This window comes from Oncorhynchus keta, chromosome 28 (assembly GCF_023373465.1).
Source record: "Oncorhynchus keta strain PuntledgeMale-10-30-2019 chromosome 28, Oket_V2, whole genome shotgun sequence".
Taxonomy (NCBI): Eukaryota; Metazoa; Chordata; class Actinopteri; order Salmoniformes; family Salmonidae; genus Oncorhynchus; species Oncorhynchus keta.
The window spans coordinates 29,826,591-30,114,948 of NC_068448.1; the positions used below are offsets into that span (position 1 = coordinate 29,826,591).

Below are 288,358 nucleotides of genomic sequence, written 5' to 3' on the forward strand. Positions count from 1 at the left end.
CTGCTTTGACCGAGATTATAAGGGCCACATGGCTGTAATCCTGAAAAATTCTTATTGTAGTAACATTATGCTTGTGTCCAGTACTATCATTTTCTTGTGATTGCAGTTACGCAATGTCTATGTGCATATGTCAAAAATCTAGTTTATCTTTTAAAAATAGGAAGACACAGAACAAAGTCTTTAATGGTACACTCATGTGTACTTTATGGAAGGATCCTTTAGTCAACTGTTTAATGTCAGCAGACCAATATCAGTAGTTGGACAAATCAGAAGAAAAATATGAATGAAATAAATAGACTAATTCTACTTTCTTGGTCAAAGTAGACTGCTATTATACAGTATAATTCACACAACTCAACAACAACACTGAAGAGAAAATCCTCTGTAAATCGTTTTCCTTTAATTTTTTGTTTTAGAAAACATAAATGCACCAAACAATATTGTACATGCACAGATTCAGTATACAAGATCAGCCAATTACTTTTCATCGTGAAAACATTCTTGATACAATCTCATGGAGATCACTTAACATTGTTTTAATACTGCAGTGTGAAACATAAAGACCAAGTGTTGCTAACCAATTAACTATACAGTAATGTTTGATGTTAGTCTTTCCTTTTAATAATGCATTAGTCAAGCTCAATAAGTTGCAATCATGTTGTACAAATATAGTGCTATAAAAAACAGATGATCGGTTTTCCTAGTACCATTCATAAGGGAAAACTTTGCTGCCCGTTGACCAAATTGTCACAATATCACTCTGGTATAGTTAAGAATTGTTGAATTTAATGGGGATTGCATTCAAAATTAATATTGCATTTTGGAGACAAATCAAATGAAAGTTTCCTTCACGGTTTAAACCCCTTTGAGGGCATTGGTCCATATCATACATAGTACATGGGAGCGAGCGACAGAGCAATCTAAATGTATTTCTTAACAAGTTAGAGCTTATATGTTTATCTCTTTAAAGCAACACTTGACCTTTGTGTAGAATTGTCAAAACTAAAAAAGCATATAATCAAACATAAAAAAACAAGATCTCCACAGTACTTACTGTATACATTACAAAACCAAGATGGAGGTGACCTTTCTGCATCAAGGACACAAAGTTCATAGACTGTATATTGTGAGTTTCTAATCAGTTAAACATTGAAATCAGTCATAAAGATACAGTTTTTTTGTAAACACTGGTTGGTTTGTAATGAAATAAAACTGAGAGTGTACAGATGAGCCACGAGAAAGCCACGAAAACAAGCATATCAACAAAAACACATTACTCAAAGACAGCTCTCTTTAAGTTGCCAGCAGTGGTAATGAGATCTGATCTTATCATCCAACAAAGCCCTTTACAACTGTTGCCTTTTTTAAACATATCGGTTGAACTTGGATCGTGCTCATTAGGGCACGCAATGGAAAACATTTTGCAATGGGAAGTGAAAAGAAGCCTTTCGTAGTCCAGGTAGTCCCTCCATGTTTGAGTTAGTTTTCTTCCATTTAGTGCTTAATAAACCCAACTCAGTTTACACCATTGCATGGTGTTGTTATTCTATTTGAAAGTGGGCACAAACATTTCCCAAATCTTTGATTGCCAGTACAATAAATGATTTGGGGCTTTATAGAAATGACTCACTAGCCTTCCAAAAGACACAGTCATCTTAAAAAAAAAAAGTATTACATTTTTTACTTCAGTTAATTTGGTAAATATTTTCTTAACTCTTCTTGAACTGCACTGTTGGTTAAGGGCTTGTAAGTAAGCATTTCACGGTAAGGTCTAAACTTGTTTTATTCTGCATTATGTGACAAATAAAGTTTGATTTGATCTGCGACACACAGAGAAGCACGGTAATATGCATCTATTAACACACACACACACACACACACATTTCCATCCTGATGGAATCGTTCTGATTTAGCTCCTCTCACTGAATCCTGATACATTAATCTTCTGTGATGTCATAGAACCATTAGTCCTATGCCCTTTCCCATAAAGGCCCCTAGGCTCACTCTAATTTATTAATATGTTTTAATTGCTGCTAAATCATGGCAGATATCAGACTTTTCATTTGTCAAGTCAGAGCATTAAATAGACCACTGTATCATGTGCTGTCAGCCGTTAGATATAGCTGCTCTCTGCTTTATGACCAGTGAAGTTGGTGTGTAAAAGACCCAACACCTGAGCAGTTGAGGCTACACTGAAAAATATGTAGGGCCTATAATACAATACATACGTTTCAAGAAAAGGCTAATTGAACCTTGAACAAATGATAGGCAAGTCTAGTACATATTTAACACAGCTGACTATAAGTCAATGTCATGCATGAGTTCCATATACAGTAAGGCTCCATGGATTTTCTTGGGGGTGAATGACTGTCTGCTTGGGTCTCAGCTAGTGGCTCAATTTCAATGTCAGACTGGCACATTTGGCACCATTTTCACCACGCAACGGGCGAGCACTCTGGCACAAAATGGCTGCCGTGCATCACCCAGGTGGGTGTCATATTGGTAGTGGGTGAGGTGTGGTAAAGACAGTCCTCTTATTAAATGCAATCTATCCATCCACTGTAAGGTCAGTTTTTAGATTTTGGCTCATTAGTTGTAAGGAGCCCTCGTGATACAATCAAGTCTCTACCACAATGACAAAATGAAAACATTGAGAAAATGGCTTGCACTCTCTCAAGCCGCTCTCGTCTTATGGGTTTCATGTAGCACATAATTATACGATAATGATCACTTAAAGAGCTCTGAAATGCTGCACAACACTGACTATAAGTCAAGTGAAGCGATTTTCTTTGTCACACTCTTACACAGATCTTCAAAGGCACAGGCACAGGCAAATGGTTGTGTCTACTCAATGAGTAAGCAAGAGAACTTAACTTGGCTCAGCCAAACACCAGTAAAAGTTTTTGCTTCGATGACCACCTCAGAGTACGTCAAAATTACAAAAGTCAACTTCATATCGCAACCTTGAAAGTTTAAATGACAAGTATTATTACCATAGGTAATAACTTTCATAACTAGCTTTGAGTGTGACATGGTTTAATTACAAATGAAAATATGAAGGGGAAAAAAGCATGGCATTGCTAGCTTAACATTTAGCCTACAACTAAACGATTCAAACTACTTTGGCACATGAATGGAAGTAAGGCATTTGTATCATTCAGGGCTCCAAAAAGTCAGAATAGCGCATTCATCTGAACATCCACCTAAAATGTACAATCCAAATAGATACCTTCAGAAGTTGACAGCACTTGAACAAACGCAATGTTCATCAAAACATGTGCCCAAACAACAACAAAAATGTCTTCCCAAATTCCCAAATGAATGCGCTTATTGTCTTGCCTCCAAAATGGATGGTCTCTACCATTACTTTCACACAGTTAGAAAAATGATAATTGTAGATGGGTCATTTGGAATGGAGCAGAGACAGCTTATTTGATCTGTAAACCAGATAGTAGCCTGACATTCTGTCACGATGTAGACCTGAATGTTGAAAATGCGATGCTGAGGAGCAGAGAGACAGGGGATGTGTTCAGACTCCAGGCCTTCGAGCCTCGAGCACTCATACCTAGAACAAAGCACAACACCAACATTAAGGATTTACGAAACAGAGAGAGATGATACCTCAACATAGTTATTTGCCCCATGTAATGTTATTTTTGTGTTTTTGTCCCTTCAATTTTTGTTCTTTTTAAAAATGATATATAATGGAGTGATAGATACCAGTTATGACATGCAGACAAATTGAAAGGTGAAGGGGTGGGACTAGGGAATCGAACCCTGGTCTCCAGGGGCGATATATGTAGTCCAGAGTTGGCAGCACTACCTCTAAACCAACTTGCACCACCCATGTAATTTTCACATGAATAATAATGCATTCCTATTAATATACATCCCTAGCTAATTGACACATGCCTTCAACACAGTATGTTACATAATCAAATATAACAATTAAGACCAAATGAAAGCTGACTCAAGAGAAAAAATAGGGCCAATTTGAAGCAAATTTGCTTCGTCCTTAATACGGTTTGTGCTTCCACACAAAATAGGTGTTAAAGGAAAACAAAAAGTACAAATACAGGCTCTTTATTTCTTTATTTTCAGACAAAACAAATATAAAAAAGTAGAGGGGGACACACACTTCGTATCTGAATATGAATGTAATAAATAAGGCCAGTTTAGAATGCAATCCTCTCCATCCTTTTCAGTGGCTCAACACAGAATATCAATATGACAAAATATAGCTGCAAGCAACCATATCGAAATTCATGGCACCACAGCACCATTATCCGGACAAAATGGGATTCTCGATGAGCTACTTCTGTACTCCTTAAAGCTAGAAGCCTTAGTTGAAACAATAACAGAGCGGTCACCCCACCTCTGTTTTGGTAAAAAGCTGAGGGATTGGCCTGGAGAAATGTAACCACTCTCAAATTCATAGACAGAGCTATGTAGACAATGACTGACCATCCACAATGTAACAATTATATACTGAAAAAAATATAAATGCAGCAGGTAAAGTGTTGGTTTCATGAGCTGAAATAAAAGATCCCAGAAATGTTCTATTCGCACAAAAAGCTTATTTCGCTCAAATTTTGTGCACAAATTTGTTTACATCCCTGTTAGTGAGCATTTCTCCTTTGCCAAGATAATCAATCCACCTAACCGGTGTGGCATATCAAGAAGCTTATTAAACAGCATGATAATTACACATGTGCACCTTGTACTGGGGACAATAAAAGGCCACTCTAAAATGTGCAGTTTGTTACACAACACAATACAACAGATTACTCAAGTTTTGAGGGAGCGTGCAATTGGCCTGCTGACTGCAGGAATGTCCACCAGAGCTGTTGCCAGAGAATTCAATGTTAATACAATAAGCCGCCTCCACCGGTTGTTTTTGAGAAATTGGCAGTACGTCCAACTGGCCTCACAATCGCAGAGCACGTGTTACCACTTCATTCCAGGAACTCCACATCTGGCTTCTTCCCCTACGGTATCATCTGAGACCAGAAACCTGGACAGCTGATGAAACTGTGGGTTTGCACAACCAAAGAATTTCTCCACAAACTGTCAGAAACTATCGGATAATTCCCGGTTTGAAATGTACCGGGCACATGGAAAACAGTGCGTATGGCGTCGTGTGGGCGAGCGGTTTGCTGATGTCAGCATTGTGAACACAGTTCCACATGGTGGCGGTGGGGTTATGGTATGGGCAAGCATAAGCTACGGACAAAGAACACAATTGCATTTTATCAATGGCAATTTGAATGCACAGAGATACCGTGACAAGATCCTGAGGCCAATTGTCGTGCCATTCATCCGCCACCACCACCTCATGTTTCAGCATGATAATGCACAGACCCATGTCGCAAGGATCTGTTCATAATTCCTGGAAGCTGAACATTTCCCAGTTCTTCCATTGCCTGCATACTCACCAGACATGTTACCCATTGAGCATGTTTTGGATGCTCTGGATCGACGTGTATGACAGCGTGTTCCAGTTCCAACCAATATCAAGCAACTTCACACATCCATTGCAGTGGAGTGAGACAACATTACACAAGTCACAATCAACAGTTTGGTCAAATCTATGAGAAGGAGATGTGTCGCGCTGCATGAGGCAAACAGATGCATATCTGTATTCCCAGTCATGTGAAATACATAGATTAGGGACTAATGAATTCATTTCAATTGACTGATTTACTTATATGAACTGTAACTCAGTAAAATCTTTGAAATTGTTGCATGATGAGTTTATATTTTTGTTCAGTGTACTTTTAACCATGTTTTGAGGATATACCGTGTTGGTTTACATTTACATTGTTTACAAACATTGGAGTTAAACAAGCTTATATCTTGGGTTCTGATGGGGTATTACAGTTAAACTAAGATCATGGAGGAATATATAAGTTATATTCTTCAAGAATCAGTGGGTATACACAGTGTACAAAACATTGGGAACACCTTCCTAATATTGAGTTTGCCGCCTTTTGCCATCAGAACAGCCTCCATTCCCCGGGGCATGGACTACAAGGTATCGAAATCATTCCACAGGGATAATAGCCCATGTTGACTCCAATGCTTCCCACAGTTTGTGTCAAGTTGGTTGGATGTCCTTTGGGTGATGGACCATTCTTGATACACACAGGAAATTGTTGAGTGTGGAAAAACCCAGCAGCGTTGCAGTTCTTGACATACTCAAACCTGTGCGCCTGGCACCTACTACCATACCGTGTTCAAAGGACCTTAAATTGCATCTGAATGGCACACACACACAATCCATGTCTCATTTGTCTCAAGGCTTAAAAATACTTCTTTAGCCTCCTCCCCTTCATCTAAACTGATTGAATTGGTTTTACAGGTGACATCAATAAGGGATCATAGCTTTCACCTGGATTCAACTTGTCAGTCTATGTTCCTAATGTTTTGTACACTTAGTGAATATCATTAATTTATGTCTAAAAATCGATGTTGCAACTAGGGATTCTAACTTTAACACACCTGCCAAATATCATAACTCCATATCAAATAGATCATGCAATATGCTTTCAATGAATTTAAAAAATGTTTAATGATGTTGACAACTGAACATATTTTTGCCAGAACCACTGGGCTGACCGACACCAAATTTGGTAAATAGCTTCTATGGACCCACGTCTTAAAACCCACTTCTTTATTTTCTAAGACTCTAGTTTAAACAACATGGCCATTATAAGCCAATAATCTTGCGTTCGTGTTTTTTCCTGTCCAACAGCGCCACCTTGGGTCAAACTGAACCATACTCTACAGGTTAGCTAGACTCACATCGCTGATCATGTGTGCCAAAGTCAAACAGATCAATAGATATAAATATGTGCCTGTCGTAGAGCTACAGTGTGGTTAATCTGCATGTGCTTTCATATGTTGAGTCTTGACAGTGTTTGTCACAATGTATCAATATAAATATCCATGTCAGATTCATATGCATTTATGTGTCAGGTCACGCTCACTTCAATGTTTATTTGTCCATAGCTGCCATGTTGTTTGCGATAATAGCCGGAAATATATTGTTTTCGGAGACCTTGGTCCATAGATGCTATATATCAAGTTTCATCCAGGTCTGCCCAGTCCTTCCGGTCTGCCCAGTATTTTCCACACAATTCTGAATGGCGGAATATCCCTCATGGCGGACCTATGTACCTATATACTTTGCGACTCTAGGTCAAACGGGGTGAGGGGCATTTTCAATTGTGTGTTATAGCGCCACCATCTGGCTAACTGGCATAGCATTGCATGAGAAGGTGTGGACTATAAGCCTTTACCATCATGCCAAGATGCACCCTCCTAGGCCTTACCATCTCACAGACATTTGCATGTTAATTTTCTGTGATGGAAGAACCGGTTTAAAAATAATGACAATAGGATTTCTCAAACCTAATAATGAACTTCAACAAAAACAATAAACAGTGCCTGCTCTAGCCTTTTGTGGGCCCCAAGCGAACTTCGCTGCTTGAACCTCTAATTAGCATTTAAAGGAAAGGAAGAGGTCTCCTCCTGAAGTCTCCCAGGAAGGTAATATAGTATCCAGTGAGAAGGGAAGTGAAACTTAGTGACATAGATAGATTGTGCTGCATATTTCAGCAAAATATGAGACTTCGGAGCCCAAAAGAGGGCAGTCACAGGAGGACAAACTGTCTTGGCTTGGTTATCAAGTTCGTAAATGACTTTCTGTTGAGAAACTGTTTTCATCTTGATGGAAATAATGTTTCCAGGGCCATCTCAGCTGTAACTACCCGATGGTAATAGAATGGCAATATGCACTCACATAATATAGATGTAACTCGTTTTGGATATAAGCTGAGACAAGACTCTTGGTCCCTCTGAACTTGCTTCTCCTTTGTGAGCAGAACGTATTAAATCTACGAAAGACTCCGGTCAATCTCTTCTTTGAATCACCACACACGGTCTACACATATTTCCAAGGTCCATCCATTTCTAATAACCCGCCCCTGTCCCGATGGGGATTGAAACATCACATTATGTCACGTTAAGTTTGTCCAAGGGCCTATCGTATTTTGTTAATATCTTCATTAACAAATACAGTACCAGTCAGAAGTTTGGATACACCTACTCATTCAAGGGTTTTTCTTTATTTTTACTATTTTTTTATATTGTAGAATAATAGTGAAGACATCAAAACTATGGAATAACACATGGAATCGTGTAGTAACCAAAAAAGTGTTAAACAAATCAAAATTCTTGCCTTGATGACAGTTTTGCATACTCTCAACCAGCTTCATGAGGAAGTCACCTGGAATGCATGTGCCTTGTTAAAAGTTACTTAATGCGTTTGAGCCAATCAGTTGTGCTGTGACCAGGTAGGGTTGTTACACAGAAGATATCCCTATTTGGTAAACGTCCAAGTCCATATTATGGCAAGAACAGCTAAAATAAGCAAAGAGAAACTACAGTCCATCATAACATTAAGCCATAAAGGTCAATCTGGAAAATTTCAAGAACTTTAAAAGCTTCTTCAAGTGCTGTCGCAAAAACCATCAAGTGCTATGATGAAACTGGCTCTCATGAGGACTGCCACAGGAAAGGAATACCCAGAGAGTTACCTCTGCTGCAGAGGATAAGTTCATTAGAGTTTCCAGCCTCAGAAATTGCAGCCCAAATAAATGCTTCACAGAGTTCAAGTAACAGACACATCTCAACATCAACTGTTCAGAGGAGATTGCGTGAATCAGGCCTTCATAGTCGAATTGTTGCAAAGAAACCACTACTAAAGGATACCAATAAGAAGAAGGGACTTGCTTGGGCCAAGAAACATGTGCAATGGACATTAGACCAGTGGAAATCTGGCTTTTGGTCTGATGATTCCAAATCTTAGATTTTTGATTCCAACCGCCCTGTCTTTGTGAGACGCAGAGTAGGTGAACGGATGATCTCCGCATGTGTGGTTCCCACCGTGAAGCATGGAGGAGGAGATGTGATGGTGTGGGGTGCTTTGCTGGTGACACTCTCAGTGATTTATTATGAATTCAAGGCACACTTAACCAGCATGGCTACCACAGCATTCTGCAGCGATACACCATCCCATCTGGTTTGGGCTTAGTGGGACTATCATTTGTTTTTCAACAGGACAATGACCCAACACACCTCCAGGCTGTGTAAGGGCTATTTGACCAAGAAGGAGAATGATGGAGGGCTACATCAGATGACCTGGCCTCCACAATCACCCGACTTCAACCCATTTGAGATGGCTTGGGATGAGTCGGACCGCAGAGGAAGGAAAAGCAGCCAACATGTGCTCAGCGTATGTGGGAACTCCTTCAAGGCTTTTAGAAAAGCATTCCAGTTGAAGCTGGTTGAAAGAATGCCAAGAGTGTGCAAAGCTGTCATCAAGGCAAAGGGTGGCTACTTTGAAGAATCTAAAATGTAAAGTATATTTTGTTTGGTTTAACACTTCTTTGGTTACTACATGATTCCATATCTGTTATTTCAGATTTGATGTCTTCACTATTATTCTACAATGGAGAAAATAGTTCAAATAAAGAAAAACCCTTGAATGAGTAGGTGTTTCCAAACTTTTGACTGGTACTGTATATTTTCGCTGAACCCAGATCAGTTAATGCTTTACATTATGAGCAGCTTACTTAGTTTGTGGATGCGGATGGGATCTGTGGCTGGGCCAAGCCCTCCCTCGCTCAGCGACCTTATGTGGATGACATAGTCTTCATTGTCAACGAGGGTCAGCTCGGCTGTGGAATTGTTTGTCAAGAGCATGTTCGCTTCCTTATGTTTCAGACTCCTGTAAGACAGCTGATGGGGGGGAAAATAGAAAACATGGGAGTAGCATTCTTCATAATCAGCAAGTTAATTGGTGAAAAATTAGGATGGGATTTATCATTAGAAACTATACTGGGTGATGGACCAGACGACCACATAAGCTATGTGATTCTTCCTGGACATGTATCAGAAATAACTCAAAGATGTAGGTACAGCAGAAATATGTAGTACAGCAGATATTGATAAATATGTACCTGGACTAATTTGCCATTACTAGTTTGGAAATAAGTGGGAAGTTTGAGGATAATATGAACTCACTTGGTAACCGGTGACCTCTGACTCTGTTTCCATGGCTACCACCGGCTCCCAGTATATAGTGATCTGGGAGCCAATCAAGGTCCACTCAACATTTAGAGGAGGTTGTCCGGGTGCTGTTGGACACAAGCAGCATTCTGTCGTTAAGTTTCTTTGTATGTTACCATAACCAGTCATGACCTCACCCAGTCATCTTCACCAGTCATAGTGTCTCTATGGCTTGGCTCATTCTACTCTACACACTTTTCTCCTGACAGCTACCCACCATGCAGTTAAAATGTACCCTTTAAATAAGAGCTATTTCCCAACCACTGCCATAACACCCTCCTCTGTCCTCCCCACTTGGCATTCATTAAAAAGAATAGTGAACACTAATCCTCTGTCCACAACACATGTGTCCAGTTTATTAATACATTTTCCCTTTTGCTGAGCAATTGATGGAATTCCCTCCATTGACCGTCTAGGCCAGTATTGTAGTGTGTTCAAGACACCTACGTGATTTCTTGGTGGTGGCGTTGATGGCGGGGAGGAAAGGGCCAGTACCAGCTGTGTTGAAAGCGCTGACTGTGAGAAAATACTGAGTGTTTCGCCCTAAGCCACTAACAGTGACCGATGTTTGACTCCCAGGTACCCTCACTTTCCCCATCGTCTCTGGCTTGGTGTCATCCTCCCAGTACACCACCTGTTGAAATTGGAGGAAATGGGAGTTTATCTTTTCATGTATTACTTGAATAGGGACAGAAGCAAACACATTGACGCACTGAATAAACAACCATCCGATGCTACAGACTTGTGGACATATGGAGACATCTCAAACTGGCGATTTGGTTTATGCTAATATCTGAGCTCTGGTTGGCTATATGCCTTTTACTCCCGCCTCGCTTAAGGTAATTATTTTCATGAATCCCGAAGGGTGATACTTTAAGCAAGAACTTGGTAAAGGTTAGGTTTAAGGTTAAGTTTAGGACAGTGCTGCCAACTCTCAGGCATTCTGGAGTGAGACACACACATTTGATCCTCTTCACACGCCACACCTCTTATTTCTCACGCATTGAAAAAAGTACTGCTTTTATTTTCTATTTAATCCAGTGTATATTCAGTGTATTCACATCTCAACCGCGGCATCTCAACCTGGGAGATACTTCAGCTTCCTGCCATCGCACTGTGAACCGCGTCACATTGAGGCTTGTGATTGGTTTAGTAAGGGTCAGGTACAAAGGGTGATTGGATACGTGTTTGTAAAAAAACACCTCCCACGATTGTGGAAGGCAGCCACGACAGACTGGACAGGCACCTTCGTTCTACGCTGAACAAAGTTTATGAACTCAATTCTCAAAGAGCAGCACAACAACTTGTAGCACTGTTTTGTACACATAATTATAAACAAATGAATTTGCTGTCACAACCTGCCCCTGTCGCAAAATGCTTCCCTTTGACAGCATGCAATAATATAGCCTACCATAGTGATTTAATTCACCACTTGCATTAGCCCAGATCCATGGTGTCTTTCACAATAACGTATTTGGTCTAAGTCATCCCCTACAATGGGCTAAATATGTGAGCCGCTTCAGGAAACTAGGCGTATGTCGCAGGTCACTACTTCACAGGAGAGCCATTTGAACATAAACTTTTTTTTGTTGGCAGAAATGCCTTCTGAACATGTGAACTTTCATGTGCCTTAATAACAAACTTGTATGCCATCTTTAATTACGAATAAAATTGTTCAATTACGGGCCTAGTTGGTTTAGCCACATAAAAAGACACCAACCTTCCCGCTAGCCGTGATTGGCTAAGATAATGAGTGGGCTGAAAATGCTGAGAGATGAGTTTGGATTGGTCTGCCATATAGCACGCTTCTGTCTTTTTGAAGGGCTCTCCAGTATTAGTACCAAAAGATTCAAAGGCCATTTCCTCAAAAGTGAGTTTAAATGTTTATCAACTTTCAAAGCAAAATTAATTTCCCATTGTTCCTCAACTGTAGTGTATGATACACCATTGTATGATAGTCTAATTTTAACCAATGTATAAAAAAAACATCTCATATAGACTAATTGGTGTGCCTATCTTAGCAAGAACACTACTGTTATACGCCATAGTTTTACTATTTCACTTCTTACCAATTTTGCTGGTGTAATTAAATGTGAAATCTGATATGCCAACTTCTCTTTGAATGGATCTTTTGGGGGTTTTTAACAATTCAATGAGGGCTATTCAATGAGGGCTATTCATTTTTGTACTCATTTATGGGCAGTGCTGAATATAGGTTACGTCATAAAATGAGAATAGGTTATATTGAAATGGCCCTTGTCCCAAATATCCTGTTTTGTCATTTTAGTATTGTGCACAAGCTGCTAGACAGATGTGGTAGGTATGAATGCAAAACATGTTGCCTATGTACAGAAAGATGATAGAGAGGTTTTGAAAATCAGCCTCAACCACCTGAAGATTGATATTCATTAGATCTTTTTGAATGTGGGGTAATTTGTAGAAATCAAATGTCACATGTTCAAATCCCCAGTATTTGGAAGACATAGATCAGGGGTGGCCAACCTTCTTGGGGAGCTTCCTCTATGCAGGAATTTCTCCCTATTTTAAAGGAATAGTTCACCAATTTAATTACATTTGAACTTGTTTATTTCTTATGAACAAGGGGAAACTGCAATCCATCCTATGGTTAGCCACGACCACCAACCGTTAATGTTAGCATTTTCCACCAGTTGGCAGTCTCCAAATTTCATGTCCAAATAATCTTAAAAGTAACTTAAAACCAAGTCGTTGAGATTTGAGTGTGTATTCAATTTGAAATGAATCCTGAAAAATGTATTCCACTCTGGTCATGACCAAAGCTGTGTGAAAATATACAGAATTGGCGAAAATTTGCTTTTGGGTGGATTTATGATAGCTTGGAGTTAGATTTCCTATCTTCAAAAGTTGGCAGCCCTGGTTTGGTGTTTCTGGCCCAAAAACACAGCCTGTATTATGTGTTTGTGGTGTTGAGTACAGGTGACAGGAAGTAAAAAAAGCAGGCAGATCAGCATTTTGCTTTGTATTCTTTAAAAGGGCCAAAGTGCTCTCGGGATGCTGCTGTGAAGGCCTGTATAATTTACCACACAAGTCATCCAATTAAATCAGCCGTTACCATGGAAACATGAAGTTTTGAAGTTGAGGCTTTGAGGTACACTGTGGGTGACGACAGGCATTGTAATTGTGTTGCACAAACTCGCTGTTTCATTTACATTTAAAATAGGAAATATACCTCGTAGCCGAGAACTCTTTCAGGAGTAAAGGATAGAGCCTGCCAATTCACATCAATTTCTGAGGCGGAAACACTTCTGGCCCAAACTCCCCCTGGCATACCACTCGGCTCTGAAAAGACACAACCGAGGAGAGTTTCACCCATTATTGAGAAACAACCAAGGCAAACGACTCTACAGACAAATACAACCCATTTCAAACAAACATTTATGATCCTTCAGTTTATTGCAGTGGTCACCAACCTTTTCTGAGTCAAGATCACATTCTGAGTGAAAATGCATGCCGAGATCTACCGCTTTTTATTAACATGACTTAAAAAATGTAAGCCTATGCAACAATAACCAATTAAAAACAGTACTGTTGCAATGAGGTTTGTGCAGTAAGCTATAGGCTCAATACATTAAAACAGCATACTGGCTTTGCATGAATTTACCTGCCAATGCATTGTTGTTCGGGACATTCTTTTACAATTCTATTTCAAAATTTGAGGTAGGCTATATGATCACACCGGTAATATATCCATTGTTGTATTACTTGTGAGGCACAGTTGAGTGAGCACACATTTCAATAATTAGCTTTTTATTTTACTGGGCTGATGGTGCCTGCATCTGATGGTCAGTCTCAGCAGAGGGAAAGAGCAGCAGAGTGAGCGACATCTCTCAACATCCCTCCGCTCTCCCTTTCCTCCACTGACACTGACCAAAAAGGGACACCGTCTTCCAGCTGATGGTGAAACTCGGGTCGCACCGCACAAATCCATGTTGTTACTCGTATGAACAGAGAAAGTCAAAAATTCCTTGATATTACCATAGACCCAAGCCGCTAATAATAACAACAACGCAAGCCTATATACACTTTCCTATTCATTCATTACTGCTGCACTGCTTGTTGTAGCGCTGAGTGGAAATAGGAAGAACGTGCATTTTATGGGTTATAAAAGTGTTAAATACAAAGTGTTGACAGTGCTGAGTAAGATCTTAAACATTAACTCACTCAAAAACAGCAGCTCTTTGCTGTATTCATTGACAGTCCCTCTCATGGTTTTAAACATTAGGAATCTCACAGTATCAATTTTATCATAGTTTTCTTTTATGCCTGCTAGGTTACTGCAGACTCGGTCACCTGAGCAATCTGATTGACCAGCGGTGGCATAATGCACTTGATTTCCTCTCCAGGCCTACCTTCAGACACATTAAATGGCAAGTTTACCTACCCGGCGCGCAGGGCAGCTGAATTGGATACACCTACCACCAACAGCCCGTCATGCTGGAGTGTCATGTTAGGATGAGCCTGCAGGAAGGATACCACATAAGGGAGGAGGATGTCTTCCCTGTAACGCACAGCATTGAGATTGCCTACAATGACAACAGGCTCAGTCTGATGATGCTGTGACACCGCCCCAGACCATGACGGACCCTCCACCTCCAAATTGATCCCGCTCCAGAGTACAGGCCTCAGTGTAACGCTCATTCCTTCGACGATAAACACGATTCCGACCATCACCCCTGGTGAGACAAAACCGTGACTCGTCAGTGAAGAGCACTTTTTGCCAATCCTGTCTGGTCCAGCGATGGTGGGTATGTGCCTATAGGCGACGTTGTTGCCGGTGACGTCTGGTGAGGACCTGCCTTACAACCGGCCTACAAGCCCTCAGTCCAGCCTCTCTCAGCCTATTGCAGACAGTCTGAGCACTGATGGAGCGATTGTGCATTCCTGGTGTAACCCGGGCAGTTGTTGTTGCCGCCATCCTGTACCGGATGTACCGATCCTGTGCACGTGTTATTACACGTGGTCTGCCACTGCGAGGACGATCAGCTGTCCGTCCTATCTCCCAGTAGCGCTGTCTTAGGTGTCTCACAGTACGGACATTGCAATTTATTGTCCTGGCCACATCTGCAGTCCTCACACCTCCTTGCAGCATGCCTAAGGCACATTCATGCAGATGAGCAGGGACCCTGGGCATCTTTCTTTTGATGTTTTTCAGAGTCAGTAGAAAGGTCTCTTTAGTGTTCTAAGTTTTCATAACTGTGACCTTAATTGCCTACCGTCTGTAAGCTGAAGGTGTCTTAACGACCGTTCCACAGGTGCATGTTCATTACTTGTTTATGGTTCATTGAACAAGCATGGGAAACAGTGTTTAAACCCTTTACAATGAAGATCTTTGAAAGACAGGGTCCTGAAAAAGGGACGTTTCTTTTTTTGCTGAGTATATTAACTTTGGTACTTTATTTAAAGTAACTGTCCAGTGGAAATCTCATTTTTAAAAGTTAATATTATGTTAATTCATAGCCAAATAATGTTGTTGATTCATCCTATACTTGTATTTGTGGCCAAAGCATAAATTGGATTAAAAAAAACACTTCACAAATCCCACTTCAAACTCGTATCTCAAACAGACATTTAAAAACAATGTTTGCCATTTCCTCGTAAATGATGATGTCATCTTCCTGAAGAGGATGAGCTGGCCAATCAGCTGTCTACTCAAATTCATATTTTTTATGACTGGTATATGCCCACACCCTTCCAACACAGAAAAGTTGCTTTTTAACCTACTTAATTCCCATTTTGTTGGATGGAAAACTATTTCACTCATATTTAAAATAATTATATAATTATATATAAATATATTTCATAGAAATGTGGAAACAATGGACAGTTACTTTAAGATAGTCCCCTATAGATGGTTTATTCAACAAACTAAACTAGCTATCCACTAACCCTAACTCTAGCTCTAATTCTTGCATGTTGTTGTATTTCAAATGAACAGAGTTGCAGTTGATAGTTTGTTGATATTTTGAGCATTTGTAGACCATGTTTAGGGGGCTATCCAAATAAAGTGGGGTACCCTTTGTTTTGATTGATTTATCGTTACATTTGAGTATATTATCATAATGTGCACCTCCCTAACACAACAATGCATTCTTTCAATATGTGAACTGGGGTTGTGTCTGAAATAGCACCCTATGGCTCAGGTCAAAAGTAGTGCACTATATAGGGAATAGAGTGCCATTTTGGACACACTGTTCAACAGTCTGTCACACCCTGGTCAGTTTCACCTGTCCTCGTTATTGTCTCCATCCCCTCCAGGCGTCGCTTCTTTCCCACAATGTATTTATCTCTGTGTTTCCTGTCTCTCTGTGCCAGTTCGTCTTGTACGTTTCCAAGTCAACCAGTGTTTCTCCCATTCTCCTGCTTTTTGCATTCTCATTTTTCTCATCCTCCCGGTTTTGACCCTTGCCTGTTTCTGGACTTTGTACCCGCCTGCCTGACCATTCTGCCTGCCTTGACCACGAGCCTGTCTGCCACTCTGTACCTCCTGTACTCTGATCTGGTTTTGACCTTTTGCCTGTCCACGACCATTCTCATTGCTACCCCTTTGGATTAATAATCATTGTAAGACTCCGACCATCTGCCTCCTGTGTCTGCATTTGGGTCTCGCCTTGTGTCATGATAGTACGAACTGGCCATGACAGACCCAGCAGACTTGGACCAGCTCCACCACACTGTCTCCCTACAGGGAGCCACCATTGGGAAACATCAGGAGTTGCTACAGGGCCTTTTGGAAGGGCTCAGTTCCTTGACGGAATGCCACGACCATGGGTTTAAAGCTATTATGGAGCAAATCAGGGCCTTAGCTCAGACTGTCTGCCACCTCTGAAAAACCCCAACCACCCAGTATTTTTTCCCCCCCATCTGTGGTGAGTTGGAATAGCCTATCCCGACTCCCCGTGAACCCTGTTTACCTAGTCCAGAGCGATATTCGGGGAATCCTGGTGCCTGCCGGGGTTTTCATTCTCAGTGGTCGCTTATTTTTGAGCTATAGCCATCTTCGTTTTCTTCAGACCGATCAGAGATAGCGTATATAATTACACTAATGTCAGGAAGGGCACTCTCCTGGGCTTCGGCAGTTTGGGAACAACAATCTGCCATTTGCGGGTATTTGGAGGAATTTATTGCAGAGGTGAGAAGTTTGAGTCTCCGGTATCTGGGAGAAAGGCAGCCAGCAAATTGCTTGACTTGGGTCAAAACTCCCGTAGTGTGGCAGACTACATGGTGGATTTTCGTGCGTTGGACGCCGAGAGTGCCTGGAATCCGGAGTCTCTTTTTGATACTTTTCTGCACGGATTATCTGAGGAGGTTAAGGATGAGCTAGCTGCTTGGGAACTGCTGTTGGATCTTGACTCCCTTATCGCCTTAACCATTAAAATTGATGGACGCCTAAGGGAACACAAGAGTGAGAGGAGGTCTGGTCTCGGGCACACTCGTGCACCTGACATGGCGTGTTCACCTCCTATGGAATCCGGAAGTTTCTGAAGGCAGCTCTTCCGAGAGGAATCGAAGCCACCCGAGCTCTCACGTGAATCTACGACGGGTGAGTTGGATACTCCTGAGCCTATGCAGTTGGGAAGAACTAGGCTATCAGTTTGGGAGCGCTCACAGAGGATGAATAATAACCGTTGTCTGTACTGTGGATGGGCAGGACATTTTATAGCTACCTGTCCTATTAGGAAACCCTTGTCTCTAGTGGGTACCAGTACTATGGGGAGTCAGACTGGGAGTTCCCTAATTCCTATCACCCGCACACCCCTTTTTGCTCTTGTGCTGTTGGGAGACCAATCTAAGTCTCTCCGAGTGCTCATTGACTCTGGGGCTGATGAATGTCTTATAGATGCCACGATAGCTTCGTAGCTTGGTATTCCCACTCAGCCTCTCTCTGTGCCCATGGATGCTAGGGCACTGGACGGCCGCTCTATAGGGGAAGTCACCCATAGTACTGTGCCCGTTCAATTACTAGTTTCTGGTAACCACGGTGAGACAATTCAGTTCCTCCTCATTACCTCTCCCCATGTTCCGGTGGTTTTGGGATTTTCCTGGCTTCAAAAGCCCAATCCGATGATTGATTGGACCACAAGCTCCATCCTGGTTTGGAGCCCATTTTGCCATTCCCACTGCCTTCAAGCAACACAGCCTTCCTCAAGTCATCTTCCTCAGGATGTTAGCAAGACTGTGGATGTCTGCTATCCCCACAGAATACCATGACCTCCTGGAAGTGTTCAGTAAGGCACGTGCTACTTCCCTTCCCCCGCACCCTCCTTATGATTGTGCCATTGATCTTCTCCCAGGCACTACACCACCTTGGGTTTGATTTTGTATTCTCTGTCTGGACCAGAGACCAAAGCTATGGAGGAGTACATAGAGGAGTCTCTGTCCACTGGGGCCATCCGTCTGTCTGCATCTCCTGCCGGCGCAGGGTTTTTCTTTGTGGAGAAGAAGGACAAGACCCTGCGTCTGTGCATTGACTACCGGGGACTTAATGACATTACTGTCAAGAATCTTTACCCCTTACCTCTCCTTGGCATTTGAACCTCTCCAGGGGGCCATCATATTTACTAAGTTGGACCTTTGAAATGCCTACCACTTGGTTCGGATATGCGAGGGGGATGAGTGGACATCAACACAGCCAGTGGACATTATGAGCACCAAGTCATGCCATTTGGACTCACCAATGCCCCCGCTGTCTTACAGGCTTTGGTCAATGATGTGCTTCGGGACATGCTAAACCGTTTTGTGTGCGTGTACCTTGACGACATCCTGGTTTTTCCCGATCTACACAAGAACATCTTCTTCATGTCAGACGGGTCCTTCAGCGCCTCCTGGAGAACCAACTGTTCGTGAAAGCTGAGAATTGTTCCACCACTCTACTATCACCTTTCTGGGATGTCATTGCTGAGGGCGATGTTCAGATGGATCTTGGGGTGGAACCTGGTCTGCAAGGCACAACGCTCCTAGCCTGGACCTGAAGGGGTCCCGGCTAAGCGGCTGTTTGTCCCTAGTCCAGTCCGGTCCCGGGTCCTGGAATGGGCTCATTCCTCCAGGCTGACATGTAATCCAGGGTCCCGTCGTACACTAGCCTTCATTCAACAATGTTTCTGGTGGCCCACAATGGTCCCTGATGTCTCTGCCTTCACCACCGCATGCACTGTGTGTGATCAAAACAAGACTCCAACGCAAGCTCCTTCTGGCCTCCTGCAGCCACTACCGGTTCCTCATCGTCCCTGGCCTCATATATCTCTGGACTTTGTCACTGGGCTCCCGCCGTCTGATGGAAACACTGTCATTCTGACGGTAGTCAACCGGTTCTCCAAGGCAGCCCATTTCCTCCCTCTCGCCAAACTACCTTCTGCCAAGGAGACGGGCCAGCTTATGGTGCAGCATGTCTTCTGGATCCATGGACTCCCAATAGACATGGTCTCCGATCGGGGTCCTCAGTTCTCGTCTCAGTTCTGGAAGGCATTCTGAACCCTTATTGGGTCGTTGGCCAGCCTGTCATCCAGATTCCATCCCCAAATTAACGGTCAGTCGGAGCGAGCCTATCAAGACCTGGAGACCACCTTAAGGTGCCTGGTCTCAACCAACCCCACTACCTGGAGCCGTCAACTTGTCTGGGTGGTGTATGCCCGGAACACTCTTCCCAGTTCTGTCACAGGACTCACCCCATGGAGCACTCAAAAGGGGAATCAGCCTCCACTCTTCCCTGAACAAGAGCAGGAGGTCAGCGTACCCTCGGCCCAGATGTTTGTCCACCGCTGTCAATGTACCTGGAGAAGAGCCATGGCGGCTATTCTCAAGACCAACTCCAGGTATCGTCGACAAGCAGATCATCGCCAGACCCCAGCTCCCCGCTACCGCATTGGGCAGAGGGTATGGCTGTCCACACGGGACCTGCCCCTTCGGGTAGAGTCCCACAAACAGTCCCCTTGTTTCATTGGTCCTTTTCCCATCTCCAGAGTCCTGAGTTCCACTGCTGTCCATCTTGTGTTACCCCGTACCCTCTGTATTCACCCTACCTTCCATATGTCTAAGATTAAGCCTGTGTCTCACTGTTCTTTGTCTTCTGTCCCTAGGCCCACCCCCCCCTCCCTGTGTCATTGATGGCCATCCGGCCTACACGGTAAAACATCTCCTGGGTGTTCGACCATGGGGCAGGGGTTTCCAGTACCTGGTTAACTGTGAGGGTTAGGGCCCGGAGGAGAGGTGCTGGGTTCCCGCTAGAGACATCCTGGATCCAGCCCTCATCACCGACTTCTACCGCCGACACCCCAGTCAACCAGGTATGAGCCCAGGTAGGACACCAGGTGGCGTCCCTAGAGGGGGAGGGGGATACTGTCACACCCTGATCAGTTTCACCTGTCCTCGTTATTGTCTCCACCCCCTCCAGGTGTCACTTGTTTTCCCCAGTGTATTTATCCCTGTTTTTCCCGTTCTCCTGCTTTTTGCATTCTCCTTTTTCTCGTCCTCCCAGTTTTGATCCTTGCCCGTTTCTGGACTTTGTACCCGCCTGCCTGACCATTCTGCCTGCCTTGAAAACAAGCCTGTCTGCCACTCTGTACCTCCTGTACTCTGATCTGGTTTTGACAGTTTTGCCTGTCCACGACCATTCTCTTGCCTACCCTTTTGGATTAATAATCATTGTAAGACTCCAACCATCTGGCCTCCAATGTGTGCATTTGGGTCTCGCCTTGTGCTTTAAAACAGTCAAACAGTCAGGATACATAAAATAAATCCTATCATACCCTTTCAAATAAGTGGTTGTGGAAACCAATGAAGCTGGGAAAGGACATTTTTTTGGAACTGTTGGAGTATACATGGTTTATCTCTCACCTTCCTCTGCAGAGTAGATGGTGACCACGGGACTGAACGGGCCCTGCCCTTTGCTGTTATAGGCTCCCACCTTCACGTGGAAGGGTGAGAAGGGAGCGATGCTGTCGTTCCGGTACACATAGCGGGATGCCCCTGGAGCAGAGGTGGCGACGTGGGTCCAGGTCATCTCACCGAGGCCACGGAACGCGATAATGTAACCGAAGCTCTCACCGTTCTGCAGTTCCTCGGGAACAGGCTGGGAGTGAAACACAACTATAGTGATATTAAAACACATACAAAACACACATTCAGCGAGTCATCACGCCAGACACCATCACATCCAATCTCACAACCATGACCTTCAAATTTGTTTTCTTTGCTACCTGACTATAATTGAAATGAGCAAGAAAAGCAGATATTAAAACTATTGGGCACATTATATATTTCCCTGCAGCCTTTTTAATGGAACATTATTCCCACAGTTCTTGAAATTAAATATTTTCAATAATAGGTGAAGAGTAGAACTCTTAATGTATTTAGCTTATATCATCATTACATTATTTGTTTGGCACTTATGATGCCTAAACATTTTATCTGATGTAACTTTGCAGTACTGCAGTTTTGCAACAGTGTGGGATTTCCAAGGTTCTGATTTGATTGAATTGTACCCTTTTAATCATTCAAAGTATCATGAATTGAAAACAATTCATCTGTCAGGTGGCATGTTCTGCATTTGTTTGCCAAGGGCTTATACGGGCGCCTCAACTAAGGAATTACAACCGCTGCTCCGGAGCCACATTTCAACAGCTCTGGATTTACAACACCCACAAGCCAACTAACTGATTTAATGTAAAATAATAAGCACCTTATTAAATGATATACAAGTAAGGACAACAGTTTCCTTTTAGCAGGGCGGCAGGTAGCCTAGTGGTTAGAGCGTTTGACTTGTAACCAAAAGGTTGCAAGATCAAATCCCTGAGCTGACAAGGTAAAAATCTGCCATTCTGCCACAGTTAACCCACTGTTCCTAAGCCATCATTGAAAATAAGAATTTGTTCTTAACTGACTTGCCTTATTAAATTAAGATAAATAAATTACAGGAGACTGGAACAAACGATGACTTACCTCCCATGTAACAACCAACTCTGATCTGCTGCCGCCCCCTCCTCCAACATCAGTGGGTGCAGCATCAGGAACTACACAACAGAGGCTATGTTTATGATAACACTAGTCTGGTACATACATGTCTTTTGTTTCAGATAGCTTGAGACATTTGTATTGACAAAGCTATTTGAAGCAGATCTGGGTTCAAATAATATTTGTTTTGCTTTATACTTTGAACATTTGATTGAGCCTGTCTGGTTTTTTGGGACTTCCAATTCCATTGGCTCCACTGCGCCAGACAAGCTTGTTTAACCACGGCTTAATAAGAATCTTTTATATAAACAAATACTTTTTGAGCCTGGGCCCGATTGGAGGAGGGAGGTATCCAACAGCTAGGTCATTCCAACAGTTGACTGCCTTTTGGGTAGTGTAATTTGCAAATACAAAACTTTCACCTATGACATTCTGTTATAGAACATTTTATAAAGTAATAAAGAAAAATGTATAAAGTAAGTGCCAATTAACAGGGTTGACGTAACAGGGTTTAAGTTCATCTTAAATTAGCCATAACTCTTGTGACATGGAGAATGGAAGCTTGCTGTGTGCAACAAGGAGGGGCAATTGAATGCAAGTTTCACAAAAAATGTAATTGCTAAAACATTTCTAGCCTATCTACGTTTCTATAGGAAACAGGGTTGATGTGTTATTGTCATCCGTCTCAGTTTTCCACCACAAAACACCAGAAGATCCAACTCACCTGCTTTTACACTATGATTTGACTACTAGATGTTCAATGTTTTTATTTTTATTTTTTTTAAATTTTGGGAATAGTATCACCATATTAAAACGAGAGTTCAGTTCACTTAACAGCGTTGGCCTTAAAATGAGGGACAAAGCAAAATTAATCACGTGAAATAAATAATCATCTTCAGAAATTAGGTTGAAACTCTTCTAGAAGTCAGAAAAACATGAGGGACATGTCAAAATGCAGATTTTTGGCACTTTAACAAGTCTTTATCATATTGAAAATCTGATTTATTAATTATTTTCCATGTGGTCTATATTAAAGTAAGCTATTTCAGAAGCTAGTAGATTCATGACTTACAAACAGCTGCAAATCCCAATAAAACTACACCACGTTTTGAAGTTCACTTGCTTTGTATAATAACACTATCATGACTCTAGAAAAGATGTTTAGTGGGTCAGAGTTCAGAATTTTTTTAGTCTCATTGCACAAACCTTTGCTAGCAAATTTCTCACGCTGGCTATAGCCGGGTGAGGGGCAGGCGTGTCCGGGCAAGTCCAGGAGGGTTGCCGAGCAACCTGCGCCTCGGAAAAGATCAACATCTGCATGGTTTCCACGAGTTACCACAACCACAAAGTCAAAATGTAATAATTTAATGTTAGGGTTAGGCAAATGTTAGCAGTGTGGTTAAGGTTAGCACTAAGGTTAGGGCTAGATTTAAGAAAATAAATTGTAGAAATAGGGGGGGTTCATGACTTGTGGCAACTAGTGGCGACCCATCTGCATCATCCATGCTATCCGGAATCCTTGGGACGTCTCTGCATAGCGCGGCAAATTGCCTTGATTCAATGCTAGGTTCGGACAAAGAGTGTAAAGAGAAGCAACTGTCATATCAGTGCTTGACTTGGGATGAGAGGTGCAGGAGCAGTGGCGACCCGTCATTCAGGACAGGGGCAGAGCCCCACCTATTTTGAGCCCCACCTGTTTTGCTAAAACAAAAAAATATATATACAGCACCAGTCAAAAGTTATATATATATATATATACAGATGCTCAGCACGTGTTGGCTGCTTTTCCTTCCTCTGCGGACCAACTCATCCCAAACCATCTCAATTGCGTTGAAGTCGGGTGATTGTGAAGGCCAGGTCATCTGATGCAGCCCTCCACCATTCTCCTTCTTGGTCAAATAGCTCTTACACAGCCTGGAGGTTTGCTGGGTCATTGTACTGTTGAAAACCAGATGGGATGGCTTATCGACGCAGAATGCTGTGGTAGCCATGCTGGTTAAGGGTGCCTTGTATTTAAAAAAAATCACTGACAGTGTCACCAGCAAAGCACCCCCACACCATCACACATCCTCCTCCATGCTTCACGGTGGGAATCACACATGAAGAGATCATCCGTTCACCTACTCTGCTTCTCACAAAGACACGGCGGTTGGAACCAAAAATCTCCATTTGGAATCATCCGACCAAAGGACAGATTTCCACCAGTCTAATGTCCATTAATTGTGTTTCTTGGCCCAAGCAAGTCTCTTCTTCTTATTGGTGACCTTTAGTAGTGGTTCCTTGCAGCAATTCAACCATGAACGCCTGATTCACGCAGTCTCCTCTGAACAGTTGATGTTGAGATGTGTCTGTTACTTGAACTCTGTGAAGCATTTATTTGGGCTACAGTTTTTGAGGCTGGTAACTCTAATGAACTTATCCTCTGCAGCAGAGGTAACTCTCTGGGTCTTCCTTTCCTGTGGCGGTCCTCATAAGAGCAATTTTCATCATAGGCACACCTTCCAGGTGAAGTTGTTTAAGAGAATGCCAAGAGTGTGTAAACCTGTCATCAAGGCAAAGGGTGGCTACTTTGGCTATCCGAAAATGTTAATTACTTGCTTAATATAAGGAATTTGAAATGATGTATACGTTTACTTTTGATACTTAATGTATATTAACATTACATTTACTTTTGATACTTAAGTATATTTAAAACCAAATACTTTTAGACTTTTACTCAAGTAGTATTTTAATGGGGGACTTTTACTTTTACTTTCACTTTTACTTGAGTCATTTTCTATTAAGATATCTTAACTTTTACTCAAGTATGACAATTGGGTACTTCTTCCGCCACTGGGAATTAGTAGGTGTGTCCAACTTTTGAATCGTACAGTATTTCGCAACACTGCCGGTGAAAAGACGACAACGAGTCTACAACGTTAATGCTTATAGCTAAAAAGTTAACAAGCGAGATCTTGTAGTACGGCTAGTTATGTTTTGAATTGGCTATATAGTTAATGAAATTATTTTCTAGGCTACCTGCTGCTGAAATGTCTCTCTCTCCTCGAGCAACAGCCCATTCGCACTGGCACACACGCAGATGAAGCACAGCACACACAGAGAGACGCACTGAAGGGTAGGCCTAATTCTGATCATGGCTGATATGTACATTTTTAAGTGATTGAGCATATATTTTAAAAAGGAAAACGTTAAAATTCCATGACTTTTCCAGGATTTTCATGACAGTAAGAACCCTCATTTGGCAATTTGGAACAGCACATCCTGTACATTCAGTCTGGCGCATTCTCAATCTGCAAATTCTCAAACTCGAACAGACTACTGACACGTATACACCGGATTTACAGACTAGCGGCAAATAAACCTGAACAGTGGAATCAGGATATGAATGCCCACTCTCCATTGTTATTCAATGCAGATCTCGCCTTAATTCCGCTTTGATCAACCTTTTTTTTTACACTGTGTGTGTGTGAATCCAGGCTGGTGATAAGCCACTTTGTTTTAAAGAGGAGCCCGTACGCCGTTCCCCCAAAATTGGAGGTGGGATGACGGCACTCCGGACAGTTCCGGCCTAAGTCAAGCACTGAGTCAGATGCATCATAATACCCTGGAAGTAGAGCCACACTGGGAGCCAGATTTAAAACGGAATTACATTGAAAACAATGGAGCAGGGTCGAGCATATTAAAACTCAATTCAATGTATTTTTGGGAAGGTCTGTGATCACAATTCTAGTAATAAATTACATTTAAACATCAGATGGTTTTGGGGAGCTATTTCATAGTTTTATCACGGTTCCATTATTTTCCTATTTTCGTCTTATAGCAACCCTATACTTGTCATGACTGTATACATCCCTTTTGTGAATATGCCCTGAAATATTTTTGTGCAACCTGGAATTACAATTTAAGAGGACCAGTGCTTCTATAGTGAAACAAATCTCACACCTGTGCCGTTTGCGAGCAATTGTTGTTACATTGTACAGTATATTGTTTCTTCAGCATACCGCACTAGCGAGCAACAGCATAACGTCACTTCACAGAGAGAACCACAGAGAACCATGAGTTCTTCAAGTTTAGCTGTATCCACACATTTTTGAATGATCTGAATGATGATGAAGATCGTGAAGGGCGTGATTGAATTTACGATATGCAACAGGGATTGGCAACTAGGTTTGGCCTCCAGTGAATTTCTTCCTGAGCTTGTAGCTAGTCAGCGGGCCAGAACAGCAAAGGCTAGCAAAGACTCGCAGCCCAATTCATAGGCCTACACTACACATTGAACACATCTGGTTAGTGGGCTAATTAATTAAATGACGATAACATAAAAATGTCAATGTCTCTATTAATACCCTATTTAGTGATATTCATCTTACCATACTTCTCAGATGCCAAACCAGTGTCTTGTTTGCAACAAAACTGTCGCTGTAAGGAAATAATTAAATATGAGACGTCATCATGAATCCACCCCAGACATGAGACCTGAGTCCGATGAAGAATTTGAAGCTGGCTACTCGTCCGTGGCTTAACCCAAAAGCAAAAGATACAAGTGCGTCCCTAAAAGCTGCCTGGGCTTAAAAACATATTCTCTTTTACATAACTTGAATATCTCAATTGATAGCAACAGTCACATTGTGATTGTATTAGATTACTAAATACTTCCCAAACAAAGTCAATATTGTTGGTGTCCTCAACCTGCAGAAGGCCGTAGCTCAACCTCTGAATGTCATAGACTAACCAAATATACTTTATCTCCATGTGCATCAGAGCCGTGTCTTTCTTGTGTATTTTACAGCTCGTTTTTAGCAAAAAAAGCATTGTGTTAATCATCGAGTTTATCATCATTATTGATTGCTTTATGTAATCTGGATCCATTTTATTTCCTCCCTCAAGCTAACAAGGGGTATGCTTTTTGCCAATTACCCCCTCAATTCGAGCCCCTTTTTTCAGCCATACACCAAGCCTTCCACAGACATAGAGGCAGGCCTGGTGACAGTATTTGAGGAAATAGCTAGGCCTACCAACAAATACATGAATAACATTACTGCATCTATCAAACAGGTAAGCCTCTCTCTTATTTCTTAAATAGGGCTCCAACAAAGTGCTCTTGTTATTAAATTAGCCTACTCAGCTTTCAGTGCCAGGTGATGTCCATATTGATTTTAGGAATAGCAATCCACACAAGAGTGTTGGCTGCATCTCAACTAATCTTTTTTCTAATTTATCCAATTATATTCCATTATCTTGTTTTTATCATGGGCATATTCCATCCTTTATGTAATTAAGCTTTCACATGTGTGTTTCAGTTTTTATCAAGTGTGTTGGTGCTTGCTTCTAAATATGGCAAAAACAATTGACTGCTGTAGGTTGAGGTTCTTGTTTCCTATTCCCTGACAAAAATATGTTGTTATTATTATTATTTATTACGATATCTCTGTGATATTTTAGTTACATTGAATTTTACAAATAAAAGTGATTAAATTGCTCTGCCCAAATCATCTTATAAAATTAAAATGGGATAATAATGGACTCATAAAAAAAACAATCAAATAGCTTGCCAATAGCATCCGCTGCAAATACAGTGCATTCGTAAAGTATTCAGACCCCTTGACTTTTCCACATTTTGTTACGTTACAGCCTTATTCGAAAATGTATTAAATACATGTTTTCCCTCATCAGTCTACACACAATACCCCATAATGACAAAGTACTCAGACACTTTGCTATGAGACTTGAAATTGAGCTCAGGTAAATCCTTTTTCCATTGATCATCCTTGAGATGTTTCTACAACTTCAATGGAGTCCACCTGTGGTAAATTAAATTGATTGGGCATTATTTGGAAAGGCACACACCTGTCTATATAAGATTCCACAGTTGATAGTGCTTGTCAGAGCAAAAAAACATCCCATGAGGCCGAAGGAATTGTCCGTAGAGCTCTGAGACAGGATTGTGTCGTGGCACAGATCTGGGGAAGGGTACCAAAAAATGTCTGCGTCATTGAAGGTCCCCAAGAACACAGTGGCCTCCATCATTCTTAAATGGAAGACGTTTGGAACCACCAAGACTCTTGATAGAGCTGGCCGCCCGGCCAAACTGAGCAATCGGGGGAGAAGGGCCTTGGTCTGGGAGGTGGTCACTATGAAAGATGGGAGAATTTTCCAGAAGGACAAGCATCTCTGCAGCACTCCACCAATCAGGCTTTTATGGTAGAGTGGCCAGACGGAAGCCACTCCTCAGTAAAAGGCAAATGACAGCCCACTTGGAGTTTGCCCAAAGGCACCTAAAGGACTCTCAGACCATGAAAAACAAGATTCTCTGGTCTGATGAAACCAAGAAACCAAGAAATCTGTGGTCTGAATGCCAAGCGTCATGTCTGGAGGAAACCTGGCACCATCTCTATGGTGAAGCATCATGCTATGGGGATGTTTTTCAGAGGCTGGAACTGGGAGACTAGTCAGGATCGAGGGAAAGATGAACGGAGCAAAGTACGAAGAGATCCTTGATGAAAACCTGCTCCAGATTGCTCAGGCTGGGGAGGTTCACCTTCCAACAGGACAACGAACCTAAGCACACAGCCAAGACAATGCAGGAGTGGCTTCGGGACAAGTCTCTCAATGTCCTTGAGTGGCCCTGGACTTGAACCTGATCGAACATCTCTGGAGAGACTTTAAAATAGCTGTACAGCAATGCTCCCCCTTCCAACTTGACCAAGCTTGAGAAGATCTGCAGAGAAGAATGGGAGAAACTCTCCAAATACAAGTGTGCCAAGAAGACTCAAGGCTGTAATTGAGTAAAGGGACTGAATACGTATGTAAATGTGATAGTTCCGTTTTTTTCTTTGTCATTATGGCGTATTGTGTGTGTAGATTGATGAGGAATTTTTTTTTGAAAAAGTCAAGGAGTCTGAATACTTTCAGAATGCACTGTATTTAATTTCTTAGTGGAATTGTGACCACAGACCTTCCAAAAATACTTAATGGGATTTTTTCCCACCCTGCTCCATTGTTTTCAATGTAATTCCATTTCAAATCTGTCTTCTAGTGCGGCTTTACTTCCGGGATATTATGACGCATCTGACAGTTCCCTCTCTTTACATTACTTGGTACCAAGGCCCCAGGGTTCCGGTCTAGAAGCACGCTTTTCACTGTACCCAGAGGACACTTTTGGTATTGCAGTTTTTCTGAAGTCAAGCCCAAAATGAACGTTTTCATAGATGGGGGAAAGGGCAGTACCTAGTCAGTTGTCCAACTGAATGTATTCAACTGAAATGTGTCTACCGCATTTAACCCAACTCCTCTGAATCAGTGGGGTGCGGGGGGGTCTGGCCTTAATCGACATCCACTGTGCCCAGCTCCCATCGAGAAGTCAAATGAGAAAATTGCAAATAATACACTTTACAAAAACATTCTTTAAATTATTAAAGTAAATTGTCAGATTTTTTTCCATCACTCACAGCCGAAGATTTGATTTGAATTCACTTTGTCAAATTTCTAGATGACCTGATGATGTTGTCACTTCTCGCGCTGCTCCAGTGCGCACTAAGTGCTCATGCGCAGGCGTAATCAGCTCTCTAAAACCGGATCTGGACAACCACGAAACAGTGCATGCAAACATGAGTAGATTACATTGAAAACAATGGTTGTCCATCTTGAACGCGGCCTCTAGTTCATATATAGCTCAGTGTTTTGGACCGAATAGCTAGCTTGACAGCTAAAATGAAAAAAAAAAATAGGGAGCAGTATCTAACAAAATATCTACATTATGGCATTTACTTATCATAACAGAACTTAATCAACCTTTTAAAGGGCACTTCCATTCAATATAACAGGATCTAAAAATTCAATATGGTGCACAATTTCTACTTAAAATCAGAAGGGATGCAAAAGGCACTCTATTCGTGGAATGACCCAACTACTTCTCATGAAAAGTTTATGAAGCGTTTTATGAATCATTTTATGAAGCGTTTTATGGAGTGGAATTTGCGTGAACAACTCACCTGCATCCTCTGTCCGTGTCTGGAGGGAGGTGGGACTGGGCTCGCCCACTCCCACACTGTTCTTTGCCACAACTCGAAACTCGTACTCCACCCAGGCATTGAGATCCACCACCGTGGCTGTCAGTGTGTTGCCATCAATTACCTCAGGAACTAGGGACAGAGGGAAATAAGGCTAAGATCAGGCATCCCATCAACGTAGATAAACCATCATTTCAATCAAATAGTCCCTTATGGTAAAAAAATTATACACGGTTCACTTTAATCCAAGGATAGGGCATCTGTTGTTGTGGGTCAACATTAAATATTCTTTTACATGTTCATGATCACATTTTTTACGAAGCTGGGACAATTGTGCTCCGCCCTATGGGACTCCCAATCATGGCTGGTTGAGATACAGCCTGGAATCTACCAGGGTCTGTAGTGACGCTCCTAGCACTGAGATACAGTGCCTTAGACCGCTGCACCCCTCGGGAGCCCAAACGCAGGGATGGAACGTATGGATATTGGGCACTGGCACACCGGCCAAGAAGACTGCAATTTTTACTAGCCCGGATCCAAAATCTGTGCCAAGACATATTTGAAAAGACAGAATTTCACTAGCCGTTAGGTTAGTTGGGCACATTTTCTGCTATCCCAGTCTGAAAAGAACTAGCCACGGGCTAGCGGGCTAGCTTAATTTCCATCCCTAATGAAATGTATGACCTATCAATTAAATCTTCACAGATAAACAAAGAGGCTAGATCAATGTGCAGGCCTACCTGTGTCCACCCTCTGCCAGCCCACAGTGAAGGGGGTCCTGGTCTGGATGAGGTAGCTGGTGATGGGGCTGCTGTTATCCCTGCCGCGGCTCCATGAGAGCTGTGCTGTGCTGTCCGTCACCTCCTCTACTGCCACTGTGTCTGGAGGGCCAGGGGGGCCTGACTCGATCGCAAATTAAGCAGAGTTAGAGTCCCCCCTACTGTACACGCACATGCAGGCACGCACACACATACACACCTCTTTATTATCTGCTGCTGCAACAGCTCCTTAATTCAGCTGCCATCCACACTGAGCCAATCTCAAATGACTCCCTATTCCCTATACAGTGCTACTATATGCGCGCAAGACTGTCGGTCACTTTGGATAAAACTGTCTGCTAAATTACATATAGTGCCTTCTGAAAGTATTCATACCCCTTGACTTATTCCATTAATTATTATCCTGAAAAACTCCCCAGTTCTTAACGAGTACAAGCATACCCATAACATTCAGCCCCCACTATGGTTGAAAATATGGAGAGTAATGTGTTGTATTGGATTTGCCCCAAACATAACACTTTGTATTCAGAAAGAAAGTGAATTGCTTTGCCAATTTATTTTTTGCAGTATTGCTTTAGTGCCTTGTTGCAAACAGGATGCATGTTTGGGAATATTTTTATTCTGTACAGGCTTCCTTCTTTTCACTATGTCAATTAGGTTAGTATGTGGAGTAACTACAATGTTGTTGATCCATCCTTAATTTCCTCCTATCACAGCCATTAAACTCTGTAACTGTTTTAAAGTCACTATGGTGAAATCCCTGAGTGGTTTCCTTCCTCTCCGGCAACTGAGTTAGGAAAGACGCCCGTATCTTTGTAGTGACTGGGTGTATTGACACACCATCCAAAGTGTAATTAATAACTTCATCATGCTCAAACATATATAGATTTTTACCCATCTACCAATCGGTGCACTTCATTGCGAGGCATTGGACGACCTCCTTGGTCTTTGTAGTTGAATCTGTCACGACGTGGCCCTTTTTGGGTGTAGATAGTGGCTCCCCCTCTCTCATTTTCTCTCCCACATCAGGTTTTACAACGGTCATAAATACCTGGTAGAAACTGCCATGTAGTACTGAGGGAGAGAGTCTATGGAGAACAGAGATTCTCTTGTCGAAACTAATAATCTCCAAAATGGGAGAAGTACAGGAAACACACATAACTGTATCTCTTAAAGTGGACATTTCCCAACTGTCAGGTTTACTTCTGAATGTTGCATAAGATGAATGAATAATAGGGGTGAAACGGTACGTGTATTCGTATTGAACCGTTCGGTACAGGGTCCAGGGTGCATGGTTCGGTATGTACTGCGAACCTTCATATATTCCAGCTAGGAAGATATATATATATATATATATATATATTTAATTGTACCAAAAAATATTATGGCATATAAATTAATGTGGGAAAAATATCTATATAAACCCAGCAAAAACAGAAATGTCCTCTCACTGTCAACTACGTTTATTTTCAGCAAACTTCAAATGTGTAAATATTTGCATGAGCATAACAAGATTCAACAACTGAGACAAACTGAACAGACATGTGACTAATGGAAATTGAATAATGTGTCCTTGAACAAAGGGGGCGGGGTAACAGTCAGTATCTGGTGTGGCCATCAGCTGCATTAAGTAATGCAGTGCATCTCCTCCTCAGGGAATGCACCAGATTTGCCAGTTCTTGCTGTGAGATGGTACTCCACTCTTCCACCAAGACACCTGCAAGTTCCCAGACATTTCTGGAGGGAATGGCCCTAGCCTCACCATCCGATCCAACAGGTCCCAGACGTGCTCAATGGGAATGAGATCCGGGCTCTTCGCTGGCCATGGCAGAACACTGACATTCCTGTCTTGCAGGAAATCACGCACAGAACGAGCAGTATGGCTGGTGACATTGTCATGCTGGAGGGTCATGTTAGGATGAGCCTGCAGGAAGGGTACCACATGAGGGAGGAGGATATCTTCCCTGTAACACACAGCGTTGAGATTGGCTGCAATGACAACAAGCTCAGTCCGATGATGCTGTAACACACCGCCCCAGACCATGACGGACCCTCCATCTCCAAATCAATCCCGCTCCAGAGTACAGGCCTCGGTGTAACGCTCATTCCTTTGACGATAAATGTGAATCCGACTATCACCCCTGATGAGACAAAACCATGACTCGTCGGTGAAGAACAGTTTTTGCCAGTCCTGTCTGGTCCAGCGACGGTGGGTATGTGCCCATAGGCGACTTTGCTGCCGGTTATGTCTGGTGAGGACCTGCCTTTACAACCGGCCTACAAGCCCTCAATCCAGCCTCTCTCAGCCTATTGCGAACAGTCTGAGCACCGATGGAGGGATTGTGCATTCCTGGTGTAACTCGGGCAGTTGTGGTTGCCATCCTGTACCTGTCCCGCAGGTGTCATGTTCGGATGTACTGATCCTGTACAGGTGTTGTTACACATGGACTGCCACTGCGAGGACGATCAGCTGCCCGTCCTGTCTCATTGTAGCTCTGTCTTAGGCGTCTCACAGTACGGACATGGCAATTTATTGCAATTTATTGCTGTGGCCACATCTTCAGTTATCACGCCTCCTTGCAGCATGCCTAAGGCACGCTCACGCAGATGAGCAGGGACCTTGGGCATCTTTCTTTGGGTGTTTTTCAGAGTCAGTAGAAAGGCCTCTTAAGTTTTCATAACTGTGACCTTAATTGCCTACCGTCTGTAAGCTGCTAGTGTTATTTGGATTTTTACAAAAAAAAGAAACATCCCTTTTTCAGGACCCTGAGTTTTGTAATAAAGTTGTCTTAAAAAAAGAAAGGTATTTTGTCTCGTAGCTGTATGCAGCTCCGCTCATTAGTTATTTCACTCCAGCGAGAACAGAGCTAAGAGACCGTCGTAGCAGCAATTAGCTGATGAAGGAATTAGCAGTTAACTAAATGCAAAGGAGCAGAACTAGAAGAGATCATTGAGGTCTGCCACCTGGGAACAACCTGGGAACATTTCGGTTTCCCTGTAAACTATAACGGGGATTGCCAACGAGTGGTGGATAAAACTTCTACAACGTGTAGGCTCTGTTCATTGCCGATAGACTATTCGAGTGGCAATACGAGTAACATGACAACTCATTTGCCACAGAACAACAGCAAAGGCCCTTGTGAAGATGCTGGAGGAAACAGGTACAAAAGTATCTATATCCACAGTAAAACGAGTCCTATATTGACATAACCTGAAAGGCCGCTCAACAAGGAAGAAGCCACTCCTCCAAAACCGCCATAAAAAAGTCAGACTACGGTTTGCAACTGCATATGGGAACAAAGATCATACTTTTCAGGGAGAAATGTCCTCTGGTCTGATGAAACAAAAATATAACTGTTTGGCCATAATGACTATTGCGATGTTTGGAGGAGGCTTGCAAAAAATAATGTGGTGATCCTAACTGACCTAAAACAGGGATTTTTTTACCAGGATTAAATGTCAGGAATTGTGAAGACCTGAGTTTAAATGTATTCGGCTAAGGTGTATGTAAACTTCCAACTTCAACTGTACATGGTGGAAGACCAAAGAGTTAATATACCCTCATGTTGCCATGTTAGCAAGGCGCTACCTGGCTGTGCCTGGTACCTCTGTCCCTAGCGAGAGGGTATTCTCCACAGCGGCTGACATTGTCACAGCAAGCCGATCTGTGCTCACTGCAGATAATTTGGAGAGACTAATCTTCTTAATTGGACTATGCACTCTTGTTGAAGTTCTGTTTTAAATGGCTAGGCACTGTTGTTGATGTTCTGTTTTAAATGGCTAGGCACTGTTGTTTTTTGTTGTCCCTTTGTTTTCATATGCTCCTGGGAATTAAAGCTACCCATGTTTACTATTATAATAAATGGAAAATCTAAATACAAATTACATATTTCTCAGGCATTTATTTTGTCCATGTATCGAAACCGTACCAAACCGTGACGCCACTGTACCGTATCATACCCAACAGTGAGTTTTGTGAACTGTTTCACCCCTAATGAATAAGAATACTTTTGAAAAGATAACAACAGGCCCAGGAGACCAGACAGAGTGTAGTGTTGGCTACATGGCTGGAAATGGTTCAACTCTGAGACTATCGATCACTACAGAATAAGAGCAAATCCTAGACGTAGAATTACTAGTCTGCAGCTGGAAATTATGTAAATCTAGCGCGAGAAAACCAACAACCGCGGAAGCATCTATTCCATGCAACGACCATCTGTATGCCTGACGTATCCATTACAACAGACACTATCCAGAGCCGCTGAGAAAGCGACAACTATGAAAGACATTATGACTTCTGGGGAAGTTAACCAGAGACTCTCTGATGAACTGACTCTCCAGCATGAAGGGTCGGCGATTCCAACAGAGAAGACAACAACGGCATACAGGCGTAAATACATACATTTCAATTAATATAATTATCAACTGTGTGTAGTGGATCCATTTAGTCTTTCCCACTTTTTATCTGTCCCCACTCCTTTCCATTGTCTACCAAGCCGTCATACTGGTTTAGCCCACTAGGGACTTATCAATGCACTGTGTTAGTAACCAATAACCATATTGTTTGTTTATGTAATTCTGTTACTTGATTAGTTAGTTAGTAAATAAACAATTAATCCAATTTGTATATCACTGATTCATTATGGAGGCTGGTGAGGTAATAATAATACACAAATACAAGACTGTACTCGATAAGATATGAAAATATCTGAAGAGTCGATTCGGAAATAGAGACTGTATGTATGGGGTACAGAGATGAGATGTGATAAAAAAAAAACACTATTATTGCACACAGAGTGAGTCGATGCAACTTACAGATGGATGAAAATGTATAGAATGGTTACCTGAAAGAAAATGGGGGAGGGTCATGCTTTTTAAATTTCAGTGAAGGGGAGGGTTTAGTATTTTTTTTATATCTAGTCAAGGGGAGTGTTATGTAATTTGTAATTTATGAAATTTAAATATTTCTCAGGGTTTTAGAATTAGTTGCTTATTAGGCTATACTGTATATCGATGTGTGCCCTCATCTCTGATTCTCAGCTGGGCGCGCAATATCACACACACAGATGACACCATTCTGTATACTTCTGGCACTTCTTTGCACACTGTGTTAACTAACCTCCAGACGAGCTTCAATGCCATACAACACTCCTTCCGTGGCCTCCAACTGCTCTTAAATGCAAGTAAACCCAAATAACTGCTCTTCAACCGATCGCTGCCCACACCTGCCCGCCCGCCCAGCATCACTACTCTGGATGGTTCTGACTTAGAATATGTGGACAACTACAAATACATAGGTGTCTGGTTAGACTGTAAACTCTCCTTCCAGACTCACATTAAGCATCTCCAATCCAAAATGAAATCTAGAATCGGCTTCCTGTTTCGCAAAAAAGCATCCTGCATTCATGCTGCCAAACATTCCCTCGTAAAACTGACCATCCTACCGATCCTCGACTTCGGCAATGTAATTTACAAAACAGCCCCCAACACTCTACTCAACAAATTGGATGCAGTCTATCACAGTGCCATCCGTTTTGTCACGAAAGCCCCATATACCACCCACCACTGTGACCTGTACGCTCTCGTTGGCTGGCCCTTGCATCATACTCGTCGCTAAACACACTAGCTTCAGGTCATCTACAAGGCTCTGATAGGTAAGGCCCCACCTTATCTCAGCTCACTGGTCACCATAGCAGCACCCACCCGTAGCACACGCTCCAGCAGGTATATCTCTCTAGTCACCCCCAAAGCCAATTCCTCCTTTGGCAGCCTGTCCTTCCAGTTCTCTGCTGCCAATGACTGGAATGAATTGCAAAAATCACTGAAGCTGGAGACTCTTACCTCCCTCACTAGCTTTAAGCACCAGCTGTCTGAGCAGCTCACAGATCACTGCACCTGTACATAGCCCATCTGTAAATAGCCCATCCAACTCCCTCATCCCCATACTGTATTTAATTATTTATCTTGCTCCTTTGCACCCCTGCATTTCTACTTGCACATTCATCTTCTGCACGTCAATCACTCTAGTGTCTAATTGGTATATTGTAATTAATTCGCCACCATGGCGTATTTATTGCCTTACCTCCCTTTTCTTACCTCTTTTACACACACTGTATATAGATGTTCTTCAACTGTATTGACTGTATGTTTTGTTTATTCTATGTGTAACTCTGTGTTGTTTGTGACAAACCGCGTTGCTTTATTCTTGGCCAGATCGCAGTTATAAATGAGAACTTGTTCTCAACTTGCCTACCTGGCTAAATAAAGGTGAAAAAAATAAAATACAAATACATCAATTGCGTCTATAGGCTATTTAGTGTGGTCTCAATCAAATTATCAACAGCGTATAGGTTTCGATGTGCATGATGGGAGAAGCACAGAGCAAAGTTATACAGTATTTCTAAGATAGCTGCTGGGATGGTGTAAATAGGTAGAATGGCGCCGGAGGGGATGGCTGCCATCTTACGGGCTCCTAACCAACTGTGCTATTTTGCTAGTTTTTTTTCGCGTTTTTTCTAACTTAAAATTATTATTATTTTTGTACATAATGTTGCTGCAACCGTCTCTTATGACCGAAAATAACTTCTGAACATCAGAACAGCAATAACACACCTCGAACTGGAAAGATGTTTTTTTTTAAACAAATCTGATGCAAAGGATATACTGCTTTCTAGGGAACAGGCCCAAATCCCCGTCAATTGCGTGAAGAGAATTCGTGGGAGAGTGAGTAAAACTCCACTATGATCCATTATATGGGGCGGCAGGGTAGCCTAGTGGTTAGAGCGTTGGACTACTAACCGGAAGGTTGCAAGTTCAAACCCCCGAGCTGACAAGGTACAAATCTGTCGTTCTGCCCCTGAACAGGCAGTTAACCCACTGTTCCTAGGCTGTTCTTAACTGACTTCCCTGGTTAAATAATGGTAAAAAAATATATATAAATATTGGCCAACGTGCAATCATTCGAAAACAAAATGGATGATTATATACGATCAAGACTATCCTACCATGGGGACATTAAAAATTCTGCCAGCTCAATATTATCTGTGTCGTCATTCAGCCACGACTCGGTGTTATGTTTCAATCTTATGTTTCACCGAGTCGTGGCTGAATGACGACACAGATAATATTGAGCTGGCAGAATTTCCATGCATCGGCAGGACAGAGACGAGGGTGGGGGTATGTGTCTATTTGTCAATAACAGCTGGTGCTTGATGTCTAATATTAAAGAAGACTCAAGGTATTGCTCGCCTGAGGAAGAGTACCTTATGATAAGCTGTAGACCACACTATCTACCAAGAGGGTACTCATCTATATTATTCATAGCCGTCTGTTTACAACCACAAACCGATGCTGGCACTAAGACGGCACTCAACCAGCTGTTTAAGGCCAAAAGCAAACAAGAAAATGGTCATCCAGAAGCGGCGCTCCTAGTACCAGCACATCACTATTGAACACCTTTACTCCACACACAGAGATGCATACAAAGCTCCCCCCCGCACTCCATTTGGCAAATCTGAACATAATTCTATCCTCCTGATTCCTGCTTACAAGCAAAAACTAAAGAAGGAAGTACCAGTGACTCGTTCAATAAATGGTCAGATGATCTGGATGCTACGCTATAGGACTGTTTTGCTAGCACAGACTGGAATATGTTCCGGAATTCATCTAATGGCATTGAGGAGTATACCACCTCAGTCATCGGCTTCATCAATAACTGCATCAACGACGTCGTCCCTACAGTGACCGTACGTACATATCAAAACCCGAAGCCATGGATTACAGGCAACATCCGCATCGTGCTGAAGGTTAGATCTGCCACTTTCAAGGAGCGGGACACTAATCCGGACACTTGTAAGAAATCCTGCTATACCCTCTGACGAACCATCAAACAGGCAAAGAGTCAATACAGGATTAAGATTGAATCCTACTACAACGGCTCTGATGCTCTTCGGATGTGGCAGGGCTTGAAAACTATTATGGACTACAAAGGGAAACACAGCCGTGAGCTGCCCAGTCACGTGAGCCTACCAGATGAGCTCATTCACAAAGCCGCGGGCCAGACGGATTACCAGGAAGTGTACTCAAAGCATGCACCGACCAACTGGCAAGAGTCTTACCTGACATTTTCAACCTCTCCCTGACCCAGTCTGTAATACCTACATGTTTCAAGCAGACCACCATAGTCCCTGTGCCTAAGGAAGCGAAGGTAACCTGCCTAAATGACTACCATGAAGTGAGTTGAAAGGCCGCTCATGGCTCACATCAACAGCATCATCCCGGATACCCTAGACCCACTCCAATTCGCATACCGAGCTGATCGTGGACTACAGAAAAAGGCGGGCCGAACAGGCCCCCATTAACATCGACTGGGCTGCAGTGGAGCGAGTCGAGAGTTTCTCCAGGACTATTTACACTGCTGCTACTTGCTGTTTATTATCTACTTTACCCGGTAAGGTTGTAAGGTTCACGGTACCTGTTGTATTCGGCGCATGTGACAAATAAAGTTTGATTTAGTTTGATAAAACAAGGCTGCATTACACAGCGCAATGGATATTCCAACCCTTAGCCCCGGCCTGCTCTGCTCTTTCTGATCAAATACTTTTGTGTGTGCTGCTTAACCAATACCTGTGCTGTGTAGGGCTCTGGTGACAGTTTAGGAGGAGTGCCAAAGGTTTCTTTTGATTTTTTTGTTGTTGATTAGGCCTAGTCCCAAAAATGCATGGACGAGCCTATAGCCTATGTTCTAGAGGCTGGCTTTGCTTTGGAAGTAATCTAATTCGGTCACTATCAATTGATTAAGCTATTCCCTTTCTGTAAAATAGATGTTTAAACCCAGCATTTTTTTAGGGAAACACTTCTGATCATCTCTCGTTGGGTTAAGCCACTGAAGAAGTAGCCAGAAGATAAAGCTTACATTTTTCTCTGTCGGTTGGCCTACTCTGTCTGTGGTGGAAAGGTAGGCATAACTTTTGAAAATACCATGCTCAGATTCCTAACGACATCTCAGATTCAATTATTTGTAAACTTGGACAGTTTCTTTACATACAAGACACACTGATTTGGCATTGGAGAAATATGATAAGATGAACACACTGATGAAGATGAACACACTGTCAATTCTTAGCCTGTAATTTTGGTCATTTGTGTGGTATTAAAAAACGACTCCGCTAATATGTGAAATGATGTTGAATTGCATGAAATGTTTATAAAAGGCCGACCTGCAAATACAATGCAATGTTTTTGCTATAAAAGAGATCTTACACCCCATGTTGTCTGCGAACCCACAACCTTCTGGCCCTGGCCCTGGCTCTGGCTCTGTGCCCTAAATTCACGCATTGCTATGTAATGCTTAAAAGATGAAGAACAGTTTCTAAAACTGCACATCTTAGGCTCTGGCCTGTCCAAGAAGTGGGGGTAGATGGTAGACACATTTTCTTTGTTTTATTTATTATTTTGGGTATAGGGTAGGGTTACTTGTTGTTGTTTTTTTCAACCATTTCGGGATGGTTAAGGTAAAATATATTTTGCTGAAAGGAGGGCCATCCATTTTCATTTCAGAGAGGTCCGATTTTCTCCATGTAACCCTTGTTGTAAATAACGTTCATTCCAATATGATGTGATTGTTAAGCAACATTAACTCCTGAACTTATTTAGGCTGACCATAACAAAGGGGTGGAATACTTGACTCAAGACATTTCAGCTTTTCATTGTTCATTAATTTGTAAACATTTTGAAAAACATAATTCCACTTTGACATTATGGGTTATTGTGTGTTCAGGCTGTAACACAACAAAATGTGAGAAAAAGGGGTGTGACTTCTGCCTGAAGGCACTGTATATTATTGTATATTATCTTGTATTGGCCAGAGCCAAAATACAGAGAAAGATATGTCTCTTGCCCAAAGCTCACTATGTGCTGTAATGGAAAAAACACTATTAATAAGGAATAGGAAGCCACTTCAGGCATATACATTTTTTCCCTCTAATTATCCTCTTCTCACTCATCAACAGTACTGTAGTAGTCATTCAAAGGTGAAAATGAAAACCATCTCTGTAGCCTTCGAGAACCCCCGTTTTAATGATTTAGTTTTATTACTCAACCAATTGGAGGGGCTGATGTTTAAAGCTCATCTGCTGTTTCCTGTTGTAATGAAGGTGTCAGTTCGCCAAAACTAATACATAGACCACCAGCAAACAATGAGAGTAAGAACCACAGAATTAAATAGATATTTCATAATATCTATGCTAGGACCACTGACACTCCTCATTTGCTGGAATTTGAACAGAATTCCAAACAACATTTCAATTATTAGAGCATTTTGACAGTGCAACACTTCATAAACATGATAAAGAACTGCAAACGTGACTTGATATTTAATCAAATAATGTATAATAGCTGTCAAAAGTTGTTGTGATTCGCTCGTTAACAATTTGAGTCGTGTCGTATTGTGCAGTAATTGTATTAATGTTGTTTAACAACACCCACCTTTGTTCTTCAAAGCCTAAACACTGTACTGTAAATCTATGTTCTATAATAAAGACATGCTAAATATATTATATTTAGAATGTCAACATCAGCTTAATTTGTACGATATCGATCTATGTAAAACTCATTAGCTCTTTCCAATAAGAAGCTTTGATGTGTCGCCCTCATTAAAACCTACAATCAAGGATCAATTCTTTATCTCGTTAATTATATATTCTTGGCAGGGCCGAGAGAATACTGTCAGAATCTCAGGGGCGTTAAAATAGTCGGAGATTAAAATGAACATACTACATTTGCTTTGTTTAAGGCATCACTACAATGGGAATTAAAAAATGTCCCCTTTTTAATACAGTACACTGTATGGACATATTTAGGTATTTTACATTCACATCACATTTATGAAACACATTTATGAGTATTGTAGTATGATTCATACCAACCTTCATAAAAATGTTTTTCAATATCATTAGTAAGGAGTTTTCTAAATAAAAGTCCCTTTTCATTTCAGAACTAAAAGGTATCAGTAACACTGAAATGGATCTTTATTTATCTATTGTACAACATACATTTGTACCTACATTTGTGTGTTACCCTAAGAATACATTTTTGTCAAAGAGCATTTTGTAAGCCCAAAATGACATTGACGATTGATGCTCCAGGACAAAACTCATTTTAGGCCCGGTAGGCCTACTCTATTTCCTTCAGATCTGCCAACTACTGGATATTGTGACAGAAAAGTGATGTAATTCAGTAAGATAATATTGATGACGACTCAATGTACAACCTAAGCTGACATTGGCAAAATGCTTGTCATTCATTTAATATAAATGTGTCATGTAGTCCTTAAAGGGCCTCTCTCTCAATAGTTAAGAATGCCTCCTGTGTGTCAGTTGTACGTTTCCCCCTAGCAACAACAGCTCAATTATATAATGCTATTCTATGTCTGTAATTAAGCCAACTACTATATTCCCCTGTAAACGGTGCTACTAAATGGGCCTTCAAACATACTCCCTCTGTGTTTACAGGAACTGACTCCAGTTATAATTAGTGAGTGGTAATTCTGCGAAAAGGAGGGTTTCTTACCTTTTACAATCAATATGGCCACTGCTGACAGGCTCTCCACGTCTGTGTCCACCACGCAAATGTACTTCCCGGCATGTTTCAACTGGATGTTTCTGATCATCAGATCCCCAGCTGTTCTCTACAAAGGCAATCATAAGAAATCCCAAACAACCTGGGTAAGTAAAGGGCATTTGTAATGTAACCCCCTCCTACGTCTATGGGTCTTCGGGCAGTTTTCTCCACTGTAATTTAAAAGAAAATAGGGCCCTGTAGATTTTCATTTCTGAAGACGACTGCCAGCAGCGAATGCTAAATTAAAGGTGGAATCCCTTCCTTTGGCTGTGGCGGAGGGATAGTGGCGAGGCTGATCTGGTTTAATTATGGAAATTAATTCCTTGAAGCGGGCAAGTTAGTTGATAATCTCTTTGGACTTGGGGACATTATAGACATTTTTGAGGAGTGAATCTCATTAGTGATAAGAAAATTGTCAGTCACACACACATATGCCGGATGTATAATCTCTCAGAATGTGTGGGTGTTCCATTTCATCCAGTAGTTTTTGTTGTTGTAGTCCAGGCACTGCATGACGCCTTTTTACCCCACTGATATCCAATACAGTTGAAGATCTGTTACAAGACCTTGATCAGTGATCATTTTGCAGCTGAACATCAAAATATAAAACCTCAGAGGATACAACAGAGGCAAAAGATTCATGTTAAGTTGAAAAACTCTGACACTGTAAAATGTACTTGAAACCAAAGATGCAGTAGAAAGTTTAATATGTTTTGATCAGGATAACTTAATAAATCATGTTGAGCTACTATTGACAAAATACAATTGGAACAATTGATTGAAGACTTATCAAAGACTGCTATTGAGTTTTTCAAATTAATGAAACAGACAGACAATGTCTAGTTTGATATTTGATAGGCTACAGGGAAGACAGTCAGTAGTTCACACACCAACTAGGCTACAGGGAAGACTGTCAGCAAGTTCACACACCAACTAGGCTACAGGGAAGAAAGTCAGTAGTTCACACACCAACTAGGCTACAGGGAAGACAGTCAGTAGTTCACACACCAACTAGGCTACAGGGAAGACAGTCAGCAGTTCACACACCAACTAGGCTACAGGGAAGACAGTCAGCAGTTCACACACCAACTAGGCTACAGGGAAGACAGTCAGTAGTTCACACACCAACTAGGATACAATGAAGACTGTCAGCAGTTCACACACCAACTAGGCTACAGGGAAGACAGTCAGCAAGTTCACACACCAACTAGGCTACAGGAAGACAGTCAGTAGTTCACACACCAACTAGGCTACAGGGAAGACAGTCAGCAGTTCACACACCAACTAGGCTACAGGGAAGACAGTCAGCAGTTCACACACCAACTAGGCTACAGGGAAGACAGTCAGCAAGTTCACACACCAACTAGGCTACAGGGAAGACTGTCAGCAGTTCACACACCAACTAGGCTACAGGGAAGACAGTCAGCAGTTCACACACCAACTAGGCTACAGGGAAGGCAGTCAGTAGTTCACACACCAACTAGGCTACAGGGAAGACAGTCAGCAGTTCACACACCAACTAGGCTACAGGGAAGACAGTCAGCAAGTTCACACACCAACTAGGCTACAGGGAAGACAGTCAGCAGTTCACACACCAACTAGGCTACAGGGAAGACAGTCAGCAGTTCACACACCAACTAGGCTACAGGAAGACTGTCAGCAGTTCACACACCAACGAGGCTACAGGGAAGACAGTCAGTAGTTCACACACCAACTAGGCTACAGGGAAGGCAGTCAGTAGTTCACACACCAACTAGGCTACAGGGAAGACAGTCAGCAGTTCACACACCAACTAGGCTACAGGGAAGACTGTCATCAAGTTCACACACCAACTAGGCTACAGGGAAGACAGTCAGTAGTTCACACACCAACTAGGCTACAGGGAAGACAGTCAGCAGTTCACACACCAACTAGGCTACAGGGAAGACAGTCAGCAAGTTCACACACCAACTAGGCTACAGGGAAGACTGTCAGCAGTTCACACACCAACTAGGCTACAGGGAAGACAGTTAGCAAGTTCACACACCAACTAGGCTACAGGGAAGACTGTCAGCAGTTCACACACCAACTAGGCTACAGGGAAGACAGTCAGCAGTTCACACACCAACTAGGCTACAGGGAAGGCAGTCAGTAGTTCACACACCAACTAGGCTACAGGGAAGACAGTCAGCAGTTCACACACCAACTAGGCTACAGGGAAGACAGTTAGCAGTTCACACACCAACTAGGCTACAGGGAAGACAGTCAGCAGTTCACACACCAACTAGGCTACAGGGAAGACAGTCAGCAAGTTCACACACCAACTAGGCTACAGGGAAGACAGTCAGCAAGTTCACACACCAACTAGGCTAAGGGAAGACAGTCAGTAGTTCACACACCAACTAGGCTACAGGGAAGACAGTCAGTAGTTCACACACCAACTAGGCTACAGGGAAGACTGTCAGCAGTTCACACACCAACTAGGCTACAGGGAAGACAGTCAGTAGTTCACACACCAACTAGGCTACAGGGAAGACAGTCAGCAGTTCACACACCAACTAGGCTACAGGGAAGACAGTCAGCAGTTCACACACCAACTAGGCTACAGGGAAGACAGTCAGTAGTTCACACACCAACTAGGATACAGGGAAGACTGTCAGCAGTTCACACACCAACTAGGCTACAGGGAAGACAGTCAGCAAGTTCACACACCAACTAGGCTACAGGGAAGACAGTCAGTAGTTCACACACCAACTAGGCTACAGGGAAGACAGTCAGCAGTTCACACACCAACTAGGCTACAGGGAAGACAGTCAGCAGTTCACACACCAACTAGGCTACAGGGAAGACAGTCAGCAAGTTCACACACCAACTAGGCTACAGGGAAGACTGTCAGCAGTTCACACACCAACTAGGCTACAGGGAAGACAGTCAGCAGTTCACACACCAACTAGGCTACAGGAAGGCAGTCAGTAGTTCACACACCAACTAGGCTACAGGGAAGACAGTCAGCAGTTCACACACCAACTAGGCTACAGGGAAGACAGTCAGCAAGTTCACACACCAACTAGGCTACAGGGAAGACAGTCAGCAGTTCACACACCAACTAGGCTACAGGGAAGACAGTCAGCAGTTCACACACCAACTAGGCTACAGGGAAGACTGTCAGCAGTTCACACACCAACGAGGCTACAGGGAAGACAGTCAGTAGTTCACACACCAACTAGGCTACAGGGAAGGCAGTCAGTAGTTCACACACCAACTAGGCTACAGGGAAGACAGTCAGCAGTTCACACACCAACTAGGCTACAGGGAAGACTGTCATCAAGTTCACACACCAACTAGGCTACAGGGAAGACAGTCAGTAGTTCACACACCAACTAGGCTACAGGGAAGACTGTCAGCAGTTCACACACCAACTAGGCTACAGGGAAGACAGTTAGCAAGTTCACACACCAACTAGGCTAAGGGAAGACAGTCAGTAGTTCACACACCAACTAGGCTACAGGGAAGACAGTCAGTAGTTCACACACCAACTAGGCTACAGGGAAGACTGTCAGCAGTTCACACACCAACTAGGCTACAGGAAGACAGTCAGTAGTTCACACACCAACTAGGCTACAGGAAGACTGTCAGCAGTTCACACACCAACTAGGCTACAGGGAAGACAGTCAGCAGTTCACACACCAACTAGGCTACAGGGAAGACAGTCAGCAAGTTCACACACCAACTAGGCTACAGGGAAGACAGTCAGCAGTTCACACACCAACTAGGCTACAGGGAAGACAGTCAGCAAGTTCACACACCAACTAGGCTACAGGGAAGACAGTCAGTAGTTCACACACCAACTAGGCTACAGGGAAGACAGTCAGTAGTTCACACACCAACTAGGCTACAGGAAGACAGTTAGTAGTTCACACACCAACTAGGCTACAGGGAAGACTGTCAGCAGTTCACACACCAACTAGGCTACAGGGAAGACAGTCAGCAGTTCACACACCAACTAGGCTACAGGGAAGACAGTCAGCAAGTTCACACACCAACTAGGCTACAGGGAAGACAGTCAGCAAGTTCACACACCAACTAGGCTACAGGGAAGACTGTCAGCAGTTCACACACCAACTAGGCTACAGGGAAGACAGTCAGCAGTTCACACACCAACTAGGCGACAGGGAAGGCAGTCAGTAGTTCACACACCAACTAGGTTACAGGGAAGACAGTCAGCAGTTCACACACCAACTAGGCTACAGGGAAGACAGTCAGCAAGTTCACACACCAACTAGGCTACAGGGAAGACAGTCAGCAGTTCACACACCAACTAGGCTACAGGGAAGACAGTCAGCAGTTCACACACCAACTAGGCTACAGGAAGACTGTCAGCAGTTCACACACCAACGAGTCTACAGGAAGACAGTCAGTAGTTCACACACCAACTAGGCTACAGGGAAGGCAGTCAGTAGTTCACACACCAACTAGGCTACAGGGAAGACAGTCAGCAGTTCACACACCAACTAGGCTACAGGGAAGACTGTCATCAAGTTCACACACCAACTAGGCTACAGGGAAGACAGTCAGTAGTTCACACACCAACTAGGCTACAGGGAAGACAGTCAGCAAGTTCACACACCAACTAGGCTACAGGAAGACAGTCAGCAAGTTCACACACCAACTAGGCTACAGGGAAGACTGTCAGCAGTTCACACACCAACTAGGCTACAGGGAAGACAGTTAGCAAGTTCACACACCAACTAGGCTACAGGGAAGACAGTCAGCAGTTCACACACCAACTAGGCTACAGGGAAGGCAGTCAGTAGTTCACACACCAACTAGGCTACAGGGAAGACAGTCAGCAGTTCACACACCAACTAGGCTACAGGGAAGACAGTTAGCAGTTCACACACCAACTAGGCTACAGGGAAGACAGTCAGCAGTTCACACACCAACTAGGCTACAGGGAAGACAGTCAGCAAGTTCACACACCAACTAGGCTACAGGGAAGACTGTCAGCAGTTCACACACCAACTAGGCTACAGGGAAGACAGTCAGCAGTTCACACACCAACTAGGCTACAGGGAAGGCAGTCAGTAGTTCACACACCAACTAGGCTACAGGGAAGACAGTCAGCAGTTCACACACCAACTAGGCTACAGGGAAGACAGTCAGCAAGTTCACACACCAACTAGGCTACAGGAAGACAGTCAGCAGTTCACACACCAACTAGGCTACAGGGAAGACTGTCAGCAGTTCACACACCAACTGGGCTACAGGGAAGACTGTCAGCAGTTCACACACCAACTAGGCTACAGGGAAGACTGTCAGCAGTTCACACACCAACTAGGCTACAGGGAAGACAGTCAGTAGTTCACACACCAACTAGGCTACAGGGAAGACTGTCAGCAGTTCACACACCAACTGGGCTACAGGGAAGACAGTCAGCAAGTTCACACACCAACTAGGCTACAGGGAAGACAGTCAGCAAGTTCACACACCAACTGGGCTACAGGGAAGACAGTCAGCAGTTCACACACCAACTAGGCTACAGGGAAGACAGTCAGCAAGTTCACACACCAACTGGGCTACAGGGAAGACAGTCAGTAGTTCACACACCAACTGGGCTACAGGGAAGACAGTCAGCAGTTCACACACCAACTAGGCTACAGGGAAGACAGTCAGTAGTTCACACACCAACTAGGCTACAGGGAAGACAGTTAGTAGTTCACACACCAACTAGGCTACAGGGAAGACTGTCAGCAGTTCACACACCAACTAGGCTACAGGGAAGACAGTCAGCAGTTCACACACCAACTAGGCTACAGGGAAGACAGTCAGCAAGTTCACACACCAACTAGGCTACAGGGAAGACAGTCAGCAAGTTCACACCAACTAGGCTACAGGGAAGACTGTCAGCAGTTCACACACCAACTAGGCTACAGGGAAGACAGTCAGCAGTTCACACACCAACTAGGCGACAGGGAAGGCAGTCAGTAGTTCACACACCAACTAGGCTACAGGGAAGACAGTCAGCAGTTCACACACCAACTAGGCTACAGGGAAGACAGTCAGCAAGTTCACACACCAACTAGGCTACAGGAAGACAGTCAGCAGTTCACACACCAACTAGGCTACAGGGAAGACAGTCAGCAGTTCACACACCAACTAGGCTACAGGGAAGACTGTCAGCAGTTCACACACCAACGAGGCTACAGGGAAGACAGTCAGTAGTTCACACACCAACTAGGCTACAGGGAAGGCAGTCAGTAGTTCACACACCAACTAGGCTACAGGGAAGACAGTCAGCAGTTCACACACCAACTAGGCTACAGGGAAGACTGTCATCAAGTTCACACACCAACTAGGCTACAGGGAAGACAGTCAGTAGTTCACACACCAACTAGGCTACAGGGAAGACAGTCAGCAAGTTCACACACCAACTAGGCTACAGGGAAGACAGTCAGCAAGTTCACACACCAACTAGGCTACAGGGAAGACTGTCAGCAGTTCACACACCAACTAGGCTACAGGGAAGACAGTTAGCAAGTTCACACACCAACTAGGCTACAGGGAAGACTGTCAGCAGTTCACACACCAACTAGGCTACAGGGAAGACAGTCAGCAGTTCACACACCAACTAGGCTACAGGGAAGGCAGTCAGTAGTTCACACACCAACTAGGCTACAGGGAAGACTGTCAGTAGTTCACATACCAACTAGGCTACAGGGAAGACAGTTAGCAGTTCACACACCAACTAGGCTACAGGGAAGACTGTCAGCAGTTCACACACCAACTAGGCTACAGGGAAGACAGTCAGCAAGTTCACACACCAACTAGGCTACAGGGAAGACAGTCAGCAAGTTCACACACCAACTAGGCTACAGGGAAGACAGTCAGCAAGTTCACATACCAACTAGGCTACAGGGAAGACAGTCAGTAGTTCACACACCAACTAGGCTACAGGGAAGACTGTCAGCAGTTCACACACCAACTAGGCTACAGGGAAGACAGTCAGCAAGTTCACACACCAACTAGGCTACAGGGAAGACAGTCAGCAAGTTCACATACCAACTAGGCTACAGGGAAGACTGTCAGTAGTTCACACACCAACTAGGCTACAGTGAAGACTGTCAGCAAGTTCACACACCAACTAGGCTACAGGGAAGACTGTCAGCAGTTCACACACCAACTAGGCTACAGGGAAGACAGTCAGCAGTTCACACACCAACTAGGCTACAGGGAAGGCAGTCAGTAGTTCACACACCAACTAGGCTACAGGGAAGACAGTCAGCAGTTCACACACCAACTAGGCTACAGGGAAGACAGTTAGCAGTTCACACACCAACTAGGCTACAGGGAAGACAGTCAGCAGTTCACACACCAACTAGGCTACAGGGAAGACAGTCAGCAAGTTCACACACCAACTAGGCTACAGGGAAGACTGTCAGCAGTTCACACACCAACTAGGCTACAGGGAAGACAGTCAGCAGTTCACACACCAACTAGGCTACAGGGAAGGCAGTCAGTAGTTCACACACCAACTAGGCTACAGGGAAGACAGTCAGCAGTTCACACACCAACTAGGCTACAGGGAAGACAGTCAGCAAGTTCACACACCAACTAGGCTACAGGGAAGACAGTCAGCAGTTCACACACCAACTAGGCTACAGGGAAGACAGTCAGCAGTTCACACACCAACTAGGCTACAGGGAAGACTGTCAGCAGTTCACACACCAACGAGGCTACAGGGAAGACAGTCAGTAGTTCACACACCAACTAGGCTACAGGGAAGGCAGTCAGTAGTTCACACACCAACTAGGCTACAGGGAAGACAGTCAGCAGTTCACACACCAACAGGCTACAGGGAAGACAGTCATCAAGTTCAGTTCACACACCAACTAGGCTACAGGGAAGACAGTCAGTAGTTCACACACCAACTAGGCTACAGGGAAGACAGTCAGCAAGTTCACACACCAACTAGGCTACAGGGAAGACAGTCAGCAGTTCACACACCAACTAGGCTACAGGGAAGACAGTCAGCAAGTTCACACACCAACTAGGCTACAGGGAAGACAGTCAGCAAGTTCACACACCAACTAGGCTACAGGGAAGACAGTCAGTAGTTCACACACCAACTAGGCTACAGGAAGACAGTCAGCAGTTCACACACCAACTAGGCTACAGGGAGAGACAGTTCACCAACTAGGCTACAGGGGAAGTTCAGTTCACACACCAACTAGGCTACAGGGAAGACTGTCAGCAGTTCACACACCAACTAGGCTACAGGAAGACAGTCAGCAGTTCACACACCAACTAGGCTACAGGGAAGACAGTCAGCAAGTTCACACCAACTAGGCTACAGGGAAGACAGTCAGCAGTTCACACACCAACTAGGCTACAGGGAAGACAGTCAGCAAGTTCACACACCAACTAGGCTACAGGGAAGACAGTCAGTAGTTCACACACCAACTAGGCTACAGGGAAGACAGTCAGTAGTTCACACACCAACTAGGCTACAGGGAAGACAGTCAGTAGTTCACACACCAACTAGGCTACAGGGAAGACAGTTAGTAGTTCACACACCAACTAGGCTACAGGGAAGACTGTCAGCAGTTCACACACCAACTAGGCTACAGGGAAGACAGTCAGCAGTTCACACACCAACTAGGCTACAGGGAAGACAGTCAGCAAGTTCACACACCAACTAGGCTACAGGGAAGACAGTCAGCAAGTTCACACACCAACTAGGCTACAGGGAAGACTGTCAGCAGTTCACACACCAACTAGGCTACAGGGAAGACAGTCAGCAGTTCACACACCAACTAGGCGACAGGAAGGCAGTCAGTAGTTCACACACCAACTAGGCTACAGGGAAGACAGTCAGCAGTTCACACACCAACTAGGCTACAGGGAAGACAGTCAGCAAGTTCACACACCAACTAGGCTACAGGGAAGACAGTCAGCAGTTCACACACCAACTAGGCTACAGGAAGACAGTCAGCAGTTCACACACCAACTAGGCTACAGGGAAGACTGTCAGCAGTTCACACACCAACGAGGCTACAGGGAAGACAGTCAGTAGTTCACACACCAACTAGGCTACAGGAAGGCAGTCAGTAGTTCACACACCAACTAGGCTACAGGGAAGACAGTCAGCAGTTCACACACCAACTAGGCTACAGGGAAGACTGTCATCAAGTTCACACACCAACTAGGCTACAGGGAAGACAGTCAGTAGTTCACACACCAACTAGGCTACAGGGAAGACAGTCAGCAAGTTCACACACCAACTAGGCTACAGGGAAGACAGTCAGCAAGTTCACACACCAACTAGGCTACAGGGAAGACTGTCAGCAGTTCACACACCAACTAGGCTACAGGGAAGACAGTTAGCAAGTTCACACACCAACTAGGCTACAGGGAAGACTGTCAGCAGTTCACACACCAACTAGGCTACAGGGAAGACAGTCAGCAGTTCACACACCAACTAGGCTACAGGGAAGGCAGTCAGTAGTTCACACACCAACTAGGCTACAGGGAAGACAGTCAGCAGTTCACACACCAACTAGGCTACAGGGAAGACAGTTAGCAGTTCACACACCAACTAGGCTACAGGGAAGACAGTCAGCAGTTCACACACCAACTAGGCTACAGGGAAGACAGTCAGCAAGTTCACACACCAACTAGGCTACAGGGAAGACTGTCAGCAGTTCACACACCAACTAGGCTACAGGGAAGACAGTCAGCAGTTCACACACCAACTAGGCTACAGGGAAGGCAGTCAGTAGTTCACACACCAACTAGGCTACAGGGAAGACAGTCAGCAGTTCACACACCAACTAGGCTACAGGGAAGACAGTCAGCAAGTTCACACACCAACTAGGCTACAGGGAAGACAGTCAGCAGTTCACACACCAACTAGGCTACAGGGAAGACAGTCAGCAGTTCACACACCAACTAGGCTACAGGGAAGACTGTCAGCAGTTCACACACCAACGAGGCTACAGGGAAGACAGTCAGTAGTTCACACACCAACTAGGCTACAGGGAAGGCAGTCAGTAGTTCACACACCAACTAGGCTACAGGGAAGACAGTCAGCAGTTCACACACCAACTAGGCTACAGGGAAGACTGTCATCAAGTTCACACACCAACTAGGCTACAGGGAAGACAGTCAGTAGTTCACACACCAACTAGGCTACAGGGAAGACAGTCAGCAAGTTCACACACCAACTAGGCTACAGGGAAGACAGTCAGCAAGTTCACACACCAACTAGGCTACAGGGAAGACTGTCAGCAGTTCACACACCAACTAGGCTACAGGGAAGACAGTTAGCAAGTTCACACACCAACTAGGCTACAGGGAAGACTGTCAGCAGTTCACACACCAACTAGGCTACAGGGAAGACAGTCAGCAGTTCACACACCAACTAGGCTACAGGGAAGGCAGTCAGTAGTTCACACACCAACTAGGCTACAGGGAAGACAGTCAGCAGTTCACACACCAACTAGGCTACAGGGAAGACAGTTAGCAGTTCACACACCAACTAGGCTACAGGGAAGACAGTCAGCAGTTCACACACCAACTAGGCTACAGGGAAGACAGTCAGCAAGTTCACACACCAACTAGGCTACAGGGAAGACAGTCAGCAAGTTCACACACCAACTAGGCTAAGGGAAGACAGTCAGTAGTTCACACACCAACTAGGCTACAGGGAAGACAGTCAGTAGTTCACACACCAACTAGGCTACAGGGAAGACTGTCAGCAGTTCACACACCAACTAGGCTACAGGGAAGACAGTCAGTAGTTCACACACCAACTAGGCTACAGGGAAGACTGTCAGCAGTTCACACACCAACTAGGCTACAGGGAAGACAGTCAGCAGTTCACACACCAACTAGGCTACAGGGAAGACAGTCAGCAAGTTCACACACCAACTAGGCTACAGGAAGACAGTCAGCAGTTCACACACCAACTAGGCTACAGGGAAGACAGTCAGCAAGTTCACACACCAACTAGGCTACAGGGAAGACAGTCAGTAGTTCACACACCAACTAGGCTACAGGGAAGACAGTCAGTAGTTCACACACCAACTAGGCTACAGGGAAGACAGTCAGTAGTTCACACACCAACTAGGCTACAGGGAAGACTGTCAGCAGTTCACACACCAACTAGGCTACAGGGAAGACAGTCAGCAGTTCACACACCAACTAGGCTACAGGGAAGACAGTCAGCAAGTTCACACACCAACTAGGCTACAGGGAAGACAGTCAGCAAGTTCACACACCAACTAGGCTACAGGGAAGACAGTCAGTAGTTCACACACCAACTAGGCTACAGGAAGACAGTCAGTAGTTCACACACCAACTAGGCTACAGGGAAGACTGTCAGCAGTTCACACACCAACTAGGCTACAGGGAAGACAGTCAGTAGTTCACACACCAACTAGGCTACAGGGAAGACAGTCAGTAGTTCACACACCAACTAGGCTACAGGGAAGACAGTCAGTAGTTCACACACCAACTAGGCTACAGGGAAGACAGTCAGTAGTTCACACACCAACTAGGCTACAGGGAAGACAGTCAGTAGTTCACACACCAACTAGGCTACAGGGAAGACAGTCAGTAGTTCACACACCAACTAGGCTACAGGGAAGACTGTCAGCAGTTCACACACCAACTAGGCTACAGGGAAGACAGTCAGTAGTTCACACACCAACTAGGCTACAGGGAAGACTGTCAGCAGTTCACATACCAACTAGGCTACATATTACTATACTGAACAAGAATATAAACGCAACAATTTCAAAGATTCTATTGAGTTACTGGGTTGAAATAAATTAATTAGACCCTAATCTATGGATTTCACATGACTGGGAATACAGATATGCATCTGTTGATCACAGATGCCTTAAAAATAATGGGCCTTTGTGCATTCAAATCGCCGTCAATAGAATGCAATTGTATTCATGGTCTGTAGCTTATTCCTGCCCATGAATCCCATGAAAGTGGATGGAGGACAAAAAGTAGAAAATATATCCATAACCCCACTGCCACCATGGGGCACTCTGTTCACAACGTTGACATCAGCAAACCGCTCGCCCATACGACGCCATACACGTGTTCTGAGGCTGTGAGGCCGGTTGGATGTACTGCTACATCCTCTGAAACAACGTAGAGAAATGAACATGGATTTTCTCTGGCAGCAGCTCTGGTGGACTTACTGCAGTCAGCATGCCAATTGCACGTTCCCTCAAAACTTGAGACATCTGTGGCATGGTGTTGTGTGACAAAACTGCAGATTTAGAGTGGCCTTTTTTAATGTCCCCAGCACAAGGTGCACCTGTGTAATGATCATGCTGTTTAATCAGCTTCTTGATATGCCACACCTGTCAGGTGGATGGATTATCTTGGCAAAGGAGAAATGCTCACTAACAGGGATGTAAACTAATGTGTACGCAACATTTTAGAGAAATGTATTTTTTGTGCGTTTGTAACATTTCTGCTCATAAAACTTGGGACCAACACTTTACATGTTGTGTTTATATTTTTTGTTCAGTGTAAAATAACGTATAATAATCGGCACCAGATAATTCTGTTCTGATTACAGATTTGAATAGCAGAGAAGGACAGGAAGATGTCCTAACCTCTACCCTTTCCTCTTAGTTGTTGGGAAAGTGGTCAAAGTAGCTGATTTGTTTCTAAAGTGACTTTGTTTACAGTGAATAGAATGTTGGGAGAGATGATGTCACTCTGGAACCTTTTAGAATGCAGAGGAAATCTCATAAAAGTGGATGGAGGACAAAAAGTAGAAAATATATCCAAAAGTTGTAATTGACACACTTTCAAAGTTCGAAGGGTATTTTTATCTTAAATGGTGTAAGAGGAGTAACGTTGTAAAGAACAATAATAACAACTATAAATCAAAATTTATTCATACATTATCTCCAGTGTGGCTTGTCGCAAGCCCCACTACTAAGTGCTGTAGCTTTCGCACATTAACAGCGCAGTCCCCTGAACAAGTGTAGGTGGTTACATTTCAAATCAAATCTTAATTTTTGCGAACTGTTTGTCCCTCAAACTCAAATCTGGACCTCAAAGCCAGTGGACACAATGAATTATCAGGTAGAAGAGAGAAGTAGCAGGGTCTGGCCCTGGTAGGATAAAGTAATCCTTCTCACCCCCTTAAAAGATTTAGATGCACTACTGTAAAGTGGCTGTTCCACTGGATGTCATAAGGTGAATGCACCAATTTGTAAGTCGCTCTGGATAAGAGCGTCTGCTAAATGACTTAAATGTAAATGTAAATGTAAATATTTGCGTGTGAGCCAGTGCGTGCAAGTGCTTGAGAAGCTTGAAAATCGAGACTCAACAAGTGTTTTAATTACTTCCTGTAACTCCCGCGAGCATGCGGAAGATTCGGACAGAAGCCAATGGGAACGTGCCGCTTTCTTATTTACATGAAAGTATAGCTCTCAATTTTCAAGCTTCAGTGTACCTAGCACAAATTGGCTTGCACGGATATTGTGCAATAATGGGTATGTGCTATTGACCACAGTAACCAATCCAGAGCTACAACTAGCCAAAGGCCCTGCTCAAAAAATACTTTAAAGAATGCCTGCTTCCTTCCTTGAAGGATCTGATTGGATCACTCATCTGACATGGCTGGATTTTTATTTAAATATTAACCAGACAATTGAGAACTAATTCTTATTTACAATGACAGCATGGCTGGATTGGTTAAGTTAAAGGTATGTGATAGAGCCATTGCTTACAGCAATCAATGTGTTAGGAAGAGTCTGCGTTTAAAAGTATTTGAACAGGGCCAAAGTCTCCCCTAAAAACAAATTGGGGAAATCAGGGGACACCACACCCTGGAGTTGAACAAATGTGACCGAATTGAGAAAGATATGCCAGATGTCCAAATGTTCAAAGAAATAGTGTAGAAGAAAGTGTGTCGGTCACTCACCCCTCCCACTAGCTCAAAATGCCTGTCTGTCTTGGTGATGAGCTGTCCGTTGAAAGCCCAGGTGAAGAAGACATCAAGGACAGGGTCACAGGCGATCTGGCAGGGCAGCACGATGCTCTCACCCACTATGATCTCCATGTCCACTGGCCCCTGAGTAATTCTTGTTGGATCTGTCCAAAATGTAAAAACAATCCCACGCACTTAGCACCAGGGATGGGGTCAATTACATTTCGGTCAATTCAGGAAGTAAACTGAAAATTCCAATGTATGATCAAATGCTATTCGGTCAAGCTATTCTGTTTGTCTATATCTTGTTCAATAACAAGCAGGGTTGGAGAGTAACAGATTACATGTCATCCATTACATGTATGGGATTTTTTTTTAAACGGTAACTGTAATCCGTTACGTTAACAGCAAAAATATTGTAATCAGATTACAAATACGTTTGGAAAACTAAATAATTACTTCAAGGATTACTTTTAAATTCAGAAAGGATGTTTGCGAAAAATAAATCATTGACACTTCTGTTTTCTCAATGACATTCAAATCAGCATTGAAAAAAAGTTTAAGTTAGTTACACCTGTGCGAGTCTGATCACAAGTCAGAGACCACTATGTGTTTGATGGATCGCGGGAAAAGAGCAGGAATAGTATTTTGTAGGCTACAGTCCAAGCTTAGACTTCCAATGGTGCGACTACTGTCGGCATCCAAAGAATATCCAACTTGAATAAACGCTTGGGTGTAAGGATGACAGCAGTGGTTTAGTCTACAGCGATACAGATATCACTTATTATTGGTATCTAAGTAGCTCATTGATGTGAATCACAATGCTGCTCTCTTATTTAGCTATTTGCGTCTTACGGATTGTGGGTGTTGTGGATGGCTGTTAACAAATCTAAATGTGTATTTGAACCCAATAATAGTTGAATTCAAGAAGTATAAACTGCTTATCAATCATTGTTTTTGAAACCAGTGGACAGCCAGTGAAAAATGCGCTCTTGCAACAGCTACATAGTGCAGATCCCAGCCTACATTAAAAACAGTTTTTTTTGTAAAGATATAATTTCATTGTATTATTATTATGTAGTAGTAGAAAGCGATGGGTTAGCGATGGGTAACATAACCAACCCAATAAAGTAAAATGTAACATCCATATATGGCCAGTGTCACACCCTGACCTTAGTGTTCTTTGTTTTCCTTGTTATTTTGGTTAGGTCAGGGTGTGACATGGGTGATGTATGAGTTTGTCTTGTCTACGGGTTTTATATGTTTATGGGGCTGTTTCCTTTCTAGGTGTTTATGTAAGTCTATGGTTGCCTAGATTGGTTCTCAATTAGAGGCAGGTGCTTATCGTTGTCTCTGATTGGGAACCATATTTAGGCAGCCATGTTCTTTGGGTATTTTGTGGGTGTTTGTCTTCTGTCTATGCACCAGATAGGACTGTTGTGGTATTTTGTAGTGTTCACGGTTATGGTCTTTATTACACATGTTGAACTCTAACCAAGCTGCTCTTTGGTCCGATCCTTCGTACACAGAAGACAACCATTACAGCCAGCTACATTGGTTTATCCTGCAATAATTAAATTGGTAACATAAAATGTTGTCTTCTTCTAATGCCTCCTATGGGGAAAGTAATCTAAAAGTAACTGAATGTATTCATATGTTACTGAGTTTTGGTAATCCAAAAGTTACATTACTGATTCCAATTTGACAGGTAACTAGTAACTAATGGATTACATTTAGAAAGTAACCTACTCAACCCTGAAACAAGGTAATTATGGATAGTGGAAATGTTACACTTGCTGTCATAAACAGACGGGCTATGTAAAGCAATAAGTCTTACAGTATTCAGGCAGAATTATGGAAGTATTACAACAGATTAGCCAAGTAAAGGGTTATTAAACAGGCTTGTTACTAATAAGAGCTGATACTGTTTGCTGACATGACTGGAATAATCTTTGGTAATCCTGAAAGCAATTACAATACCCAGATAAATCCGATAAAAAAGCAGAGGTGATTTATACTTCGAGGTGGTGGGACTGTTATCCACGAGATGAGTTAACCCACAGACACATGCTTACACACACAGAGCACCTGCTGACCACACAATAAGGGCACACTGAGTTGCAACCACTACAGCCATTGTTTGTCGGAGGCCACTGCGCTTCAAAAGTCAGGGCAATTAATTACAACCTTGCTCTATCTTGCTAAATAAAATCAATAAATCATAAAAGAAAGAATGAAGGGATAAGAAATGTATCACTATTGAAGGGATTGTATTTGGAGCCTCAGCATGAACAATATGTAAAAGATGTCTCATGATTCTCTATACGTATATCTCTTCTCTGAATAAATCCTCGGAAAACGCAAATACCATAGTATGGTTTAAAAATAAATGCAGTGTTTGGCAGCCAAATTATTCGACAGTTACCATTCGGCTCACCTGTTAACTCTGAGGGGTTGTTCTTTTGGCCCTGTACAGGGCCCGGCGAGTGGGGGGGGGGGGTACCCCCCCTCTTATTTTTGTTTGAAAATTGACATATCATTTGAATGCTACAGCCCTTGTCTTTTTGGATATTTTACTCAAATCGTACTGCTGGAAATGTCATTACCTCCACCCCCCACCACACCTCACACAAAGGCCATAAATCATGAGCTATAGTCATATTCATAGAGTATGCTATGCAGATCAAGTCACCAAAAGTGAAAACATTTAGTATGCATGGAAAGGGTACACCCTGATGGTCAATATAAAGCAATGCATTTCTTTATCTAGCCACATTTCCTTTGTATGCATCCTCCACATGCACCGTTGATCTATCTCACTAATATACAATAGGAAAAGTGAATGGGAAAATAGTTTGATGTTTTCTCACCTGTCTGTGTTTTATTTTAAAACACTGACCCAATAACTTGAAATGCCTGATTCCTATGGTCATGCTTGAAAATCTGTTCAGCCATTTTGGAACAGTGACTCACTACCCAAACCAGACACAACTGGTTTCAAGTGGCCAAGAGATGTCATATGATCTCCTATTGCGCTCTCGTGGAGGAACTGGGCATCAGACAGGGGATATATTTGCATCAATGGATAGATAGAAACTAAAACTTTCTCCTCATTTATGTATATCATTCTTGTAAGACAAAAGATTCCTATGAGACAAAAATGTATGTTGCACAAGCCCTGCACTTTCAAAATAGCTGTGTGCATGCTTAGAGTGCCATCATTTTATTTTACTAATCCTTTTGTAACATTAATTGGTGACATATTTGATTTAAAACCTAAAAAAGTAGTCAGTTACCTTTCTAACAGTACTAAGCATGTGCTTGTAGGACTTATAGCTTTGAATCCGAAATGTACTTTGAGGATAGTATATAATATTATGCATCGTTTAGAAAATGCCACCAGAGAGCGTCAGAATTGAAGAGGTTAATAGTTGCATGAGCAACCAACAACCCCTCCTCTAGAAATACACTTCAAAATCGGCAATAAAAGCATACTTTTACAACTTTATTTCGGCTCAGGGTCATTTCATTTGTTTGAGTCAATTGGTTGGCTGCATCCAAGTATACAAAGATAAAGTAGTTTCACGAACACCTTTCCAATGTATTATTATACCTACTGCAAAATGTACAGTAGGGAAACTGTGGGATGGAAACCATGAATCTGGTAATGTTTTCTGCCCTCAAGTCTGAGCTCAGTATCAGAGAAGAGCTAGCTTAGCTCTTACCTTTGGTAACCCTTAGTTAGACAGAGTGTAGGTTTGGTTAGGGCTAAACTACTGTGTAATGCAACACCTTACCTGTGATGAGGAGTCTTCCAGTGGTGCTGGAGGTCCCAAATCGGTTTCTGGCAAAGCAGGTGTAGCTGCCTGCATCATACTTGGTCACATTAGTGATTCTCAAAGTTCCACCTGGAGAGAGAGTGATTCTGTGGGGGTAGATGGAGAAACTGGTGACACGGGTAGAATCTGAACCCCAGTCTCCCACGGGAGAAACAGTCTTAACTGTTAGTCGAATAGGAAATTCCACCAGGGGCCGAGGCTGGCACTAGTATTAGTAGTGTTTATTAGGATCCCCAATTAGCTGCTGCCGGGGCAACGGCTACTCTTATGGGGGTCCAAACAGAAATCAAAACACAAATAAAATACATAATATACAAAACACTACATGTACATCACAATTTAGTAACTTAGCAGATGCTCCCATCCAGAGCGACCCACATTCATCTCAAGATAGCCAGGCGAGACAACCTCGCATCACATAATCACACAATACATAATACAATGCAAAATACAGTACAAAATACATAATGTCTGTGTGTCTATTCAAAGTCCCCATCGTGCCATATGGTGTTCTTTTATCTGTTTTTTTAAAATCTTATTTTATTGCTAGCTTGAGTTATCTGGGGTGGCAGAGAGTTACATGTTGTTATGGCTCTATTTAATACTGTGTGTTTCCAAGCTTCTATGCTAGACCTGAAGACTGTGAAAAGGCCTCTGGTTCCATATCTTGTGTGGTACAGATGAATGTCCAATCTGTTTAAGCAGACAGTTCGCGACCTTCAACACATCAACATCTCGCACAACGACCAATAGTGATGCAGTCACTCTCTACCCAACTTTGAGCCAGAAGAGATAGACATGTATGTTTCAGCCAATCATCCGTCATTTGTGTCAGTGCCGAGCATGTTGAGTGCCCTTTCAAATAAGCATGCTGAAAGTCTGTTGTTAATTTGTTTTCTGCAAAATAACATTGTATTTGGTAGAAAAGTTTGCTAAGCGCTGGTAACAGACTGATTGGTCGGCTGTTTGAACCATTAAAGGGTGCTTTGCTTTTCTCCCAGGCAGGGCTACCTCATTGGGATACCATAAGCCCGACTCATGTCCTCTACACTGGGTCATTTTCATTAAGGCATTGGACAGAAAACTTTTAAAAATGTTCTGTAATGGAAAATGAAAACGAAAATAAACATGACCCTGTTTACATTCAACTTGTCATGTGTTTAACCCTATCAACACCAGTGGGCACCAGTGGGCAATTAATCCTTTGAAATAAATCTACACACTGGTTAAACACTGGTTGAATCAATTTTGTTTCCACGTCATTTCAATTAAATTACATTGAACCAACGTGGAATAGACAATGAATTGATGTCTGTGCCCAGTGGGTAAATTCTAACCCATTGACCTTGAATTGTGTCTGTTATTGTGAACATTCTATTTAAACATTTTTAGTGTACACAATCAGTTATGAAACTAATAGCAAGTCATTGACATTTAGATATTTTCTTGATATGATTTCAAATGATTTTTAAATTTTATTTTATTTCACCTTTATTTAACCAGGTAGGCTAGTTGAGAACAAGTTCTCATTTGCAACTGCGACCTGGCCAAGATAAAGCATAGCAGTGTGACCAGACAACACAGAGTTACACATGGAGTAAACAATTAACAAGTCAATAACACAATAGGAAGAAAAAAAAGGGGAGTCTATATACATTGTGTGCAAAACGCATGAGGTAGGCGAATAATTACAATTTTGCAGATTAACACTGGAGTGATAAATGATCAGATGGTCATGTACAGGTATAGATATTGGTGTGCAAAAGAGCAGAAAAGTAAACAAATAAAAACAGTATGGGGATGAGGTAGGTAAAAATGGGTGGGCTATTTGCCGATAGACTATGTACAGCTGCAGCGATCGGTTAGCTGCTCAGATAGCAGATGTTTGAAGTTGGTGAGGGAGATAAAAGTCTCCAACTTCAGCGATTTTTGCAATTCGTTCCAGTCACAGGCAGCAGAGAACTGGAACGAAAGGCGGCCAAATGAGGTGTTGGCTTTAGGGATGATCAGTGAGATACACCTGCTGGAGCGCGTGCTACGGATGGGTGTTGCCATCGTGACCAGTGAACTGATATAAGTAGAGATTATTTTTATGTAAGCTCTTCCTTCTTGAAAAAAAATCTACAAGGTCTCTATCTTTTCAGAGGTTGTATGTACTACCAAAGAAAAATTACCAATTGAGAAATACACCCTATCTTGCAGAAATCAGTATCTTCTTGTACCTGTCTAAATAAGGCTAAAAAAAATTAGGAACAGATCATCGTCTGATCAATGTAATATGAAGCACTAATATGGGTGTAGAAGAAAGGGGGAATCGAACCATATATAGAATGTACTGTAAGACGTTACCTGTCATTGGTGTGGATGGGTTGGTTGCCTTTCTTCCACAGGATGCTAGCGGTGGGGTAGGCTTGGGGCTTACACTCTAGAGTCACTATGGTGCCGGCCTTGGCTTTAAGCAGGGCTCTGAGCAGGTTACCAGTGAAGTCTGGAGAAGAGGCTGAAGGATACAGGAAACGTAAAAAACATTATTATTGACCCCATTATTATCGAATCCTTCTAACCTTTCAAAGAACAGTAATATGACCTTTTGGATTTGTTAGACAGTCACACAATGTTTAAGAAATGGATAAAAGCCACCATACCTAAGACCATGAGCTCAGTGCTGAAATAGATGACACCATATTTATTCTCAGCCACACACTGGTACATCCCGGCATCAGACAGGTTCAAAGATGAGATCAACAGGACCCCATTGTCAACGTAGACCCTCTCCTGACAAGGCACAGACACAAGTAGCATGTGGAGTACAAGTAAATGTTAAGGTCATATGAACATAATATAATAAAACACACTTATCACAGTAAAAATAACCATTAGGAGGAATTTGGTAAGGAGTCAAATTAAACAAAATATCCAGCTAATGTAAACAATAACAAAGTGGTAGAAAAGTGCATGTGCTAGAAACATCTAGATGCACTTCTCTGGGTGCTTAAGTTTGGTTTGCTGTCGTGTACTTTTCACAGTAGATTAACTCAATCCGCAGAAGCCTGAACATGGGCTATGAATAATGGAGAGTGTTTGCCTGTTCTCTTGAAATGGAGCAGCTTGTCGAGAGTCTGATACGCTATCTTTCTCTCACACACACGCAATATCTCTCTCCATGCACACCCATGTCACAGGTGCAAAAGCAATGTTTCAATGTAAGGAAGGTGCCTGGATATTGCTTATACTCCTAAAAGTTGGATTCGATTGTGAAATGTTCAGTGTGCTAGTGCCTTCCTTTCTGTAAGACTCATGAGAGATGGATGGGAAGGTGGAGTTTACCTCAGTGATCAGCACTTGACCATTTTTCAGCCAGTTGTAGGAGGGTTTGGGCTTCCCGTTGGCCCTGCACTCCCAGTGAAGCCTCTCCTCTATGGCCAGGGCTGTGTCTCTCATGGTCTGAATCCACTGAGGTTTGGCTAAGAAAGATCCAAAATACTCCATGTCAATGACTGACTGCATATTAGTAGAGGGTTTTAAAGGGGAAGCCCTCTTACAGTTTTTCTCGACTGCTTGAACACTGTTAGGGAAACTGGGATCTACGTGAGCAAAACTGGGATCCACATGGCCAAAACAATAACCTTTTCTTACAGTTAGTAATTTCTCATTGTTTATACACTAAATGCAAATTCTCAACACTTTTTTTTTTGCAAAACAGTAGACAAAACTCTACTGTATTTTTTATTTATTAAATTGATTTAACCCATATTTTACTAAGTAGGTTGACTGAGAACACATTCTCTTTTACAGCAATGACGTGGTGAAGAATTGCAAGGGAGAGGGGAGGGGATGAACGAGTCAACGGAAAGCTGTTGGTGATTAGCTGGCCATGATGGTATGAGGGCCAGATTGTAAATTTTAGCCAGGACACCGGGGTTAACACCCCTACTCATACGATAAGTGCCACGGGATCTTTTGTGATCACAGAGAGTCAGGACTTCCGTTTAACGTCCCATCCGAAAGCTGCACCCTACACAGGACAATGTCCCTTTCACTGCAAAGGGGCAGTATCTACTGTATCTGCTATCTTTAGTAACACAAACATGCACTTGGCTTCACAGTGAGGAACAATGTGCAATTCTCTGTTCAAACTGTGTCACCCTCTGTAAGCAGCGCTATCATGTACTTGGATGCACTAGAGATTAGGGAATTCTTACAGAGATGACACAAAGCTCTTCACCTGCAACGCTCCCAGACTGTAGAGATCATAATTCAAATCGGTTTCACAGCCAAACTCACCTCTGACCTATTCCCAGCACCAAACTGGGTTTCAAGGAGCTTTTGCAGAAAGTCTTTTAACACCATTGTCACTTGTTAACATTCTGTCAACTCCAATTAGGAAAGTGTTATTTTGCCTCAGCCACGAGACCATGGGAAAGAGAAGGAGAGGAAGCAGAAGCAATCCAGGCATAAAAAAAATGAAATAATTGAAGTAAAAGTATTGCCAAATATACTTCCAATGTGAGACTGTCTGTCCCAACTGGAAATGTTTTCTACCAGAATGATAACTGAAAATCAAAAACAGAGTTGCTTGCAATGCTTACAGATAACAACAATGCACATTAAACAAAAATATAAATACAACAAGTGTTTGTCCCATGTTTCATGAGCTGAAATAAAATATCCCCGGAATGTTCCATACATCCCTGTTAGTGAGCATTTCTCCTTTGCCAAGATAATCCATTCACCTGACAGGTGTGGCATATCAAGAATCTGATTAACCAGCATGATCATTACACAGGTGCAGCTTGTGCTGGGGATAATAAAAGGCCACTCTAAAATGTGCAGTTTTGTCACACAACACAATGCCACAGACTGCATGAATGTCCACCAGAGCTCTTGCCAGATAATGTAATGTTCATTTATCTACCATAAGCTGCCTCCAATGTAGTTTTTGAGAATTTGGCAGTTATTCGAACCGGTCTCACAACCGCAGACCACGTGTCACCACCCTAGCACAGGACCTCCACTTCCGGCTTCTTCACCTGCGGGATTATCTGCGACCAGCCACCCGGATGCTGATGAAACTGTGGGTTTGTACAACCGAAGAATTTCTGCACAAACTGTCAGAAACCGTCTCAGGAACCTCATCTGTTTGCTCATCGTCCTCACCATGGTCTTGACCTGACTGCAGTTCGGCGTCGTAACCAACTTCAGTGGGAAAATGTTAATCTTCGATGGCCACTGGCACGTTGGAGAAGTGTGCTCTTCACGGATGAATCCCGGTTTCAATTGTACAAGGCAGATTGCAGACAGTCTATGGAGTTGTGTGGGCGAGCGGTTTACTGATGTCAACATTGTGAAAAAAGTGCCCCATGGTGACGGAGGGGGGTTATGGTATCGGCAGGCATAAGCTACAGACAAAGAACACAACTGCATTTTATCGATGGCAATTTGAATGCAAAGAGATATCGTGACGAGATCCTGATGCCTATTGTCGTGCCATTCATCTGCCGCCATCACCCATGTCGCAAGGATCTGTACACAATTCATGGAAGCTGAAAATGTCCCAGTTCTTCCATGGCCTGCATACTCATCAGACATATCACCCATTGAGCATGTTTGGGATGCTCTGGATTGAAATGTACAACAGCGTGTTCCAGTTCCCGCCAATATCCAGCAACTTCGCACAGCCATTGAAGAGGAGTGGGACAACATTCCATAGGCCACAATCAAATCAAATCAAATTTTATTGGTCACATACACATGGTTAGCAGTTGTTAATGCAAGTGTAGCGAAATGCTTGTGCTTCTAGTTCCGACCGTCCAACTTGCATCACTACACTGGACGGTTCTGACCTAGGTGTCTGCCGAGACTGTAAACTCTCCTTCACATTAAACATCTCCAATCCAAAATTAAATATAGAATCGGTTTGCTATCCTGCACCAAAGCGTCCTTCACTCACGCCGCCAAACATACCCTAGTGAAATTGACTATCCAACCGATCCTCGACTTCGGTGATGTAATTTACAAAATAGCAAACTGGATGCAGTATATCACAGTGCCATCCGTTTTGTCACCAAAGCCCCATATACCACCCACCACTGCGACCTGTATGCTCTAATTGGCTGGCCCTTGCTACATATTCGTCGCCAGACGCACTGGCTCCAGGTCATCTATAAGTCTTTGGTAGGCAAAGCTCCGCCTTATCTCAGCTCACTGGTCACGATAACAACACCCACCCGTAGCATGCGCTCCAGCAGGTATATCTCACTGGTCATCCCCAAAGCCAACAGGGGTATTGGCCGCCTTTCCTTCCAGTTCTCTGCTGCCAGTGACTGGAAAGAATTGCAAAGATCGCTGAAGACATCAGCTAAAATAGCTAAATGATCACTGCAGCTGTACATAGCCCATCTGTAAATAGCCCATCCAATCTACCTACCTCATCCCCATATTGTTTTTATGAACTTTTTTGCTCTTTTGCACACCAGTATTTCTACTTGCACATCATCATCTGCACATCTATCACTCCAGTGTTCATTTGCTAAATTGTAATTACTTGCTACTATGGCCTATTTATTGCCTTACCTCCTCACGCCATTTGCACACACTGTATATAGACTTTCTTTTTTCCCCTATTGCGTTTTTGACTGTACGCTTGTGTAACAGTATAAATTGTCCGTCCCCTCACCCATACCCAGGCTCGAACAAGGGACCCTCTGCACACATCAACAACTGACACCCACGAAGCATCGTTACCCATCGCTCCACAAAAGCCCCGGCCCTTGCAGAGCTAGGGGAACCACTACTTCAAGGTCTCAGAGCAAGTGACGTCACTGATTGAAATGCTATTAGCGCGCACCACTGCTAACTAGCTGGCCATTTCACATCGGTTACACTTGTTTATTCCATGTGTAACTCTGTGTTGTTGTTTGTGTCGCACTGCTTTGCTTTATCTTGGCTAGGTTGCAGTTGTAAATTAGAACTTGTTCTCAACTAGCCTACCTGGTTAAATAAAGGTTAAATAAAATGTATATATATGTATATATATATATTCTTGTTTTGTAACTTTATTGTACATATCATTTTCATTATCTATTGCTGCACTTGCCTCTAGCCACTTATCAGGCTGTCATTGTAAAAAGGAGTGTTTTTAACTGACTCGCCTGATGGTTAAAATTATATTTGCGATCCCACAGGGTGACAGTACCATGGAAGGCCAACCGGCCTGTAGCGATGTTCTTCCCCATCTTGTTTTCGGCCACACACTCATAGCCCCCCGTGTCGTCTTGTTGGAAGCTGGGGATCTCCAAGACGGCATTGGAGTACTTCATCTTCACTTTGCTGGGGAACGGGACTCCGTTAGCCCTCTTCCAAGTAATCTCAGGGACAGGGCTAGGAAAGACAGAAAGCAAAACATGTTAGAGATCTAGAGTGTCGACTCCACATCTTCTCTGTTAGACCATATCTAACGAGATTTTATGCAACTAATTTTCGTATTCTATCGATTAAATAAAGAAAGTCATTTGAAGAAAGTATGCTTGTGGCCCTTCACAAACTGACGTTGACAATCATTGCATTCAAAGGCTGTTCTGACGAATAATAGAGCGATGCCACAGTCGAACAAACATAATTGCCCTAGTGACACTTCTCTATAAAAGTCCCAAAATGCTTTAAGTGAGTGAAAGAAGAGGGAAGATTGAAAACATGCTCCAAGAAATACAGCTTACTTCCCAAGAGCAAAACACTCCAGCGTAACCACTGATCCTTTTGCTGCTGGTACGGTGTCGGGGAAATGAACTTCTATTTTCGGCTCGTATTCTCCCATTACTCCTATGACGTACAAGTACAAGTAGTTGTTGTTCATGCTTCCATTATTCATGACATACAAGCTACGCTACCTTGCATTGTGAGGCCCAGCAAAAGCATTTTAAAACTAACAGAAAAAAATACATGCATAAACACTATTTCTTAGGTGAACTAAACTACTACTCCACTTAAAGGTACACTATGCAGAAATCGCTCCATCATTTCCTGGTTGCAGAAATTCTAATAGTTCACCTAATTTCAGTTTATGTGACAAATCAAGCAAGTATAGCGTAGATAATCATTGTACCATCTAAACTGCTGTGAAACATATTTTCCATAAGCAAAAATATTGTATTTTCTGCTGTTTGAAACTGGTGTGCAAAAACGAAAGTAAAAGAGGCAAAAATGACACTTAAGAACAGGAAGCATAGAAATAGCGCACATAGGACGGCAGATCTACAAATTCTTACACTTGTTTTTAATGAATTTGTCAGGGTCGCCCTAAAAAGTTACATATTGCAGCTTTAAGCATGCATTAGAGGGAGAGTAGCGAAATAACAGCATCAAATAATTTAAAAGCCTCCGTTCCTGGGTGGAATACACTAAGGTTATCTCTTGAGGGTCTGGCTGATTTTGAATGTATGGTTAATATTTAAATGTTTAATTTAACCCAAAGGCAGTGTTTACTTTCTGCAAAAGCGTGAAGTGCTGCAGAGATACTGTAGCTATAAGGAACAGTTCATTGGATTCCTCCAAGTACAGGCAGTTGTTTAAAAAGCAGAGTAAGAAAATAAGGCACCTGGATCATCGGTGATAAAGCCTACATAGTGTTATAATGAACATGGCCTGGCAACTAAACAATGCATATACTGTATACTGTATACTGTACATAACGCCTTTATGAAACCAGCCATGACATCTTCATGAATGTCGCCGTATCATTCAACCCACATTCATAACACATTTATTCAACATCATGTTTAAGGTGTCTTCAAAATAAAAGTCAATTTTTATTATACTACAAAATGTTATCTGGCTCAATGAATGCCTACCTACAATGCCTGCTATCTGTATGTTATGAATCATTATGCAAGGTCTTCTGATTAATAAGCTTACCATCTTTCCTCAGGACCAGAGATGTGGGTGAGCTATGAACTTTGCCCTTTGTGATGCTGTTCATCACCACACAGGTATAGTTGCCCACATCTGAGGGCTCCACTTTGGCGATGTACAGGTTGCCAGTCTCCTGAGATACGAAGCGCCTGTTGTCTTGCTGGACGAAGTATGGGTATTCATTGAAGACCCATGAATAACTAAGGTCTAGAAAGGGAAATGAGGGGGAGATTTAGCCAACTACTGATATGACGTTACATTCAAAACTTGAAACCAAGAACACAAATGCTGCATTTATAAAACACCAATACTCTATGAAAGTGACGCTACTTCTGGGATCCTCGTTTTGTAGGCTAAGAATGGGCTTCAAAAATGCATCCTCAAATCCATGAAAACGTGCTAATTTAAGATATATATTAAAATGTATATGTGTTTAGAAAAAAAAATCTACAAATTTGACGCCCAAGAAAAAGCACGAAGCCAAAAAGTTACAACTCTTTAATTTGAACTACAGACATAAATAACAACTGCTTAAAGGTGTTTCGACAGCTTGCCAGTCTTCAGAAACAAATATTTTTTTTACATTTTCAAAAAGTACTGGGTGGCAACATTCACAAAAAAAGCATCCTCTATTATGAAACACATCAAATTGCCTGTAGCTAACGGGTTCTTACCATCCTGTAGGTCCTCAGCTTGAGCAGGCGCGCTCCAGCATGCTAACAACGCTGCAACACTTTTCTAACTTTCAACGATGTGTCTTACTTCTTGAGATTCAAATATTTTGATGAAAGGCATTGGGTGTGAGTAAATCAGTAAACAAATACGATTATAATTATATATACAGTGCCATGCGAAAGTATTCGGCCCCCTTGAACTTTGCGACCTTTTGCCACATTTCAGGCTTCAAACATAAAGATATAAAACTGTATTTTTTTGTGAAGAATCAACAACAAGTGGGACACAATCATGAAGTGGAACGACATTTATTGGATATTTCAAACTTTTTTAACAAATCAAAAACTGAAAAATTGGGCGTGCAAAATTATTCAGCCCCCTTAAGTTAATACTTTGTAGCGCCACCTTTTGCTGCGATTACAGCTGTAAGTCGCTTGGGGTATGTCTCTATCAGTTTTGCACATCGAGAGACTGACATTTTTTCCCATTCCTCCTTGCAAAACAGCTCGAGCTCAGTGAGGTTGGATGGAGAGCATTTGTGAACAGCAGTTTTCGGTTCTTTCCACAGATTCTCGATTGGATTCAGGTCTGGACTTTGACTTGGCCATTCCAACACCTGGATATGTTTATTTTTGAACCATGCCATTGTAGATTTTGCTTTATGTTTTGGATCATTGTCTTTTTGGAAGACAAATCTCCGTCCCAGTCTCAGGTCTTTTGCAGACTCCATCAGGTTTTCTTCCAGAATGGTCCTGTATTTGGCTCCATCCATCTTCCCATCAATTTTAACCATCTTCCCTGTCCCTGCTGAAGAAAAGCAGACCCAAACCATGATGCTGCCACCACCACGTTTGACAGTGGGGATGGTGTGTTCAGGGTGATGAGCTGTGTTGCTTTTACGCCAAACATAACATTTTGCATTGTTGCCAAAAAGTTCAATTTTGGTTTCATCTGACCAGAGCACCTTCTTCCACATGTTTGGTGTGTCTCCCAGGTGGCTTGTGGCAAACTTTAAACGACACTTTTTATGGATATCTTTAAGAAATGGCTTTCTTCTTGCCACTCTTCCATAAAGGCCAGATTTGTGCAATATACGACTGATTGTTGTCCTATGGACAGAGTCTCCCACCTCAGCTGTAGATCTCTGCAGTTCATCCAGAGTGATCATGGGCCTCTTGGCTGCATCTCTGATCAGTCTTCTCCTTGTATGAGCTGAAATTTTAGAGGGACGGCCAGGTCTTGGTAGATTTGCAGTGGTCTGATACTCCTTCCATTTCAATATTATCGCTTGCACAGTGCTCCTTGGGATGTTTAAAGCTTGGGAAATCTTTTTGTATCCAAATCCGGCTTTAAACTTCTTCACAACAGTATCTCGGACCTGCCTGGTGTGTTCCTTGTTCTTCATGATGCTCTCTGCGCTTTTAACGGACCTCTGAGACTATCACAGTGCAGGTGCATTTATACAGAGACTTGATTCCACACAGGTGTATTGTATTTATCATCATTAGTCCCTTAGGTCAACATTGGATCATTCAGAGATCCTCACTGAACTTCTGGAGAGAGTTTGCTGCACTGAAAGTAAAGGGGCTGAATAATTTTGCACGCCCAATTTTTCAGTTTTTGATTGGTTAAAAAAGTTTGAAGTATCCAATAAATGTCATTCCACTTCATGATTGTGTCCCACTTGTTGTTGATTCTTCACAAAAAAATACAGTTTTATATCATTATGTTTGAAGCCTGAAATGTGGCAAAAGGTCGCAAAGTTCAAGGGGGCCGAATACTTTCGCAAGGCACTGTATGTTAAATATGTTATATTTATGTTATCTATATATTAAAGTAAATAAATTGCATTCTTAATGTAAACACTACTCATATTTCAGAGCGCACGGTAAGTTTTGAAAAGACACCAAGACTTACTTTGTAGCATCTACAGACTAATCGTTGTAATGGAGACCTGGGTAACAACAAAATCTCACAGATGTTCCAACTTTATTTAAATATTTCTTATTTCCCCCAAACAACCTTTGTATGGATTTTATTAGAGGAAGATCGAAAACATCATGACTATCTTTAGGCCAAACTGGTGTGGAATTGACCTATATGTAACGAGTTGGACATTAAGCATTTCTGACTATTTGAGTTTTGTGCTATCAGTTGAAATAATTGCACCAAAAGCACTGATTAAATTGTGATATGACTGCAAAATCATGCTTAAGTAGTAGTGCTAAAGTATAGTTGAAATGCCGTGTGGACTCATATAGGACTGTCAAGTGTCAAAAGAAGATAACAAAAGTAATTCAATACCTCCTGAGGACGTGGGTGTTCCACAGAGTAACACAACTCCTTGTCCTTCTCGAACTGACACCGCACTTCTTGTGTGGAGTTTAAAATGATCCAAGTCTAGAAGAGAAACAGGTCCATTTATGACATCTAAGAATATAAATACAGCACTGATGACACTCATTTCCCCCTATGAACCACCTGCATGTAAAGCATTATAATGCGTTTATAAGGTATGGTGTGTTATTATCAATGGCGACAATGTAATAATGCAATATAATGCAGTGTGACAGGAGGCAGTATTATGGCCTGTTCTTAACTTACAGGCAAACTGTAGGCTTGCTCTTCTGCTGAGAACGGCTCCTATTGTGTTATAGGCTGTACACTGATACCTTCCCCCATCCTGGTAGCGGTCCAGACTTCTTATGATGAGGTTGCCCCCAGACAACCGACGCCGGTGGTCCAACTCCAGATTTATGAGAGTTCCATTCAGTGACCATCTGTGAGGGCAGAAATACCATCAGCTGCTGGCAATATTCACAAAACATCTCTATCTATATACCACAGTGGATTTATGGGAGCAAATTGAACACTAAAACTCAATAAAGGCAGCAACCGTTATTTGGACGGTACTTAAAGTTTATTGTTATTCTGAGGTCAATGATAAAAAAGAACACATACAGGTAGGTACGGTTTAGGGTTGTGTGTTGCTTTTGTTGTTTTGTCATTTCAAATGAAGGGACATACTGTGCATGAGTCTTTACTATGTCAATATTTGAAGTACATACCAATATCCATAACCATTTATAACCATTTGTAAATCTTCAAGCTATGCTAAATAAGAAGAATGCCTGTTGAGATAAGTCCATGTCCCAGGCCATCTACTTTGTAGGTCCAGCTGTATCCCACAATCCCAAATGAAATGCTAAGAACCATATCATTACCAGATTTGTGTTATCCTTTCCATTCAATTGGACACATACTTTATACTGTAGTTGGACCTACACAACGGATGGCAAGGGAATGTGGACTCATCTTGACAGACTTATTTTGGAGTTTGAAGATATCCGACAAACTTAAATTGTGTGTCATGTCCTTTTAATAATATGCAAATGCATTCATAATATTTAGTGTTATTACAGTTTTACGGTTGATATGGTTATCCCATCCACTTAAGACAAACTCTCAAGTACATTGTTTCCACTCTCCACCGAGGCCTAATAGTCAAAAATGCACATACTATAGTCACAAACAGTAGCACCTTGTTCTTTTTCGATTGGTATAATATACTCAGTTCTTCTCTCTTTAAACAAGAACATTAGCACCATGAAACACCACAGCAGGTGCAAACACACACTACCCACACAGCAATGCTTTCACACATTCCTTTCATTGCACCCTTTCTGCATTCTCATAGAAAAGAGGACAATAATCAAAGCTGGTATCAAGTCCAAGGAAAATGTTAACGTCATTCACTTCCTAAATCTCGCAAATCTGTTTTGGAATATACTGACTTTATGACCAAAGTTATCCTACTTACACTTTTTATTCAATTTTGGGACTACAATTGATGTTTATGACTACTGGTGACGCCACAAAAACTGTTTTTTAACCAAAAAAGTCATTTAAAAAAATAGGTCATAGTATTTGAGAGGTAAAGCACCTTGAAACTCAGTCCATCAATCCCGCTACTATGTCATTGCAATTAATTGATAGGATTTGATGACCCGGGGCTCTTGCCAAACAGGGGAAGGCAGAGGATCTTATTAGATCCCAGACGGTGACTTGTGGCATATATAAAGGCTGTTAAATTGAGCTGTGAGCTGTTATGAATGCTTATAGCAAGTAAGTTATAATGCACTATGGGGTGAAGCCCCCACAGCACTTAACATGTGCCATAAAAGCATATTAGTCTATTCATAATGCATTATAAACAGCATGGTTACATTACTTGTGTTATTATTTTTCTATTTTTCTAAATAAATTATTTCTGCATTGTTTGGAAGTAAGCATTTCCCTGTTAGTCTATACCTGTCATTTACGAAGCATGTGACAAATAGAATTGGATTTGAATTATGTAGTTCAGTTTCTCTTTATCTCATATAATAAACACTGTTTACATGTTCATTGATTATATGAGTCCAAATATGCAGCACAAGACCAATGTATTTTTGTGTTTTACCTCAGAAACCCTGTTCCCTTTTTGGGGGTATGGGAGCATGAGTGGCAGGAGTGAAAGAGAAAGCAAGAGAGCGAGAGAGAGAGTGCGAGAGAAGATAAAATGGAGGGAGCAGTGTATTCCATTTACACTTCAAGAGAGGAGCTGAGGAGGTGTTGAGGGCATGTGGTGCAGAGCACAGCAAGCCTGAAGAGATGCAATGCTAAACACGCTCGTCTCGCCTTTAATCAGAAAATGGAAATACCTCATCTTAGCTGGGGAGATACCAACCAGATGTGATTATGAACGTAGTGTGAGCTCAATACCACTTTTATTCTTCTCATTTACACCGGCTGTGCTGGAGTAGTGTGGACGACACAGCAAAGACAGTTGACAGTCAATGCATCTTTTTGTTTTTGTTTGCGTGACTGTTTTTTTCCCAAACTCTGTAAAATAACAACAAGCTATTAATGTGAAAAGCATGAGCAGGGGAGAAGCGCCACATAAATCTGACCCATTAAAGTCCCTGATCGGCCAGACAGTCAAAACACCTAATTTCACAGGTGTAAATTAGTTGCTGATTGAAAAGCAAAGATGAAAACCAGTAGACCCCGCGGCACTGGTGTAAAACGTAGTCATAGTTGTCGTCGTAGTCATATAGAAATTCAAACCAGGTGAGTAAGTCAGAATCCTACCTGTATTGAGGAGGGGGGATTCCTTTAGCGTCACATGTAAGAGTGGCCTCCTCTTCCATAGAATCAACAGGGATAAACAAGTCACCGGGTTCCATCCTCCATCTTGGACCATGGAATGATCCACTGTCCAAACATTCTGGGGAAGACATACTCTTCAATGTAGCAGAACGTTTAACTCATATATTCTGGCTGTGACATGAGTTCCAGCTTTTTCGAATGTCACACTCAAATCGTAAATGTCCCTACAAAAGAATCATTAAACATGAGAAAAAAAATAATTCTACCTGCGAGACAGTCGATGATTGATAGCAGAAGAAGCTGTTTCCATGGTAACGTCATCTTTGGCAGGGAAGGACGAATAAGACTTTCATTCAATAAGCTCTAAACGACACTCTTTTCTCCGGAACAGACAGGCCTGACCTGTAGGAGACAGTCATTATAGCAAAAACACCAAACTCAGCATACATGTCACCTCATGAAAACTTCAAATATACTGTATCTTTTTTCGTGCTTAGCCATAATTTGGACAGGCAGTGAAGACGAATATGGAATTGACATTGGCAACATAGAAATATTGAGTGATGGAATGTTGGGACTGAATGTGGGAACCGTCCATTTCTCTTAACCATGTTTTTTTTCAATATCCAGTTTCAACATTCCCATTGAGCAACAGCATTAATTAATCCTGTGTATTCTGATATGGAAACAAACAATACAAGCGAGCAAGGGAGCACTCATTGGCATATGGGACAAGACAGACGCCAATCTATTAGGAGAACAACTGTTGACCCAGCTCCATCTTTCACAGAGACAAATCTATCCTCTCAGGCCCAAGGAGCCTGGACCTGTGAATTGGGTGCCATCCAATCAATTAGTCTCACCGACACCAGCATGTCTTGCCACATGCTGAGGGAATCTAGAGAGCTTGATGAGAAATCCATTCCCCACAGGTACATGATCAAGGGCGAGTGGCTGGTCATTGCGTGGTCTGCATTGCAATACTAAGGTTAATTGCAGTAGAGCAGTGATTCCCAAATACAAATAAACTAGACACAAATAAACTGAAGAATGAAACACACACAAATGTGATACACACAAATGCCCTCTCTCTCTCTCTCTATCTCTCTCTCTCTATCACACACACACACACAAACACACACACAGATTCAAACATGATGTACACCTCATTTAAGGTATAATCCTCGGGCTCGTCTGCTTTAGTGGTGTAGTTATATGGGCTAATTGTGTGTTGGCTGCTGTAATGTCAGATTTGTAAGGTCTCAGGGAGTATTTCCTCCCGGCTTTCATGTTTACTGGGTCTTTTCTCCTGCTGGAAGTCTCCTAAATTGGATTTTCCAAGCCTTCTCATGAAGAATTCTGCATGCTTCACCTCTCCAGTAGGTCTACAGTACAGCCTTGCAAACTGTATAGGCTTCACTGTGGGCTGACGATTGTTGTGCGATAGGAGTTGTGTAGAATAAGTTATTTGAAACCTGAGCTGCTCAATAAACGGTTTCATCTGTTTGGTCGCCATACATAGAACTTACATCATGTGACACCACATGTGCTGGTGATAAATAAGCCAGAGAATTGTAGCAGGATGAATGACAGATGATAAGGAGTTGTGTCACTTCCTGTATCACAGCAATTGAAACCCATAAAATAAGCACATCTCCCTCTCTTCTACTCTGGATCTGCAAGTAACCAAATACCACAGCATTTCAACAGCAAGGCAACCCAAACTGACCACATCAGGATTCATAACAATAATAGGACTTCCCACTGACTTAGTCAATAGAAGAATATGCATATTACTTGATTATTGTTTTAGTTCCCCAAGCATGAACAGACAGACTCATTCATTCAGAGCCATACCTTGGCAGGTTAGTCAGAATCTCTCTGCATAGAGAAATATTCAAGATACTGAACGAATAGGCACCCACCCACCTCTCATCGTTTGTCCCTTGAAAAATGTATAATTGAGCAGCAGCTCATTGGAAACACCTAAATGGTTCTATCATGGCAATGCAAGGAATTTTCAATGCAATGCATTTTCAATGCACATGCAGCTTTGAACCCCCCATTAGGCCTATGTACAATTTTACATCTATGCTTTGTTACATTTGAAACGGTAAAATTAGATGTGATGTCAATAGATGTTGATAACACCTATGGGTTCTATAGGAAGGACAAAGAGATGTGAAATATGAGGTAAGAAATATACAAGAACTCATTTAACTGACAAACAAGCATTAGGCTGGCTATATGTCAAATAGCTTCAGAAATGAACTGTACAACACAACAAATGTGTATCAATGACAAACACATCGTGAGTGCTTGCAGTTTCTGCGAGTAGCCTAGGCTATATGTTCCTCAATCCTCAATCAACGTTAATCAAACCAAACATACAAACCATTATATGTCCAATATCTATTATTAATATTATGTTACTGTTATATTGAGTTTATAATTGAGAGGAAACACCTCATGTCAAAGCCTATAGGCATATGTCTTTGGGAGATAGATGCCCACCAAGAAAACGAATTAGGCTACCAATCAAAGAACAATTTACTGAAAGTACATTTTATTGTCACCATTGCCATCATAATGTATATCCAGCCACACATTGTTTCAGTGATTTTTCAGTTTCAATGGTATGGCCACACATGCCAAGCTTGATAATTTCCTTACCTAGCGGCCGTTTTCTCCTTATCTTGAAATATATTCAGACCAGCAGTGCACTAATTCAATTCTTTTAGCCATAATAAATAGTTGACCCGCCACGGACGCGTTTTCCACCGATTTATGTCGGAAACACAAGCTCGTTCATACAGGTTCAACCGAAACACTGGTCAGTCAGTGTAAGAAAAAACAAGTCAGTGTAAGAAAAAACAGGCAATGAACGAAGGCACTAAATAGGCAAGCGTCTCATAGCCTACGTCGTTTTCTCTTTCCCAAAAACAACACCCACACAGTTTGCTCATGAATCAAATCGGCAACCGTACGAAAGATGAGCACAAACGCAGACCTATCTCCGAGCCACATTCATGTTTGCAGATTATGTTAAAAATAGTATTTTGCGGAGGTCTCCGTATTCCCTGTGAAGTAGCTAAAGCAGACGATAGAAGCAGAAAAGATGGAAAGGTATGGCAGACGCACCTGCCGAAGCCAAAGAACTGCGCCAGTCTTCGCCAGAGATCTGAGCAGACAGAAAAACTGTGGGGACATCACTGCGTAAAAAATGACCAGGATATCAAAATGTATTGATAGGATTATAAAAATGTATATGTTGATAACTGCACTTTCAGCCTGGCCTCAGAAGAGTATATAACGTAGTAAACGTACATTTGGATCACTCAAATTAGTACGTTAGCCTATGTTACATTTGATATGGTTACATAAGACAGTAGGTTACTTAAATTGGTTGGGGTGGATGTGTGGGCTATAATGGCAATGTCTAGCAACCCAAAGTTAGAATCTCATCTTTAGCATTTTTAGCTAATTAGCTACTTTGCAACTACATAGCATGTTTGCTAACCCTAACCGTAAATCCCTTTAACCTAACTCCTATTCCTAACCTTAACCCCTACTCTAGCTAACATTAGCCACAACAAATTGGAATTCGTAACATAGCATATGTTTGATAAAATTGTATTTAATGTACATTGCAATTCGTAAAGTATTGTACGAATTGCAATTGATAAGGTATGATACAAATTGTAATTCACAACATATCATACGAAATGGATGAATAACATCCAGAAATTAATACATATCATACGAAAGGTAACATATCATACTAATTAGAGTGTCTCCGATTTACATTTACCATGTTACGTCTACCCCTGAGTCCTGGTTGGCCCGTTATTTATTGTATACTTGAAATATTGCACAGTGTAGATCCATTGCAGTCCGAATCTGCCCCAATGCTGGTGTAGACTGAATAGAAGCTATGATCAATTTTTGCGGGCAACTCTTAATTTTGTGTAGTAACCTTTCAACTGATCAAAGTTTTGGGAAAATATTGACATTTCAATGCACTTGATAGGTTACAGTAGGCTAATTAAACATGAATAAGCAATCTATAAATCATATTTTACATGATCTGTAGGCTACTTGAAGAAGACATTTCTGCATAAGAATTATGTTATTTCCTAGGCTAAAGGTTGGAAAGGTCAAATCCCAAATCTGATGGGGGAAATCCAGTGGGGAATGAGCTGGTAACCGGAAGATTCCTAACATGAGTATCCTAGATGACATCCCCTGCCGTTTTGCACTTGAGCAATGCACCTTCTGGTGTACATTGTGTCATAGTGCCGATGGTTCTGCGTTTGTGTCCTGGATCAGTTATATTCGCATTCCAACATTCCTTTCACTCAGAGTAAAGGAATAATAATCAATGCTACTATTCTGATGACAAAGTAAGATAGGCTATTAATCTATTTCAAGTCCTCGAGAGAGGACCTCTCCTTCCCACTCTATAACTGTAGTTCATAAATTATCTTCAGACAAGGCCCACATTTTATCAGCCAGTTGTCTGTCTTTAACACGTATGCTCGCTCACACACACACACACACACACACACACACACACACACACACACACACACACACACACACACACACACACACACACACACACACACACACACACACACACACACACACACACACACACACACACAGTCAATAGCTGGGACAAACCAAGTGAAACAAACTATTTTTTACTACAGTCAGTGCCTGTGTAGTCTACCAGATACCTATTAAACACACATTGATCATCGTCTCTTCAGCCCAGGATTCTTTAACATGGCCAGGGCATCGTTAATAATGTTCCATACAGCCACCATTTGACATTTCCTTTAATTATCTCCGTAATGTATTCATGCACTTGATCCTAGGAGCTTGTTGTGAAAAGCCGCCTCTAGGAATATTTTTATCCCGCCTCGAGGCACCACGGATTAGCCCGAACCCTGAAGGTATTACCTCCGTCTGTATGTGTGTGTGTGTTAAGCTGTAAAAGTCATTAGGCCTTTTTTCTCAACCGTTCAGAGAAGTGAATGTAAATGCTCCACCACGACTAGCTTGTCTAATACCCGGAGTTACAAAGAAAAGTGCAAATGGATGCAAGATAACATGTTAATAGCACAATGGAGCAACCTCCATGTTTAGCCTAGTTTTAGAGAATAACAGCCTCAATTCATTTGTTCGCTCTGCATGTCTATCTTTTAGCTAGCCAAGTACCTCAACTCTTCCATAGTTTTTAAAATTAACCTCCAACTCCTTCGGGTTGCGATATATTGATACTTAAGAAGTTACAATTCTTAAACCCTTGCCGTGTACCTATGTTGTTGTGTGCCTTTCTTTTTAATAAAACGTTAATCAAATATAACCAGCGACTTTCCTTATTGAGATTCAAATCAAAATTTAATTTTATTTGTCACATACACATGGTTAGCAGATGTTAATGCGAGTGTAGCGAAATGCTTGTGCTTCTAGTTCCGACAATGCAGTGATAACCAACGAGTAATCTAACCTAACAATTCCACAACTACTACCTTATACACACAAGTGTAAAGGGATAAAGACTATGTACGGAAAGATATATGAATGAGTGATGGTACAGAACGGCATAGGCAAGATGCAGTAGATGGTATCGAGTACAGTATACACATATGAGATGAGCAATGTAGGGTATGTAAATATAAAAGTGGCATAGTTTAAAGTGGCTAGTGATACATGTATTACATAAAGATGGCAAGATGCAGTAGATGATACAGAATACAGTATATACATATGAGATGAGTAATGTAGGGTATGTAAACATTATCTTAAGTGGCATTGTTTAAAGTGGCTAGTGATACATGTTTTACATCAATTTCCATTATTAAAGTGAGCTGGAGTTGAGTCAGTATGTTGGCAGCAGCCACTCAATGTTAGTGGTGGCTGTTTAACAGTCTGATGGCCTTGAGATAGAAGCTGTTTTTCAGTCTCTCGGTCCCTGCTTTGATGCACCTGTACTGACCTCGCCTTCTGGATGATAGTGGGGTGAACAGGCAGTGGCTCGGTGGTGGTTGTCCTTGATGATCTTTATGGCCTTTTCCTGTGACATTGGGTGGTGTAGGTGTCCTGGAAGGCAGGTAGTTTGCCCCCGGTGATGCGTTGTGCAGACCGCACTACCCTCTGGAGAGCTTTATGCGGTTGTGGGCAGAGCAGTTGCCGTACCAGGCGGTGATACAGCCTGACCGGATGCTCTCGATTGTGCATCTGTAGAAGTTTGTGAGTGCTTTTGGTGACAAGCCAAATTTCTTCAGCCTCCTGAGGTTGAAGAGGCGCTGCTGCGCCTTCTTCACAACACTGTCTGTGTGGGTGGACCAATTCAGTTTGTCCGTGATGTGTACGCCGAGGAACTTAAAACTTAGTACCCTGTCCACTACTGTCCCGTCGATGTGGGAAGGCGGGTGCTCCCTCTGCTGTTTCCTGAAGTCCACGATCATCTCCTTTGTTTTGTTGACGTTGAGTGTGAGGTTATTTTCCTGACAGCACACTCCGAGGGCCCTCACCTCCTCCCTGTAAGTTGTCTCGTCGTTGTTGGTAATCAAGCCTACCACTGTAGTGTCGTCCGCAAACTTGATGATTGAGTTGGAGGCGTGCATGGCCACGCAGTCGTGGGTGAACAGGGAGTACAGGAGAGTGCTCAGAACACACCCATGTGGGGCCCCAGTGTTGAGGATCAGTGGGGTGGAGATGTTGTTACCTACCCTCACCATCTGGGGACTGCCCGTTAGGAAGTCCAGTACCCAGTTGCACAGAGCGAGGTTGAGACCCAGGGTCTCGAGCTTGATGACGAGTTTTGAGGGTACTATGGTGTTAAGTGCTGAGCTGTAGTCGATGAACAGCATTCTCACATAGGTATTCCTCTTGTCCAGATGGGTTAGGGCAGTATGCAGTGTGATTGCGATTGTGTCGTTTGTAGAACTATTGGGGCGGTAAGCAAATTGGAGTGGGTCTAGGGTGTCAGGTAGGGTGGAGGGGATATGGTCCTTGGCTAGTCTCTAAAAGCACTTCATGATGACGGAAGTGAGTGTTACGGGGCAGTTGTCGTTTAGCTCAGTTACCTTAGCTTTCTTGGGAACAGGAACAATGGTGGCCCTCTTGAAGCATGTGGGAACAGCAGACTGGGATAAGGATTGATTGAATATGTCCGTAAACACATAATATGTCCGCCAGCACATGGGCATGCTGAGTTGCCCTCTTAGAGCAACAGCAATGAGGAAACAGTCAGTGGTTGTATTTGATTAACGTTCAATTAAAGAGTATGGATTTCAGCAAACAAAGAAAGGACCGCAACAACAAAGGGAAAACATAGGTACATGGAAAGGGTTTAAGAATGTACATTTTTTAGGTATCGACGAGTCCGAGGTTTATTTTAAAAACTAGTCTGCCCTCAACTCCATGGAGGAGTTGAGGTACTTGGATATCTTTGAGCCAGGCAGTAAGACTCAGCCGTTTCTACCAAATAAGTAGAAGTTTAATACACAAACAACTAAATGTCCAAGTTTTAAGATTCCCTTTTCACACAAATCTGTTGTGTGAAATATTCACAAGTTACCTTTATCTAGTTACTTGTATCTTCAATACTGTGCAAGCAATGAAGTAAAAAAAAGCAATATCGTTTTCATATTTAAAACTGCTCATAAATACTCTAAAGCATAAATGCATTAAACTACGCAGGACTGCAAATCCTGTTTCCTCCATAACTTTGTATTCTAGACTACACAAGATTTGACCACGATTTGTACAAACTTTTTATGAACATAGCTGTAAAAAAACAAAAAACTTTGCTTTGTCGTTGAGCTGTTTGCTAATTTAAGAATGCACTGAGGAAGGATGCCCTCCTTGGGTTGCTTCATTAATTCCTACACTCTATGGTTGACTCTTGGTGTAGCCTTACTTCATTAGCCAGGATGGTTTCAACAGCCTTGCCTAAGACTAACGACCCGGCATACCTTATATTGCCCACTGCAGCTCCATGCTTGTGGGGTCCATTAGGTCCGAGTACCTTGAATTCTCTCTCTCTCTCTCTCTCTCTCTCTCTCTCTCTCTCTCTCTCTCTCTCTCTCTCTCTCTCTCTCTCTCTCTCTCTCTCTCTCTCTCAATACAGTTTGGCTGCTTCTAGAGGAGAATTAGAGACCTGCTTTGGGCAATAGTCCCACAACCTCAGACAGCACTATGGGCACTATTCAATCAAAACCGCTACCTGAGTAACTGAGGTTAGTCCAAAGCAAGGTAGAGACCGTAAAGAACATTCAGTGTTTTTTGCTGCAAGAGAGTATGTTTGACTTGTTATGCACTATATATTTTTAGATATAGTGTAATATATAATAATATAGTGTATTATACTTGCTATAAACTTTAGTAACAGCTAATGTCACCTCATAAAAGCCTACATAAATTATGAAGTCGTTCATAGAAAGTTTTACAAACATGATTTTAAAAAATACATTATAATACAAACGTTCACTCTCACAGAGGAACAGGTGGCATGCATCTCCCACTGCATCCAAGTGCAAAGCACATGTTGACTGTTGAAAGCTTCACTGACAAAACCAAATGGAGTGATAACTGAATGGAGATTTCATCTAATGTATTCAGAACAGGAGTTAGTTTGTCAGTATATCAGTAAGGATCATGCTACAGTTAGTGTCCAAGCACCATACCAAGGATTTTCTGTAGTATCCCACCAGGCACAAACTGGTTGAATCAATGTTGTTTCAACGTAATTTGTCAGAATATTGTGAAGTGGAATCTACATGGAAAATATATTGGATTTGAAAAAAGTTCTCATCATTAACTGTTGTTTTGAGGGTGAAATTACAACCTCAGGATTATAGAGTATCATCATGATAAGCAAATTGTATAAAATATGTTGAATTTGTACCTTGAAAACAACTTCAGATCTTTACTTTACCAATCAGTGCAGATAGAGCATCTTGCTATGGAGTGGGTAAGCGATTTAATCTAAATAGGAAAGTCGTTAAGGGAAAATTGTATTTTGCCGTAACAGCATGGTTTAATCATAATGAAAGACAAGCACACACACTGTTCTGCCAGTCACTTTGTAGGGCACGAGAGGCAACTGAAATTTTGCCAGTGAGAGAGGATGAGGAAGCTTGCTTTGAAGCTTTGGGCATATTGTTATGACATGCATTATCTGAATTAGGCCCACAGAATTATATCTACGAAGGAGTGTCTTATATGGAGGAACTTTGAATATCTTTGAATTTCCGAGTTGTTTTAACGTTGGACCAGAGCAAACGTTAGCTAGCTAGCTAACATGCTTGTGTGTGCAGAGCAGCACAATAATTAAAAACACATCTTACCATTTTGAAGTTAATAAACGTAATTACTATAATATCCTTAACTAGCATTGAAAATGTTAATCCATTCTTTTAAACATCTCTCCCTAATTTCTGAATCATGCTTGTAACGTTGTCTGTAGGCTACAGTAACCTATGCTTCAGAGTGGGAGAGAAAGGTAGCCTACACACACACCCACTGACACAGATTTCCAGCTGGCAGGCAGACGCTGGAATAAGTTTTTGAGTGAGAGTGAGGGCTTTGCATAGGCGCTGTGTTGTGATTTTTGTGGGACTGGAAAAAAAAGCAATGTAAAAGAATGTTATTAACCGGTTCCCATGCTTTTAAAATAACAGTTCTGTTCCGGAAGAGGATAAAACACTTTTTTTCCATTTTGGGTTCTGTTCCTCAAATAATTTCTATGTTTTCTGTTTTTTGGTTCTGTTCCCTCAACCGTTCCAACCCTTGGTTTTAACCAAGCCCTGCTTAGCTATGATATTTGTCACTGACTATTACCAATTGTGCTGTCGTTAGAATGATTGTTGAGAGATCTCCACTTAAAAATGAAATAGATTCACTGTTGCTATCGAAGTCATTCCAAAGGGTAGGTTTAACAGACAAAATGAAATGTGACCATACTTTATCACTCATATATCATTAATTATGCTATTTAGGCCTAAGATGGAGACATGAATCCATAATTTAAATTATTAATTCATAGACAAACTGGAATTAAAGCCAGAGTAAGTCAGTGGCACAGATGGAACTATCAACTTCAAGTTTATTTATTTGTCATATACACATGATATACGGTGCCTTCAGAAAGTATTAATTTGGGACCTCCAGAGTGGCGCAGTGGTCTAAGGCACTGCATCGCAGTGCTAGAGGAGTCACTATGTATCACAACTGGCTATGATCGGGAGTTCCATAGGATGGTGCACAATTGGCAAAGCGTCGTCTGGGTTAGGGGAGGGTTTGTCTCGTGGGGCTTTACTTGTCTCATCATACTCTAGTGATCACTAGAGTCACTGTCCTTGGTCTTCAGTTGAAAGTTTCCTCCGACACATTGGTGCAGGAAGGGTGTTAAGAAGTGCGGTTTGGCGGGTCATGTTTTAAAGGACGCATGACTCGACCTTCGCCTCACGAGCCCATTGGGGAGTTGTAGCGATGAGACAAGATCAAAATTGGGGATTTAACAAAAAATATATTAAGTCTTCATTCAAAACCCCTTGACTCATTACAAATGTTGTTGTGTTACAGCCTGAATTCCAAAACGATTCAAATATATATATATTCTTGCCCACCTACACACAATACTCCATAATGACAAAGTGAAACATCATTTTGTTAATAGCAAACTCAAATTTTGTGAGTGTTTTTTTATAGGGCAGGGCAACTCTAACCAACATCTCCAATCTCATCTCATTGATTGGACTACAGGTTAGCTGACTCCTGACTCCAATTAGCTTTTGGAAAAGTCATTAGCCTAAGGGTTCACATACTTTTTCCAACCTACACTATGAATTTCTATGATGTATTCAATATAGACAAGAAAAATGCAAGAATTGGTGTGTTTGTCTATTGTTGTGATGAAGATGAAGATCAGATCAAATTTTCTAACTAATTTATGCAGAAATACAGGTAATTCCAAAGGGCTCACAAACGTTTTCTTGCCACTGTATATTTAACCTGTTCTATCTAAAATGGAGAGATACAGAAAATGTATTTGCTACAGTGTTTCTCATTGGAAATATCATAGGGATCAACAATGCTTTGGAAATGAATTTACTGCATATATTTACAGAGAAGCCCCATCTACTATTTTTTTGTGACAGCACAGAACAGAACAGAACATTGCCACAGTGTGTTGTGTTAAATTGGACAGATTCCCCATTCAAGCAAGCATGGACAGATCTACAGTATATTCCTTAGACATAGAGAATCATGCAAGGATATATGCCGGTGTTGGAGAAACCAGGGCTCTTATACTGTGGTTGAAAATGAGTTCTTTACAATCGCTTTCACACTAAAAGTGGTACTTAAGGTATACTCAGGGAAACCATTAACTCATGTACCTAATCTTCAGACCAAGTCTGCAAAACCACAAGCACATAATCTGCTTTACACTCAGTTTGCATTTGTAAAACACAGTTTTTGCAAAACACTAAACACAGTTCTCTACATTAGACACATCATTCAAAAGTAACAGGTCTTGGCTTCCGGTGACGCAACTTAGGAAATGGCTGCCTAGTTTTTCGTACTGCACATCGGTTGGGTATTTCCCCCCCTAAATTCAAGCATTTACTATGAGCATTATAATAACTTACGCAAAATGGAAAAGGGGAAAATAGGAAAAGGCCGCAGAGCTACAACAACAGCCCGTAACAAGACAGCAGAAGATATAAACGTCGATGAACCCGAAATGGCTAATGCTAGCGCAAATAAGATAACAGCAGCAAAATAACCCTCATTTCGTGAGGTGATAAAGGAGGAACTTCGAGAAGATGTAAGAAAATAACTAAATGAGTTCAAAAAGGACATTATCCAGAAACTGGAAGAAAACAAATGACAACTTCACAGCATATCTACAAGAATGGGGGACGCAGAACAGCACATTGGGGAAACGGACATATAGAACTCCGCAGTCAAGGAAATACTTGAACAGTCACTGAAAAGCCAACACGCACTACAGGCAAAAGTGACAGAACTCAAAGGTTTCTCACGTCGAAACAACATTAGACTTTATTACATAGTAGAGGGCGCAGAAAAATACTCTCTGCCCAACTTCGTGGAGGGTCTATTCAAGGGCATACTTGAAGACAACACTGACCTGGGAATCGAGAGAGCACACCGAGCTCTGGCCTCAAAACCCCCCAGCGGCGCCCCACCAAGGTCCATAGTAGTACGGTTCTTAAAATTCTCAGTCAAAGAGAAAGTCTTACTTGCAACCTGGAAAAAGCCTGTTAACTTCCAAGGCCAATGAGTGTTCTTTGATCATGACTACGTGTGAGAGATACTGAAAAGAAGGAAAGAATACACCCCCATTAAGAAAGCGCTTAAAGAGAAGGGTATTCAAGAAGGCTATACGAGCATGCAGACGAGGCGGCTGAGGACCTGAAGTCAAGGGGCTTCCCAGTGGAGTATACATTTACATTTACATTTACATTTAAGTCATTTAGCAGACGCTCTTATCCAGAGCGACTTACAAATTGGTGCAAACACCTATGACAACCAGTGGAACAGCCACTTGCATCTAAATCTTGTTGGAATTAAAGGGGGGGTGAGAAGGATTACTTAGTTTATTTACTTACCCTATCCTAGGTATTCCTTGAAGAGGTGGGGTTTCAGGTGTCTCCGGAAGGTGGCGATTGACTCTGGCTATGCTGTCCTGGCGTCGTGAGGGAGTTTGTTCCACCATTGGGGGCCAGTGCAGCGAACAGTTTTGACTGGGCTGAGGGGAACTGTACTTCCTCAGTGGTAGGGAGGCGAGCAGGCCAGAGGTGGATGAACGCAGTGCCCTTGTTTGGGTGTAGGGCCTGATCAGAGCCTGGAGGTACTGAGGTGCCGTTCCCCTCACAGCTCCGTAAGGCGAGCACCATGGTCTTGTAGCGGATGCGAGCTTCAACTGGAAGCCTGATGTATTCAATATAGACAAGAAAAATGCTAGAATTGGTGTGTTTGTCTATTGTTGTGATGAAGTGGAGAGAAGCGGAGGAGCGGGGTGACGTTTTCGTGAGAGAACTTGGGAAGGTTGAACACCAGACGGGCAACAATGCTTTGGAAATGAATTTCTGGATGAGTTGTAGGGGTTTAATGGCACAGGCAGGGAGCCCAGCCAACAGCGAGTTGCAGTAATCAAGACAAGCAAGCATGGGAGATGACAAGTGCCTGGATTAGGACCTGCGCCGCTTCCTGTGTGAGGCAGGGTCGTACTCTGCGGATGTTGTAGAGCATGAACCTACAGGAACTGGGACACCGCCTTTGATGTCAGTTGAGAACACAGGTGTTGCAAAACCAGGATCACGCCATTAGTTCTTAGCGCTCTGGGAGGAGGACACAATGGAGTTTCAACCGTGATGGCGAGATCATGGAACGGGCAGTTATAATAACCCGGGAGGAAAAGAGGAGCTCCGTCTTGCTGAGGTTCAGCTTGAGGTGGTGATCCGTCATCCACACTGATATGTCTGCCAGACATGAAGAGATGCGATTCGCCACCTGGTCATCAGTAGGGGGAAAGGAGAAGATTAATTGTGTGTCGTCTGCATAGCAATGATAGGAGAGACCATAGAACTCTGAGGTTATGACAGAGCCAAGTGACTTGGTGTATAGCGAGAATAAGAGAGGGCCTAGAACAGAGCCCTGGGGGACACCAGTGGTGAGAGCGCGTGGTGAGGAGACAGATTCTCGCCACGCCACCTGGTAGGAGCGACCTGTCAGGTAGGACGCAATCCAAGCGTGGGCCGCGCCGGAGATGCCCAACTCGGAGAGGGTGGAGAGGAGGATCTGATGGTTCACAGTATCGAAGGCAGCCGATAGGAGAAAGGCGACATCACCAGCGGAAAGACTCAGCAGGCTCTTCCATGGATCATTGTTGACAAGCAGGGTCATGGAGAAAGAGGGAAAGCATCTCGGCGAGAGGACGTTCACATCCGAGAGAGACTCAGGCATTTCCAACGGGAAGATGTAAAACACTGAATCGGATTTAACAGAATTAATAGTTACCGCGAGCAGTTACGTCTTTGGGTTTTTACGGTTGACATTACAATAGGTCAAATATATCCCCTATTTTCCCCCAATGCTGAACAAGGGTGAGTAGCCAAAAGCATGTGTTTTTTACGAACACACTAAGTACAGTCACGTTAATAACATATATATTAGCTAAGGATTAATGACACATTGACAACGGGGCGACAGAAGGGCATATCAAGGGGAGGATTCATGATATGCAAGCATGACCGATATAGTTTTCACTTGTAATTAACCGATGTGTATAAGCAACGAAATAGGCGCCCTTATTATTTTCGGTTCCACCAGGTCTTGTTTGTGACTACGTCACGCATTTTCATATCTGAGCGAGGGGCCCATCCTGCGGACAGGCTCATCCCCTCAAACCCCAGAGGCAAGAGACAGTCCTCTGACATGGGAGTCCAAATACCAAAGTATTTTCCCACTTTGGTTTACTTTTATTATCGTTCTTTATTTTTCGTTAATCTTTAGGTTCATGATAAGCAGGCAGATATGGTGCACAGGGTTTTTTATTTATATCGATGCATCATCGGGAATTTAAGGTCATAAGTCTCAATGTAAACGGACTGGGGAGTGACCTCAAGAGAAGTAAGGTCATAAGTCTCAATGTCAACGGACTGGGGAGTGCCATCAAGAGAAGTAAGGTCATAAGCTTCAATGTCAACGGACTGGGGAGTGCCATCAAGAGAAGTAAGGTAATAGCAAAGATGAAACGGGAGAGAGTTGACATACAATTCTGGCAGGAAACTCACTTATCCACACCTGAACACGAGAAACTCAAGAAAATGTGATATATGAACACATTTTTTTCTTATTACAAAATGGGTAGAAGGGGAGTTGCAATCTTGATCCCAAATTCAGTTAATTTTGAGTTTATGTCAGTAATATGTCAGAAATAAAAGACAAGGAGGGTAGATTTATAATTGTTAAATGTAAACTGGATAACAAGGAAGTTACATTATTTAATGTATATGCACCCCCAGGGAGTGACATGGTCTTCTACAGGAAGTTACATTATTTAATGTATACACACCCCCAGGGAGTGACATGGTCTTCTACAGGAAGTTACATTATTTAATGTATACGCACCCCCAGGGAGTGACATGGTCTTCTACAGGAAGTTACATTATTTACATGTCTTCCACAGGAAGTTACATTATTTAATGTATACGCACCCCCAGGGAGTGACATGGTCTTCTACAGGAAGTTACATTATTTAATGTATACTCACCCCCAGGGAGTGACATGGTCTTCCACAGGAAGGTGTTTGATTTAATTGCCACAGAAACCACTGGCACTCTTATCTGTGGAGGGGACTTTAACACAATTCTACACTCAAAATTGGACAGCACAAACCAAATTAGGAACATGAGCCTAGTTGCCAAAAAGATCAATATGATACTGCAGGATCAAGGACTGCTCGATGTATGGCGTGACACCCACAAGACCGATAAGGAATATACTTTTTACTCAGCCTGCCACACTGAATACTCCAGGTTAGACTACTTTTTTATGTACAGTACAGATAGACACAGGCTTAAGGATTGTAGGATAGGTCAGAGCGACTTATCATAATGGAGTTTACCTAACTCTACACCTTGATAGCAAACCAAAAAATACTATATGGAGACTTAATACAAGCATGCTGAATTATCCAGCATTCAAGGAATCAATAAAGACAGAATTGAACATCTATCTGGAGAATAATGATAATGGGGAAGTATATCCTGCTATATTGTGGGATGCAGCTAAGGCGGTTATTAGAGGGAAGATCATAGCCACATCATCTCTCAAGAAAAAGATTAAAGCACAGAAACTGCTGAAATTACAGGAAACCCTAAGATATGTAGAATGATCTCATAGTCAATACAAAGACCCTCTTATATTACGAGAGATTCCAAAGGTAAAACAGGAAATAGACCAGATTTATAGAGAAGCTTAGGTTCCTGAAACAACGCTATTATGAAGCAGGCTCAAAGGCAACCAAATTACTAGCATGGACACTCAGGAAACAATTATCAAAATAAAAGACCCCAAAACAAAAAGGATCACATGCAAATTAGATGAAATTCAGAATGTATTTGAATCATATTATTTAATATTACATATTAAACCTTCAGAGAACAATTAGCACCTCTACTTAAGGCCTGTTTTAACTGGACTCTGAGGGAGGGGGGTCTCCCACCGTCATGGAGAGAGGCCATCATATCAGTAATCCCAAAAGAGGGTAAAGATAAGAAAGAATGCAGTTCATATAGACCTATCGCAATTCTCAACACAGATTATAAACTATATGCATCAATAATAGCCAAAAGAATGGAGAACATAATCCCAGAATTGATTGACGGAGATCAAACTGGTTTCATACAAAATAGGCAGACACAGGACAATATAAGGAGAACACTACATGTCATGAACCACATTACTCAGAATAAGACAAGTGCAATATTAATCAGCCTCGATGCAGAATAAGCAGTTGATTCAGTGGGATGGGATTACCTATTCCAAGTTATGGAAATATTTGGTTTCAACAAAGAAGTGATACAGTGCATCAAAACACTGTATTCATGTCCGACCGCTAGAATAAAGACAAATGGACATTTGACACGAACGATAAAATTAGAGCGAGGGGCAAGACAAGGCTGTAATCTTTCACCCACGCTCTTCTCCTTGTACCTCGAACCATTAGCACAGGCAATAAGATAGGACCCAACCTTAGAGGGAATAACAATAAGAGGCAGTCAACATAAGATATGCATGTATGCTGATGACGTTCTGTTATTCCTTAAAGACCCAGGCTCAAGTGTACCCAGATTGATGGATGTTTTACAAACATTTGGAACATATTCAGGGTACAGTATGTGCTTAACATACACAAGACCCAAGACCTAGTATATAATTATACCCCACAGGAAGAGCTGAAGAGTAGGTATAACTTCACCTGGACCTCTTCATCCATTAAATATCTGGGAGTAAATTTACCAAAAGATACACCCAAACTTTATTGCATGAATTACGATCACATTAACAAGAAAATATATGATGACCTAGACAGGTGGAATTCACTTCCCTTAGATCTTAGTAGTAGAATTGAAACAATCAAAATGAACATCCTGTCAAGGTTACTGTATTTGTACCAACCACTGCCCATAGAAATCCCGCCTAAACTGTTTAGGGAATGGGATAAACGGAAATCAAGGTTTATCTGGAACAGTAAGAGACCAAGAACTAGATATACAACATGACAGTTACCAAAAAACTGTGGGGGTATGGCCTTACCAAACCTAAAAGATTATTATGTGTCAGCCCAATTGAGACCTCTGGTGTGTTGGTGCAATTCAGAATACGAATCCAAATGGAAAGACATGGAGACTACTTTGACAGAGATACCCATAGTCAGTTTTGGGAAATAAGGACATGGTAAAAGAAATAGACAATAGACAAAATCAGTGGATGAATTTCTCTCTGAAGACATGGTTTAGGGTAGTTAAGCAAAATCATTTAGACAGAGAGATCAAACTGCTGAGTTGGCCCGCATACGACCCCAGCTTCATCCCTGCAACTCAGGACAGCAGGTTTAAACAATGGATGCAGAAAGGCATCACATCATGCAGTACAATCCTAAGGAATGGGAACCTGGATAACTTCTAGGACCTAAGTAAAAAAAACATGGCTTGGATAAACAAGATTTTTACAGATACCTACAAGTTCGACACTATTTCTTAAGGGAGATAAAAGTGACTGACCCTTCGAGCACCTCCAAAATTAATCCAAGTATTCACTAACGCATACAACTTGGAGAGTAACAAAAATCTCTACTTGGGTATTCAATCCACAAAGAAACATTCTACGAACTATATTAAAAAGAAATGGGAGGAGGAACTTAACATTGACTGAACTTAACTGATGAAACATGGTTGAACATATTAGAGACTCAACAAATCTCAAGGTGGCATGCCAGGGCTGGAGACGCTACTCCAGATGTTACTTCCCCTGCTTATTTGTTTATCTTCTACCGTATTTATTTTGTCTGTTACTGTTCATCCCGAATTCTGGATGAAAATACAATGTTTTGAGCAGGAAATACATGTTATTTCCCCCCTTTCATCTCTGTTTATAGTTTAAATATATACTGAATATGCATACATACTGTATATATTTGTGCACGTACATGTACGTGTGAGTGCTATGACAAACTGCCTTGGACTCCACTGCACACTAAACACGCAAAAGACACAAGATAGTAGTGTTTTACATTTTTCACATCCGTGTGTAGTTGGCGTATATAAGAGTGAATCATTTGATAGTTTGTGTGTAGTTTTGATGCAAAAACACAATTTTGAGAATAATTAAAATAATTTTGAATGAAGTGTTTGGTTTTGCAAGAGATGTGTGACACTTTCCATGTTGTGTGTGTTTTTGTTTTTGTGTGTAGACATAGAAAAGGAGCCATAGTTTCAGAAATCATGTGTAAGCAATTGTCAAACTGTATGTCCTCTCCTTTGACACTGGTCTGAGAAATAGAACAGTGTCCTCTGGTGGATTGTAGTGAAAGTACTGTAGAAGACTTACCCTTCGATCACACCGACAGCGTTTGCATTTTGGTACACCAGAATTGTATTCATTTCCAATGAAACGCTATGTTTGCCTTGCAGCATTGCGTTGCAGGGGCATTTGCAATGCGTTCTGTGTTGGATTTATCAAACGTATGTGTCAAACTGTATGTGTAGGCGACTTGACAGAAATGGTAACAGAAGGTGAATGTTGAACTTTTGTTGCATACATATCCAGACGATGCTGCATACTATTTTGCGCAACCGTGTTGATGAGTTCGAACGTTAGGAGGACCGTAGTTCCTCCCATTCCCTGCCAGACCATTAGAATTGGTCCTTTGTGGCTTAGTTGGGATAAGTGTAATGATAACAATAATGTTGTGGTTTCAATTACCACAAGGAACACTTTGGAAAAAGGCAGCTAAGTTGTATTTCATTCCCTTGCGGCCAAACTGTCATTATAGTTTATATATAGCTCTGCCTATGACCATGTATTAGTTATTTTGGAAGGCACTATCCAAGCTACAGTTGAAGTCGGAAGTTTACGTACACTTATGTTGGAGTCATTAAATTGACTCTTTTGAGTCAATTGGAGGTGTACTTGTGGATGTATTTCAAGGCCTACCTTCAAACTCGGTGCCTCTTTCCTTGACATCATGGGAAAATCAAAAGAAATCAGCCAAGATCTCAGAAACAAAATGTAGACCTCCTCAAGTCTGCTTCATCCTTGTGAGCAATTTCCAAACGCCTGAAGGTACCACGTTCATCTGTACAAACAATAGTACGCAAGTATAAATACCAACCGGACCACGCAGACGTCATACCGCTCAGGAAAGAGACACGTTCTGTCTCATAGAGATAAACGTACTTTGGTGCGAAAAATACAATTCAATCCCAGAACAACAGCAAAGGACCTTGTGAAGATGCTGGAGGAAACAGGTAGAAAAGTATCACCAACAAAATCAAGTACTTTACTGTAACCTCATGTCTAATCACTTATGTCACATCACTTTTGCCCTTTTTGCACACTGGGTCTACATGTTGTTACACTATATTTCTATAAAGTTAAGGATTTCAGAATGGTCTTTTTTTCAGTGGATCGAGCTCACCAAGAGCATTCCAGAGCCAGTGATTATGACCAAAGCCTTATATTTTTTCAATGAAATGCTCTGCTCCCATACTCATAAAGTCTCCTAGAGTAAGAGTGCTGATCTAGGATCAGGTTTGCCTTTTAGATGATCATAAATGGACCGGGGGACCAGCGCTCCTAATTTGAGACACTCGAAAACCATACCAGATGATGACAATGGGTTTTTGAGTTGAATGGTGTATAGCTGTCTATGGACAACTGATATCACTAGAGGGCAGAGTTGTACTACAGGAGAATCAGTTGTCTGGTTGGTATTCTCACATAGCCAGACACTCTATTTCCCCATTTGCTCTGCATCCTGGCAAGCAAGGCTATCAAGTTGGTCATAACCTTGCTTCATCACCATGACAACAAAACCTTCTATGCTATACGCACTTTTCATTTTGAACATGATTTGAGTTATTTGCTTTACCTCAAGGATGACAGGTCAGCTTTAAACCAGAAGAGCTGTACTTGTGATGGTACAACACCGTATGAATGTAAAATGTTTTTTCCTTTTTTATCCCCGCGCTGCTGACAGCTATTTTGGTCTGCTCATACACAAGTAATAAAGGCCCAGTGCACTACTTTTGTTTTGGTTTAACATTCTGATTCATCAGGGGTTGCTGCAGCACCCTCAGCACCCCTACTTCCTGTGGCTATGTGTAAAAGCTCTCTTTTCAGAGGTTAAACATGCTGCAGTAGAACACCAGAGTATTTTCTAGTAGTAGCATCGTCCCCTACTCTCTGTATCCCCTTGTATCAGTCTCCCTCTATACAGTTCTTTCCGACTGTCACTGTCTGTAACATAGAGCACACTGAGGCAGGGATGCGGATAGAAGAACAAAGTGTATATCTGAGGACATGGGTCAAGTTCAAGTACAGATAATCTCCTGTAGTAATTAGTAATAGCTCCACCCTCAATCACTCCAGGTAAATACATGTATATGCATGACACTGTCCCTGAACAATACAAGTTTTTTTTAAAACAAACAAACACAAATGAGTAGTAGATTCCCATCCTTGCTAACAAAATTACTATTTAATATTGATAATGCACCAAATAATATTTAAAGTTTTAAAGCCCTGTGTTCATGGTGGTCCATTTTGATGATTTCATGGGTTGATTTTAATTCTGTACTGAGTGGTAAAAACTGTTTAATTGAATGTGACTAACACTACATTAAGTTGGGTAGTAAGTCTCTCTCATCAGTCATATTATATATTTGACATAGGATGGCTATAACGTCGCTATAACTTAGGTAAAGACAGCTGTGTAATATTTACAATATCTCTTCATCCTCTGTGCTCCGATTGAGCTTAGTCCTGTGAATTAAACAAAGTTATCTGTCATTGACACAATTCATAAAATAAATTGTATTCTATGGAGTTTGAAAATGTGGGAGCCTATAAAACTAGTTTGCTGTCCATGGACTTATTCTCTGCGATTCAAAGTCAAATAATTTGTCATAGAACATGTGCCACCTCAATCATTTGGTAAGAAGCGTGTCCTTTGTCAAATGCCATCCTCCAATTATTCTCTGTGAATTGAAGTTACTGCAGTATTTGTTGAGATTAGATGAAGAAAATTAATGTCCAGCCAGTATGTGAAATGTCTTTAGATATGTGGAGAGGGCAATAGCATGGCTGACTGAACAATGATTGTCCTCTATAATCACCAATAACACATGTAATTGGAATTTATAATGAAGTTTAGATCTATTTTATTGAATATGCAGTATGCCATGTGTGATCATCCAGGGTTTGAACCTGGTCTCCAGCACACCACAAGACTGTATTAGCATGCTGAGCTAAGGCCTGGGCACTAGCTTTGGAAGCAAGCAAAATGTTTTACATCTCAGGCAAGGACAAGGTTACTCATCACACTGGAGTGCTTTTTTTGATTGGTATGATAAAAATTGGGTTTTGGTTCATTTAACTTATTATATTGAATTTGGCAGAAATCAAGTAACGAATTTGACAGATCAATGTGATTTTGGGATTTGAATGAAAGCTTCTAAATTGCTTTCAACACCCGTGCGCAGGCACATTGCACAGCGGTGGGGGAAATATATTGCCAGCTGCCTATACATTAAATATTAGTTTATATTTACCAGTATATTATTTAATCACGTGGGTACCAACGGTGGCCTCACCTATGATAATTCTGTATATCGCTCTGTCTAACCAAAAGCTGAACGCAATTATCGCAGTTTTTCTCTACAGTGTGCATGATAAGGAGTTGTATTCATTTGTTTCCGATGTATAAATTATGCAAACGTTTGGGTCATTATCTTGACAACCGGCAAAGTGATTTATGGGGCTAAACTCTGGGGGAGCGCGAGCTCGCTATCACCCAAATTTGATTGTAGCACCACATGCAAATCATCATTTACGTTGGATTTACTTTTTACTACGAAGGTAAGTATTATTTAACACGCATGGTCTATATTGAAGTGTCAGTGTGATCCTTTTAAAGTCTAGATAATACGTAAGGCGGTCATCATACTGCATATGATCTTTCGCACAGACTGAAAGTGTTGTATGCGAGTTGCACATTCACAGAACTGTTCGGATGATGTATTATTTTTGTTTTTATTTCTGAACATGGTGTAGCATGAATATGTTCGAACAACACCTATATTGCTGTTGATCGTGCATTATAACGATACGTGTAAATTTGTCATGGAAAATGCACAGTTCCTTTTGCCCATGCCTGTCCTCACGAGTGACTTTATTCAGAGTATGAAACCATCCTGATTTACAGCTGTTGTCGGTTGACTTTTATGTTGTTTTTTTTCTGGGCAAGTTTTTACATGTAATGTGTCACATAAATCTGCGTTAACTTGGACTGATAGGTTCTTGCGCACGTTCTCCCCTAAAGGCTTCTTCTACTTTTTCTCTTTTGTCCCTCTTCATAGGACTATGTGTTTAAATGACCAGTTTTGTTGGATGATATTCCATTCATCCAGCTCAATGTAACATCAATAGGTTTAGGCCACTACATGATACTCAAAATTAAATACCACCTTGCACACTCTTGCCTGCATCTAGCTGGCCTAGGGTGTAATCATTAATCCAAACAGTTGCTAACAAGAGTTTCTATTGGACAAATTCAGGTAGGTTTATCTCTGTTTCATTCTGTTTGCTTACACCCCTGATCACCCACGCACACACAGTTCAATTCCATAGTAGGCTGATACAAACAGCGTTATCACTTTGCTCATTGTATAATTCCTTCTCGCATCTATGCCCCCTCCTCCTCTCACCTGTTACCCTTCACTTGTGGACTTCAGTGCACAACACAGCAGATTAAACTATACTAAATATATTCACGTCATCACATAACTGATTTAAAACACACTGTTTTGCAATGAAGGTCTACAGTAGCCTCAACAGCACTCTCTGGGGTAGCACCATTGTGTAGACGGAGGACAAAGTGATAACGCTGTTTGTATCAGCCTACTATGGAATTGAACTGTGTGTGCGTGGGTGATCAGGGGTGTAAGCAAACAGAATGAAACCCCAGAGAGTGCTGTTGAGGCTACTGTAGACCTTCATTGCAAAACAGTGTGTTTTAAATCAGTTATTTGATGACGTGAATATATTTAGTATAGTTTAATCGAAAAAGTATAACTTTTTTAAACGTGTTACTATATTTTTATTTTCATGAAATTCACTGAGTAGGATGGTCCTCCTCTGAGGAACCCTCACTGGTCTGTGTTCAAGCTGTGTGTTCTCTCTATATCCCCTTCAACTGAAGGAGAATAAGAGGAGGTTTCCCAGGGCATTGGCAATGGTCGGTCCTCTGAAGCTTGGCTATTCAGTCCACTGCAGCTTTATACAGGGAAATGGTTTGAGCCTCTTTCATTGTGACCCTACTTGACTGCTATGGGGTAATTGGGGAATCCAGGGATACTCAAACTCCCCGCTGTGCTGTGATGTTGGAGCCAGCGTTCAATGAATACATTTACAGCACAGCACACCAAACTGCTACATAGGAATTCATTTTCATCCAGTCCTGTCCTGCAAACTTCTATCATAGTTCACACATTGGTATGCTCTCGCAGTTCCTTTCCTTGTCATTCATTCACAGCAAACACAGAAATCTGCACACAAACACTGTTACAGACTATGTTTTTTCTCTTGATTGCATTTTTTGCAGTTGTTTCTCTTTGGGTGTGGCATACTGATTGGAATCATCCTTGTTGGTCAGGATGTGTTGCACCTGTGCTAGCACAGCTGATATGTAGGGGCTACTGGCCCATTGCTTCAGTTGGAAAAAGAGATGTTGGAAGAGCGACACCTCTGTTTAAGGTTGTTTAACAGAGCCTTTACCTTATTTGTTTCCCCAAATTTTGGTTTCACTAGCTAAGTTGGTGTGTTTTTTTCTTCTTCTTTTAGTTGGTCTGATATCAGAGAAATCCAGTTAGGGTCCATGATGGGCATCTTTTTTAAGACCCAACTGGAGTTTCTTGGTGAGCACTCAGTAGGCCCTCCATGGATGCCTTTCAGAACCCATTTTACAACCCCACCTGTTTAATTTCGGTTGTCAGTGGCTCATTTGTTAGTTACCTTTTTCTTTGGAGCAAAGTTCTTTTGGTTTCTTATTGGGGAATGTAACAAAATGGGGGCTTGTGTCCCAGGTTTGTTGTTGTCGCTCAAATCACTCTGAAACAAGGGAAGGTTGCATAAACACTAACAAAAAAAATCATGGGGTGGTTCTCAATATGCCTACTACCATGCTCCACATTCATGCTCCAAGTGCATTCTCCGAGGATGTTTTCTTGAGTACATTCTTGTGAGAACGAGAGTGTGGAGAACACATAAAACATTACATTTGAGAAGCACTCACGCTCCCCCTACTGTATTATGTCACGCTGCACCTCCCCATTCACTGAACTGAAACAAGATATACACAAAGCAAACATTTTACTTCATAATTATCAGCTAGCTACAATGCATTGCAAAACTATTCATCACTATTCATTTTCCTATTTTGTTGCATTACAACCTGTAATTTAAATGGATTTTTATCTGCATTTCATGTAATGGACAAAATAGTCCAAATTGGCGAAGTGAAATGAAAGAAATGACTTGTTTCAAAAAAATAAAAAAAGGAAAAGTGGTGCGTGCATATGTACTCACCCCCTTTGCTATGAAGCCCCTAAATTAGATCTGGTGCAACCAATTACCTTCAGAAGTCACATAATTAGTTAGATTGCACACAGGTGGACTTTATTTAAGTATCACATGCTCTGTCACATGATCTCAGTGTATATACACACCTGTTCTGAAAGGCCCCAGAGTCTGCAACACCACCAAGCAAGGGGCACCACCAAGCAAGCGGCACCATGAAGACCAAGGAGCTCTCCAAACAGGTCTGGGACAAAGTTGCGAAGTACAGATCAGGGTTGGGTTGTTAAAAAATATCAGAAACTTTGAACATCCTACGGAGCAGCAATAAATGCATTATTAAAAAAATGGAAAGAATATAGAACCACAACAAACCTGCCAAGAGGGCCGCCCACCAAAACTCACAGAACAGGCAAGGAGGGCATTAATCAGAGAGGCAGCAAAGAGACCAAAGATAACCCTGAAGGCGCTGCAAAGCTCCACAGCAGAGATTGGAGTATCTGTCCATAGGACCACTTCAAGCTGTACACTCCAAAGAACTGGGCTTTACGGAAGAGTGGCCAGAAAAAAGCCAATGCTCAAAGGAAAAAAATAACACGTTTGGTGTTTGCCAAAAGGCATGTGGGAGACTCCCCAAACATATGGAAGAAGGGGTACTATTGTCAGATGAGACAAAAATTGAGCTTTTTGGCCATCAAGGAAAACACTATGTCTGGAGCAAACCCAACACTTCCTATCACCCTGAGAACACCATCCCCACAGTGAAGCATGGTGGTGACAGCATCATGCTGTGGGGATGTTTTTCATCGGCAGGGACTGGGAAACTGGTCAGAATTTAAGGAATGATGGATGGTGCTAAATACGGGGACATTCTTGAGGGAAACCTGTTTCAGTCTTCCAGAGATTTGAGACGGGGACGGAGGTTCACCTTCCAGCAGGACAATGACCCAAAGCAACACTCGAGTGGTTTAAGGGGAAACATTTAAATGTCTTGAAATGGCCTAGTCAAAGCCCAGACCTCAATCAAATTGAGAATATGTGGTATGATTTAACCCTTTCATGCGCGAGTTCCAACAATCTCTAATGGTCGCCCCAGCGTGAGTTTTTTTAATGCACGTGATGTTAGAATGTTCTCTCCATTCCAGAATGTGATTGATACGTAACAGTACATTTTATCCACGCTGCCCTCAAACTAAAGCATGCAGCCTGTTTATATTTATAGGCTGTTTCAACTTCAATTTCAAATGATTTTCTAACAAGTTTTTATTCTAAAAACAGTTTGAATTTAGGTGTGTTCCGCCTCCTCATTCATTCACATAGTCATTTTTACTTTTGCGGACAATTACATTTTTCAGACATTTCTGACACGGACAAAATTCCCCAAGCACTTCCCAATTGTTTGTGCAGTTCACATCTGCAGACATTTGCTCATCTCCCGTCAGAACAGGATCTGCACACGTGTTCACATTTGACATTTTCCATTACACATTTCTATTGTAGCATACTGTATGTATGGAGCATAATATATTTGTGTATATTCTTTATAACCGCGGACACGTGAGGTAACGTTACTCATTTTATAACCTTTATGGTGTTACAGTCAATCGTGCTTTTGTAGCTACATTCTTCTATTAGCTCTGTAAAACAATGCTAGTTGCATCAGAAGTATTATATTGTGTTGTATTTTAAAGCTACATGGCCTTATGACTCCCAAGTGGTGCAGCGGTCAAAGGCACAGCACATCGGTGTTAGAGGCATCACTACAGACTCCCTGGTTCAAATCCAGGCTGCGTTTCTATCAAAGTAAGTGCCTTATTACGTTATAATAGTTTCCATATGCTGTTTCTGCTGTAGCTCACTGTATGTATGGATCATAATATATTCCTTATAACTGCGGACACGTGTGGTAACGTTACACATTTTATAACCTTTATGGTGTTATAGTCAATCGTGCTTACGTAGGTACATGCTGTAAAACAATGCTAGTTGCGTCAGAGAACTATTAGCTTGTGTTGTATTTTGAAGCTACCCTGGCCTTTTGACTCCCAAGTGGCACAGCGGTCTATGGCACTGCATCTCAGTGCTAGGCATCACTACAGACACCCTGGTTCAAATCCAAGCTGTATCACAACTGGCTGTGATTGGGAGTCCCATAGTGTAGCGCAAAATTGGCCCAGTGTTGTCTGAGTTTGGCTGGTATAGGCCATCATTGTAAATAAAAATGTGTTCTTAAATGACTAAATAAATAAAAAATATGGCAATGGTTTGTTTATTTGGTCTATTCAGCATAGCTCTGTTCTGCCCTGCTTTGCCACCTTGTGGAGCTCAAAAGTTACTTTCTTACTGTTATAACTCAAATCTGTGATTTTGTCAATGCAATAAACTATTTTTGGTATAGCAGTGTTTATTATGTTACTTCTTTGTAGTATTGTTTTTTTTGCTATATCCTTATATTGTATTCTAATGAATAATTCCTCTTTATTCTGTACTTTCAGAAACCACAAACATTATTTGCCAATATCATAACTGGAGCTGGACATCTTTGGAGCTGACTGACTGATCACCACCAGCATCTTCAAAGGGACCTGGTACTTCGTCAGTGGACAAGGGAAATTCAAATTCAGGGTTCTCAATGGCTATAAGGTTGTGGGGCAGCTCCTCACTGTCACTGTCAGAATCTGATTCCTGACTTTCATACTCAGTCTCATTGTCAGAATTTTAAAAAATCTCCAGAATTTCCACATTTGTGAGTTGTCTCCTTTTGAAATACATACACTACAGCTTAACTCACTAGCTACATACATAAACAACAACACTTAATGACGCAGAGCGGGTGTTACGTGGTTGACTGCTGGCACCCCCACATGTATCAATAAATCACTATCAGAAAATGTTTTGTGTGGCAATTATTAGTGTATTTACTGTTTTATTCACGTTTTCAATTCTAGGTGACAAATCATGCATTCTGATTCTTGCACAGATTGTAATGGGCACATTATGTGTGTAAAATACTTTTTTGAAGGTTGTACTGATTATGATGAGCTAAGCTAATTCCAGTTGTGTAGCCATGTTTGTTGACATACAATGCATTCTGGGTTTCGCGTGTTTGACCGAAGATGTTATAACAATGAGGTGAGTAAGAGTTCACTAATTATTTTGAGGACTTCCGGAAATTAATAGTGGGATGTGAACGACGGTAGATGACACACCCCTTCATGCATACTATAAACAGACCAAACTCATCTCCTCTTCTCTTATTATCTTCGATTTCTGTGAGGAAAAAATGCTTGGCGGCGCACTGAAACTAATCGTCGGTTTACTTTCGATTTCTATAAAGTGTTTTACCTAGTTATTTCGATCAATGGTGAGCTCACCCGTGATGTGATTAATTATACATAGTAATTGCTATTAGCTCATTCATATTGTAGTTTATGTCAGCCGAGAGTTAAAAATTATGACTGCTTGTGTTGGGTCAATCTTTCCTCAGTTAGCGCTAGGACAAATGTAGCCTACATTTTTCCGGTTAGGATGATTGTGTTATGCTATATATACTTCTGTGAATATCTGAACATTGCATCCAAAAATAAACTGCTCACATTCTGGACATAACTTTGTAAGGACTGTGTTTGTGTAAATAGTTTCTAAAAAAGTGTGGCCAGCTCAAACGCTGATTGTTGCGTCATTTGAAACTGGCCGTTCTAAATGAGCATTCTAAAGGAGTGTTCTAATCACACGGGGTGTGATCGTACACTTCAGGGACCACTGTAGAATGATCACACCCGTGTGATGGTACGTGTGAAAGGGTTAAAGATTGCTGTACACCAGTGGAACCCATCCAACTTGATGGAGCTGGAGCAGTTTTGCCTTGAAGAATGGGCAAAAATCCCAGTGGCTAGATGTGCCAAGCTTATAGAGACACACCCCAAGAGACTAGCAGCTGTAATTGCTGTAAAGTATTGACTTGGTGGTGAATAGTTATGCACCCTCAAGGTTCATACCCCAAAAATATTTTGCATCTTCAAAGTTGTAGGCATGTTGTGTAAATGATACAAATGATACAAAACCCCCCAAATCGGTTTTAATTCCAGGTTGTAAGGCAAGAAAATAGGAAAAATGTCAAGGGGGGTGAATACTTTGGCAAGCCACTGTATATGTGAATCGTTGTAATCTAGCTAGCCAGCTAGTTAAACAGGCAAAAATGACCTACAACTAATGGTATTTAAGGTAGATGTTTTCGTGGGTAGCTAGCTACCCATTCTTCATGGATAGCTAGCCAGTTAGCCCTATTGACTTACTATGAACTTACTCATTCACTGAACATTCTTCCAGCCAGGATAATGGCAATAGATATGATATACACAAAGCAAATGTTTTATTTCATAACTATCAGCATATGTGAATCGTAATAATCTAGCTAACCAGACAGTTTAACAGGCAAAAATGACATTTCAAGAAATGTTGCATAATTATTTTTACGTGTGTGTCATATTTCTGTGCATACTTTCCATTGAAGCTTTCATCGACGCATGCTTCAAAATATGTACAAATGCAGTACGCATTCGAAAAGTGCCCTCCGTGCTCCGTTTTGCATACTTTGATTTAGACGCATACTCCGAACCTCTGTGCTCCAATTTGCGTGCTCAGAGCATGGTAGTATGCTTTTTGAGAAACACCTGTGGACTTCGAATGAAAGTATTTGAAGAAAAGCCCACTTGGGAAGTACTAGACCGATGTACCAAGGAGGATCTTACTCTCGAGAAACCTGCAGTCCTTGCAGATGAGTTTGTGTTGACGCTTTAAACTACCTTAATAAACAAAGCATACAGTAGTTATCCCTACACAAAATCAATATAGAGAAGTTCAGCCTTTTCCCCCAGTGCCCCAAATAATATTAGTCAGAAAGGTGGAAACGAAGAACCAGTTATTTGTCATTACTGTCATGAGAAAGAACACATTAGCTGTGTCCAAATACCCATATAGTACTAGCGCACTACGACTTAAACTGCATACCATTTACTCATCGTTGCATACTATTTAGCATGGACTGTTTAGTATGCAGCATGAAATGGCCACAACACACCAGCGGCTCCTGATTGGCTGAGTAGGTGAGTCAGGGCTGAGTGCGGGTGGATATTTCCATATTCAACAGAAATGCATTGCATTAACCATTTCCAATTATTAGGTTATAGGCCTACTCAGGCTCGTTATAGGCAGACTATCACATTCAACCTATACCGTAGTAGACCATATAACCTATTTAAAAAGTACTGAGACAGGAACCGATAATTTGGTTCCATTTCAACATATTTATTAGTCAAAAGGCACTCGCACAGCTGAGATATCTTTGTTGCAGGTGCATGGTGACAGTTGAATAAGATGAGAAAAAAGAAGAAACCCACACACTGCTCTTGATAGTATCACTGCTCTTTAATAAGCATTAAGTATCGACCTCAAGGCCTTCGTCAGAGCTTTTGTGAGTAAAAGAAAAAAAGTTGCAGACATAGCTCCACCCACATCCGTTCCATGCATCGAATGAGGTTGGAGTCGAGGGAAATAAATGTTACCAAATATAACAATGCATTTCATAAATATTGCAATAAAGTGTGTACATAAAACATATTAAACACGTCTGTAAAACCACAATGAGGACATCGACCGACCAAGCAAGTTTTCATAAATCATTGGGTACAGTGCAAGAAAAACGTCAGAGTATTCTGGAATGGTGGCATTAAGATTTAGATTCACTATTGTAAAGTGACTGTTCCACTGGATGTCATAAGGTGAATGCACCAATTTGTAAGTCGCTCTGGATAAGAGCGTCTGCTAAATGACTTAAATGTTAAATGAAATGTTTAATTCATTTTCACATTTACAACATAACATACATAGACATTTCAGGAAATAATGTCTGGGTGAAAATCCAAAAACATTCTCTTTTGCTCAGAGTATTATTTAAATCACCTCCCCTGTCTGATATCTTAAATTTCTCTGTGCCACAAAATCTAAAGGTAAAAATGGTCATTAAAATGTACTGCGACTGGATAATCCCTGTCATTTCTACTGATTGAACATTTATGTTAATTCATTCTCTGTTTGCGAGAACGAGAGGTTTTACCTACATAACACAGCCCACAGGGACATTTTAATAATTTAGATAACATGGGTGGTGGAGCACGTAATAATGTCATTTATTTGGAACCATTTTCTTATATGTGGGTTGCCGAAATATTCACACTTCATCATATTGTTGCACTGTGTGCAACCTTTGCATCCATAGCTACCATTTGGGAGAGGGTGTAAAAGAGCCTGGCTGATTTTCTTTTGTAGCTGGCAGTTGGCGTGGACCAATTTATTGCATAAATTGCGACCTCTCCTATATACAATAAGTGGTGGATTCTTAAATTCAGCTGGCAAAGCTGGGTCTGATGATTAAACAATGCAGTGTTTCTTGACAGCATCTCCCACTTTGCATGAAAGTATACAGTACCAGTCAAAAATTTGGACACCTACTTATTCCAGGATTTTTCTTTATTTCTGACTATTTTCCACATTGTTGAATGATAGTGAAGACCTCAAACTATGAAATAACATATGGAATCATGTAGTAACCAAAATAGTGTTAAACTAACCAAATATATTTTCTATTTTAGATTCTTCAAAGTGGCCACCTTTGTCTTGATGACAGCTTTGCACACTCTTGGCATTCTCTCAACCGGCTTCATGAGGTACAGTGGGTCCTCCTTTAAAAATTGTGAGCTTATGCCACGGGATTTAGAGGTCATTTGTGGTTTAGTACGGTACCCTGCGTCAACACTTCATTGCTCCAGACCAGCAGAAGGGGGAGTTAGAGCACTGATTTTGCTTTTGGGTCCTACTGGGTCTCTAACAATGAATGGGCGACATAAACCTAAATAGAAACTGATAATTGTGCACGACTTCAGTATTACTTATGTCGTGTCTTTACTATCATTAACTGAAGACTGGTAGTTTTTATCAAAGATTCTCTGTAATTAGTTACTGTGCGATCAACTGATTAATCATGTAACCAATTAACTAGGAAGTCGGGGCACCAAGGAAAAATATTCAGATTACACAGTTATCATTTCCTAAAATAACTTTTCAGATATTTTATCTGATCAATTAGTCTTCGAATTAATGAATTATTTACTGTACCTCACATTAGTCTCATTCCAAACGTCATAAATTGTTGGTTATCTGCACGAACCCAGTCTTCACTGTGAGTCATCCATACATCAATTGTCTTAAATAATTTATTTATTAATAATTCACAGAAATGCATAAACAAACAAACAAGGTAAATGTAATGATAGGAAAATGCGCCCTAGTGGGCTAAACCGGCATGGCGGCTTGTTAAACAAAAAGGGGAAGTGGGGGTCGACTAAGAAGTCACTACAGAGTGATAATTATAACAATTAAAATGCGAATCCTTTACACATAAACGCTCACTCATTCGGGAACAATTGCAATCAATATATATATTTACGCTCAGACGATAGTCTTGATCGCTGATGAAAAGTTTGTGTCTTTCGTAGAATTGTCCGTCTCTCTCCCTCTCTCTCTCTGTCTTGGTTAGAGGGGATAGTTCAAAGTGACATTCGTTATAGAATGGGTGTTTCGGGGGTTGTCGTTCTTTGCGTTCTATGATACCGAATTCCTAGCTGCAGACTAGTAATTAGTATCAAAGACTTGTTCTTATTCGGTCAGTATCGATAGTCTAAGAGTTTAACTACGTGGTATGGTTAAAAGATTCTGCAACCTTTAGCCATCTCGTAATTGAGGTAAGCTCGGTCTGGTGATAATTTCTCAAAGTTGGGTTTTATTCGGAATGGCAGAAAAGGGCTGTCCCAGGATGTCTGACCCTAACTGGGCTCAGGGGCGGTCCTCTGATTTAGTTCAAATCCAATTCCCTTTTTTAGTTTTCCTTCATTAAACAGTCCAAAATCATATTGTGTAAACAGTATCATACTCACTCATTCATCTTATACAACAATTAGATGTAAACCTTATATCTGGGCCTATTATATAAACAGCGTTATGTTAATGTGGCCACACCGTCTCCCATGAGATTCCCAAGTTGTGTCAAACGGACCAGCTTGTAGCTGGATTCTTCACCGATCTTTTACACTTTCTTCGGAACATGAAATTTGTTCGTACCTCAAGTTCTGTGAGGTGGAAGGATTTCCTTTGTCCTCTGTGAAAGTTTACCCTCTCTCTACTATGTGGCCATGTGGCAGGGTCTTCTCAGGAATTTATGACCTCTGACCACGGATCCATAATAAATTATTATGGGAATAAATATCACTGAATTACAGAAATATCCTCCAATCCTCTATATGTAATTGTCACTTCATATTTTTCGATATACTGTAGGCCTACCGTAGGTGACATGAGCTTCACTAGTGTTGAGTAATGTGCTGTTAAAAGTGGTGTAGGTCTTATTTATTTTAAGAGCATTTTGAAGTTAGAAGCAATAGGATTTGAAGCAATAGCCTACAACTACTTTAGCACCGTTTCGCGCTGCCCTGAGACAACCATGGGGACTGGTCTTGATAAATCAATGAGATTTTTATGTTCACTGAATCTCCGTTTGGGTATTGGTTAGACTAGAATTAGAAAATTAGGGTGTAGAAATGTTATGCTCTTAGTGTAACCATTATTTAGTTAGGCAAGTCAGTTAAGAACAAATTATTATTTACAAGGACCGCCTACTCCTTCCTCCCTGTCGGGGAATTGAACCCCGGTCTCCCACGTGCCCTGCCCTCGCGACACCGGGATTCTTTAGCTAAATAGCACAGTACTGTACTCCAGACCGTCACATTGTACAGCTCCATATTTTCCATTCTATCCTAACGGAAACCCAGAGGATTTTTTTGTTTTTCTTGGAATAGAAACACCATAATATGAATTAAGAAAATACCATTCAATGTTTGGACTAACATTTCAGTGTTTTTATTTATTTAATATATTTTCTACATTGTAGAATAATATTTAAGACATCACAACTATGAAATAACACATGGAATCAGTTAAGAACAAATTCTTATTTACAAGGACAGACTACTCCTTCCTCCTCGTCAATGATTGACCCCGGTCTCCCGCGTGCCCTCATTCTCTAGTACAGCCATTATTGAAGGTTATCAAATGCTTCTCAAAGATGTCCTCTGGTGGTCAAACTAGCACTAACGAGCATTATTGGTAGCAGTGGTTCACACAAATAACGTGCATAGAATTCTGCAGCACCATGCTAGCTGCGCCGCAGTACGCTGCAACTTTTAAAGGACGAACCACTGTAGTCACCTGGAATGCATTTCAATTAACCGGTGTGCCTTGTTAAAAGTTCATTTGTGGAATTTCTTTCCTTCTTAATGTGTTTGAGCACAAAAGCTCTGACAAAGGCCTTGAGGCCAATACGTAAAGCTTATTAAATAGTGATACCATCGAGCAGTGTGTGGGTTTCTTCTTTATATTAAAGATCCCAGAAATGTTCCATACTCACAAAAAGCTTACAGTATTTATTTCATATTATGTGCAAACAATTGTTTTACCTCCCTGTTAGTAAGCATTTTTTATATGCCAAGATAATCCATCCACCTGACAGGTGTGGCATATCAAGAAGCTAATTTAACAGCAGATCATTACACAGGTGCACCTTGTGCTGGGGACAATAAAAAGACTCTAAAATGTGCAGTTTTGTCACTCGACACAATGCCACACGTCTCAAGTTGAGGGCGCATTCAATTGGCATACTGACATCAGGAATGTCCACCATACTGTAGCTGTTGGCAGATAATTGAATGTTCTGTTCTCTACCATAAACCGCCTCCAACGTTGTTTTAGATAACTTGTCAGTGGGTGGGCCTGGCACCCATGTCTGCGCCCCTGCCAAGTCATGTGAAATCCATAGATTAGGGCCTAATGAATTGATTTCAATTGACTGATGAACTGTAACTCAGTAAAATCTTTGAAATTGTTGCATGTTGCATTTATATTTTTGTTCAGTATATTTTTGTTCAGTGTATATAATTTGACCATTAATTAATTTGATTATTCCTGATTGTTTGAAATGCAGTGTATTGACTGTTAATTGCTCAACATAGCTTAATAAAATTGAGATACTGTATATATCATGAATCGCCCATAAGTTTAAAAAAATGTAGATAGGATTTTTAGGCCATATCGTCCAGCCCTACTCTGTAGCCACATGCCATGCAATCTTTGTCCCCACCCTTCCACTCAGCCTGCTAGATAGCTAGAACAGCTAATTACCCCTTAGCTACCCCACATGCTGCAATTGTCTAATTGAACCCTGCTGAGAAGGGTTTAGAACCTAGCCAATACCTGACTTTGTAGATGTGGCAGAGGTATTCCACAATGTGCCATTCCAATACCCCAATCATTATACTAGGACTGCATGAGTCAAATGCATTTCAGGAGAAATGCTTGAAAGAATGCTTACATGTGGTGTGATGGTGACACAAAGCCGCAAACGGTGATATGCTGTCAATGTCAGCCTGTATTAACATCCTTTTTTGTTAGCCATTAGGAACAGCACAGTGCTCTCTATAAGTGCTTTATCAGGCAGAGAGGTATTCCTGAACCACTTATCAATGTAGCACGGGGAGGGGGGTAAAGCCTCGTGCCAGTCCAAGATAATCAACACTACAGTGGAAACGATCTGCAGGGCAGGCTGTGTCAAGCCTTAAGATGTTTTCTGCTGAAAGGATAGCATCTAAATACCAAAAAGCCAGAATAATCCAATTTACTCGTAAAATGGAACTATCTAGATTGCAAATAACCTTGCTTCACCCCTACTATTTCAGGGGGGGATTTCCCAGAGCCTAATGTCTGGGTTTAAATTATGCCAACTGTTTCAGTCTCCCAGTCCCTGCCGCTGAAAAACATCCAGAATAAACTGATATACTTGCTGGACTAGTTTGCCGACATGTATTTATTCCTGTAGAAATGTGATTCCAAATAAATGTGAACGTGCATGAAGATGGCAGAATTCAGATATGACATTGTTTTAGCACCACTAAGTTTTTAAACTACGGCGAGCGATACGGTTCCATGTGCCAATAAATAAGCACAATCTACTTTTTCAGTTTTTCAAATTGCCGCTGTCTTGAAGCTAAAATGTGTATATTGTATACTCTACTAATGACCATACAGCTAATGACCATACAAAATAAAGAGTAACGGAGAGCAATGTACACTGAACAAAAATATAAACAGAACATGTAAAGTGTTGTTTTATCAGCTGAAATAAAAGATCACAGAATTCTTCCATATGCACAAAAAGGTTATTTCTCTCAAATTGTGCACAAATTTGTTTACTTATCTGTTAGTTTGCATTTCTCCTTTGCCAAGATAATCCATTCACTTAACAGGTGTGGCATATCAACAAGATGATTAAACAGTATCATTACACAGGTGCACCTTGTGCTGGGGACAATAAAAAGCCACTCTAAAATGTGCAGTTGTCACACAACACAATGCCACACGTCTCAAGTGGGAGTGTATAATTGACATGCTGACTGCAGGAATGTCCACCAGAGCTGTTTCCAGAGAATTGAATGTTAATTTCTCTACCATAAGCCGCCTCCAACGTAGTTTTAGAGAATTTTGCAGTATGTCAACCCGCCCTCAAAACAGCAGACCACACCAGCCTAGGACATGCTCATCCAGCTTCTTCACCTGCGAGATCGTCTGAGAACAGCCACCCAGACAGCTGATGAAACTGAGAAGTATTTCTGTCTGTAATTAAGCCCCTTTGTGAGGAAAAACTCATTCTGATTGGCTGTTTCTGGCTCCCCAGTGGGTGGGCCAGGCTTCCAAGTGGGTCAGCCTCTGCCCTCCCGGGCCCACCCATGGCTACACCCTGCCCAGTCATGTGAAATCCATCATATTAATTTTATTTCAATTGACTGATTTCATTATATGAACTGTAACTCAGTAAATTCATAATTATTTAGCTTGTTGCGTTTAGATTTTTGTAAAATACGAGGAATTTGTGTTGAGTGCATGGGGGCCACAATCTTTATGCACCTCTGCTATTGTGTTTGACATTATCCTGCTTGTAGAATTAGGTGCAGAAATTTGAGATTATGCACTGGCCTAGGTCACAATAAATCTCTCACTTTTGGTGTGAGCAGGCATCACAAAAGGACTTAATGTTTGAGAAAAACAAGAACATGACCAATGCAAAAATGATTGCTTTTCCAGAGAGTGCATTTGGAAAGTATTCAGACCCCTTGTCTTTTCCACATTTTGTTACCGTACAGCCTTATTTTTAAATGGATGGGGGAAAAAATCCTCAATCTACACACAATACCCCATAATGACAAAGCGAAAACAGGTTTTTGAAATGTTTTACAAATGTATAAACAAAAAAAAGATAAAGAATCCTTTTTCCATTGACCATCTTTGAGATGTTTCTACAACTTGATTGGATTCCACCTGTGGTAAATCCAATTGATTGGACATGATTTGGAAAGGCACACAACTGTCTATGTAAGGTCCCACAGTTGACAGTGCATGTCAGAGCAAAAGCCAAGCCATGAGGTTGAAGGAATTGTCCGTAAAGCATCGAGACTGGATTGTGTCGTGGCACAGATCTGGGGAAGGGTACCAAAAAATGCCTGCAGCATTGAAGGTCCCCAAGAACACCGTGGCCTCCATCATTCTTAAATGGAAGACGTTTGGAACCACCAAGACTCTTCCTAGAGCTGGCCGCCCTCCTCAACTGAGCAATCGGGGGAGAAAGGCAGCACTCCACCAAACAGGTCTTTATTTTGTTAATATTTGATATTAGTCCTCATTTAACTGGGCCTAAACTGGATGGAATCCCCGAGCTGACGAGGTAAAAATCTGTCGTTCTGCCACTGAGCAAGGCAGTTAAACCACTGGTCCACGGGCGCTGAAGACGTGGATGTCAATCTAAGGCAGCCCCCCGCACCTCTCTGATTCAGAAGGGTTGCGTTAATTGCGGAAGACACATTTCAGTTGAAGTCATTCAGTTGTACAACTGACTAGGTATCCCCCTTTCCCATTATAAGTAAATGAAGCAGACATAATGGAAATCATGGTCTATACAAATAAACTTCCCTTCCCTCCTCCTTCTTCCCCTCCTCCCTCTCTGCGGATGACTTTGTCAACCACACCGGGTCATTACAGTTATTGTTATTTGTGGCCTTAAACATTATTTTGAGTTAATTCTATGAGGGGGAGGGTGTGCAAGGGTAAGGTCATGTGAAAATATTTTTATGTTGGGGAGGTGGGTGTATTTTATTTGACAACCTGATTCTCAGCAATCAAGTTTTCAAGGAGAAAAGTGTAGGATGCCACGTCATGAAGCCTTTTGCATCATATGATGCACCTGTATCTTGAATATTACTGCTGACATGCATACATTTTGGGACTGTATCAACACTGGACTTGGAATTCAGTGGCACTCTCTCTAAATTTGAATGTCCCAGCCAACCTCTCTGGCCAGTGGCCTGGACCGCTGTATTCCTGTCACAATGCTTTCTGGACTCCTGCCTGGCAGGCCTGTCACCTCCTAGAGAGCCAGGTCAAAGGTCTTAACCGCTCCAACCATCCACTGATTAGTAGTGTAATAAGCACCTTATGCAGGCACCACAAATAACTCTGAACCCAGTTGAATAGAGATAGAGACGACCATAGTCTCTCTGGACCAAGACCACCTGGGGAGGGAGAGGAACTGGAGGTTCCGGGTTCGAGGACACCCACGCCTTTACTGTCCAAACCACCTACTCCTCCCCTCTGAAACACCATTGTTGCCTTCCAAGGGGCGCGGGCACCCGCTCAATAGACAATGGCCTGAATTCCTCCTCGCTAGTGAGTAACATGGTTTGCTTGCACTTGAAATGCACTTAAATTAATTCAGCTGAGCTCTTGCTTTTAAACAGTGCATTCACTGTTAGGTCCCCCTTTTTATAGACATCCATCCCTCGTCTCCTCGTTCCATGGTAGAACTGTACTCCCTGTTGACAGTGTGTCTCAACAGTCATGGAGTAAACAAAATCTCCACTTGTGTCCCCTCCCCCTGCCCGATTTTCTCTTGTTGTAACTGGAGTTTGTTGAGGAAAAACCAGATAGTCTTGTTACAAAAAAATATATTAACAGACCGTTTATATCGCACATACGTAGAAAAACACGATAAGTGCAGAATGAAGAAAGAGGGGGATGACACATTGATGCCATGTCCGTACATGTTTCCAGGCTGTTAGGTTGGCTGCTGTGGATGAGCAGAAGCAGGTCCATGCCTTGCACTCCACCCTAATTTGCTTGAACAGAAAGTAGATTTATATTTTGTTCAAATTGGCTTATATAGTACATTATATAGAGAGATGGGACTAAGTTATGGACGTTAATCTTTACTTGTGTGAACCCCAAAACCCCAGTGCACATACAGTATGCCACAAATTGCCTGAATCATAGCTTTTATTGAATTTCACCAGAGATGCACTATAAATGCCTTTAATCTTGTATTTTTTAAATTTCTTTATTTAACCTATATTTAACTAGGCAAGTCAGTTAAGAACAAATTCTTATTTACAATGAGTACCTACCAAAAGGCAACAGGCCTTCTGTGGGGATGGGGGCCTAGGAAATAAATACAATGTAAATATAGGACAAAACACTCACCACAACAAGAGAGACAGCACTACATAAAGAGAGACCTAAGACAAAAACATAGCATGGTAGCAACATAACAACGACATGGTAGCAACACAACATGGTAGCAGCACAAAACCGTACAAACATTATTGGGCACAGACAACAGCACAAAAGGCAAGAAAGGAGAGACAACACTACACCACACAAAGCAAACACAACTGTCAGTAAGAGTGTCCATGATTGAGTCTTTGAATGAAGAGATTGAGATAAAACTGTCCAGTTTGGAGCAAACCGAAAAGAGGAGCGACCCAGGGATGTGTGTGCTTTGTGGACCTTTTAACAGAATGTGACTGGCAGAATGGGTGTTGTATGTGGAGGATGAGGGCTGCAGTAGGTATCTCAGATAGGGGGGAGTAGTGAGGCCTAAGAGGGTTTTATAAATAAGCATCAAACAGTGGGTCTTGCGACGGGTATACAGAGATGACCAGTCTACAGAGTATAGAGTGCAGTGATGTGTCCTATAAGGTGCACTGGTGGCAAATCTGATGGCCGAATGGTAAAGAACATCTAGCTGCTCGAGACCACCCTTACCTCACGATCTATAAATTATGTCTCCGTAATCTAGCATGGGTAGGATGGTCATCTGAATCAGGGTTAGTTTGGCAGCTGGGATGAAAGAGGAGCGATTACGATAGAGGAAACCAAGTCTAGATTTAATTGTAGCCTGCAGCTTTGATATATGCTGAGAGAAGGACAGTGAACCGCCATACTCCCAAGTACTTGTATGAGGTGACTATCTCAAGCTCTAAACCTTATGTGGGAAGAGGGGCATTCTTCTTACCAAACCACATGACCTTTGTTTTGGAGGTGTTCAGAACAAGGTTAATGGTAGAGAAAGCTTGTTGGACACTAAGAAAGCTTTGTTGTAGAGCATTTTTCACAAAATCCGCGGAGGGGCCATCTGAGTATAAGACTATCATCTGCATATAATTGGATGAGAGAGCTTCCTACTGCCTAAGCTATGTTTTTGGTGTAAATTGAGAAGAGCGTGGGGCATAGGATTGAGCCTTGGGGTACTCCCTTGGTGACTGCACTCTTTGAGAGAGCTAGTTAGCAAACAAGGCCAAAGATCCTCCTTGACACCAATACTCCTTAGCCGACCCACAAGAATGGAATGGTCTACCTTATCAAAAGCTTTGGCCAAGTCAATAAAAATAGTCGCGCAATATTGTTTAGAATCAAGGGCAATGGTGACAACATTGAGGACATTTAAGCTTGCAGTGACACATCCATAACCTGAGCGGTAACCAGATTGCATACCCAAGAGAATACTATAGACATCAAAAAAGCCAGTCTGTTGATTATTGACAAGTTTTTCCAAACTGGGCAAATAGAAATAGGCATATAACAGTTAGGATCAGCTTGATCTCCCTCCTAAAATAAAGGACCAGCTGGGAGTCTCCTGAGTGAAAACATCTGAAGTTCTTCAAAGGTAAATTATTTAATTTGATTGCTTTTCTTATTTTTGTGAAAATATTGCCTGATGCTAGCAGAGCCTAGCCATAGCATTATGCTATGATAAACTTACACAAATGCTTGTCTAGCATTGGCTGTAAAGCATATTTAAAAAATCTGAGATGACAGTGTGATTAACAAAAGGCTAAGCTGTGTCTCAATATATTTCATTTGTGATTTTCATGAATAGGAACATTTTCTAGGAAGATTTATGTCCGCTGCGTTATGATAATTAGTTTGAGGCTACGTTACGCTCCCGCATGCGGGATGGGTAGTATTTGTTTTTCTTAACTGCATTGTTGGTTAAGGACTTGTAAATAAGCATTTCACCTGTTGTCTTCGGGGCATGTGACAAATAAAATTTGATATGATTTGACTGTCCAGCTCGCTAATAATCACTAGACCAGTGGTTCTCAACTGGTTTTGCCTCATGACCCAAATTGAACCATATTGTCTCAGTCGTGACCCAAAATTCACATTGCGAAAAATAATCGCCAAAATACAACCTGGAAAACCTTTTTTTCATGATGTATTGATAGTAAATGTAGCAATTATATGCCAAGGGAACAACATTCCCACCTCTTTCATAGTCAGTAATGACATTTTTACCATGTTTTTGATGTTGGCAGCTTCATTAAATAGTACCCGCAAAACACCAGTCCCAACATCAACAGTGAAGAGGCTTTCTAGGTAGAGTTCCTCTGTCCAGTGTCTGTATTCTTTTCCCATCTTAATCTTTTATTTTTATTGGCCAGTCTGAGATATGGCTTTTTCTTTGCAACTTTGCCTGAAAGGCCAGTATCCTGGAGTCACCTCATCACTGTTGACATTGAAACTGGTGTTTTGCTGGTACTATTTAATGAAGCTGCCAGTTGAGGACTTGTGAGGCGTCTGTTTCTCAAACTAGACACTCTAATGTACTTGTCCTCTTGCTCAGTTGTGCACCTGGGCCTCCTACTCCTCTTTCTATTCTGGTTAGAGCCAGTTTGCACTGTTCTGTGAAGGGAGTAGTACACAGTGTGGTACAAGATCTTCAGTTGCTTGGAAATTTCTCGTTCTGTGAATGGAGTAGTACACAGTGTGGTATAAGATCTTCAGTTGCTTGGCAATTTCTCGCATGGTATAGCCTTTTTTTCTCAGAACAAGAATAGACTGATGAGTTTCCGAAGAAAGTCCTTTGTTTCTTGAAATTTTGAGCCTGTAATCAAACCCACAAATGCTGATGCTCCAGATACTCAACTATACTCAACTCTAAAGAAGGCCAACAGTTTTCAGCCCCCATCGAAGCAGCGTTACCCATGCAGAGCAAGGGGAACAACTACTAGAAGGCTCAGAGCGAGTGACGCTTGAAACGCTATTAGCGCGCTACCATTTCACTTAGCCATTTCACTTCGGTTACACCAGCCGGTTACACCAGCCTCATCTTGGGAGTTGATTGGCTTGAAGTCATAAACAGAGCAATGCTTGACGCACAACGAAGAGCTGCTGGCAAAATGCACGAAAGTGCTGTTTGAATGAATGTTTACGCGCCCGCTTCTGCCTACCACCGCTCAGTCAGATACTTAGATACTGGTATGCTCAGTGAGATTATATGCAACGCAGGACATGCTAGATAATATCTAGTAATATCATCAACCATGTGTAGTTAACGAGTGATTATGATTGATTGTTTTTTATAAGACACGTTTAATGCTGGCTAGCAACTTACCTTGTGTTACTGCATTTGCGTAACAGGCTGTCTCCTTGTGGAGTGCAACGAGAGAGAGGCAGGTCGCTATTGCGTTGGACTCATTATTGCTTTGGACTCGTTAACTGTAAGGTTGCAAGATTGGATCCCCCGAGCTGACAAGGTGAAAATCTGTCGTTCTGCCCCTGAACGAGGCAGTTAACCCACCGCTCCTAGGCCGTCATTGAAAATAGAATGCGTTCTTAACTGACTTGCCTAGTTAAATAAAGGTGTATATAAAAAATATATATTTTGTTATTGTTGTTATTCAACAAGAGACGATTCGTTTTCATGCACATTTTTTCATTAAGAAATCCTGCACCAAACATCTTAGTTAGATGTAAAATTGCGCGACTCGGATCTTCTTGGGAAAATCACCTAAATTAATGACAGATTTCTTGAATTATCTTAGATTAAATCGGACTATTTTGAGGAAGTGTCTACTGACGACAGCGTCTCAAAATGGAAAAACAGTACTATTTTCTAGTTTTCTTTTCAATGGTTGCTAAACCCAAGTAGAGAAGCATGACAAGAGAGCCCTGTCTATTATTGTAATTATTATGGAAGTGAACTCCTGTAAGTATATCTCAAAAAGCTGGTGCGTGTTCCCTTTCGTTCTTCACCGGTGACAACATGCCCATAGAAAGAAAACTCTTAAAGCTATTACTTAGTGGACTGACACTGGTCATACATCCGTCCTGAGTCAACGCCCACAGGCTGTAAAAACCTACAGGCAATAATTTGATTTATCAACCAATCTAGAAAGAGAGAAAATTGAGAAATGAATGCGTGACCCCTAATAGACTCTGATCATAGAGATGAACACTGAAACACAGAGTTGGTACAGAACAGCTGCACCTTGAGATTTTGTTGACAAGATTGTATCTGTACAGTTCTAAGGTAATATGAAAAATAATTTTCGCTTCTTGCCACCCTCTTTAAAGGATTATCTTGTGTAATTTATGTTCATGTACAGTACCAGTCAAACGTTTGGACACACTCTCTCATTCAAGGTTTTTCTTGATTTTTTTTACTATTTTCTATATTGTAGAATAATAGTGAAGACATCAAAACTATGAAATATCACATATGAAATAATTTAGTAACCCAAAAAGTGTTCAAATATATTTTAGCCTGGACGTGTGTTGGGACATTGTCGTGTTGAAAAACAAAATATAGTCCCACTAAGCGTAAACCAGATGGGATGGCGTATCACTACAGAATGCTGTGGTAGCCATGTAGGTTAAGTGTGCCTTGAATTCAAAATAAATCACTGACAGTGTCACCAGCAAAGCACGCCCACACCATCACATCTCCTCCTCCTCCAAGCTTCACGGTGGGAACCACACATGCGGAGATCATCCGTCCACCTACTCTGCATCTCACAACCAAAAACCAAAAATAGCAAATTTCGACTCATTAGATTTCCACTGGTCTAATATCCATTGGTCGTGTTTCTTGGCCAAAGCAAGTCTCAAATCAAATTTTATTTGTCACATACACATGGTTAGCAGATGTTAATGTGAGTGTAGCGAAATGCTTGTGCTTCAAGTTCCGACAGTACAGTAATATCTAACAAGTAATCTAACATTTCCCCAACAACTACCATATACACACAAATCTAAAGGGGTGAATGAGAATATGTACATATAAGTATATGGATGAGCGATGGCCGAGCGGCATAGGAAAGGTGCAATAGATGGTATAAAATACAGTATATATGGGTAATGTCAGATATGTAAACATAATTAAAGTGACATTATTTAGGGTGGCATTGTATAAAGTGAAGAGTGATCCAGTGCCTTTAGAGGGTTAACAGGTTTAAATCAATATGCTGGTCAAATTTAGGTAGCCTTGTTCTGAAATTTGCTGTGTTAAAATCCCCAGCTACAATAAAAGCAGATTCAGGAAGTATGGTTTCCAGTTTGCATATACTCTGCTCGCCAGCACCTCGCCTAAATAGGTGTGCGTTTCTTTTTCTTCTACATCTTCCAGTTTGCATATAGCCTTCTGAAGTTCCTTGATGGCTGTCTTGGTGTCTGCTTGAGAGGGAATTTCCACCTCTCTGACTATAACTGACGAGAGTTCTCTTGGTAGGTTAAATGGCCGGCATTTGATTGTAAGGAATTCTAGATCAGATGAGCAGAAGGACTTGTCCTGAATGTTATGGTTACACCATGAGTTGTTCATTCTAAAGCTTACACCCCCGCCCTTCCTCTTCCCAGAGAGGTGTTTATCTCTGTCGGCACGATGCATGGAGAAAAGCCCAGTGGCTGGACCGATCCCGACAACATATCATGAGAGAGCAATGTTTCTGCGAAACAGAGAATGTTACAATCTCTGATGTCTCTCTGGAAGGCAACCCTTGCTCGAATTTAGTCTACCTTGTTGTCTACCTAGTTAATTAAATAATGTAGCTGGAAATGGCAGATTTTTACAAATGTAATATCTACATAGACGTAAAGAGGCCCCTTATCAGCAACCCAAACTCCTGAGTTCCAATGGCACGTTGTGTTAGCTAATCCAGGTTTATCATTTTAAAAGACTAATTGATCATTAGAAAAACATTTTTATAATTATGTTAGCACAGCTGAAAACTGTTGTTCTGATTAAATACGCAATAAAAATGGCCTTCTTTAGACTAGTATCTGACCTTCTTTAGACTAGTTGAGTATCTGGAGCATCAAATCAAATTTTATTAGTCACATGCGCCGAATAAAACAGGTGTAGATCTTACAGTGAAATGCTTACTTACAAGCCCCGAACCAACAATGCAGTTTTTAAAAAATGCAGAAAAGAATAAGCGGAAAAGTAACAAGTAATTAAAGAGCAGCAGTGAAATATCAACGTCAAAGCCATGAAGTGCTTTGAAAGGCTGGTCATGGCTCACATCAACACCATCATCCCAGAAACCCTAGACCCGCTCCAATTTGTATACCGCCCCAACAGATCCACAGATGATGCAATCTCCATTGCACTCCACACAGCCCTTTCCCACCTGGACAACATGAACACTTACATTGGGGAGAACAATTATTTGATACACTGCCGATTTTGCAGGTTTTCCTACTTACAAAGCATGTAGAGGTCTGTCATTTTTATCATAGGTACACTTCAACTGTGAGAGACGGAATCTAAAACAAATATCCAGAAAATCACATTGTGTGATTTTTAAGCAATTATTTAGCATTTTATTGCTTGCCAGAAGTATTTGATCACCTACCAACCAGTAAGAATTCCGGCACTCACAGACCTGTTTTTCTTTAAGAAGCCCTCCTGTTCTCCACTCATTACCTGTATTAACTGCACCTGTTTGAACTTGTTACCTGTATAAAAGACACCTGTTCACACACTCAATCAAACAGACTTTAACCTCTCCACAATGGCCAAGACCAGAGAGCTGTGTAAGGACATCAGGGATAAAATTGTAGACCTGCACAAGGCAGGGATGAGCTACAGGAGAATAGGCAAGCAGCTTGGTGAGAAGGCAACAACTGTTAGAAAATGGAAGAAGTTCAAGATGACGGTCAATCACCCTCGGTCTGGGGCTCCATGCAAGATCTCACCTCGTGGGGCATCAATGTTCATGAGGAAGGTGAGGGATCAGCCCAGAAATACACGGCAGGACCTGGTCAATGACCTGAAGAGAGCTGGGACCACAGTCTCAAAGAAAACCATTAGTAACACACTACGTCTTCGTGGATTAAAATCCTACAGCGCACGCAAGGTAACCCTGCTCAAGCCAGCGCATGTCCAGGCCCGTCTGAAGTTTGCCAATGACCATGTGGATGATCCAGAGGAGGAATGGGAGAAGGTCATGTGGTCTGATGAGACAAAAATAGAGCTTTTTGGTCTAAACTCCACTCGCCGTGTTTGGAGGAAGAAGAAGGATGAGTACAACCCCAAGAACACCATCCCAACCGTGAATCATGGAGGTGGAAACACCATTCTTTGGGGATGCTTTTCTGCAAAGGGGACAGGACGACTGCACCGTATTGAGGGGAGGATGGATGGGTCCATGTATTGAGAGATCTTGGCCAACAACCTCCTTCCCTCAGTAAGAGCATTGAAGATGGGTCGTGTCTGGGTCTTCCAGCATGACAACGGCCCGAAACACACAGCCAGGGCAACTAAGGAGTGGCTCCTTAAGAAGCATCTCAAGATTCTGGAGTGGCCTAGCCAGTCTCCAGACCTGATCCCAATAGAACATCTTTGGAGGGAGCTGAAAGTCCGTATGGCCCAGCGACAGCCCCGAAACCTGAAGGATCTGGAGAAGGTCTGTATGGAGGAGTGGGCCAAAATCCCTGCTGCAGTGTGTCCAAACCTGGTCAAGAACTACAGGAAACATATGATCTCTGTAATTCCAAACAAAGGTTTCTGTACCAAATATTAAGTTATGCTTTTCTGATGTATCAAATACTTATGTCATACAATAAAATGCAAATTAATTACTTAAAAATCATACAATGGGATTTTCTGGATTTTTGTTTTAGATTCCGTCTCTCACAGTTGAAGTGTACCTATGATAAAAATGACAGACCTCTACATGCTTTGTAAGTAGGAAACACTGCAGATTTTGCAGGTTATCAAATACTTGTTCTCCCCACTGTATGTGAGAATGCATATTCATTGACAACAGCTCAGTGTTCAACACCATAGTTCCCTCAAAGCTCATCAATAAGTTAAGGTCCCTGGGACTAAACACCTCCCTCTGCAACTGGAACCTGGACTTCCTGACGGGCAGCCCTCTGGTGGTGAGGGTAGGTAACAACACATCTGCCACGCTGATCCTCAACACAGGGGAATAGAGTGACGAATAGACTGACAAGTTTCAGAAGAAGGTCCTTTGTTTCTGGCCATTTTGAGCCTGTAATCGAACCCACAAATGCTGATCCTCTAGATACTCAAGCAGTCTAAAGATGACCAGTTTTATTGCTTCTTCAAACAGGACAACAGTTTTCAGCTGTGCTAACATAATTGCAAAAACGTCTTCTAATGATTAATTAGCCTTTTAAAATGATAAACTTGGATTAGCTAACACAACGTGCCATTGGAACACAGAAGTGATGGTTGCTGATAATGGGCCTCTGTATGCCTATGTAGATATTCCATTAAAAAATCAGCTGTTTCCAGCTACAATAGTCATTTACAACATTAACAAAGTCTCCACTGTATTTCTGATCAATTTGATGTTATTTTAATGCCGAAAAAATGCAAGGACATTTCTAAGTGACCACAATCTTTTGAATGGTAGTGTACATACTACCTCAAATAACCGGTTCCCGGGGCACATTGACTCTGTATCGGTTCCCCCCTGTATATAGTCTCGCTATTGTTATTTCACTGCTGCACTTTAATTACTTGTTACTTTTCATCTCTTATTTTATTTGTATCTTTTTGAAACTGCATAGTTGGTTAGGGGCTCGTAAGTAAGCGTTTCACTGTAAGGTCTACTTGTTGTATTCGGCGCATGTGAAATATAACGATTTGATTTGAAAATAACAATCGCGAGACAATGCTGCGTTGAGTTGTTGCAAGTTGGATTTTTCTGTCAGATTTTTGCAGTTCGCTTGCACGTGACATAAGGCATACTTTACAAACCAACATACTTCCTTAGAACTTTCTCCCTTGCACTTTCCTCCCAGCAAGTACAGAACTTCCGACCCAACTTGGAACAAGGCGTAAAACACTACTTAATGGACTCTTTCAATTGAGCACACAAACTAGAACAAACACGTTCATTCATCCCCTTTCCAAAATGCTAATGTAGCAACGCCTTGAGCCTTTTTAAGGGGCTACCCTGTCATGATATTGTGTAAGGCTGTAGGGAGGTTGCCATTTGTTCAGTAGCCACACAAGGTGATGTCCTCACGGTAACCATCCCATGCTAGTTAGCAATTAAGACTTACCAGGTCGAGTGAGTTTCCTCAACCACCATTGGCAAGGAGCCATCTGTAGCGTTAGCATGACTAGATATAGGAGGGCATACTACTAGGTAAAGCAACCAAATCAGATGCTTAACAATGGCAAGTGTCAACACTGTAATGTTGACACACCTGTCACTGGAATGCAACTCAACCGTAATGCCATTGAAGCCATTATCAGTCATCTTATCAAGATTGTGGTAGTTCTTTGGAAAGCACTTGGCACTATGTCGAGTACTCAAGTCTTATAGTCTCACGTCACCCCGCTCCTCCGCTCTCTCCACTGGCTTCCAGTTGAAGCTCGCATCTGCTACAAGACCATGGTGCTTGCCTACGGAGCTGTGAGGGGAACAGCACCTCAGTACCTCCAGGCTCTGATCAGGCCCTACACCCAAACAAGGGCACTGCGTTCATCCACCTCTGGCCTGCTCGCCTCCCTACCACTGAGGAAGTACAGTTCCCGCTCAGCCCAGTCAAAACTGTTCGCTGCTCTGGCCCCCCAATGGTGGAACAAACTCCCTCACGACGCCAGGACAGCGGAGTCAATCACCACCTTCCGGAGACACCTGAAACCCCACCTCTTTAAGGAATACCTAGGATAGGATAAGTATTTCTTCTCACCCCCCCCCCCTTTAAGATTTAGATGCACTATTGTAAAGTGACTATTCTACTGGATGTCATAAGGTGAATGCACCAATTTGTAAGTCGCTCTGGATAAGAGCGTCTGCTAAATGACTTAAATGTAAATGTTAAATGTTATATACTATAATGAAGAAAAACACATCATATCTCTGAAGTGTTAGTGTGTTGTCTTTTTAGCAAATGGAAGTCTGACAGTCCAGATAGAGTACAAGGAAGGCTCTTGTCTTGTTTACCTCAGTTAAGTGTTTTGTGGCGGCCCTGTCAGAGCTTGCTGTAGATGGGGTAATATTTGAGGAATGTGTGTGCTGGTAGGGTGCACTTTGTGGTATAGGGATGACCCTGTGCTGTTTCCAGCATGTTACAACAGAAGTTTTCATTCCCATTAACTCCTAGCTTGTCATAAATGTGTAGTAAGGATGTGTCATCTACCGTGTTTAGATGAATATCTGTATTCATTGATTAATCAGATTTGAAATAATTTAATTACTCCATTTGAGAGCTTGTACAATATCAATAAGGTAGGACTTAGGGTACTATGGGGTGAGACGCCCCCTGGGGTAAGAAGCCCCCCCAATTCTCAAACACAGTTTGTCACAAATCCTTTTTTCAACAGTTCCTCTGGCTGCTTCTAGTCTTGATCAATCTGTTTCATCAACATATTTATGTAATTTCCTCAATGATTTTGAGGTAAATTGATAACATTTTTGGTCATTTAGAAAAAGTTGTAAATATAATCCAATGACGTTTGATCCTTATTGTTGTTATATATACACTGCTCAGAAAAATAAAGGGAATACTAAAATAACACATCCTATATCTGAATGAATGAAATATTCTTATTAAATACTTTTTTCTTTACATAGTTGAATGTGCTGACAACAAAATCACACAAAAATTATCAATGGAAATCAAATGTATCAACCCATGGACGTCTGGATTTGGAGTCACACTCAAAATTAAAGTGGAAAACCACACTACAGGCTGATCCAACTTTAATGTAATGTCCTTAAAACAAGTCAAAATGAGGCTCAGTAGTGTGTGTGGCCTCCACGTGCCTGTATGACCTCCCTACAATGCCTCGGCATGCTCCTGATGAGGTGGCGGATGGTCTCCTGAGGGATCTCCTCCCAGACCTGGACTAAAGCATCCGCCAACTCCTGGACAGTCTGTGGTGCAACGTGGCATTGGTGGATGGAGCGAGACATGATGTCCCAGATGTGCTCAATTGGATTCAGGTCTGGGGAATGGGCGTGCCAGTCCATAGCATCAATGCCTTCCTCTTGCAGGAACTGCTGACACACTCCAGCCACATGAGGTCTAGCATTGTCTTGCATTAGGAGGAACCCAGGGCCAACCGCACCAGCATATGGTCTCACAAGGGGTCTGAGGATAATATATAATAATATAATAATATAATATATGCCATTTAGCTGACGCTTTTATCCAAAGCGACTTACAGTCATGTGTGCATACATTCTACGTATGGGTGGTCCCGGGAATCGAACCCACTACCCTGGCATTACAAGCGCCATGCTCTACCAACTGAGCCACAGAAGGACCACATCTCGGTACCCCATCTCTCATCTCGGTACCTAATGGCAGTCAGGCTATCTCTCGCGAGCACATGGAGGGCTGTGCGGCCCCCCACAGAAATGCCACACCATGACTGACCCACTGCCAAACCGGTCATGCTGGAGGATGTTGCAGGCAGCAGAACATTCTCCACGGCGTCTCCAGACTCTGTCACGTCTGTCACATGTGCTCAGTGTGAACCTGCTTTCATCTGTGAAGAGCACAGTGCGCCAGTGGAGAATTTGCCAATCTTGGTGTTCTCTGGCAAATGCCAAACGTCCTGCACGGTGTTAGGCTGTAAGCACAACCCCCACCTGTGGACGTCCGGCCCTCATACCACCCTCATGGAGTCTGTTTCTTACCGTTTGAGCAGACACATGCACATTTGTGGCCTGCTGGAGGTCATTTTGCAGGGCTCTGGCAGTGCTCCTCCTGCTCCTCCTTGCACAAAGGCGGAGGTAGCGGTCCTGCTGCTGGGTTGTTGCCCTCCTACGGCCTCCTCCACATCTCCTGATGTACTGGCCTGTCTCCTGATAGCGCCTCCATGCTCTGGACACTACGCTGACAGACACAGCAAACCTTCTTGCCATAGCTTGCATTGATGTGCCATCCTGAATGAGCTGCACTACCTGAGCCACTTGTGTGGGTTGTAGACTCCGTCTCATGCTACCACTAGAGTGAAAGAACCGCCAGCATTCAAAAGTGACCAAAACATCAGCCAGGAAGCATAGGAACTGAGAAGTGGTCTGTGGTCACCACCTGCAGAACCACTCCTTTATTGGGGGTGTCTTGCTAATTGTCTATAATTTCCACCTGTTGTCTATTCCATTTGCACAACAGCATGTGAAATTTATTGTCAATCAGTGTTGCTTCCTAAGTGGACAGTTTGATTTCACAGAAGTGTGATTGACTTGGAGTTACATTGTGTTGTTTAAGTGTTCCCTTTATTTTTTTGAGCAGTGTATATATACATGTAGTGAATCATTAAGCATTAAGATACATCATTGTCACGTTCTGACCTTTATTATGTTTTGTATTTTCGTGTTCAGTGTCCTTTCATAAAAATGACGAACACTTTCCACGCTGTACATTGATTGTAGTGAAACGCAAAAACACAATAAAGAGCAAACTACACGTGCAGCTATGGAGTGCTCACAGGCAACTACACATAAACAAGATCCCACAAAAAAATTGTGGGGAAATGGCTGCCTAAATATGATCCCCAATCAGAGACAACGCTAAACAGCTGGCTCTGATTGGGAACCATACCAGGCCAACATAGAAATAAAACAACCTAGATTACCCACCCTAGTCACACCCCGATCTAACCAAAATAGAGAATAAAAAGGGTCTCTATGGTCAGGGCGTGACAGTACCCCCCCCACCCCAAAGTTGCGGACTCCGGCCGCAAGACCTGACTCTATAGGGAAGGGTCCGGGTGGGCATCTAGCATCGGTGGAGGCGCCGGTGCGCGGCGAAGTACCCACTCCGCTCGCACCTGTACTTGGGAGGAGATCTTGGATGGGAAGGGCATCGGTGGCGGCTCTGGTGCGGGACAAAGAACCCGCTCATCCCACGGATCCAGCATCGGTGGCGGCTCTGGTGTGGGACTTTGCCCCCGCCAAGACCACGGGTCCGGCCATGGAGCTGGTTTGAACGCCATGCCCAGACATGGCCTCGGCGTGGAGGGGGGCCACGGAGCTGGGTTGGCCGCCGCACCCGGACTGGGCACCGGCGCCGAGGAAGGCTCCAGCCTTGGAGCTGGACTGGACACCGTGCCTGGACTGGGCACCGGCACAGAGGAATTCTCCAGCCTTGGAGCTGGAATGGACACCGTGCATGGACTGGGCACTGGCGCAGAAGGAGGTTCCTGCCATGGAGCAGGACTGGACGCCGTGCCTGGACTGGACATCGTCGCAGAGGAAGGCTTCTGCCATGGAGCGGGACTGGACACCGGACCTGACATGGACTTCGGTGCAGAGGAAGGCTCCGGCCTTGGAGCTGGACTGGACGCCGTGCCCGGACCCCGACGCAGAGGAAGGCTCCGGCCTTGGAGCTGGACTGGACGCCGTGTCTGGACTGGGCACCGGCGCAGAGGAAGGCTCCGGCCTTGGAGCGGGACTGGACACCGTGCCTGGACTGGGCACCGGCGCAGAGGCAGGTTCCTGCCATGGAGCGGGACTGGACGCCGTGCCTGGACTGGACATCGACGCGGAGGAAGGCTTCTGCCATGGAGCGGGACTGGACACCGGACCTGACATGGACTTCGGTGCAGAGGAAGGCTCCGGCCTTGGAGCTGGACTGGACGCTGTGCCCGGACTGCGCCCCGACGCAGAGGAAGGCTCCGGCCCTGGAGCTGGATTGGACGCCGTGCCTGGACTGGGCACCGGCGCAGAGGAGGGCTCCTGCCATGGAGCGGGACTGGACAGCTTGCCTGGAAGCTCCAGACTGTGGACCGTTGCCGGAGATTCCAGACTGTGGACCGTCGCCGGAGGTTCCGGACTGTGGACCGTCGTCGGAGTCCTGTCCTGCCAGGATCTCCTCCCAAGTACAGGATGCCTTCTCCTCCTGGGCATGCTGCTTGGTCCTGGTGTGGTGGGATCTTCTGTCACAAACGTCGAAATAACATTCAGACCATGTTTTGTATTTTCGTGTTCAGAGTCTTTTAATAAAAATGACGAACACTTACCAAGCTGTACATTGATTGTAGTGAAACGCAAAAAAACAATAAAGAGCAAACGACACGTGAAGCTATGGAGTGCTCACAGGCAACTACACATAAACAAGATCCCACAAAAAACAGTGGGGAAATGGCTGTCTAAATATGATCCCCAATCAGAGACCACGCTAAACAGCTGCCTCTGATTGGGAACCATACCATGCCAATATAGAAATAAAACAACCTAGATTACCCACCCTAGTCACAACCCGACCTAACCAAAATAGAGAATAAAAAGGCTCTCTATGGTCAAGGCGTGACACTTGGCGGAGAGGTTTGGAATCCAAAACATATTCAATAAAGAAAGGCAGGCAGTTGGTTATATTCCAATGAATTTGCTCTTGAACTTCATTTAAAGAGCTGGGATTTAAAATCTTGCCTTATTCAAATGATAATGTGTTTAGTTTAACTGTACATAATGGAGTGTAAGGAAAAGGTAAAATAACAAAGTTTCTTTATGTGCAGATGAGGTAAAAAACATAGGGATACTTCTGTGAAACCCTATGACATAATCTTCTATTGGGGTAAGTCGCCCCCAGGGGTAGTTGCCAGTCAGGCTGTGTAAGGGCTGTTTGACCAAGAAGGAGAGTGATGGAGTGCTGCATCAGATGACCTGGCCTCCACAATCAACCGACCTCAACCCAATTAAGATGGTTTGGGATGAGTTGGACTGCAGAGGGAAGGAAAAGCAGCAACAAGTGCTCAGCATACAGTGCCTTGCGAAAGTATTCGGCCCCCTTGAACTTTGCGACCTTTTGCCACATTTCAGGCTTCAAACATAAAGATATAAAACTGTATTTTTTTTGTGAAGAATCAACAACAAGTGGGACACAATCATGAAGTGGAACGACATTTATTGGATATTTCAAACATTTTTAACAATTCAAAAACTGAAAAATTGGGCGTGCAAAATTATTCAGCCCCTTTACTTTCAGTGCAGCAAACTCTCTCCAGAAGTTAAGTGAGGATCTCTGAATGATCCAATGTTGACCTAAATGACTATTGATGATAAATACAATCCACCTGTGTGTAATCAAGTCTCCGTATATATGCACCTGCACTGTGATAGTCTCAGAGGTCCATTAAAAGCGCAGAGAGCATCATGAAGAACAAGAATAGGTACACTTTTGTATTATGGGGGATAGTAGATTGACATAGGCTAGTGCTTTTGCTGTTCGTTAGGCCTACTCATCTTGTTGGCTGAAAAAAAAGTAAATGTGGACAGTTCTTCCAATATCTTCAATATGCACCTCGGAATTGGATACGGACGCGAGCAGTTGCGTCCCCGGTGTGTCTCTTCACTTGTAGCCTGTGAGAAAGACCCAATCAGGTGATGTGGCACAACGGCGAATGGCTTCAAAAGGCATGTTTTTTCTTAGGGTGCATTAAGGCCACACAAAGGGGATGCCGCCATAATATTCTAGGCATTATCAAGTGCTTGTCAAATTGTGAATGAGTGACTGATGTAGTGTTTACAGCCTGCAGAAAATACATGTAATAAAAATCAAATGATATAGCCCAACGTTTGGAGAACAACTAAAGTTGCATTAATAATTATAAATTAAGGATATAGGAATACCTATTTCTTTGTTAACCACTCAACACAGAATTGTCGCATGTGCACACTCAAATCGTTTGGAGAAAATATCCTTTCCCTTTTGTTCAGCTTTGTTCAATCTTCTTCTTCATACTATTCTAAGCAAATCTTGTCTGCTAAATGAACTAGTGTAACCCACAGCCATTTGGCATAGCCAGATCAGGACCTAACATAAAGACAACTCAAGAGTATGCTATTCTGAAATAGACTACATTTTCTTCATATGGGTCGGCAGGGTACCAAGTTCAAACCCCCAAGCTAACATGGTAAAAATCTGTCGTTCTTCCCCTGAACAGGCAGTTAACCCACTGTTCCTAGGCTGTCATTGAAAATAAGAATTTGTTCTTAACTGACTTGCCTGGTAAAATAAAAAATATCATGCTTCTTTCGAACTGTCTAAATAAAATCATTGATTTATTGTGACGGTGTAAGCTATATTACATGGATTTATTAGACTTTTAAAATTTAGATGTTCCAAAGGACTGTATTAGGTGTGGAAGCCTGGTCAATTATCGTGAGATCGACAGTTATTTGCTTGTTAATCACCAGCTGATGAAATTCTGTGACCTCCACAGCCCTGGGCCTTTGCTTTCTATATAAAGCAGACAGTCAAGCATTGAGGTATTCAGCTACTGTTCAATTGAACGTAGGAATGGGCAAAACAAGTGATCTCAGTGACTTTCAGCGTGGTATGATTGTCGGTGCCAGGCACACCGGATCCAGTATTTCAGAAACGGCCGCCCTCCAGGGCTTTTCATGCACGACAGTTTAGGGTTTACTGAGAAAGGTGCGACAAACGAAAAACATCCAGTCTGTGACAGTCCTGTGGGCGAAAACAGCTCATTGATGAGAGAGGTCAAAAGAGAATGGCAAAAATTGTGCAAGCTAACAGGTGGGCCACAAACAGACAAATAATGGTACATTACAAAATTGGTGTGCAAAACGGCATCTCGTTATAGCCCATCCATCGATCCTTGTCGTGGATGGGCTAGTGCAGCAGATGACCACACCGGGTTCCACTCCTATCAGCTAAGAACAAGAAGAAGCGGCTCCAGTGGGCACGCGGCGATCACCATCGCTGGACAATTGAGGAGGGAAAAACATTGCCTTGAACATGAGTTCAGTTTACTTGAGTGGCCTGTGCAGTCCCCAGACCTCAACCCAATAGAGCATCTTTGGGATCAGAACGGGCGGTTTGCAGCATGAATGTACCTCCTTTCAATCTGCAGCAACTGCTTGATGCCATCGCATCAGCATGGACCAACATCCCATTTCCGACACCTTGTAGAATGCCCTGAAAGATTCAGGCTGATCTGGAGGCAAAGAGGGTCCGACCCTGTACTAGATGGGTGTACCTAATAAACTGTCTGGTGAGTTGTTTCAAGCTAAACTATTGCTGATAGTGAACATGAACAACCAAAATAAAATCTAATGTAAGCCCAGATGTACTGTAGCCAGATGAGACTTGTCTCCGTTGCTACTTTTATTCCGGTAAAACACCATTTTCAACATAGTATATGATAAAAATAACCTAGCAAGTTACATTGGTTGACACTCAACTAATAATGCCTAATATTGCCCAAGCCATTTTATGAAGGTGACATGCAGATGTGCCAAATCAGGATTAGGCCTAATTCTTGTTGGTCAACGCGCGAAGCTATGCACAGCACACAGTTTGACTAGGCTACTGATATTGCCTGGGGTTGTTCAGCATGCAAAATGACTTGTAGATCAGTTACTGTCAACATGCTTAGTTCAACATTGGACACAGTTGTCACAAAAGATGAGCAGTATGGGCTCCCGAAAAGAAAGTGGGCTCCGGATAGGCTCCAGAAAGAAAGTGGGCTCCCGATGGCACAGCGGTCTAAAGCACTGCATCACTACAGACCCTGGTTCAATTCCAGGCTGTATCACAACCGGCCGTGATTGGGAATCCCATAGGGCAGCGCACAATTGGCCCAGCATCATCCAGGTTAGGGTTTGGCCAGGGAAGGCTGTCATTGTAAATAAGAATTTGTTCATAACTGACTTGCCTTGTTAAATAAAGTCATTTGAGCAACAAATAGTCAACGTTTGTAGTGATTTTCTGAACCATGCATGCTACATTTAGTTTGGTTTAGAGTGACAGACCAATGCACTCATATCTTTAACATTTGAACTGGGATCGATGCAAATTGGTGAATCGTTACATCCCTAATAATTACTATGGCTTTCAAATCTGGATTCTGTCAAGTTTTTATAGGTAGCAAGGCTGCAGGTATAAGCCATTTGATGAAATGAGCCTAATGATCTGTCCATTCAATTAGGTCGTAGTGACTTCTTTACTTTCCTTTGTGCCATAGTTTGAGCAGTGGTGTCATCTCCAAAGCGTGTGTAAGTGGGACAGTGGGAGTGAACTGTATGTGTGTGTTTTGTAAGAATAGAATAGAATGGTTTGATTGAATCCTTTGTCTAAGCCCCTTGATTATGAATCGTAATCCACAAGGATTGAGGAGATCCAACAGCTGTTCATTTCAAACTGGATAAAAGGTACTTGTCGTGACCTGCCACTAAAGCCCCAGACATCCCTGGAACTTGGCGGCTCCTTCGTTCCTCTGTTTCCTTCTCCCTCCTAGCTGATGAAAGGAAATAGATGAGAGAAAGTGAGTCAGATGCCGTCAACGTGTCAACAGGTATATTCATGTTCAGTTCTCTCCTCTATTGCTCTGTTGTAAAGAAAATAAACCAACCGGGAGTTGTAATCTAGCGTCTAGTTATTTTACCGGTGCTACTGTGTTTTGAGAAAATATTTACAGTACATAAAGTGCATATATTGTAAATAACTGAGAAATTGTTGACAGCACATGGATGTTGTGTCTTAAAAAACAAGGGAAACCAAGTCAGGATAAAAAAAAAGAAAAAAAAAGAAAATGCTAACAACAGAAGCTATAGGATATAGAGTAACACTATTTGAAAGGGGTACAGAATTTTACTAGGAAAGTCAGTTAAGAGCAAATTCTTATTTACAATGACAGCCTACCCAGCCAAACCCTCCCCTAATCCAGACAACAGTGGGCCAATTGTGCACCACTCTATGGGACTCCCGATCATGGCCGGTTTTGATATAGCCCAGGATTGAACCAGGGTCTGTAGTGATGCCTCTAGCATTGCGATGCCTGTGCCTTAGACCGAAGCGCCACTCGGGAGCTGAACGTCATTCGTAAAGATATCATGCCTGTTTTTAAAAAGGTTATGAAAAAGGTGTTCATACAGTGTTACCAGATGTACTGCGTTAGCTTCTGGTATTTGTTGGGGGAATCATTCCCTTATCTCTTTCTCAGCACTGTGGTGGAAAGAGCTGAGGTGTGAAGTGGGTTGCCAGTAGACCCCGAAAAGGGGTCTAGTGTCACTGAGTTTGAGTGTCACTGTCCATATCCCAGTTCTTGCAGCAAACTGATTTAGCTGCTGAATGACCCTTTCATTGTCACTCTCAAGCGCTGCCAAGTGATGAGTTCCATGTAGGGGAGCTGTGAAAAACCATTATAATTGTTTTGTAAAACGTAATTCCATTGGGGAATAGGATATAACGAAGTCTGAATTCCTATGTATATCCCGAAATGTTTTGTTAACTGTTACAGCTCACTTTGATTATTTCCATATTTGCAAAGAAAGAAATCAACAAAAAGGGTAATGAGTGATTAGTAGCCTGTCCAAAGTCTTAATTTCCCCCCTCAGGGACCAAGTTTTTGTTTGGTGGTTTAAGTGTTGTAAATACAATACTGTCCCTGCCCAACCAATCACATGCTTCAAAATTAAATTGAGCAAACGGCTCTTCCCATGTCCTCACACAATCCACTAAACTCTTAACCCCTGCACTGAATGAGCTCTTTCCCACTCTACCGAATGACACTTTTCACAATATGGCGGGATCAACAATGAGATCATTCACTCTAAAAACAACGGCAATGACAACGGCAATGTTGAAAGGTCAATTGAAAGCATGAGGGCTAAGTTTAGTACTTTAGCATAACAACAATAGCAGTAGCCCTGTACTGTATTCTTTGTCTCTCATTCACTCACCTCTTCAAATGACTGTACATTTGGCATGATTTAATTGCAAACACAGATTGACTGTGGACATGCCCAAAATCCCACAATCGATATTGTCATCAGCTGCAGGTCAATTAAAAAAACTGGGAGTCGCACCAAAAGAGGAGTACACTAATTAATTGGCTCACATAGACTTCCCCTGTGAGTACAATACAGTAATGTTATCTAACAATGCCCACGTGCAGCAGCGTCTCACTACAGTCAATGTTTTTGTTTTTCCTTTTGAAAGGAGCAGTCTTTGAAATGTGAGAAGTTTCTAGCACGCTTCACTGTAACCTAACAAGTGTGTGTGCGTGTCTGTCAAGTTACAAACCCTGCCCTTACATAATACCGGTAGTACAGGTTGGCTTTTGATGTCAGAGAGCTGCCAGGTGCTTCTGTTAGTGTGGAATCGAGGCTGTGGCTGTGGTACCTGTTTAGATACGCACTCCTTTTGAGAGGGCACAAGGAATACATGTTAGGTTTGGCAGGTACTGACCTCAAAGGTAAGGCCATGTCTCTTTCTGACCTTTGCCGGTTATGATAAATTGAGAGACTACTGTTCGTGCTGTTGGGAAATGCAGCGCTGTCCTGTAATGTATCCCTTTTCAGCAAGGCTCAATGGAAGTGTTACCCAAGGAACTTATTTTTTTCACAAATATGAAGGAAAAAGGTATCCTTGGAAACTAAGTTAACATCCAGTGGTGTGATTTGAGGCACCCTCTTTATAACATTTACAACAGTTCATTATTTTATTTGCATTGCTCTTGTTGACTGCATAAATTGATAAAAGAGATGGCTAAATGGATTAGTGGTTTGACCACATAACCATAGATCAAATGATAAGAGAGTCATCTTTAATTTTACTTACCACAGTGAAATATGCCAAGATAGCAGAATCTCACTGGGATGTGATTAACATTTGCAATCAGTGGAAGGGTCGTTCCACCAATTCGGTGCCCTTTTGAGAAGTGTGACTTGGTCCAAATTATTATTATTATTTTTTAGATATCCCATCTCAAGAGAATTAAAAAAAAAGACTATAGTAAGTGCCTATTAAGTGCAGATTAAAGTAACAGGTTAGACTGTAACAGGGGTTGACAATTTCTTCTTAAATCAGCAAAAAATGCCCTTGTGACAGGGAGAATGGAAACTTGTTGTGTGCAACAGGGAGTGGCAATTGAATGTAACCTGAAATGGAAAATGAAATTGTTAAAACATTTCTAGCCTGTCTATCTATTGGTAACAGGGTTAACGTGTTATGCTAGACCAGCTAATTTTTCCACCACAAAATACCAGCATAAGAAACAATGTATTTTTAGCGTTTTTTCCCCCTAATTATAGTCACACACCTCATGTAGCCTAGACAATAAGCCTATAAGTTTGATACAAACCTTATTAAAACATAAGTAGCCAAACAAATTCTTAAAATTAAGCACATGAATCTGCTTTACAAGGGGTGTAGTGCCTAACTGGCATACATAAGCAGTGCGTAAAAATAAAGAAAAACACTTGAATGGGTAGATGTGTCCAAACTTTTGACTGGTATTGTGTATCGCACAGCTGAGAGTCAAGTGGAGGCAGGTTGCTGACAGGTGTATAAAAAAATCACAGCCATGCAATCTCCATAGACAAACATTGGCAGTAGAATGGCCTGCACTGACGAGCTCAGTGACTTTCAACTTGGCACCGCCATAGGGTGCCAAGTTCACTGATCATCCCTAAAGCCAACACCTCATTCGGCCGCCTTTCGTTCCAGTTCTCTGCTGCCTGTGACTTGAACGAATTGCAAAAATCGCTGAAGTTGGAGACTTTTATCTCCCTCACCAACTTCCAACATCAGCTATCTGAGCAGCTAACCGATCGCTGCAGCTGTACATAGTCTATTGGTAAATAGCCCACCCATTTTCACCTACCTCATCCCCACAGTTTTTATTTATTTACTTTTCTGCTCTTTTGCACACCAATATCTCTACCTGTACATGATCATCTGATCATTTATCACTCCAGTTTTAATCTGCAATATTGTAATTATTCGCCTACCTCCTCATGCCTTTTGCACACATTGTATATAGACTCCCCTTTTTTTCTACTGTGTTATTGACTTGTTAATTGTTTAATCCATGTGTAACTCTGTGTTGTCTGTTCACACTGCTATGTTTTATCTTGGCCAGACCGCAGTTGCAAATGAGAACTTGTTCTCAACTAGCCTACCTGGTTAAATAAAGGTGAAATAAAAAAAGGGGAAAAAAGGGTGCCACCTTTCCAACAAGTCAGTTTGTAATATTTCTGCCCTGCTAGAGCTGCCTCGGTCAACGGTAAGTGCAGTTACCGTTGACGTCTAGGCACAACAAGTTCACAGAATGGGACCGGCGAGTGCTGAAGCGTGCAGCTCATAAAAATGGTCTGTCCTCGGTTGCAACAGTCACTAAGGTGTTTCAAACTGCCTCTGGAAGCAACGTCAGCACAATAACTGTTTGTCGGGAACTTTCTGAAATGGGTTTCCATGGCCGAGCAGCCGCACAAGAGTAAGATCATCATGCGCAATGCCAAGCGTCGGCTGCAGTGGTTTAAAGTTTGCCTCCATTTCGACTCTGGAGCAGTGGAAACATGTTCTCTGGAGTTATGAGTCACACTTCACCATCTGGCAGTCCAACGGACTAATCTGGGTCGGGAAGATGCCAGGAGAACGCTACCTGCCTGAATGCTTAGTGCCAACTGTAAAGTTTGGTGGAGGAGGAATAATGGTCTAGGGTTGTGTTTTTTATGGTTCAGGTTAGGCCCCTTAGTTCCAGTGAAGGGAAATCTTAACTCTACAGCATACAATGACGTTCTAGACGATTATGTTCTTCCAACTTTGTGGCAACCGTTTGGGGAAGGTCCTTTCCTGTTTCAGCATGACAATGCCCCCATGGACAAAGCGAGGTTCATACAGAAATGGTTTGTCAACATTGGTGTGGAAGATCTTGACTGGCCTGCACAGATCTCGGACCTCAACCCCGAGCCTAATCGCCCAACATCAGTGTCCGACCTCACTAATGATATTGTGGCTGAATGGAAGCAACTCCCGCAGCAATGTTCCACCATCTAGTGGAAAGCCTTCCCAGAAGAGTGGAGCAGGTGTCCACATACCTTTGGTCATGTAGTGTATGTTTTTTTTACCGTTGGTATTTCTAAACACCCAGTATACAGTATACCGCCCAAGCCTAGCTGATATTGTGTAACAGACAGCTCACAAAAAGGCCCATTATGTGTTGACGATACAAGTAGCCTATTGTGCCTAAGTTTTCAGACATGTAAAACCATGCAGTGAGTGCAATGTATGTCCTTCTCTAACAACAGTATCCACCCCTCAAGCCAGTGCAGTACACAACTACAAAAGATGAGGCTTGATGAAAGCAGATGTCATCCACTGCTCCACTCTCTTCAATGGAGCTAAGACCTATTTGTATTATAATCATTAAAATAGGGTGGGTGTAAATGGGTGTCATCATGCACATGTTTAGTGAAGGGAGGTATGGGGTGGTAGTACAGGGTGAGGAGGGGTATGGACAGAGAGGCATGCCTGTACTTCCTCTCCCCTCATTCTTTAATGCTCTGTGAATAGCCCTGTGGCCGTGGCTTTGTCCAAGTCATTGTCGTTCGGCTTAGAGAGCCTCTTTGCCAAGTGAGAGGCTTTGCCGACATATGTCACTTCAGTGAATCTCCCATAGCTCCTTTAGCCGCTTGAGTGGAGGGGCGGACGAGAGGCGTTCACTGGGCGAAAAATAAGCAACATGAAGGGTGAGCTGGAATGCTCACTGTCTGTTCCTGTCCGGTGTGCCTGAACTTGCACAGCACAGATTTCTGACGCATTTAAATGGACTTTCAGTGCAGGTGATTTGCTCACAGCCTATAGGCATCCACAGTTGAAAGATTTCAGTGAGTATACTCTAATTTCCATGCCATTTACTGTATGTTGTTGCTCTTTTGGAAAGGAGTTTTTTTTCCCAATGGATTGATGATTAATAGTATGTTTGGAATTTCAAGTCAATGAGTAACGAGGTACAATGCAATGTGTGTTTTGAGTTGCTGTGGTAAAGGGATTAGCAGGGTGGTGGACCCACACTCATTCCTCGGCTGACTATTGGTCACGTAAACACAATCCCTGGCGATTGGAGGGTTCAATATCCTGACGTGGTCTGGTAATAGATCCCTCTGCTTCCAAACAAATGTTGGGAGCATGTTACCTGTTTATATTCCAAAGCCTTGCGTTTCTTCAATACTGCAAGAATGGACTTCATCACATTAATGAAATAATTTACGTTTTATTTCATCCAACTTTGGCTATTTGAGTCAATGTAAACTGGGAGGTTGTTGCATGATCTTCCATGTACATACTGTACCCTGATGAAGCCCAATCATTTTCATAATCCAAAAGGTTATTTATGTTTACAAAACAGAGGCTTTGTTTAGCTTGAATGAGTTACATCCTTGGTAAGGTCAGGCACGATGTTGATTATTTGTTGTCAGGATCAACAAAATCTGGAAACGGGTCAAATTGTTAATTTTAAGCAAGGTTGCTTGCATTTTATGGACTGTTTTACACATATATATCATATCATATATATATATCATATCATATATTCTACAATGAAAAAATGAATTATTCACAATATTTCAGTATGTACAGAAATATTGGAGTCTTTTTTAGTGTCTTCTTTTGTTGTTGAACTATATGTGGTACATCGTGTGATGCTGTGACTGTTTTACCATACCGTAGTTGCTTTATCATGAATTAGGTTTATTTCTGTCACAAAAAGGCAACCAACTATCCAATTCCAAATGAAATTCAATTCACAAATTGAAAACTTAACCTCACTGAGAATATTGGACAATTTCCAATGTTTTACTTGACTCTCAATTCCATTGTTGAATTAATCCTAGCCCTGGTATACAGTAATTGCCAAATTAACCTGCATTTACTCATATTACTAACTAAGACCAACCGGCAACGTTACACTCCATTGTGGGAGGTTGGCGGGAGATACATCATTGGTTTGTGTTTGGACAAGGCAGACTCCCGCTCCTGTGACTGAGTGATTCATTTGTAGAGTGAGCCCTTTGGCAGTGCCACAGTACCCACAGGCTGAAACCCACAATACCCACAGGCTTACTACTATATACATACTTAAGTCTACCCACTCCAGCAATCATCCATAGCAGCATCTTATATTATGTGCCAATAAGGTTTTCTGTAAGCATGCCATTTGATGCTGCCATCCCAGTTTTACAATTTAATAAAATCAAAGTTTATTTGTCAAGTGCACCGAATAGAACAGGTATTCGGTATTCACCTTACAGTGAAATGCTTACTTACAGGCTCTAACCAACAGTGCAAAAAAAGGTCATAGGTGAACAATAGATAAGTAAAGAAACAAAAACAACAGTAAAAAAGACGGTGATAAATAACAGTAGTAAGGCTATAACAGTAGTGAGGCTATAACAGTAGTGAGGCTATAACAGTAGTGAGGCTATGACAGTAGTGAGGCTATAACAGTAGTGAGGCTATGACAGTAGTGAGGCTATGACAGTAGTGAGGCTATAACAGTAGTGAGGCTATGACAGTAGTGAGGCTATAACAGTAGTGAGGCTATGACAGTAGTGAGGCTATAACAGTAGTGAGGCTATGACAGTAGTGAGGCTATAACAGTAGTGAGGCTATGACAGTAGTGAGGCTATAACAGTAGTGAGGCTATGACAGTAGTGAGGCTATAACAGTATTGAGGCTATGACAGTAGTGAGGCTATGACAGTAGCGAGGCTATAACAGTAGCGAGGCTATAACAGTAGTGAGGCTATAACAGTAGTGAGGCTATGACAGTAGTGAGGCTATGACAGTAGTGAGGCTATAACAGTAGTGAGGCTATAACAGTAGTGAGGCTATGACAGTAGCGAGGCTATGACAGTAGCGAGGCTATAACAGTAGCGAGGCTATGACAGTAGCGAGGCTATGACAGTAGTGAGGCTATGACAGTAGTGAGGCTATAACAGTAGTGAGTCTATAACAGTAGCGAGGCTATAACAGTAGCGAGGCTATAACAGTAGTGAGGCTATAACAGTAGTGAGGCTATAGCAGTAGTGAGGCTATAACAGTAGCGAGGCTATGACAGTAGCGAGGCTATAACAGTAGTGAGGCTATAACAGTAGTGAGTCTATAACAGTAGCGAGGCTATAACAGTAGTGAGGCTATAACAGTAGTGAGGCTATAGCAGTAGTGAGGCTATAACAGTAGTGAGACTATGACAGTAGTGAGGCTATAACAGTAGTGAGGCTATAACAGTAATGAGGCTATGACAGTAGTGAGGCTATAACAGTAGTGAGGCTATAACAGTAGTGAGGCTATGACAGTAGTGAGGCTATAACAGTAGCGAGGCTATAACAGTAGTGAGGCTATGACAGTAGTGAGGCTATGACAGTAGTGAGGCTATAACAGTAGTGAGGCTATAACAGTAGTGAGGCTATGACAGTAGCGAGGCTATGACAGTAGCGAGGCTATGACAGTAGCGAGGCTATGACAGTAGCGAGGCTATGACAGTAGTGAGGCTATAACAGTAGTGAGTCTATAACAGTAGCGAGGCTATAACAGTAGCGAGGCTATAACAGTAGCGAGGCTATAACAGTAGTGAGGCTATAGCAGTAGTGAGGCTATAACAGTAGCGAGGCTATGACAGTAGCGAGGCTATGACAGTAGTGAGGCTATAACAGTAGTGAGGCTATAACAGTAGTGAGTCTATAACAGTAGCGAGGCTATAACAGTAGTGAGGCTATAACAGTAGTGAGGCTATAGCAGTAGTGAGGCTATAACAGTAGTGAGACTATGACAGTAGTGAGGCTATAACAGTAGTGAGGCTATAACAGTAATGAGGCTATGACAGTAGTGAGGCTATAACAGTAGTGAGGCTATAACAGTAGTGAGGCTATGACAGTAGTGAGGCTATAACAGTAGCGAGGCTATAACAGTAGTGAGGCTATAACAGTAGCGAGGCTATGTAGCGAGGCTATAACAGTAGCGAGGCTATAACAGTAGTGAGGCTATAACAGTAGTGAGGCTATAACAGTAGTGAGGCTATAACAGTAGTGAGGCTATGACAGTAGCGAGGATATGACAGTAGCGAGGCTATAACAGTAGTGAGGCTATGACAGTAGTGAGGCTATAACAGTAGTGAGGCTATAACAGTAGCGAGGCTATAACAGTAGTGAGGCTATAACAGTAGTGAGGCTATAACAGTAGTGAGGCTATGACAGTAGTGAGGCTATGACAGTAGTGAGGCTATGACAGTAGTGAGGCTATAACAGTAGCGAGGCTATAACAGTAGCGAGGCTATGACAGTAGCGAGGCTATAACAGTAGCGAGGCTATGACAGTAGTGAGGCTATAACAGTAGCGAGGTTATGACAGTAGCGAGGCTATGACAGTAGCGAGGCTATAACAGTAGTGAGTCTATAACAGTAGCGAGGCTATAACAGTAGCGAGGCTATAACAGTAGCGAGGCTATAACAGTAGCGAGGCTATAGCAGTAGTGAGGCTATAACAGTAGTGAGGCTATGACAGTAGTGAGGCTATAACAGTAGTGAGGCTATAACAGTAATGAGGCTATGACAGTAGTGAGGCTATAACAGTAGTGAGGCTATAACAGTAGTGAGGCTATGACAGTAGTGAGGCTATAACAGTAGCGAGGCTATAACAGTAGTGAGGCTATAACAGTAGTGAGGCTATAACAGTAGCGAGGCTATGACAGTAGTGAGGCTATAACAGTAGTGAGTCTATAACAGTAGCGAGGCTATAACAGTAGCGAGGCTATAACAGTAGTGAGGCTATAACAGTAGTGAGGCTATGACAGTAGTGAGGCTATAACAGTAGTGAGGCTATAACAGTAGTGAGTCTATAACAGTAGCGAGGCTATAACAGTAGCGAGGCTATGACAGTAGTGAGGCTATAACAGTAGTGAGGCTATAACAGTAGTGAGGCTATAACAGTAGTGAGGCTATAACAGTAGCGAGGCTATGACAGTAGTGAGGCTATGACAGTAGTGAGGCTATAACAGTAGTGAGTCTATAACAGTAGCGAGGCTATAACAGTAGCGAGGCTATAACAGTAGTGAGGCTATAACAGTAGCGAGGCTATGACAGTAGTGAGACTATGACAGTAGTGAGGCTATAACAGTAGTGAGGCATATACCTGCTGTATATACCATATATGATCTGATGATCTTTATGGCCTTCCTATAACATCGGGTGGTGTAGGTGTCCTGGAGGGCATGTAGTTTGCCCCCGGTGATGCGTTGTGCAGACCTCACTACCCTCTGGAGAGCCTTACGGTTGTGGGCGGAGCAGTTGCCGTACCAGGCGGTGATACAGCCCGCCAGGATGCTCTCGATTGTGCATCTGTAGAAGTTTGTGAGTGCTTTTGGTGACAAGCCGAATTTCTTCAGCCTCCTGAGGTTGAAGAGGCGCTGCCGCCCTTTCTTCACGATGCTGTCTGTGTGGGTGGACCAATTCAGTTTGTCTGTGATGTGTACGCCGAGGAACTTAAAACTTACTACCCTCTCCACTACTGTTCCATCAATGTGGATAGGGGGTGTTCCCTCTGCTGTTTCCTGAAGTCCACAATCATCTCCTTAGTTTTGTTGAGTGTGAGGTTATTTTCCTGACACCACACTCCGAGGGCCCTCACCTCCTCCCTGTAGGCCGTCTCGTCGTTGTTGGTAATCAAGCCTACCACTGTTGTGTCGTCCACAAACTTGATGATTGAGTTGGAGGCGTGCGTGGCCACGCAGTCGTGGGTGAACAGGGAGTACAGGAGAGGGCTCAGAACGCACCCTTGTGGGGCCCCAGTGTTGAGGATCAGCGGGGTGGAAATGTTGTTGCCTACCCTCACCACCTGGGGGCGGCCCGTCAGGAAGTCCATTAACCAGTTGCACAGGGTGGGGTCGAGCTTGGAGGGTACTATGGTGTTAAATGCTGAGCTGTAGTCGATGAACAGCATTCTCGCATAGGTATTCCTCTTGTCCAGATGGGTTAGGGCAGTGTGCAGTGTGGTTGAGATTGCATCGTCTATGGACCTATTTGGGCGGTAAGCAAATTGGAGTGGGTCTAGGTTGTCAGGTAGGGTGGAGGTGATATGGTCCTTGACTAGTCTCTCAAAGCACTTCATGATGACGGAAGTGAGTGCTACGGGGCGGTAGTCGTTTAGCTTAGTTACCTTAGCTTTCTTGGGAACAGGAACAATGGTGGCCCTCTTGAAGCATGTGAGAACAACAGACTGGGATAGGGATTGATTGAATATGTCCGTAAACACACCAGCCAGCTGGTCTGCACATGCTCTGAGGGCGCGGCTGGGGATGCCGTCTGGGCCTGCAGCCTTGCGAGGGTTGACACGTTTAAATGTTTTCCTCACGTCGGCTGCAGTGAAGGAGAGTCCGCATGTTTTAGTTGCGGGCCATGTCAGTGGCACTGTATTGTCCTCAAAGCGGGCAAAAAAGTTATTTAGTCTGCCTGGGAGCAAGACATCCTGGTCCGTGACTGGGCTGGTTTTCTTTTTGTAATCCGTGATTGACTGTAGACCCTGCCTCTTGTGTCTGAGCCGTTGAATTGAGATTCTACTTTGTCTCTATACTGACGCTTAGCTTGTTTGATTGCCTTGCGGAGGGAATAGTTACACTGTGTGTATTCGGTCATGTTTCCGGTCACCTTGCCCTGATTAAAAGCAGTGGTTCGGGCTTTCAGTTTCACGCGAATGCTGCCATCAATCCACGGTTTCTGGTTTGGGAATGTTTTCATCGTTGCTATGGGAATGACATCTTCAACGCACATTCTAATGAACTCGCTCACCGAATCAGCGTATTCGTCAATGTTGGGGATAGTGGTGTTGATGTGAGCCATTACCAGCCTTTCAAAGCACGTTATGGCTACAGATGTGAGTGCTACGGGTCTGTTGTCATTTAGGCAGGTTGCCTTCAGGGACTAAGGTGGTCTTCTTGAAACATGTTGGTATTAGAGACTCAACCAGGAACATGTTGAAAATGTCAGTGAAGACACTTGCCAGTTGATCAGCACATGCCCAGAGCACACGTCCTGCTAATCCGTCTGGCCCCGCAGCCTTGTGAATGTTGACCTGTTTAAAGGTCTTACTTGCGTTGGCTACGTAGAGCGTGATCACACAGTTGTCCGGAACAGCTGATGCTTTCATGCAAGCCGCCTAAGTGTTGCTTGCCTCGAAGTGAGCATAGAAGTGATTTAGCTCTTCTGGTAGGCTTGTGTCACTAGGCAGCTCGCTGCTGTGCTTCCCTTTGTGGTCTGTAATAGTTTGTAAGTCCTGCCACATAAGACTAGTGTTTCAGCCGGTGTAGTACGATTCAATCTTAGCCCTGTTTTGACACTTTGCCTGTTTGATGGTTCGTCAGAGGGCATAGCAGGATTTCTTATAAGCTTCCGGGTTAAAGTCCCGCACCTTGCAAGCGGCAGCTCTACCCTTTTAGCTCAGTGTGAATGTTGCCTGTAATCCATGGCTTCTGGTTGGGGTATGTACGTACGTACGTACAGTCACTGTGGGGACAATGTCCTCAATGCACTTATTGATAAAACCAGTGACTGATGCACTTAACGATAAATCCAGTGACTGATGTGGTGTACTTCTCAATGTCATCGGAAGAATCCCGGAACATGTTCCAGTCTGTGATAGCAAAACAGTCCTGTAATTTAGCATCTGCTTCACCTGACCACTTTTTTTTATAGCCCGAGTCACTGGTGTTTCCTACTTTTTGTTTGTAAACAGGAATCAGGAGGATAGAATTGTGGTTGGATTTACCAAATGGAGGGCGAGAGAGAGCTTTGTACGCGTCTCTGTGTGTAGAGTACAGGTGATCTAGAATTGTTTTCTCTCTGGTTGCACATTTAACATGTTGATAGAGATTAGGTAGAACTGATCTAAGTTTCCCTGCATTAAAATCTCCGGCCACTAGGAGGGCCGCCTCTGGGTGAGCGGTTTCCTGTTTGCTTATTTGCTTATACAGCTGACTGAGTGCGGTCTTAGTGTCAGCGTCCGTCTGTGGTGGTAAATAAACAGCGACAAAATGTATAGCTGAAAACTCTCTAGGCAAATAGTGTGGTTTGCATTTTAGCACAAGATACTCTACTTTAGGCGAGCAAAATCTAGAGACTTTCTTAGATATTGTGCACCAGCTGTTGTTTACAAATATGCACAGACCGCCCCCCTCGTCTTACCGGAGTGTGCTGTTCTATCTTGCCGTGTAGCGTACATCCCTCTAGCTGAATATCCATGTCATTATTCAGCCACGAAACATAAGATATTACAGTTTTTGATGTTCCGTTGGTAGGATATTCGTGATCGTACCTCATCTAATCTAATCAAGGGTAATCCCAAACCACTGGCATGTTTTACAACAATGATGTACCAATGAATTACACCCGTTGAGAGAGGATGTGTGATATGGGACATTACTGTTATTCAGAAGAGAGTAAGGAAAGACATGGTGATTGCCTAGCCGGGTTGCTTCAGTATTTGCTTGGGCAATGGTGCTGTTTAAAAAAAAAAAATTGCTGTCTGAGGGGTAGTCTATCAAACTGTACCCAGTGCATTTTATATATGATTTTACTAGTACATATAGGCAATTTAACCATTTCGCTTCCGTTTATTTACTGATTTGCAAAGCAAATTGTCCCTTGGGCAATTCAAGATTTACTTTTCTCCACTAAAAGTCAGTATAGGGATGCTGTTCATGTTGCCGAAATGGTCTATGACTCTGTGATACAGTACACGCTTTTATTTTTTGTTTTCCTAGGCTACCTGGCAAAAATGCTTGCTCACTAGCCCAACTTCCTTTCATGAACAATGATGCGCCAGGCCAGCTAGTTAACATCAGCCTACTACATCTAACTATATATTGAACTTCCATTCTCTCAGGCCAGGGGCACAATGTAGGAATTTATGGTTGGATCAGAATTACTGTTTATAATCGTTTGCCAATAAGTAATACCACAAGTTCAAATCCCTATCTCCATCCATCCATGGCTAATTTAGGAAATGGACGATTTTAGTTAGCTAGCCACCGGAGGACAATGGCACAACAAGATGTAACAATTAAAGGTTGACCGATTAATCGGAATGGCCAATTTAATTAGTGCCGATTTCAAGTTTTCATAACAATCGGTAATCGGCATTTTTGGACACCGATTATGGACGATTACATTGCACTACACGAGGAGACTGCGTGACAGGCTGACCACCTGTTATGCGAGTGCAGCAAGGAGCCAAGGTAAGGTGCTAGCTAGCATTAAACTTATCTTATAAAAAACAATCAATCTTAACATAATCACTAGTTAACTACACATGGTTGATGATATTACTAGTTTATCTAGCTTGTCCTGCGTTGTATATAATCGATGCGGTGCCTGTTCATTTGTCATTGAATCACAGCCTACTTCGCCAAACGGGCGATTTAACAAGCGCATTCGTGAAAAAGTACTGTCGTTGCACCAATGTGTACCTGACCATAAACATCAATGCCTTTCTTAAAATCAATACACAAGTATATATTTTTAAACCTGCATATTTAGTTCATATTGCCTGCTAACATGAATTTCTTTTAACTAGGGGAATTGTGTCATTTTTCTTGCGTTCTGTGCAAGCAGAGTCAGGGTATATGCAGCAGTTTGGGCAGCCTGGCTCGTTGCGAACTGTGTGAAGACCATTTCTTCCTAACAAAGACCGTAATTAATTTGCCTGAATTTTACATAATTATGACATAACATTGAAGGTTGTGCAATGTAACAGCAATATTTAGACTTAGGGTTGCCACCCTTTAGATAAAATACGGAACGGTTCCGTATTTCACTGAAAGAAAAAACATTTTGTTTTCGAAATGATAGTTTCCGGATCTGACCATTTTAAAGACCTAAGGCTCATATTTCTGTGTGTTATTATGATATAGTCTATGATTTGATAGAGCGGTCTGACTGAGCAGTGGTAGGCAGCAGCAGGCTCATAAGCATTCATTCAAACAGCACTTTCCTGCATTTGCCAGCAGCTCTGCACTTTGCTTCAAGCATTGCGCTGTTTATGACTTCAAGCCTATCAACTCCCGAGATTAGGCTGGCAATACTAAAGTATCTATTAGAACATCCAATAGTCAAAGGTATATGAAATACAAATGTTATAGCGAGAAATAGTCCTATAATAACTACAACCTAAAACTTCTTACCTGGGAATATTGAAGACTCATGTTAAAAGGAACCACCAGCTTTCATATGTTCTCATGTTCTGAGCAAACTTAAACGTTAGCTTTTTTTACATGGCACATGTTGCATTCAATGGGGCAACAATGTCATTCTCAATTTTACCAGACAGCTGGGATACACATACTGATGCTTTCTCCAGTGAGATACATTCAGCCTCTTGCAAATTGAAGGAAAATGACTCCATGAGTACACACCACTGGGTTACTGACAGTTTTTATATTTTCCTGTGTCTCTGCACATCTAGGTCCTATCCCTCTAAGTGTTGACAGCTATCCGCTGATCTAGTGGGTCAAAGCTGTGGTGCTGTCAGTAGTGTCGCCTGCTCTCCTGGACAGTCTCTGCTCAACGGCGGTGGAGTGATGAGGTCGCTGTGGAGCTTGGGCCTTGCTTTCCTCTTGGCCTTGACCTCCAGGGCCGGAGGACTCGATATCCCCCTGGAAGGTAAAGTGCAGTATTGGCAACTTACACTGAGTGTACAAAACATTAAGAACACCCCACCCTTTTGCTCTCGGAACAGCCTCAATTAGTCGGGACATGGACTCTACAAGGTGTCAAGTTTTCCACAGGGATGCAGCTGTGTCAAGTTGTCTGGATGTCCTTTGGGTGGTGGACCATTCTTGATACACAAGGGAAACTGTTGACTGTGAAAACCCAGCAGCGTTACAGTTCTTGACACAAACCGGTGCACTTGGCACCTACTACCATACCCCAAAGGCACTTCAATATTTTGTCTTGCCCATTTTCCCTATGAATGGCACACATACACAATCCATGTCTAAATTGACTGAATGAAGTGGATTTAACAAGTGAAATCATTAAGGGATCATAGCTTTTACCTGGATTCACTTGGTCAGTCTATGTCATGGAAAGAACATGTTCATAATCTTTTGTACATTCAGTATATTTCATAGTCTATAGGGGAATGTTTTAGACACACCCTATGCCCATGATGGGCAGTGAAGAGAGAGTATATGGTCCAGCTGTCAGAGACATGGCTAACTAAATTCATGCCTATGACGGGTCATTTACTTCAGGCATGTGTAACATGCAGTGCAAGATTGGTATGTCTTGTTGGTTTAATCGCTGTCTGCACTGCAGTTCATTATTAGCTCAGACATGTGGGCAAATAGAGCTAGTTTCTCAATATTAATCTTCCAACAAGCATAAGTTATACATTTCCTGCTGTACATTGCACAAAACATGACCAAATCCCCATAATGGTAGTCAAGTTGTTAAAGTGTTTGTTTGATGAAAGCAATATGGAGACGAATGTATGATTTCTATCTTTTCATCCTGCAGTGGAGCAGCTACCGACCATAACAGTGCAGACCGCTGGCCCTGTCATTGCCTTACCCTTTGAAGGCAGTTTTTCCATGAGATGTGAAGCCAAAGGCAACCCACAACCAGTGTGAGTGAGATGACTGCGATTCGTCCTAGGATCTCCCTGTTTTTTGCCCTTATGCTTATGGATTGTTCACACTATCAGCATTAACCCAATGCTTATTGTTGCATCTCAAGCTAAATATCATAACTGTAACCAAGCATTACAAAATGCTTCATTGCCCCAACAGATACAGATGGACAAAAGATGGCCAGGCCATAGATCCCCTCTTCGACTTGGGGGTCAAAAAAGAGAGAAACAATGGGAGTTTTGTGATTCATAGCGGGCGCCTTGCGCAGTTCCAGGGGATGTATCAGTGCTACGCTTCAAACAATCTGGGAACAGCAGTATCAGAGGAAATTGAACTCATTGTACCAAGTGAGTGCCACTCTCATGTTGTAAGAACCTAGCATAGTGAACAGTTTTGCATCTTACAGCAAGACTGTGAGTGTTACATTTGGAATCCTATCTAAAGGTGTTGACATGAGTAAAACATGCCTAACCATTGCACAGGTACCCCAAAGTTCCCCAAAGAGAAGATTGCCCCAATAGTTGTCAAAGAGGGCCAGCCTGTGATTCTGGAATGCAATCCACCACAGGGGATCCCTCCACGAAAGATCTACTGGATGACTATTGGTGAGAAAATAGACCACTAGTTCAATCTTTACAGCACCATCCAACTGAAACAGTTTAGAAGGGAATATGTCACTTTATACACATTTCAATTGAAATAGAGTACAGTAACACTTTACATTAGGTTGCTCCTATACCTCTGTTGTAATATTGTTATTACCCAGGTCACAAAATAGTATTGACATGTTCTTATGTAGTAATTCAGTAGTTGTTTTAAATTGGCATAGTAATGGGAATGAGCTTTTTTGTTATTACACAAGAAGAATTAGGGCCGCTCAACATAGTTCCCTTTAAATTTGGACATTTTGTCACCTTTTTTCGCAATAGCCAAAAGAGGGTATAATGACATCACAGCACTGTATGAAGTAGTGTCTCAATGGGGATAAGGCCATATGCTTAGGCTCTCAGCCGTTCTAGTTCCATCTAGCCAAATCACACACTTTTCAATTCGGGAGGAGCTCAAAAAGAAATGCTTGTTTTTTTAGAGCTGAGAGCAGCTTCTCATAAAGTGGCCCAAATAAAAATAAGAAATTAAATACGAATTCTAAACTAGGAATTAGAAAATGAAATTTCCTGAAGAAAATCTAAGGTGAGTCAGTCTGTACCAGAGCTAGTTAATGCGGACCAGAGCTAGACCAATGATCCGAGCTATGCCCTGGACCAGAGCATTGACCAGAGCTAGTTAGTGCGGGGACCAGAGCTAGCTAGGTGCTAGTTACTCCCTGGATCAGAGCTGGACCAGAGCTAGTACGGATCAGAACTAGACCACAGTTAGTTCTTGTCCGCACTAGTTTTGGGCCAGGTCTGGTCCAGGACTTAGCTAGTAGATAGCTAGCTAGCTAGTCACTATTTACTATTGAAGCTATTGGAGCTTTTATGCACATATTAAATGGTTATAGTTTAAAAGGCACAAACTCAGCAAAAAAAAGAAACGTCCCTTTTTCAGGACCCTGTCTTTCAAAGATAATTCGTAAAAATCAAAATAACTTTACAGATTTCCATTGTAAAGGGTTTTAACACATGCTTGTTCAATGAACCATAAACAATTAATGAACATGCACCTGTGGAACGGTTGTTAAGACACTAACAGCTTACAGATGGTAGGCAATTAAGGTCACAGTCATGAAAACTTGGAACACTAAAGAGGCCTTTCTACTGACTCTGAAAAACACAAAAAGAAAGATGCCCAGGGACCCTGCTTATCTGTGTGAATGTGCCTTAGGCATGAGGACTGCAGATGTGGCCAGGGCAATAAATTGCAATGTCCGTACTGTGAGAGGCCTAAGACAGTGCAACAGGGAGACAGGATTTTTTAACGTAAATAATCAATACAATTTAAGACGGGATAAACTGCGTTCAATAGTGGATAAAAACAAAGTGGAGCGAGCTTTCAGGTCGCGCACCCCAACCACAACAGTACACTAGCCTCGACCCTCCTTCTGAACAGCCCTACTTGTTCATTTCTCAAAGGAAAAACATCATCCAATTTATAAAGACTGTTGACATCCAGTGGAAGCGATAGGAACTGCAAGGAAGTGCCTTAGATATCTAGATCCACATAGAAAACCCATTAAAAACAGAGTGACCTAAAAAAAAAAAAATCCTGGATGGTTTGTCCTCGGGTTTTCGCCTGCCAAAATAAGTTATGTTATACTCACAGACATCATTCAAACAGAAACGTCAGGGTGTGTTCTATTCAAATCTACTTATACTATGCATATCCTAGCTTCTGGGCCTGAGTAGCAGGCAGTTTAGTTTGGTCACACTTTTCATCTGGACGTGAAAATACCGCCCCCTAGCCTAGAGAGGTTATTGGCTGCCATATTTAAAGCCACAGTATGGTCAGTCATGTCATGTGACCCTAGTTCTTCCTTTACACTTCCAATAAGAAACACACATTTTCGGCTTGTTCAATATCAAACACAAATTGTCGCTTTCTGTTGCAAAACATTTTCCATTGTGTGTCTATGAAAACGATATATTGTTTCCTCCAGGTCTCCAACATATTGAACAGGATGAGAGGGTGTCCATGGGCCATGACGGCAACCTCTACATCTCCAACGCCCTGGAGAAGGATAGCCGGAGAGACTACTGCTGCTTCGCTGCATTCTCCGTCATACGGACCATCGTTCGGAAGACAGCCATGTCGGTGGTCGTCAAGAGCTGTAGGTTGACAGTGTAATGCCCTGCATCAATGTTTCTCAACCTGTTTTATACCAGGGACAGGCAAGCTATAGTCCTTCCTCTAAACATTAGACCAAGAGGACATCCTCATATTCTAAGTGCAACATTAAGGCTCCGATACACTTACATTACAAGTAGCACTTGAAAAAACGGATTAAATAGGTGTCTGTAAGACCGGTCAGCAACATACTACACCCAGGTTGAAATCCCTGCCCTACATGTTGAGTATGCTTTGAAAGGGCATGTTTAGGACACTAGATGCAGTGATGGTGTAAGGGGAGGGAGGAGTGCTGTCCCCACACATGTCAAAGACAATTGTCGGATTCAAAAGTCTATCAACATTATATATGGTTTTATTTTACAAAAGTGCAAAGTGTGCAGGTGAAAAAAGGTGCAGGCATGTACTTTAGATCAGAGGAATAGACATGGCTCCATTGGATCAAGGTGGGTCTTCATATTTAGTTTACATTTCAGTAAAACCTGCTTGTGAGTTAGATGACTGACAGCAGTGGGGAGTTGCTTTAACATTATATTTGACTTTAACATGAATGATAATATCCCATTACAGTTCATAGTATTTGACTGACTAAAGGCTCAAACTGATTTATAGGAAAAGTCAATACATGTTTAATATGCACACGTTGAATGAGATTCATCTATGTAATTTTATCAGTACCAGTCAAAAGTTTGAGCCACCTACTCATTCCAGGTTTTAAACTATTTTCTACACTGTTGAATAATAGTGAAGAAATCAAAACTATGAAACAACACATATGGAATCATGTACTAACCCAAAAAATGTTAAACAAATAAAAATACATTTTATATTTGAGATTCTTCAAAGTAGCTACCCTTTGCCTTGATGACAGCTTTGCACACTCTTGGCATTCTCTCAATCAGCTTCATGAGGTAGTCACCTGGAATGCAGTACAAATAACAGGTGTGCCTTGTTAAAAGTTAATTTGTGGAATATCTTCTCCTTCTTAATGTGTTTGAGCCAATCAGTTGTGTTGTGACAAGGTAGGGGTGGTATACAGAAGTAGCCCTATTTGGTAAAAGACCAAGTCCATATTATGGCAAGAATAGCTCAAATAGGCAAAGAGAAATGACGGTCCATCATTACTTTAAGACATGATGGTCAGTCAATCCAGAAAATGTCAATAACTTTGAATGTTTCTTCAAATGCAGTCGCAAAAACCATCAAGTACTATGATGAAACCAGCTCTCATGAGGACCGCCATAGGAAAGGAAGACCCAGAGTTACTTCTGCTGCAGAGAATCAGTTCATTAGAGTTATCTGCCACCCAAATAAATGCTTCATAGAGTTCAAGTAACACACATCACAACATCAACTGTTCAGAGGAGACTGTGTGAATCAGTCCTTCATGGTCGAATTGCTACAAAGAAAACACTACTAAAGGCCACCAATAAGAAGAAGAGACTTGCTTCTTCCAAAAAACACAAACAATGTACATTAGACCGGTGGAAATCTGGAGTCCAAATTTGAATTTTTTGGTTCCAACCGCTGTCTTTGTGAGATGCAGAGTAGGTGAATGGATGATCTCTGCATATGTGGTTCCCACCTTGAAGCATGGAAGAGGAGGTGTGATGGCGTGGGGGTGCTTTGCTGGAGATACTATCTGAGATGTATTTAGAATTCAAGGCACACTTAACCAGCATGGCTACCACAGCATTCTGCAGTGATACTTCATCCCATCTGGTTTGGGCTTAGTGGGACTATGACTCAAAACACACCTCCAGGCTATGTAAGGGCTATTTGACCAAGGAGAGTGATGGAGTGCTGCATCAGATGATCTGACCTACGCAATCCCCCAACCTCAACCCAATTGAGATAGTTTAGAATGAGTTGGACTGCAGAGTCAATCAATCAATCAAATGTATTTATAAAGCCCTTTTAATATCTGCCGACGTCACAAAGTACTGTACAGAAACCCAGCCTAAAACCCCAAACAGCAAGCAATGCAGATGTAGAAGCACAGTGGCTAGGAAACCCCCCCTAGAAAGGCAGGAACCTAGGAAGAAACCTAGAGAGGAACCAGGCCCTGAGGGGTGGCCAATCCTCTTCTGGCTGTGCTGGGTGGAGATTATAACAGTACATGGCCAATATGTTCAAACGTTCATAGATGACCAGTAGGGTCAAATAATAATAATCGCAGTGGTTGTAGAGGGTGCAACAGGTCAGCACCTCAGGAGTAAATGTCAGTTGGCTTTTCATAGCCGAGTGAAGGAAAAGCAGCAAACAAGTGCTCAGCATATATGGGAACTCTATCAAGACTGTTTGAAAAGCATTCCTCATGAAGCTGGTTGAGAGAATGCAGAGAGTGTGCAATGGTGTCATCAAGGAAAAGGGTGGCTACATTGAATAATAAAATATATTTTGATTTGTTTAAATGTTTTTTGGTTACTACATTATTCCATATGTGCTATTTCATAGATTTGATGTCTTCACTATTATTCTACAATGTAGAACATAGTACAATATTAGGAAAAACCTTTGAATACGTAGGTGTGTCCAAGCTTTTGACTGGTACTGTGTATATATATGCTAAGAGAATGTACCAAAACACTCAAGTGTGGACAAACACCTACTGCAGTTGCTCCTATGGTTTCAGAAATATACCTACTATACATCTTATGCCTGTCCTTTTCTGCCCATGGAAGCCTATGCCATTCCAGAGAGAAGACCGAGCCTTCTGGTACCCTCTGGTGTTCAGTCAGAGGTACATCTGCTGAAAGGAGAGGAGCTGGTGCTAGAGTGTATAGCAGAGGGATTGTAAGTGGAGTCTAATTATTTCTCAATTTAGTATGAAGAATATTTATTCATAACTTCAGTGACTGGATCTGCATAGAACATGTTGTATTACATTTTATAGAATAATGTGTGTATCATTTTTCACTAATCTTAAATCTCGTTTTCTCTCATCTTGTTACTCAGTCCAACTCCTGTGATTGAATGGACAAAAAGGACAGAGAAGCTACCGAAACGGGCAAATCTAAAAAACTATGGGAAACGTTTAACCATTAATAACATTGAAGAGGAGGATGATGGGAAGTACACGTGTGAGGCGAGGAACTCTGTTGGAGTCACAGTCCACAACTTCAACGTCATGGTGGAGGGTAAGTAGACTGAGGCAGGTTATACTTTCAGTGTGTCCCCCACAAAAAAGTTTGTTGTCCCCTTTACAATGTCCAAGTGCCCTTCTTTATACAGTGTATGTTTAACAGTTTTTAATACCTTTTTAAAACCTCTCTTGTGCTGTTGTGTTCGCTTACAGCAGCTACATTGTCAAAGGAAAACATTGATTTCTTATTAGAGCCTAAAGCATTCTAGAAGGGGTCATTTATCATCTTTACAATGATGGACAAATCTCCAGGTGACCGTCTTTGTTAGATACAAAGGATTATGGTTGCCATTTCATAGGTTGTGCTCCCCTGCTCAGATGTTAGATGAATCAACCAATGGTTGCATGCCACGTCATGGACTGTGCCGCCAGGTACCAGAATGCTATAACGTATGGTTTAGTTAGCTGATACATAAAAAATACCTTTCCAGGCGTTGTAAGATCTGGCATGGGTCAGCAACGTCTGAGCAGGGGAACACACCCCTAGACTGACTAAGACTCTCTTTACAGTGCATTCGGAACGTATTTAGACACCTTAACTTTTTCCACATTTTGTTTCATTACAGCCTTATTCTAAAATGGATTAAATAGTTTTTTTCCCCCCTCATCAATATACACACAATACCTCATAATGACAAAGAAAAAACAGGATTTTAGATTTTCTTTCAAATGTATAATAAAAAAATAAAAAAATGATATCACATTTAGATAAGTATTCTGACCCTTTACTCAGTACTTTGTTGAAACACCTTTGGCAGCGATTACAGCCTCAAGTCTTCTCGGGTATGATGCTTCAAGCTTGACACATCTGTATTTAGGGAATTTCTCACATTCTTTGCTGCAGATCCTCTCAATCTCTGTCAGGTTGGATGGGGAGTGCTATTTTCAGGTCTCTCCAGATACGATTGATGGGGTTCAATTCCGGGCTCTGGCTGGGCCACTCAAGGACTTCAAATCAAATCAAATGTTGTTTTTCACATGCTCCGAATACAACAGAGACCTTACAGTGAAATGCTTACTTACAAGCCCTTAAACAAAAATGCAGTTTTAAGAAAATACAACATAAAAAGTAGGAGATAAGAATAACAAATCATTAAAGAGCAGCTGTCACGGCTGTTGAAAGGAGAGGACCAAAGTGCAGCGTGGTGAGCGTACATTATTAATTTATTAATCAAAATGACACCAAACAAAACAAATAACACTACAAAAACAAACCGTGAAGCTCAAAGGCTATGTGCCCTAAACAAAGTCAACTTCCCACAAAGAAAGGAGGGAAAATGGGCTACTTAAGTATGGTTCCCAATCAGAGACAACGGTAGACAGCTGTCCCTGATTGAGAACCATACTGGCCAAACATAGAAATACAAAAATCATAGATAACAAAACATAGAATGCCCGCCCCAAATCACACCCTGGCCTAACCAAATAGAGACATAAAAAGGCTCTCTAAGGTCAGGGAGTGACAGTACCCTCACCCCCCCAAAGGCGCAAAACCTGAACCAATAGGGGAGGGTCTGGGTGGGCATCTATCCGCGGTGGCGGCTCAGGTGCAGGAAGCAGACCCCGCTCCACCACTGGCTCACCCCGCTTTGGTGACGCCTCTGGTGTGGGGAACCTCGCCGCCGCCCCTGGACTGGGCACCCTCGTTGCTGCGGGCCCCGGACTGAGCACCCTCGTTGCTGCGGGCACCGGTCTGGGCACCCTCGTTGCTGCGGGCACCGGTCTGGGCACCCTTGTTGCTGCGAGTCCCGGACTGGGCACCCTCGTCGCTGCGGGCCCCGGACTGGAGTCCGTCGCTGCGGGCTCAGGACTGGAGGCCGTCACTGGGGGCTCCGGACTGACACAAGTCATTTTTCCAGACGTTTCAGAAGTTTACATACACTAAGTTGACTGTGCCTTTAAACAGTTTGAAATATTCCAGAAAATTCTGTGATGGCTTTAGAAGCTTCTGATAGGCTAATTGACATAATTTGAGTCAATTGGAGGTGTACCTGTGGATGTATTTCAAGGCCTACCTTCAAACTCAGTGCCTCTTTGCTTGACATCATGGGAAAATCAAAAGCAATCAGTCAAGTCCTCAGAAAAACATTGTAGACCTCCACAAGTCTGGTTCATCCTTGGGAGCAATTTCCAAACGCCTGAAGGTACCACATTCATCTGTATAAACAATACTATACAATACTATGCAAGTATGAACACCATGGGACCACGCAGCCATGCTGACAACAAAATTATCAATGGAAATCAAATTTATCAACCCATGGAGGTCTGGATTTGGAGTCACACTCAAAACTAAAGTGGAAAACCACACTACAGTCTGATCCAACTTTGATGTAATGTCCTTAAAACAAGCCCAAATCATGCTCAGTAGTGTGTGTGGCCTCCACGTGCCTGTATGACCTCCCTACAACGCCTGGGCATGCTCCTGATGAGGTGGCAGATGGTCTCCTGAGGCATCTCCTCCCAGACCTGGACTAAAGCATCCGCCAACTCCTGGACAGTCTGTGGTGCAGTCTGTTGGTGGATGGAGCGAGACATGATGTCTCAGATGTGCTCAATTGGATTCAGGTCTGGGGAATGGGCGGGCCAGTCCATAGCATCAATGCCTTCCTCTTGCAGGAACTGCTGACACACTCCAGCCACATGAGGTCTAGCATTAGGAGGAACCCAGTGCCAACCGCACCCGCATATGGTCTCACAAGGGGTCTGAGGATCTCATCTCGGTACCTAATGGCAGTCAGGCTACCTCTGGCCAGCACATGGAGGGCTGTGCGACCCCCCAAAGAAATGCCACCCCACACCATGACTGACCCACCGCCAAAGCGGTCATGCTGGAGGATGTTGCAGGCAGCAGAACGTTCTCCACGGCGTCTCCAGACTGTCACGTCTGTCATGTGCTCAGTGTGAACCTGCTTTCATCTGTGAAGAGCACAGGGCACCAGTGGCGAATTTGCCAATCTTGGTGTTCTCTGGCAAATGAAAAACGTCCTGCATGGTGTTGGGCTGTAAGCACAACCCCCACCTGTGGACATCGGGCCCTCATACCACCCTCATGGAGTCTGTTTCTGACTGTTTGAGCAGACACATGCACATTTGTGGCCTGCTGGAGGTCATTTTGCAGGGCTCTGGCAGTGCTACTCCTGCTACTCCTTGCACAAAGGCTGAGGTAGCGGTCCTGCTGCTGGGTTGTTGCCCTCCTACGGCCTCCTCCACGTCTCCTGATGTACTGGCCTGACTCCTGGTAGCGCAACCATGATCTGGACACTACGCTGACAGACACAACAAACCTTCTTGCCACAGCTCGCATTGATGTGCCATCCTGGATGAGCTGCACTACCTGAGCCACTTGTGTGGGTTGTAGACCCCGTCTCATGCTACCACTAGAGTGAAAGCACCGCCAGCATTCAAAGTGACCAAAACATCAGCCAGGAAGCATAGGAACTGAGAAGTGGTCTGTGGTCACCACCTGCAGAACCACTCCTTTATTGGGGGTGTCTTGCTAATTGCCTAGAATTTCCACCTGTTGTCTATACCATTTGCACAACAGCATGTTAAATTTATTGTCAATCAGTGTTGCTTCCTAAGTGGATAGTTTGATTTCACAGAAGTGTGATTGACTTGGAGTTACATTGTGTTGTTTAAGTCTTCCCTTTATTTTTTTGAGCAGTTTACAACTGTTTGGCCATAATGACCATTGTTATGTTTGGAGGTAAAAGGGTAGGCTTGCAAGCCGAAGAACACCATCCCAACCGTGAAGCTGTGAGGCCAAAATTCACCAAACTTATTGTGGGAAGGTTGTGGAAGGCTACACGAATTGTTTGACCTAAGTTAAACAATTTAAAGGCAATGCTACCAAATACTAATTGAGTGTATGTAATCATCTGACCCACTGGGAATGTGATGAAAGAAACTAAAGCTGAAATAAATAATTATCTACTATTATTCTGACATTTCACATTCTTTAAATAAAGTGGTGATCCTAACTGACCTAAGACAGGGAATTTGTACTAGGATTAAATGTCAGGAATTGTGAAAAACTGAGTTTAAATGTGTTTGGCTAAGCTGTATGTAAACGTTCGACTTCAACTGTACATGTAGGTAGAGTTATTAAAGTGACTATGCATAGATAATAAGAGAGTCGCAGCAGCGTTCCAGAGGGTGGGATGGCAATGCAAATTATCTGTGAAGCCATTTGATTAGTTGTTCAGGGGTCTTATGGCTTGGAGGTAGAAGGTATTTAGGAGCCTCTTGGACCTAGACTTGGCGCTCCGGTACCGCTTTCCATTCAGTAGCAGAGGAAGCAGTCTATGATTAGAGTGGATGGAGTCTTTGACAATTTTTAGGGCCTTCCTCTGACACCGCCTGGTGTACAGGTCCTGGATGTCAGGAAGCTTGGTTCCTGTGATGTACTGGGCGGTATGCACTATCTTCTGTAGTAGAGTTAGCAAGATGTCGCCTCGTTTCGCATTCTTTGGAAACTATGCAGTATTTTTTTGTTATTGTATTATTTGTTACATTGTTACCACAGTAAATCTTAAGTATTATTACATACAGCCGGGAAGAAGTATTGTATAAATCAAATCAAAGTGTATTTGTCACCTGCGCCGAATACAACAGGTGTAAACCTTACAGTGCTTACTTACAGACTCTAACCAATGGTGTGAAAAAATAAAGGTGTGTGTGTGTGTGTAAGTAAAGAAATAAATCAACAGAAAAAAGAGTAGCAAGGCTATATACAGACACCTGTTAGTCAGGCTTATTGAGGTAGTATGTACATGTTGGTATCGTTAAAGTGACTATACATACTGTATATGATGAACAGAGAGTAGCAGAAGCGTAAAAAGAGGGGTTTGCGGGTGGTGGGACACAATGCAGATAGCACGGTTAGCCAATGTGCGGGAGCACTGGTTGGTCGGGCCAATTTAGGTAGTATGTACATGAATGTATATTTAAAGTGACTATGCATATAAGATAAACAGAGAGTAGCCTAAAAGAGGGGTTTGCAAATAGTCCGGGTAACCATTTGGTTACCTGTTCAGGAGTCTTATGGCTTGGGGGTAAAAACTGTTTTTAGCCTTTTTGTCCTAGACTTGGCACTCCGGTACCGCTTGCCATGTGGTAGTAGAGAGAACAGTCTATGACTGGGGTGGCTGGGATCTTAGACAATTATGAGGGCCTTCCTCTGACACCGCCTGAGGTACAGGTCCTGGATGGCAGGCAGCTTAGCCCCAGTGATGTACTAGGCCGTACGCACTACCCTCTAGTACCTTGCGGTCAGAGGCCGAGCAATTGACGTACCAGGCAGTGATGCTCTCGATGTTGCAGCTGTAGAACCTTTTGAGAATCTGAGCACCTATGCCAAGTCTTTCTAGTGTCCTGAGGGGGAATAGGCTTTGTTGTGCCCTCTTCACGACTGTCTTGCTGTGTTTGGACCATTCTAGTTTGTTGTTGATGTGAACACCAAGGAACTTGAAGCTCTCAACCTGCTCCACTACAGCCCCTTCGATGAGAATGGGGACGTGCCCTGTGCTCCTTTTCCTGTAGTCCACAATCATCTCCTTAGTCTTGGTTAAGTTGAGGGAGAGGTTGTTATTCTGGCACTACCCGGCCAGGTCTCTGACCTCCTCCCTATAGACTGTCTTGTCGTTGTCGGTGATCAGGCCTACCACCGTTGAGTCGTCAACAAACTTAATGATTGTGTTGGAGTCTTGCCTGGCCATGCAGTCGTGGGTGAACAGGGAGTACAGGAGAGGACTGAGCACGCACCCCTGGTGAGCTCCATTGTTAAGGATCAGCGTGGCAGATGTGTTGCTACCTACCCTCACCACCTGGGGGCGGCCTGTCAGGAAGTCCAGGATCCAGTTGCAGAGGGAGGTGTTTAGTCCCAGGATCCTTAGCTTGGTGATGAGCTTTGAGGGTGCTATGCTGTTGAACGATGAATTGTAGTCAATGAACAGCATTTTCACATAGGTGTTCCTTTTGTCCAGGTGGGAAAGGACAGTGTGGAGTGCAATAGAGATTGCATCATCTGTGGATCTGTTTGGGCGGTATGCAAATTGGAGTGGGTCTAGGGTTTCTGGGATAATGGTGTTGATGTGAGCCATTACCAGCCTTTCAAAGCACTTCATGGCTATGGAAGTGAGTGCTACGGGTCTTTAGTCATTTAGGCAGGTTGCCTTTGTGTTCTTGGGCCCAGGGACTATGGTGGTCTGCTTGAAGCATGTTGGTATTACAGACTCAATCAGGGACATGTTGAAAATGTCAGTGAAGACACCTGCCAGTTGGTCACCACATGCCCGGAGCACACGTCCCGGTAATCCGTCTGGCCCCGCAGCCTGTATGTTAACCTGTTTAAGGTCTTACTCACTTCGGCTACGGAGAGCGTGATCACACAGTTGTCCGGAACAGTTGATGCTCTCATGCATGCCTCAGTGTTGCTTGCCTCGAAGCGAGCATAGAAATGATTTAGCTCATCTGGTAGGCTCGTGTCACTGGTCAGCTCGCGGCTGTGCTTCCCTTTCTAGTCTGTAATAGTTTGCAAGCCCTGCCACATCCGACGAGCGTTGGAGCCGGTGTAGTATGATTCAATCTTAGCCCTGTATTGACGATTTGCCTGTTTGACGTTTCATCGATTTCTTGTAAGCTTCCGGGTTTGAGTCTCACACCTTGAAACCGGCAGCTCTACCCTTTAGCTCAGTGCGAATGTTGCTTGTAATCCATGCCTTCTGGTTGGGGTGTGTACGTACAGTCACTGTGGGGACGACGTCCTCAATGCACTTATTGATGAAGCCAGTGACTGATGTGGTGTATTCCTCAATGTCATCGGAAGAATTCTGGAACATGTTCCAGTCTGTGATAGCAAAGCAGTCCTGTAGTTTAGCATCTGCTTCATCTGACCATTTTTTTATAGACCGAGTCACTGGTGCTTCCTGCTTTAATTTTTGCTTGTAAGCAGGAATCAGGAGGATAGTTGTGGTTCGATTTACCAAATGGAGGGTGAGGGAGAGCTTTGTACGCGTCTCTGTGTGTGGAGTACAGCTGATCTAGAATTTTTTTCCCTCTGGTTGCACATTTAACATGTTGATATATATTTGGTAGGACAGATCTAAAGTTTCCCTGCATTAAAGTCTCCGACCACTAGGAGCGCCGCCTCTGGGTGAGTGGATTCCAGCATCTGTCTGTGGTGGTAAATAAACAGCCACGAAAAGTATAGCTGAGAACTCTCTAGGCAAGTAGTGTAGCCTGCAGTTTATCAAATATACTCTACTTCAGGCGAGCAAAATCTTGAGACTTCCTTAGATTTCGTGTACCAGCTGTTGTTTACAAACATGCACAGACCGCCACCCCTCGTCTTACAACCAGACCGTCACCCCTCATGTGTTGTTCTATCTTGCCATTGCAGCGTGTATCCTGCTAGCTGAATATCCATGTCATCATTCAGCCAGGATTTCGTAAAGCATAGGATATTACAGTTTTTGATGTCCCGTTGGTAGGATATTCGTCTGCTAAATGGCATATATTATTATTATTATTATCTTACCTCATCTAGTTTATTGTTCAATGATTGCATGTTGGCGAGTAATATTGACGGTAACGGCAGCTTTCCTAGTTGTCTTCTGCGGGTCCAGACGAGGCATCTGGCTCTTCGTCCTCTGCATCGCGTCCTTTTGCAAATAATTGGGATGTCTGCCCTGTGGGGTGTTTGGAGAATATTGTGTGAGTCCTGCTTGCTGCTGTTGTTGTTGTTGTTGAAGAAATCTTTGTCTAATTCAAGGTGAGTGATCACTGTCCTGATATCCAGAAGCTCTTTTCTTCCGTAAGATACGGTTACAGAAACATTATGTACAAAATCATTTACAAATATTGCGACAAAACGCACATAATAGCAAAATTGGTTTGGAGCCCGTAAAACGGCGGCCATCTCCTCTGTTGCCATTCTTTGTGTTCCTATATAAGAGCAACGTCAACTAACCAACATTGCGACCAGGAATACGACTTTCCCGAAGCGGAACCTCTGTTCGGACCACCACCCAGGACAATAGATCTGATCCCCGTAGGCGACCCAAAACAACGGCGCCACAGAAGGGGCAGACGGAACGATCTTCTGTTCAGGCTCCATAGACGGACTCACCGCTCCCGAGTATACTTCCCTCCAATGTCCAGTCACTTGACAAGAAGGTAGATGAAATTCGAGCAAGAGTTGCTTTCCAGAGAGACATCAGAGATTGTAAAATTCAATCTACGGCCCTGAAATACCTTCGCTGGACTCTGTAAACTGGAAACCATAAACTCTGAGGCTGCATTTATTGTAGCTGGAGATTTTAACAAAGCTAATCTTAAAACAAGGCTCCCTACATTTTGTCAGCATATCAAATGTGCGACTCGAGCTGGCAGCTTTATATATGCCATTATATATGCCATTTAGCAGACGCTTTTATCCAAAGCGACTTACAGTCATGTGTGCATACATTCTACGTATGGGTGGGCCCGGGGATCGAACCCACTACCCTGGCGTTACAAGCGCCATGCTTTACCAACTGAGCTACAGAAGGACCATTCTGGATCATTGCTACTCTAACTTCCACGACGCATACAAATCCCTCCCCCACCCTCCTTTCGGCAATCTGACCACCACTCCATTTTGTTGCTCCATCCTATAGACAGAAACTGAAACAGGAAACGCCCGTGTTCAGGTCTGTTCAATGCTGGTCTGACCAATCGGATTCCACGCTTCAAGATTGCTTCGATCACGTGGACTGGGATATGTTTCGGATAGCCTCAGACAACAACCTTGATGTATACACCGACTCGGTGAGCGAGTTTATTAGCAAGTGCATCGGTGATGTTATACCCACGGTGACTATTAAAACATTCCCGAGCCAGAAACTGTGGATTGATGGCAGCATTCATGCAAAACTGAAAATGCAGGGTAAGGCGACCGGAAACATGACCGAATACAAACAGTGTTGCTATTCCCTCCGCAAGGCAATCAAACAAGCTAAGCGTCAGTATAGAGACAAAGTAGATTCGCAATTCACCTGCTCAAACACAAGATGTATGTGGCAGTGTCTACAGTCAATCACGGATTACAAAAAGAAAACCAGCCCCATCGCAGACACTGACGTCTTGCTGCCAGACAAATTAAACAACTTATTTGCCCGCTTTGAGGACAATACAGTGCCACTGACACCAAAACCTGTAGACTCTCCATCACCGTAGCCAATGTGAGTAAAACATTTAAACGTGTTAACCCTCGCAAGGTTGCTGGCCCAGACAGCATCCCTAGCCGTGTCCTCAGAGCATGCGCAGACCAGCTGGCTGGTGTGTTTACATATTCAATCAATCCCTATCCCAGTCTGCTGTGCCCACATGCTTCAAGAGGGCCACCATAGTTTCTGTCCCCAAGAAAGCTAAGGTAACTGAGCTAAACGACAATCGCCCCGTAGCACTCACTTCTGTCATCATGAAGTGCTTTGAGAGACTAGTCAAGGATCATATCACCTCCACTCTACCTGATATCCTAGACCCACTCCAATTTGCCAACCACCCCAATAGGTCCACAGACGACGCAATCACAATCACACTGCCCTATCCCATCTGGACAAGAGGATTACCTATGTAAGAATGCTTTTCATTGACTACAGCTCAGCATGGCCATGCACGCCTCCAACTCAATCATCAAATTTGCAGACGACACTACAGTGGTAGGCTTGGTTACCAACAACTACGAGACAGACTACAGAGAGGAGATGAGGGCTCTCAGAGTGTGGTGTGAGGAAAATATCACCACACTCAACGTCAACAAAACAAAGGAGATGATTGTGAACTTCAGGAAACAGCAGAGGGAGCACCCCCATATCCACATCGACGGGACTGTAGTGGAGAAGGTGGAAAGTTTTAAATTCCTCGGCGTACACATCCCAGACAAACTGAAATGGTCCACCCACATAGACTGCATGGTGAAGAAGGCGCAATTCGGCTCTTTAACCTCAGTAGGCTGAAGAAATGTGGCTTGTCACCTAAAACACTCACAAACTTTTACAGATGCACAATCGAGATCATCCTGTCTGGCTGTATCACCGCCTGATACGGCAACTGCACCACCCACAACCACAAGGCTCTCCAGACGGTAGTGGGGTCTGCACAACACATCACCGGGGGAAAACTACCTGCCCTCCAGGACACCTACATCACCCGATGTCACAGGAAGGCCAAGAAGATCATCAAGGAAAAACACCCACCCGAGGCACTGCCTGTTCACCCCGCTATCATCCAGAAGGCGAGGTCAGTACAGGTTTATCAAAGCTGGGACCGAGAGACTGAAAAACAGCTTCAATCTCAAGGCCATCAGACCTTTTAAACCTTTTTTTACCTTTATTTAACTAGGCAAGTCAGGTAAGAACAAATTCTTATTTTCAACTACGGCCTAGGAACAGTGGGTTAACTGCCTGTTCAGGGTCAGAACGACAGATTTGTACCTTGTCAGCTCGGGGATTTGAACTTGCAACCTTCCAGTTACTAGTCCAACGCTCTAACCACTGCCGCCCCAGGTATAAATGTTTCACTAGTCACTTTAAACAATGCCACTTTATATAATGATTATGTACCCTACATTGCTCATCTCATTTGTATATACTGTACTCTATACCATTTACTGCATCTTGCCTATGCCGCACGGCCATCGCTCATCCATCTATTTATATGTACACATTCTTATTTATCCCTTCACACTTGTGTGTATAAGGTAGTTGTTGTGAAACTGTTAGATTACTTTGTAGATATTACTTTACTGTCGGAACTAGAAGCACAAGCATTTCGCTACACTCACATTAACATATGCTAACCATGTGTATGTGACCAATAAAATTAGATTTGATTTAGAGACTTGTCCCGAAGCGTTGTCTTGGCTGTGTGGTCAGGGTCATTGGATGCTGAACCCCAAGTCTGAAGTCCTGAGCGCTCTGGAGCAGATCTCTCTCTGTACTTTGCTATGTTTATCTTTCGCTCGATCCTGACTAGTCTCCCAGTCCCTGCCGCTGAAAAACATCCCCACAGCATGATGCTGCTACCAGCATGCTTCACCAAAGGGATGGTGACCGGTTTCCTCCAGATGTGACCCTTGACATTTAGGCCAAAGAGGTCAATCTTGGTTTCAATAGAGCAGAGAATCTTGTTTGTCATGGTCAGTGTCCTTTAGGTGTCTTTTGGCAAACTCCATGCGGGCTGTCATGTGCCTTGTACTGAGGAGTGGCTTCCCGTCTGGCCACTGTACAATAAAGGCCTGATTGGTGGAGTGCTGCAGAGATGGCTGTCCTTCTGGAAGGTTCTCCCATCTCCACAGAGGAAATCTGGAGCTCTGTCAGTGACCATCGGGTTCTTGGTCACCTCCCTGACCAAGGCCCTTCTCCCCCGATTGCTCAGTTTGGCCGGGCAGCCAGCTCGAGGAAGAGTCTTGGTGATTCCAAACTTCTTCCATTTAAGAATGATGGAGGCCACTGTGTTCTTGGGGACCTTCAATGCTGCATGCAATTTTTGGTACCCTTCCCCAGATCTGTACCTCGACACAATCCTGTCTAGGAGCTGTACGGACAATTCCTTCGAGCTCATGGTGTGGTTTTTGCTCTGACATGCACTGTAAACTGTGTGACCTTATATGGACTGGTGCGTGCCTTTCCAAATCATATCCAATCAATTGAATTTACCACAGGAGGACTCCAAGTTTAACCCCAAGCTCAATTTTGAGTATCTGTTTTTGTATAAATCTGCAAACAATTCTAAAAACTTGTTTTCACTTATTATTGGGTATTGTGTGGAGATTGATGTGAAACATGTTTTAGTCCCTTTTAGAATAAGGCTGTAATGTAGCAAAATGTTGAAAAGGTCAAGGAGTCTGAATACTTTCCGAATGCACTGTATGTCTCACAGAGCCACCAAGATGGCAGCCGGAGCCACCCAAGGGCCAGTTGGCTGTTGTTGGCTCTGACGTGCACATCAAGTGCTCTGCCTCGGGAAAGCCAAGGCCGGTTATCTCATGGAGGAAGAACGGACAGCCTCTGGACGGTGAGTGACCTCTAACATATGAAACCTGACCTCTGTCCTTGCCGGTTACTTCAGTGCCCAGTCCACCCACTTCACTTGACTATATAGGATACAATATTATCTTTGTAGTTTTGTGTAATACAATAGTCATTCCACTGTGTTGCATTTGGTCCAGTTGTTGCTCAGCATCCTATAAATCAAATCACATTGATTTTGTTCACATGCGCTGAGTACAACAGATGTAGACTTTACTGTGAAATGCTTACGTACGAGCCCTTTCCCAACAATGCAGTTAAAAAGTAAGAAAATTAAAATAGATAAAATAAAATAGTAGCCCAATAAAATAACAATAATCAGGCAATATACAGGCCAGATACAAAGACTGCCAGTACTATATAATCTGTATTCGTGTTTGGTTTTAAGCATTTCTTTCTGGTTCTTTCAGATGGCCCGTCATCGAACAGACAAGTGCTTGATGACACCATGGTGTTGCACAGGGCCAGGCCTGAGGACAGTGCCGTCTACCAGTGTGAAGTCTCCAACAGACATGGCACCATCCTGGCTAATGCTAACATCATGATCATAAGTCAGTACTGGACATTAGCACTTTGTGTGTGTGTATTTGTATTTATTAAAGCAGCAGCTACACTTCCTGGGGTCCAGCAAAATTAAGGCAGTTTATACAATTTTAAAACATTACAATACATTCACAGATTTCACAACACACTGTGTGCCCTCAGGCCCCTACTCCACCACATAACTACAGTACTAAATCCACGTGTGTGTGTGACTGTATGCATGTGTCTGCGCCAATGTTTGTTGTTTCACAGTCCCCACTGTTCCATAAGATGTTTTTTTCATGTTTTGCATCAGTTACTTGATGTGGAATAGAGTTCCATGTAGTCATGGCTCTATGTAGTACTGTGTGCCTCCCATAGTCTGTTCTGGACTTGGGGACTGTGAAGAGACCTCTTGTGGCATGTCTTGTGGGGTATGCATGGGTGTTCGAGCTGTGTGCCAGTAGTTTAGACAGACCGCTCGGTGCATTCAACATGTCTCATAAATAAACCTCTCATAAATAAAAGTAGTGATGAAGTCAATCTCTTCTCCACTTTCAGCCAGGAGAGATTGATGTGCATATTATTAATATTAGCTCTCTGTGTACATCCAAGGGCCAGCCGTGCTGCCCTGTTCTGAGCCAACTGCAATTTTCCTAAGTCCGTTTTTTGTGGCACCTGACCACACGACTGAACAGTAGTCAAGGTGTGACAAAACCAGGGCCTGTAGGATCTGCCTTGTTGATAGTGTTGCTAAGAAGGCAGAGCATTGCTTTATTATAGACAGACTTCTCTCCATCTTAGCTACTACTGCATCAATATTTTTTGACAGTTTACAATCTAGTGTTACTCCAAGCAGTTTAGTCATCTCAACTTGCTCAGTTTCCACATTATTTATTACAATATTAAGTTGAGGTTTAGGGTTTAGTGAGTGTTTTGTTCCAAAGACAATGCTTTTAGTTTTAGAAATATTTAGGGCTAACGTATTCCTTACCACCCACTCTGAAACTAACTGCTGCTCTTTGTTGAGTGTTGCAGTCATTTCAGTCGCTGTAGTAGCTGATGTGTATAGTGTTGAGTCATCCGCATACATTGAAACTCTGGCTTTACTCAAAGTCTGTGGCATGTCATTAGTAAAAATTGAAAAAAGCAAGGGGCCTAAACAGCTACCCTGGGGAATTCCAGATTCTAACTGGATTATATTGGATAGGCTTCCATTAAAGAACACCCTCTGTTTTCTGTTAAGCAAGTAAATCTTTATTTATCCACATTATAGCAGGGGGTGTAAAGCCATAACTCATATGCTTTTCTAGCAGCAGGCTATGATCAATAATGTCAAAAGCTGCACTGAAGTCTAACAAGACAGCACCCACAATCAATTATCATCAATTTCTCTCAATCATCAGTCATTTGTGTAAGTGCTGTGCTTGTTGAGTGTCCTTTCCTATAAGCATTCTGAAATTCTGTTATTTGTTTACTGTAAAATAGCATTGTATCTGGTAAAACACAATTCTTTCCAGAAGTTTACTAAGGGTTGGTAACAGGCTGATTGGTCAGCTATTTGAGCTAGTAAAGGGGGCTATACTTTAAAGTTAGTATACTTTACTATTCTTGTGCAGCAGAATGACTTTAGCTTCCCCCCAGGCCTGAGGGCACACGCTCTCTAGTCGGCTTAAATTGAAGATGTGGTAATATCGTCTGCTATTATCCTCAGTAATTTTCCATCTAGATTGTCAGATCCCGGTGGCTTGTCATTGTTGATCGACAACAATTATTTTTTTTACCTCTTCCACACTGACTTTACAGAATTTAAAAGTGCAATTATTGTCTTTCATAATTTGGTCTGATATACTTGGATGTGTTGTGTCAGCATTTGTTGCTGGCATGTCATCCCTAAGTTTGCTTATCTTGCCAATGAAAGTAGTTTGCAATATCAGCTTTGTGATGAATGAGCCATCTGATTCAGTGAAGGAGCCGAGTTGGCTTTTTTTCCAAAAATTTCATTTAAGGTGCCCCAAAGCTTTTTATTATCTTTGTTTCATAGTGTAGTTTATTTTTATTTAGTTTAGTCACATGATTTCTTAATTTGCAGTATGTTTGCCAATCAGCTGCTAGACTTAATTGCCATACATTTACATTTACATTTAAGTCATTTAGCAGACGCTCTTATCCAGAGCGACTTACAAATTGGTGCATTCACCTTATGACATCCAGTGGAACAGCCACTTTACAATAGTGCATCTAAATCTTTTAAGGGGGGTGAGAAGGATTACTTTATCCTATCCTAGGTATTCCTTAAAGAGGTGGGGTTTCAGGTGTCTCCGGAAGGTGGTGATTGACTCTGCTGTCCTGGCGTCGTGAGGGAGTGTGTTCCACCATTGGGGAGCCAGAGCAGCGAACAGTTTTGACTGGGCTGAGCGGGAACTGTACTTCCTCAGTGGTAGGGAGGCGAGCAGGCCAGAGGTGGATGAACGCAGTGCCCTTGTTTGGGTGTAGGGCCTGATCAGAGCCTGGAGGTACTGAGGTGCCGTTCCCCTCACAGCTCCGTAGGCAAGCACCATGGTCTTGTAGCGGATGCGAGCTTCAACTGGAAGCCAGTGGAGAGAGCGGAGGAGCGGGGTGACGTGAGAGAACTTGGGAAGGTTGAACACCAGACGGGCTGCGGCGTTCTGGATGAGTTGTAGGGGTTTAATGGCACAGGCAGGGAGCCCAGCCAACAGCGAGTTGCAGTAATCCAGACGGGAGATGACAAGTGCCTGGATTAGGACCTGCGCCGCTTCCTGTGTGAGGCAGGGTCGTACTCTGCGGATGTTGTAGAGCATGAACCAACAGGAACGGGCCACCGCCTTGATGTTAGTTGAGTTCATACCTTTTGACTCATCCCTCTCAACCATAACATTTTTAAATTCCTCATCAATTCAAGGGGATTCAACACTTTTTTTCTTAATGGGTGCGTGCTTATTAGTAACTGGAGGCACTGGTTACAGTTTTTTCCTGAGTGTGTGTGTGTGTGTGTGTGTGTGTGTGTGTGTGTGTGTGTGTGTGTGTGTGTGTGTGTGTGTGTGTGTGTGTGTGTGTGTGTGTGTGTGTGTGTGTGTGTGTGTGTGTGTGTGTGTGTGTGTGTGTGTGTGTGTGTGTGTGGCTATAGCACACAGCCCTGGTTCACCCAGAAGTCTGATAGGGAGTTTATGGATGTCATATCCATATAAATATATTATTACACATTTATACAACGGGTGGTTTGGAATTCCCATTGTTAGAGCCTCTCCTGCCCATGATATGAGACAACATACATGTATGTACACATGGCCACGTTCATATAAAGTGGCATTGTTTACGTCATTAAATAGCAACCTACTACCACTACTACTTTTAAAATTATAAGTCTTAGCACCTGTAAAGTCATCATGGATGATTTTGAAGTTACTTTTGATTTGTTTTATCCACTAACGTTTGAAGAATGGTGCCAACGAGAAGAGGAGGAGGAAATGAAGCAAGAAGAAGTGCAAGTGGACCAGCAACCTGAGCCTAGCGTTAACGATAGACATGCAGAAATCAGTAGCGCTGCTATAGACGACATAGAAAAGGAGAGACATTGGGCAATGAAGTGCTTTCTGGAATGGCTGTCAGAAAAGGGGATAAACATCGATCTGGCAACTGTTTCAAAACAGGAGTTGGGTAATATTCTCTGGAGTTTAAACACCGCTAAGGTAAGAAGACCGATATGGAATCAGCAGCTTTGCTGGACTGCGGGAAGGCCTCAACCGCAACTTAAATGAGCCTCCTTTGAGACGATCTTGGTGTCAGAGATACTGAGTTCCTAAAAGCAAACAATGTCTTTGCTTGTATCATAAAACAGCTGAGAAAGGAGGGCAGGGACAGAACCAGACACCACCCAGCTACAGTGGCTTGTGAAAGTATTCACCCCCCTTGGCATTATTCCTATTTTGTTGCCCTATAAACTGGAATTAATTTTTTTTTTGTTTTTTGGGGGGGGGGGGTTGTATCAGTTGATTTACATAACATGCCTACCACTTTGAAGATGCAAAATATTATTTTATTATGAAACTGACAAGAAATTAGACAAAAAAACTGAAAACTTGAGCATGCGAAACTATTCACCCCCCCAAAGTCAATACCTTGTAGAGCAGCCTTTTGCAGCAATTACAGCTGCAACTCTTGGGGTATGTCTCTGTAAGCTTGGCACATCTAGCCACTGAGATGTTTGCCCATTCTTCAAGGCACAATTGCTCCAGTTCCTTCAAGTTGGATGGGTTCCCCTGGTTTACAGCAATCTTTAAGTCATACCACAGATTCTCTATTGGATTGACATCTGAGCTTTGACTAGGCCATTCCAAGACATTTAAATGTTTCCTTTTAAAGCACTCGAGTGTTACATTGTTCTGCTGGAAGGTGAACCTCCGTCCCAGTCTCAAATCTCTGGAAGACTGAAACAGGTTTCCCTCAAGAATGTCCCTGTATTTAGCGCCATCCATCATTCCTTCAATTCTGACCAGTTTCCCAGTCCCTGCCGATGAAAAACAGGGTGTTCTCAGGGTGATGAAAGGTGTTGGGTTTGTGCCAGATATATTGTTTTCCTTCATGGCAAAAAAGCTCAATTTTAGTCTCATCTACGCAGAGTACTTTCTTCCATATGTTTGGGGAGTCTCCCACATGCTTTTTGGCGAACACCAAACATGTTTGCTTATTTTTTTCCTTTAAACAATGGCTTTTTTCTGGCCACTCTTCTGTAAAGCCCAACTTTGTGGAGTGTATGGCTTAAAGTAGTCCTATGGACAGATACTCCAATCTCCACTGTGGAGCTTTGCAGCTCCTTCAGGGTTATCTTTAGTCTCTTTGTTGCCTCTCTTAAGGGGCTTCATAGCAAAGGGGGTGAATACATATGCATGCACCACTTTTCAGTTTTTTTAAATAAAAAAACAAATATTTGAAACAAGTAATTTTTTTCCATTTCACTTCAGCAATTTGGACTATTTTGTGTATGTCCATTACATGAAATCCAAATAAAAATACATTTAAATTACAGGTTGTAATGCAACAAAATAGGAAAAACACCAAGGATGATGAATATTTTTGCAAGGCACTGTATAACACAGAAGGACCTAAAAATCCTCTGTGAGTCTGAAGCCTTGAGCCCTGCCAACCATACGATTACTGAATAAGGTGTGGTTAGTTTTGCAGTTGCGCTCTGGCCGAAGAGGCAACGAAGGAAATCGCAAACTGAAGCCAGACTCATTCATAATAATACAAATATGGATCGAGATACGCAACACTAAGTTTCAATGAAGAAACCAAGGACTACAAAAATCGACTGGAAAGAGACGGAGAGAATCGTTGAGGCTTTATGTATGAAAACCTAGGGAACGAGCTCTGCACGATGGCATCCCTATAAAAATATATCTCTAAATTACATGAACATGCCCTAGCCTTTTATCTATACACCAGAAGAAAGCTCTCTGATGATGACAACCTGTTATATACCATGGAGTCAATGGGACACCCTTTCATCAATGCTGCCCCATCTGTGCAAGGTATACATTTTTTTCAAATAGCTAGGCTGCTATGCGGTATATGAATAGAATAGAAAATATATTGTCATTCGGGGTTGGATAGGTTACTTTCTAAAAGTACTCAGTAATGTAATCTGATTACATTCAGTTACTTTTTAAAGATGACTTTCCCTTTGAGAGGCATTAGAAGAAGACAAAAATGTATGTTACCAATTGAATGACATCTTTTGCAGGATAAATCAATGTTAAAGTTTACATAGCTGGCCTTATATGGATGCACATTTATACTTTACGGGTTGGTTATGTGGGCTTCTTCTAACCCATCACTTTCTACTACATATAATACGATTACATTTTATCTTTACATGAATATATATAATTTATAAGTCCAAAAATGGATGTAGCAACTACAGATTGCCCCTTTAAGTCTATCCAAAGTGTGTGAGTTTGAGCATGTGCCCATTAGGCCTATGGATGTAATTATTTATCAGCATTAATTTAATTTGAGCATTAAAAGCCCCACTTTTATTCCATGGGCCGGGATTCGCACTATGCAGATGTTGCAAGCATGCATTTTTCACTAGCTGTCTGTCACGTTGTATAGTGATTGGAGACAGGTGCACGAATATGACATAGGGTTTTTTAATTTCACTACCCAAAAGCGTACGTCATGAACATGACGGGGACAAAGTCCAAAACAAACACGTGTATATGTATATGTGTCTATATATACACACGTGTGTGTATATACATACTTACATACATACATACATACATACATACATACATACATACATACATACATACATACATACATACATACATACATACATACATACATACATACATACATACATACATACATACATACATACATACACAGTTGAAGTCAGAAGTTTACATACACTTATGTTGGAGTCAATTAAACTTGTTTTTCAACCACTCTACAAATTTCTTGTTTACAAACTATAGTTTTGGCAAGTCGGTTAGGACTTCTACTTTGTGCATGACAACAAGTAATTTTTCAAAAAATTGTTTACAGACAGATTATTTCACTTATAATTAACTATCAAATGTTATTGGTCACATACACATACGTATCACAATTCCAGTGGGTCAGAAGTTTACATACACTAAGTTGACTGTGTCTTTAAACAGCTTAGAAAATTCCATAAAATGATGTTATGGCTTTAGAAGCTTCTGATAGGCTAATTGACATAATTTGAGTCAATTGGATATGTACCTGTGGATGTATTTCAAGGACTACCTTCAAACTCAGTGCCTCTTTGCTTGACATCATGGGAAAATCAAAAGAAATCAACCAAGACCTCAGCAAAAATATTGTAGACCTTCACAAGTCTGGTTCATTCTTGGGAGCAATTTCCAAATGCCTGAAGCTACCACGTTCATCTGTACGCAGCCGTCATACCACTCAGGAAGGTGGCTCGTTCGGTCTCCTAGAGATGAACGTACTTTGGTGCGAAAGGTGCAAATCAATCCCAGAACAGCAGCAAAGGACCTTGTGAAGGTGCTGGAGGAAACCGGTACAAAAGTATCTATATCCACAGTAAAACGAGTCTTATATCGACATAACGTGAAAGGCCACTCAGCAAGGAAGATGCCACTGCTCCAAAACCGCAATAAAAAAGACAGACTATGGTTTGCAACTGCACATGGGGACAAAGATCGTACTTTTTGGAGAAATGTCCTCTGGTCTGATGAAACAAAAATAGAACTGTTTGGCCATTATGACCATCTTTATGTTTGGAGAAAAAGGGGGAGGCTTGCAAGCCGAAGAACACCATCCCAACCGTGAAGCACGGGGGTGGCAGCATGATGTTGTGGGGGTGCTTTGCTGCAGGAGGGACTGGTGAACTTCACAAAATAGATGGCATCATGAAGCAGGAAAATTATGTACATATATTGAAGCAACATCTCAAGATCAGTCAGGAAGTTAAAGCTTGGTCGCAAATGGGTCTTCCATATTGACAATAACCCCAAGCATACTTCCAAAGTTGTGACAAAATGGCTTAAGGGCAACAAGGTCAAGCTATTGGAGTGGCCATCACAAGCCCTGACCTCAATCCTATAGAACATTTGTGGGCAGAACTGAAAAGGTGTGTGCGAGCAAGGAGGCCTACAAACCTGACTCAGTTACACCAGCTCTGTCAGGAGGAATTGGTCAACATTCACCCAACCTATTGTGGGAAGCTTGTGGAAGGCTACCTGAAACGTTTGACCCAAGTTAAACAATATAAAGGCAATGCTACCAAATACCTACCGCACCAGCATATGGTCTCACAAGGGGTCTGAGGATCTCATCTCGATACCTAATGGCAGTCAGGCTACCTCTGGCGAGCACATGGAAGGCTGTGCGGCCCCCCAAAGAAATGCCACCCCACACCATGACTGACCCACCGCTAAACCGGTCATGCTGAAGGATGTTGCAGGCAGCAGAACGTTCTCCACGGCGTCTCCAGACTCTGTCATGTCTGTCACATGTGCTCAGTGTGAACCTGCTTTCATCTGTGAAGAGCACAGCGCGCCAGTGGACAATTTGCCAATCTTGGTGTTCTCTGGCAAATGAAAAACGTCCTGCACGGTGTTGGGCTGTAAGCATAACCCCCACCTGTGGACATTGGGCCCTCATACCACCCTCATGGAATCTGTTTCTGACCGTTTGAGCAGACACATGCACATTTGTGGCCTGCTGGAGGTCATTTTGCAGGGCTCTGGCAGTGCTCCTCCTTGCACAAAGGCGGAGGTAGCGGTCATGCTGCTGGGTTGTTGCCCTCCTACGGCCTCCTCCACGTCTCCTGATGTACCGGCCTGTCTCATGGTAGCGCCTCCATGCTCTGGACACTACGCTGACAGACACAGCAAACCTTCGGCCACAGCTCGCATTGATGTGCCATCCTGGATGAGCTGCACTACCTGAGCCACTTGTGTATGGGTTGTAGACCATGCTACCACTAGAGTGAAAGCACCGCCAACATTCAAAAGTGACCAAAACATCAGCCAGGAAGCATAGGAACTGAGAAGTGGTCTGTGGTCCCCACCTGCAGAACCACTCCTTTATTGGGGGTGTCTTGCTAATTGCCTATAATTTCCACCTGTTGTCTATTCCATTTGCACAACAGCATGTGAAATTTATTGTCAATCAGTGTTGCTTCCTAAGTGGACAGTTTGATTTCACAGAAGTGTGATTGACTTGGAGTTACATTGTGTTGTTTAAGTGTTCCCTTTATTTTTTTGAGCAGTATATTTATGTTCAAAATTTCCATATTTGCATATCCTTGCTTCAGGGCTTGAGCTACAGGCAGTTGGGTATGTCATTTTAGGCGAAAATTGAAAAAAGGGGGCTAATCTTTTAAGAGAACTCGTGGCTTCGCCTCGTGGCTATGACTACATCACAGCCATGATAAAAATGTCATAACACATTGCCTCATGTATTACTGCTTAATTTGACTAATGTTTGATGGATCTGACAGTGATTTCTCCGTAAGATGTACAGTATAATAGTGAGTGTGCTGGCATGTGGGAATGCATGCAAGTGTGTTTATTGTACTGTTGCAACCTCTGCTGGCCACAGAACACACACACAACCAGTCCTATCCGAGAAGCAGAGCAGCATAGCACAAACAGATCATGGACGAGGCTATGCTTGGACATTCCAAGCTAACAATTACTTTTCTCAAACTAGAACAGCTTACCTAAAACCACCCAAATTCTTCCTCATGATAGTATCACCAATAAACCAATCATTAACCTATACCATGGTTGATAGCTTTATGTTTTTGCTTCCCCCATAGATCTCCCACCTCGGATGCTGACTAAGGATTACCAGCGATATTCAGTAGTGCAAGGGAGGGACATCATCATGGACTGCAAAGTATTCAGCTCTCCTCCATCCACTGTTTCCTGGTGAGTTGAGCCACCAGCCTATTTCTCCTCCACTGCTGTTGTTGGTGAACACCTGTAGTGACTGGTATGGAAAGCACTGCAAAAGGTTATCTTCAATAATTAATGTATTTGCCATTACATTTTGACGATCACTTTTTGGTGTGCTGTTCATTTGATTCACTATGAACAAGGATTCAGCACGCATCCAGTTTTGAAGTCAAATTTGTGAGTGAGCGATTTGTTTTTTATTATTGACTTTTATTGTTTATTATTTGGGTGGTGAACAATGCCCGAATCGTCCTTAATTCTTTCTCTGCTGCTGTTTATATATCATACATCACCCTATTCTTCATTTGTCCACCATCTGGGCAGTTCTGTGACACTTTTCCTCTGTTCATCTCCTTATATTCTGATTATCTCTTTCACTAACACCATCCCTAATCCTTCTCTTTTGGTGTTTAGATAGGGAACACTCTCTTAGACCCATTGACCTTGACCCATTCAAATTTCATATAGGACTCATGAGTTCCACTTGTTTCATTCGCCAACACCTTAACAAAATGAGGAAGAGTGCAAACCAACCCTACTGGAAGTTCCACACACAATTCCATTTGCAATTTTAACATGGCATGTTAAATGATTAGATAAACTGTTTTCCAAATGTGTAATGAATTTAGGAACTAAAATTTCACTTCAAACAGGCTTTTCAGGTGTCCTTGAAAGCAAAAACGGGTGGAATGCATTTACAACGTATTAGAATTCAATTTGTGTTGCAATGAAATGTTTTTGTGTAATTATTGTATATCCAATGCAGTTTTAACATGTACATGTCCGGTAGGAAAACAACAAATGGCAACTCTGAAATGCTTGTCTTCTAGGAACAAGGATGACACTACGGAATCTGTTGAGGGGGAACGATTCTCAGTTTTTAAGAATGGATCGCTGCAGATTAACCAGGCAGGGAAAGAAGACAGTAGGGAATATGTATGTTTAGCCACCAATTCGGAGGGAAAATCAGCCATCACAGCCTTGTTGGACGTCAAAGGTATTTCTACACCTTAGACAGCATTGAATGGCTTATCATTAGGTTTTTTTCATTTGCATTTTGAAGGAAATTGGATTTAGGACAAATAATAAGGATGTTGGCTTTCAGCTATATTGCTTTTATTCATCTAGTCCTTTCAGATAAGTGGTGACAGGAAAGGTAGCAGGGAAAATATGGCATTCATTATCCTCCAGACATAGTTCAGTTCAGCCTGTGTAAAATGTCTGTAACTCTCTCTCACCGGACTTACATAGCTACCATGAGACTTCAAATATGGCCCGCGAGACTTTCAAATGTAACTGAACATCAGAAGAGTTTAAGATCTTGTTTTATTCACCCGGTAAATGTATTTGTATGTTTCAGATCCCACCCAAATCGTGGAGCCGCCGCAGGACCTGCACATATTAAGTGGAACCACAGCCCAGCTTACATGCCAAGCAGAGTATGATATATCTCTTAGGAACGAGTTTCAAATAGTCTGGAGCAAGGATGGGGAAGAGATACCCCCATTCACAGAACAGTCCAGGTAAGATACCCTAATGGGATTGTTACCCCATTTTGTATTCATCACTATACTATTACAAGAGTGTAGGAAGTTGGATCACCTCACAAAGATTACGGAAATATTCATAGAAACCACCTATTAAGATTGACAGCTTTACCAATGATACAAGTGAATGTATTATGAGTCTCTCTTTATAAATGTGATTTTATTATTAGATATTTTCTGGATGATGGAATGCTACAAATTATCAATGTAAACCAAAGCGACAAGGGAACATACACATGTACCGCCAGAACCAATCTAGACCAGGACACCGCCTCTGCACTTGTTACTGTACTGGGTAAGCAGCATCACTGTCAGTTTCAGTAATGCCATTGTACTACGTCCGTAGTGCTGAAGTGCACAATTCAGGCCCTGGAGGTCCGCAGTCCAGACGGTTTTGATTTATCTTTGGAACCTACAGTGCTTAATAGGGATCTTACTGATTGGCTGAAGAGTGCACCAAGAGTTCACCAAACGGAAGAAAATAGACTGAAAGAGGGAAGGACTAGCTGGACAAAAATGTATAATTTTAGTTTTCCTTTGGAAAAAAACAAACAAATGTTTTGTTTTGCAAAGGAAAACTAAAATTATACATTTTTGTCCATTGCATGCCCCAATGAACATGTCCCAGGTGTCACAGGTAGTCAGTCCCTAGTTACTATATAAGGCGGTCAAAGACGAAATGTAGCAGGAATGCGGTCCTCAAATGACTGAAACTGTGCACCCGACCATCATAATGTGATTACAATGTTGCTGTTATGTTGTTTCAGATGTCCCTGATGCGCCAGAGGATGTGGAGCTGTCTGAACAAAAGACCTGGAGTGTCCGGTTGGCCTGGGTACCCGGTGACGACCACAACAGCTCTGCCACTGGTAGGCCTGGCTACCACAGTCAGCTGTCTTCACCCTCAACCTTTTGCTACAGGAAGGAGAGATGTCCTCAAATGTACACCGTACCTGTGGGACTAGAAAGAGAAGATCAAATGTGGTCCCAGTTTCAGCATACTACAAACATATACTGAACAAAAATATAAACACAACATGCAACAATTTCAAAGATTTTACTGAGTTACAGTTCATATAAGGAAATCAGTCAATTTAAATAAATAAATTAGGCCCTAATCTATGGATTTCACATACAGATATGCATCTGTTGGTCACGGATAACTTTAAAAAAAAAAGTTTGGTCGACACCAGTCAGTATCTGGTGTGACCACCATTTGCCTCATGCAGCGCGGCACATCTCTTTCACATAGAGTTGATCAGGCTGTTGATTGTGACCAAGGAAATTTTGTCCCACTCCTCGTCAATGGCTGTGCGAAGTTGCTGGATATTGGCGGGAACTGGAACACGCTGTTGTGCACATCGATCCAGAGCATCCCAAACGTGCTCAGTGGGTGACATGCAGGAACATGAGGTGATGGCAACAGCGATGGATGAATGGCACAACAATGGGCCTCAGGATCTCATCACGGTATTTCTGTGCATTCAAATTACCATCGATAAAATGGAGTTGTGTTCATTGTCCGTAGCTTGTGCCTGCCCATACCATAACCCCACCGTAACCATGGGGTACTCTCTTCACAGCGTTGGTATCAGCAAATCGATTGCCAACACGACACCATACATGTGATCGGCGGTTGTGAGGCCGGTTGAATGTACTGCTAAATTCTCGAAAACGACATTGGAGGCGGCTCATGGTAGAGAAATTAGCATTCAATTCTCTGGCAACAGCTCTGATGGATATTCCTGCAGTCAGCATGCCAATTGCAGGCTCCCTCACGTTTAACATCTGTGGCCTTGTGTTGTGTGACAAAACTGCACATTTTCGAGTGGCCTTTTATTGTCCCCAGCACAAGGTGCACCTGTCTAATAATTATGCTGTTTAATCAGCTTCTTGATATACCATACCAGTCAGGTGGATGAATTATATTGGCAAACGAGAAATGCTCACTAACAGGGATGTAAACAAATTTTGTGCAAAACATTTGAGAGTAATTCACCTTTTGTGCGTATGTAAAATGTCTGGGATCTTTTATGTCAGTTAATGAAACATGGGACCAACACATTATATGTTTCGTTTATATTTTTGTTCAGTGTACTAAAAACATTGATTGTCATGTAACACTTGGGGGTGTTCTTCCTCAATATACAGTATTATAACCCCTTTCCTGAAACTGTAAAAAGAGATTTCTATAATGTGAAATATATGCACAGACAACCCCTTTCCTGAAACTGTAAAAAGAGATTTCTATAATGTGAAATATATGCACAGACAAGGTACACTATTGTGAAGTTGAAATGTCTAGGAGCAACAACGGCTCAGCCGTGAAGTGGTAGGCCACACAAGCTCACAGAACGGGACCGCCGAGTGCTGAAGCGCGTAGCATGTAAAAATCGCCTGTCCTCAGTTGCAACGCTCACTACCAAGTTCCAGACTGCCTCTGGAAGCAACATCAGTACAATAACTTTTCGCTGAGAGCTTCATGAAATGGGTTTCCATGGCCGAGCAGCCGCACACAAGTGTAAGATCAACATGTGCAATACCAAGCGTCAGCTGGAGTGGTGTAAAGCCGCCATTTTACTCTGCAACAGTGGAAATGCGTTCTCTAGAGTGATGAATCACGCGTTCACCATCTGGCAGTCTGACAGACGAATCTGGTTGCCATGAGAACCCTACCTGCCCGAATCCATAGTGCCACCTGTAAAGTTTGGTGTTGGAGGAATAATGGTCTGTGGCTGTTTTTCATTGTTTAGTCTCCCTTTTTCCAGTGAAGGGAAATCTTAACACTAAAGCATACAATGACATTCTAGACGATTCTGTGCTTCCAGATTTGTGGCAACAGTTTGGGGAAGTACCTTTCCTGTTTCAGCATGACAATGCCCCCGTGCACAAAGCGAGGTCCATACAGAAATGGTTTGCCGAGATCTGTGTGGAAGAACTTGACTGGCCTGCACAGAGCCCTGATCTCAACCCCATCGAACACCTTTGGGATGAATTGGAATGCCGACTGCGAGCCAGGCCTAATCGCCCAACACCAGTGCCCGACCTCACTAATGCTCTTGTGGTTGAATGGAAGCAAGTCCCCGCAGCAATGTTCCAACATCTACTGTGGTGGACAGCCTTCCCAGAAGAGTCGAGGCTGTTATAGCAGCAAAAGGGGAACCAACTCCATATTAATACCCATGATTTTGGAATGATATGTTCGACGAGCATACTTATATACACGTAGTGTATTTCGATATTTCCTAATGTAGACATACAATGTAGTACTTTTTCAGTAAACAGTATATTTATTTCTGAATGGCTAATTTATGATTTTGTATACTGTGCGAGCACAGAGTTCGTAGTGGAGTACGAGGAGAGTCAGTGGGATCCTGGGACCTGGCGAGAACTCCAGCGAGTCCCTGGCAACCAGGTCACAGCTTTGTTGACATTACACGGCCACCTGAACTACCAGTTTAGAGTGTATGCAGTTAATGGCATTGGGAAAGGGCCCCCAAGCAACCCCACAGACCGATACAAAACCCCTCCTGCAGGTTTGACTTTCTCTGTAACCTGTTATAATCATCTTATTATACATGATTAACTGTGTACTTTATATATAAGTTAAGAGGATTTCAAAGTTTTCAATGAACTGGCCATTGTCATGTGAAGAGTAATTTTGGCCATATGCGCCCTAAAGGAATTGTCTCAACACAGAGCAAACTATATAATAATGCATATGTCCTCACAGCTCCTGATAAAAACCCAGAAAACATCAAAATTCAGGGTCATCTGCCCCATCAAATGGATATCAGTTGGGAGGTGAGAGAGACTCATAACTGCATCTATAGCTACCCTTAAAGGCAGCAATTGTATGCTGTATGTCTTAGATACAGGTAGAGTATGTTGTAGATACCTTTATGTGTTTAATGACATATTTTCTGTTGTGTTGTCCTCTGTCACAGCCACTATTGCCTGTGGAGCACAATGGTCCAGGCCTGGAGTACAAGTTGAGCTACAGGAAACTGGGAGTAGAAGATATCTGGAAAGAGCATCTTGTCAAGAGACACGCCTTTGTCATCAAGAACACCCCCACATTCGTCCCCTACGAGATCAAGATCCAGAGTCGCAACAGTCACGGCTGGGGCCCAGAACCCAAAGTAGTGACAGGGTACTCCGGGGAAGACTGTGAGTAACAGACCACCAGAGTTTTTCCTTTAATCCCGTGAACTTCATACATATGGCCTCTTTTTGGAAATGTCCCAATTATCAGTCCCTCGTCCCAAAGTGTGTACGTTCACTTCCCTTATATGCAGTTGAAGTCAGAAATTTACATACACTTATGTTGGAGTCATTAAAACAAGTTTTTCAACCACTCCACAAATTTCTTGTTAACAAACTATAGTTTTGGCAAGTCAGTTAGGACATCTACTTTGTGCATGACTAAAGTAATTACTGTATCACAATTCCAGTGGGTCAGAAGTTTACATACACTAAGTTGACTTTGCCTTTTAAACAGCTTGATGGTATGGCTTGATATGGCTTGAGAAGCTTCTGATAGGCTAATTGACATAATTTGAGTCAATTGGAGGTGTACCTGTGGATGCATTTCAAGGCCTACCTTCAAACTCAGTGCCTCTTTGCTTGACATCATGGGAAAATCAAAAGAAATCAGCCAAGACCTCAGAAAAACAATTGTTGACCTCCACAAGTCTGGTTCATCCTTGGGAGCAATTTCCAAATGCCTGAAGGTACCACGTTCATCTGTACAAACAATAGTACGCAAGAATAAACACCATGGGACCATGCAGCTGTCATACCGCTTAGGAAGGAGACTCGTTCTGTCTCCTAGAGATGAACGTACTTTGGTATGAAAAGTGCAAATCAATCCCAGAACAGCAGCAAAGGACCTTGTGAAGATGCTGGAGGAAACGGGTAGAAAAGTATCTATATTCTAAGTAAAACAAGTCCAATATCGACATAACCTGAAAGGCCGCTTGGCAAGGAAGATGACACTGCTCCAAAACTGACATAAAAAAGCCAGACTACGGTTTGCAACTGCACATGGGGACAAAGATCGTACTTTTTGGAGAAATGTCCTCTGGTCTGATGAAACAAAAATAGAACTTTTTGGCCATAATGACCATCGTTATGCTTGGAGGAAAAAGGGGGAGGCTTGCAAGCCGAAGAACACCATCCCAACTGTGAAGCATGGCGGTGGCAGCATCATGTTGTGGGGTGCTTTGCTGCAGGAGGGACTGGTGCACTTCACAAAATAGATTGCATCATGAGTCATGAGGAAGGAAAATTATGTGGATATATTAAAGCAACATCTCAAGACATCAGTTAGGAAGGAAGTTAAAGCTTGGTCGCAAATGGGTCTTCCAAAACGACAATGACCCCAAGCAAACTTCCAAAGTTGTGGCAAAATGGCTTAAGGACAACAACGTCAAGGTATTGGAGTAGCCATCACAAAGCCCTGTCCTCAATCCTATAGAACATTTGTGGGTAGAACTGAAAAAGCGTGTGTGAGCAAGGAGGCCAACAAACCTGAATCAGTTACACCAGCTCTGTCAGGAGGAATGGGCCAAAATTCACCCAATTTATTGTGGGAAGCTTGTGGAAGGCTACCCAAAATGTTTGACCCAAGTTAAACAATTTCAAGGCAACGCTACCAAAATTCCACTGGGAATGTGATGAAAGAAAATAAAGCTGAAATAAATCATTCTCTACTATTATTCTGACATTCCACATTCTTAAAATAAAGTGGTGATCCTAACTGACCTAAAACAGGGAATTTTTACAAGGATTAAATGTCAGGAATTGTGGAAAAACTGGGTTTAAATGTATTTGGCTAAGGTGTATGTAAACTTCCGACTTCAACTGAATACAGTATAAACTCAAAGTTTCTTCACTGATTTGAAAGGAACTAGTGAATGAGTACGCACTTCAGGAGAAAGGAGATATTATTGGGATGTATACTTTTAAGGCTGGATAGGTGTATCATAATGTGTGTTTTACCAAGCCCACCCAGGGGAGGCATGTTGCTCCTGAATTAAAACCATTTTTCTACTCTTAGTTATATACAGTATATAAAGCAAATAATCATCATTGGTTGTATCATACATTTTCCATTTCCATTGTTTATCTACTGTTCTGATGTGCAGTTGGTGTTGTAGTGTATCCTGGTACTACTCTGTTAAGTGACCCAACTGCCATTTTTGACAAAGAGACCAATATTATTAATTTATGTGAACATTGCATCTCCCCCATTTTCTTGTCTTCAGTTGTCTTTTGGCATTGTTTTCGGGATAATGTATCAGGTTAAGTGTCTGTCATTTTTTTTCTGGATATCACCCCAGTCCTATGTAGGTGTACTTCAAGTAGTCCCCTCACATAAGAAATTGGAACCGTTGCAGAGAGTTTGCAAGTCAAATTCTCACCTTTGTCTTAGCAAATTGTGAGATTTTACACATAATGACACAAAGGATAATGGATTTTAGTTTTGTTTTTCACACCCTCCTTACTATAACCCTCCTCCCCGCCCTCTACATAGACTGTACTAATACGTACCCTTCATAGTTTCATACAGAAGTGGAAATGCTTTTGTTTTATATAGTGTGTTTGTTCGTTCTTGATGTTGTATTTCTTGTGTGCTACCTACCCTTTGTCTAGTGTGTGCGTGTGCGTGCGCTTGTGTGCTTGTACTATTGCTACTGATTGGTGCCTGTCCTCTCTAGTGCCTACAGCTTCCCCACAGGACGTGGCAGTGGAGGTGTTGAACACCACCCTTCTCAGAGTCAGTTGGACCAGGGTTGCCCAGGCAACATTGCGGGGTCATCTGGGAGGCTACAATGTGAGTGTTCAGGGTTGTGTTCATCAGGTACCAAATGGAAGAAAATGGACTGAAATAGGGAGGAACGAGCTTGTCCGCTTTCCATTGTATGGCCTAATGAGCATTATCCAAGTTTCTCTATCAGGATTTTACTTGAGGTTGGCCCATCTGCCTAGCTCTTGCTCTTCTTCACCCAAAGTAGGGCCATTACATCTCACTTAATATAAATACTGGGTCACCTGTACATATCCCTGGGTAGCCTGCTCCACAGGCTGTATTCATATTTGAAAAACAAAAATGTGGAATATTAAGGCTGAATTTAAGGTTGCCTGTGTGTTTTTCAAGTCAGGGTACTCTGTGTAATCTATCATTTGTGTACATTATGTGCCCATTTAGCATAGCATGTTTTACATTGAAGTTAGTTAGCAGTTAGCATTAATTATTGGTCGACAAACCGCATTTTACATTTTTTACATTTACATTTAAGTCATTTAGCAGACGCTCTTATCCAGAGCGACTTACAAATTGGTGCATACACCTTATGACAACCAGTGGAACAGCCACTTGCATCTAAATCTTGTTGGGGGGGAGAAGGATTACCTACCCTTACTTACCCTATCCTAGGTATTCCTTGAAGAGGTGGGGTTTCAGGTGTCTCCGGAAGGTGGTGATTGACTCCGCTGTCCTGGCGTCGTGAGGGAGTTTGTTCCACCATTGGGGGCCAGAGCAGCGAACAGTTTTGACTGGGCTGAGCGGGAACTGTACTTCCTCAGTGGTAGGGAGGCGAGCAGGCCAGAGGTGGATGAACGCAGTGCCCTTGTTTGGGTGTAGGGCCTGATCAGAGCCTGGAGGTACTGAGGTGCCGTTCCCCTCACAGCTCCGTAGGCGAGCACCATGGTCTTGTAGCGGATGCGAGCTTCAACTGGAAGCCAGTGGAGAGAGCGGAGGAGCGGGGTGACGTGAGAGAACTTGGGAAGGTTGAACACCAGACGGGCTGCGGCGTTCTGGATGAGTTGTAGGGGTTTAATGGCACAGGCAGGGAGCCCAGCCAACAGCGAGTTGCAGTAATCAAGACGGGAGATGACAAGTGCCTGGATTAGGACCTGCGCCGCTTCCTGTGTGAGGCAGGGTCGTACTCTGCGGATGTTGTAGAGCATGAACCTACAGGAACGGGACACCGCCTTGATGTTAGTTGAGAACGTCAGGGTGTTGTCCAGGATCACGCCAAGGTTCTTAGCGCTCTGGGAGGAGGACACAATGGAGTTGTCAACCGTGATGGCGAGATCATGGAACGGGCAGTCCTTCCCCGGGAGGAAGAGGAGCTCCGTCTTGCTGAGGTTCAGCTTGAGGTGGTGATCCGTCATCCACACTGATATGTCTGCCAGACATGCAGAGATGCGATTCGCCACCTGGTCATCAGAAGGGGGAAAGGAGAAGATTAATTGTGTGTCGTCTGCATAGCAATGATAGGAGAGACCATGTGAGGTTATGACAGAGCCAAGTGACTTGGTGTATAGCGAGAATAAGAGAGGGCCTAGAACAGAGCCCTGGGGGACACCAGTGGTGAGAGCGCGTGGTGAGGAGACAGATTCTCGCCACGCCACCTGGTAGGAGCGACCTGTCAGGTAGGACGCAATCCAAGCGTGGGCCGCGCCGGAGATGCCCAACTCGGAGAGGGTGGAGAGGAGGATCTGATGGTTCACAGTATCGAAGGCAGCCGATAGGTCTAGAAGGATGAGAGCAGAGGAGAGAGAGTTAGCTTTAGCAGTGCGGAGCGCCTCCGTGATACAGAGAAGAGCAGTCTCAGTTGAATGACTAGTCTTGAAACCTGACTGATTTGGATCAAGAAGGTCATTCTGAGAGAGATAGCGGTAGAGCTGGCCAAGGACGGCACGCTCAAGAGTTTTGGAGAGAAAAGAGAGAAGGGATACTGGTCTGTAGTTGTTGACATCGGAGGGATCGAGTGTAGGTTTTTTCAGAAGGGGTGCAACTCTCGCTCTCTTGAAGACGGGAGGGACGTAGCCAGCGGTCAGGGATGAGTTGATGAGCGAGGTGAGGTAAGGGAGAAGGTCTCCGGAAATGGTCTGGAGAAGAGAGGAGGGGATAGGGTCAAGCGGGCAGGTTGTTGGGCGGCCGGCCGTCACAAGACGCGAGATTTCATCTGGAGAGAGAGGGGAGAAAGAGGTCAGAGCATAGGGTAGGGCAGTGTGAGCAGAACCAGCGGTGTCGTTTGACTTAGCAAACGAGGATCGGATGTCATCGACCTTCTTTTCAAAATGGTTGACGAAGTCATCTGCAGAGAGGGGGAGGAGGGAGGGGGGAGGATTCAGGAGGGAGGAGAAGGTGGCAAAGAGCTTCCTAGGGTTAGAGGCAGATGCTTGGAACTTAGAATGGTAGAAAGTGGCTTTAGCAGCAGAGACAGAGGAGGAAAATGTAGAGAGGAGGGAGTGAAAGGATGCCAGGTCCGCAGGGAGGCGAGTTTTCCTCCATTTCCGCTCGGCTGCCCGGAGCCCTGTTCTGTGAGCTCGCAATGAGTCGTCGAGCCACGGAGCGGGAGGGGAGGACCGAGCCGGCCTGGAGGATAGGGGACATAGGGAGTCAAAGGATGCAGTAAGGGAGGAGAGGAGGGTTGAGGAGGCAGAATCAGGAGATAGGTTGGAGAAAGTTTGAGCAGAGGGAAGAGAAGATAGGATGGAAGAGGAGAGAGTAGCGGGGGAGAGAGAGCGAAGGTTGGGACGGCGCGATACCATCCGAGTAGGGGCAGTGTGGGAAGTGTTGGATGAGAGCGAGAGGGAAAAGGATACAAGGTAGTGGTCGGAGACTTGGAGGGGAGTTGCAATGAGGTTAGTGGAAGAACAGCATCTAGTAAAGATGAGGTCAAGCGTATTGCCTGCCTTGTGAGTAGGGGGAAGGTGAGAGGGTGAGGTCAAAAGAGGAGAGGAGTGGAAAGAAGGAGGCAGAGAGGAATGAGTCAAAGGTAGACGTTATACAGTTAATGCACAAACTGGTTTGGATTTTTACTTTACGTTTGGTAAATGTTATATAAATGTAATAACTGAGTAATGAAACTCTAAAAAGTATGGCAATCGTCCGTTCTTATCACCAGTAAAAGACTGCTAACAGTTGCGAACGGCTAATTTGCTAGCAGAGTTTTGGGTGTGCACATGTACTTTACACTGCCTTCAGAAAGTATTCACACCCCTTGACTTTTTCCACATTTTGAAAAACTTTGCTTAACAAGTCACACAATAAGTGTACTCTACACATACAATTATCTGCAAGGTCCCTCTGTCGAACAGTGAATTTCAAACACAGATTCAACTACCAAGATCAGGGAAGTTTTCCAATGCCTCGCAAAGAAGGACACCTATTGGAAGATGGGTGAAAATAAAAAAGCAGACATTGAATATCCCTTTGAGCATGGCGAAGTTATTAATTACACTTTGGATAGTGTATCAATACAACCAGTCACTACAAAGATACAGGCGTCATTCCTAACTCAGTTGCCGGAGAGGAAGGAAACCGCTCAGGGATTTCACCATGAAGCCAATGATGTCTTTAAAACAGTTACAGGAGAAACATTTGGATGGATCAACAACATTGTAGTTACTCCACAATACTAACCTAAATGACAGAGTGAAATACAAGGAAAACTTTCCAGAATACAAATATTCTAAAACTTGCATCATGTTTGCAGTAAGGCACAAAAGTAAAACTGTGAAAAATGTGGCAAAGAAATGTACTTTGTCCTGAATACAAAGCGTTATGTTTGGGGCAACTCCAACACAACACATCACTGAGTACCACTATTTATATTTTTAAGTATGGTGGTGGTTGCATGATTGTATGGGTTCGCTTTTCATCGACAAGGACTAGGGAGTTTTTTATGATAAAAATAAATGGATTAGAGCTAAGCACATGCAAAATCCTAAAGAAACACCTTGTTCAGTCTGCTTTCCAATAGACACTGGGAGACAATTTCACCTTTCAGCAGGACAATAACCTAAAAACACAAGACCAAATATACACTGGAGTTGCTTACCAAGATGAAATTGAATGTTCCTGAGTGGCCTAGTTACAGTTTTGACTTAAAAAAGCTTGAAAATCTCTGGTTATACATGAAAATGGCTGTCTTTCTAGCAATGATGAACAACCAACTTGACAGAGCTTGAAGAATGTTAAAAATAATAATGTGCAAATATTGTACAATTCAGGTGTGCAAAGCTAATTTCTATTAACATGTTTTCACTTTGTCATTATGGGGTATTGTGTGTAGATGGGTGACAAACAATCAATTTAATACATGTTTAATTCAGGCTGTAACACAACAACATGTTGAATAAGTCAATGGGTATGAATTCTTTCTGAAGGCACTGAATGCCATGAATAGTGCCTGTGAGAGCACGGGCACCAATGCGGGTGCCGAAAGCATCTTAGAATATGGCACAATGCACCTTGTGGCGAAAGTATGAACTGCCGTTGAATCCATTGAAGATACATACAATCATTATTATGATAAAGGAAGATGGACTTTTTCACAAAATAGAGGCATACAAAGACAAATGTTTTACAGCGTGGAAAAAATGAGTTTAGTAAATGTATGAAAATGCGAAACATTTATTTTTGGGTGAAGTTTAATTGAACAGTATAAAACAATCAGAAGAGAGAAAGCCCCATTTAAAACCACTTAGAATGTATTTGTTGCCTCCCTGGGGATATGCACTACTCATGAAGCATATTTAGAACTTGTATTATTAAAAAACAAAATATTGTCAAATACCCATACCATAAAAAAATAAAAATGTGATATGATATTTTGGCCAAATCACCCAGCCCTAGTTATCATTAGTCAGCAGCAGTTCATTCTCAATGGCACTTGAGTCATTCTTGAGTTGCAATGGATTTTGGTATGGAATTTAGAAAAAACATCTAATTCATAGATTTTATTTATTTAAATGTATTTGTGTGCGTCTTCCCATTTTTAAATCAATTTATATGGCAACTTAATGACTTCACATTTTGTATTTTATTTATTGTGATAACCAGTCATTTCCTTTCATCAAAATAGAGTAACACCAATTACACTTTATATTTAGTAACACCAAATCATTAGCCTGAAATCTAGAACCTGTTTTGCTAACACTCATTGTGCGGGGTGGCAGCGTAGCCTAGTGGTTAGAGCGTTGGACTAGTAACCGGAAGGTTGCGAGTTCAAACCCCTGAGCTGACAAGGTACAAATCTGTCGTTCTGCCCCTGAACAGGCAGTTAACCCACTGTTCCTAGGCCATCATTGAAAATAAGAATATGTTCTTAACTGACTTGCCTGGTTAAATAAAGGTTAAAAAAAATAAAAATGTAGTCCATGTCATGCTAAACATGCTATGGGTAGCATGACAATGTGTGGCAATGAGAACGTGAGAACTCAATGCCACTCACACCAATGGCATAAAACTTAGACATGCATTTGTTCAAAATAAAAAAGGAATTTTAAGTCTTAATTGTTTTAATACAATATATTAAATACTTTGTTAATTTTCTAGCATTCAAAATAATAAGTCCCCAAAACATGTGACTACAACTCTACTGGGAAAAACAAATTTGCTTGCACTAAATACATTAAACAATAGATAAACAGAACGTGTTTCAAGGACTTGCAGTATGTTTGATCATTGATAAACAGTTCAAATGAAACAAAAACAGGAATGATGCGTTTAACTCTTTGCCATTTTAAAGATTTTTTCATGGTTGCACAGTTGACCGACCCCCCTCTCAGGCACTGATTCTTCTGGCGTCCTTTTCCTTCTTCTTCAGATAGCTTTACAGTTCAAAGTGGATGGCCCATGATAATGTCCCAATTTCAATGTCTCATCTTTACCACTCATTATGTCTTGTCCATTCGTCAACCAATATACCAGAATCATAAGAAAAGGTTAGAACAGATCTCCCTCTATGCTTACTCCATGTGGACTCTTCTCTCACACTCCTGAGAGAAGCATGAAAGAAAAGCAGTTGATAGCTTAGATCTGATACTGTACACCAATTTCTGGCTTGGTTCCTTTCTCTCGGTAGAAGTGGTTCGGAAGGCCTTCTTCAATGCCTTTGTCACTCTTCTTCAGCCAGTTAGAGGAGATTTTGAGGTACACACACTATTCGGTCCAATTATCTCTTCCATGCATTAAGATACCGTCTGATGTCACTTTTCATGATCACCTCGAAAGAACAGATCAGAACAACAGTTTAGTTCAGTTCATTAACTACATGATAAATTATTACTTTTACCAATTATTAATACACATATCTAAACATATTTCAAAGAGAATATCAACACATTCTATTGAAACTATTCTTTCAAATTGGCTTATACTCCCCATCTCACTGTCAACTCCATCGTAGAGCCAAGGATCAAGAAGTTAGACCTATACCCCTCGGGAATAGAACAAAACAAACACAACAATACAATACACTCAACAATACAATACACTCATTCACATATCACCCAAGGTGTATAAACTTCAATTCAAAACCTCAAACTGAATCATCCCCCATGTTTTACACATATCTCTCCATGAGAGTAATGGAAAAAACAAAACTACTAATGGAAAAAAAATTAATTCAAATAACCTTTTCAAATTATAATCACCAAACTGAAAACCCCCCACAAATAAAAATGATTGAACCCCTATGGTCATAGGAAAATAGACTTAAAGCAGCATATCATATCCTTAGTTAAAAGCAATGCCCTCCTTCTTCACAGTGGTCTAAATTACAAATATTGCTAAGAACTATAAACTCAAACATATTTATCAAATACACAAATTATCTTGAAAGCAGTATTACAAATGACCATAAATTCATTATCCAAATGGCCTTCCAATGCGGGTGATCAAGCCACAACGGAAGGTCATTATAGAGGTCATACAAAACCCTTCAAAGAAGTGTTTTTTACTATATTAGACAAATTGCAAACAATAGTCAAATAGTTCCTACATGTTGTATTCCGGGTTCCCAGAACATTCCTTTATCAAAAGAATGAACGTGTTTAATTAAAAACTCATTAAAATTCCATGTGCGTGCATGTCCCTTTAAGATACCTTTGCACTAAAACAAATGGAAAACTCACCAAACCCAAAGGAAATAAAATAAAAAAAATCAAACATAGTATTTTAAAAACACCAACAAATAGTCATAACAAATGTTTTAGAGAACTTCTATCCATCCCAGAAGAAAGAATCCTAAACCTGTTTATTTATTTTTTCCCAGTGGGCAAAAATAAATAACCCCTCTCATTTCAACGTTTTTCCTTACCTCTATCGTAAGCTTTAAAACCAAACTTTATAACTTCCTCTTCTCTTTCCTCTTCACACTTATGAAATGTCCAAGACTTTAAAAAATAACACACGCAGCTCCAAAATTATAACACGTGTCAGTCAATCTATAAGAATGAAAAACATTTCGGTGGGCACCTCTCTATCGCCATTATCTCTCCGCTATTATTTAGAATTTCTTTAATTTAGGCAACTGTCTCCTCTGTTGATACAGTAAGTTAAATACGACTCAATTCTCAATACATTATTCCAGCAGATAATTTAGTGAACAGACATCGTCTTGCATCAGTTTTTAGTTGAATGAATTAGTCTATCAATTTAACCTAAACAATCTATTAAAAAGTTCAATTTATCCCTTCTATCAATTTGAACCAAACAAGCTATTAAAACGTTCAGTGTATATCTTATACAAACACTAGCGACTATAACTTTCCAGGCAAAACATACAAATAGTTTAATTACAGTCAAAAACGCGGGACTCCAGCTTGGAAGGTAGCTATGCTCACCACTATATCACCAACGCTATGTAAATGACTAAGATTCTCTGCAAATAAACCCACTTTACAAGTAAAATCATGACACGTCACTATCGGCAATTCCCAGAAAAATAGACCTAGTTTTAAAGGTCCAAGCGTTACTCCGGCTATGATTCTCATATGCCAAATGAATAAATTTGCAATCAAAGAATAAAATCGACATTTATTGACTAGGAAACAGATCTTGCGCCTTTTAATAAAAGTAGATTATGTTTACTTATGCAACGTATTTCAATTACTTTACTACATCACGCAATGATAATTCGTTTCATGGAAAACCTTAGGCTTTGTACGACATTATAAATTACGTCGAGATTCCCTCGAATTCTCTCTAACTTTATGGAAAACAGTTTATTCAATAAATCCCGCAATTTCTCTCATACTGGGAAGAAAAATATAACTTTATCAGAATCAGACCTTAAGGGCAGTTTTATTTCAAATGTTGTACCCAGACGGAGATAATCAATATGCGTTTTATAGTTACATCGTTAGGGTAAGATAACCAAAAGTTTCTAGAGCTCAATTTCCCAGATTTTGTAGACTAGTTTAATAGTGCTTAAACCCACATCTTTACCAAATTATCCATTAAAGATACTAACTAAAAACCTACATACGTCTACGAATGGGTGGTTTAAATTGTATCTAATTCTATTCTCAGCATTACTTTATCAAATCTTTCGTAATTGATTATACAAACATACAATTTATCATAATTTCAAATAATTCACAGAATCTATATAAAACTTAAGAAATCTTAGGTACTCACACAGAACTTTAAGGATCACCCACACAGGATTGGTCAGATGTTCACATAGAACATCAGAACATACTTGAAAGGTTACTCACACAGAGTCAACCTACCCCGCTCACACAGAACGCTCCGGCAAATATTACCTAGTGAGCCCATAACAAAATACTCACACAGAGTAACCCAGGGCATACCTGGCTAGCACATTTAAAATAATTGGAATTCACCACCTCTGAGGGGCACTTAGACAATAACACAGACACACAGAATTAGGTCCTTCTTCCAATAGGGCTTCACCAATTACCATGTTTCACACAGAACACACAGTTACCCTGGCCCCTCACCCCCACAGACTGCACCAATCCCCACTGTGATCAATTCAGTGTCAGGACAGCTCTTGGTCACTCGCAACCGGACAGTGGCAGAGTATCTTTGAGTCCACAAACTCTCAGATTACTCTCCTGTGACTCGGCCCTGCTTACACCTCCGAGGTGCGCTCCTTTTCAAAGGAATTCACACTTAGAGTATACGTAACAGAGGCATATTTAAAAAACTTGACTTCAAGTGTGTGGTTCGCTCACCTCTTTAATAGAAACTCAGTTCGAGATGTGGTATCCACTCGGCTCGCTTACTCTCAGATCAAAGGTTGGTCCATCTGCTTCGTTTCCGAAGTGTGGTTTCCCTAAGATCCCAAGTTTGAGGGATCACTCGTGCATGATTTATTTACCTAGATCATCAGGAACGGTCACCGAGTGAAGATTCATTATCCTATCCTCGTCGCCAAATGTCGTGGAAATTTCCTGTATTACCAAATCACAAGAGAGCAAACCACACACAAGTCAGAGTTATCATAAAGTCCATCTTTAATTATATGAGCTTCACCATATCCCTGTTACTCTCGGATCAATTCAGTGTCTATAAATGAATTCTCTGAGAGTGCCAACATAATGGCAACTGAGATCCTTTATAGCAAAGACACACCCACCTAAACTCACATGACAAATAACAGATCTTATGAACATTACACAAAGAACCTTTTACTTGAAAAAAGAAGTATCCTATAGCCAGACAGTATTAGCTATAAATTATCGTTTAGTTTGCTCTCCTAAAACAAAGTTCTTACCTCGTTCTTGGTACCACTTAGGACCAAAACATTACCTCATCCAATGGCATATATCAATTGTCAATCCTAGATACTCCCACAAAAATACAACCCCTTCTGGACAAGCTTACGGAGAGGAGTGACTGGCACACAGACATTGTGGAGCCAAGAGATAATTGGTTCCCTCTCAGTCATCCCTTCACAAGGTTTAAAAGATACGTTTACATATGAAGACAAGCCTGACCTCTCCCCTCTCTGGGCCCCAAGTAACTTTTTCCACATAAGCATACTTATGAAAATTGATAAAACATCTTATTTGTCAAAGTTACCTAAATAATTCTGATTCTGCTACCACAACATTCACCCCAGTCTAAGGTTCTGAGTGCTCTGGAGAAAGGTTTTCATCAAGGATCTCTCTGTACTTTTCTCATTTCATATTTTCCTCGATCCTGACTAGTTACACAGTCCCTGCCACTGAAAAACATCCCCACAGCATGATGCTGCCACCACCATACTTCCCCGTAGTGATGGTGCCAGGTTTCCTAAAGATTTGGCACTTGGCATTCAGGCCGGCCAAAGAGTTCAATCTTGGTTTCATCAGACCAGAGAATCTTGATCCTCATGTTCTGAGAGTCTTTAGGTGCCTTTTGGCAAACTCCAAGCGGGCTGTCGTGCCTTTTACTGAAGAGTAGCTTCCGTCTGCCCACTCTACCATAAAGGCCTGATTAGTGGAGTCCTGTAGAGATGGTTGTCCTTCTGGAAGGTTCTTCCATCTCCACAGAGGAACTCTAAAGCTCCCTGACCAAGGCCTTTTTGCTCAGTTTGTTTGGCCGGCCAGCTCTAGGAAGAGTCTTGGTGGTTCCAAACTTCTTCCATAAGAGTGATGGAGGCCACTGTGTTCTTGGGGACCTTCAATGCTGCATACATTTTTTGGTACCCTTCCCCATATCTGTGCCTTGACACAATCCTGTCTCTGAGCCCCCAGGACAATTCCTTCGACCTCATAGCTTGGTTTTTGCTCTGACATGCACTGTCAACTGTGGGACCTGTGGGACAGGTGTGTGCCTTTCCAAATCATATCCAATCAATTGAATTTACCTAAGGTTGACTCCAATCAAGTTGTTGAATCATCTCAAGGATGATCAATGGAAACAGGACACACCTGAGCTCAATTTAAAGTCTCATAGGAAAGTGTATGAATACTTATGTAATTAAAGTTTTTTATTTTTAATACTTTTGCAAACATTTCTAAAAGCCTGTTTGCTTTGTCATTATGGGGTATTGTGTGTAGATTGCTGAGGATGATCTTTATTTAACTAGGCAAGTCAGTTAAGAACAAATTCTTATTTTCAATGACGGCCTAGGAACAGTGGGTTAACTGCCTGTTCAGGGGCAGAACGACAGATTTGTACCTTGTCAGCTCGGGGGTTTGCAACCTTCCGGCTACTAGTCCAACGCTCTAACCACTAGGCTACCCTGCCGCCCCAATCCATTTTAGAATAAGGCTTTAATGTAACATAATGTGAAAAAAGTGGTCTGAATACTTTCCGAAGGCACTGTATTTGGACAGTGAAGCAACATTTTTTCATTTGTCTCTATATTCTAGATTTTGGGATTTGAGATCAAAGGTTTCATATAAGGTGACAGTACAGAATGTCACCTTTTATTTGAGGGTATTTTCATAAGTATATGTTTTACTGTTTAGAAATTAAATCACTATGTATCTAGTCCTCCCATTTGAATAATTAATTTGAACATATTCACTTATAACGTATTAAAGAAGTCAAAAGTTTAGTATTTCATGCATTGACTACTGTCACGGATGTCTTAAGAACAGGATCAAGGAGCAGCAGATGTTGTTCCACATATTTATTTCAAAGTGAAACTTTAAGCAAAACATAATAAACGGACATTGAAACATGACTACGTGGTGCACAAACACAAAACAATATCCCACAAAGCAGGTGGGAACAGGGAACCCTTAAGTATGATCCCCAATTAGAGACAATGAACATCAGCTGCCTCTAATTGGGATGCATACCAAGAGCACCAACATAGAAATATATAACCTAGAACGCCCCCTAGTCACGCCCTGACCTACTACACCATAGAGAACCAAGGGCTCTGTATGGTCAGGGCGTGACAACTACATCAAACTTGCGACTCTACAAACTAATTTGCTGTTTGTTTTGATTGTGTTTTGGGTTATGTTTTGTCCAATAGTAACTGAATGATGACTAGAGTTGTTTTCTTTAACTGAGTAGGTGAGATGTTTCTGATCCCATGATTAAGAAAAATCATGAATAAATCATAAATAATGATGAGTGAGATGCCGTTCAGAGGCGGCAACAAAAAATGGGGGTTATGATTTTTGTGCCTCTGTAAGCTTCTCTCTCATCCTTATTCACAATTCATGATTATTCATATTCATGGAAGCATCCACATGGATGTAAAAGTGTTCAGAAATATCTTCTATTCTTACTTGCAATAAAAGTGACTCCAAAATTTCGCAAGACATGCTGACATTCTGTACTGTCGCATAATATGAAACATTCCATCTCAAATGCTGGAGTATAGAGCCAAATTAAAATGGTTAGCTTCACTGTCCAAATACATATGGAGGGGAGTGTATATGTCCAATAAAAATATATAATAAATAAATAAAGGTCCTGTGAAACCATATCCATCACAAACAAAACTTTTCTCATTTGAATATCATCTTTGGGAGGCAAGGTAGCCTAGTGTTTAGAGCGTTGGTCTTGTAACCAGAAGGTTGTAAGTTCAAACCCCTGAGCTGACAAGGTACAAATCTATTGTTCTGCCCCTGAACAGGCAGTTAACCCACTGTTCCTAGGCCATCATGGAAAATAAGAATTTGTTCTTAACTGACTTGCCTAGTAAAATAAAGGTTAAAAATAAAATCTTCAAAATGGCTGCCATATAAGTCTCTTCATTTTCTATCCCTCCCTCAGGTGCACTGGCTGAGGAAACGGAGTCTCCTACATTCCAACAGAATTCCTGAGGAGAGACATTTCCTGACGTTCCCAGGGAACAGGAGCCATGCCATGGTACCTGGCCTCAGACCCTTCTCGGAGTACAGACTTACCGTCAACGTCTTTAACAAAAGGGGCAACGGCCCCAATAGTGACCCCGTCACCTTCCAGACTCCAGAAGGAGGTAAATATTTGGCAGAGGAATGTGTGCACTCACAGGTTTACTTCAAGGCATAACAGTACAACAATGCAAACTTTGTGTAGCAGATGTGAGGTAGTTAGCTGTGTCCTGTAGTAATAGCCATTGTGCAGTGACATCACCCGCCCTGAGAACTGTGGTGTTGTCACAGAACACAACATGTTACTGTAAGTGTGAGTGTTTGTCTTATACTGTATATTAATACACCATTTGTGTGCCTTGCTGAAAAATGAAGCTCAAAATATGTGAACGCTAAAGCCTATAGATTTCTCAGCAAGGTAAGCCTAAGGAGTATGTTCAATACGATTATGACGGATTGTAGGCTGAATGTGTAATGTTTGTTTGTTTTTCTATGTTTTGACAGTTCCCGAACAAGTGCCCATTCTGACAGTGTCAAACGCCCAGAGAGACTCTATCACCCTGGTGTGGGCACCCCCCTTTGAGGCCAACGGCATCCTTACGGGATATCTCCTGCAGTACCAACTCAGTATGTACACACATGACCACCCTAGTATTACTTGATGAGTATGTACTCATATGACCCCTCTAGTATTAGTACAGTAGATGAGTGTGTACACACAACTTCACCACAATTTTACCAGCTGAATATTACTCTTGACCTACTATTACCTAGTGGTCAGTTTAGACTGGTCATTTACTGACTGTAGTAAAGTTTGCTGTTGTTCCAATAGCTGCACTATCAAAACCTGCACTAGATGGTGCTGTTTAAATACTCAATGGTCAATTGGGTTCTCTCTGAAGCTCAATTATTGGTATTGCCCACTGGCAGAGGGTTACCTCTATAGGCATATCAAATGTAGTGGCTGTTTTTCCCCTAATAGAATGGAAACATTTACTAAATCAAAAGAAGACATGGCTAGTTTTCATATGTCATTATATGCTTTCTATCACATGGAATTGAAATGAAATCATTTACATCTTATTTGAAGAGAACACTTATCTTATGGAGAGAACACTGAGGTAAGAGACTTTCATCACATTCATTACATTTTCCTTTTACCTGCATTTTTTTTTTGCCTGACATTTCTGGAGGCATTGTGTGAAATGTTATGGGAGACCCTTCCCTGCAGTTGTTCTAGCACCCACTGAGCCAGTCAAGCCTCTGAATGCAGCCAGCATGCCCTTTTCAGGGCTTGTCATCAGATATCAGCATTTCACTGATATTAAAGTACAAGGAGCCAGTGGGAATATAAACATTACAATAGAACTGGTTCAGAGAGCCTAACAGGCTGGCAAATATACAGTACTACAACAAAAAATCAACAAGGAAATCTTATTAAACCTTATCATTGTATAGAGGTATCTCTTTATGTACATGCTGCTTCAGAGCAACGTCTTTAGGAATAACATGGAAGGGCACTAATACAGAAAAAAGGGAGGCAGTGAATTGTAAGTGCAGTAATTGGAATCTGTAATCGATGGGTAAAATACTATAACACTAACATCTCCATTTATTTACCACGAGACCTGACAATGAAAACCTCTGGAGCCTAATTACAGCATATAAGTAGGCCCCAGACTCTTAGTCAAGTCTTGTAACTAGAGTCTTGTTTCCCTCGTCAGCTCACAAAAGTCATGACCCGTGTCATGTGAATGTTTGACTGTGAGCTCTGCTCCAGCCTCTCCAAACAAATTTGTATTTTTGTGTATGTGTGTGTGTTTATCTTCTTCTTGGGTGGTCCTCTGTACCTCAGTTGGTAGAACATGTCGCTTGCAACGCCAGTATAGTGGGTTTGATTCCTGGGACCACCCATACGTAAAACTCGGGCTCCCGAGTGGCGCAGCGGTCTAAGGCACTGCATCTCAGTGCAAGAGGCGTCACTACAGACCCAAGCTGTATCGCAACCGGCCGTGATTGGGGAGTCTCATAGTGCGGCGCATAATTGGCCCAGGGTCATTAGGGTATGGCCGGGGTAGACCGTCATTGTAAATAAGAATTTGTTCTTCACTGACTTGCCTAGTTAAATAAAGGTTAAATAAAAAATTTAAACAATTATGCACGCATGACTGTAAGTCGCTTTGCATAGAAGCGTCTGTTAAATGGCTTCCATTATTTTCTTCTTCTATAGTAAATGAGACGTTGGCGATGGGGGACATGCAGGAGGTGAACGTCAGCAGTGCCGACACCACCCAGTGGCTCCTGAAGGGCCTGGAGGAGATGAGCAAGTACATGTTTTACTTGAGCGCCTGCACCAGGGTGGGTTGCGGACCTCAGCGCATGGAGGAGGGTAGCACGGTCACAGAAGCAAGTGAGTAGCCAATCCACAGGGGGATGGATCATGGTTGAGGGAGTTGATGGCTGTGTTAAACTCAATGATTACTTTACGCTACGGAACAAAACACTACGCAACGCAGCTACGGTTGCTTGTAGTAGGTGTCGGTACGCTTGTAGCTCATAACCAAATATAATCTCAGCGACTCTTCAAACAATAATCCAAACAACATTGTTGATTTATTAGAGTCCACAAAATGCTTTTTGTTTGGAAGTAATAATAACTGTGTGATTCTAGGCTATTTTAAAATGGAAAAGTTGGTAAAGTTTTTACAGCAGTTTTCTGCTATCTCACAGTGAGGAAGAAATCTGTTCTATTTTTTGCTGATATGGGCATGAACGCATTCAAGGAACATATCAAACTGGGATAATGTTGTAGGTTACACATTGTTATATGATATGGGGGAGATGTGGGAAGTTAAAAGGCTAGCTTGTTTATTTACAACGAACTAGTAGACAAAACAAGGTAATAGTAAATAACCCTAAACTTTCTCCTACATCTGCAGACATGGTTTTGAAATCGCATCCATTCGTGTCAAGCCAAATACTACTACACATGTATAGTTTACACTGTGCAAAAAAATATTCAACAACAGCTTCAAACCCTTTTATTGTTTTGTGGTTGACATCTAGATTATGAGACAAACTGTATATTCTGACAACTTTTAGCAAATATCAGGCAGCCACGTTGATGAAGCTGAATGAGAACTCATTGTTGAGACAACCAGTTTTTGAAGTGTTGAAGGGAGTTGTAATCCGTGCTTGAAGTCCGTGCTCCTATTGGGACATTATAGTGTCTGTCATTACTGAACATGGTAGAGTATATGGCTCTGAATGGAGATAAAAGGGCCTATTGGGCACGTGTGCCTTCTGGCCAAGTCAGTCATTGTTATCTACAATAGGCAATAGGGGAGCTGGAACGCAATGAGTTTGGAGACATTGATGGGAGGTGATAGAGACTATGGAGTTGATACTACATACAATGGAACATTCATGGCACTGTGAGATGCATCCTGGGAATATGGGAAAGTGTGGGTTGTGTGTTTTTGTTTCTGTTTGTATTTGAGTGTGGGTGGGTGCCTATGAGCGAGAGAGAGGATGAGAGAGACTGACATGCGTGAGAGAAAGAAATAAGTGTATGGTACAAAGGAAATAGAAAAAGAGAAACTACTGAGAAACTAAACAAGAACAACAGCTGTGATACAAGGACACAACAGCAGTGATATCAGAACAATGTGCTGGGACTCTTCAACTGGTCTAAAACCATCTATTTGTGTCTGTCTCCTCATGGTGTAGCAGAAAAGTGAGAGAAAAAAAATGTATGTTGCATTTAAGACAGATAGCAAAACCTCCTACCACAAATCCCTTAGAAAAACAGTGTATCACCAGAGATTCAATTACACTGAGTGCACAAAACATTAGGAACAACATGTTAAAGCTATGATCCCTTTTTCTTTTTTTAACAATTTCATTTGATATTTTATAAACAATACAAAACATACACTTACTGTACAAACGACTACATTGTACAAACATCAACTACATCACACCTGCCCAGACCCACTTGCACACCCACCATGATCTCTGGCGGCCGCATCACTTTCTGCCACATGGCCTGAAACTGCACCATTTTGTTTCTTTCCGTAGCCCACGCACTTTCAGTATTTAAATATGAAATCATTTGATTTTTCCATTGTGTTAATGATGGCGGGTTTCAAGATGAGTGATGAAGAAAATTGTCCAACCCATCGGGTATCTCACTACACCCCCACATGCCATGTCTTGAAATTTGAAGACAGACGGATTAAAAGCAAGTTTGCATTGTAATACTTCTGACAGCCAACTTTCTAGCTACGCCCACATTTTCCGGACTTTATATAATTCCCAGAAAGCATGGATTATTGAGTCATTATTCGTTTTACACTTAAGACCTGACTCTGGCCTTGTGCTGTAGAATTTGTGAATTTTGTCTTTTGTATAATAAATTCGATACACTAGTTTATACTGGATTAAGCTTTAACATTATCTTTAACTGTAATTTCCTTAGTTATGCTCCAACTTTCCCTCCATCTTGTGCCAAAATCAGTTATTTTTAAGTCTTGGTTCCAATAGTTATATTTTTTCCTAAGAGATTGTCAGTTGGACATGCTCTCTGCAAGGTTTTGTATATCTTCCCTATCATATGAAGATATTTTCCTGACTCAAATTGTAACGATGTGAGCTGAGAGTCGCGAAGCAAATTCAGGGAGTGAATACATTTAATAAAGGAACGGAACTTTAAAACAAGAAACACGAGCAGCCTGGTGACCTAGAGGCCGGAGAAGGGAGCACACGTGACACAAATAAGAGTCCCTCAAGGTTGCTCTGATGTCCAAAAGATTTCAAATCGAAATGTTGTGTTAAGTAACTTTTAAGTTGCATGTATTTGAAACTATCTACATTGTTCAGTCCAAAATGACTTTTTAATTCTGTCATGAAAACAAATGTATTTCCTGTTACCAAGTCATTAATGGTTTCTATGCCTTTAGTTTTCCAATGTGGACAAATTTATCAGTGAATTCTGAAAAGCTATCCAAGTATTGTTCCAAAATATTTGGTTAACGTGGTTAATGTTCTTAGCTTTATGCCTCGAAAATTGACAAGTAAAAAGATTCCCGGGATAAGCATTCAATATGTACCCATTGTTCCTCTTTATTGCATTTACTGCAACTATACACTGAATCTATAAAACATTAAGAACACCTACTCATTCCATGACATAGACTGACCAGGTGAATCAAATCAAATTGTATAGGTCACATACTTAAAAAAGATATATATTTAACTAGGCAAGATATACACATATTTATCAAACAAAATAAAATTGTATTGGGGACATACACGTGATTAGCAGATGTTATTGCGGGTGTAGCGAAATGCGTGTGCTTCTAGCTCCAACAGTGCAGTAATATCTAACAAGTAATATCTAACAAATTACACAACATACACCCATACACCCAAATCTAAGTAGGAATGAATACACATGGATGAGCGATGTCAGAGCGGAACGGACTAAGATGCAATAGAATAGTATAGAAAAAACAGTATATGCATATGAGAGGAGTAATGCAAGATATGTAAGCATTGTTAAGTGAATGAGATGCCCTAGAATAGTTTAGCCTGTCCGGAAGCAAGATGTCAGTCTCAGCGACGTGGCTGGTTTTCCTGCCACATTCATCTCATGTCTGAGCCATTGAATTGCGACTCCACTTTACCTCTATACTGACGTTTAGCTTGTTTGATTGCCTTGTGGAGTGAATAACTACACTGTTTATATTACCAGTCGCCTTGCCATTGTTAAAGGCGGTGGTTCGCGCGTTCAGTTTTGCGCGAATGCTACCATCTGTCCACGGTTTCTGGTTAGGATAGGTTTTAAAAGTCACAGTGGGTACTCCTATACACTTCCTTCTCCTATACACTTCCTTATGAACTCAGTCACTGTATCCGTGTATGCGTCTAGATTATTTTTGCATGCTACCTGGAACATATCCCAGTCCACGTGATCAAAACAATCCTCAAATCAAATTTTATTTGTCACATACACATGGTTAGCAGATGTTAATGCGAAATGTTGTAAAAGGAAATTCAGCCATGTCGCCGAGACCGACGTCTTGCTTCCGGACAGGCTAAACTATTCTACGGTATCACATTCACTTAAATAAAAAAGGTTAAATTAAAAAAATAAAGGTATGTGACCTATACAATTTGATTTGAATCACCTGGTCAGTCTATGCCATGTTGTAGCGAAATGCTTGTGCTTCTAGTTCCAACAGTGCAGTAATATCTAACAATTAATCTCACAATTCCTCAACAACTACCTAATACACACAAATCTAAAGGAGTGAATGAGAATATGTAAATGTAAGTATATGGATGAGCGATGGTCGAGCAGCATAGGCAAAGTGAAATAGATGGTATAAAATACAGTATATACTTGTGATATGAGTAGTGTAAGATATGTAAGCATTTTTAAAGTGGCATTATTTGGAGTGGCATTGTATAAAGTTACTAGTGATCAATTTATTAAAGTGGCCAGTGATTGGGTCTCAATGTAGGCAGCAGCCTTTCTGAGTTAGTGATTGCTGTTTAGCAGTCTGGTGGCCTTGAGATAGAAGCTGCTTTTCAGTCTCTCGGTCCCAGCTTTGATGGGACTGAGAGCGTGGATTCCGATTGGTCAGACCAGCATTGAATAGTACAAAGCACGGGCACTTCCTGTTTGAGTTTCTGCCTATAAGATGGGAGGAGCAAGATGGATTTGTGGTCAGATTTGCCAAAAGGAGGGCTGGGTGGTCCTTGTAAGCATCTGGAAGTTTGAATAGCAATGGTCGAGAGTCTTAGTAGTGCGAGTAGGACAGTCAATATGTTGGTAGAATTTCGGGAGCCTAGTCCTCAGATTTGCTTTGTTAAAATCCCCAGCTACAATAAATGCATCCTCAGGATATGTTGTTTGCAAAAAGTTCAGTGAAGTTCTTTGAGGGCCCCGATGTCTCTCTGGAAAGAAATCCTTGCTCTAAGCTCATCAACTTTATTATCCAAAGATTGAACATTAGCGAGTAATATACTCGGAAGCGGTATCTTTTAAACTGATAAGAAGTTCAAACAGGTGCCATTAATACAGGTAATGAGTGGAGGACAGAGGAGCCTCTTAAAGAAGAAGTTACAGGTCTGTGAGAGCCAGAAATCTTGCTTGTTTGTAGGTGACCAAATACTTGTTTTCCACCATCATTTGCAAATAAATTCATAAAAAATCCTACAATGTGATTTTCTGGATTTTTTTTCTCATTTTGTCTGTCGTAGTTGAAGTGTACCTGTGATGAAAATTACAGGCCTCTCGTCTTTTTAAGTGGGAGAACTTGCACAATTGGTGGCTGACTAAACACATTTTTGCCGCAGTGTACGTGATATTTAGAATCCAGGTGAAAGCTACGATCCCTTATTAATGTCACTTGTTAAATACACTTCAATCATTGGAAATAAAAGGAAGGAAACAGGTTAAATAAGTATTTTTAAGCCTTGAGACATGGATTGCGTATGTGTGCAATTCAGAGTGTGAATCGGCAAGACAAAAAATGTAAGTGCCTTTGAACGGGGTATGATAGTGGTGTCAAGTGCACCGGTTTGTGTCAAGGACTGCAGCACTTCTGTTTTTCACGCTCAACAGTTTTCCGTGTGAATCAAGAATGGTCCACCACTCAAAGGACATCCAGCCAACTGTGGGAAGCATTGGAGTCAAAATGGGCCAGCCGCAAAGAATTGACGCTGTTCTGAGGACAAAAGGGGGTGCGACTCAATATTAGAATTAGGTGTTCCAAATGTTCCAAATGTTTGGTATACTCAGTGTATAAGCTCTTCATAAAGCACATTTCATCATTTCAGTTGTTTTGAAAAGATCCATACCTGGGTTTAGTGTTGTGCTTTGTGTATCCCTTGCATATGTCTGACTGATTAAAAATGTACCATTTGGCTGTCATCATCATTGATATATGATGGTTGTAGTTTTTTTGTGTTGTGCGTATTGATGGATTATGGCTGTGTGTGTATGTATGTGTTTGTGTGTACCTGCGTGCATGCATCGGTGCTTACGTACACATGTGTATGGTATTTGGTGTTTGACTGTGCCTGGAGACTAGCTTTCCTCATGTTTGTGACGTGGTGCCTTATTTGAACTCTTCTCCCTCTGAAGATTTCTCCTCCATTCCAGCTGTGGCACCCACTGAGAGGACTATGTATCCATAGGCTTCCTGGACAGAATTCCAAATACAGATAGTAGTTGTGGTAGCGGTAGTTGTGGTAGTAGTACCTTACCGGAAATCTACTTAAAAATGCGTTGGAAATACATGAATTACACAATAACACGTTTTATTGTAACACATTGAATTATAACATGTTGAATGTAAAAGGCATTCTACCCTATCTTTGCTTCAACAATTACCTTAAAAGCTATAGTTTGGAGTGGATTTTTAGATCCTTAATACATTTCAAATGTTTTGGAAATCGTTTATGAAGTCATTTCCCATGCCATTGGAACATGTTAGAATTGCAAACGGAATGTGTTAATTGTGTGGGATATTTGGATAGGTTAGTAGTGTGATGATCATTGCCCTAACATTAGTAACAGTATACCAGTGGTGTCATGCCCATCGAAACTAAAGAGGCACATGCCCCCTTCCCAGCGGGCAGAACGGGTTGAAATTATGTCATTAGAATCTGTTTTACATTAATTTTGACATCATTTCAACCAGCTTTGCTCGCTAGGCTAATTCTGGGATTTAGGCTTGTAATTCCAAATAAGATATGGAATTAATGCAAAAATGTAGTGGCCCTTCAAAAGAATGTGTTGAATGACGCCACTATAGTATACAGTAGTGGTATCAGCGTCATTTTTAACCATAAATAGGCATTTGTAATTGGTGGCAAGATGTCAATTTGTAGAGCATGGACACAATTGTTTCAGCATTCAATAACACTACATTGATACCTAGCACTGAGCCTACCATTAGTAGACCTCCGTTGTAAATGTTGACAAAGTACAATTTGTAATGGGTCATTACGGAAACAAGACCGTTGTAGAAATTTAGAAACTGTTTCAATGGGTACACTGGAACTTGAGGTGCGTCTTTCATTTCAGGGCATAACTGTTCTCTCAATCCTCCCAGCTCGATTCCTGTGAATGCAACTCCTTCCTCCTTAGGTATACTACCTACTCACACTTCTAATATGATGCTCCTTTGTTTTTTGCTATATTTCTATTATGATGAATTTTCCACTCTGTGTCTCTGACAACATTACAATTTCCAGACATTAAGTAGTCGGATCAATTTAGATATTATTGCATGTGGGATGTCATAAATGGCAGCTCAGAAGACTTGCCTAAGTTATATATCTCCCTGTACACCAAATCCAATTCCACACAATCACGTAGAGGATGCCTGCCTTGCTTTCTAACAGTCTCCTTGAAGGGTGCCTAGTGGCTGCAGTGTTCTTTACTTGGGGGATCCGATTTGGCTTCACTAATCCTCTCTTCCCTGCCTCTCTTTTCTTTCCCCTTCCTTTCTTCTCTCTTTATCAGTCCCAGCCCTGTTTAACATAAGCTCCTATGTGAGTGACACCTTTGTAAAAATCAGCTGGACTGCCGGGGACGAGCAACAGGACTCTCAGCTTTATGTCGCTTATATGAATAACCGTAAGCTACTCTCTAACCCCCACAGCTTTTTAAAAAAGTAGCACATTGCTAGTGTATTACTCTTTTTTTTTTATGGACGCATGTAGTTATATGTCATAAGTAGGGCTGTTACGGTGACCATATTACCGCCACACCGGCGGTCACGAGTCATGATGGTAGTCAAATTCCATGTGACCGTTTAGTAACGGTATTTAGGCTTCTCCAAGCTTTGATGCTGCTGATGGTCATTAGTAGCTTACTGAACTGGCGAACTACTCTATTGTCCCTCTAATCACTCTGACATCAATGCAAATGTATTCAAAAATCGAATCAAACAATTCATGAGAGCCTATGAGCTAACATTTCTATAGGCTATGTAATTGCGTGAGAAAACAGAGTGATGGCCTCTATTAAAAATAGGATGATCCCATCAGCTTTCTATAGGCTAGACTTACTATATTTATTTATCCACCTTCGTAATATTAAAGAAATTGCTTCTCTTTAAAACAGGAGTACAGTCTACCTGGCTGGCATGAAAATGAACCACAGGAAAGGCATCCTTCATTCGCTACTTAAGTGCATAGATTACATGTTTTTTCCCCCCGCTGCCCCTGTTCAATACAGGTGCATGATAATGGTCCATTCTAAATTAAAACTAATTTCACACATGTATTATTCAGTATATGTAAAGACAAGATTACATTAAGAATAGTGTGATGGGTGACAATATTAACCTATCACTTGTGAATTATATATTATCAATGATGCCCATCTTAATAATAACTGCGCATGCATTTTTTTGTAACTTTTTCAAATCATAATCACACACCTCATGTAGCCTAGCCCATAGGCATATGTGTTATGATAAGGTTTGTATCACAACTAAAGTGGCCAAATAACTTCTTAAAATGAAGCACATGAATCCGCTTTACAATGGGTGTAGTACCTAACTGGCATACATACGCAGCGCGAGTGTTTTCAAGTTTGGGGAAGCTCATTTTCACCATATAAATGCACCTTTATAATAAAATCATTACATGCATAATTGCATTTGTGGTGTTTTCCTGCTAATGGAACATTTGCGCCTTCTGTGTGTGCGCATTGCTGTGAAGAAATAGCCTATTCGTTTATCAACATTTTAAGCTAAAGTTATCATCTGTTGCATCGGGCTCATTGCTTAAAACAGATTTTTTATATGCTAGTGGTTGTATTAATTTTGGACCTTTCGCATCCCACAATTGTCCCAGACTATGTTTGGAATATTTATTTTTCACACAGAATAGGTCAACTTTTGTACTATGGGGATAGTAGATTGACATAGGCTAGTGCTTTTTCTGTTTGTTAGGCCTACTCATCTTGTTGGCTGATGAAAAGTAAATGTGGAAAGTTCTTCCAATATCTTCAATATGCGCCTCGGAATTGGATAAGGATGCACGCAGTTGCGTCCCCGATGTGTCGGTCTTCACTTGTAGCCTGTGAGGAAGACCCAATCATGTGACTGAGAGCCATGTGAGTGAGAGGTGATTCGGGCAGGCAGTAGGGAGAAGGGATTTATAATTATTATATTCAGCGAAAGGGCATAACGGCTACTGGCCGCAAAATACATGATTTTTTTTAGGGAAATTAGGGCCACACAAAGGGGATGCAGCCAGGAAATCTGAGGCATTATCAAGTGCTTGTCAAATTGTGAATGAGAGACTGATGAAGTGTGTGCGGCCTGTGCAAGTAACAAAGCAGAGCTCTTGCCTTTCATGTAACTTTTTTCAAATCATCATTAGAGTCACATCATACAGCCTTAGAATGTATTATAAATCTAAAATATAGCCCAACATTTGTATCACAACTAAAGTTACATAAATAACTATAAATATAGGAGTACCTGTTTCTTTGTTAACCGCTCAACACAGAATGCATGTGTGGAGAAAAGATCCTTTCTATTTTATTCAACTAGGTTCAATTGTATTCTTCATACTATAAAATAATATAAAATAATCTTACGGAATTTTAAGCAAATATTTTCTGTTAAATTAACTAGTGTAGCTTAAAGTTATATGGCATAGCCAGATCAGGACCATGCAGAGTATGCTATTCTGTTCTTCTGAAATAGACTACATTTTCTTCATATCTTTAGACCTGTCTAAAATAAATACTGGATTTATTGTGATGGTGTAGGCTATATTGCATGGATTTATTTGACTTTTTAAAATGTAGATGTTCCAAAGGTCTGCATCAGTAACTTGAAGGCTGTGTGTGGAAGACAGGAGATGCTAAATGTGTTTACGTTAATTAACGGTCAATTACAGTGAGACCGGTAGTTTTTTGCTTGACAATCAGCAGCTGACAAAATTTCATGACCGCCACAGCCCTAGTTATAAGGATATATAAGGCTTGACTGTACTGTAAGCACAAACTGACTGATATTGCATTTCAGTAACTTACAATTATTTATACTTTGTTTCCATTATCTGAAATGTAAACAATGTATTTTTCAGTGTTGTTGTCGTAGAAGTAGTGTAGTAGACCTTACCATGTGCTGCTAGCCTGACTAATAACACCTGATGGTTGTGCGAATCCTGTAGGTGAAGGTAACTGGAGGATTTCAGAAGCAGTAAACACTTCTAAGAATTTCCACTTGATTGACGGGCTGGAGCCTGGGACGGTGTACACTGTGCGTCTCTTGGCTAAGTCACGGCTCGATAATGCTAGTATTTTCGAAGACGTTATACAGACCAGGGTCAAAGGTAAGAGAGAATAGTCCCATGTTGTGCAATTGGTAGCCATCAACTGTCCATTCCACTCACAACAACAGAATACCAGATTGACAAGCATTTGTCGACAATTATCGACAGCGTCTGTGGTGAGATGTGTTTTTATTTCCTGTGTCCTTCATTTTATATTATTTTATAAGTGATTGACAAATGTTACCAGGGGAAAGTGAAACAATCAAACAATAGGGGATATCATTGTACTATGGAGGTTTATTGAGAAAAAAAGTTATTTTCATGACCTCAACGGACTTTCATATGGTTCACATGCCAATCTGTTTTCGAATGTACTTGTTATATGAGTTGTTTAGGACATGGGGCAAACTAACCTCATTTGTCTGTTTGGGGTGGGTTAGGTTTGGCCAGTCTTCACTTGGGAGTTTCCACCCAGGGCTGGTTCATCGGGATGATGTGCGCTGTGGCTCTCCTCACCCTCACCGTGCTCATCGCATGCTTCGTGACCCGCAACAAGGGTGGCAAATACGCAGGTACGCCACCTCACCCAAACATGTATTCCAGTGTCCAAGGTCAGTTTTGTCTTTGAACTTGCTGGTTTTGGCATCTATTTCATTCGATAGAGGAAATAAATTGCTTTTCAACTCGTCAACCGAACATTAACCTATTGTTTTCAATGGTGATTTTTGTATTTATTAACAAATTGAATGCCTGTTTATTTCCTGATTTGAGTGAAACAAAATGGGCCCCGAACCTGGCCAACAGCTTCAGCTTTGTTGTAGTGAGGTGCGTACTGGCGGCATAGAAGTCAGGCGCAGGAGAGCGAAAACTGATTTACAGCGGTGTCGTTTAATATCCATAAACCACCGTCAACAGAACAATACAAATAAATGGGTCAAACAAAACTTGGTAATACCAGCATACCGTTGCACAAGCACTACAAGAAAACAATTATGGACAAGGACATGGACATGGGGGGAGAACACAGGGTTAAATACACAACATGTCATTGATGGAATTGGAACCAGGTGTGATGGAAGACAAGACAAAACCAATGGAAAATGAAAAGTGGATCAGCGATGGCGAGAAGGTTGGCGACTTCAACTGCCGAACATCGCCCGAACTAGGAGAGGGACCAACTTCGGCGGAGGTTGTGACGTGTGGGAATGCTCTTTGCATGACATGCATGCCAATCAGTCCATGCATGTGGGAAATCAGACAAACCCCATTCAACCCTGTGTGTGAAACATCGGCAAGGTGCTAGATGCCTTCTTTCCTTCCCAATTGTCCCTCCTCTCTGTGCTGTGGCCCTCGCGTCCCAGCCCGGCGCCGCTGATTACTGGGGTTGTCAAAAAGACAGGTTGGAATCATCCAGCTTTGTTCCCCTTCGCCGCTTTCACCTGGACCCGGCCCCGGCTCTTCTCGAGCCTTTGTGCACCTGTCTCGGCCTCACAAAGGTGTTGCTGTCTCACCCGCTCTCTTTCGCTCTCACCATTTCCGCCTGTGGGAGCTGTTAACATGAACACTGAATATTTCATCACCCCTGTATTCCCTCCTTTACTTGTCCTGATGCTTTTCATGAAACCCCTCTCCTTTGTATCTCCCAAAAGCCCCTTTATTTTTTAATCATATTTACACATAGAGCTGTTGGAAATCGCTTTGAACAGACGCACAAAAGAGCACTCAGGATGGTTGAGGAGATATTTTTGGTCATTTGAGATGTTTGTTGTTCATATCCTTCTGTGGTTTCAACTGAGAAAATTAAACATTTGTGTTACATACGTGTTGTGAAATAAAGGACACACTAACATAAAGTGGCGTAATAGGGTGTCGGGCCACCATGAGCTGCCAGAACAACATCAATGCGCCTTGGAATAGATTCTACAAGTGTCTGGATCTCTATTGGAGGGATGCGACACCATTCTTCCACAAGAAAATCCCATAATTTTGTGTTTGGTTGATTGTGGTGGAAAACGCTGTCTCAGGCTCCGCTCCAGAATCTCCCATAACTTTCAATTGGGTTGAGATCTGGTGACTGAGACAACCATGGCATATGGTTTACGTTGGGTTTCATCTAACCATTCAATGACCACTTGTGGACTGGGGCATTGTCATCCTGAAGGAGACTACTCCCATCAGTATAGAAATTCTTCATCATAGGTTGAAGGTGATCACTCAGAATGACTATTTATTGGTATTTTTGTTTTCTTTTTGCTTGCCCTCGACCCACACTATACCAGCTCAAACAACTGAAGTGTTTCCTTTATCTTGGCCTACAGTAGAACCCTCTATGAATGGTTCTTCATATAACCGTCTATGAAGGGTTCTACCAAATACCTTTTCATCTCTAACATACAGTATATTTTTCTAAATGAATCCAATCCGTTAGTAGTTCGACTTATTTCACCTTTTACTGAGATGTCTGTTCCAGTTTAGATGATTTAGGTAGTCTCACTAATTAATCTTCCCTACCCTGTCAGTCATTCTGAATGTGGGTTGCAGGACTTGAATGCCTGATGTGGCTTGTAAACCAGGAGACTGCGATAGAGTATAGCTAGGCCCTCAAAGAAAGGCCTTTAAAATTAAACTTTTTATGACAATACATTACATATATCAAAGGCTAATAAGGCTGGTTGAACTGTTCATACAGGGTTCTAAGAAGAACCCTTCAAAGATAAAACGCTTCTCAATTTAACTCTTCATAGAGAGTTCTAGGAAGAACCTTTAGATGATAAAAGGGTGATTAGTAGAACCATTTATAGAAGATTCTAGGAAGAACCCTTCATACAGTAGAGGGTTCTAGGTTGAACCCTCTGAAAAGGGTTTACCTAGCACCAAAAAGGGTTCTCCTATCGAGACAAGCTGAAGAACCCTATATGGTTCAACTAAGCAGAGTACCTTTTAAAGGTTACCTTTTTAAAGGTTCATCCTGTCACTCGATATTTCAGGGATGGAATGCAATCAATCAAAATAATACTGAAGGTAGGACCTGCTTTTTCTCAATGCAGGGACAATATTACTTTCTCACAACCGGGATCTGCCACAGTGTCGTTTTGAACCATGTCCGGTCACACTTTCTATTAACCTTAATGAATAAGACAATATAAATGCTTATAAATGCTTTATACACTATAATAAATGTTCCTAATCTTTATGAATGGTAATGCTTATGAATGTTTATGATTATATAATGAGGAACTATTTATCAATTATTTATACATTTTTCATGAAAATGTTGTGAAGTGTTACGACAATCTCCTTCCCTTAAATGTTATTGAATGAAAACATTCTAAGAGTCTGTATAGAGCTTTCTGGTACTAGGCTAATAGAACATGTTTCAATCTTGCAGTAAAGGAAAAGGAGGATTTCCACCCTGAAGTTGAGTCCCAGGGCATGAATGATGACACATTCTGTGATTACAGGTGAGCCATTGGCTATTGTTCTTGAGAATGGTGAGATTTAATATGGAAGTGCTTACATTGACAGCAATATGTATTTTCACTATAATGTATTTATGATTGAGCTTTGTGGCAATGAGATTAGAAGAACTTTCGTACTTTTCATGATTTTCTTACTGTACATCTCTCTTGTCCCGAAAGAAAACCTTATATGCATGCGCTTTTCTTGGATCAGCACAGAAATGAAAGCAGCTAAGTAAACAAAAAATGTAGGTAGTTGTTGTCCTTAAATTGATATGGTACTGTAGAGTAGGATATTGTGTACAGTATATGTTTTGTCAATGTGTGTCTGGGTGGGTGCATGTGCACTTCCGTAAAATCTCAAACACATTTGTTGTACGTTGCTCCCTATGTAGTAGATGTGCTTTAAAACGTGATTTATTCTGAGACATGTAGGACAAAATACTTCCTTCAAAGATGGAAAAAAAACTAAATGGGCGGTCAAAGGCGAGACATCTTTTGATGACCAAAGTCGTCAAAAATCAGTGATGTACTTCCATCTCTCTCATGTCTGTGTGACCACGCAGTGCCCAGTTAACTCCTCTCTCATAGAGAGCAAGGCGCTGCAGCTGAGGTCGAGGAGGAAGTTGGATTCAGATCAGAGCCCAAAATGAACCCGAGACTCAGCAACTCTGCAGTAATTTTATCACAGTATGGCGATGTCACAGCTTAGCTATAACGATTTTTTTCCTCTTCTGATGAGGAATAAGACTAAAATAATACGGTTAGTTTACAGTATACTAAAATGACCTAATAGTATGCAGTATATACTCATTAAGTATGTAGTATACAGTAGGTTTAGTATGGGTATTCGAACACAGCCCATGATGGGTCGCACCGGCTGCCGCACTTCACCAATAAACATAATACTTAGTGTTATACAGGCACTTGTTTGCCAGCTCTGATGTAGAAAAAAGAAAGAGAGATTGCTAGCAATTCAAATGAGGCCAGTGTAAACTGAAACATTACCTAATATCATACAGATATGAGAAGATTAATGTTGGATGATTTAATAGATTATTGAAAATTATTTCTTAAAGGCCTGATATGTACATCTTCACATCTATATCTTAATGCTTCCCCTAATCAATTGTCTCATGTTTGTGTTGACTATTCAGTATGTACAACCATTTGATAAATGATCATATCACACTGAATTATGAATGCTAAATGGGACAGAGATAATGTAGAGTATTACCACATATTGATGGTCCTGGGCTTTAGTGAGGGTGATAAGAAATCCTTGGTACTGAGGTGACCCTTTGTCTTGTCGAGAGACACCTGCAAGCTGGCCATGTGCCCAGTCTTAAATTGGCATCTAATCTCCTTGGCCCCGGCGTGCTCCCCTGGGAATACCAGGAATGACAGGCTGTTTGTCTGGGATTGCATATGGCCACTCTGTACGGAATGAGCAGCACTCGGGCAATTTCCATCTAAAGAGATTTGAAATTGCCTTCCGTCCTGAAGCCTTGGCAATTAGCAATTAGTGAAGTGAAGGGATTGTACGATGGTAGCCTCACCCCGCCTCCCTTGCCCCCCATCCACCCTTTCCCCATCAAAACCACACCCCCACCCGCTACGTTAAAGCCATGCTAGCTGTGTGTGTTTCCGTGTGCATGTGTGCACACGTCTGTGAGTTTGTTTGTGTGAGCATTTCTGTGTGCGAGTGTGTGTGTGTGTATATCAGTGTTAAAGCTGCAATATGTCACTTTTTGGGCGACCCAACCAAATTCACATAGAAATGTGTGTTATAGATCTGTCATTCTCATTGAAAGCAAGTCTAAGAATCGGTAGATATGTTCTATATGCGCTATTTCTATGCCTCCCGTTTTGAAGTTAAGTTTTTGCATCTTTTTACTTTCAGTTTTGTACACCAGCTTCAAACAGCTGAAAATACAATATTTTTGGTTATGGAAAATATATTTTGCAGCGGTTTATATCAGGGATGGGCAACTTTGATGCGGGTGGTATCCACAAAAAAAACTTAACTCATCATGAGGGGCTTCAGTGGCTCGTGGGTCAGTGTAGCCACATCCATACCTCCCCATCCATTGTAGCGGCGCCCCTTCGTGATAGCAAAGAAAACAAAACATTTATTTAAGTTAATTTTCTGCTAAATATTGACGTTTTAAATCAAGTTTGCTGCAATTCTACACATTTTGCGTTGCGGCGGAGAGATGATTTTGCAATTGTCTAACACATTTCATGCAATTCTACTCATTTTGCCATGGGATAGAGAGAAAACAATATCTGTTTTACAATTAATTTCATGTAATTCTACATATTTTGCCATAGTGGGTATGAAAATGTTTACAATTTTTAATATAATAACTGATAATCAATTGGCATGTCACGTGATCAATTGGCATGTCACGTGATCTGGGTTAGGCATCTTTTATTCAGTGAAACACACAAAACAATAAAGAATAATGGCGTGCTGACATACAACTACCCATAAAGAATATCCCACAAAACACAGGTTGAAACAAGCTACCTAAATATGATCCCCAATTAGAGACAACGATTACCAGCTGCCTCTAATTGGGAATCATACAAAATCACCAACATATAAAAACAAAACTAGAACCCCACATAGAAAATATAAACTAGACTAACCCCCAGTCACGCCCTCACCTACTCTACCATAGGAAATAAAGGCTCTCTATGGTCTGGACGTGACAGGGCACCACCCCAGTCGGTAATTCTACCATGCTTACTACAATTTTAGATAGTTTGCCGCTAGACTCATTTTACCAATCTAAACAATTTCCTGACATGGGCAAATTGAGTGACTGCTGACGCACAACCACATTTCGAAATTGTGCCTTGTGTATTCTAATGCTCAACAGTAAGTTGAGACCCCAACTGAGTTCCCCAAAAATGTAATAAATAAATTAAAGAAACTACAAAAGGGTGCCAGTTGCCCATCCATGGTTTAGATGATACAATAATTCTCTACACTATACTTGCTTGATTTGTCACACAAACTGAAATTAGATACTATTTCTACATAGTGCATATTTCATTTAGTCAACTATAATATACATTTAATTATCTATTTTCCCTGAACAAAAACTAATGACGATAACGAGACGAGATATATAAATATAACAAATTAGTTTTCATTTCAGATGAAGAAAATGTGATGAGACAAGAATTCCACGAGACATTACATTTGCCATGAAGTGTCTTTTTATCTGTTTTGTTCAGGCATACGCATGCATGCCTTTGCAGAATATTTTTAAAGTAACTGTCCAGTGAAAATCTCACTTTTAAAAGTTCATTTTCTGTTAACTCATAACCAAATAATGTTGACTCGTCCTTTGTGACCAGAGCACACGTTTTAGAAAAAACACTTCAAAAATCCAACCTCAAACTTGTTTCAAACCAGCTGTTTCAAAAATGCTTGCTACTTACTTATATAACGTGACGTAATGTTGACTCATTGACTGAGCTGGCCAATCAGCTGTTTACTTTCATTAATATTTTTAATAATATGACCGGTATTCGCCTTCACCATTCTGTTGTTGGAGTTAGGGCTGTGCGATGTACCGTATTTAAGCAATAAGGCCAGAGTGGTTGCGGTATATGACCAATATACCACGGCTAAGGGCTGTTCTTATGCACGACGCAATGTGGAGTGCCTGGATACAGCCCTCAGCCGTGGCATATGGGCCATATACCACAAAACCCAGAGGTGTCTTATTGCATTATAAACTGGTTATCAATATAATTAGAACAGTAAAAATACATGTTTTCTCATACACGTGGTATATGGTCTGTTATAAATTGTGTGGTTCGAGCGCTGAATGCTGATTGGCTGACAGTCGTGGTATATCAGACTGTATGACAAAACATTTATTTTTACTGCTCTACTTACATTGGTAACCAAAGTCTGTTAAAGTCTGTAACGAAATAATAATATCTCCTCTCTTACTTTCATATTGGCCATTTTTGCTCTGATCACGTCAGAAGCTGCATTGCCATGTTGCAGTGGCTTTTTAAAATACGAATGCTGTTTCAATATTTATTTGCCACATCCACAGGACACAACAAGTGTAAAACAGTACATTAGAGTGGGGTAAGTTGAGTATTTCAATCAGCATCACTCCATCAATGGAAATATAGTATTCTTTCTAACAATGATATCTACATACATTTCAGGATGTTGTGAATCCCTGGAAATAATCAGAATTCATGTAAACAGTACAGTTTCGAAAACAGCTTGTTCAAAAACATCTTGTCGTGTCCCGTGTATATACAGTGGGGGGGGGGAAAGTATTTAGTCAGCCACCAATTGTGCAAGTTCTCCCACTTAAAAAGATGAGAGAGGCCTGTAATTTTCATCATAGGTACACTTCAACTATGACAGGCAAAATGAGGGAAAAAAATCCAGAAAATCACATTGTAGGATTTTAAAGAATTTATTTGCAAATTATGGTGGAAAATAAGAATTTGGTCAATAATAAAAGTTTATCTCAATACTTTGTTATATACCCTTTGTTGGCAATGACAGAGGTCAAACGTTTTCTGTAAGCATTCACAAGGTTTTCACACACTGTTGCTGGTATTTTGGCCCATTCCTCCAAGCAGATCTCCTCTAGAGCAGTGATGTTTTGGGGCTGTTGCTGGGCAACACAGACTTTCAACTCCCTCCAAAGATTTTCTATGGGGTTGAGATCTGGAGACTGGCTAGGCCACTCCAGGACCTTGAAATGCTTCTTACAAAGCCACTCCTTCGTTGCCCGGGCGGTGTGTTTGGGATCATTGTCATGCTGAAAGACCCAGCCACGTTTCATCTTCAATGCCCTTGCTGATGGAAGGAGGTTTTCACTCAAAATCTCACGATACATGGCCCCATTCATTCTTTCCTTTACACGGATCAGTCTTCCTGGTCCCTTTGCAGAAACACAGCCCCAAAGCATGATGTTTCCACCGCCATGCTTCACAGTAGGTATGGTGTTCTTTGGATGCAACTCAGCATTCTTTGTCCTCCAAACACGACGAGTTGAGGTTTTACCAAAAAGTTATATTTTGGTTTCATCTGACCATATGACATTCTCCCAATCTTCTTCTGGATCATCCAAATGCTATCTAGCAAACTTCAGACGGGCCTGGACATGTACTGGCTTAAGCAGGGGGACACGTCTGGCACTGCAGGATTTGCATCCCTGGCGGCGTAGTGTGTTACTGATGGTAGGCTTTGTTACTTTGGTCCCAGCTCTCAATCACTAGGTCCCCTCGTGTGGTTCTGGGGGTTTTGCTCACCGTTCTTGTGATCATTTTGACCCCACGGGGTGAGATCTTGCGTGGAGCCCCAGATCGAGGGAGATTATCAGTGGTCTTGTATGTCTTCCATTTCCTAATAATTGCTCCCACAGTTGATTTCTTCAAACCAAGCTGCTTACCTATTGCAGATTCAGTCTTCCCAGCCTGGTGCAGGTCTACAATTTTGTTTCTGGTGTCCTTTGACAGCTCTTTGGTCTTGGCCATAGTGGAGTTTGGAGTGTGACTGTTTGAGGTTGTGGACAGGTGTCTTTTATACAGATAACAAGTTCAAACAGGTGCCATTAATACAGGTAACGAGTGGAGGACAGAGGAGCCTCTTAAAGAAGAAGTTACAGGTCTGTGAGAGCCAGAAATCTTGCTTGTTTGTAGGTGACCAAATACTTATTTTCCACCATAATTTGCAAATAAATGCATAAAAAATCCTACAATGTGATGTTTTTTTTTCCTTCGATAAACTCAACTTCAAAACACTCTCCCTGCAACCCGCCTCACCAATTTATATATTTTTTAAAAGTATTATTCACCTCAAAATCTGAAATCCACAACAGAAGCTAGCCAGAAGCTAGCCAGTTCACTGGCTTACGTTAGTATTCAGCTAACCACGGTTGGCGGTCATCAGCTATCCTTTAGCTCGAAAAGCTATCGGCAGTTTTGTACAACGCAACTCAAACCAGAGCATACCGGACCTATTTTCTCTCCATATCCCCGGATTTCTACCGCAAGCTCTGGACATTTACACCTGGATCTTGCAGCTAGCTAGCTGCTATCCGAGTGACTATTGGCTTACGTCGGTCCCGGAGCAAACATAAATTATTTCGGAGCTAGCCAGCTGAAGAGTTCTATCAGCCACTCCTAAGCTACAATCACTTATCCAGACCCGTTTTACTGCTGACGCGGAGCCCCACCGGGCCTTCACGACTGAAATACCAACGTTATCTGCCCGTGGGAGTTATCCAACTGGCCCCTCCATCGCGACGTTACCTAAACGCCCATCTGCGGCCCGCTAATCGTTAGCTATCTTATCGGCTGCTATCTAAAGAGGGCCATCTGACAATTTTCTTGGGTCACTATAACTATGTCTATTTTGCCAATTGGATTGGTCCCCTCTACCACACGGAACCCCACTAATCTACAAATGGAAACGCACGAGGTGGCTAAAAACAGACCTCCATCATCTGCCAGCTTGCTACCCATGGCCTGGCTAGCTGTCTGAATCGCCGTGACCCCAACCATCCTCACTACTCACTGGACCGTTATGATCACTCGGCTAAGCATGCCTCTCCTTAATGTCAATATGCCTTGTCCATTGCTGTTCTGGTTAGTGTTTATTGGCTTATTTCACCATAGAGCCTCTAGCCCTGCTCATTATACCTTATCCAATCTTTCAGTTCCACCACCCACACATGCGATGACATCACCTGGTTTCAATGATGTTTCTAGAGACAATATCTCTCATCATCACTCAATACCTAGGTTTACCTCAACTGTATTCACATCCTAACATACCTTTGTCTGTACATTATACCTTGAAGCTATTTTATCGGCCCCAGAAACCTGCTCCTTTTTCTCTCGGTTCCAGATGTCCTAGACGACCAATTCTCATAGCTTTCAGCCGGACCCTTATCCTACTCCTCCTCTGTTCCTCTGGTGATGTAGAGGTGAATCCAGGCCCTGCAGTGCCTAGCTCCACTCCTATTCCCCAGGCGCTCTCTTTTGATGACGTCTGTAACCGTAATAGCCTTGGTTTCATGCATGTTAACTTCTTCAAGATAGGGGGCGCTCTTTTAATTTTTGGATAAAAAACGTTCCCGTTTTAAACAAGATATTTTGTCACGAAAAGATGCTTGACTATGCATGTAATTGACAGCTTTGGAAAGAAAAAACTTTGACGTTTCCAAAACTGCAAAAATATTATCTGTGAGTGCCCCAGAACTAATGCTACAGGCGAAACCAAGATGAAATTTCATACAGGAAATGGTCCAGATCTTGAATGCCTTGTGTTCCAATGTCTCCTTATATGGCTGTGAATGCGCCAGGAATGAGCCTGCACTTTCTGTTGTTTCCCCAAGGTGTCTGCAGCATTGTGACGTATTTGTAGGCATATCATTGGAAGATTGACCATAAGAGACTACATTTACCAGGTGTCCGCCCGGTTGTCCTCCGTCGAAATTATTGTGTAATCTCCAGGTCCATGCGCGTTCCATTTTCTTCAGAGGATAAACCAAACTGCCACGAATGATTTATCATCGATAGATATGTGAAAAACACCTTGAGGATTGATTCTAAACAACCTTTGCCATGTTTCTGTCGATATTATGGAGTTAATTTGGAAAAAAGTTTGCGTTGTAATGACTGAATTTTCGTTTTTTTTTCAACGTGATGAACAAAACGGAGCGATTTGTCCTACACAAATAATATTTTTGGAAAAATGAACACTTGCTATCTAACTGAGAGTCTCCTCATTGAAAACATCTGAAGTTCTTCAAAGGTAAATTATTTTATTTGAATGCTTTTCTTGTTTTTGTGACAATGTTGCATGCTGAATGCTAGGCTTAATGCTATGATAGGCTATCAATACTCTTACACAAATGCATGGTTAGCCATGATTCAAAAGCATATTTTGAAAATCTGAGATGACAGTGTTGTTAACAAAAGGCTAAGCTTGAGAGCTAATATATTTATTTCATTTCATTTGCGATTTTCATGAATAGTTAACGTTGCGTTATGCTAATGAGCTTGCAGCGAAAATTACACTCCTGGATACAGGTTTTTTTTCGTAGCCAAACGTGATGAACAAAATGGAGCGATTTGTCCTACACAAATAATATTTTTGGAAAAACTGAACATTTGCTATCGAACTGTGATGTGAGTCTCCTCATTGAAAACATCTGAAGTTCTTCAAAGGTAAATGATTTTATTTGAATGCTTTTCTTGTTTTTGTGAAAATGTTGCATGCTGAATGGTAGGCTTAATGCTATGCTAGGCTATCAATACTCTTACACAAATGCTTGTTTAGCTATGGTTCAAAAGCATATTTTGAAAATCTGAGATGACAGTGTTGTTAAAAAAGGCTAAGCTTGAGAGCTAATATATTTATTTCATTTCATTTGCGATTTTCATGAATAGTTAACCTCTTCAGTCTACCCTCTACTTTTTCGAACATTCTGTTAAAAATCGCGCAACATTTCAGCGCCCTGCTACTCATGCCAGGAATATAGTATATGCATATGATTAGTATGTGTGGATAGAAAACACTCAGACGTTTATAAAACTGGTTAAATCACGGCTGTGGCTTTAACATAACGTGCGTTTCATTGAAAAGTGCAGGAAAATCTGATCACTGAAAGTGGAAAAATATATCCATCCGCCGCTTCAACCCATTGTTATGGGCGAAAGACATTAAATGTGGCTGAGGTTGCAGTACCTACAGCTTCCACACAATGTCAACAGTCTTGTCATTTGCAGCCCATTTCTTCTGGTCTCCGACCGGATATTTTGGTTGAGAAATAGACGGACAGTATTTCAAGATGGATCCCTATAGAAAACACTTCGTCTCGTGATTAATTTGATCGCTTATTAACGTTTACTAATACCTAAAGTTGCATTACAAAAGTATTTCGAAGTGTTTTGTGAAAGTTTATTGTCGACTTTTTGAATTTAAAAAAATGACGTTACGTTATGAAGCGCTATTTTTTTTCATTTATCACACAGTCTACATAGAACGATATCTAGGCTATATATGGACCGATTTAATCGAAAAAAAGACCCAATAGTGATTATGGGACATCTAGGAGTGCCAACAAAGAAGATGGTCAAAGGTAATGAATGTTTTATATTTTATTGTGCGGTTTGTATGCTAATTATATTGTTTACGTCCCCTGCGGGTCTTTTGTGGTGTTACATGCTATCAGATAATAGCTTCTCATGCTTTCGCCGAAAAGCATTTTAAAAATCTGACTTGTTGCCTGGATTCACAACGAGTGTAGCTTTAATTCAATACCCTGCATGTGTATTTTAATGAACGTTTGAGTTTTAACTAATACTATTAGCATTTAGCGTAGCGCATTTGCATTTCCAGAGCTCTAGATGGGACGCCTGCGTGCCAGGTAGAAGCAAGAGGTTAACGTTGCGTTATGCTAATGAGCTTGCGGTGATAATTACACTCCTGGATACAGGTTTTTCTCGTAGCCAAACGTGATGAACAAAACGGAGCGATTTGTCCTACACAAATAATCTTTTTGGAAAAACTGAACATTTGCTATCTAACTGAGAGTCTCCTCATTGAAAACATCTGAAGTTCTTCAAAGGTAAATTATTTTATTTGAATGCTTTTCTTGTTTTTGTGAAAATGTTGCATGCTGAATGGTAGGCTTAATGCTATGCTAGGCTATCAATACTCTTACACAAATGCTTGTTTAGCTATGGTTCAAAAGCATATTTTGAAAATATGAGATGACAGTGTTGTTAACAAAAGGCTAAGCTTGAGAGCAAATATATTTATTTAATTTCATTTGCGATTTTCATGAATAGTTCACGTTGCATTATGCTAATGAGCTTGAGGCTATAAATAGGATCCCGGATACGGGATTGCTCGTCGCAACAGGTTAACATTAGAATCCTCCTCCCTAAATTTGTTTTATTCACTGGTTTAGCACACTCTGCCAACTCGGATGACCACCAAAACCTCTGAAATCTCCATCCCAAACTATAACATTTTCAGACAAGATAGAACGACCAAAGGGGGTGGTGTTGCAATCTACTGCAGAGATAACCTGCAGAGTTCTGTCCTACTATCCAGGTCTGTACCCAAACAATTTGAACTTCTACTTTTAAAAATCCACCTCTCTAAAAACAAGTCTCTCACCGTTGCTGCCTGCTATAGACCACCCTCTGCCCCCAGCTGTGCTCTGGACACCATATGTGAACTGATTGCCCCCCATCTATCTTCAGAGCTCGTGCTGCTAGGTGACCTAAACTGGAACATGCTTTTAACACCCCAGCCATCCTACAATCTAAGCTTGATGCCCTCAATCTCACACAAATTATCAATGAACCTTCCAGGTACCACGCCAAAGCCGTAAACATGGGCAACCTCATAGATATCATCCTGACCAACTTGCCCTCTAAATACACCTCTGCTGTTTTTAACCAAGATCTCGGCAATCACTGCCTCATTGCCTGCATCCTTAATGGGTCAGCGGTCAAATGACCTCCACTCATCACTGTCAATCGCTCCCTGAAACACTTCAGCGACCAGACCTTTCTAATCGACCTGGCCCCGGTATCATGGACGGATATTGACCTCATCAAGTTAGTGGAGGATGCCTGTTGTTTTTTTTAAATGCCTTTCTCACCATCTTAAATAAGCATGCCCCATTCAAGAAATTTAGAACCAGTAACAGATATAGCCCTTGGTTTCTCTCCAGACCTGACTGCCCTTAACCAACACAAAAACATCCTATGGCGTTCTGCATTAGCATCGAACAGCCCCCGTGATATGCAACTTTTCAGGGAAGTTAGAAACCAATATACACAGGCAGTTAGAAAAGCCAAGGCTGGGGCCTCCCGGGTGTGCCACCAGAGACTCTGGGTTCGTGCCCAGGCCCTGTCATAACGAGCCACGACCGGGAGGTCCGTGGTGCAACGTACAATTGGCCTAGCATCGTCCGGGTTAGGGAGGGTTTGGCCGGTAGGGATATCCTGGTCTCATCACGCACCAGTGACTCCTGTGGCGGGCCGGGCACAGTGCAACCAAGGTTGCCATGTGCATGGTGTTTCCTCCAACAGATTGGTGCGGCTGGCTTCCAGGTTGGATGCGTGCTGTGTTAAGAAGCAGTGCGGCTTGGTTAGGTTGTGTATCGGAGGACGCATGACCTTCAACCTTCGACTCTCCCAAGCCCGTACAGGAGTTGTAGCGATGAGACAAGATGTAGCTACTAACAATTGGATACCACGAAAAAGGGGTAAAAAAAAGAAAAGCAAAGGCTAGCTTTTTCAAGCATAAGTTTGCTTCCTGCAACACAAACTCAAAAAAGTTCTGGGACACTGTAAAGTCCATGGAGAATAAGAACACCTCCTCCCAGCTGCCACTGCACTGAGGATAGGAAACTCTGTCACCACCGATAAATCCACTATAATTGAGAATTTCAAGAAGCATTTTTCTATGGCTGGCCAGGCTTTCCACCTGGCTACCCCTACCCCAGTCAACAGCACTGCACCCCCCACAGCAACTTGCCCAAGCCTTCCCCATTTCTCCTTTTCCCAAATCCAGTCAGCTGATGTTCTGAAAGAGCTGCAAAATCTGGACCCCTACAAATCAGCCGGGCTAGACAATCTGGACCCTTTCTTTCTAAAATGATCTGCCGAAATTGTTGCAATCCCTATTACTAGCCTATTCAACCTCTCTTTCGTGTTGTCTGAGATTCCCAAAGATTGGAAAGCAGCCGCGGTCATCCCCTTCTTCTTCCCTTCTTCAATCCCCTTGACCCAAACCTCCACAGACCTATATCTATCCTACCCTGCCTTTCTAATGTCTTCGAAAGCCAAGTCAACAAACAGATTACCGACCATTTCGAATCCCACCATACCTACTCCGCTATGCAATCTGGTTTCAGAGCTGGTCATGGGTGCACCTCAGCCACGCTCAAGGTCCTAAACGATATCTTAACTGCCATCGATAAGAAACAATACTGTGTAGCCGTATTCATTGATCTGGCCAAGACTTTCAACTCTGTCAATCACCATATCCTCATCGGCAGACTCGATAGCCTTGGTTTCTAAAATGATTGCCTCACCTGGTTCACCAACTTCTTCTCTGATAGACTTCAGTGTGTCAAATCGGGGGGCATGTTGTCCGGGCCTCTGGCAGTCTCTATGGGGGTGCCTCAGGGTTCAATTATTGGACCGACTCTCTTCTCTATATACATCAATGATGTCGCTCTTGCTGCTAGTGAGTCTCTGATCCACCGCTACGCAGACGACACCATTCTGTATACTTCTGGCCTTTCTTTGGACACTGTGTTATCAACCCTCCAGACGAGCTTCAATGCCATACAACTCTCCTTCCGTGGCCTCCAACTGCTCTTAAATACAAGTAAAACTAAGTGCATGCTTTTCAACCGATCGATGCCTGCACCTGCACGCCCGTCCAGCATCACTACTCTGGACGGTTCTGACTTAGAATATGTGGACAACTACACATACCTAGGTGTCTGGTTAGACTGTAAACTCTCCTTCCAGACTCACATCAAACATCTCCAATCCAAAGTTAAATCTAGAATTGGCTTCCTATTTCGCAAACAAAGCATCCTTCACTCATGCTGCCAAACATACCCCCGTAAAACTGACCATCCTACTGATCCTCGACTTCGGCGATGTCATTTACAAAATAGCCTCCAATACCCTACTCAATAAATTGGATGCAGTCTTTCACAGTGCCATCCATTTTGTCACCAAAGCCCCATATACTACCCACCACTGCGACCTGTACGCTCTCGTTGGCTGGCCCTCGCTTCATACTCGTCGACAAACCCACTGGCTCCAGGCCATCTACAAGACCCTGCTAGGTAAAGTACCCCCTTATCTCAGCTCGCTGGTCACCATAACAGCACGCGCTCCATCAGGTATATCTCTCTGGTCACCCCCAAAACCAATTCCTCCTTTGGCCACCTCTCCTTCCAGTTTTCTGCTGCCAATGACTGGAACGAACTGCAATAATCTCTGAAACTGGAAACACTTATCCCCCTCACTAGCTTTAAGCACCAGCGCTCAGAGCAGCTCACAAATTACTGCACTTGTACATAGCCCATCTACTGTATAATTTAGCCCAAACAACTACCTCTTCCCCTAATGTATTTATTTATTTTGCTCCTTTGCACCCTATTATTTCTATTTCTACTTTGCACATTCTTCCACTGCAAATCTACCATTCCAGTGTTTTACTTGCTATATTGTATTTACTTCGCCACCATGGCCTTTTTCTGCCTTTTACCTCCCTTATCTCACCTCATTTGCTCACATTGTATATAGACTTATTTTTCTATTGTATTATTGACTGTATGTTTGTTTTACTCCTGTTGTTGTATGTGGGCGGCAGGGTAGCCTAGTGGTTAGAGCGTTGGACTAGTAACCGGAAGGTTGCAAGTTCAAACCCCTGTGCTGACAAGGTACAAATCTGTCATTCTGCCCCTGAACAGGCAGTTCACCCACTGTTCCTAAGCCATCATTGAAAATAAGAATTTAATCTTAACTGACTTGCCTAGTTAAATAGAGGTCAAATAAATGTGTTGAACTGCTTTGCTTTATCTTGACCAGGTCGCAATTGTAAATGAGAACTTGCCTACCTGGTTAAATAAAGGTGAAATAACATTTTTATTTTCAAATCATGTCTCCTTTTTTTCCCAAACACAATTCCACACAATCACAATAGCTTTTTGTCTTTGAATAATTGTAAGCATCTCTTAACACAGGCTTAACACCTAACAACCACGTTGTACTTTTTAAAACACTTTTAACACAGGCCAGGCCCTGTTGTGACCTCATATCCCAGCGATAATGCCTTGAATTACGCCTGTGAAGAAAACACTTCAATTTGCTCAACTTGCCATTTGCTCAAGAAGCATTGGCTCAATTTACCTCATGGCCATTGGCTCAACTTACCCCAAGGCAAACATTTGGACTATATTAGCCCGCATAGGGCTAATATACACTTTCATGCTAGGTTTATTGAAGCTTATAGAGATGCCAACTGACGTATAGAATAATAGTATCTACTTTGGTTTAGGTACAATACATTCTTTTGACTTTGTTAAAATCTGTTTTTTGGACTTGCTTACCACTTTTTCCATGTGGTTTCTTCCTTCACAGACTCAATGAAAATGATGACCACTTCCTAAATATTTGGTCAAATTATACATTTTGTGTATGTTTTCCTAGAAACAAGGGAGGCTCAACTTAACCCTTCGGCTCAACTTAACCCTTCGGCTCAACTTAACCCTTCGGCTCAGCTTAACCCTTCGGCTCAGCTTAACCCTTCGGCTCAGCTTAACCCTGCGGCTCAACTTACGTCTTCGGCTCAACTTACCCCACTCTCCCCTTCAGTGAAATTCTTACCTTGAGAGCTATGTAATATCACCTTTTACATACTGTAAGTATTCAGACCCTTTACTCAGTACTTTGTTGAAGCATCTTCAGCAGCGATTACAGCCTTGACTCTTCTTGGGTGTGACGGTACAAACTTGGCACAACTGTATTTGGGGAGTTTCTCCCAGTCTTCTCTGCAGATCCTGTCAAGCTCTGTCAGGTCTCTCCAGAGATGCTCAATCTGGTTCAAGTCTGGGCTCTGGCTGGGTCACTCAAGGACATTCAGAGACTTGTCCCGAAGCCACTCCTGCATTGTCTTGGCTGTGTGCTTAGGGTTGTTGTCCTGTTGGAAGTGAACCTTTGCCCCAGTCTGAGGTCCTGAGCGCTCTGGATCATCAAAGATCTCAATGTACTTTGCTCCATTCATTTTTCCTTCGATCCTGACTAGTCTCCTGGTCCCTTCTGCTAGACAACTTGCCACCACCATGCTTCACCGTAGGGATGGTCCCAGGGTTCCTCCAGATGTGACGCTTGGTATTCAGGCCAAAGAGTTCAATATTGGTTTCATCAGACCAGAGAATCTTGTTTCTCATGGTCTGAGAGTCTTTATGTGCCTTTTGGCAAACTCCAAGCGGGCTGTCATGTGCCTTTCACTGAGGACTGGCTTCCGTCTGCCCACTCTACCATAAAGGCCTGATTGGTGGAGTGCTGCAGAGATGGTTGTCCTTCTGGAAGATTCTCCCATCACCACAGAGGAACGAGTTCGGTCAGAGTGACATTGGGTTCTTGGTCACCTCTTCTCCCCCGATTGCCAGCTCTAGGAAGAGTCTTAGTGGTTCCCAACTTCTTCCATTTAACTGTATTCTTGGGGACCTTCAATGCTGCAGAAATTGTTTGGTATCCTTCCCCAGATCTGTGTCTTGACACAATCCTGTCTCTGAGCTCTATGGACAATTCCTTAGACCCCATGTCTTGGTATTTGCTCTGACATGCACTGTCAACTGTGGGACCTAATATAGGCGTTTGGGTCTCTTCCAAATCATGTCCAATCATTTGAATTTACCACAGGTGGACTCCAATCAAGTTGTAGAAACATCTCAAGGATGATGAAAGGAAACAGGATGCACTACACTCTCAAAGCAAAGGGTCTGAATACTTATGTAAATAAGGTATTTCTGTTTTTTATTTGTTAATATATTTGAAGCAAAAAACTGTTTTTGCTGTCATTTTGGGGTATTGTGTGTTGATTGATGAGGAAAATGTTTTATTTAATCAATTTTAGAATTAGGCTGTAATGTAATATAATGTGGAAAAAGTCATGAGGTCTGAATACTTTCCAAATGTAAACAGGAATAATAGTGACCAGTAGCAGGATAAATAGATAAATGTTATTGGAAATTGATCATCAATGGACAGCAGCGTAATGGGGTAATACATCTCATCAATAATATTTTTAGCAGCCGCATAGGTTGTGTCTGAGTGGGTAGAGATCTGTGGATGGGCATAGAGTCAGTGTGGATAGTCTGTGGGAGAGGGAGAGCAGTAGTTGTTAGCCATTTAACGGTCTTATAGCCAGGGGATGGAAGCTGTTTAGGAGTCTGTTGGGCTGAGCCTTGATGTACTACCTTCCGGACGGGAGCTTGGAGAAGAGTCTTTGTCAATTTTTCAGGCCTTTCTAAGACAACGCCTGGCATATACTATTTGCTAAATAGTATTACTGTAATAATTCTGTCATTGTTGGGAAGCTCAGATACTTACCTCTTTAAGTGAATCATTGTAATTCATTCCCCTCAGATGGTTATGACGAGGAGAGAATTGGAGCTGTAAATTGTTTAAACTTTATCCAGCTATTTAACCTTCGCCAGAATTAACCATAGAGTATGCTACAATCTACCACAATAGCAATGTTGCCAACTAAGATATAGGTTATTGTAGTTGGACAAGGCTATTGTAGTTGGACAAGGCTATCTGAATTTAAGCATCTCTTAACACAGGAAGTTAGAGGTAAATATCAATTATTCAATGAAAAAAATTACTGACTGAAACTAGACTAAAACGGTCCAGACTTTTAGTCGACTGACAATAACATTAAGGATTCGTCAATAAAGTATTTGTTGTTCATTGAGAAATAGTGCACCAAAAATCGAAGTTAGATATAAAATTGTGTGATTAAGATCTCCTCTGCAAAAAGGTCTAAATTAATGACAGGAAGCTTGAGGAAGCGTATACTGGCTACGGAATCTCAAAATCGAATAACAGCACTGTGGCTGTTTTTTTCTCGTATTTGAAGTGAAAGTCTTAAGGGAGTATGCGTTCACGCCAGCCAGACTGAAGCATACTGACGCCTTAAGACTAACATGAAATCTAAAATAGCAGCCAAAATTGTGTGTGTGTGTGTGTGTGTGTGTGTGTGTGTGTGTGTGTGTGTGTGTGTGTGTGTGTGTGTGTGTGTGTGTGTGTGTGTGTGTGTGTGTGTGTGTGTGTGTGTGTATAACCAAAATGAGCCTCTGTCCTTTGTCCTGTGTGACAGTGAGGAAAACCCACTGAAGGCTAGCCAATGTTCCCTGGATCGGGGCATGGGAGGGGACAGCGACTATGGGGACGAAGAAGAATGCCAGTTTAACGAGGATGGCTCATTTATCGGTGAATACTCTGGCCACAAAAACAGAGGCTCTGTAAGACCCAGCCCAGTCACTGCGTGAAGAGACAAATGCTTCCTTCGGACTTCCCTCTGAAGGGTGTGTGACAACAAAAGGAAATGAATGGCATCATCTGTGTGATGCATGACATTGATCAGAAATGTTAAATTCCTGTCAATCACAATTGTATATGATGCATATTTATTTTGTACCTCCACATTGTGACGGATTCATTAGGAAATGTTTTCACATTCTGGTAGACAGGATTGGACATCTGCAGTTTCAATATACAGTACCAGTCAAAAGTTTGGACACTTTATTTTCACTATTTTCTATATTGTAGAATAATAGTTAAGACATCAAAACTATGAAATAACACATATGAAAACATGTACTGTAGTAACCAAAAAACAAAATCAAATTATATTTTCTATTTTAGATTCTTCAAAGTAGCCACCCTTTTTTTTACGACAGCTTGCACATTCTTTGCATTCTCTCAACCAGCTTCACCTGGAATGCTTTTCCAACAGCTTTGAAGGAGTTCCCACATATATTGAGCACTTGTTGGCTGCTTTTCCTTCAGTCTGTGGTCCAACTCATCCCAAACCATCTCAATTGGGTTGAGGTACGGTGATTGTGGAGGCCAGGTCATCTGATGCAGCACTTCATCACTCTCCTTCTTGGTCAAATAGCCCTTACACAGCCTGGATGTGTGTTAGGCCACTGTGCTGTTGAAAAACAAAATATAGTCTCACTAAGCACAAACCAGATTGGATGGCGTATCGCTGCAAAATGCAATGGTAGCCATGCTGGGGAAGTGTGCCTTGAATTCTAACTAAATCACTGACTGTGTCACCAACAAAGCACCATCACACCTCCTCCTCAATGCTTCACGGTGGGAATCACACATGTGGAGGTCATCTGTTCACCTACTCTGTGTCTCAAAACATGGCGGTTGGAACCAAAAACCTCCAATTTGGATTCATCAGACCAAAGGACAGATATCCGCCGGGCTAATTTACATTGCTCGTGTTTCTTGGCCCAAGCAAGTCTTTTCTTGTTATTGGTGTCCTTTGGTAGTGGTTTCTTTACAGCAATTCAACCATGAATGCCTGATTCACACAGTCTCCTATGAACAGTTGATGTGTCTGTGACTTTTATTTAGGCTGCTTTCTGAGGCTGGTAACTAATGAACTTATCCTCTGCTGCAGAGGTAACTCTGGGTCTTCCTTTCTTGTGGCGGTCCTCATGAGAGCCAGTTTCATTATAGCGCTTGATGGTTGAACTTGCACTTGAATAAACTTTCAAAGTTCTTGAAATGTTCCGTTTTGACTGACCTTTATGTCTTAAAGTAATGATGGACTGTTGTCTCTCTTTGCTAATTTGAGCTGTGCTTGCTATAATATGGACTTAATATGGGCTATCTTCTGTATACCACCTGTCATGGTTCCTCCTGGTACCAGAGGGAGGCAGGTGTGTCTTATTATTTCATAATTGTGTCCCTGCTTAAAGAGGTGTGTTTTCTGTGGTCCTTTGCAGAAGCTTGAATTGTTTACTGTGTGCATTTGTTTCCTGAGTGAATTTTCGATACTTAGCGTTTGTTGTTTTTTATGGTCTCTTTTCTGCACCTGGGTCCAACCTTACCACGTCACACCACCCCTACCTTGTCACAACACAACTGATTGGCTCAAACGCATTAAGAAGGAAAGAAATTCCACAAATTCATTTTCCACAAGGCACTCCTATTAATTGAAATGCATTCCACGTGACTACCTCATGAAGCTGTTTGAGAGAATGCCAAGAGTGTGCAAAGCTGTCAAGGCAAATGGTGTCTACTTTGAATAATCTCAAATATAACCTGGATTTTGATTTAACAATGTTTTGGTTGCTACTTTTTCCACATGTGTTATTTCATAGTTTAGATGTCTTTCTTATTCTACAATGTAGAAAATAGTAAAAATAAAGAAAAACCCTTGAATGAGTAGGTGTGTCCAAACTTTTGACTGTTACTGTAAATACACTATATATATCTTTAAAAAGAAAAGGTAGACAGCAGACACATATATCATTAATAACGATGCATGATTTCTTATGTTTTTACTTTCTTAGAAAAGGTCAACAGATATGAGGCATAAACATTCTTTATACCACGGTATTGTTGAATACTTGTTTCTGATTGGCTTGTATGACATTCTAGAGTGTGTATTATGTAAGGGATAATCAATGAGTTGCTCTGCGTTCTATGGAAAATAATGAAGGACCTGGAAGTTGTGTTCCATGATATGCAGGGTGGAATTGACCTTCCATTGAGTTGGATTATTTTCCAGAAAACCCAGAGTTTATAATCCCTTTCATACCAGGGCTATAATTTAGCACATTTGCCACTAGAAATGTGTTAATTTGCTGGTATACATTTTTTTTATTAAACTTTTGCTTTCAAAAGCAGCTCAAACCGAACATGTAAGACTTAACTATAGCCATCGAATTCTACCGAGATAATGTAGTGTGAGCTACAAGGTCTAATCGTGAATGCTGATTGGTTAAAACCGTAAATGGTGTCTATTCCACCATTTACCACCAGCTAAATCTATGATGTTAAAATGCCTATATTCATGGCCAAAAGTTTTGAGAATGACACAAAATATTAATTTCTCCAAAGGTTGCTGCTTCAGTGTCTTTAGATATTTTTGTCAGATGTTAATATGGAAAACTGAAGTATAATTACAAGCATTTCATAAGTGTCAAAGGCTTTTATTGACAATTACATGAAGTTGATGCAAAGAGTCAATATTTGCAGTGTTGACCCTTCTTTTTCAAAACCTCTGCAATCCACCATGGCATGCTGTCAATTAACTTCTGGGCCACATCCTGACTTATGGCAGCCCATTCTTGCATAATCAATGCTTGTGGGTTTTTGTTTGTCCACCCGCCTCTTGAGGATTGTCCACAAGTTCTCAATGGGATTAAGATCGGCGGAGATTCCTGGCCATGGACTCAAAATATCTATATTTTGTTCCCCGAGCCACTTAGTTATCACTTTTGCCTTATGGCAAGGTGCTCCATCATGCTGGAAAAGGCATTGTTCGTCACCAAACTGTTCCTGGATGGTTGGGAGAAGTTGCTCTGTGTTGGTACCATTTTTTATTCATGGCTGTGTTCTAAGGCAAAATTGTGAGTGAGCCCACTCCCTTGGCTGAGAAACAACCCCACACATGAATGGTCTCAGGATGCTTTACTGTTGGCATGACACAGGGCTGATGGTAGCGCTCACCTTGTCTTCGCCAGACAAGCTTTTTTCCAGATGCCCCAAACAATCGGAAAGAGGATTCATCAAAGAAAATTACTTTACCCCAGTCATCAGCAGTCCAATCCATGTACCTTATGCAGAATATCAGTCTGTCCCTAATGTTTTTCCTGGAGAGAAGTGGCTTCTTTGCTGCCCTTCTTTACACCAGGCCATCCTCCAAAAGTCTTTGCCTCACTGTGCATGCAGATGCACTCACACCTGCCTGCTGACATTCCTAAGCAAGCTCCGGTGGTACCCCGATCCCGCAGCTGAATCAAATTTAGGAGACGGTCCTGGCGCTTGCTGGACTTTCTTGGGCGCCCTGAAGCCTTCTTCACAACAATTGAACCGCTCTCCTTAAAGTTCTGGATGATCTGATAAATGGTTGATTTAGGTGCAGTCTTACTGGCAGCAATATCCTTGCCCGTGAAGCCCTTTTTGTGCAAAGCAATGATGACGGCACCTGTTTCCTTGCAGGTAACCATGGTTGACAGAGGAAGAACAATGATTCCAAGCACCATCCTCCTTTTGAAGCTTCCAGTCTGTTATTCAAACTCAATCAGCATGACAGAGTGATCTCCAGCCTTGTCCTCGTCAACACTCACACCTGTGTTAACAAAATAATCACTGACATGATGTCAGCTAGTCCTTTTGTGGCAGGGCTGAAATGCAGTGGAAATGTTTTGGGGGATTCAGTTCATTTACATGGTAAAGAGGGACTTTGCAATTAATTGCAATTCATCTGACCACTCTTCATAACATTCTGGAGTATGTGCAAATTGCCATCATACAAGCTGAGGCAGCAGACTTTGTGAAAATTAATTTTGTGTCATTCTCAAAACCTTTGGCCACAACTGTATTTACTCTGTTCCATCTGACTGCTCAATCCACTGTCTCGTCAGCCCCGCCAAGCAATTTATAAACTTGATCTCCACTACATTATCTCACATTTCTTTTAGACTAACATTTTGTTTTCAACAGCGGAGACTTGTATAAACCTTGCTGTCTGACATTTGCAACATTGTTTCAATATTCAAATTCTATCTCCAGCTGTCTCATAGTAATGAACATGTCAGGAGTCGAAAAGAGACAAAGGTATTATAACTGTGGTATAAGTGGGATAATCAACCCTGAGCTCTATGCATTCTATGGAAAATAATGTAACTCGGTGGAAGGTTAGTGCCATTCTGCTGCGCACCTTGGCACACACCTTCCACGTTGTGTATTATTTTCTATAGACTGCATATCCCCTCGTTGATTACCTTTACATAATTACTTGTGCCTACTTTTGTATATTTAATTTTCACAATGTTAAAAGTGTTTTTAATTGTATTTTTAAATCATCACTGTATGTCTAATACATCACTGTGTTTGTTTATTTCATGAAAATAACTACAAATATATTTTTTGTCATTTATTTCCCTGAGCCTCCTTTCGACATTGAAATTCTCAGTCTGATCGTTTGGGCGTTGATACAAATTAAAATATATTTACTATAAATACACAGCCCTGATTGTCGGATATAATTGTCTAGACCCCTTCACTCAACTCTGGACCTTGAAGACAGTTCCACTGTGTTTTTTAAATTGTTCTCCTATAATCAGGGACTGATGTAGACCTGGTGTAACAGTATAATTTTAAACCGTCCCCTCGCCCATACCCGGGCGCGAACCAGGGACCTTCTGTGCACAATGACAACAGTCACCCTCGAAGCATCGTTACCCATCGCTCCACAAAAGCCGCGGCTCTTGCAGAGCAAGGGGAACTACTACTTCAAGGTCTCAGAGCAAGTGACGTAACCGATTGAAACGCTACTTAGCGCACACCGCTAACTAAGCTAGCCGTTTCACATCCGTTACACTCACCCCCCTTTTGACCTTCCTCCTTTTTCCGCAGCAACCAGTAATCCGGGTCAACAGCATCAATGTAACAGTATAATTTTAAACCGTCCCCTCGCCCATACCCGGGCGCGAACCAGGGACCTTCTGCGCACAACGACAACAGTCACCCTCGAAGCATCGTTACCCATCGCTCCACAAAAGCCGCGGCTCTTGCAGAGCAAGGGGAACTACTACTTCAAGGTCTCAGAGCAAGTGACGTAACCGATTGAAACGCTACTTAGCGCACACCGCTAACTAAGCTAGCCGTTTCACATCCGTTACACTGGGACACCAGGTGTGTGCAATTATCAGGTAGAACAGAAAACCAGCAGGCTCTGGACCTCGAAGGGTAAGAGTTGAGTACCCCTGCTCTAGAGCCTACTCAGCTTACCCCTTCAAAGTAGGAGGATTATGCATGCAAATAAAAGATTACTGGTCATTGGTCAGAATAATAAGATCTGATTGTGATGTCATGATCTTGGTCAAAAACTTCATCCCACCTGAACAGGCTGAAATTCCAGACATTCTTTTAAAAAATCTGTTACATCATTTTCACAACTTCATAGTGTTATTCGACCTCAGTGTGGAAATATCATCAGAATAACAGGAAATCAAGTTTTTGATGGCACTGCACTTTTAATACTTCACAACACTGTATATATTGTAGAAAACAAAAGTTGGCTTTGTATGCAATGTGTGAATGTTACTGTGGTTGATTGCATTTTACAATGTTAATACCGGATGTCTAATGTGTTTTTGTCAATTATAGGATCAAACACATTACAGGTGTTTCTATCCCTGCTTTGGAAAACTGTCTACTAGTAAATTAAATGTAAAAGACTAATTTAATAATTGAAATAATTATATGCTAGTGAAATTCTAAAAAATGTAAATACAAATTATAATGAAATCACCCTATGCACATCGATAGTACAGTAGAAGGTATACAAGCTGTGTATGCTGTAAAATCGTGTTAGGGCATTGGTCAAATTTAGGTCAGTTTTCATTTTAATTTCCTGTCAAAATCATGGCATGAACCAATTTCATTCAACAGAAGGTTGGCATTCCTAATACATTTCTAAGGTTGCTGCAGTCGTTATAGTATTCAAGATAATGATATTTTTCACTCTATCACTTGTCAACATTTAAAAATTTATGCCAGCATCATACCACCCTGCATACCACTGCTGGCTTTCTTCTGAAGCTATGCAGGGCTGGTCCTGGTCAGTTCCTGGATGGGAGACCAGATGCTGCTGGAAGTGGTGTTCGAGGGCCAGTAGGAGGCACTATTTCCTCTGGTCTAAAACAAAAATATCCCAGTGATTGACACTGCCCTGTATAGGGTGCTGTCTTTCAGATGAGATGTTAAACTGGTGTCCTGACTCTCTGAGGTCATTTAAGATCCCATGGCATGTATTGTAGGGGTGTTAACCCTGGTATCCTGGCTAAATTCCCAATCTGTCCCTCAAACCATCATGGTCACCTAATAATCCCCAGTTTACAATTGGCTCATTCATCCCCTTCCTCTCCCCTGTAACTATTTCCCAAGTCGTTACTGCAAATGAGAATGTGTTCTCAGTCAACCTACCTGGTAAAATAATGGCAAAATATATATTTTTTAAACAACTGCTAGTTGGCCATTCCAAGAACATTCTATCGTGCCTGAATGTAAGTGTACATCCCAAATGGCACCCTATTCCCTATATAGTGCACTAATTTTGAACAGATCAGTGCACTAGGCCTACATGGGGAAGAGGCTGAAATTTGGGACAAATCCTAACTGTGGGTGGTTCCCACTAAACAGGAGATGAGTCGATTCTTCCCATCTCTATTAGTTTGGAATTCCGCTTCATCAAAGGTGCTATTTCCCGGAAAATGAAAATTGGGGGAGGAATTACACTGAACAAAAATATAAACGCAACATGGAAAGTGTGGTTCCCATGTTTCATGAGCCAAAATAAAAGATCCCAGAAATGTTCCATACTCACAAAAAGCGAATTTTTCTAATTTTTTTTGCCACAAATTTGTTTACATCCCTGTTAGTGAGCATTTCCCATTTGCCAAGATAATCCATCCACCTGACAGATGTGGCATATCAAGAAGCTGTTTAAACAGCATGATCATTACACAGGTGCACCTTGTGCTGGGGACAATAAAAGGCCACTCGAAAATGTGCAGTTTTGTCACACAACACAATGCAACAGATGTCTCAAATTTTGAGGTAGTGTGCAATTTTTCATGCTGACTGCAGCACACCAATTACATTTTCCATCACTTCCCTCCTCTTATCACTCAATCTGTGATTATTATCATTACATTTTAAGGTAAGCATTAGATTATAGTTTATATCAAAAGTTTCTATACTTCTATTAAAGTAAGGGAAATAAACCCATAAAAGCAGTCACTTCATCATTTCAAACCATTTATTCTGGGTTATACAATCTAATTAGTATGGTAATACTGTCATCATAATAAAGGTTATACTATTAATGGGTGTGAGAGAAAAGGCAGTTGATAGCTTCGACTGGATGCTGTGTACAGGTTTCTGGCTCGGACTCAGGTCTCACGGTAGAAATGCTGAAGGACAGGGCCATAGTGAACACCATTGTTACCATTACTTCCACTGGTTAGACGGGGTGAGGCTCACACTGTTCTCAGTCAAATTATCCTTCCATGCATTTAGATCTACTCACTCTACTCTATTTAGTTTAGGGCATTTATGATTCAGGAAATCCAGACAAATTATTCACTGTATGACAAATGTGACCGACTGGCTCGATTCGGTTTGATGTAGAAAAATGTTGTTGTTTTTTACATTGGATAACAGTAGGGACTCAGAGCTAGGAAAGGGTATATCATCAACTACAGTTGAGAAACAATGGGAAAGGAATTCTGCTTTGAAAGCTTCTCACTTTTGACAAAATTGCCTTTGGATGTTTTGTTACACCTACTGGAGAGCTCTTCTTTGTCAGCATCTTTCACGCCCTCTTAAGCTTTAGCCCCACCCATCTCTTTAAGGGTTGATCCGAGTGTTCTGTTCTAACAGCAGCAGTCAAGCAGACAAGCTAACTGGGTGATGTTGGCTAGCTTGCTAGCACCTTCCAGACACAATCGAGAGAACAGCTCACTCTGGTCATTTTACTCGCCCTAGCAGAGCTGGTTATCCAGAGCGTTGGTGACTGTAACTGCGCTGCTGGCATCAATTTACGCTTTTTTTTGCCAATGTTTACTGACACCATTCAACAGGCGTGGAGTGCTCTTAAATTTGTCAGATATTCTGCGCTCTGGCACACTCAAATGAGAATGCTCTGAAATCGGAGTAGATAGCCAGAACAAATTTACCAGCTACGTCTGTCAGCAGTTGTCACAAGGACATCATTAATGTTCTATTGAAATTATTACTTGCATAGTGGAGTATTTTGTTAAGACAGGTAGCTAGCTAGCTAGCTAAACAATGAACTATAAACCCAACTCATTATGTTACTACCCTGCATTAATCTTCAGGTAGCTTACCAACCAGGTTCAGTGTTAGCTAGTTAGTATTAGGCTATAACTAGCAAAGCAAATGTCTCTGAGACATGAATAATATTACTACACAGATCATACACATAATGTTAGCTCGTGAGCCAGCCAGCTAACTTTAGCTAGCTAGCTAACCGTACACTTTAACTTGAAATGAAAATTACTTTATGACAAAATTAGAAATGTGTAGTGTCTGAAAATGTAGCTAGCGACTATCTTAGCCATATACATGGTTGGACACTTCTCCCTCTGTCACGGATGCCATGGTTGCCCTTAGTTTAAAGACGTAATCCGGAGACAGGTGTTTTCTCTATCTCTTTAGCTATTATACTCTAATTCCACTGATTTCATATTCGGAAATAGTTCTCCTTTCATATCTCCATACAGAATCCCTGTATAACGTTATAAATCAACTTAGGTATTTATATCCTCACCACCAGCAACAATCACAGTGCAGCAGCCCGAGAGGTACACATATCGTGTTCCCGAGGAAATCTTAGTGTCTGGGGGCATCCATGAACTTCATTGTTACAGCCCTTACCCATCTCAGCTGTTACAGCCCATACTGTTACCCTATCAAACTGTTCAATGATTTCTCCTGTCAGTGCTCACTACATGTAGATCAACGGGCGGTGGTGGACAGAACCCCTAGATAAAGTTATAGATTAAAAAACTCAGCTCACAGAACTAGTTCGGGTATTCATTACACATCCTCAATAATCTCCCATATTGCCTCTCTCACACCGGATTTAGTCCCATGATAGCTCTCATTCAAGCAATACTTAGTTACATTTCAATCATCTTTTTATCCAAATTTCAATTAGCTTAGTATCCTAATTTCAATCATGTCCTTTCCACACATGCACGACTCTCACAAGCTGGAGAGGTTAAAGTTAGATGCATAAAGTACCGGTTTGAAGTGATCTCCGTCGGGACAGTCCCATTAAAAACATTAATATGTGGTGTGTGTGTGTGTGCGCATCTATCAGTTACACATTTATGTCAGTACATACACACAACAAGTAGGTCACATGGGGGAGAGGCATTGTGCCATGAGGTTTTGCATTATTTGTTTTTTGAAGCCAGGTTTGCTGTTCAATTGTGCTATATAAGATGGACGGGACTTCCATGCACTCATGGCTCTGCATTATACTGTACATGTTGTAACGTCCGTCGTTCAAATGAGACCAAGGTGCAGCGTGGTAGGCGGAAATTTTCTTTATTAAAATGTTCAACCAAAAAAAACAATAAACCCATCGAACAAAAAGCTTAGGAGTGCAACCCATGCAACAAACAAAGACAAGATCCCACAACTGAAGGTGGGAAAAAGGACTGCCTAAGTATGATCCCCAATCAGGGACAACGATAGACAGCTGCCTCTGATTAGGAACCATACTAGGCCAACAAAGAAAAAGAAAACATAGATATACAAAAACTAGAGTACACACCCTAGTCACACCCTGACCTAACCAAAATATAGAGAATAAACAGGGATCTCTAAGGTCAGGGCGTGACACATGCTTGAATTTGTTCTGGACCTGGGGACTGTGAAAAGTCTGTGTCAGTGCTGTGTGTAAGTTGACTGTGCAAACAATTTGGAATTTCCAACACATTAATTAATAATTAATTAATTAATAATAACACATTAATAACATTAATTCTTATAAAAACAAGAAGTGTCAGTCAGTCTTTCCTCAACTCTTAGCCAAGAGAGACAGACTGGCATGCATAGTATTAATATTAGCCATTTGATTACAATTAAGAGCAAGACGTGTGCCTCCTTTCTGTTCTGGGCCAGCTGCAGCTGAACTAAGTAATTATTTGCCTCACTTGACTGGACAATATTCAAGATAAGATCAAATTAGAGCTTGCAGGACTTGCTTTGTGGAGTGTGGTATCAAAAAAGCAAAGCATCTCTTTATCACAGATGGAATTCTCACTATCTTTACAACCATTCAATCTTTATGTTTTGACCAAAACAGTTTACAGTCTAAGGTAACATCATCAACTTTTTCAACAGCCACAGCATTCATTACCAGATTCAGCTGAGGTCTAGAATTTAGGGAATGACTTCTACCAAATACAATGCACTTAGTTTTAGAGATGTTCAGGACCAGTTTACTACTGGCCACCCATTCCAAAACAGACAAACTCCTGTTTAAGGGTTTCAGTGACTTCATTAGCTGTGGTTGCTGATGCGTATATGGTTGAATCATCAGCACACATGGACACACATGCTTTGTTTAATGCCAGTGGTAGGTCATTGGTAAAAATAGAAAAGAGTAAAAGGCCTAGAGAGCTGCCCTGCGGTACACCACACTTGACATTAGAGAAGCTTCCATTAAATACACCCCTCTTTTCTATTAGATAGATAGCTCTGAATCCACGTGATGGCAGAGGTTCAAAAGCCATAATACATACGTTTTCTCAACAACAGGCTATGGTCAATAATATCAAAGGCTGCACTGAAATCTTCTTATTATATATTTCTTTCAACCAATCATCAGTAATTGTAATGGTCTTCTTCCTCCTCTGACGAGGAGTAGTACGAAGGATCGGAGGACCAATGCGCAGCGTGGTGAGTGTCCATATTTTTTATAAAGAAATTGAACATTGAACAAAAACAACAAAGTGAACGAACAAAACCAAAACAGTTCTGTCTGGTGCAGAATACAAACACTAAACAGAAAATAATCACCCTCAAATCAAGGGTGAAAACAGGCTGCTTAAGTATGGTTCTCAATCAGGGACAACAATTGACAGATGCCTCTGATTGAGAACCATACCAGGCCAGACACAGAAATAACAACTCATAGAAAAACAACCATAGACAACCAACCCAACTCACGCCCTGACCATACTAAAGCAAAGACATACAAAAAAACTAAGGTCAGAACGTGACAGTAATTTGTGTCAGTGCAGTACCTGTTGAGTGCCCTTCCCTTTAAGCATGCTGAAAGTCTGTTGTTAATTTGTTCATAGAGAAATTGAAATGTAGTTGGTCAAACACCATTTTTTCCAACAGTTTGCTAAGGGCTGGCAGCAAGCTGATACTGTAAGTCTGCTGTTAGAGCCAGTAAAGGCAGCTTTACTACTCTTGGGTAGAGGAATGACTTTGGCTTCCCTCCATGCCTGAGGACAAAGACTTTCCTCTAGGCTCAGTGAGCCACCATTGCCAAATGTGCGTCCTTTAAAGAAAAAATAATGGTTAAAAGCCTGGTCAAAAGACTCGCCAGCTTTAAAATAGGCATGAACAATCAGTTACCAAAGGAAATCGCAGAACGACACTAGACTAAAATGGAGACGTGCAGCTCTCGTAGTCGACAAGCTAGACATTTATAACCAACTGTTCCAAGACACCAAGACCACTCCATTGCTATTCTAAATAAAATGTAACATCCAACACTATTAATGTATTCCTGGTCTTAATGCTGGTGAATTACCGTCACTCTGATATCCATAAGTTATTTCTGGCTGTATGTAATAACACAAAACATTTTATGGGCCAATAATTTAAGAAATAACACACACAAAAACAAAATACTACAAAGTTACTTAGGAGCGAGAAGCAGAGCTCCCATATCAGAGATCCCATATTATTTTACTGTTGAAATAGAAAGCTGGTTGCAATTTCAGGTTAATCCACCAGAAAATACAAATATTATGGTTCATATTTTGTATGCTCAAGGATTTCAGGGTGTTTTGACTGCTATATGAGTGTAATAAAAAAAAGGGAAGAAAATGTTTTATGCAAACATTTTCATTCCCCATTTCACACAATCAAAAACAATGCCTGGGTGTTGTATTGCTCCTCTATGTATAGCCAACTGCTATTGTTGTACAGCAGTTTTATTCAATCATTTTAACTATGGAAATAAATGAAACCCAATTAGAAGGACATTTCAGATGCTGATGGACTTAAAAGTTATGTTGGTACTGTAATAAGTCAAACACTTTGATGGCATTACGTAACGCAACTTCAACAATCATGGTTACATGATAATACCATTTAAGTTTCACAGTTAATAAGCAAACTATTAAAAAATAAAGAGAAACCCCATACAACCTATTATCAAAACTGAACAATCAATAATACCCCTTCAAAACACCAGTCTCAACGTCAACAGTGAAGAGGCGACTCCGGGATGCTGGCCTTCAAGGCAGGGTGTCTGTGTTCGTTTGCCCATCTTAATCTTTTATTGGCCAGTCTGAGATACGGCTTTTTCTTTGCAATTCTGCCTAGAAGGCCAGCATCCCGGAGTCGCCTCTTCACTGTTGACGTTGAGACTGGTGTTTTGAAGGGGTACTATTTAATGAAGCTGCCAGTTGAGGACTTGTGAGGTGTCTGTTTCTCAAACTAAACACTCTAATGTACTTGTCTTCTTACTCAGTTGTTTACCAGGACCTCCCACTCCTCTTTGTATTCTGGTCTTTCTATTCTCCCTTCACAGAACAGCTAGTTAGCGCTGTTCTGTGAAGGGAGTAGTACACAGCGTTGTACGTGATCTTCAGTTTCTTGGCAATTTCTCGCATGGAAAAGCCTTCATTTCTCAGAACAAAAATAGACTGACGAGTTTCAGAAGAAAGTCTTTGTTTCTGGCCATTTTGAGCCTGTAATCAAAACCCACAAATGCTGATGCTCCAGATACTCAAATAGTCTAAAGAAGGCCAGATTTATTGCTTATGTAATCAGAACAACAGTTTTCAGCTGTGCTAACATAATTTCAAAATAGTTTTCTAATGATAAATTAGCCTTTTAAAATTATAAACTTGGATTAGCTAACACGACGTGCCATTGGAACACAGGAGTGATGGTTGCTGATAATGGTCCACTACACCTATGTAGATATTCCATCAAATATCTGACGTTTCATTTACAACACTAACAAAGTCTACACTATATTTATGATAAATTTGATGTAATTTTAATGGACAAAAAAATGTGCTTTTCTTTCAAAAACAAGGACATTTCTACGTGACCCCAAACTTTTGAATGGTAGTGTACCTGTGCCTGTCACCTGGGCCGGTGGGGGGGTTTCCAGTCCTGTGGGCTCGCTCCGCCTCAATCTTCCTGTGGTGCATCTTCAGTTTCTCTGAGATAATTTACCTCACTTTGTCCTCAGATTTCATCCAGGTCTCATGTGGAGATTCTGCAATTCCATCCACAACCATGTTCTTCCGCCTGGATTGTCCCTCGAGATAATCTGATTTCTCTGTCATTGTTATCATGGATTCACATACAGAACTGATGTCCTCTATCAGTGACTTATAGATTGCTGCCACCTTGCCGTTCTCCTGTTTAAACTCATTGAGCTAACCTTGGGAGAACTGCAAACTCTTTCTTCAGGACCTGGACATCTCTGGTCTGGTCATCCATTCTTTTATTAGTTGACTCCAGCAGTATTTGGACACAATACTTGAAGCTATTTTCTCGTAGTTGTAATTGTTAGTAGGAGCCAAAGTATGAAGTCTTCTCTTCTCCAGTGCTGAACTGGACACATTCTGTTGAATGTACTGTAACACTTAGAAATAAACTTTACATTTACATTACATTTAAGTCATTTAGCAGACGCTCTTGTCCAGAGCGACTTACAAATTGGTGCATACACCTTATGACATCCAGTGGAACAGCCACTTTACAATAGTGCATCTAAATCTTTTAGGGGGGTGAGAAGGATTACTTACCCTATCCTAGGTATTCCTTGAAGAGGTGGGGTTTCAGGTGTCTCCGGAAGGTGGTGATTGACTCCGCTGTCCTGGCGTCGTGAGGGAGTTTGTTCCACCATTGGGGGCCAGAGCAGCGAACAGTTTTGACTGGGCTGAGCGGGAACTGTACTTCCTCAGTGGTAGGGAGGCGAGCAGGCCAGAGGTGGATGAACGCAGTGCCCTTGTTTGGGTGTAGGGCCTGATCAGAGCCTGGAGGTACTGAGGTGCCGTTCCCCTCACAGCTCCGTAGGCAAGCACCATGGTCTTGTAGCGGATGCGAGCTTCAACTGGAAGCCAGTGGAGAGAGCAGAGGAGCGGGGTGACGTGAGAGAACTTGGGAAGGTTGAACACCAGACGGGCTGCGGCGTTCTGGATGAGTTGTAGGGGTTTAATGGCACAGGCAGGGAGCCCAGCCAACAGCGAGTTGCAGTAATCAAGACGGGAGATGACAAGTGCCTGGATTAGGACCTGCGCCGCTTCCTGTGTGAGGCAGGGTCGTACTCTGCGGATGTTGTAGAGCATGAACCTACAGGAACGGGACACCGCCTTTATGTTAGTTGAGAACGACAGGGTGTTGTCCAGGATCACGCCAAGGTTCTTAGCGCTCTGGGAGGAGGACACAATGGAGTTGTCAACCGTGATGGCGAGATCATGGAACGGGCAGTCCTTCCCCGGGAGGAAGAGGAGCTCCGTCTTGCTGAGGTTCAGCTTGAGGTGGTGATCCGTCATCCACACTGATATGTCTGCCAGACATGCAGAGATGCGATTCGCCACCTGGTCATCAGAAGGGGGAAAGGAGAAGATTAATTGTGTGTCGTCTGCATAGCAATGATAGGAGAGACCATGTGAGGTTATGACAGAGCCAAGTGACTTGGTGTATAGCGAGAATAAGAGAGGGCCTAGAACAGAGCCCTGGGGGACACCAGTGGTGAGAGCGCGTGGTGAGGAGACAGATTCTCGCCACGCCACCTGGTAGGAGCGACCTGTCAGGTAGGACGCAACCAAGCGTGGGCCGCGCCGGAGATGCCCAACTCGGAGAGGGTGGAGAGGAGGATCTGATGGTTCACAGTATCGAAGGCAGCCGATAGGTCTAGAAGGATGAGAGCAGAGGAGAGAGAGTTAGCTTTAGCAGTGCGGAGCGCCTCCGTGATACAGAGAAGAGCAGTCTCAGTTGAATGACTAGTCTTGAAACCTGACTGATTAGGATCAAGAAGGTCATTCTGAGAGAGATAGCGGTAGAGCTGGCCAAGGACGGCACGCTCAAGAGTTTTGGAGAGAAAAGAGAGAAGGGATACTGGTCTGTAGTTGTTGACATCGGAGGGATCGAGTGTAGGTTTTTTCAGAAGGGGTGCAACTCTCGCTCTCTTGAAGACGGAAGGGACGTAGCCAGCGGTCAGGGATGAGTTGATGAGCGAGGTGAGGTAAGGGAGAAGGTCTTCGGAAATGGTCTGGAGAAGAGAGGAGGGGATAGGGTCAAGCGGGCAGGTTGTTGGGCGGCCGGCTGTCACAAGACGCGAGATTTCATCTGGAGAGAGAGGGGAGAAAGAGGTCAGAGCATAGGGTAGGGCAGTGTGAGCAGAACCAGTGGTGTCGTTTGACTTAGCAAACGAGGATCGGATGTCGTCGACCTTCTTTTCAAAATGGTTGACGAAGTCATCTGCAGAGAGGGAGGGGGGATTCAGGAGGGAGGAGAAGGTGGCAAAGAGCTTCCTAGGGTTAGAGGCAGATGCTTGGAATTTAGAATGGTAGAAAGTGGCTTTAGCAGCAGAGACAGAGGAGGAAAATGTAGAGAGGAGGGAGTGAAAGGATGCCAGGTCCGCAGGGAGGCGAGTTTTCCTCCATTTCCGCTCGGCTGCCCGGAGCCCTGTTCTGTGAGCTCGCAATGAGTCGTCGAGCCACGGAGCGGGGGGGAGGACCGAGCCGGCCTGGAGGATAGGGGACATAGAGAGTCAAAGGATGCAGAAAGGGAGGAGAGGAGGGTTGAGGAGGCAGAATCAGGAGATAGGTTGGAGAAGGTTTGAGCAGAGGGAAGAGATGATAGGATGGAAGAGGAGAGAGTAGCGGGGGAGAGAGAGCGAAGGTTGGGACGGCGCGATACCATCCGAGTAGGGGCAGTGTGGGAAGTGTTGGATGAGAGTGAGAGGGAAAAGGATACAAGGTAGTGGTCGGAGACTTGGAGGGGAGTTGCAATGAGGTTAGTGGAAGAACAGCATCTAGTAAAGATGAGGTCAAGCGTATTGCCTGCCTTGTGAGTAGGGGGGGAAGGTGAGAGGGTGAGGTCAAAAGAGGAGAGGAGTGGAAAGAAGGAGGCAGAGAGGAATGAGTCAAAGGTAGACGTGGGGAGGTTAAAGTCGCCCAGAACTGTGAGAGGTGAGCCGTCCTCAGGAAAGGAGCTTATCAAGGCATCAAGCTCATTGATGAACTCTCCGAGGGAACCTGGAGGGCGATAAATGATAAGGATGTTAAGCTTGAAAGGGCTGGTAACTGTGACAGCATGGAATTCAAAGGAGGCGATAGACAGATGGGTAAGGGGAGAAAGAGAGAAAGACCACTTGGGAGAGATGAGGATCCCGGTGCCACCACCCCGCTGACCAGAAGCTCTCGGGGTGTGCGAGAACACGTGGGCGGACGATGAGAGAGCAGTAGGAGTAGCAGTGTTATCTGTGGTGATCCATGTTTCCGTCAGTGCCAAGAAGTCGAGGGACTGGAGGGAGGCATAGGCTGAGATGAATTCTGCCTTGTTGGCCGCAGATCGGCAGTTCCAGAGGCTGCCGGAGACCTGGAACTCCACGTGGGTCGTACGCGCTGGGACCACCAGATTAGGTGGCCGCGGCCACGCGGTGTGGAGCGTTTGTATGGTCTGTGCAGAGAGGAGAGAACAGGGATAGACAGACACATAGTTGACAGGCTACAGAAGAGGCTACGCTAATGCAAGGAGATTGGAATGACAAGTGGACTATACGTCTCGAATGTTCAGAAAGTTAAGCTACGTAGCAAGAATCTTATTGACTAAAATGATTAAAATGATACAGTACTGCTGAAGTAGGCTAGCTGGCAGTAGCTGCGTTGTTGACACTACACTAATCAAGTCGTTCCGTTGAGTGTAATAGTTTCTACAGTGCTACTATTCGGGGGCTAGCTGGCTAGCTAGCAGTGTTGTTTACGTTACGTTGCGTTAAAAGAACGACAATAGCTGGCTAGCTAACCTAGAAAATCGCTCTAGACTACACAATTATCTTTGAAACAAAGACGGCTATGTAGCTAGCTATGTAGCTAGCTACGATCAAACAAATCAAACCGTTGTACTGTAATGAAATGAAATGAAAATGTGATACTACCTTTAAAATGAAATGCGGTTCACCCTTACATCCCATGTTATTACCACAGTTTAAGTACGATTGTGGAAGAGGTCAAATCTGAATTTTATATGCATTTCTGTCCTTAATCAATATTTCCGTATTACTGTATGCATAATGAATGCATATTCCCTGTATGTTTTTCGAAGATAACGGCTAAATACTTGAAGGATATGTTTGTTATTATACTGAATTCAGCCACATTTATATGATTTGTTTCTCTTTTTACACAACTCTATGAATGGTGTTATTTGTATTGTTGCGAATTTAGCATATTTCACTTTTGAGGCAAGCACGTTATCCATCCCCTGCTTCCAATAGGCCATAGTGTGCTTACATTATATCTGCCTGGGTATACTATGGCAATGACTTTGGATAGCTATAAAAGAGAGTATACCAATGATCTACCATAATTGTATCTTTAGGTTTGACTAAATTATCTCACTTGATCAAACAAAACTCAAAAGGAAGAGGCCAGCACTTATGTCCCTAATCTACTTGACAATTATCCCACAGGGGGTTGAGTGATACAAATAGAGACACACTGTGGCTGCAGTCTAGGCAAGTGACAAGTGACAAATTGAGAAATCGAAGGCAAACATAACAAATAGGAGCATGAACATTTGCTTTAATTTGATATTCCCAATTGAAAACCTTTCAGATGAAAGCTTCTCTATTAGCCACGGACTCTTTTGACATGTTTCTTTAATGAAAATTGCATCCAAGAATGTTGTGATTGAATCCTGACACTGCATCCAAGTAAATTGCTACTGTGATCATGGTTTTGATTTCAAGAGGACAGCCATTTCTGATTAAATACGCAATGTCTGTGTCTTTATGTATCCAAAGTCAACACTCCTTAACAACATATTGGTGAGTTTTAACTGGTTAAAAAAACGAAGTCTTTCTGAAAACTGACAGCAAACTTTCAAAATCTTGTCACAAATCCTTACTCGTCCTTTAATGGACTTTCTCTGAGTCTTCACAATACCCTGCCGCCCATTATCTTGTGGTTTGCATACAGTATTCTGCCATTTGTATACCCATAGCCCTGCAAGCTTAAATAGGCACTCTAGCAGTAATCAAACAAGACTAGGGGCAGTGCAGTTGAAAAGCATGGCAAGATAAAGGTCATTTTAAGAGATAATCCTGCATTGTAGGGGATTACCCCTTCATCCGTTTTAAAATTGCTTTCTCGGTGGAACGCTAAAACCACTGAACAACAATAAAAGATTATTCTACTCAAAGCCTCGCAGAGGAAGGCCTTGAGTGTCACATGAGCAGTTTTCTAACCCCCCCCATCCCCCCAAGCTCAATGCGCAGTTTAACTGGAACGGAATAATATCAAGCCCTAACTGTGCGATGTAGTTGGGAGTTGTAGTTTCCAACAGGCCAATATTCTGCATAGTTTAGCGCAGAAAATGTGGTAATTAACTACAATGACCATAATCCATTGCTCGCCTACTTTTCTGGTCAGTGTGGGCAGAGATCTGTAATATACATAAGTATTCAACCCAACAATTACAGATGTGAGTATTTCTGGGTAAGTCTCTAAGAGCTTTGCACACCTGGATTATACAATATTTACACACAATTATTTTTTAAATTCAATCTCTGTGAAGTTGATTGTTGATCATTGCTTGACAGTCATTTTCAAGTCTTGCCATAGATTTTCAAGCTGATTTAAGTCCAAACTGTAACTAGGCCACTCAGAAACATTCAATGTCGTCTTGGTAAGCAACTCCAATATATATTTGGCCATGTGTTTTAGGTTACTGTTCTGCTGAAAGGTGAATTTGTCTTCCAGTGTCTGTTGGAAAGCAGACTTAACCAGATTTTCTTCTAGAATTTTGCATGTGCTTAGCTCTATTCCGTTTCTTTTCCCCCCAAAAAACTCCCTTGTCCATAATTATATGTGTGGGGTACAGAGATGAGGTAGTGATTCAAAAACACTATTATTGCATACAGAGTGAGTCCATACAACTTATTATGTGACTTGTTTTTACTCCTGAACTTATTTAGGTTTGCCATAACAAAGGGGTTGAATACTTAATGACTCAAGACATTTCAGCTTTTACATTTTTTATTCATTTGTAAAAATTCCTAAAAACATAATTCCACTTTGACGTTATAGGGTATTTTGTGTATGCCAGTGACACAAAATCTAAATTTCATGCATTCTAAATGCAGGCTGTAACACAACAACATTTTTTTTTAAAGTCAAGGCGTGTGAATAATTTCTGAAGGCACTGTGTAGGCTGGGCTGTATCAGTAATTTAAGTATTTTGTATGTTTCAGTCAGTGTCGATTTTAGCATGTAAATCTTGAAGGGGCCCCCAAAAAATGGGTAATGCCAGCAAAGCCACAACACAACACTAAACAATACATGAATTGTATATAAAGGTGACAAACGGTGTCCACAAACTGTTTGGGCCTACATAAAGTTGTCCCAACAGCAGTCCCAACACCTTACCACTGCTACACCTGGCTATCAGCGGAGCCTTGTCTGGCAGCGAAACAGTTCATTCAGCCTAATTTACTGCCTTGAAAAAAAAATATGTGTGGTTTCGACTAGGACATTAATGAGCGAGTTAGGATGGACATAGTCAATATAACTATTTGTTCAGCACTTTTGAAATGTACAGCGACAGAATTCAGAACATGGGCCGTTCTTATAGTGTTCTCCCTGGACAACAAGTCAGTACCTTAAATAAATAAAGGGGGCATATAAGCAGACAATGAAAGCTCTTACTATATTCAATGATTGCATTTCTCTAAAACAGGTTATAGGATACATGTGCACCACCAAGTCAGAACTGTAGGCGAAATTAAGAGGTGAAAATAGACCAAATTATTAGGGTGAGGCACATGGGCTACAAACAGCTTACTACACAACACACACTTAGTATTACTTTCTTATGTCACACCCTGACCTTAGAGAGCTTTTTGTGTCTCTATTGAGGTTTGGTCAGGGTGGGATTTGGGTGGGCATTCTATGTTGTTTTTTCTATGTTTTTGTATTTCTTTGTTTTGGCCGGGTATGGTTCTCAATCAGGGACAGCTGTCTATCGTTGTCTCTGATTGGGAACCATACTTAGGTAGCTTTTTCCCACATGGTTTTTGTGGGTAATTGTTTTCTGTTTAGTGTTTTGCACCTGACAGGACTGTTTCAGTTATTCACTTTGTCATTTTTGTTTCAGTGTTCTGTTTAATAAAAAGTCATGAACACTTACCACCCTGTGCTTTGGTCCGATTCCTCCTCTTCAGAAGACAACACCCATTACAGAACTACCCACCACCAACAAACCAAGCAGTGTGGTATGGAGGAGCAGAGGGTTCAGGACTCCTGGACATGGGAGGAGATATTGGACGGAAAGGGACCCTGGAGACAGGCTGGGAAATATCGCCGCCCGAAAAAGGAGCTGGAGGCAGCTAAAGCTGAGAGGCGGCGATATGAGGCAAGGCAGCACAGCAGGCACGAGATGTAGCCCCCATTTTTTGGCGGGCACACATGGAGATTGGCGGAGTCAGGCGATAGACCTGAGCCAACTCCCCGTGCTTACCAGAAACAGCATGGTACTGGTCAGGCACTCTGTTATGCGGTAAAGCGCACGGTGTCTCTAGTGCTCGCTCATAGCCTGGAGCGCTATATGCCGGTGCGCCATTTCGGCCCAGGGTATTCGGCCTAGGGTATCCTGTTCACTTGAACAGGAAGGTGGCGCGGCGGTCCTTCGTCTGCAAATTTTGTCATCAATGTCTGGCATTCTCTGCATTTTTGGTGCTTTCAAGACTGAGAATTGGGAACTAAAAAAAGGAAAAAAAAGTTGGATCATGATGACATCCGTGATCTTCAGGTCATAGCTCTAGAAAGTGACCCGAGTTTCAGAATTATAATTCCAAGTTGTATGAAAGTTCAAAAGTTTTTTCCCAGTCATAGCTCGTTTTTTTCCAGAGTTCCCAGTTGTCTTGAACTCACTTATGTCGGATTTTGCTGTTCAGAGTTCATAGTTGTTTTGAGTGTGGCTGAAATCATGTTTCATTGACAGCATTTAAACCAGGAAAAGAAACCCTTAATCTTAGACTTGGGACCACACAGCCACTACACTGAATAGCAGGCTAATGATTGCTTTGTAATTCTTGCAGTTAGCCACTGATTCCTTACAAACCACTCATTGTTGAATTTGCGATTTACAGCTCGTTGTGTAATGTTTATGTCCAATGGCCGATGAGCACCGATACGTTTTATCTATAATTTCTCTTCATATGACCAGGGTTAGAAAGGATTTGCCAGTAGATTGTCGACTTGATTCTTGATGATGACTGCTAGCTAAGATTTTGAAAGAATTATGTTGTATGATCAGTCCAATCAAAGCCACTGTAGATATAACATGATTTGACATAATTGTATCTGTGGCCAATGACCTTGAGCCTTCTGAGATGGGCACTTGTATGTAATGTAACTCTATGGCAACTCCCAAGGGCTTGAATTTTAGAGCTCTATCCTTAGACTTGGCAGTGACGTAGTGTCCCCATGAGTGACAGTGAACTGAACGCGCTAACAAAAGGAGGTATTTGGACATAAATGATGGTCATTATCGATCAAAACAAACATTTATTGTGGAACTGCGATTCCTGGGAGTGCATTCTGATGAAGATCATCAAAGGTAAGTTAATATTTATAATGTTATTTCTGACTTCTGTTGACTCCAACATAGTGGATATCTGTTTGGGTTGTTTTGGTCTCTGAGCGCCGGACTCAGATTATTGCATGGATTGCTTTTTCCGGAAAAATGGCTGTGTTTTTCTGTGACTTGCGTCTGACCTAACATAATCGTTTGTGGTGCCTTCGATGTAAAGCCTATTTGAAATCGGACAATGTCTTGGGATTAACAAGAAGTTAATCTTTAAAATGGTGTGAAATACTTGTATGTTTGAGGAATTTTAATTATGAGATTTCTGTTGTTTGAATTTGGCGCCTTGCACTTTCACTGGCTGTTGTCATTTCGATCCCGTTAGCAGGATCTCAGCCATAAGAAGTTTGCCAAAATAACATGCAAAACAGGCAAGTCCAAAAATAACATGTCCTGAATGAAGAGTCACCACTGGTTTCAATTTCACAAACACTTGAGGTTTATGGAATCCTATCCCTGACTCTGGTTCAGTTTTTGAATGGAGTTTGGCTGGCCTTCAAATTACGGTTACATAATAAGAAGACATGATATGGACCATTGGCTGAAACAGCTCAGCATTTGGGAATGTAAGGACCAAAACAGTAAAGCAATCAAGGCGCAGAATATACTTGCACGTGAGTTGGAAGGTAAGAAGACAACATTTTATCATGCAATTGACTGTTTAGTTTAAGGAGCCTATTGGATAGGAGCCAATGGAGGAGAAAGTGGCATGTTTACTGTGAAATCCTAATAAATAATAGACGCCCTGTCTTAGGTTCACAGCGAGGGGAAATTTGACAGGTGTTTCTTGTGATGCACTTAGATCTTCGAGGAAGCGCGCTTCTATGCAAGCTGAGAAGCATTCACAACAGAGAATAGCATAACACCCCTGCTTTTTAATGGCACACATCCATACAGAATACATTTCTTTCATGAAGAGCACACAAACACTCTGAAGGGCTGGCTGAAACCACTTCTGGAGAGAGGGGGGTTAAAGAGGGCAGAATTTGAGGTTATACTGCTGAATATTTTATTAAAAACCTGGCGGCAGCATTAGCAGCCTCCTTCTTCATTGTGGAAAATGGAACGCCTTTGCTAGGCATGGACTTAGTTACGACCTTGGAGTAGGCATTTTGCTGGTAATACAGTGCTGTCCTCTCCTATGCCTGTTAAGGTATAGCACCTAGCAACTCCCAGTGTGCCAAAACTAGGGTGTGCCAAAGGGTTCATTCACCGCGTGGAAGTCAAAGATGACGTTGCTCCTGTGCAACAAAAACTACCTTGACTACCACTGTCTGTTAAAAAAGCAGTCACTGCTGACCTGGTTCATTTACTAAACTCTGATGTCACTGAGAAAATCGATGCCTCCCTGTGGGTTTCACCCATAGTGGTTACCAAAAAGAAAAATGTGGATACCCGCATGTTTGTGGATTTGCTCGTGCCAAACAAAGCAGTGATTATTGACAGTTATCCACTTCCTCACATGGAAGATCTCTTTGCTGAGAAGCAAGGCACTACTGTATTCTCAACCATTGATTTGGTTAGTGCCTACCATCAGGTACTCCTTCATGATGAGAGCCGGGACTTGAGAGCGTTCATTACGCACAATGGCCTTTTCAGATTTTGCCTTTCTGCTTTTCAAAATATGATGTTCTCCCTGCTGCAGAACATACAAGGTGCACAAGCCTACCTGGACGACTTCATAATATATGGAAAAACGAAAGAGGAACATGTCCGCAACTCGCAAGCTATTCTCAGTACCTTTGATAGCTCTGGTCTGCTGCTAAACAAAGAAAATAGTCCCTGCTCCGTTCGCTGTTACCACCCTGCGCTCCTTCCTTGGCTTAACTAGGTGGTACTTCAAATTTGTCTGCAACTACCTTACAGAGGTTGAGCATATGAGTGTCTGCCTCAGGACAGATGACCCTTTCACATTCGACAGATGTTGCACAGGAGAGCTTTGAGAAAGTCAAGCAGCTGATTGTCAATAGCTCTATCCTGGCTATATTCGACCCTGCTATTCCTACCCCGGTGTCCACAGATTGGGTGGGGTGCTTAGGCAAATACATCTATATGGAACAGAACACATTGGGGCGCCTGCATCCCGTTTTCTCTCTGCAGCCAAACACAAACTACTCTATAGTAGAAAACGAAGTGCTTTGCTGGCCCAAAATGAGAACCCCCCAAGTACAAGACTGGTTAGTGTTCCGTGGTCCAAACCGCCTGCTAGTGCCCATTATGCTGCATCACAGACTGGTTTCACTCGGTCATGACAGCCGCCAGGGAGTCATCCAAACAGAACAATAGCTCTGTGAGCTCTACTGGTGGCCTGGAATGGACACGTCCGTACAAACTACAATATCAACATGTCAACTCTGTCAGACAACTGACAAAACTGAAAAGATGCACGTCAGGCCTTTCTAGCCCGTTACCCTTCTTGAAGGCCCATGGCAAAATCTTTGAATTGACATTGTTGGTCTGTTTGAAACTGCCCCCGCAGATTGTCGCTACGCGATCCCCATTGTGGATTACTATAGTAAATGGTCTGAGGTTGTGTTTACCACTAATGTAAATACCCAGACTGTCATTAAATTCTTAACTGATGTGTTCAGCCCACCGGAAATTATCGTAAGCAAGAATGGTGCCCAATTAATTTCAAAGGAATGGACTGTTCCTCAATTACAGAGACATTTAAAAACTCCAAAGTGTCTGTGTACTACCCACAAGCAAATGGCGCAGTGGAACACTGGAACCACGTTTTAAAAAACTGTCTCCAAATGGCGATGCGAGAGGCAAAGCCTTGGAAATCATATGTCTGCTACTGGCGTTGCGCCCTGTGCACGCCACACAAGAAAAAGTGGTATTCTACACCAGGGACCATCAACTAGATTCAGCCACGGCCAATTTCTTTTCTTGAGAGGATGGTCGAGGGCCGGAACTTAATTAGAAATAATTTGTAGACCGCAAATTGACTGCAAGAAGCCCAAAAAGATATGTTTCAAAATCTTAGCTAGCAGTCATCATCATTAATCATTCGGCAATCTACTGCCAAATCCTTTTTAATCCTTGTCATATGAAGAGAAATAATGAAGAAAAATTATAGATAAAACGTATCGGTGCTCATCGGCCATAAACATTACACAATAAGTTGGAAATCGCAAATTCAAAAATGATTGTTTGGAAGGAATCAGTGACAGTGGCTGTGTGGTCCCAAATCTGCGATTAAGGGGCTCTTTTCCAAGTTTAAAATGATAAACATTCAACATTGGCCATGCTGTCAATGAAGCATGATTTGTGCCGCGCTCAAAACAACTGTTAACTCGGAACTGCGAAAACTTGACTTCAGTGAGTTCAAGACAACTGGGAAGTCGGGAATAAACAAGTTCCGATGGGGAAAATATGTTTTGAATGGTCATCCAACTCGGAATTGAAAATCCGGCCTCTTCATAGAGCTACGACATGAAGATCAAGGATGTCATCATGATTCGACCTTGTTTTTTCCGAAGTTCCCAGTTGTTTTGAAAGCACCATAAATCCAGAGAATGTCAGACTTTGACAAAATTTGCCCGCGAAGGACTACCCTCCAGCTTCCTGTTAAAGTGAGCACAGCACAACAGGGTGAGTCCAGAAATGTATTGTATGCTGTTGCATAAATGATATAATATGCTATTTACCTCTCTTCGTTTTGCCTACTGTTCTGTTATGGTGCACATGTATCCTATAACCTGTTTTAGAGAAATGCAATCATAGAATATTGTAAGAGGTTTCATTGTCTGCTTATATGTCCCCTTTATTTATCCTATGGTTCTGACTTGGTGTCCAGGGACAACACTGAAAGAACGGCCTATGTTCTGAATTCTGTCGCTGTACATTTCAAAAGTGCTAAACGAGTAGTTATATTGACTACGTCCATCCTAGCTCGCTCATTAATGTCTTATGGATTGCCTCTTATCTGCTTGTCATCCCCATATGCCATAGTTTGTACAATTGTCATTAGAAACCACATTTGTTGAAGCAAGTCAGCCATAGATATGTTTTTATAAAGGCAGTAAATGAGGCTGAACGAACTGTTTTGCTGCCAGACAAGGCTCCGCTGTAGCAGTGGTGGTAAGATGTTGGGACTGCTGTTGGGACAGCTTTATGTAGGCCCGAACAGTTTGTGGGCACCGTTTGTCACCATTATAGCACAATTAATGTATTGTTTGGTGTTGTGTAGTGGCTTTGCTGGCATGCATCCCACTTTTTTGCCCCACCACGATTTGCATGCAATAATCACCACTGCTTAGAGAGAACTTTACTTCAAATCAAATTTTATTTGTCAAATACACATGGATGATAATGGGGTGAACAGGCAGTGGCTCGGGTGGTTGTTGTCCTTGATGATCTTTATGGCCTTCCTGTGACATCGGGTGGTGTAGGTGTCCTGGAGGGCAGGTAGTTTGCACCCGGTGATGCGTTGTGCAGACCTCACTACCCTCTGGAGAGCCTTACGGTTGTTGGTGGAGCAGTTGCTGTACGAGGCGGTGATACAGCCGACAGGATGCTCTTGATTGTGCATCTGTAAATGTTTGTGAGTGCTTTTGGTGACAAGCCGAATTATGCCCCCGAGTGGCACAGCAGTCTAAGGCACTGCTAGAGGCGTCACTACAGACCCTGGTATGATTCCGCTCTGTATCACAACCATCCGTGATAGGGAGTCCCATAGGGCGCCACACAATTGGCCCAGCGTCATCCGGGTTAGGGGAGGGTTTGGCCGGGTTAGCCGTCATTGTAAAATGACTTGTCTAGTTAAGTAAAGGTTAAGTAAATAAAATTAAATACTTTCACGAGGGGGAATTATGTTGATCTGCTTCACTACCCAAGTTTATCACTAGAGACATACAGCTATTTTATTCTACCAATTCTGACAGAACGTAAGTACAATGAGAACAGGATTTCAGATAGGGAGAAAATAGTATTATGCATGTGCTGATGATGAGGCTGTGATGGACTGATAAGTGTGCCAAGTAAATGTACCCTTAATTATATCCATTGTGTCCCTTATGTTACTGAGCCTACTACACAACAAGGGGTTAGCCAGTGTCTGAAAGGAAAGTTGAGGCTGACAGCAAAGTCAGTACAGAGCTGCATCCTTTTTTCGTGAAGCCGGGTTGCAATGCCTGTAACCCCAGGTCGGATTGGAAATAATCTTGACCGTAGTCCTTTCAACAATGTGTTTACACTCTTAATGGGCAACAATGTAGGGGATCAAACCATGGTCTGATGTAACTGTCTTGCGTCACCTCTGCGTAGTACAGTATATTATGTGATACAATGTTAGCTGAAATAAAGTACAAACAATATGTTGCTTTGTTGTTTATGAAAAGAGTTCCCCTTTTAATATTATGCCCGCATCCTTAGGCCAAAGTAGTTTGATTTCACTCCAACTTGACTAGGCTGCATTGTGAGGATTAGATAAGAGACTTTAAAGTGGTGCGTAGGATGTGAATAATTATCACCTTGTCTGTTGAGCCTTGGGCTGACAAAGCAAGAAACTGGCACATACACTTTACGCCATACTTGTTAGAAAGATTATCAAACCCTCAATAGAATATCCAACTGGTATCTAGCTTTTGCCAATATCATTATTTGTCATCATTCTCCATTGTTTCTTTGCTGAACATTTGTATTTATTTGAGAGTACGTCACGGTATATCAAAATCAATGGGAATATTGTATTGTTACGCAATTGCACCTGTTTTGAGTGTCCAACCGTATACATATGTGAGAATAACCATTTCCAGACCTTGCAACCTTGCATACTGCTCATTTCTGGAGCCATAACCTCTCGACACAAAAGTCCAGTCCACAGTGCAATGAAAACCTGATGATCTCTCAGAGAACTGTGTTGGGCTCATAGGTGGCAAGTTAAAAGTGGACAGCTGGTAACAGAGCTCTGATATTCCTCTATGTAATTATGTGTGAGGCAGTTTTACTTGAGTGTGATGCAGTTTTACTTCAAAGTGTTGAGGTTTTATTAATAAGCAACTGATGAGCGGGGCGATATCAAACAGAGGGGGATATTCAGTCGTCAAAGGTTTTTTCCAGTGATTTCTTTTCTATTAATTTGTTGCTGCAGTGCAACCTATTCATGAAATATTCATGATGCCTTCATTAAACACCTCTATTTGCATATGATGCAGAACTGTATAGGGCGCATTATGCTTTTTGATCCTGTTGTCCATGTGAAATGATTTAATACAGAGCCAGATAGCCAACAAACCATAGTTTGAAAAAAGACTACCCAAAAGTGTAAAAAACCAATTGAAAATAGACCCAAGCCAGAAAAATAAAGTTTAAAGGCCCAATGCAACTGTTTTTGTATCAATATCAAATCCTTTCTGGGTCAAAATTAACCTTTCACTAACTAATTGACCTTTCACTGACTTTTTCAAATCAGAAATTATAATTTTGTTACATTATTTGCTAGCTTAGCTGGTTAGTTAGCTCTCAGTCTCATTGAACACCAAGCGTTGCTAGTGCTAGCTTAATACACTGTGCTAGCTTAATAACTGAATATAACTTGTTTTATCAATGTATGTTAGCTAGCTAAGTTAGCAATGTCATGAATACAACTCCCAGCTGATGTCAACATCATGATATGATTTGAGAGCACTAGTTAGCTCCAAAAGTTATAGCTTTGACTGCATGCTAACATTGAATTCAGAGCCATTCAGTGGCTTGCAACTGTACACTACAAACATTTTACCAGGTTCCCGTGAAGCAATTGTAATGACAGTACACCACAACATACCCAATAGTTCCCTGATTAGCAAGGTGTAGTCTGTGTTTAATTTCATTCTGTGTTAGAAACACCATTTGAGATCATTGCAAGGGGATATTGCCAGTGGTTGATTGGGGAATTGGACTTCCCGGGAAAAACCTATTTCTCATGCAAGAATTTTGCTGGGATTGTATGGGAGTGGTTTGGAGCTCTCTGTTTAGAGCTTTCTTTGTTATTGGTCTATTAACCAATTTACTGCATGGTGATGTCACCATAGAAAGCCAAAACTCCCATGCAAACCTGCTGATTAGAAGGTCCTGTGTAGATTGTATTCGCAACCAGCAACTATCAGGATTTTTCCACACTTTTACAATGTTAGTTTCATCAGAAAAACACAATTTCTACTGCACTAGGCCTTTAAAGTAAAAAGAAAACCATATCATGTGGAGATGAAAGAGGGACTCCTTTGGTGCAATAGCCTACTTCATTAGAGAAGTGGATGAATAAATATAGTAGCTGAGTTGAGGACTTTTAATTAAGGTCTCTTTCGGAACAGCAATAAAACATTTCACCTCAATCAGGCCGAGTTCACACATACCACGAATAACAATCCAATCGCAACACATTACACTTTACAGCAATGTGTTTTCTCTTTCGTTGTGTACATTTTAACGGTTATGGCTGACACATCTGACCTAGCTGTCTATCTTGTCCCTGTTCAATTAAAGGCATAATAAGTTATTTGTTGTTCAGCAAAATGTCAGTCCCACCACTTTTCTATTATAAAGCTGAGGGATGGGGCTGGAGATTTGTTACCACTCTTAAATTCATAAATACAGCTATGGATACAAAGCCATGTCCATGAGTTGAAAATCATGGTTTTAAACATATTTTGAAGCATTGTGCATTTGTTTGTTTGCAATATATTGTTTAGATATATAAGAGAACAGGAAAACAATCTTATATTTTGGGTTTTGATGTGACATCAGTTATATTCTTCAAGAATCAGTATATCATTGTAGAAATGACCATGGAACAGCTGCAAATATGGCAGATTGTAGATATATCAACAACAACAAAAAAAAACATTTTCAGATCATATATATTCACATCTACATATTTGTCCTTTTCAAATATTACAAGATCCAAACATTTTTGACTGGTGTTTACTCATATTTGTATACCTATATGTACAGGAACATAATGATAATTTAGCTCTTCTGATCTTGGTCAAATTTTTAATAAGATCTTTACTACAACATCAAAACAACGATATATGCTTCATACAGTGTAAAGCTCATCTCAATAATATCTCAGGGCTCTCAGGCACAGAGTCACATTAGTAGAAATCACATGCAGCTGTGTTACAAGATTAAACACCGGGATGTGTGTTGATTAAGGTGATATAAATCCTTATTATTTAGTTTAATAATATTTTTATTAGAGTGTAATTATTTCTATAGTCTGTGGTAGAGGTCGACCGATTAATCTGAATGGCCGATTTAATTAGGGCCGATTTTCAAGTTTTCATAACAATCGGTAATAGGCATTTTTGGACACCGATTATGGCCGATTACATTGCACTCCACGAGGAGACTGCGTGGTAGGCTGACTAGCTGTTATGCGAGTGCAGCAAGGAGCCACGGTAAGGTGCTAGCTAGCATGAAACGTATCTTATAAAAAACAATCAATCTTAACATAATCACTAGTTAACTACACATGGTTGATGATATTACTAGTTTATCTGGCTTGTCCTGCATTGTATATAATCAATGTGGTGCCTGTTAATTTATCATTGAATCACAACCTTCTTCGCCAAACGGGTGATTTAACAAGCGCATTCACGAAAAAAGCACTGTTGTTGCACCAATGTGTACCTGACCATAAACATCAATGCCTTTCTTAAAATCAATACACAAGTATACATTTTTAAACCTGCATATTTCGTTAATATTGCTTGCTAACATACATTTCTTTTAACTAGGGAAATTGTGTCACTTCTCTTGCGTTCTGTGCAAGCAGAGTCAGGGTATTGTAACGGCGTTCTTCGTTTGTTGAAATGCAGCGTGGTGGTTACTCATGTCTTTAATGAAAAAAGCGATACATGAAATAACTATACAAATACAAAAACAACAAACAGAACGTGAAACCTAATTACAGCCTATCTGGTGAACACTACACAGAGACAGGAACAATCACCCACGAAATACACAGTGAACCCCGGCTACCTAAATACGGTTCCCAATCAGAGACAACGAGAATCACCTGACTCTGATTGAGAACCGCCTCAGGCAGCCAAACCTATGCAACACCCCCACTCAGCCGCAATCCCAATAACGACAAAAACCCAATACGAAATACCACAAAATAAACCCATGTCACACCCTGGCCTGACCAAATATATAACGAAACACACAACACTATGACCAAGGCGTGACAGAAACCCCCCCCCCCCTAAGGTGCGGACTCCCGGGCGTACCTCAAAACCATAGGGAGGGTCCGGGTGGGCGTCTGTCCATGGTGGCGGTTCCGGCTCGGGACGTGGACCCCACTCCATTAATGTCATAGTTCCTCCCCTTCGCGTCCTGGGATAATCCACCCTCGCCGCCGACCATGGCCTAATAGTCCTCACCCAGAACCCCACTGAACTGAGGAGCAGCTCGGGACTGAGGGGCAGCTTGGGACTGAGGGGCAGCTCGGGACTGAGGGGCAGCTCGGGACTGAGGGGAAGCTCGGGACTGAGGGGAAGCCCAGTACTGAGAGAAAGCCCAGTACTGAGAGGAAGCCCAGTACTGAGATGAAGCCCAGTACTGAGATGAAGCTCAGGCAGGTAGTAGGCTCCGGTAGATCCTGGCTGGCTGGCGGATCTGGAAGATTCTTGTTGACTAGCAGATCTGGAAGATTCTGGTTGACTGGCAGATCTGAAAGAGACTGGTTGACTGGCAGATCTGGAAGAATCTGGTTGACTGGCAGATCTAGCTGCTCTATGCAGACTGACAGCTCTGGCTGCTCCATGCAGGCTGGCAGCACCTTGCAGACTGGCAGCTCCTTGCAGACTGGCAGCTCCTTGCAGACTGGCAGCTCCTTGCAGACTGACAGCTCTTTGCAGACTGGCATCTCTGGCTGCTTCATGCAGACTGACAGCTCTGGCTGCTTCATACAGACTGACAGCTCTGGCTGCTTTATGCAGACTGACAGCTCTGGCTGCTTCATACAGACTGACAGCTCTGACTGCTCCATGCAGGCTGACAGCTCTGACTTCTTCATGCAGGCTGGCAGCACCTTGCAGACTGGCAGCTCCTTGCAGACTGACAGCTCTGGCTGCTTCATGCAGACTGGCAGCTCAGGCTGCTCCATACAGACTGACAGATCTGGCTGCTTTATACAGACTGACAGCTCTGGCTGCTTCATGCAGACTGGCAGCTCAGGCTGCTCCGAACAGGCAGGAGGCTCCGGCAGCGCTGTAGAGGAGGAAGGCTCTAGAAGCGCTGAACAGGCGGGAGACTCCGACAGCGCAGGAGGGTAGGAAGGCTCTGATAGCGCTGAACAGGCGGGAGACTCTGACAGCGCAGGAGAGGAGAAAGGCTCTGATAGCGCTGAACAGACAGGAGACTCCAGCAGCGCTGTAGAGTAGGAAGGCTCTGATAGCGCTGAACAGGCGGGAGACTCCAACAGCACAGGAGAGGCGAGGCGCACTGTAGGCCTGTAGGCGTGGTGCTGGCACTGGTGATACTGGATCGAGGACACGCACAGGAAGCCTGGTGCGGGGAGCTGCTACCGGAGGACTGGTGTGTGGAGGTGGCTCTGGATAGACTGGACCGTGCAGGCGCACTGGAGCTCTTGAGCACCGAGCCTGTCCAACCTTACCTGGCTCGATGCCCACTCTAGCCCGGCCAATACGAAGGGCTGGTATGAACCGCACCGGGCTATGCACCTGCTGGAAACACCGTGCGCTCCATAGAATAACACGGTGTCTGCCCGGTCTCTCTAGCCCCCCGGTAAGCACAGGGAGTTTGCGCAGGTCTCCTACCTGGCATAGCCATACTCCCTGTAAGCTCCCCCCCAATAATTTTTTGGGTCTGACTCTCAGGCTTCCATCCGCGTCGCCATGCTGCCTCCTCATACCAGCGCCTCTCCGCTTTTTCCGCCTCCAGTTCTTCCTTGGGACGGCGATATTCTCCAGGATGAGCCCAGGGTCCTTTTCCGTCTAATATCTCCTCCCAAGTCCAGAAGTCCTTTGATCGCTGCTCTCCACGATTAACAGGGAGAGTTGGCTCAGGTCTGACTCCTGACTCAGCCACTCTCCCTCTGAGCCCCCAATACATTTTTGGGGCTGCTTTTCGGGCTTCCTTGCCAACCGTGTTCCCTCGTATCGTCGGCTCCTAAGTGCCTCCACCTGTTCCCATGGGAGGCGATCTCTTCCGGCCAATATCTCCTCCCAAGTGTAACAACCTTTGCCATCCAACACGTCTTCCCATGTCCATTCTCCGAATAATTCATCCTCCTTTCGCTGCTCATGCTGTCGCTGCCTGTTACCACGCCACTCGGTCCGTGTGTGGTGGGTGATTCTGTAACGGCGTTCTTCGTTTGTTGAAAGAGAGTCGGACCGAAATGCAGCGTGGTGGTTACTCATGTCTTTAATGAAAAAAGCGATACATGAAATAACAATACAAATACAAAAACAACAAAGGGAACGTGAAACCTAATTACAGCCTATCTGGTGAACACTACGCAGAGACAGGAACAATCACCCACGAAATACACAGTGAACCCCGGCTACCTAAATACGGTTCCCAATCAGAGACAACGAGAATCACCTGACTCTGATTGAGAACCGCCTCAGGCAGCCAAACCTATGCAACACCCCTACTCAGCCGCAATCCCAATAACTACAAAAACCCAATACGAAATACCACAAAATAAACCCATGTCACACCCTGGCCTGACCAAATATATAACGAAACACACAACACTATGACCAAGGCGTGACAGGTATATGCAGCAGTTTGGGCTGCCTGGCTCGTTGCGAACTGTGTGAAGACCATTTCTTCCTAACAAAGACCGTAATTAATTTGCCAGAATTCTACATAATTATGACATAACATTGAAGGTTGTGCAGCAATATATAGACTTATGGATGCCACCCGTTAGATACAATATGGAACGGTTCCGTATTTCACTGAAAGAATAAACGTTTTGTTTTCGAAATGATCGTTTCCGAATTTCACCATATTAATGACCTAAGGCTCGTATTTCTGGGTGTTATTATATTATAATTAAGTCTATCATTTGATAGAGCAGTCTTACTGGGCGGTGGTAGGCAGCAGCCGTGTAAGCATTCATTCAAACAGCACTTTCCTGCATTTGCCAGCAGCTCTTCGCTATGCTTTAAGCATTGCGCTGTTCTATACTTCAAGCCTATCAATGCCCGAGATTAGGCTGTCAATACTAAAGTACCTATTAGAACATCCAATAGTCAAAGGTATATGAAATGAAAATGGTATAGAGAGAAATAGTCCTATGATAACTACAACCTAACACTTCTTACCTGGGAATATTGAAGACTCATGTTAAAAGGAACCACCAGCTTTCATATGTTCTCATGTTCTGAGCAAGGAACTTAAATGTTAGCTTTATTACATGGCACATATGGCACTTTTACTTTATTCTCCAACACTTTTTTTTGCATTATTTAAACCAAATTCTAACACATGTGGGATATAAGGAGGGGGTCATTTCATGACAATAACCACAAGAGCAGCCGCTCACCGATTTGACAGCTCCAACTCAGTTTCAATCTAGTACAGGCTTAACTGAATGAACAACAAAGACAGAATACAATATGACATTTTATTAAATAGTTTGGGCAATGGTCTCATCTCCGAGGATTGATCCTTGGAGCCAGATGCTGTTGACAAGTAGACCTTTGCTGGGCTGCTGGTATCAAAACCCCCTGCTGGGAATGGAATTCCAATGAAATTAAGGTTATTAAAGCTGGTGGTGGTGGGAAGGTGTAGGGCTGTGGGTAACTTTTGTTGTTACACACAAGTGAGTGAACTTGGATAAGTTTGACGTATAAATACACCCCAAGATATACACCCATTGGATGAGCGAGAGAAAGGCGATTATTTCAAGTGCTCACCCATAGGTTAAACAGCAAGCATGAGGAATGTGCGTTATTGTGCCATGCTCATAGGCTAAAAGGTAAATAGGTGAATTACATTCCGCATGTGGCTAAATTGAAAAGAGGGGAAGAAACAAAACGCTATGCTGATGGTACGTTTGTATACGTTCCCACTATGCTCGTAGAATAGGAAATGTGAATCATGTTATGCTTGCTGGATATAGTTAAAGCAAGCATTAAGGCCAACCTTATTGATTTAACCAAAACAACCGATGCCGAGTAAACAAAAGCAATGATAAACTATGCGTTTGCCGGCTACCGCAGGTTAATGCTGATCTGATTGAATCCTGGCCTAAGATACAGTGTCATAATTAATTAAGTTGTATTTTTATGCAAGCTAAGTTATAGTCATGTTACTCTTATTTGGTTACGGGCTATAATGTTAAGTCTGCGTCTTTTAGCCTAAATAATATAATTTGTTCCGTATGACTTTGAGGCTGAATTTGTCCTCCCATTGTCTCTAGACATTGATACACAACATAGGTGCAACTCTCTCAATTAGTGGTCAGTCATCCCACTGTGGAATCCATCAAGTCTGCCTCATTCACTTCTGTTCTTTGCAGCCATCTTCTACACATTTCTGCCTGTGAGAAATCTCTCCTAACAAGCATGATTACTCGAAAGCCTCTTACTGTCCTTTCCCATTATACTTACTGAGCTGTGATAGACCAGATTATATGCCAAAGAATTCTGAGTGTTAAAAAGATGCTCTCTTTTTTCTACTTAATGTATGCTAGGGATTTTTTGGTCAGGACGCTATTATGTGCACCTTCATCAAAAATCCACTTCTATTGTCCTGTTGCCAAATTGTATAAGCCTGTAAATTATGAGGTTAAACAAACAAAAAACATATTGTTAGTAGTGATTAGTATATAATTTATACGATATTGAACAGTAGTATAGTTTGTATTATGTAAAAGATTTTCAACAAAGAGCACACTAAAACTAGACAGCAAGTGCAAAAGAAAACAGATTTGATGGCTTTTGCCACAGCAAATATCTTTATTTCTCTCATCCATTTTAAGTCATCATTAATTTATTATGATTCCTGGGTGGAGGTAGCATGTAGAGGCTGAGTGCCATCACTTAAACCTCTGGGAAAATGCATTTTCTAAAACATTTAGCAGTTGATTGCACCTCTATGGGGTCAAGTATTTGAAAATAACTCTAATATGCAATTTACAAAGAAAGTTACATCTAATTATTCTAATGTATTTTTGAGAGAGCATTTTGTTCTGTGTCAGTTGATGTGTGCAAGGGAAAAACCATCCCACTGTCATCTTGCAGACCAACCAAGAGAAAGAAATTATATATTTTTTTAAACTAGAGTCATGTAAGAAGAGCTAGTTGTTTAGAATAGATAAACATTATATTGTTGAGGTTATAAAACTAGAGTCATGTAAGAAGAGCTAGTTGTTTAGAATAGATAAACATTATATTGTTGAGGTTATAAAAGGAGTGAACTGGGGTGTAATCATTAGTCTAAAACTTTGCAATGGAAACCCTTTACTCCAAATGGAAAACAATTTGCAACGAAAATGAGAATTTCTATTAGCCAAATTCAAGTAGGTCCCTCTCGGTTTTGTTCTGTTTGCTTACGTTTGGTTCCTAATGAATACACTGCTGGTGTGGGGAAGTGTATTATGCTTGGAAAGAGTATTATTCTCCTCAAGGACTTTGGATGAGGAGCATCAATGGAGCTTTACCATTTCCTCATATTTCAATATTTCATATTCTGTCTACTTCATAGCTAGCTGACAATAGCACATATCATCTTGTGTAGTACCATACAACACAACACAATACATTACCTGCATACGTAGTCAGTTGGATCCAAAGAGATAGGCATGTTTGCTGGCATCATCCCCAGTCTCTTACAATGAACATGGTAAATCTTATTGTCACTTCTATTATCTTTTATTGAGGGCACATGGGTTTTGCACTGCCAGGTAGCTCAATGATATACTGTTTCTGGACACCTTCCATGTACTGAGTAGGGTATAATCAGAAAACAACACAATGGGCCATAAACATCCCACATCTGTAGTGTTTTTGCGGACATAACTGTAGTATACTGTATTATTTACTGTAGTGCTTTTGCGGACATTGATGTATAAAACATTCATGGGTAGCTTTCCACCATTTTTTCAGTGGCTGCGTATCACCACATTAATTGTGTACATGACTGTCATTGCACAGTAGAGTAATATCGATAAATAAATGGCAGTATTTACAAAGTTATCATGGTACACATATATTTATTTGTAGGACTACAATAGTACGCACCATGGTATACTATGGTAAACTATAGTAAACTATAGTACATCCTATAGTACACTATGGTAAAATATATGGGCAATCTATTGCCATTTAGTACAACATTCTATAGTAAGTGCTTTTACACTTTTTTTCCATTGCATAAAAGCATTTTTTTTTTAACAATGTACATTTTCAAACTCTGTAGCCATTTGCAAAACATGAATACATTCATCAAAATGATATTAAAGCGTCAAAATTGCTAATACATCAAAATAACACTGCCTGTAAAAATAATTACGCAACCATACTTATCTGTCACACCCTGATCTGTTTCACCTGTCCTTGTGATTGTCTCCATCCACTCCACGTGTCGCTTTTTTCCCCTGGGGTATTTATCCCTGTGTTTCCTGTTTCTCTGTGCCAGTTTGTCTTGTATGTTCAAGTCAACCAGCGGTTTTTCCCCGTGCTCCTACTTTTCTATTCTCTTCTACTAGTCCTCCCGGTTTTGACCTTTGCCTGTTTTCTGGACATTCCCGTCTGCCTGACCATTCTGCCTGCCCTGACTTTCGAGCCTGCCTGCCATTCTGTACCTCTGGATGGTTTTGAACTTTTTTCCTGTCCACGACCATTCTCTTGCCTACCCCTTTTGCCTTTTGGATTGTTAATAAACGTCTTTGACTCTAACCATCTGCCTCCTGTGTCTGCATCTGGGTCTCACCTTGTGCCCTTGTACTTATCTCTTGAGTCCAAGCAGATAAAACAGAAAGTTAATCTCTGTTTGGAAAATCCCATCCCAAAATCCCATTAGATCAATACATTTTCTTTGCAGTCACTAAATCTCGATGATCAAAATTGGAAGTACTATCCACAGGTGCAGAATTATGAGCAATTACTCTCATTTTATGCATATTTCACCAAACAATTGCATACACATCTATATTAATTCAGATTTTTTTTAAAGAAGCAGAGGATTTATTCATAATTATCATCACAATCCAATTCCATGTATTCAATACAAAGGTTGGTTTGCTCATAATGTTGTAGAATTTCAATTAGTGCACAGAAACACAATCCACATTAGAAACAAGGAAAAGTGAATATAATAGAGGTGTAAAGACCAATGCTGGGAGACGAGAAGCAAGTACAGGGAGTGAACATTTAATGGATAAAAGACAAGAAACAAACAAGGACAGTGGCTGGACAGGGGAAAACGTTAACACCATCAATGCTGACCCGGAACAAAACTGAGGAGCAGACAGAGGGGAAATCAACAAAGTAATGGAGTCCAGGTGAGTCCAATATTGCGCAGATGAGCGTAATGATGGTGACAGGTGTGCGTAATGATGGGCCGCCTGGCGCCCACGAGCAGGAGCAGGCGTGACAAGAAGAACACAACTGATATGAATGTATAGTCCTATATCCACACAAAGGACAAGCTCTATAATGGACGGGCACAATGATGGAAGGAGTAACCCAAAATGAGTAACCCAAAAGGAGTAACCCATCTCAGCATGTTTGCAATATTGTAAACAAATCAAATAATTAGGCAGTCCTCACTGCCTACATCTTTCCATATATTGTACATGGTGTGACACTAATGGGATGATTTAGAATGTCTTGCAGTAGTGTTTACTGATATGCCGGAAACATCTAACACAATTGCACACATTTCTCTTCTGATGAAAACAAGATGTTAATATTCTGTGATCAAAACACTTAACAGGAAATTCTGTATTCATTGATTACATTAGTATTTCATATTTTGCAAAAGGTGGTCTAAGAGATACAAGGCAGGTACTAAGGTAAGAAATAATCAGAAGTTCTCTAAATTGCTGTTCTGCTATAGTTACATTTCAACACAAATCCAATAATTGCTTGTTCATGATTGAGAAACTGTAATGACTGAAAGGTACTACAGTGTGTAGTGTATTCTACAGTATACATGTACTACAACATTCTTTAGTACGTACAGTATAGTATGCTACAAAATTCTATAGTAACACTACACACTCAAGGAATACTACATTGTGGAGTACGTTATTCTACACTGTACTATAGTTTACTACATAATTCTGTAGTAAGTACTATAGTAATCTAGAGTTATTTTTTTATTTTTTTTATGTGGGAGGAGACAGAGGGCAATTTCTTCCATTGTCCATTCTGTAGTCTCACACAAAAAGTTGCAGGTACACTGTAAAGGGTTTATAGTTTAACCACTTGTTGGTGGAAGGTTCCTCTCTTGTAATACTAATGACTATTTTCATCAATAGACTATCTAAGACTTTGGGTGTGTTTCTTTTGCACCTTTCCTTTTGGATTTCATCCATGTAGCTGCCACTCAAACTGTAGGGATCGACACTTGTAGACGAGAAGCAGGTACAGGGAGAACATTAATAAGCAACGGACATGAAAAGGAACAGCGTCTGGACACGGGAAAAATAATGACATCAATGCTGACACGGAAACAAACGGGGGAGCAGACAGTTATAGACGGGGTAATCAACAATGTGAATCCAATATTGCGCAGCTGTGCATAATGATGGTGACAGGTGTGCGTAATGAAGGGCCAGAGAGGGAGCTAGCGTGACACAAACAGATCAAATGCAGCTAAACCGCATGCATGCCTTCATGGTGAGTATTTTGTCATAATGGTTTTGAAGTCAGCCATGTCGTCATCAACATATATGTTTTATTTAACTGGGCAAGTCATTTAAGAACACATTTTTATTTACAATGATGGCCTACCCCGGACAAACCTGGACTGTAGTGGCGTCAACTTGCACTGAGATGCAGTGCCTTAGACTACTGCGCCACTCAGGAGCCCATATCCAGCCTGCCCTTCTCACGGGGTTATAATGAGGGCATTAAGACACTGCAATAAAAAAACAATTGTTTGATTTGAAAGAATCTAATACTGATATGGTCTTCAGAAAGCGATACTGTTGTAATATGAGTTGGAATGGAGTGTTTGTAAGGTATTTTAGACATATTCAGAAGGAGCTCTATTCAACAAAATATGATTAATGCAGGATTCCAAATGAATCTGGTCCAAGAATGGTTGCTTCCTCAAATTAAATCCATATAACGGTCCTTCAGGGGAAGGATGTTTGGCATACATTTGAAATCTGTATCCAAATGAATTCAAGTTTGGATATTTCTGACATTTTGACCTTACCCAGACCTCGTACACTGGAATCATTAATCTAGATGCTACAAAGCCAGTCTTGGTGTCATTTTAATCCTTACTCTGTGTGTTCTGAAATTTGAATAGTGTTTAAAATAAGAAGACAATATCCTTCTTAAATTAATTTATGGATACTTCAAAATATAAACATGAATATGTTAAATATCTAGAATATTGTGCTCATTTTTAGACATTGTTTTAAACAATACTGTACAGATTTTTTAGTGGAACATCTCTTCAATTGGAGTGGCGGTTTGACTTTTGAGTACCATGAGTCTTGATGACTGTGTGTTTGAGTGTCATTAAGCTGAGGATCAATGTGTTAACAAAGCAGAGGTTGGCCCACAGCATAGACTTATGGCCCACAGCATAGACTTATGGCCCACAGCATAGACTTATGGCCCACAGCATAGACTTATGGCCCACAGCATAGACTTATGGCCCACAGCATAGACTTATGGCCCACAGCATAGACTTATGGCCCACAGCATAGACTTATGGCCCACAGCATAGACTTATGGCCCACAGCATATGGCCCACAGCTTATGGCCCACAGCATAGACTTATGGCCCACAGCATAGACTTATGGCCCACAGCATAGACTTATGGCCCACAGCATAGACTTATGGCCCACAGCATAGACTTATGGCCCACAGCATAGACTTATGGCCCACAGCATAGACTTGGGTGTTTTCTACGAAGCTGGATAGTGGAGTTGGTGAGATAATTTTTGTGAATTCTGAGATCGGTACACTGTTAATACGAAGGTGGTTAACCTTTTAGTCAGGTAAATGTCTACTTTACTTATTTTAAATGTAAAACCTCACACACAGTAAAACTTTTGTATGACTTAATACAATTATTTTATCGATAGGATTGGGAAAAAGTTGCTTGTGCATTTGTGGCTTGAATTAGCGGCAGCCGCAGTATCAATATCCACCTTCGGAACATGGATGAAGCCTGAGCTGGGATGTGCTGCTAACTGAAGATGGCTAGCTTTAAACAATTAGATGGCTAATGGTTGGGTGTTTTAGAATAGTTATTGAATATCTCTCTCTCTCTCACACACACACATACGAAAGCACGCACACATGCAATATATTTAAATATTGGAGCATATAATGTATTTGTACGATCACACAGGGATATTTTCTGAGGAGTGTTCCTCCCCAGCATTTTAGGTGACCAAGCAACATCTCATCATTTCAGTTGAGGTGTCCCACTTTCAGACAGAGAGAATTATGGGAAGTGATCAATGGGGGAAGAAAGTCCTGATACAACAGAGCTGGATATCATAGAAACAGTCATTCACTTAATGTATTATTCATTGCTGCTGTAAGATAAGGTATGTGGGGGTTCAAAATGATTTGTACTTGAAACATGGTAGTGCAACTGCCAGCCTGTCCTAGAAAACACAAAGGCAATACCTCAGCAACACTTCGCGTTGTAGCTCTCCTAGAATCCTAAAATGTTTTTCACTTATAGTTGATACTGTAAGTAAACAGACTATTATAATGGTGGACCATCATAGCTGACCTATCGAGACACAGCATAGAAAAACTGTTGGAGTGGAATCGAAAATGCACAACACAGTAACTAAAGCTGTAAAGCCGTGGACATCCCATGTTTATTAGAAGAGGACAGAAGGCAATATTCTGTTTGTGGGATATTTTTGTGGGGGAGTGTCTGTGCGTCCGGCCTTTTACATTCATTATGGTGATTATCAGTGGCAGCAGCGATGACTCCAGAATGCTGTGTCCACGAAGCTAGCGTCAAAGAGGCACATGGTTCACCCACTGTGGCCTGTATAACAGGCACAACCATGTGTGTACAATTCTGCTACACCACAGACTCTGCCTGAATACAAAAACTGAGATTTGTCTCTCTGCTGTGACTTGTTACTGGGTGTTGTGGTCAATTCTCTGTGGCTATAAGCATCAACATCTCTACATTCCCCACTTGAGAGTGAGAACGAGGAATTATCAGCCAACTCCAACTCAACTCCAATATTCTCCTGAGAATCCAAAGTTGCTTCTGTAAAAATACTTTCAAACAGCTGGCAAAATATATATCCTCTGCTTTTTAAATGGGCAATCTGCGAATGGTGCATACATATAACCATTGATTCTTGAAGAACATACATTTTAAATGCCTCATGAGCTTAGTTCAACTGTTGTTCCCCACATCACAAACCCAAATATAAGCTTGTTTTATATTGCTTTGTTTGTAAACAATGTGATTGTAAACAGACACTGTAAAGACTCAAAACATGATTTAAAACTATTATTATGCTCTCTCTGTCTATGTATTTGAGAGTGGTTACATTTCACCAGCCCTATTCCTCAGCTGTTACTCCAGATCAGTGGCGTGGGGACCGTGTTGTTGTTGTTTCAAAGGTGCAATGGAATTGGTTATATTTACTGCTGTTCAATGGCATTTCAAAGAGTGATCTATATACATTGATTTTTGTGATTCTCCGTATCATAAGCCAACATATATTTGTTTTTTAAAACCGTGTAAACCAGAACAACAATGATCAAATGGTTCTGTTCTACTGTATTATTGACTGTATGTTTTATTTATTCCATGTGTAACTCTGTGTTGTTGTATGTGTCGAATTGCTACGCTTTATCTTGGCCAGGTCGCAGTTGTAAATGAGAACTTGTTCTCAACTAGCCTACCTGGTTAAATAAAGGTGAAATAAAAAATACATTTGTAGAACGTCTCATTATTTTTTGTACCTGAATTGCATATCTTAGACCCCCTTTTGCAAAACATGAAATACAATTGTCATTGATTCCTATGTATTGTTAGATATTACTGCACTCACTGTTGGAACACAAGCATTTCACTACACACAGCAACAACATCTGCTAAATATGTATATGTGACCAATAACATTTTATTTGATCAGAAAATAAATGTGTGCAAATGTGTTCACTGTTTCCAGCAATCAGTAAATACTAGTGCACAAAATGGTAAATGGCTCTGTCAGTGTAAATTAATGTACAATATAGGGAAGGATCTAGACAATAGGGCCACTGAATGACTGACAGATTTTTTTCAAGCATCTTTTAGAACTGTGTTTAAACATACCTATAGCAGAAAACCTATCAAATGCTTCGTTTTTTTTCAATCATTTTGGTATCTTTTTCCAAATTGAAGTGGTATATTTTCTGAACTCTCATTGCAAAAATCCAAACTGATGACACTTGTAACCCCCCATTTTATGATCAGAAACTTTGATTATGCATTACTTGGATTTGAACAAATCCTTCATCCCTGAGTCATTCATGCAAATAGATCAGATCACCAATACATCAGATAGGCTCATCGTTTAGTCATTTTAACTAACATTTACAGTGCAAGCATGTTTCGGAACTGTGGTTAAGCGTACCAATAGCAGAATAATAATGTTTGTAATGCTTAAATGCATTTGCATAATGTCTGATAATTATCTTGCATTTGTACCTGGATTGCATATCTTCGACCGACTTTTTCAAAAATGTAAAAATAATTTTTGGTTTTATTATATGGCTTTGGAGCGTTTTTCATATCTAAGCGGGATGCTTAAGAAACTACAAGTACAAAATTCTCAACTGATAACGCTTGTAAAACTCCCTGTCTCATGTTCAGAACCTTTGATTGTGCATTAATTGGAGTTGAACATATCTTTCACCCCTGAGTCATTCATGCAAAGACATTGTTTTTGGTGAAATACCATGAAAACATTTCTTAATTCACCAATACATCTGATAATGACAGGCTCACTAACATTTAATCAAATTGCAAAGAAAAATACAAAAGAGCATTATCTTTGCTTGATTAAATGTATTAGCTTACAGTGTATATGTAACGCCCTGACCATAGAGAGCCCTTGGTTCTCTAAGGTATAGTAGGTCAGGGCGTGACTAGGGGATGATCTAGTATATCTATGTTGGTTCTAATGTGGTTCCCAATTAGAGGCAGCTGTTTACCGTTGCCTCTGATTGGGGATCATATTTAGGTATCTATTTCCCCACCTGTTTTGTGGGATATTGTTTGTTAGTGTGTTTGGGCACTACGGTCTTTGTTAGGTTAACTTAAATAAATATGTGGAACTATACTCACACTGTGCCTTGGTCTGCTCATTTCCAAGAATGTGACCGTATAAATCAAGTTCAGATAATGAGTGGAATTATTCCGATTTGGTTTTACCTTCCAAAATAAATTGATGTAAAAATATTTAACTTTACAGTGTTCAGCAGTTACTGAACTATATGTTAACTAGGCAGTACATCATTTTGGTTCAGTTATCAGTTTTGAGCAGTTTGATTAAGTAATAGTTAAATGTATTGTTAACAAATGACAAGAAAATCGTATCAAAAGTAATGTGAATATTTCATTTTGAAAAGCAGATACTCCGATCGAATATGTATCCAAATTGAAAGAGGCAAGGTAAAGTATCACAAATAGAGCTAGATAAAGCCAGAAGAATAATACAGTTGTTGAACATACAGATAACTGCCAAAATAAAGGAAACACCAACATAAAGTGTCTTATTAGGGCATTGGGCCAACACGAGCCACAACAGCTTCAATGCACCTGATTTCTTTCCAGGTCCAGCTTCAATGCACCAATGCATAGATTCTACAAGTGTGTAAAACTCATTGCGCCACAAAAATTCCATAATTTGGTGTTTTGTTGATGGTGGTGGAAAACACTGTCTCATGCGCTGCTCTAGAATCTCCCATAAGTGTTCAATGGGGTTGAGATCTGGTCACTGAGCCATTTTCTTCATAGTCATCAAACTATTCAGTGACCACTCGTGTGCTGGATGGAGGCATTGCCATGGTAGCCAAAATAATGGCCTGCCAAGCAATTTTTATACATGAACCTAAGCCGGATGGGATGTTAATTGCTTAATTAACTCAGGATCCACACCTGTGTGGAAGCATCTGCTTTCAATATCCTTTGTATCCCTCATTTACTCAAGTGTTTTCATTATTTTGAGATTTACCTGCAGCTATAGCCATCAGTCTTGCGTGTTTTCATGGACATCATTCACTCACTGTTTAGTTTGTCAAGGTCCTGACTTTAGCGTTAGCTATCCTGCTACAGAGCTTTTTGGTGCTGGGAAGCGCATGAATCACTTGAACGTGACTTATGTTTGGGAGCAATAAAAATGTCTCAACAGGCAAAGCTATAGGCAATGGAGGCTAGTTTTTTACAACATTGCGAACATGCAGGGATGTAGAAAATAAAGTAGAGTTACTAAGTCTCCAACTTTGACCTTCCATTACAAAACTGTCCTTTGGTGTGGCTTGAGGCCTTTACATTATGAGTTGTGTTCCTCCACTGTAGTCACCTTTCCTTATTTCTATTGGGAATTGTGTTTCTGCTTGCCGATAGAAAGGCTACAAACCTATAAGGAGACCAACCTATGTGTTGAATACATGGAATTGGATTTTGATGATACCGATGAATGCACACAATGTGCTTATTTTCTGTTTTCTTTTTGATTAGTAATAATATTTGATGTGTATGCATAAAAGGAGTTCTATTTCCAATTTGAAAAACAAATGAAGGCTTGTGGTCTTATAGCAGGGAAGTTGCACAGATTTAGTCAGTGACCGTTTCAATGTGTTTTTACATCTATTCCTGTAATATCCTGTACATGCTATGATAGCCTTCATTATGGCAATTTAATATACTAATCATTGTGCCTCTCTTGGCCTACACTGATATGGAGCCTACACGTGAAGGGCATACTGATTGGCCACCAGCCCAAGCTATGGGTGAATTTTCATTTTATCAGAGAGGGCAATATAAGAGTCCAGTTTGCGAGTGAATCACTTAATCAGTGGAATTATTATGAGTTGACTAATGCTAATTCCACTGGGTTGTACAGATATAGGCACCCTTTTTCTTTTTTCAGTGTGAAACATGAGTCATGGGTGTATGGCAGCCTATAAATGTAGTAGGCCATCTGCTTCACACTTCATCGCATGGCGCAAAAAAAGACCAATGCAACATTTAAAGTTGCTCATCCTTACACTCATCCCTGAATCCTGTTTTAGGTATTTGGCCATTTAGTTGGCATTTTCCATCCCTTTTCTCCATTTTCCAACCCTTTCTTCAGGTTTGGCAACTAACTGTCTACCTTCAATTTGCTTGATCTGAGGTGGGAGGGGCAGCAATATTTGAGGTGTGTCCTTTAAACTAGTGCAAAAGTGGCAATTTCATTCAACGCAAAGGGGGGGGATTTAAGACTTAGCTGATAACGTTGTTGGTTATGGCATGGATTTTGACAGAGGAACCGTAGCCTATCCAGCTGTGACACACAGTGCCCATATGCTAAAGGAAAACCAGTCCCGTCGAGGACCACGATATCTTGCTCCCAGACAAACGAAACAAATTCTTTGCTCACTTTGAGGGTAATACAGTGCCACTGACACGGCCCGCTACCAAAACCTGTGGGCTCTCCTTCACTGCAGCCAATGTTAGTAAAACATTTAAACGTGTTAACCCTCGCAAGGCTGCCGGCCCAAACGGCATCCCCAGCAGCGTCCTACAGAGCATGCGCAGACCAGCTGGCTGGTGTGTTTACGGACATATTCAATCAATTCTTATCCTAATCTGCTGTGCCCACATGCTTCAAGAGGGCCATCATTGTTCCTGTTCCCAAGAAAGCTAACTGAGCTAAATGACTATTGGCCCGTAGCACTCACTTCCGTCATCATGAAGTGCTTTGAGAGACTAGTCAAGGACCATATCACCTCCACCCTAGACCCAGTCCAATTTACTGCCCCATACGACCCAATCACACTGCACACTGCCCTAACCCATCTGGACAAGAGGGATACCTATGTAAGAATGCTGTTCATCGACTACACCTCAGCATTTAACACCATAGTACCCTCCAAACTCGTCATTAAGCTCGAGACCCTGGGTCTCGACCCCGCCCTGTGCAACTGGTGGTGAGGGTAGGAAGTGGTGGTGAGGGTAGGAAACAACATCTCCACTCCACTGATCCTCTACACTGGCGCCCCACAAGGGTGCATTCTCAGCCCCCTCCTGTACTCCCTGTTCACCCATGACTGCGTGGCCATGCAGGCCTCCAACTCAATCATCAAGTTTGCAGACGACACTACAGTGGTAGGCTTGATTACCAACAACGACGAGACGGCCTACAGGGAGGAAGTGAGGGCCCTCGGAATGTGGTGTCAGGAAAATAACCTCACACTCAATGTCAACAAAACAAAGGAGATGATCGTGGACTTCAGGAAAGAGCAGAGGGAGCAGCCCCCTATCCACATCGACGGGACAGTAGTGGAGAAGGTGGAAAGTTAAGTTCCTCGGCGTACACATCACGGACAAACTGAAATGGTCCATCCCTCATCCATATATTTTATGTACATATTCTTATTCATTCCTTTACACTTGTGTGTATAAGGTAGTTGTTGTGAAATTGTTACATTACTTTGTAGATATTACTGCACTGCTAACCTTGTGTATGTGACAAATACAATTTGATTTGATTTGAACAAGAGAGATGTGCCTTTTGTGCCCATGATCCTCGTATTTAGAAACATAAAACATTTGTTTTTCCCATTTATTTTCATTTGATTAAAAACCAAGCATAGCCTCCCCTCAATAAAGGCTTTTTTTATTGTTTCCCAATGCATTCGCCAAGTAGCCAAGACTACCAAAAAAGGGTTTGGCTCGTTAAACCGATTGGATATAAATATTAATCACCAAAGCTTTATTAAAAGATCAAGTTTGGGAGCAGCAAAACAGTGAGCGGACATCCCCTTTTTATCTATGTATTGTACACTGAAGAAAAATATAAACGCAACATGCATCAGATTTGATTGAATTACAGTTCATATAAGGAAATCAGTCTATTGAGATAAACTCATTAGGCCCTAATCTATGGATTTCACATGACTGGGAATACAGATGTTGGTCACAGACACCTTTAAAAAAAGTAGGGGTGTGGATCAGAAAACCAGTCAGTCTCTGATGTGACCACCGTTTGCCTCATGCAGCACACCACATCTCCTTCTCAAAGAGTTGATCAGGCTGCTGACCTGTGGATCTCCTCTTCAATTACTGTGCCGAAGTTGCTGGAGATTGGCGGGAACTGGAACACGCTGTCGTACACATCGATCCAGAGCATATCAAACATGCTCACTGGGTGACATGTCTGGTGAGTATGCAGGCCAGGGAGAACTGGAACATTTTCAGCTTCCAGGAATTGTGTACAGATCTTTGCAACATTGGACTGTGCATTATCATGCTGAAACATGATGGTGGCAGATGAATGACACGACAATGGGCCTCAGGATCTTGTCACTGGATCTCTGTGCATTCAAATTGCCATCGATAAAAAGCAGTTGAAACCGGGATTCATCCATGAAGAGCACACTTCTCCAGCATGCCAGTGGCCATCGAAGGTGAGTATTTGCTCACTTAAGTCGGTTATAACACTGAACTGCAGTCAGGCCAAGACCCTGTTGAGGATGGTGACCACGCAGATGAGATTCCCTGAGACAGTTTCTGACAGTTTGTGCAGAAATTCTTTGGTTATGCAAACCCTCAGTGTTATCAGCTGTCCGGGTGGCTGGTCTCGGATGATCCCGCAGGTGAAAAACCCGGATGTGGAGTTCCTAGACTGGCATAGTTACACATGGTCTGTGGATGTGAGGCCGGTTGGACGAACTGCCAAATTCTCTAAAACGACATTGGAGGCGGCTTATGGTAGAGAAATGTACGTTAAGATATCTGTCAACAGCTCTGGTGGACATTTCTGAAGTCAGCATGCAAATTGCATGCTCCCTCAAAACTTGAGACATCTGTGGCATTATGTTTTGTGACAAAACTGCACATTTTAGAGTGGCTTTTTATTGTCCCCAACACCAGGTGCATCTGTGTAATGATCATGCTGTTTAATCAGCTTCTTGATATGCCATACCTGTCGGGTGGATGGATTATCTTGGCAAAGGAGAAAAGCTTGCTAACAGGAATGTAAACAAAGTTGTGCAAAATATTTCAGAGGAATACTTCTGGGATCTTTTAATTCAGCTCATGAAACATGGGATAACCAACATGTTGCGTTTATCCATGATTTTTGTTCAGTGTACATTCATTTAGCCAACTCTAGTTATTATTTTGGACGTGCATAATTTGCCCATCATCAGCCCATTTGCCCATCATGGAACAACAGATGAGTTGATGGCAGTGACCCTCATATTTATATATATATTTTTCCTGTAACAATTGCTTGTTTTCCGTTTAATTAAATTAAAAACCAAGCCCTTAGTAGGCTACCCTTACCCTACTATAACGGAAGCTGGTTCAACAGCAATGTGTCGGGTATCTTTCTTATCCTGGCCATGCATTAGCGAAGTACTATATCCAAAAAAGACTTCTAAAAAGTATTCTCGTCAGGCTTTTTTATTATTCTCAATTCACATAGGCCTACCTGCATACTCCATTTCGCTTGTATCCATCCATTTCCAAAGGGCGCCTCTTATCCAGTTACCAAAGACCCAGTCTTCCAGACTTATTCAAATTATTCAGTCCTATAATGCCATATTAACAGTGGATAGGCTTACATCTTGCTTATTGCCAACATGCCTCACACATGTAATAGGCTACATGCCATTTTAAAAGGAGCTTAATTACAACAATGTTGACTGCTAGCCTTACAAACATTTAGCAAAAACTGGATATATTTGACTGTTGCTATTATTCGTTACTGAAGCATATGCTATTTAATGAATAATCAGACTAATAAATGGACACCCCCGGACCTATAGAGCTACTACCAGCAGTAAGATTTATCATTATATTATGTTTAGCCTTTCTAACACACTGGCCCAATTTTTTCCCTTGAGGCCTCTACAGTGGTAGGTCTGATTATCAACAATGACGAGACAGCCTACTGCATGGGTGTCAAACCCATTCTATGGAGGGCCTAGTGTCTGCAGGTTTTTTTTTCTTTCTTTCAATTAAAAAACCAGGTGAGGGGAGTTATTTACTAATTAGTGACCTTAATTAATTAATCAATCAAGGGAGGAGTGAAAACCTGCAGACACTCGGCATGCCGTGGAGGGAGTTTTATGCATGTGGCCTACAGGGAGGAGGTGAGTTCTTGGTGGAGTGGTACCAGGAAAATAACCTCTCCCTCAAAGTCAACAAAATGAAGGAGCTGATCGTGGGCTACAGGAGACAGCAGAGAGAGCACACCGCCATCCACATCGACAGGGCCACAGTGGATAGTGTCAAAAGGTAATCAGCGTGCACATCACTGACGATCTGAAATGATCCCTTCACACAGACAGTGTGCTGAAAAAGGCTTAACAAAGCCTCTTCAACCACAGGAGGCTAAAGGAATTATTCTTGGCCCCTAATACACTCGCAAACTTCTACAGATGCACCATTGAGAGAATCCTGTTGGGCTGTATCACCACCTGGTACGGTAATTGCACTGTCCGCATCCACAGGACTCTCCAGAGGGTGGTGCAGTCAGCCCAACACATCATCGGGGCACACACCAGCCAATAACTAAGCCACGGCCTGTTCACCCCGCTAACATCTAGAAGGTGGAGACAGTACAGGTGCATCAAATCTCCAGGCCATCATACTGTTAAACAGTCACTACTAGCCGGCCTCCGCCTAGTACCCTGCCCTGAACCTCAGACATTGTCACGAGCTGGCTACCACCCTGTACCTTGCACCTTAGAGACCGCTTGTCACGACTCCCATCAAAGGTGGCTCCCCTGCCTGTTCGGGCGGCACTCGGCGGTCGTCATCGCCGGTCTACTAGCCGCCACCGATCCCTTTTTCCTTTTCGTTTCGTTTTGTCTTATTGGTTGCACCTGTTCCCTGTTTAGTTCCTTGATTTATGTCTATTTAAGCCTGTTAGGTCCGCCTAGGTTTGTGCGAGATTGTTACTCTATTGGTTGTGGATGTGTTGTCGTGTTTTTTTTTCTTCGACCGTTTTGTGCCAGAGAATAAATACGATTTACCGAACCCTCTGTTCTCTGCGCCTGACTCCAACCCACCGCTCCTAGTAAACTCTGACAGAATCCCGCACCATTTGAATGGAGTCAGCAGGAGCAGCCGCACCTCCTCTTCCATCGATGGAGGAGCGAGTCCATCATACGGCCATTCTCCACCGGATTGGGTCAGAAATGGACCAGATAATGGAGAGGATGGACCGATGGGAGAGGAGTGGCCTCCCTACCTCACCTCCAGCTCCTCTTCCCCCAGCACCGCCTACCCCTCCTCCGCCGTCCGGATCCGGTGCCCTGCGTCTGGCTCTCCCCAGGGAGTACGATGGAACGGCGGCTGGGTGCCAGGGGTTCCTGCTACAGTTGGAGTTGTACCTAGCTACCGTTCGTCCAACTCCCTCGGGGAGGAGAGCGTGAGCGTCCTCGTCTCCTGTCTGACGGGTCGAGCCCTGGAGTCGGCCAACGCAGTGTGGAATGGCCCAGACTCGGCGAGGGATCACTACCCCGAGTTCACCCGCCGGTTTCGGGCCGTGTTCGACCACCCACTGGAGGGCCGAGCGGCGGGTGAACGACTGTTTCACCTGCGACAGGAGACGAGGAGCGCGCAGGACTTTGTGCTGGAGTTCCGGACCTTGGCCGCAAGGGCAGGGTGGAACGACAGGGCCCTAATGGACCACTATTGCTGTAGCCTCCGGGAAGATGTCCGCAGGGAGCTAACTTGTCGAGACACCACCTTCTCCCTCAACGAACTTATCGACATGGCTGCCCGCGGCCGTCCAGAATGGGCCCTGTTGGTTCCACCTCCAGGCCCTCCCGCTCCTATCCCCATGGAGTTAGCGGGGGGCCTCATCGAGGGGGACCGGAGGAGGAGGCTCCTCCTGCACCAGGTGTGGTCGGAGAGGACACACTGCCGATCGGTGCTGGAGCAGCTCATCTGGGAGTCAGGATGGCAGGCAGAGCACTCCTTGTTCACCCCATGTGAGTCAGCACCAGACTCACCCAGAGCTCCCTGTTGGCCATATGTTCTTACTAATTTATTTTTCAGAGTTTTCTCCCTTTCTACAGCAAAAGGCGCAAGTCGATTCAGGCGCAGCTGGGAACTTTATGGATCCTGGGCTCGCGTTAAGGCTAGGGATTCCCCTGGTGTCGTTAAACCAACCTTTCCCCGTGCACTCCTTAGATAGCCGACCATTAGGGTCAGGGCTGGTCGGGGAGGCCACTGGACATGGTAACACAGGGGGATTATAAGGAGAGGGTCAGTCTCTTCCTTATTGATTCACCTGCGTTTCCAGTGGTGCTGGGTATTCCCTGGCTGGCTAATCACAATCCTGAGATTTCATGGAGACAGGGGACTCTCAGAGGGTGGTCAGAGGAGTGTTCAAGCAGGTGCATAGGAGTTTCCATCGGTGCGACGACGGTGGAGAGTCCAGACCAGGTTTCCACTGTGCGCATTCCCTCTGAATATGCCGATTTGGCTATCGCCTTCTGTAAAAAGAGGGCGACCCAATTACCACCTCATGGACGAGGGGATTGCGCGATAAACCTCCTGGAAAACGCTGCACTTCCCAGGAGTCACGTGTACCCGTTGTCCCAGGAGGAGACAGTGGCGATGGAGACATACGTCACTGAATTTCTGGGACAGGGGTACATTCGGCGATCCACGTCACCCGTCTCCTCGAGCTTCTTATTTGTGAAGAAAAAGGAGGGAGGTCTGCGTCCTTTTTATGATTATAGAGGTCTAAATTCCATCACAGAGTGGTAATTTGTTATTTTTTTTAGTTACCCACTACCTCTCATCGCCACGGCGGTGGAATCATTTCACGGGGCGCATTTCTTTACAAAACTGGACCTTAGGAGTGCGTATTATTTGGTGCGTCTCCGGGAGAGAGATGAGTGGAAGACCGCGTTTAGTACCACATCTGGCCATTATGAGAACCTCGTCATGCCGTATGGGTTGAAGAATGTTCCAGCCGTTTTCCAATCTTTCGTAGACCAGATTCTCAGAGAACTGCACGGGCAGGGGGTGGTAGTGTACATTGATGATATACTGATTCTTTCTGCCACACTCGCAGCGCACGTGTCTCTGGTGCGTAGGGTACTTGGGCGACTGCTGGAGCATGACCTGTATGTCAAGGCCGAGAAATGTGTGATCTCCAAACAAGCCGTTTCCTTCGCTTTCCACCTCTGGGGTGGTGATGGAGTGTGACTGCGTTACTGCCGTGCGTAATTGGCCGACTCCGACCACGGTAAAGGAGGTGCAGTGGTTTTTAGGGTTTGCCAATTACTACCGTTTCTCCGGGGTTTTGGTCAGGTGGCTGCTCCCATTACCTCACTGCGGAAGGGGGGGCCAGCGTGTTTGCGCTGGTCAGCAGAGGCGGGCAGAGCTTTCAGTCGTCTGAAGGAGCTGTTCACCGACGATCCCGTGCTGGCTCATCCGGACCGCTCTTTGGCGTTTATAGTGGAGGCTGGGGTGGGAGCCGTGCTATCACAGCGCTCGGGCGCGCCACCAAAGCTCCGCCCCTGCGCTTTCTTCTCGAGGAAGCTTGGTCCGTGGGGGACCGGGAGTTGTTAGCTGTAGTCAAGGCTCTGAAAGTGTGGAGACATTGGCTTGAGGGGGCCAAGCACCCTTTCCTCATCTGGACTGACCTTCGTAATCTCGAGTACATCCGGGCAGCAAGGAGATTGAATCCGCGTCAGGTCAGGTGGGCCATGTTCTTTAACCGATTTCGTTTTACGATTTCCTATCGGCAAGGCTCCCTTAATATGAAGGCCGGCGCGCTGTCCCGACTATATAACACCGAGGAGCGGCCCATTGATCCGACTCCCATCCTCCCAGCTTCATGTCTGGTAGCACCGGTGGTATGGGAGGTGGACGCGGAGATCGAGTGGGCATTACGGTTGAAACCTGCACCCCCTCAGTGTCCAACAGGTGTTCAGTATGTGCCGCTTGGTGTCCGTGATCGGTTGATTCGATGGGCCCATACACTACCCTCTTCGGGTCATCCTGGGATCTAGAGAACAGTGCAGAGTCTTAGGGGGAGGTACTGGTGGCCCACTTTGGTTAAGGATGTGAGGTTTTATGTCTCCTCCTGTTTGGTGTGCGCTCAGAGCAAGGCTCCTCGACACCTGCCTAGAGGGAAGTTACAGCCCCTCCCCATTCCACAACGTCCGTGGTCGCACTTGTCGGTGGACTTTCTCACCGACCTTCCCCCATCTCAGGGAAACACCACGATCCTGGTTGTTGTGGATCGTTTTTCTAAGTCCTGTCGTCTCAACCCGTTGCCCGGTCTCCCTACAGACTGCGGAGGCCCTGTTTACCCATGTCTTCCGGCACTACAGGGTGCCTGAGGACATTGTTTCTTATTGGGGTCCCCGGTTCACGTCCAGAGTTTGGAGGGCGTTCATGGAACAGCTGGGGGTCTCGGTCAGCCTGACCTCGAGTTGCCACCCCGAGAGTAATGGGCAGGTGGAGAGAGTGAACCAGGATGTGGGTAGGTTTCTGAGGTCGTATTGCCGGGACCGGCCTGGTGAATGGGCAAGGTACGTCCCATGAGCGGAGGTGGCTCAGAACTCCCTGCGCCACTCCTCGACTAACATGTCACCATTCCAGTGCGTGTTGGACTACCAGCCCGTCCTGGCTCCATGGCATCAGAGCCAGAACGAGGCTCCTGCGGTGGAGGAATGGGTGCAGTGCTCGAAGGACACCTGGACAGCAGTCCAGGAATCATTAAAACAAGCTAGTGGACGGCAGAAGAGGAGCGCTGACCAGCACCGCAATGAGGCCCCCGTGTTTGCACCGGGGGACCGGGTCTGGCTCTCGACCCGAAACCTGCCCCTCCGCCTGCCCTGCCGGAAGCTGGGGCCGCAGTGTGGCCATTTAAAGTCCTGAGGAGGATAAACGAGGTGTGTTATAGGTTACAGCTTCCTCCTTACTATCGCATCAACCCCTCGTTTCATGTGTCTCTCCTCAGGCCGGTGGTGGCTGGTCCCCTGCAGGAAGGTGAGGTGCCGGAGGTCCCTCCGCCGCCTCTGGTCATCGAGGGGTCCCCGGCGTACACAGTACGTGCTGTTCTGGACTCTAGACGCCAGGTGAGGGGCCTACAGTACCTCGTGGACTGGGAGGGGTACGGTCCGGAGGAGAGGTGCTGGGTACCAGTGGGGGACATTTTGGACCCTTCATTACTGAGAGACCTCCACCGCCTCCACCCTGCGCCTCGTCCCCCGGGTTGCCCTCGAGGCCGGTGGCGGCTCGCTGCAGGAGCCGCACGTCAGAGGAGAGGGTACTGTCACGGGCGGCGCTCGGCGGTCGTCATCGCCGGTCTACTAGCCGCCACCGATCCCTTTTTCCTTTTCGTTTTGTCTTATTGGTTGCACCTGTTCCCTGTTTCGTTCATGGATTTATGTCTATTTAAGCCTAGGTTTGTCCGGGATTGTCCTGTGTTTGGGCTGGTCTGTTTTATGCGTCCTGTATTTTGGCGTGACCGTTTTGTGCCTGAGAATAAATGACGAATTAATGAACCGGACTGCTGCCCTAGATACATTGTCAATGAACACTGGTCACTTTAATAATGTTTACATACTGTTTTACCCACTTTATATGTACAGTATATACTGTATTCTAGTCATGGCTCATCCTATACAACTACTGCTATGCACATCTTTTCTATTGACATACTGTCAAAACTGTCTATACACACCATTCACATACGATCACATATGATTTATATTCCGGAATCAGATCCGTAATCAAATTTCCTGCAATTCTATTAATTTTACTGTGGGGGTTTGTACTGTGTATTTATATAATTAATAAAAAAGTCAAAAATATAATTTTTGGGAGCAGCAAAACAGTGAGCAGACATCCCCTTTTTTTATGTGTGTAAAACATCCTCCATGTAGGCTACATGTCCATATGTCCATCATGGAATCGAGAGATGAGATGATGCCGGTGACCCTCGTATTTAAAAGCATTTCAGTTATTTCCCTGTAACAGTTATTTTTTCCATTTAAATTTGATTAAGGATCAAGCTCTCAGTAGGCTAAGCTTACCCTACAATAACAAAAACTGGTTCAACAGCAATGCGTCAGTAGTCTTTCTTCTCCTGACCATGCATTAGCCAAGTAGCCTATCCATTAAAGCTTTCTAAATGGTAAGGCGTTTTGCCATCATACTTTTGGATTATTCACAATTCACATAGGCCTACCTGCAGTGCACACTCCATTTGGCTTGTACTGTACCTATCGCCATTTCCAAAGAGCGCCTCTTGTCCTTTTACCAAACATATTCAAATTATTCAGTCATTCCTTTAACACCATCACCAAACTGCCGCTGGAGAAGAAGGCAGACATTTTACGTGTCCCCAACTGATTGTGTTTTTTTGTTTGTTTATTTGCATTTTTGCAACTTATTTTTTTACTTGTCTTTATTGACCTGAAAATAACTTATGGACATTATGACTGCGATTACTCACCATGGACTGGTAGAATTATTGTTTTTCCTTTAACGAGTC

At 42.2% G+C, this 288,358-nt stretch overlaps 2 protein-coding genes across 6 annotated transcripts; one reads left to right on the plus strand and one right to left on the minus strand.

The window, feature by feature from the left end:
- Nucleotides 1-380: 380 nt before the first annotated feature.
- cntn3a.2 (contactin 3a, tandem duplicate 2) lies at nt 381-78,207 on the minus strand. 3 transcript variants are annotated; one of them, XM_035740677.2, is made up of 23 exons: nt 77,717-78,201; nt 75,310-75,445; nt 75,026-75,161; nt 72,497-72,672; nt 72,197-72,292; nt 69,221-69,424; nt 68,026-68,128; nt 67,506-67,690; nt 63,638-63,774; nt 62,956-63,085; nt 62,660-62,810; nt 60,269-60,396; nt 56,466-56,635; nt 42,476-42,593; nt 30,869-31,027; nt 30,111-30,260; nt 22,108-22,178; nt 21,004-21,238; nt 13,343-13,452; nt 10,582-10,768; nt 10,090-10,202; nt 9,639-9,804; nt 381-3,565 (listed from the first exon to the last, which is right to left on the minus strand). In XM_035740677.2, exons 2-23 carry the CDS (start codon nt 75,362-75,364, stop codon nt 3,468-3,470), a joined length of 3,078 nt encoding a protein of 1,025 aa, XP_035596570.1. In that variant the 5' UTR covers nt 75,365-75,445; nt 77,717-78,201; the 3' UTR covers nt 381-3,467. The 3 variants fall into 3 exon arrangements, with proteins under 3 accessions (XP_035596570.1, XP_052338683.1, XP_035596571.1); XM_035740678.2 differs by lacking the exons at nt 381-3,565; nt 9,639-9,804; nt 10,090-10,202; nt 13,343-13,452 and having other exon boundaries at nt 10,619-10,768; nt 77,717-78,207; XM_052482723.1 differs by lacking the exons at nt 69,221-69,424; nt 72,197-72,292; nt 72,497-72,672; ... (1 more) ...; nt 75,310-75,445; nt 77,717-78,201 and adding an exon at nt 68,412-68,473.
- Nucleotides 78,208-97,006: 18,799 nt separating this feature from the next.
- chl1a (cell adhesion molecule L1-like a) lies at nt 97,007-235,826 on the plus strand. Of its 3 annotated transcripts, none has more exons than XM_035740681.2 (25): nt 97,007-97,234; nt 147,915-148,111; nt 148,970-149,078; nt 149,242-149,429; nt 149,565-149,687; nt 151,679-151,849; nt 154,551-154,662; nt 154,825-155,006; nt 166,937-167,071; nt 167,496-167,636; nt 176,951-177,062; nt 177,920-178,086; nt 178,450-178,612; nt 178,807-178,931; nt 179,404-179,505; nt 181,975-182,172; nt 182,370-182,440; nt 182,584-182,806; nt 185,359-185,474; nt 198,138-198,342; nt 198,722-198,844; nt 200,448-200,627; nt 210,973-211,104; nt 213,921-213,993; nt 230,930-235,826. In XM_035740681.2, the coding sequence occupies exons 2-25, from the start codon at nt 148,030-148,032 to the stop codon at nt 231,099-231,101; spliced, it is 3,405 nt and encodes a 1,134-aa protein (XP_035596574.1). In that variant the 5' UTR covers nt 97,007-97,234; nt 147,915-148,029; the 3' UTR covers nt 231,102-235,826. The 3 variants fall into 3 exon arrangements, with proteins under 3 accessions (XP_035596574.1, XP_035596572.1, XP_035596573.1); XM_035740679.2 differs by lacking the exon at nt 97,007-97,234 and adding an exon at nt 134,760-134,879; XM_035740680.2 differs by lacking the exon at nt 97,007-97,234 and adding an exon at nt 137,941-138,294.
- Nucleotides 235,827-288,358: the final 52,532 nt, after the last annotated feature.

Excerpts from the sequence above, each read along its gene's own strand:
- cntn3a.2 (XM_035740677.2), bottom strand. The coding sequence starts at position 75,364 with ATGACGTTACCATGGAAACAGCTTCTTCTGCTATCAATCATCGACTGT. Across the intron at positions 72,673-75,025 it reads ATCCCCCCTCCTCAATACAG|ATGGTCACTGAATGGAACTC; the intron begins GTAGGATTCTGA and ends CTGCCCTCACAG. Across the intron at positions 21,239-22,107 it reads AGTTGGTTGTTACATGGGAG|CCTGTTCCCGAGGAACTGCA; the intron begins GTAAGTCATCGT and ends TTTCACTCCCAG.
- chl1a (XM_035740681.2), top strand. The coding sequence starts at position 148,030 with ATGAGGTCGCTGTGGAGCTTGGGCCTTGCTTTCCTCTTGGCCTTGACC. Across the intron at positions 148,112-148,969 it reads ACTCGATATCCCCCTGGAAG|TGGAGCAGCTACCGACCATA; the intron begins GTAAAGTGCAGT and ends TTCATCCTGCAG. Across the intron at positions 178,613-178,806 it reads CCATTCACAGAACAGTCCAG|ATATTTTCTGGATGATGGAA; the intron begins GTAAGATACCCT and ends TTTTATTATTAG.